The sequence below is a fragment of the Solenopsis invicta genome, chromosome 4 (genome assembly GCF_016802725.1).
Source record: "Solenopsis invicta isolate M01_SB chromosome 4, UNIL_Sinv_3.0, whole genome shotgun sequence".
Taxonomy (NCBI): Eukaryota; Metazoa; Arthropoda; class Insecta; order Hymenoptera; family Formicidae; genus Solenopsis; species Solenopsis invicta.
Window position 1 is genome coordinate 18,586,745 of NC_052667.1, and position 288,358 is coordinate 18,875,102.

General features: G+C 35.4%; 6 protein-coding genes and 3 long non-coding RNA genes across 24 annotated transcripts in view; 4 read left to right on the top strand and 5 right to left on the bottom strand.

Annotated features, from left to right (window-relative positions):
- Window positions 1-4,538: 4,538 nt before the first annotated feature.
- Window positions 4,539-39,524, bottom strand: LOC105196191 (GDP-fucose transporter 1). Of its 5 annotated transcripts, none has more exons than XM_039448260.1 (5): window positions 39,014-39,524; window positions 28,900-29,050; window positions 7,259-7,463; window positions 5,527-5,665; window positions 4,539-5,447 (listed from the first exon to the last, which is right to left on the bottom strand). In XM_039448260.1, the coding sequence occupies exons 2-5, from the start codon at window positions 29,025-29,027 to the stop codon at window positions 4,858-4,860; spliced, it is 1,062 nt and encodes a 353-aa protein (XP_039304194.1). In that variant the 5' UTR covers window positions 29,028-29,050; window positions 39,014-39,524; the 3' UTR covers window positions 4,539-4,857. The 5 variants fall into 5 exon arrangements, with proteins under 5 accessions (XP_039304194.1, XP_025995460.1, XP_025995463.1 ...); XM_026139675.2 differs by lacking the exon at window positions 39,014-39,524 and adding an exon at window positions 29,861-31,404 and having other exon boundaries at window positions 28,900-29,773; XM_026139678.2 differs by lacking the exon at window positions 39,014-39,524 and adding an exon at window positions 29,162-31,404.
- A 3,863-nt stretch (window positions 39,525-43,387) lies between these two features.
- On the bottom strand, window positions 43,388-44,661 carry LOC120357553 (methionine aminopeptidase 1D, mitochondrial-like). The gene is made up of 4 exons (XM_039448269.1): window positions 44,456-44,661; window positions 44,217-44,370; window positions 44,012-44,122; window positions 43,388-43,826 (listed from the first exon to the last, which is right to left on the bottom strand). The coding sequence occupies exons 1-4, from the start codon at window positions 44,507-44,509 to the stop codon at window positions 43,726-43,728; spliced, it is 420 nt and encodes a 139-aa protein (XP_039304203.1). The 5' UTR covers window positions 44,510-44,661; the 3' UTR covers window positions 43,388-43,725.
- Window positions 44,662-44,837: 176 nt separating this feature from the next.
- LOC120357558 lies at window positions 44,838-45,914 on the bottom strand. Its single transcript, XR_005574560.1, has 2 exons — window positions 45,388-45,914; window positions 44,838-45,320 (listed from the first exon to the last, which is right to left on the bottom strand). It is a non-coding gene; the product is annotated as an uncharacterized LOC120357558 (long non-coding RNA).
- A 7,171-nt stretch (window positions 45,915-53,085) lies between these two features.
- LOC105196196 (DNA-directed RNA polymerase II subunit RPB2) lies at window positions 53,086-101,732 on the top strand. Of its 2 annotated transcripts, XR_005574550.1 has the most exons (8): window positions 53,086-53,290; window positions 71,136-73,071; window positions 74,194-74,416; window positions 77,039-77,500; window positions 77,582-77,924; window positions 80,792-81,050; window positions 87,127-87,415; window positions 101,326-101,552. XR_005574550.1 is itself a non-coding variant. In XM_039448255.1 (7 exons), exons 1-7 carry the CDS (start codon window positions 53,263-53,265, stop codon window positions 101,609-101,611), a joined length of 3,537 nt encoding a protein of 1,178 aa, XP_039304189.1. In that variant the 5' UTR covers window positions 53,086-53,262; the 3' UTR covers window positions 101,612-101,732. The 2 variants fall into 2 exon arrangements, 1 of the variants encoding a protein (XP_039304189.1); XM_039448255.1 differs by lacking the exon at window positions 87,127-87,415 and having other exon boundaries at window positions 101,326-101,732.
- On the bottom strand, window positions 57,224-61,349 carry LOC120357556. Its single transcript, XR_005574558.1, has 2 exons — window positions 58,973-61,349; window positions 57,224-57,407 (listed from the first exon to the last, which is right to left on the bottom strand). It is a non-coding gene; the product is annotated as an uncharacterized LOC120357556 (long non-coding RNA).
- A 4,751-nt stretch (window positions 101,733-106,483) lies between the features above and the next one.
- On the bottom strand, window positions 106,484-123,172 carry LOC105196192 (E3 ubiquitin-protein ligase TM129). Of its 6 annotated transcripts, XM_039448277.1 has the most exons (8): window positions 122,633-122,842; window positions 119,152-119,475; window positions 118,749-119,069; window positions 114,565-114,814; window positions 113,176-113,365; window positions 111,373-111,567; window positions 111,079-111,224; window positions 106,484-108,370 (listed from the first exon to the last, which is right to left on the bottom strand). In XM_039448277.1, the coding sequence occupies exons 3-8, from the start codon at window positions 118,789-118,791 to the stop codon at window positions 108,250-108,252; spliced, it is 945 nt and encodes a 314-aa protein (XP_039304211.1). In that variant the 5' UTR covers window positions 118,792-119,069; window positions 119,152-119,475; window positions 122,633-122,842; the 3' UTR covers window positions 106,484-108,249. The 6 variants fall into 6 exon arrangements, with proteins under 6 accessions (XP_039304211.1, XP_039304208.1, XP_039304210.1 ...); XM_039448274.1 differs by lacking the exons at window positions 118,749-119,069; window positions 119,152-119,475 and adding an exon at window positions 123,044-123,172 and having other exon boundaries at window positions 122,633-122,899; XM_039448276.1 differs by lacking the exons at window positions 118,749-119,069; window positions 119,152-119,475 and adding an exon at window positions 123,044-123,169.
- An 18,910-nt stretch (window positions 123,173-142,082) lies between these two features.
- On the top strand, window positions 142,083-143,350 carry LOC105204288. The gene is made up of 2 exons (XM_039448451.1): window positions 142,083-142,220; window positions 142,505-143,350. Exons 1-2 carry the CDS (start codon window positions 142,083-142,085, stop codon window positions 143,348-143,350), a joined length of 984 nt encoding a protein of 327 aa, XP_039304385.1.
- A 50,768-nt stretch (window positions 143,351-194,118) lies between these two features.
- The window catches only part of LOC105202540 (protein spaetzle 4), a 115,298-nt gene continuing 21,058 nt past the window's right edge, over window positions 194,119-288,358 (top strand). For 3 of the 6 annotated variants that reach the window (XM_039448581.1, XM_039448578.1, XM_039448582.1), the window contains exons 1-4: window positions 197,861-198,739; window positions 217,592-217,819; window positions 237,687-237,886; window positions 268,254-268,409. In XM_039448581.1, the coding sequence (XP_039304515.1) occupies window positions 217,742-217,819; window positions 237,687-237,886; window positions 268,254-268,409 (434 nt within the window). In that variant the 5' untranslated portion in view covers window positions 197,861-198,739; window positions 217,592-217,741. Of the gene's footprint in view, window positions 194,152-197,860; window positions 198,740-217,591; window positions 217,820-237,686; window positions 237,887-268,253; window positions 268,410-288,358 lie in introns of those variants that run through there. The other 3 variants (XM_039448579.1, XM_039448580.1, XM_026139863.2) reach the window with 3 other exon arrangements.
- LOC113005017 lies at window positions 248,534-249,909 on the top strand. Its single transcript, XR_003269333.2, has 2 exons — window positions 248,534-249,374; window positions 249,806-249,909. It is a non-coding gene; the product is annotated as an uncharacterized LOC113005017 (long non-coding RNA).

Genomic DNA, 288,358 nt, shown 5'->3' on the forward strand with positions numbered 1-288,358 from the left:
ATACATTGGTTTGGGACAACCTGTACAAGTGTTCGTGGACACATATAATTTTAATATTTAAAATTTTTGATATTATAATACTATCTTTTACATGCAGATATATACACGCAAAAATATTTGTACATACGTACAAATTACACACACGCACACGCGCGCACACACACACACACACCCACCCAGGGTGTCCCAGAAAACTTGCCTCCCCTTTTAAGAACGGATTCTTTGAAAAATTTAAAAAAAAAATCCTAAAATACAAAAATGTTGAGGGTATAATAGTTTTCAAATTATTCGCGATTAAAGTTTACGAATCACAGAGCTGACATTTCGCGCGCTCAGGCATGGTAACATGATAAGGTACCACGAAGGTACTCCTTGACAATGAGGTTGTCATATAAATACGCTGACATTTGTATTATGAAATTATGACTGTAGCAAACATATTTGCACATTACATATGCATAATTAACGTTTTCAATAAAATATTAATTTTATAACAAGATGTTACGATAGCCATTGGGTTAGCTATCAAAATCAATTCATTACCATGTTCATATGATAAGAACTGTTATGGTACTGTATTAAAAAGTAAAAGTTCTTATAAAAAGAAAAGTTCTTATAAAAAGAAAAGTTCTTATCATATAAACATGTTAATGAATTGATTTTGATAACTGACCCAACGGTAATCGTAACATATTGTTATTGAATTAATATTTTATTGAAAACGTTAATTACCAGGTGTATGCATAAGTTTTTTCCGGTTTCAGTAAGAGATGGCGCCAGCGAAAAGTACGCAGCGTATTAATTTGACACATACGTCATTTTGTTCGTCTGACATAGAATTACAAACACACACAAGTTGAGTCCGCCAAAAACTAGCGTCTTTGTTTTATTGTTCAGTGATCATGTCGAGTTTTGTGCCTGAAAAATAACATTTGCGGCACGCATTGCTTTTTTGTTTAATCAAAAGAAAAAGGCTGTTGAAAGTCATCGTTTGCTGGTAGAAACATGGTCAACACGCTCCATCGATTAGAACATGTGAGACATGGTTTCGACAATTTAAAAGTGGTGATTTCAATGTGAAAGACAGTGAGCGCTCTGGTAGACCACAAAAATGCGAAGACGAGCAATTGCAGGAATTATTGGATGATGACCCAACTCAAACTCAACGGCAATTAGCAGAAGCATTACATGTATCACAAGAAACAATTAGCAGACGTTTACGAGCAATGGGAAAGATCACAATAAACGGGTAAATGGGTCCCACACAATTTGAATGAACATCAAATGGAAAATCGCAAAGTCACTTGTAAAATGCTGCTTCAACGCCACGAAAAGAAATCATTTTTGTATTGAATTGTGACGGGTGACGAAAAATGGATTTATTTTGAAAACCCAAAGCGGAAAAAATCGTGGCTTTCACCTGGCGAAGCCGGTCCATCAACACCAAGGCCAAATCGCTTCGGCAAGAAGACCATGCTCTGTGTCTGGTGGGACGGGAGCGGTATTGTGTATTATGAAATCTTGAAGCCCGGCGAAACCGTTAATACACAACGCTATCGCCAACAAATGATTAATTTAAACCACGCATTAATCGAAAGACGACCGGAATGGGCCAGAAGACATGGCAAAATGATTTTGTTACACGACAATGCGCCGTCTCACACAGCAAAACCAGTGAAAGATACCTTAAAATCTCTTGGATGGGACATCCTTCCGCACCCGCCGTACTCCCCAGACCTGGCGCCATCTGACTATCACCTCTTCGCATCAATGGGGCACGCGTTCGCAGAGCAGCACTTCAGCAATTTCGAGAAAGTTGGAAAATGGCTCGACAAATGGTTTGCCGCAAAAGACAAGCAGTTTTTCTGGCATGGTATTCATAAATTACTTGAAAGATGGGCGAAATGTGTAGAAGCCGATGGCCAATATTTTAAATAAAAAATTAATTTCCCTTGAAAATTACGTGTTTTTTTTACCAAAAAACCGGAAAAAACTTAGGCATACACCTGGTATGCATATGTAATGTACAAATATGCATATGTTTGCTACAGTCATAATTTCATAATATACAATAAATGTCACAGCGTATTTATATGACAACCTCAATGTCAAAGTACCCTTGTAGTACCTTATCATGTTACCATGCCTGAGCGCGCGAAATGTAAACTCTGTGATTCTTAAACTTTAATTGCGAATAATTTAAAAACTATTATACCTTCGACACTTTTGTATAAGAATTTTTTTCTTAAAATTTTCCAAAAAATCCGCTCTTAAAAGGGGAGGCAAGCTTTCTGGGACACCCTGTGTGTGCGTGCGTGCATGTGCGTGTGTGTCTGTGTGTACAGGGTGTCCTATTTTAAATGATCCAGCCAAATATCTCGAAAACTAAACCCAGGAGACAAAAATGTTTCAGACAAAAGTTATATAATTTCGACGAGATCATAAGATGGTGTCATTAATTTGACCTTGAATAGTTGCTTGAAGGTCATGTGAAGGACACCTTCAATTTTTTAAATGGGACTGCCTACTTTTTATTACATATTCTTGTAGCTTATCTCGAGACCTTTCCAAAACACTACAAGAAAGTTTATTTTTGTTGAGTACTTTCCGAGTTGTGAGGCTTGAAAGCTACGGTGTACTGTAATTTTCAAGCGTCACAACTCGGAAAGTACTTAACAAAAATAAACTCTCTTGTAGTGTTTTGGAAAGGTCTTGAGATAAGCTACAAGAATATGTAATAAAAAGTAGGCAGTCCCATTAAAAAAATTGAAGGTGTCCTTTACGTGATCTTCAAGCAACTATTCAAAGTCAAATTAATGACACCACTTATGACCCCCTCGAAATCATACAACTTTTGTCTGAAACTTTTTTGTCTCCTGGGTTTAGTTTTCGAGATATTTAGCTGGATTATTTAAAATAGAACACTCTGTATATATATAATATACATACAGGGTGTCTGAAAATAGCTATTTATGTCCTCGTGGATTGATAGAGCAAGTCAAACTGAGAAGAAAAGTCTTACCATTTTGCAATTTTTGTAATAGTCATCGAGTTATAAATTAATAAAAATAGCGGATTTAGCCCTCCCCTCCCCGCCGCGAAATCCAATCGCGTGATTGTGGTTGCCAAGCGCGCGGAGAGTTGTTTTCTAATAGCGATGGCTGCGTAATATTATTTAATGTTTAATAATATTCTGTATGTAGGTGCACAATATTATTTAATGTTAAATAATATTGTAATTAATATACTATAATGTAAAATTATTTAAATTAAGATTATGTTAAATAGTATTTTCGAAATATTAATGTAAATATGTATTTTCTTAAAATAAAATAAAATTTACGTACAAAATAGTACGTAAATACGTAAAATTTCGTACCATACAAAGAAATGAGTTTAAATGTACCATTTATTATTATTATTATAATTGTATAAAAAAACATTTATTTCTTTAAATCTAAAAATTATAAGAATATTTTTGTAATATTACACATGTACATATTTATGTTAATATTTCGAAAATACTATTAAGATTATGTTAAATAGCGCCTACATACAGAATATTATTAAACATTAAATAATATTACGCAGCCATCGCTGTTAGAAAACAACTCTCCGCGCGCTTGGCAATCACGATTGCGCGGTTGGATCGACGGGCGGGAGTAAATCCGCTATTTTTATTAATTTATAACTCGTTAACTATTACAAAAATTGCAAAGTGGTAAAGGACTTTTTTTCTCAGTTTGACTTGCTCTATCAATCCAGGACATAAATAGCTATTTTCGGACACCCTGTATATGTATGTACATATATGTATATAAAGTTGCAAAACTGTTGAACAAACTTCCATCAGTTTTGCATGTAAAGACTAACGTTGTTGCGTCTCTTCCGTACATTGAGTTTTGAAATATAAAAAATTTCGTAAAACATGACATTTTAAGGATTGAGTAAGATAAATATATTTAATTTTTAAATTAAAAGTTAATGGTTTATAAAATTTAGTTATGTTAAAAGTTCTGAACAAAAAGCTAACTCAATTAATAATTAAGTTAAAATTAAGCTCAATTTAATTTTGAAAAGCATTATTCATATTAAATTAGAAATTCGTAGTTTTGTAATGAAAAGATTATTCAAAATAATTACAATATGGATCATTAAACACATTTTTAATATTTTATTTATAAATAAGTTTATGTAAAATAACAAAAAATATTTTTTTTTATCTGTGAATATATTTTTCTTTTATATAGATAAATTTTTAATTTAAGAAAAAAATAAATCAAAGTTTGTGTTTCAAAAATAATTAATTAAAATTAAAAATTAAGTTATTTAAAATTGACTAAGTTAAATTAACAATTGTTAACCCTTTAACTTTATTATTTAACACATTTAAATAACGGGAACGATTATACCGGTCGAAAGCAGATCTTAGTGCTCAATAATTTTCTAGGTGAATTTGCACACATTTATAAGATTCCCAAAACTGCAGACCGCATACTTATCGTTATTCAATAAATTATAGTTTTCGGGGTAAAAAGGAGGGGTAGTAGATATGTTTGTAAGCATTGAAATTGATTAATAATTTAATTTTATTGATATTACATTTTTTATCTAAGTTCTTAAAAGTTCTGTGTTTTAAGTCTGGCAAGTGACGCACAGTTTGGAAATCTTGTAAATGTTTATAAATAGTTTGTACAGCTGTTCTTGTTATTTAAATGAGTTGATACACTGTTCCGGTTATATTAGGATATCGTTTATATTGTTCATTATTTAACTTTTAACTTTTTAATTAGTACCCAATCCTGCATTTTAAATATAAAAATTTGAATAAAATTTGTTGTGGCTTCATTACCATTGTTAAACTTTAAGCTGTTGTGTCTCAACTTTGTACTCTTTGCTCAACTCTAGTTGCCTGATCCTCGCGTAAGATGCACTGGCAGCGAGGACAACAATATTGCTTATCCACCAGAGAAACGACTTTTCTTCGTTAAACCAATAAGTCGCTAGAACCGTTTGAGCGCATGCTTTCGCAGTACCACTGACGTTGTGCGTCAATGGGGACGTAACTTTTATTTGAAGCGCGGTGAAGTATCCGATGGCGAAACCAAACACACCGCCGAGTGTCATGGCGCTCCAGAAAAGGGGATGTCCAAGCTTCTCGTAATTATATACAGTACGATGTTCGCCGCTAATTATCATTAACGGGATGAAGATGATGATACTGTACACATTATTATAATAAGAAAGTAACCAGATGTCCTGATTCACAACCGGAAGTGTCTGCTTCATACGGATAGAATATAAGGACAGCGATAATGATCCTAGGACACCAAAAAATGTCCCAAGAACGGAAAGAGAGCCCGCGATATGCTCTTGATCTACTCCTAACCAGAACCCGGCGATAATCGCCGCACAGCATGCTATACACTTGACAGATGTTGTTTGTCCTGCAATTTTCGCTGATTAATTTCTTCTAGATAATTTCTACTCAGTCTAACTGAATTTATCTGTAATAAATGCACTTACCAAGTAAAATATAAGTAAATGCAACATTAAATACTGTCGTTAAAGAACGACCCACGTAGTAAAATGCGACACCGACGTATTTCAAGCATAAATTATTAGTTGCTATCATTGCAGTGAACAAGATTGATAATGGCAGTACCTGCAAAAATTTAGAACATATTAAACCTTTTGTATTTTTTCACATAAATATAAAAATTGTTAGAAAAATAAAATTTAAAACCACCTTCTTTTATACATTTTAATTCAAAGTGTGCGAATCAAGCATTTGTGAATTCAAATTGAATCTTTAATGACATGTTCGACATCGAATTGAATCAAATTTGAAATTTTCATGTTGAATCGGACCAAATCTTTTTGATTCGAATATGAATTAAATTCGAATTAAATTTTTTTAGATTTACATGTTCGTTTAAAGATAATAAAGTATTTTTAATAACGTTCCGGTTTTTTTTTAATGTATGATACAATTGCAAAAATTTTTAGAAAATAATTACAAAAAATGATGTGCTAAGTAAAAATAATGCATATAATAGATATTATAGACATTAAATATATTATATTGATAAGTAAGCATTTCATAAATTATAATGTTACTATTGAAGTGTGATAATATTTTAGTGCACTTTATTAGGAAAATATGTATATATAATGAAGCCATTTTAAATTTGGTTTTATAAATTCTATAAAATCACGATATAAATCTATGAATTGAAACAAATTTACGGAGACGATTGTCTATTGTGTATACAAATTTTTGCTAATTTTTAAAATTTAGAAATGGTACAAAAGTTTTAAAAGTTAATAAACTATCAGGTACGAGAATTGGTATGACTGACAAGATTGGTCACACAAGAGATATAAATAAAACAAAGTAGGCGATTGATTCGAAATCGAATATCATTCGAAATTCTCAAATTAATCGAATTAAATTCTTTTAAATTAGAAAATGAATCAAATTGTATCCACTGTGATTTACACACTTCTAATTCGAAATTTATGTTTTTTCGTTAAATTTATTGCATATTTATTTCTTAATTTAGTAGTGAAGCGTGCTCCGTGTGAAAACAGTCGACTCATAATCAAAGAGTTTGATCCCGTCATCCTACATTTATTTTCCAAGGCTGTATCAAAGCCTAGGAATCTGAGGAAACTGTTTTAAACGTAAGGGACTAAAGCTGTATTAAAGATTAAAAATCTAGGCTGTGCCAAGCCAGAAAGGAAGCCAGAGCCTGTATCGTGTTGGATTTAAAGCTTGGATTAAACACAAAGAAAACTTGGGCAATTACAGAAAAATTCTTTATATCTAAGTGACTAGAAACTTATATAATCTAGAAATTGATCACAGTCTTCTTTTGCTTCCATTTATTTTTCAATTTAAAGCGCAAAATTTTACAAGATTTAAAGCGACATTCTTTCATAAATTTTAATTCAAAGTTCATATCTTTTCGTTAAAAAATTTATAAAATGCTTATTTCTCAATTGTTAAAATGCAAAAAACCTTTGTACAAAGATAAAAAAATATTAGAAATTATATAAGATTTAAAACCATTCTGTTCTTTCATACATTTTAATTCACATTCATACTTTTTTCATTAAATTGATTGAATGTTTATCTCTCAATTTAAAGTGTAAAAAATTTTTATGCTAAAATTTTTCTCAAAATTTGTTTCTAATTATAATGGAAAAAATATTAATATTGTATAATAATATATTTAAAACAACTTTTTCATACCTTTTTCAAAGTGTCCTTTCTAAACGGACTACCGTCTGTAATTTCAATACAGTCTGGAAACCATTGAGATATTCTGCGTAAAGTAATGCAGATAGCTACGCTCACTATACATTGAAACCAAGTTACAAATAAGGGAGCATCCAAATTCACAATGTCACTAGACAAGAGCGTTTTATTCACGAATACAGTAAGGATAGATACTACCCTGAAAAGAATTTATATATAAAAACACATTTAAAGAAAATTCTTTGAAAAATTAGCGAGATTTTAAATGATAAAAATAATTGAAGAGTTTCCTATAAAAACCAAACAAATTCAAAAAGTTGAATTTTCAAGAAAGAAAAAAACCTTTCATTTTTCAAACCATTTATGTAAATTTATGACAAAATTAAGGCTCTAAGTCTATAAGATAAGAAAAAAAGAGCCGATAAGAGCCGGCACTAGTTCTTAATGTGTTACAACAATTATTTATTAAATTTAACAAACATCAAACATTTCGACCCTTAATTTGGGTCATCTTCCCAGTAACAAAAATTCGAAATTAAAACAGAAGAAGAAATTAAACGCTGGATCTTGATAACACATTAAGAACTAGTGTCGGCTCTTATCGGCTCTTTCTTATCTCATTGAGTTTATATAAATATTATAATTTTTTTCGGACATGTATATAAGTACTTATAAGAACAAAATTGTAATCTTTACTCGTATTATTTAGAGAACCCATTTAAAATAAAAAATAAAAATCCTCTGAACTTGTTTGGTTCTTGCGGAAATTTTACTATCAATTTATTCCATATTTTATTCAACATTTATCTTTCTTTATAATATTGATAATGATAATATAATATTAATAATGATAAAAGTAAAGAAGGAAATATTTAAAGTATAAAGCAATAATTTTTTCACTTTTTGTTTACAAAAGTTTATAAATTTGTTTTAATAAAAATATCTTTTTCTATTTTTCATTGTATAAATACATAATACTTCTCCAAATATAATAAATAAAAATATATAGTTTTAAGCTTAAGAGGATGCTATAGTGACCGAAGAACTTTCTCGATGTCGGCATTGTAGATTATTTTTCGAGCGAAACCAGACTATTGCTCTTTGTCCATCGCATAGATCTATCTTTATTTTTTGATTATTTCGCCATCTGTGAAAAGACCTATCAACTACTGTTGTGGACCATATTGCTCTGTTCATGATAGTTCAGCTTTGCTGAGCGAAATATACATGTGGTAAAAGCACATTAGCATATCTTTTTTGTTAGGCGTTTAGTAGTAATTTCACGGTCAATGTTATTTGTGCATGTTTTCTGAAGTATGCTCTACTATCATTTTGTACGTACGAGCTACACAACTTCTGTATTAAGGTAAAGTTAATCTCAGGTGACAACTATAGGGGAAAGTAGGTAAATTGCACGCACCTAAGGGAAATTTATCGCATTGGAGTGATTTTTGAAGTTGAAATTGATATGAGTACAGAAATAAAAACTTTAAACATTTTTTTATCATTATGCATTGTCATATTGAACAATTTTTCATTTGGTAATGCTATATTCAGCAAAAAGAGATAAGTGGATAAACGAAAAAATTTCTCGGGCCTTGGATAATTGTACGTGCGGTTGGATAAAAATACGCGGAGGAAAAATGAGGTTATAACCCATTCTTTTAGCTGCACTATACTGTACTAGTGGCACTATAGTTGGTCTCACGTGGTCTCACACCTTTCAAGATGGATGCGTAAAATTGTCCACTGCGGACTTGATTTCATAAAAAAACAATTACTCAATGACTATTTAATAAAATTTAATAAACAATAGCTCAAAAAACGCATAACAAAACGTACTTTTGTTAGGTATAACAAGATTAAATGAATAAATTAAAAATACGGACTTATTGCCTTATTTTCTGAATGCCGAAATCGGAACAAAAATCATGATTTTACTTTTTCTTATTTTTTCAATTAACTACGTTTTTAAATGATATAACGTATGGTTATATATTAAAAAAATACCTTCAGCCTACAAATATCGTCGTGATATAATCTCTATTCATCGGAAAGATGCCAAACCACGAAGCGTACAATTACCTAAAGCGTACAATAACCCTACTTTCCCCTACGAGTGAATTTTTAATGATTCATTAATTTTTGTTCGATTTTCTTCTAAAATTGACCAAAGCGCATCTTCTTTTCACACGTACTTCAATTCTAAAAAAAGTTTTTGTGATTCTGTAATGCCAATTCGAAGATATTTAGTGTTCTGTAAATGACGGTAATTCATGGTATTTTAGCATCCTCTTAAGATTAATATTTTGAGGATTTATTTAAATAATAGAAAAAATATATAAATAATTTGAATTTGTGTTATTCTTATCGAAATTTTATATTTGTCTATTTTCCGAGTTATTTGATTCTTCCAATAGAAACTTGTTTACGATATGTATGATGTTACTGATTTGATACAAAGTGATAGAAAGTGATTTGATATACCATAATTCAGATTTTTTTTAATGGATCTGTTTGATTTTTGTAGGGAACCCTTCAATTTTAAATACCATAGATACATATATAAACATGACTTGGAGTAAGTTTCATTTTTGATTAAGTTTTATGTTTGATTGTGTGTTACTACTTCTAACACAGTTCAATACACTTATTTTGACTCTTTATACATATATAAGTTCTTTGTATCAAATTATCCTCCATTAGAAAAAAATGTATCCTGTACGTTTTTTTTTTTTTTAATCAGTGTCCCGAGATAAGCGCATGAAGTGTATTCGCCACAGTTCTTTGTTAGAATAATAATTTTTAATTTTTACAATTTTCGCAATGCCGGGAGATCCATGCCGAATCCTGGCAGGAGGTATTTTTTCACAGCAAAATTCTTTATAATTTTTCAGAGAAAACTTGATATAGACTTGCTAAACTCATGTTTATTTCTGTCAGTCTGATGTAATTATTATTGTTTATTATTCATTATTTTCGTTATGTGATACCTTGTATATTTTGGCTAAACTATTCTACTTGAGTTTACAACCTCCCAGCAAACAGAAACAGATTCAAAATATTTAAAATGGATAGAAATGGATTCAAAAATTCAAAATTTGGATTTGACTATGATCACACGAATCCATTTCTGTCCAATTAAAGTTTAAGAATTCCTTGAATTTGTTTTAATTCATGAGGAGAAATTAAAATTACATTTTTATTTTTTTTCCATCCAAAAAAATCATGCAAGCCATATAATCTGTTTTAATCCGTGAAACGGGATTGAAATGAAATAATCTTTATTTTTTCAATCTAAAAGAAGTTTTCGAGGGTCATCCATTTTAATCCGACATAGAATTGAAATGACTTAATTGCTGTCTTTCATTCTAAAATATATTCAAATGAATTAAAATGAATTACAAATTTGCAATACATTTTCATTTGCTAGGTTTCCACGCAAAACAAGATTCATCCCTCCCCCCTACAAAGCAAAATAAGGTCTATAATTATTTTATAGGTTTTCGACTTTCCATGCAAAGCAAGGTCTATCCCTTCTCCCTTCCCCTTCCCAGCTTACTTATGGAAAGTAATGAGGTCTATAATTGTTTTGTTCTACATAGATTTATAACTTTCTACGCAAAGCGAAGTCTACTCCACACTTTCCCAGCTTATAAGGCGAAACAAGGTCTATAATTGTTTTGTTCTATCGAGGGGTTGGTCACTAGCGGTTATGGTGTACAAAAATTACCTTTAACACGGATTACCTTTAAATTACCTTGGATTACTTAAGATTACCCAATACTACCTCAGATTACACAATACTACCTCAGATTACCCAATATTACCTCAGATTACCTAATACTACCTCAGATTATCAAATACTACTTTATATTATCCAAGATTATCCAAGACCTTAGAGTATTAAAAATTACGTCATATTTTCTGAGATTACCCAAGATTTTACCAAATTTACTTTGCTCATCTAAAATTACCTTATACGAGTAGCTAAAGTATTATTTCTTCAAATCAATTTTAGATTTTCATTGCTTAAAAAAAAACAATTTTACAAAACAAATATTTATTTCATACAAGAACACAAAAATATAAAAATTTTCACAAACAGAATATGTATTATATGTAGGTATACATAGTAAGAAGTTTGACTACTTTTAACGTTTGAGATCTTTTAATATACTAACAAAACAATATCCTATTAAATATAAATATTAAACCTCTGTGAAGTTAGCACATAATAAATATTAATAGGTATTTTATAAATTAAATTATCATCCTCATCATTATTTAAATCAATATCTTCCAAAAAATTTTTTTTCCAAACATTTTGGGAAACAATTAATATTTTTCCAATACGATTCAGGAATGTTGTTTATGCCAATTTTATTAAGGTCCGATTTAGCTTCTGTAAGAGTTGACATAATAAATAATGTTTTCAATTTCTACATCATCTGGGATATCACTTAAATTTTCATTACTTCCAATACCTAAACGATTATGTACTTCCCTTGGGAAAATAAACTGATCTTTTAAATCATTTTTGACGTTTTGTATGATTTGAATTTTTTTAATTCTATTCATAATATCGTTCAAACTAAAATTGACTATTGTAGAAAAAGTTGAAGTTAAGCTTGTTGTTGAACAAAAAATTTGTTCACATGGTTGGCTACTCATCAACCATGGGACATACTAGAATTCAAGTTAGAGTCAGATACAATTTTTTGAAAAAGCATAAGTAAGAAGTGAGCATTGATTTCTACTAACATATAGGAATTTGAAGTAATGAAATTTTTTGATAGAGTTAAATCATTTTATTCTAAGATCCAGTTTTGCCATATTCAGAAAATAAATACAGATATTCAAATTAAAAATAATCTTTTTCTATGAGCCAAATTTTTGTTTAAAAATGAATTTTCCATTTTGATCGATTTCGATAATAAAACCACAAAAACTGTATCAAGCACAGAGCGCGTAACGTCTCGCTTACATCAAGTATAGACCAGTACAGACTCGAAAAAGACTGTGTTTCCGATATGTGATTGTTTCTCAGCAGCGAAATGCATCGCGTATGCGTATACGCAAAACAATGAAACGATGAAATCTTCTGTAAGCACGTGTGGCGGGCACAACTTTTTGAAACAGTAATTCTTAACAATTCTAAAACGAATTCGAAGAATAAACAATATAAAAAATTTTTTAAAAGATTTTGCACATATCTTTTCATTGTAGATAAAAATGTATTTCGCAATTTTTATATATTTTTAGTTATTTTTAGCTTTTTTAAAATTTGTTTTGAATCAGGCGGACTTATGAAACTTTACATAGCAATTTGAACGGCATTATTCCATTTATATCCATTATCAGCAGGAAAATAAATACAACCCATTGTTCATTTCGAGAGAGAGAATTCCGTTTTAAGAAATTAAAAGATTTACTTTAGGCAAATTTTTTAACATAAAGAAATTTGCTTAAAATAGTTTGGAAATTTCGCAATTTTTAAACGCTCGTATATTTGCAGCCTGAGAGAAAGCGTTACAAGATGTAATACCGCAAAAATCTAGCAATGACAATTTTTAGATTATAAAAAAAGCAATTCTTTTACGTCAACTCCAAAAGTTGATTAAAAATGTATATTGTTGTATAAAAATATAACATGCTCAGCAATAACGTTTACTAAAAAATCAAAGATTACCTTAGATTACCTCAGATTATCTGAGATTACTTTAGGAACACATAGAATTACCTACAGATTATTTGATATTACCCTTAGATTACTTAGGATTTAAAAATTACATTGGATTATCCAAAATTACATTGGATTACCCAAAATTACATTGGATTACCCAAAATTCCGTTTGAATTGCCGCTGAATTACCTAGCCCTTGTACAAAAATTACCTCAGTGACTAACCCCTCGTGTTCTATCTGGATTTTCAACTTATGTAAAACGAGGTCCATTCTACCTCTCCTTCTGTTTACTAGTCAAAATGAGGTCTATTATTGTTCAAGAATGTAAACATTCTTAAGATTAGTGAAATGTAATTTAAAATACATATTTGTTCACTATCTACCATATATAAGGTGTCATATAACAAAAATAATAAAATTTCAAAAATGTTTGATATAAGTAGACGAGAAGAGGGTATTATGGCTATTGTCGACAATATGGCTACCCCTATTATTTCCGTTATTAGGTGACATATTCTGAAAATTGCTTATGGAGTTATTTGTTTAATAGCCCGCCGTTTTTTAGTGATGCTAATATGCCAATACATAATGACTGACAATATATCTAAACTTTTTCAAAGTATACTTTTAACCTTTAATTACGTACACTTCCTCATTATTCTTAAACTTGAGTGTCTTATCACACGAAGGTATCTACATACACTCGAGTGTTTTTTTGTTATTTAACTTTTTATTCGGCCGTATACATTTCAAGTCATATAAAGTTAAAACAATAACATGAAATTTTGTTAATATGAGTTTTTAAGCGAAATTTTTATATCGAAATATTTCTTCGATAAATCGATTGTCGTTCTAAAGGGCGGTATTTAGAAACATTAGAGACATCATTTTATGTTTGTTGTTTAATGTTAAACAGGGATAAAATAATATTTTTAATGAAATTTCTAATGGTACTTCTAAAGCTTCTAAACGCAGGAAAATTCTAAATCAGAAAAATTCTACACAATAGAAAATTAAAAATATATACAAATTGAACAAGAATACCTTCTACGGTCGCAGCTAGGTCTTTGTGCTTGTATTATTTGTGTGATTTTATATATTTTTTTCAAGTTCAATGAACTGCGCGCCGAATTAATTTTTAGTCATAACACAATTCTAAATTAAACAAAATTAAGTAATATTACGTATTATTAAATATTAACCTTTTTTCTCCTGAAAAAACTGTAAAGAAATTATTGTGAAAAATATCACTTTAGCCAGGGTTCGAACTTGGGACCTCCCAAATTTCTGGTACGGGTGTTTTAGCCAACTCGACCACTGAGGCTGTGATGATATTTCTCGCAATAATCGACTATGAACGCTTTACAAGGCAGCGTGACTTTTAAAGTAGTAGAGAGAGATATTTTGACCGTTGCTGTAACAATACAAATTTAACAAGATTGCCTTCTACGGTCGCAGTTAGGTCTTCGTGCTTGTATTGTTTGTGTGATTTTATATACTTTCCTCAAGTTCAATGAACTATAACTGAAAATCAATTCGACCCGCAGTTCATTGAACTTGAGGAAAGTATATAAAATCACACAAATAATACAAGCACGAAGACCTAGCTGCAACCGTAAAAGGCATTCTTGTTCAATTTGATACAGCAACGATCAAAATATCTCTCTTTACTACTTTAAAAACATATAATTTTGTAACAAGGTACTGTGTTTCTTTTAAACTAAACCAATTTTTTAAAATTATTTTTATGGATAGTCATATTACAATCACTTTTTTTCTTCTACCGATTATGCAGTGCATTAGATTTTTATAAATCACGTCCTAAATAATAATTATTTCATTACTTTGAGTCTAGAATCTGTCAAACAACACTCTGACGAATATAATCGTTCAAGTTTCAATAGAAAATATTAATTATAAATAAAATTATTCAATAAAATGATAATGGGTGCCATATTACCCTCTTCTCCTCTATATCTCGTAGATTATACAAGACTGCTGATTAATTTAAAAAAAAAGCTGATCAGTACCTCCACTTCTATAACATAAGTATATGTCAAAGTTAAGGTCGGCGCTGTGTTCCAAATTAAATAATTATAAAACGTTTTTTTGAATTATTAAACAATTTCTTTCCAAATTTAATTTTGCAAATATATCACTCAAATGATTCGCCATACCATTACAGTTTTGCCAAAATACTATTTCGAAATTAATTGGGAAAATAGTTATATCAATAATTTGAAAAAAATATTTTTATAAATATTTTTATAAATATTCCTACATAATTGCAGTTTATAATTTTTGTGCAAGATTTCATCATATAATTTAATAAAAATCCTATCGGAAATACTATTCTGTATTCTTATATCTATCTATAATATAAAGAAGAAAATATTTCATTTGTAATTTTAACTTCTTTAATTTTCTCTAATGACCCATAAATGCGGCCAAATTCAACAAAAGTACTCTCTGTCTCAAATCAACTGCACTGTTCCAAGTCATCTCCCCATCTATGGTACTTTGTATCTTAAAAAAGTTCAACTTATACATAAGAAGTTGGGAAGTAACGCGTTTCTTCTAATCATTACTTCTTGTAATGGTAACGCGGTTATATTTTTACGGTAACGGTTTTTTCGTTGCTTTAGTTCGCTTATCTTTATCCAATTTAATAAAAGTATTTTTTTTAGTTTATAAATACAGCAATACGAAACAGATAATACAGAAAATCCGAAAAGAATTCTTAAGGGTCTTAAAAGACTTCACTTTTATATCACTAATTGTGAGTTCTTTGTCAGGTTCAAAAAGGAATCCTTTTCGAGTCTATAAGAAATGAATTTGAAATAACCTTTAGATAGTACTTCAATGGAATTTTATTTATTTTTTGTGCTTTCTAGCTTTCTGGAATCGGAAAGTACCCAAGCAGAACAACAAGTCAAAATGACATCGAAGTGATTCACAATTGTGTCAAAACGACATCAAAATGAATCGTAATTGATTGAAAAGTGATTTTTAATGATCATTATGCAGTCACTTTGACGTCGTGATGACTCTCTGTTCTGCTTGGGTATTGAATCAGTGCAAAAATTCGTGCCCGATTTGTAAATAAAAATTAAGCAGTTGTTATTGTTATAAAACCGCCTTAATCAATAATGTATTCGCCACTGTCCTCGACAATCATTTTCCAACGTTTAATCAATGCATGGATACCACGTTTGAAAAAATCGCATGGTTTTGCGTCAAAGAACGCGGTGATTTGATTTTTGACAGCCTCCAAAGAATCGAAATTCTTGCCATTTAAATCGTTTTGTAATGACCAAAACAAATGGTAATCGGAGGGATGTCCGGAGAATATGGTGAATACAATAAGATTTCCCATTTCAATTGTTTCAATTTATCCAGAATCATTTTTGATATGTGTGGTCTGGCGTTGTCATGGTAGAAAAAGACGCCTACGATTAACCAAGCTCGGACGTTTTTCTTTGATTGTTGCGTCTAATTTGGTTAGTTGTTGGCATTACTTGATTGAATCAATCGTTTGTCCAGCAGGAAGCAGCTCAAAATATATAACACTTTGGCAATCCCACCAAACGGACAACAAGAGGCCTTCTTTGGATGCAACTCAGCTTTGGCAACTGAATCTGCCGGTTTATTTGCTTTCTTCCAAGTAAGCTTACGTTTGACGTTTACAACACCCATTTTTCATCGCTAGTCACCAAACAATTCAAAAAAACTTTTTTTCCAAGCGTCTGAGCAAAGAACGGCTGCGGAGATGCGTTCCAACTTGTTCTTTTCAGACAACGAATCCAAGTGTCGAGCTTTAAAATGAGTCCCATCTTCTTTAAACGCCGGAACGCGGTTGATCGATCAATGTTCAGGGCCTCATATCAGCAATCTCTTCCGTCGAAATGCGTGCGCTATTAATGCGCGCAGACCATCGTCTTCGACGTCGGAAGGACGCCCAGAACGAGATTCGTCTTTGAGGTTAAAATCACCACGACAAAATTTTGCAAACCACTTTTTCATCGTTCGAAAAGCTGGTGCACGGTCCAAATAAACTTTCTGAATGTGTTACGTCGCTGCGCTAACAGTTATTCCTTTTCGAGACTCGTAAAGCATCACATGTCAGAAAGGCAACTTTTCCTTATCCATTTTCAATAATTTTTTCATGATTTAAATTCAATCAAAGCAAGCAATTTCTGATGCTCAAATGACACCTATGACTGTTATTTTTCTAATAATATATAATATACATATGTAAACAACAACAGAGTTGCTATACTACTTCACTAGCTCTATCTGTACGAATCGGGCACGAACTTTTGCACTGATCCAATAGATAAGGATTATTGAAATGCTCTAGAATGCACGGAACAAAAATATAAATTAAAATATATTTTACGTTAAAAATGTTTTAACAAAAAATATATTTTGTACGGTAAATCAAATTATTTATACACGTAATAGCAATATTACACTAGATTTCTCCATAGTCATATTTTTGCCACAGTAGATAGTGTTACATCCGGAGGATTCCACGATTTCCCTTTTCGCATATATGAAATAAGCGAGGAAATTGTACTTAAGATTTACAACACTCAATCATCATATCCGAAGCAATCCATTTCTTTTTTATAAAAACACCATCTCTTGGTTATTATAAGAAAAAAATGAACATTGTCCCTGAAAGGTATAATGCTCAAATATCCGGAGCAATAAAATAAAAGCAAAAAAAAGGAGAAATCGTGTGATGACGAAATTACGAATATTTATTCATTTTAACAATGATCCATAAAAACGAACAAAGCCAGGACTCGAAAAGAAGAAAAACCTAAATGATATTTAACCCTTAAACACACCGATCCTGTAAAATACAGAAACACATTTTTGGGTCTGAAAGACTTTTTCAACTTTGAAAAGCTATAACTTTGATTACAATTCATATTTTTTTACAATTTTTTTTTTTTAAACAAAAGTTCAAAATCTTAGGAGTGTGACTGCACAATCGGCATTGCCGACAAATAATTTATTGTGAAACTATAAAAGAAAAACCATTAAGCAAAAATGAGAAATTGGTAAAAAATCCACTTTTACTTCAAAAAATCATATTTTCGCAACAAAAAACTTTTAAGGACTTTCAAATGAGGCGTTATAAAGCTAAAGATTCACACTTTCAAAATAAAATTTGGCAAAGTCATTCCTTTTAAAAAGTATAATTATGTAACATGGAGAATATGAGGTATTTTTGGCCATCTAAAAATTCACTTAAAAAAAAAATCATTTCTTTGCAACAAAAAACTGTGAAGAACTTTACAATACGGCGTTTTAAAACTAAAGATTCATACTTTCAAAAAAAAAATTATATCATTGTTATTTCTATTAAAAAATGTACTTATGTAACAAGGCAAATATGAGGTATTTTTGATTAAATCGTGTCTAAAATTGAAAATTGATGTGTTTCATGATATATTTCGGAAAAACTCCCTTTTCTACAGCATTTTATAGTATTCCAACTTTAGACAGAGTATATTCGAGTAACATCTGCAAATCGACCTGTTCGAACGTATTTTGTCCAGCTTTTTTATGTAAAATACTCACAAAAAAGTTTCACTTTCACACTATATGGGTCGCATTGGCCCTAACAAAACTTTGGTGCTGTGCCATTCGAATTCTAAGTGACCAAAAAAGTTGATCAACCATATCAATCGAAAAAGGAGATTTCAAACTTTTTTTACGTCTTGGTCCAAACCTCCTATCTCATTCCGTCTTCACATAGCAAGCGTTCAAAACTTCATATGGGGTCTCTCAGACCCACTTACGTGTTTAAGAGTTAAGTTCGGTGACAACGAAAGATAAGATTGAGTTACGATGTCGGACAAAAACTATAAAACTATAAATCAAAATTCATAACTCTGGCTTTGTTTGTCTGAACGCATGTTTCATTACAAATCGAAAGATGTTTCATGTGATAACAGAGTCATAAACAAACGGACGCGGCGATATAAAAAGTCAGAATTGAACCTTCCAGGAAGGAAAATCGTAGATAACGAATCCCTTAAGCGATTGGGTGACGCAACTGCTCGCCCCTCTTCAAGTTAAGAAAAATCAGGAGAAAATGGAGACTAGCCAACGAGAGATCATTCGAAAAGATGATTGGTAGAGAGCGTTGATTAAATATCCAACGAACAAGCCCGAAAGTTTCAACGACAAATAAGCTACAAAAAAAGAGAGAAATCTCAAAAAACTTCATCCAACCAAATCTCCACTTTATTCACTCGATCACCCCCACGCCCTTTCATAAGCTCTATAAAATGTGCAACTTCCTGACGCTTCGTCATCATTATCATTATTATTTTTCAAGATTCAAGATCCAAGATTCTTATTCTTAGATTCAGTCTAGAGTCGAAGCTGTGCGCGTTATTTTAAAATCGTTTTGAACTTAGAATCTGTACGCGAGACGCAGATCGTCTAGTTTCAAGATCGTTCTTCATTAACAACCTCCAAAGATCAGAAAACGTCATTTTTCTGCTACTATAAGTAAATTTTTCACTCTTTTTCGGTTATTATTCAATTTTCTATTCAACTCGCCAGAAATCAATCATTAATGAGCAATCACAGCCGTTCATGTTCCAACTCCTTGCTCCCTATATTATTATTATTTTTTTATTGGTATCAAAATTTTCTCTTCGGATTGATACAGCAATTCCCATTTAAAACAATTCCCGATTTTCTTTCTAAATATTCCTTAAATCTCTACGTAAATATAAATGTTCTATTTCCATTTTTAAATCTTAAGTTCTAATTTGATTTAATAGTTAAAATATGAATCTCAACGCATAATTATAAATTTATTAAAGAATAAATTAATTCTATCTCCTCCTCATATACGGACTTATCATAATGTTAAAATTCAGCTTCACTAATTAACTACTTTGTAATAATCTTGAAAATAATAATGTTATAGTTTAATTTCTCTTTTATTCAGCTACACTGTATTTTTTATTGATAATAAATAACGTATGCTACTTTTAACCTTTCAAATAATCATTAAATAATTTCTTTTTTTTTATTTTTATAATTATGTACTCTAGTTTTAATTTTTCTAATAATTACTTAATCGTCTATTTTACGCTAATCTTATCAATTAATCTCTTAGAATAGCAATGTACGCGAGTTTTGAATACCAAAATGTGTGTTAAGTTTTGGTCTTAAAAAGGCTTTAATTTAATTAACCCATCTCGTCACCTTTCCTCTTAACTAAGATTACGCTAGGCCCGATCCCGAGTTAAAGAGATTCAACTCTGACTCAAATCAGAGCCAACGATCGCACGACTTTCGAAAAGGCGTTAAAACGTGTTTTCACACGCTGGTCCTTATTTCAAAGTCCCTAAGTGCGTTCGGCCTCGTGCCTTATGCCCAATCAGTACGACCGCGAGTTAAAGCATTTGTTACGTTCTTTTCTGCCTTGTCCGTACCACAAGCCTACCATTTCTACCTCTCCTTTAAGGCTGGACGTAACAATAGTTTAATTTACATTTCTTAATTTTGTTAATAACAAGTAAATAATAAAAACAAATTATACTTAAATAAACGACTATCAAGATTTAACAAAAATCGGAGTAAATATAAGACTAATGAGAGTCCAGCGCGGTAGTGCAAAACAGATAGATTTATACAAAAGATTTTAAACTAAAACTTTTTTTTAGTCTCAATAAATTGAGCAGGATTTTTAAAGTACAGAAGGATGCTCACTCAATGAACTTTAAGAAAAATGTGATGTACAAAATTTCATATAAAGAATGTGACGCCTCCTATGTAGGCCAGACAGGCAGGAAACTAAAAACGAGAACAACCGAATACCGTAATAATTTTAATTGAAATAACAAAGATCACTCGTTAATTTCAAAACACTGAATAAAATTTAATCATGAGTTTGATTAGGAGAATGTCCAAATTCTTAACTCAGAACGGTTCTTAAACGGGCGTTTAGTATCAGAAATACTTCACATTTAGATGCAAAAAAATTGCCTAAATTCACAACCGGATACTAAATGCCAGCATGCATATTTCTCATTATAAAAAAATTGTAAACTTGGAGCAAGAATATGTAATGTGTGCACAAGTTATTTGATTTTATGTATGACTCACAAGAAAAGCGACACAGGTATCCCTTTCCGATTTTGACGAGTCTTTAATATGTTGTAGTACAAATAAAAATAGGGGACACGTATTTTTTTATACGTGCTCGTTTTCACTTTTAGGAGGTAAAATACCCCTTAGAAGAAAATCGGTTTTTTTCTTGTGAAGTGTATATCATCGAAACTATAAGAGATAGAGAAAAATGTTCAAATAGAAAGTTAAATGGTTTAAAGAATACTTTATAACAATGTTAAAAAAATTTTTGTTTTAATTTTTTTTAATACTTTTTCCTAACACTTACCTAATTTTTTTTTAATTTTTTTTCTTTTTATAAGCAAAATAAAGCTTATTTTATTACGAATTCAACGGTACATGACAAAAGTTATGTTGCGACATTTCCATTTTCCAAAACTAATTAAAAACCACTCCATAACGCATGGTACGCGCATCCATCCGTGTACTATGGAATTGTAACTCTTCGATTTTGACAAGCCTTTGATATGTTGTAGTACAGATCAAAATAAGGAACACCTATTTTTTTATACATACCCGTTTTCACTTTTAGGGGGTAAAACACCCCTTTGAAGAAAATCGGTTTTTTTCTTTCGAAACGTATATCGTCAAAAATATAAGAGTTGGTTTATAATAGCCATTACAGTAAGAAATTCACTAATCATAGTCGATTATTCTTCTATAAATCGACTATGTTTGACCAATTTCTTACGGTTGCGGCTATTATAAACTAACTTTAAAAAAGAAATAAAAAAATATATTGTTACGTCCGCGGATTCGCGATGTTGCGATCCCGGGACGCAGATCTTTTTCGTTAGTTAGTTTTGGTGTTAAGGCAGCTGTCACCAGTCGCGGCTCCGAATCGTGTGATAACACGGCCGGATACGCGACAAATTCCTTGTATGGGAAATAGGAGGTATTGTAAGAAGATATATTATTAGGCGATTAATGAGTAGGTTTAAAAAATATAGTAGCGTTTTATTAACGCTACAGGAGTTATAGCGTGCGTGCTTGAGCTTGGCGTGGGATTAAATGAATGACAGAGCGTGTAATGGTTGAATATAAATGTGTATGTATTTTTTATATGTATAATGAGGAAGTGGTACAATATCTTAGTCGCGTGTTATGTGATAATGAGGTAACCCGAAGGGGTCCTCCGGACTTTAAACGGTGCCTATCTTCTGCCCATAGCTCCTTAAGGAGATGCATGATCGAATCAGTAAGAAGGATTGCCACGTAAATGTATAAGGAAGCCGATGACTTACCGTTCTTCTGAAGAGGCGACTTTAACGCGAGAGAGAGAGAGAGAGAGAGAGAGAGAGAGAGAGAGAGAGAGAGAGAGCTCAGTATGAAAGATCTACGAATTTTAGTAAAATAAATTAATGATCGAGTATACGTTATGAGTGACGAATCCGCTGGGTCGGAGTGGACACCCGTTAGAACGCCTCCCTTAAAGGTGGATATTATACGGAAAAAGAGGGGACGGTGAAAGCGTCGAGGAGTCGCGCTAGCGAGTCTTCCTCGACGGGTTGGGAAAGGAAGAAGGACGGTGTCGAAGAGTCGCGTTAGCGAGTCTTCTTCGACGCCGTAGGAGAGGGAGAGAGAGAGAGGAGACGTTGGAGAGTCGCTTTCGCGAGTCTTCTCCAACGCTCGGACGAAAGGGAGGGAGGCAAAGAAACGAGTGAGGCCACACTCTAGCTAGTGCTAGGTGAGGTTCAACCCTCAGGATCTCTGGTGGAAAGGAGGGAGAGGAAAAGAGGCGATCCGACCGGGGCCACCCCGAAGACCAACGTCTTCGTCAGGAGTAAAACCCTCCCGTCACTGAGATCGTACCTGGAAGTCTGAACGTTGGTGGTCGCCGATGACAGCGAATCTCACTCGACCAACAAGACTGATCTGAATTTCGAGCTCCGATTTCGCTCCTTATATAGGCAAGGATATGGGCAAGAGGTGTCGCGGGACGATTCCTCAGGTTCGCGGAAAATTCGGAGCGATAGTTTTTCGTAACGTGTGGCCCTTAGAAGCCCGCCCCGTTTCGCGATCGCGCGGCTTGCGCCTATATCGCGCGAGCGCTTGTAGACTTCTCCGGGGATCGCGACTCGCGGGAGCACCGCATACCAAGCCCCGACGCGAAATCCAGTGCTCAGAAAATTAATAGAATTTAATAGAATTTATATTAGAATTGAAAGTGTGCGAGGCGATAGCGCCAAGCACATGCAATAGTTTTACGTATAAAAAGTTAAGGTTTAATTATCGTTCGTAGAAGATTAATTGATTCAAAATTATTTGGCATTTTTATTGGCCGTGATTTTAGAGTTGTTTCGATCGGAGTTGCATGGCGCAGCAGTGGGAAGCGTCCATGAGTGGATCACGTTTCGATAATTATAAATTTGCCGTTCTTAATATTTCGTATTAAATTGGAGAGATGAATAGAATTCCAACGCGCGGAGCTTGGTGGTATCAGAGGGGGTCGCGAGGGGTCGGCGCGCACGATGTTTGTCTCGCGCCGATGGACGCTCGCGGGTGTTGCGCGTCGAGGGGGCGGCACGATGTAGCCAAGCCGTATGAGATTTGAAATCGAGCGATATCGATTTATGATACTGATGCGGGATTTATCCAACTGATCGGAGGATGTTTCCGGATTCTAATTAGGCTATTATTAGTACGGATGGCCCGGGAAAATAAAAATTTTCTCGCCAGACGTAACAATATTCTGATTGATAGTTATAATAAATGGTTTGAAGAGTACTTTATGACAGTAATAAAGAAAAATTTTTTTTTTATTTTGTTAATACTTTTCTCTTGTTACTACTTTTAACTATTTTCCTCCGTTCTTCTTTCATAACGGGGGAAGAGTATTGTAGCCGTAGCTACGCATAGCAACAGAAAATCATTTCGTTATTATGCTCACTCGCACTTTAAAAATTTGCAAAATGCGAAAATAAGCGGAATAACAGAAAGTTTGACAGACTATCAGCGTCAGCAAATTTAGAAAGTATAAAAAAAAATAAAATTTTCCTTTTTTTATTACTATTATAAAGTACTCTTGAAGCCATTCAACTTTCAGTTAGAACATATTTCTCTATTTCTTATAGTTTCGACAATATACACTTCACAAGAAAAAAACCGATTTTCTTTTAAGGAGTGTTTTACTCTCTAAAATTGAGTATTGGCATGTATAAAAAATATGTGTCCCTTATTTTCATCTGTACAACGTATCAAAGGCTCGTCAAAATCAAAGGGAGACACTTCCATAGTACACAGACAGGTGCGCGTACCATGCGTTATGAAGTGGTTTTTAATTATTTTTGGAAAACGGAAATGTAACATAACTTTATATGCCGTTAACGTATTATATACCGTTAAATTCGTAATAAAATAAGCTTTATTTTGCTTACAAAAAATGTTGAAAAAAATAAGTAAGTTGTAGGGAAAAATAAAAAAAAATTTAAAAAAAATTTTTTTTAACATTGTTATAAATATTCTTAAAGCCATTCAAATTTCAATTAGAATATTTTTTTCTATCTCTTATAGTTTCGATTATAAACGCTTTAAAAAAAAAACCAATTTTCTTCAAAGTATTTCACCCTAAAACTGAGTATTGGCACGTATACAAAAATACGTATCCCTTATTTTTATCTGTACTACAACATATTAAAGGCTCTTTAAAATCGGAGAGGGACACCTCTGTCGCTTTCCTTGTCAGTTAATTTTTTCACCTTGCATGTTATTTATTTAATTTTATCGTTTGACTTACAAGGGCACCACACACAACCCGGGTCACCGATTTTGATGAAACTTTACAGTTATGTAGTATTAGTATAGAAGTACTAAATGCTAAACGGAGACGATGCACTACTCAACCGTTGACGTGAAATCGTTGTTTGAATTTCACCATATCGCTTTAATACCGTAACATTGAAGGAGTTTGGCAAGTAGCAGCGTGGTGTGGCGGACAGCGCGAGCGCCTATAGTTTTGCAGGTCGCGGCCGTCGCAGGTTCGAGTCCACAAGTTTTTTTTTTTTTCTTTTACCCAGTACTCTTATTGTTACAATATATATATATATATATATATATATATATATATATATATATAATAAAATATATAATAAATAATACACAGATATAGATATAATAATACGCAAAAAATTTTCTCTGCATTCGAACTTTTGTTAGTTTACTTTATATACATTTATATATATATATATATATATATATATATATATATATATACACACACACATAGATTTATATGGATGGCGAGATATTTATATGATATATTTGATTGTGAGAGTTAATATGCATATTTATTTATGTGTAAGTACAAAAACAATTACAAATGAATTTATTCGTCGTCTTGCTCTGTAATTTTGCACACTTTCGGGTCATAATAATTACAAAAACAAGTAATAAAATTCACAGCTAGTTTTAAGAATGTCTTTTATGCGTTTGTATTGCTGTTGGAATTATATTGACACAGCTGCAGCCCCTCTTCCCTAGAATTTCACGAATATTGATAAATTTACTGATGAATATAAAAATATTATTGTAACCTGTTCAAAATCCGGAAAACTCACAACCAATTTATACAAACAATTTTTAACTAGTACAATATTACCGTATGTAAAGAAAAATAAATTTTTACTTATTATTGATTCTTGGGGGGGCCAAATCAATCCTGTTTTGTACGATGAAATTTTTGAAGGGGAAGAGAGGGAAGTAACATGCACATTAAAAGTAATACCGCCGAAATGCACACCATTGTGCCAGCCCTGCGACGTGTATTTCTATCGCCAGGTAAAAAATATTCTTAAGCGTCTGCAGAATGCTCCCACATTGCTGCAGGAACAGAGAGAAATAGCATCTCGTGAAGATGCTTTAAAAATTCATTCGTTAATATTGCATCAGTTAAGTGCTCCGGTATTTATACCAATGATAAAATACGCATGGTTTGCATCAAAACTAACTAGCGACCGACCGATTTTTCTTAATGTTAATGAGATATGTTTTCCCCTTACATTATTGAAAAAAAAATGTGCTTGCGAAAAAATTGGATTTATAAAATGTTCGTGGTGTAAATCAGTTTTATGTTTTACTTGTTTTTATGATTATTATCACCCGAAAGTGTGCAAAATTACAGAGCAAGACGACGAATAAATTCATTTGTAATTGTTTTTGTACTTACACATAAATAAATATGCATATTAACTCTCACAATCAAATATATCATATAAATATCTCGCCATCCATATAAATCTATGTGTGTATATATATATATATATATAAATGTATATAAAGTAAACTAACAAAAGTTCGAATGCAGAGAAGATTTTTTGCGTATTATTATATCTATATCTGTGTATTATTTATTATATATTTTATTATATATATATATATATATATATATATATATATATATATATATATTGTAACAATAAGAGTACTGGGTAAAAGAAAAAAAAAAAAAAACTTGTGGACTCGAACCCGCGACGGCCGCGACCTGCAAAACTATAGGCGCTCGCGCTGTCCGCCACACCACGCTGCTACTTGCCAAACTCCTTCAATGTTACGGTATTAAAGCTATATGGTGAAATTCAAACAACGATTTCACGTAAACGGTTGAGTAGTGCATCGTCTCCGTTTAGCATTTAGTACTTCTATACTAATACTACATAACTGTAAAATTTCATCAAAATCGGTGACCCGGGTTGTGTGTGGTGCCCTTGTTAGCCTATATAATTTATCTATATTCATATAACTCATTTATTTGTTTGTTTTTTAATTGTGGACTCAATATTTAATTTATTTATACTTTAACGGCGGAGATTATTTTTGTTTATTTTTTTTCTCACTCGAGGAATCACAATGTACGAGGTGTGTTCAAAAAGTATCGCGAATTTTGAATTTTCGCGGGTTACGTATATTCGAATTTCGATCTTTTTGTGGCGTTATGTTGGTACTCATGTCTCTCACTTATGCCGACAAGCTCGGCCATTTTGAATGTTCACTTAATTGTTGACAGCTGCTTTGCTTGCACGTGTTTTGGATCGTCTTCGATTTTTACCTATTCAAAAAAATGGATCAAAGAACCTGTATCAAATTTTGTGTGAAAAACGAAATTAAGTGCGCGGATGCATTCCGAATGTTGACTGTGGCATACGGAGAAGCTACCTTGGACCGAAGCAACGTTTATCGGTGGTACAAAATGTTCTCAGAAGGCCGAGAAGATGTGAACGACGAAGAGCGTGCCGGACGCCCGAGCACTTCAACAACAGACGAAAAAATTAATGAAGTGGAGAAAATGGTATTGGCCAATCGTCGAATCACCGTTAGAGAAGTTGCTGAGGACCTAAACATATCGATTGGCTCGTGCCATTCGATTTTTATCAATGATTTGGGCATGAGACGGGTCGCCGCGAAATTCGTACCAAAATTGCTCAATTGCGACCAAAAACAGCATCGCATGAACATTGCTAATGAGATGTTGGACTCTGTCCGCGACGACCCAAATTTGCTCCAGAGGGTCATAACTGGTGACGAATCGTGGGTTTATGGTTATGACGTGGAAACCAAAGCTCAATCATCTCAATGGAAGCTGCCGCACGAACCAAGACCGAAAAAAGCGCGCCAAGTTCGGTCGAATGTGAAAGTTTTGCTGACAGTTTTCTTCGATTGCAGGGGCGTGGTGCATCATGAGTTCTTGCCACAGGGTAGAACGGTCAATAAGGAATATTACCTGCAAGTTATGCGCAATTTGCGCGAAGCAATCCGCCAGAAACGCCCGGATTTGTGGAAGAACAAAAATTGGCTTTTGCACCACGATAACGCCCCTGCTCACACATCGTTGCTTGTGCGCGACTTTTTGGCCAAAAACAACACACTAATGATGCCGCAGCCACCGTATTCCCCAGATCTGGCCCCCTGTGACTTTTTCTTGTTCCCTAAACTGAAGAGGCCCATGAAAGGACGACGTTACGCTACGCTTGACGAGATAAAGACGGCATCGAAGGAGGAGCTGAACAAGATAAAAAAAAATGATTTTTTGAAGTGCTTCGAAGATTGGAAAAACTGTTGGCACAAGTGTATAATATCTCATGGGGATTACTTTGAAGGGGACAAAATAGATATTCATGAATAAATAAATAATTTTTGAAAAAACACAAAATTCGCGATACTTTTTGAACACACCTCGTATATTGCTATTTTGACTTGTTTGTTATGTGTATTTGTAATAATTATAATACAACCGGATGGTTCTTATGCTGTTAAACATACGTTGATGAATGTTAGTTCAGTTACTTAAAAGTGGTGCTGTGGGAACATCAAATATATTACAGAAACGGATTCAGAACAAAGCGGATTCTTAATTTACTTGTATACAAGAATTAAAAGTGTGTCAAAGACTGATGTTATCCATCGCTTTAATGGTCTTCATCGGCTATTAGATTATTTCACATAGAACATCGCAGATATTTATAGAGTGATCAAACCATCTCCTTTGATGGCACATACACTGGGAAAGGTTGCACTTCGGGTCCGTCAAACCGTTAGTAACTCATCCGCACACTGTATTGACGATGGCTAAATAATTTGACTTGAATTTATTACGCTAAAAATGACTCCAAAGTCGAGTCGAAACGTACGAAAATGTCAAAAATCTTTTGAATAAATCTGTTTTGTGCAACACTAATCACATTGGATTCTTATTAGTCTTTTGTATTTACTCCAATTTTTGTTAAATAAATAATACTTCGGTGGGCAACTTCTTGGATATAGAAGGTACGTTTAACAATATCTCACATGAAGTGGTGTGTAGAGAGTTGTGCAGGGGCATAACGGAGAAGCTCGTTGAGTGGATCCGAGATATGCTTAGGCGACAGATTGTGATCTTGCTGGGAGCAGCAAAGGTTTGTAGAAAGAGCCTGCATGCAGGGGTCCACTCTTATGGTGCCTGGTGGTGGATAGACTGCTTAAAGTATTACTAAGGGTTTCTTTTTGCAGGGTTACGCAATTTGGCCATACTGATACGAAGACCTTTTCTTAATCTGTTTTTAGGACTCACGCAAAGTGCACTAGGAACAGTAGAGCAGTGGTGTAAAGGGGCGGATCCCGATAGCGATGGGACCGATAGCCCACCACCACTCACAGTGGCCAATGCCTAGAGTTTTTCCGTTGGTTGGGTTAGATAAGTCAAGATGATTGGTTGGTGGGCTATCGCACCGTGCGCTATCGAATCCCGTCCGGTGCAGAGGGCTTGTCAATGAATCTGCTGGATTCATCTTCACTCGCAAGTATAAAGTGGGCACTTGAAGGAATAAGGCTTGTTCCAACTAAGTTAGTGAAATATTTCAGAATAAGCTTAGATAGGAAGCAGTCCTAGAAGAACCATCTTGACAATCGTTACAGAAGCGTATGTTCCTACTTTTGGACATGCAGAAGAGTCATTGCCCTGCATGACAATATTTTGGCCTAGATTAACTTATACAGCAATTGTATTAGAGTGTTTGGAAAGTAATTTCGTTTTTTCTTATGAAAATAAAAGACAATTTTCTTATAGTGAATAAATATTTTATTCAACTATATATTGTCCATTTTGGTCAAATACCTATTGCCATCTTTCTGGTAGTAGTATAATTCCACGCTCATAAAATTTTTGTTCTTTGCTGGCAAAAAACTGAAAATTTTTTATTTCATTTGAAGTAAAGGTTTTACCGTCTAAAAAATTTTGTAGAGACCGAAACAAATAATAATCAGAAGATACCAGATATGGAGAATATGGTGGGTGTGGCAGTATATCCCATCCAAACTGTAAAAGCTTTTGACGAGTTACCAAACTTGTATGAGGTCTCTTGGTGGAACACTACACCTTTTCTATTGATCAATTCTGGCCTTTTTTGTTTAAGTGAATCATTCAGTTTGTCTAGTTGATGACAGTATACTTCAAAATTGATCGTTGTGTTGTCCGGTAGAAGCTCAAAAAAAAAACGATTTTTTTGAAATCTCACAGATAGCATCACCTTTTTTTGATGAATATCGACTTTCGAAGTACTTTGAGTTGGTTCATCTTTTTTACTTCATGATCTCTTGCGTTTAACATTGTTGTAGTCAACCCATTTCTCGTCCCTAGTGATGATGCGCTTCAAAAATGGATCATTTTGTTGAGGTTTGAGAAGCAAATCACAGACATCAACGCGACGGTACAGATTTCTTTCCGTAAAAACATGAGAAACCCATATGTCGAGCTTTAAAATTAAATCTAGGCGTTTTAAATGATCATGAACGGTCGAATTCGATAAACCTAACCTAACCTTTCAGCGATCTCACGAGTTGTTATTTGCCGGTTTGCATCAATTAATGCCTTTATTGTGACTTCATCAGTTTCAACTGCCCTTCCAGAACGTGGTGCATCTTCAACATCAAAATTGCCGGATCAAAATTTTTCAAGCCAGTTACTTTCTATATTTGATAGGGCACTAAACAAAAACTACTGCATAGAATCAATCGAACTTTTTCACAAGCAAGCCTTGCTATATTAGCTGTCAAAATATATAATGATTATGTGGCTTAAGTGTGAAGTTGCCCTCTGTTGGGAAAAAACAAAATTACTTTCCGAATAACCCAATATTATACTATTACTATTATTATTAGTATTACTATTGCTACTGTTACTATTATTATTACTATTATAATTACTATTATTATTACTATTGTTACTATTACTTCTATTGCTACTACCCAGATAACAAACTGCACGCATAGTGAGTTCACGGAGCGCGCATGCCGTGCGGATTATTTGCACGGTGTGAGCTCACGGTATCCGACAGATGCGTCATCATACGAGAATCATATCGGTCGCACGCGTGCGGTACTCATGCGTGCAAGCGATATGAACCTCAAATGCGTTCTCCAAATGAGACTCATATTGCTCGCATACATACATACGGCACTCAAAAATTCTAATCATTGGCCATTTTTTTTCACAGACCAATCAGCACACAATATTTAAAAAATGTTTTAAAAAATTTTTGCAATAAAATTTTTTAAAAATGTTAAAATTAATGGCTTCATACCCCTTTTTATATTAAAAGTATTTTTTTTTAATATTGAGGTTTTTTTCTTAAGAATTCTTTTTCTCAAATTTCCACGCGGTCACCCATCGAAGTTGCGACCACGGTGAACATTGCTTGATCTCTGTGATCGTTGCAAATTGATCCCTTGTGATGATCTGTAAATATTTTATGCTAATACTTATACATCATTGATAGATCAGGTCAATTTATGTTATCGAAAAGACGAAACATATATATAATTAAAGTATATTATTTATATAAATATATATAATTAAGTAAATTTTTTACTGATTTTCATAGATGTTATTGAAACATTTTTTAAACAAATTTTAAAATCAATAATAATTAAAAAATAAATAGCTTAAATGTTAAATAAATAATAAGTAAACATAATTTTATAGATGAAAAATAAAATAATTAACCCTTAAACACACCGATCCTGTAAAATACGGAAACACATTTTTGAGTCTGGGAGACTTTTTCAACTTTGAGAAGCTATAATTTTGATTACAATCAATATTTTTCTACGATTTTTTTTTTTAAACAAAAGTTCAAAATCTCAGGAGTGTGACTGCATAATCGGCATTGCCAACAAATAATTTATTGTGAAGTTATAAAAGCAAAACCATTGCGCAAAAATGAGAAATTGATCAAAAATCCACTTTTCCTTCAAAAAATTATATCTTCGCAACAACAAACGTTTAAGGACTTTCAAATACGGCGTTTTAAAGCTAAAAAGTCACACTTTCAAAATAAAATTTGGCAAAGTCATTTCTTTTAAAAAGTATAATTATGTAAGATGGAGAATATGAGGTATTTTTGGGCAAATCCACTTAAAAAAAAAAAAATCATATCTTTGCAACAAAAAACTTTAAAGAACTTTACAATACGGCGTTTTAAAACTAAAGATTCATACTTTCAAAAAAAAATTATATTATTGTCATTTCTATTTAAAAAAGTACTTATGTAACAAGGCGAATATGAGGAATTTTTGATTAAATCGTGTCTAAAATTGAAAATTGATGTGTTTCATGATATATTTCGGAAAAACTCTTTTTTCTACAATATTTTATAGTATTCCAACTTTAGACAGAGTATATTCGAGTAACATCTGCAAATCGACCTGTTCGAACGTATTTTGTCCAGTTTTTTTATGTAAAATACTTACAAAAAAAGTTTCACTTACACACTATATGGGTCGTATTGACCCTAACAAAACTTTGTTGCTGTGCCGTTCGAATTCTAGTTGACCAAAAAAGTTGATTAACTATATTAATTGAAAGAGGAGATTTCAAACTTTTTTTACGTTTTGGTCCGAACATCCTATGTCATTCCGTCTTCACATAACAAGCGTTCAAAACTTCATATGGGGTCTCTCAGACCCACTTACGTGTTTAAGGGTTAATATTAAATAAACATTAAAAAAAATACTTACTAAAATCATTTTTTCAATTAAATAATTCATGAAAAATAAATACTTAACCAATATTAAATAAACGTTTAAAAATTGTTTATTAAAAAAAATAAAAAAAAATATTAAATTAATATTAAATTAATATTCAATAAATGTTAAATTAATATTTTTGAAATTGTTGTTTCAAATGAAAAATTAATGTAAAATAAATATTAAATAATGTTAAATAAATGTTAAATTAATGTTATCAAAAAGTTTTTTTTAAATAAAAAATCAATGTGAAATAAATATTAAATTAAAGTTGAATAAATATTAAATTAATGTTTTTAAAAAATGTTTTTTCAAATGAAAAATTAATGTAAAATAAATATTAAATAAACGTGAAATAAACATTAAATAAATATTTTCCCAAATCAATGTTTCAAATATTTAATTAATGTTAAATAAACATTGAATAAACGTTAAACAAATATTAAATTAATATTTTTTCTAAATTATTATTTTTAATATTTAATTAATGTAAAATAAATATTTAATAAATGTTTAATGAATATTTTTGTTATAATGAATTGTACAATAAAAAATTATTATTAAATAAATATTAAAAAAACATTTAAAAAATATTGTGTGCTATTTGGAGTACTTTTAATACATTATATTATATATCAATGTTTTTATTTTTTTTATGATTTACAATTAAAGATTAATAATATTATTTTTTACAATATTTTTAGTAAATTAGCATTAAAAATATTAAAAGCATAAAAAGTATTTGAAATAAATGCGCAATGATTGGAAATTCATATAGTATTTTGTAAATTTCTTAATTTAATAAAATATACGGGAGGGTCTTGTTTGATCACGTTGCGATTGACCACATCGTGCCCCCATCACATCGTGAGGGCAGCGTGATACGTTTTTGTGCGCACGGCGGGATTATCACGTTACCCTCACGCCGTGAAATGTTTCCATCACGCGTGATTGCACCATGCGACCTTATACGCGTACACGCGTGCGCCCATCACATTGTGAGGACACTGTGATGCACTTTTGCACGCACAGCATGATTATCACGTCGTGAGAATAACGTGAACTCACGAATTGTTATCTGGATATTGCTACTATTACTACTATTATTACTATTAACTGTTATTATTATTGTTATTAAGAGAAAGCAGTTCTCATTATTGAAGATCGTCCTGGCACTCAGACGTCCATTTGTGCTTCTTCCTAGTCAGCCTTGTCGTCCATCAACTATAAGAGCTCTGCCCTCTTCCAGAAGAGAATCAAGTCTTTCATCGGTAACTTGCCCTGTTCTGGTTCGAGATAAGTCGAGCCCAGCATCTCTAGTCTCAGCCTGGCATATGCTGGGTTGATGCCGAGTACGTGAAGGCTTGTTTTCTCCTCTCGTTTTCTTCGCTCCACACTCGGTTGTATTTATCTGCCCTAGCTTGTGTATGTGCTAATTAAGAGTATCATGACCAGTCAGAATCTGCATGACTAGCCTGGCGTCCCTTCTATTCAATAACTTTATGCTCCTCAGTTAGATTCTCATTGAGTAAGAATCTCACTGAATTTCCCTTATCAAAGCTCTGGCTTATCAGCACTTAATACTCGTTTCACTCTCCCAATAGTTAAGATGCTTGTTCCGCAATTAAGCACCGATCGTCTTCTTGCCTAGGTAAAAAGGGAATGTTGGTCCAAATATCCTTATACCCGATACAGTTTTGGTCTGATCGGCAACCTTTACCATGAATCTCTGAATGTTCAGGGACCAGATCAGAATGACACCTTTATCTCTCGCTAGTTCTTCCAGTGTGCATTTATAACTCTAGACTAATCGCAAGGTGAAAATCGGAGCACCAAGCATCCTTATTGTAGCTTGGCTGTTCGAGCAAATCCTGATGCGCCTCTCTATCCAATTTCTGCCTGAAAGACCGTAGTACATTTGTTAAAAGATAGGCTTTCACTCACGTCTTGTTGATAACAGTAAGTATTCGTACTGGAGCTCACTTCCGACTTGGAGCTATCTGTAAACCAGACATCTCCGTTACGAGCACGAGTCACCGGTGTTTTCAATCTCTCCCATTCCTTGAGCCTCGTGATATGTATCTTACAGCACCTATCTAAGAATTACTGACATCCTATCCTATTTCATCTTGAAAATGGGATCAGATAGAATGCCTCTAAAGAACTTCGTATGATCAACCTCCATTTCCATTTCAATTCACAGGTTAGTCGATATTCAGCAGTTGCCACCGTCGTATTAACACCACCTGATGAAGCGGTTCAATACTAAACAACATGTCCATAAGTGCCACCGGCGTAGTTCGCATGGCAGAGCTCCTTTTACAATTAAAGTCCTGATGTGCTTCAGTATCGTCATGGCTCGAGTCGTATATAAAGAGAGAAGCGACATCGAACCCCCACCACAACCTTCAGTATCCAATTGAGTCTTCCACCGCCATTTTGGGACCGCTCTAACGTCATCAAACACCATTCGTATCATTCTGCAAACAGCTGTGGTTACAATATGGCTGCTCGCTTAGCCAATCAAGTATCAATCAGAGCTTCGGACATCAATGTCGCTTCTCTCTTTATATACGATTCTAGTCATGGCAGTTTTCTTTCGTACTCTAGGCTATCATATTGAGTTGTTCGGAAAGTAATTTCAATTTTTCCCAACAGAAGGCAACTTCACACTTAAGAAGCATAATCATTATATATTTTGACAGCTGATATAGCAAGGCTTGCTTGTGAAAAAGTTCGATTGATTTTATGCAGTATTTTTGTTTGGTGACTATCAAATATGTAAAAAGCAGCATTTTCGGCATATTTTACTTTTTTACTATCAAAAAGGTAAAAATGTTCAAGCAAGAAAAAAATTATCCAATGTGTATGAAAAAGATGTAAAGATGTATTGACAGAACGCCAGTGCCAAAACTGGTTTGAAAAATTTCGATCCGGCAATTTTGATGTTGAAGATGCACGTTCTGGAAGATCAGTTGAAACTGATAAAGACACAATAAAGGCATTAATTGATGCAAACCGGCAAATAACAACTCGTGAGATCGCTGAGAGATTAAGTTTATCAAATTCGATCGTTCATTTAAAACGCCTAGGTTTAATCTCAAAGCTCGACATATGGGTTCCTCATATTCTTACGGAAAGAAATTTGTGCCGTCGCGTTAACGTTTGTGCTTCTCAAACGTCAAGAAAATAATCCATTTTTTAAGCGCATCATCACTGGGGACGAGAAATGGGTTGTCTACGACAATGTTAAACGCAAGAGATCATGGAGTAAAAAAGATGAACCGGCTCAAAGCACTTCGAAAGCCGATATTCATCAAGAAAAGTGATGCTATCTGTTTGGTGGGATTTCAAAGAAATCGTGTTTTTTGAGCTTGTACCAGACAACATAACAATCAATTCTGAAATTTACTGTCATCAGTTGGACAAATTGAATGATTCACTTAAACAGAAAAGGCCAGAATTGATCAATAGAAAAGGTGTAGTGTTCCACCAAGACCTATAATGCAAGAGCTCATACAAGTTTGATAACTCGTCAAAAGCTTTTACAGCTTGGATGAGATATACTGCCACACGCACCATATTCCAAATCTGGCACCTTCTGCTTATTATTTGTTCCGGTCTCTACAAAATTTTTTAGATGGTAAAACCTTTACTTCAAATGAGGAAGTAAAAAATTATCAGTTTTTTGCCAACAAAGAACAAAAATTTTATGAGCATGGAATCATGCTACTGCCAGAAAGATGGCAAAACGTATTGGACCAGAATGGACAATATATAATTCAATAAAATATGTATTCACTATAAGAAAATCATCTTTCATTTTCATAAAAAAATAAAATTACTTTCCGAACAATATAATAAATATTACAAGTATAGTATTAAAGGTCTCAAGAACAAAATTATGTTTAATTATATTTAAGTACACACTTTACTGTTAATGTATATGAATTATATTATTGCCACAGTGTTAGTTTTATTAAATAAAATTTTATTAAATATCGTTAAGAAAAGTAAAAAAAAATTAAAGGATATACTTTTATAAAATCTTTTTTTTAACTATCGGGAAGAAATTCTTTTTGAATTGAACAGGATTATTTGTGCAGTCTGGAGATGTGCTAAATCATAGGTTACATACATTAAATATAATTATATTTTTTATTTATTTTCATATTTTATAATATATTTTATCCATACAGCACTTGAATTTTTTTAGAGATGTTTCAGAAATATTGCAACTAAAAAAATGAAACTTTTCAAAAAATTTTCAAAATGTCTTCAATGTTTTAGAGATATCTCTGAGATATCAAGATGTCCACGATTCTTGCACCTGCAAAAATATTGCTAAAATTAATTATTGAAAAAATTTGAAATCTTTCTGATATTAATTTCTGAATATAATACATTTAAATATTTTTTCCAAAATACTTTAACATTACTATGATTTTTCTGAAATATTTTTAAAAAATACATAATATGTATAAGAAAATATTATTTTATTTGCACAACATTTTTGTACTCCTAAATAAACTTAGCACACACCACAAACAAATTTAGAAAATTTTTGCTTGGATATATTAACATACTCAAGTAGCAAATTGATCCAATGTTAAAAAACCCAACTTGAAAATTTACTGCATGTGATAGATTTCAAAAATATTTTTGTTTATAAAATTCACTTAAAAAATGATTGAGCACTAAGAACTGCTTCCGACCGATAATGCTGTATTCATTATTTTTATTTGTTATTACAATTTGTATTATATACACGCATCGGCTGAATGATGCTCATGTAACATCATCGATTATTGCGATAAATATTATCAAGTGGTCGGTGATCGAAATGGCTAAGACACTCTTCCCGGATAGTTGGGAGATTCAGATTCAAATCCTAGTCAAAGTAATATTTTTCACAATAATTTCTTTATAGTCTTTCGGAATTAAGGGGGATAGTAGAAATGCGTACAAGCATCAAATAATTACATTGATTAACAATTTAATTTCGTGACATTATATTCGCACGGATTCTTCTTTAAACTGCGTTTTAAGTTCAACAAAATTACAGCATGTAATTTAGAGGAATCTCGTAAATAAATTTAATAAAATACATTTAAAAAATTATTGAGCATTAAAACTGCTTTCGACTGGTGGGTAATGTCGTATTCATTATTTCTATTTGTTATTAAAATATTTTTATTACAACACTTCATATCACAAGATTTTAGAAACATTTCTGTTGCAACATTTTATACGATGTTTTGCAGAATCCTTTTAGAAGTGTTGCACATGAAATATGAAAAGTTGAAATCTTTCTAAAAATTATCTGCAACAATTTGTGCTGTATGGATAAATATAAAAAAATATTTTGTACTTTATATTTTATGCTGCACTCTAGTATTCACTGCCAGTACTAAAAATCTATAGTATATATTGTAATGTAAACTATTAAATTTTCTGTAATGGCAATGAATACTGGAATCTATTCTTAATAATATTAACTTAATAATTAATAATATTCATCTGTCAGAAAACAATAAAAAATTTTGATAAAATTTGTGTTTGTGAATCACAATCAAAATTTCTGTAGAAAAATGTATACTAAAGAATAAATATATTAAAATAAAGAATTAAAAGAATCATGAAATAAATTTAATATAAAGAAAAACTTAAATATGACACAGTAATTGCTCGTAACAAGCAATTATTCCTTACATTGTAAAGAAAAACTTGTTATATAAAGATTTAGAATTGCAAGTTTTTAATATTAATTATATTGATTGAATTTTTGACTATATAACTATGGACTGCTAGTTACCCTCACTTTTCCTATTCTCACAATGATTTGCTGTATCTTCAACATAACGCGTGCTTTTGACAGTTAAATGGTAGAAAATTAAAACACAAAGTCGCATTTCTTTTTTTTTCCACATTTTATTTATGTATTACAAATGCAATGGTTTTGAACTCTGCTAAGTATAATAAAACAATGCAATGTTATGTCATATTTCTTCTCTCTCTTTCTTCCTATTTTACCAGCAAAATGCAACTTCATGTTTCAATTTTTTGTTATTTAACCATCAGAGGCACGCATTATGTTGAAAACAGCATGAAATGGCCAAGTGGCAGTCCATAGTTATATAATCAAAGGATTGAATAATGTAATTTTTAAATTTATTATTTTACAAATAGTATTTCAAGAAAATAATAAAAAAACATAACAAATTGTTACCTTTTAAGTAACAACAACACGTTACTTTTTATAAAATGTAACTGTAACGGTAAAATGTTATTTTTATGAACTAACAATTCCAACTCTGCATAAATATATTTAATAAATAATAAAACAAGTCAAATACAATATGTGAGCAACTTAATTAATATTATTTCAAGTTCTACTTACCAGTAAACTGCAATTACGAATGTGATATAGACATATTTTGACGCCAATCCCTTTTCCAATTGCATCTTAATAGTTTATATAATTTTTACAATTATGATGAATATCTACTACAATAACCAAACAATTTCACGGCTATTGTAGCATTAACAATCTACATTGAATGGATATGTCAAATTTTTGCCCCTTTCATATTGCTGTTGGCGAAACAATTCGATAGGATCGAAATGTCTCAACCGAATAGTAAATAATTTTGAGATTATAATTTGATATAAAATAAAATGTAAATACGTATTCTAAGTTATCACATTTATGTGGCTGTCATTACAGTTAATGACGACGATAAGAAATAGGGATCATGCTTTCGCTTTGAACGAGCGGATTATATTTTTAAACAATAATTAAATTCCATAAATCCAATATAGATGTTATAAATTCAATTCTTTTTACACATTGTCAAACTCCGATCATAGCTAGGCTGCGTTCGGAAATATCACTCGTGAGAGTGCCTGTGATTTCAATGGAAAAGTAGTGGGGGTATAGTGTATATACTCTCATGTGTTGCATGTCGAACGCTGCTCATTGTGTGTCAGTGTGTAAATATCAGAGATTGGTTAAGATAACAAATTTTTTTAACTAAATTAAATTAAAGTTGATAGCACATAAAATTAATTTAGTTACGTTATATAAATAAAAAATTAACTCAGATAAAGTTACGTTAAGATTAAATTAAGTTGAAATAGAAGTTAATTTTGAAAATCATTATTTATATAAAATTAGAATATTGTACTTTTTTGAAATTGCATTTTAAATAACAAAACAATTATAGTATAAATTATCAAATAAATTTTTTGTTTCAGTTATAATTTAAATCTATATGAAATAAAAAACAAATATTGTTTTTTTATATAGACATATATTCTTTTACAATTTTTACATTTTATGATTAAATTATTACAAATTACGATGTTACGTATAAGATAAAATATAATCTTACATATAATATATTGATAAAATATAAGCCTATTAAAAAAATTTCATCATTATTAAAGTAATTATTAAATTTTAAGAGCGCCATTTTAAAATAATAAACACACCGGCTCACACCGGCTCCCCTTCCTTTTTCGTCGGGTGGTTTGTTGGCACACGGTGTGCTTCTCTCGACGTTTTCCGAACGGTCTCACCCGAGTGCACACCGCATTAGGTCTGTTCGAGTTGCTTGAAATCCCCAAAAATTTTTGCACTCGAGATGAGATAAATATATATTTGATCGTAAGAAAGAGAGAGACGACAAAGATATTAATTCAAAAAGGGCAGCAACGAACAGGCCTATTGAACTATGGCCTAGTTTACACCGAGCACTTGATACGCGTACTAACTCGTAACTTTCTATTAATTTATCTTACTGTCGTCAATGAGTGTATGCATAATACATATATTTAATTATCTTGATTCATATTGTACCAACTTAATATACTATTTTTTAAATTTATTGCCGAAATCAAGACAATTTAATAGAAAATTACTAGTTAGTACGGGTATCAAGTGCTCGGTGTAAATATGGTCAATACTCTAACTGGAATTGGGCACTAGCCGCCAGAAAACGTGACGAGAGAGAGTCATTTCGAAGGGCCGCCTCTCTTTGTCAGTACACTCAAAGACTTTGATTTTGTCCATGGGGAAATTTTCCAAACTGAAAAGTCGCTATTTTTCTACATTCTTACAGTTCATGATTAACGTAACAACCAATAAGCTCTAGTTGTTTCATTAATCATGAATTGCGAGTATGTAGAAAGTGGTGACTTCTTGATTTGGAAAATTTCCCCATGGACAGAATTAAAGTCCTTGGGTATACAGTCATGTTAGAAAGTTTTGCAGTACCGGCACATGAGAATAGATAAACGAATGACTTGAGTGACATACATAAATAACACAAAAGCAAAATTGTATTATATTTTTTTAAGTATTTAAGTAACTTTTTAAGTAAAAGTTAATTTCTTCCTCGTTTCCACGAATTCCGTTACATGCTGTATCAACATGAAAACAAAGAAGAAATTTAACTTTTGAGTAGGAATGTAAGGTGAATGCTGACGCATGCGCAGAGAACGCTTAGAAAAAGAAAGGTGGCCCCTCGCATCATGCTATTTCTATCACGTTTTCCGCTTACGGACGTTATATGGCAGTGCCCATTCCAGTTAGAGTATAGTTCAATGGTGGCAACAAATTTTCTTCGATGGTTTTTGGAATGTTAACTTGCTCATCGATAGGCGAACGTAATTGATTAGATCCACAAGTAAGAACCAATGACGTTTGCCGTCCGATGAGCAAGTCTACATTCCAAAAACCATCGAAAAAAATGTGTTGCAACCTTTTAGCTCACGACTGTACACCCAAGGACTTTGATTCTGTCCATGAGGAAATTTTCCAAACTAAGAAGTCACCACTTTCTACATATTTGCAGTTCATGATTCATGAAATGACTAGAGCTTATTGGTCGTTACGTTAATCATGAACTTTAAGTATGTAGAGAGATAGCGACTTTTCAGTTTGGAAAATTTCCCCATGGACAGAATAAAAGTCCTTGGGTGTACAGTCGTGTTCATTATAGTTGCGACACTTTTTCTTCGATGGTTTTTGGAATGTAGTCTTGCTCATCGTGCAACAAATGTAATTGGTTGGATCCACAAGTAAGAACCAATCACGTTCTCAGCTTTTGTTATAGTTGCGCGTTCAGAAACGTATCGAAGAAAAAGTGTCGCAACTATAATGAACACGACTGTACAGTCGTGTTCATTATAGTTGCTACACTTTTTCTTAGATGCGTCTCTAAACACGCAACTATAACACAAGCTGAGAACATGATTCTTACTTGTGGATCCAACCAATTACGTTTGCCGTTCGATGAGCAAGGCTACATTACAAAAACCATCGAAAAAAAGTGTCGCAACTATAATGAACACGACTGTGCACCCATGGAATTTGATTCTGTCCATGGGGAAATTTTTCAAATTAAGAAGTCGCTATCTTTCTACATACTTACAATTTATGATTAACGTAACGACTAGAGCTTATTGGTCGTTACATTAATCATAAACTGTAAGTATATAGAAAGATAGCGACTTCTTAGTTTGGAAAATTTCCCCATGGACAGAATCAAATTCCGTGGGTGTACCAACTTAATATACTATTTTTTAAATTTATTTCCGAAATTAAAATAATTTAATAGAAAATTACTAGTTAGTACGCGTATCAAGTGCTCGGTATAAACTAATAGCGAATTCGATTGGCGTGCACTCGCCCCGTTCCAGTGGCTGGTAACTTTTTGTTACTAGGCGTACAGTCGTTTTCATTATAGTTGCGACACTTTTTTTTGGATGCATTTCTGAACGCGCAACTATAACGAGAGATGAGAACGACTGTAGTTGTGGAGGTTAGCGCGAAATATCAAACGTTGGTATACAAGATGTCGCAAATAAAATTTGGGTACCTTGGAGGAAATATAAGATAAGTATACTCGCAAATATTTTTCAAATAGATTTTTTAAAAAAATATTTGCACATTTTCCGTATTTGATCGGTTTTAATCTAATTAAGTTTATAAATTCGTCATTACAACACGATGAGCTGAGATGCTTAGATGTAGTTAAATAAATTGTAACTGTAACGAATATTAAAAATTAACATTTTAAGTATTTGTTACAATTATAATTATAATTTATTTAACTACATCTAAGCATCTCTGATCATCGTTGTTGTAATGACAAATTTATAAAGCTCAATTAGACCAAAGCCAATCCAATAGAAAAAGATGTGTTATTTATTAATTAAAACTAACTTTTTCTTTTTTGCAGAAGTAGAGAGCACACAAGGATGAGACATTGGAAGCCTTTGCAAGAAGGTGATATATTCAATGTTGATATAACAGTAAGTAGTCTCATCTTTTATGAAAAACGTTCTATAAAATTGTATTCTTTTCCTAGTTAAAAAAAATTATAATTACAAATTATAGGTTTATCTTAATGGCTATCTTGGCGATTGCTCAAGTTGGTGAGGAAGCTATTCAACTTCTGTATAAAGTAATGCAAGTTCTTTTTTACAGAGACGCAAGATCTTTCCCAAAGGTACATTAACAAAATTCCTATGTATATATCTTACAGACCAATAATTTCAACTACATTGTTAACAATCTGCTTGCCCTGCTTTTCAGTATCATCTTGCCATTATCATGAAAGAAAAAGAAGTTGAAAAACAAGGGCGCTAACTTTGGAGAGCTATTAGGGACCTGCAATTCTATAAAATTTTTGTTTTCTTATTTAAAATAAACTTAATAAAAAATCTAGAGTAAAGATCCATTTCTTTAATTGAATAAATTGAAAGAAGTTTTCAATTATATATTTATTTGCATTACATGTACAAAAGACTAAGAAAATATTGATTCTGGTAACCGTATTGATAATCTTCATTCTAACAGACATAAATTTTACCTAACTTTTATTTTTACATATAAAAACACAAGATAGTACTTGTAAGATTAAAACGCATATGTGCAAATTAATTTATGTATGCTAAAAATAATATATTTCATAGGTACTTTTTATATAAAATAGCAATAATATTGATTGTACATTAAAGTGTTAGCACTTTGCATCCAGTATCTGTTATTAAAATTGTATGTTCAACTTGAGCTGTCCTAAAATTATCAATAGTACAAGTTGTCTATCCATCTTCCAGAATTTCAATCTGCGTTGTTCCTTGACTTAAAGCTGGTTCAATAGTAAATGTCATATCTGGTTTTATTTTGTCAGAAAAATCATTTGCTGTAAAATAAAAAAGAGGCGTTAAAATATCAGTATACATATAAGACAATTTAATATTTACAGTTATGTAGAAATTTATTTTAAAAGCAAGATATATTTGATCTATAAATTGGAATTAGATAATTTCTATTAGTCATATGCCAATGCGCGTTAATATTGATAGTAACAAAATATTTTCACTGTACCGAAGTGATAAATGTCTGGAGCACCATGAAAGTAAGTTCCGATACCACGACCCAAAAGTGCAGGTATTACATTCAAATTGTGTTTATTTGTTGTCTCTTCTATTACATTACCTGAAAACAAAATAGAAAAATTATACAAAATGATAAAAATGAATGTTATAGCATATAACCAAATTAAGATTTTTAATCATGTACAAATTATTACCAATATTGCAGAAATATTCATTTGATTTGCATATTTCAATAGCTGACTTTAAACACAATTCTGTGATTATTACCAATCGTTTGCCTTCAAAATGTACCTCACCAAAACATTGAAACATGACTGAGCAATCGTCGTGATAGCCATTAAGATAAACCTATAATTTGCAATTATAATTTTTTTTAACTAGGAAAAGAATACAATTTTATAAAACGTTTTTCATAAAAGATGAGACTACTTACTGTTATATTAACATTGAGTATATCACCTTCTTGCAAAGGCTTCCAATGTCTCATCCTTGTGTGCTCTCTACTTCTGCAAAAAAGAAAAAGTTAGTTTTAATTAATAAATAACACATCTTCTTGTATTGGATTGGCTTTGGTCTAATTGAGCTTTATAAATTCGTCATTACAACAACGATGATCAGAGATGCTTAGATGTAGTTAAATAAATTATAATTATAGCTGTAACAAATACTTAAAATGTTAATTTTTAATATTTGTTACAGTTACAATTTATTTAACTATATCTAAGCATCTCAGCTCATCGTGTTGTAATGACGAATTTATAAACTTAATTAGATTAAAACCGATCAAATACGGAAAATGTGCGTATATTTTTTTAAAAAATCTATTTGAAAAATATTTGCGAGTATACTTATCTTATATTTCCTCCAAGGTACCCAAATTTTATTTGCGACACCTTGTATACCAACGTTTGATATTTCGCGCTAACCTCCACAACTACAGTCGTTCTCATCTCTCGTTATAGTTGCGCGTTCAGAAATGCATCCAAAAAAAAGTGTCGCAACTATAATGAAAACGACCGTACTTGCTCGGAGTGCGTATTTTTATATTGATTACTACCACTAATAAATTATTAGTCAACTGTTATGCATTTTTTTAAACATAAAAAAACTACGCACATCTTCAAATTTACGAGCAACTAATCTTTTTCTATCTTCTGTATCTGGCATTTTTATCATATTTGGAGCAATATAATTAAAATATTTCATAACATTTGTTATGATAGAATGAAAAATAGATTTTGCTACATTAAATCTAGATGCAATGCATGTCCCGTATCACACATTTGTTTCCTGCAAACCTAAATATAATATTATTAAATATTTATGTATATACATATTAATTACATAAATATATAAAAAACATACCATAACAGGGCTAATAGCTGTACATCACTATTTATTGTTTTACGCTCACCATACTCTGTTGTTGTATTATAAATTTCCAAATTTAAATACATATTATTCAATATATCGAACGTGCTTTTTTTCAAACAAAAATGTCGCTGAAACTAATAACAGATGTTTTAAATCTAAAATAACAAATATTTAAAATATGTTGAAATTTCGTATAGCATACCTCCTTGTCAGATTATTTATTAATAATTTCCATCATATTTTTTACTTTTGGAATATTTTCACATTTCATTAATATTGTCATTATCTCTTTATTGCTGGAACTGCTTGAACTATCTAATAGTTCGTCTAATAACAATATTTTTTCCATCATATTTTTGCCATTTCCTACTGTTATATATGTTGTATCAATTTTATACTAAACTATAAGTACGGAACGCACTGAACCGCACTGCCGAAAATCTCGGTGCGGTTCAGTGCATTCTGTAGGCTTGTTTTCTATTCCTGCACTAAACTGCACTGGAACGTTTCTTCTTGCTTCCACTAACTTACAAATATATATCTATTTCATTTTAGGTGCACACTAATTCAGGGAGTTCAGGAACAGAAAACAAACGGTGTATTAGTGTAGTGAGTTCAATCAAACATAAAAGTATCACTGAAGTATCACTAGAGTAGTGCAATTCAATCATGGTGGAAGTAGACATGGTGTGCGCGAAACTCGCAAACCACGCCCCTTTTTCGCATGGAGAGACTGTAAGTCCCCAAATCTGCCAACTACGAAAAACTAAATGTTTGATGATATCAGGTTACTACAACTGTTTTGATTGCATCTTTGTCACACTCTGCTATATGTTCGTTGTGTCCTTTTCTCTGATACCTGATACATATCATTATGTCTCTGAAGGGTACCAAATAATGTATCCCTCTGATGAATTAATTCATATTAGTAAAATTGTTGAAAAATGCTTTATAAATTTTCATGGTGACTACTTTTCCCAAGAAAATTATGTAATACACAAAATAATTACACTTGTTAAAGAAAATATCGAATACTATTAATGCATTCTCGATGAAATATTATAATTAATGTTTGGTACGAACTCGTACTTATATACGAGTAGAAAAATAAATAAAAAATATGTTCAAAAAGATAGTAGATTAATGTTAACGTTACGGCTGAAGAAGGTCAAGTAAGACTAAAACGTTTCGTAATCACAATCTTTTTAGATTTTAATAAATTTATTAAATTAATAATCGTCTTGCTTGTTTAGGGCCTATAATTAATCTGTGATTTATAACACGAGCGCGAAACCATTGGTTTAAATATATCAGAGTTTTTTTTATATAAATAAAAGTCGTTTATTATTATCCTTTATTATATTAGTTTTTTTCCTTTAATATTATCTTACATTTATATACTTTATTATTATCTTACATATCGTAGTTGTTAAATAAAATTAACCAGAAATAATCAATTACAATTGGTACTGAACTGGTCACCAACAGGAGATTTTAAAACCAGCTCTTAGAAATTGTAATAATATTACGATATTCTTTGATTACTATGGAAAAGTTTATTTATAAAAGCCCGCGATGCTAGAAATGGCTAGAAATCGGTCCGAGTTCTCAGATCGAAAAATTTGTAACCAATCAATGTTTAGCTTTTACGGAAAAGTGACAAGCTAATTGATCACACAGTTCTCAGCTCGAAAAGTTGCACCGAGTTTTAGCATTGTGGAGATGAATCTTAAGATTTTCTTTTCAAAATTATCGACATCTTCCATACGTTTTTTATATCGAATTTAATGTACATTTTATTATAATTATACGATAAGTGCAATCATACGACATTCACGCACGTATATGATAAAAAGAGACCGAAAGAATACTAAATGACGTGCGTGCAACGAAAACAAACACATTCAGTTGTAAGAACTTTACGGAGTTAAACAAGGTTGGTACACATGGGGACTTACGGTCAAAAAATAAGTGAGAGGGCAAAGAATTAGAGAGAGACGCTTGCAAACTGCGCACACCATGGGTGCTTTCCAACAAGAGACACAGGCGACACTGTGTAACACAGTGTCTACATTGGTGCTTTCCAACTATGACACAGAGAGACACAGAGCGACACTGCAAAACACAGCTCAATCTTAAGTTTGGCCGTGTCAGCCATCAATAGTGCCAACACATTGGGCAAATAAATTATTTTTTCAAGTGTGATACTGGTACATTTTAGTCATGTTCAGTCATGTTTTGTCGCCTTAACATACAAAATTAAAATTATAGTTTAAACCTTTCGTTTCTTTACATGCTACATCTTTAAATTAGCACAATGGACTTATATTTTTACTAAAAATGTTTTCGTGTTCGAAAATAACGTACCGGACCCAGAATTCTTAGATAGTAATCAATATTCATTATTTTTATTTAAAGAATTGTATAAGCCTAAGAAACAATGCATTCGTTGATTATTCATTATTCATACGTATTTTATCGGATTAATTTGCAAGTTTATTCTTTTGTCGGCATTGTAAAGAAGTTATTCCTACATTGGATAATGTAAAATTTCTTCTTTAACGGGTCTGGATTTTCTACGGATAAATTTCTGATTCAATTCGAATCTGTGTTTTTTTACTAAATCAGTCATTTACGCACTCTAGTGACCGTGTTTGGTAACTTATCTGTTCCATTTAGACTACACAACTGTGTTACACTGTGTCTCTCTGTGGCTGTGTTCCGTTTTTACTGGCAGTGCAGTAAATGTGACGTCATAACAGTACACTGTCACAACTGTTCCAATATTACTGCATTACTGCCAGCACTGCTATAGCATCATATTTCGGAACAGCATAGTAGCCATATTGCACTGTAGCTACCTCACCTTGGAAGCTGCAGTAGTCACAGTGGCAATATGGCTACCATTCATGACGTCATTGATGTTACTAGATGCTGTCGCAGTGCGCTGCGTGCCAATAACGGAACGGATTTTTCACCACTGCCAGTACTGGCAGTTATATCGGAACACAGCCTGTGTGACACTGTGTCACACTGTGGCACTCTTGTTGGAAAGCATCCCATGTCTACTTCCACCCATGATGTAAGAAACAAGGTGAAACAACGCGCATCGTCGGCGGCTCGATGCGCGGTAAGAGGCGTGGCTCGATGTGGTGAGCCAATGAAATTTGGGTCCAAATATATCCGCGCAATTTGAATACGAAACAATTATATGTAGTCACACGTACTTAAATTGTAGATGTTAGTTGTTAAAAAAAATAATAATTGTAGTTGTTAAAAAAAATAAATATAAAAATGTAAAAATACTTGAAATTTGTTATCTTTAACACAAATTACTGTTTCAATAAACACTGTTGTTATAAACATGAAATACAACAATTTAGCCATAGACATAAGCTCATTCTTATAATTTTCCAAATTTCTTCTAATCCAAGTTTAAAAAATTTGAAATAACAATTATCACAATTTTCATTAATGTACAAAGTCTCAACTTTATCTTCACGTTCTTCCTTTTTTAGTAGCTTTGAATTTCTCCGATTCACCGATTATTTCCAATTCACGTATAAATACAAGTATAAATACGTCTCAGTACCGGAGCCGTAGCCATATTGAATCTTAAAATTTGGACCCACTTCTGATTGGTTTAGAGTATGGTCTACTGCGCATCTGGTTACTTGTTTCACCTTTCTTCTTACATCATGCTTCCACCATGAATTCAATCGAACACGTTTTTACTAGCACTTTTTCAGTGCATTATCAATTGAACACACCATAGTTTCTGAACCAGTGAAGTGCACGCCAATCGAATACAACACACTAGAAGAGGGCGCACTCAGTGCATCCAATCGAATTCGCTGTAAGACATAAGGCTTGTTTTCTATTCCTGGGGGCCTATTCTCGAAAAATATCGCATACGAAAATATACGGAAATGCTATAGTATACGTTACAAAGGCTGTGTTCCGTTTTTACTGGCAGTACTGAAAATTTATAGTTCACGTCACATATACTATACATTTTCAGTACTGGCAGTTAATATCGGAACACAGCCAAATATTATAGAGTTCCCTAGTATTTTCGTATGCGATATTTTTCGAGAATAGGCCCCCTGCACTAAACTACACTGGAACGTTCCTTCTTGCTTTCACTAACTTTCATATATCTATTTCATTTTAAGTGCACACTAATTCAGGGAGTTCAGGAACAGAAAACAAACGGATAGACTTAGTTTACACCGAGTACTTGATACACAAACTAACTAGTAATTTTTTATTAAATTATCGTAATTTCGGCAATAAATTTAAAGAATACTATATTAAGCTGGTACAATATGAATCGAGATAATTAAATATATGTATCATGTATACACGCATTGTCGAAAGTAAGATAATTTAATAAAAAGTTACGAGTTAGTACGCGTATCAAGTGCTCGGTGTAAACTAGGCCATACATAGACCTTGTTTACAGAGAGCACTTGATACGCGTACTAACTAGTAATTTTCTATTAAATTGTCTTGATTTCGGCAATAAATTTAAAAAATAGTATATTAAGTTCGTATAATATGAATCAAGATAATTAAATATATGTATTATGTATACACGACAGTAAGATAAATTAATAGAAAGTTAGGCTCAATGCACACAAGCCGCGTCAACGCGTTACGCGTGGCGGATAGCCAATCATTCTTTTGCATTCTTATTTCTTTCCATAAAAGAGAAAAAATGATTGGCTACTTCGCCACACGTAACGCGTTGATGCGTGCTGTGTGCATTCCGTTTGTTTTCTGTTCCTGAACTCTCTAAATAAGTGTACACTTAAAATGAAATAGATAGATGTTTCAAAGTTAGCGAAAGCAAGACGGAACGTTCCAGTGCAGTCTAGTGCAGGAATAGAAAACAAGCCTATTGAGTATTACGAGTTAAGCCTGCCGCAGACGATACGTTTTTTCTTACGGGATTGCTTACGTGCTCCTATACTGGCAGTCTTACGTGCTCCCGTACTGGAAATGGGTAGCTTACGGGCTACGCTACTGGCTCGCGTACTGGATTTTCGTAATAGATCATGTCCTATTTTTTTTACGTGATTCTGTACTGCTTTATTGTGAAAGCCAATCAGGACGCAGTCTTATAGGTTATATTGGGTTATACCAGGTTATACTGTCGAAGTGTTGTCAAAGTTCAAACGTGAATTCACTTCGCAAACATGATGTCGTGCAGAAATGAAAATACTTCAAAATAGTCCAAAGAAAGTACTTTATGTTTAATAGAGGCCTACTAATAGGAACCATGTTTATATGCGATAAATACACCAAATTACCATAATAAACACATTAAAAGTGAGGCATTAAAGAATGTATTTACTGTCAACTCCATAAACGTCGGCGATATTTATTTCGTTGTTGCAATTTTTCAATAATAAAAAATAATGCAATAGCAATTTTACGACAATGTACAATTGTTGCAATAATTTCATCCTTCTCATCTATCTCATTCATATTTAAGCGTGCCGCTTCTATGAAACAAATTTCAGTTGCTCAGCCCGTACAAAAACTCGCACCGTGTGAAGTCACGGCCAGTAGCACTGCCAGTACCATTGCCCGTACGGTAGCAAGTAAGAAAATCCAGTTAGAAATCCAGTAAGAAAAAACGTATCGTCTGCGGCAGGCTTTAGTACGCGTATCAAGTGCTCTGTGTAAACTAGGCTTATATGGCCTAGTTTACACCGAGCACTTGATACGCGTACTAACTCGTAACTTTCTATTAAAATATCTTAATTTCGGCAATAAATTAAAAAAATAGTATATTAAGTTGGTACAATATAAATCAAGATAATTAAATATATGTATCATGTATATACGCATCGTTGAAAGTAAGATAAATTAATAGAAAGTTACGAGTTAGTACGCGTATCAAGTGCTCAGTGTAAACTAAGCCATAGGCTTTGTTTACACCGAATACTTGATACGCGTAACATTTAGTAACTTTCTATTCAATTATCTTAATTTCGGTAATAAATTTAATGAATAGTATATTAATCAAGATAATTAATTAAATATAGATATCACGTATACATTTAGGGCTACTTGCATCAACGCCGATTAACTTAAATTTTTCTATCCTAATTGACCAATCGCATTTGTCGTTAAATAAAATTGACCAATTATGGTTGACACTCAATCTGCAAATTATAATTATAACTGTAACAAATATTTAAAATTTTAATTTTTTATATTTATTGTAGTTATAATTTATTTAACTACATCTAAGCATCTCAGCTCATCGTTGCTGTAATGACGAATATATAAAGCTCAATTAGACCAAAGCCGATCCTATACGAAAAATGTGCGAATATTTTTTTATAAACTCTATTTGAAAAATATTTGCGAGTATACTTATCTTATATTTCCTCCAAGGTGCCCAAATTTTCTTTGTGACACCTTGTATATCAACGTTTGACATTTCGCGCTAACCTCCGCAATTACAGTCGTTCTCATCTCTCGTTATAGTTGCGCGTTCAGAAATGCATCTAAAAAAAAGTGTCGCAACTATAATGAAAGCAACTGTACATCGATTTTATACCTTTTTTAAAATATAATTAATTACTTGATGTAATAAAGCATTTGATAAAAGCATTTTTTTAATGATTATATATTATTTAATTACATATAGTACAAATCATTACTTACTGAGCACAAGATTACTTTTTCGAGGTTACTTTTTTTCTTTTTTGCGTAATCTATCATAATTAATAGCGTTTTTCATTGGGAAAACTAGTGCGCACTGAATGTGCACTTGCTGAAGGTAATTGGGCGTTTCCGTTGGCACCGTCATCGCGCGAACCGAAACGTCCAATTGCCAGCGGTGAGTGCACACTCAGTGCGCACTAGATTTCCCAATGAAAAACGCTATAACTCAAGTGACACTTGCACTGAAAATTTGGGCGTGTTCTTTTGCATTTGCACTATTCAGTGCAACTCATGGAACTTGTCCAGTGTTGGCGTGAACTGAGTGCGCACTGGTGCGCACTAACTTTTTCCCAATCGAAAACGCTATTAATCGTCGTTGGTGCAAGTGGCCCTTACACGTATTGTCGAAATTAAAACAATTTAATAGAAAGTTACTTGTTAGTATGCGTGTCAAGTGTTCGGTGTAAACTAGGTCATAGGCCTACTTTACACTGAGTACTTGATACATGTACTAACTAGTAATTTTCTATTAAATTATCTTAATTTCAGCAGTATATTTATAGAATAATATACTAAGCGGGTACAATATGAATCGAAATAATTAAATATATATGTATCAGCCCTAATTTACACCGAGCACTTGATACGCGTACTAACTCGTAACTTTCTATTAATTTATCTTACTTTCGACAATGCGTGTATATATAATACATATATTTAATTATCTCGATTCATATTATACTAACTTAATATACTATTTTTTAAATTTATTGCCAAAATTAAGATAATTTATTAGAAAATTACTAGTTAGTACGCGTATTAAGGGCTACTTTCACCAACGCCGATTAACTTAATCGCTGATTAGTCTATCGGAATTGACCAATCGTATTTGTCGTTAAATAAAAACGAGAAATGCGATTGGTCCATTCCGATAGATTAATCAGTGATTAAGTTAATCGGCGTTGGTGAAAGTGGCCCTAAGTGCTCGGTGTAAACTAAGGCATACATACGTGCTGCGTGGTGCCGCTATTGCCACCAACGGCCAATGACGCTATTTACATCGGCCATCGGCTACATCTGTTCGGTAGTTCAGTGATAGTGGTTGCAAGCGTTCCAAGTTGCAATAATTTCCGTGTTGGATTGAATGTTGTAAGGAGATATCGCCTATGATAAAAAGCGAAAATGAGTAATATATTCGGTATCGAGGACGGTAAGTGATCCAAAACAATATAATCAATATAATTTTTGCCTGTATGGGCCGGTCTCACGAATTCCGATTAACCTAAAAATCGGCTGTTTAAATTTATGAATTGCTAACTTCAAAACTGATCTCTAATAATTTCTAATTTAGGGAGCTTTCCAATAAGAGACAAATCAGTGCAGAGATCATTCTTTGATATCTAATGAAAGACAAAGATAAGAATGACTTCTGTATTGATTTATTCTTTGCTGGATAGCTCCCTTAATTTTTTAATTATTGTAATTAAACAATTAATTTAAAATATACTTTACGTAAATTATTATTTGTAGAAAATTGACAATAAACGAAATAATACAATTTTAAGTTTTGTAGTTGACTATTATATTATGTTAAAGGAAAAGGAGGGTGTTAAAAAAGTGTCAATTTTGGCTCCCAAGGCACTTCTAAATAGACCTTGAAAAATTATTTGAATCTAAATAAAAAAAAGTTATTTGTCAGCGAAATGATGAGAACATTACAAGAATAGCTTAAATATAGTAAAAAATGGCATTAACTACATGTGAAGGTATAGCCCATCTAGCCTCCTAGAACTTTACAGTTCGTCACTCCTGTGTTATTCTGTGACTCTGCCATGTGTGTTGTGTGTGTATATGTGCGCGCGCGTGCGTGTGTATGTGTGCAAATGTATAATAGAAAAATAAGCGAGTTAATATCTTGTTTACACGTTCAGAATCTGATGATTCTTTATTAAAGTAATTATCAAATAATTGAGCAAGCATTGAAATGTTTTTTTGAAATTGAGCTTTACCAAAAAATCACACAAATGTTGAGAACGACATCTAATAACATGCTGATCCATCTTGCATCCACAAGTATACCCAATAATAAACTCACTTGCATCTTTTGTTTTATCAATGAATAAATATACAAAATGATTACGATGATTACTATAATGAAGAATTATTGGCTGTTTTCCAACTACAACACACTGATGCTATACTGCGCTGTGCAAGGTTCTTGTTTGAACACAATTAGAGCTCTACAATTTAATTTCTGATAATATTAATGACTGAATAATAATTTTTTTCTATACAATTTGAATTATGTTCATGTTATAAATGAACACGATTAATGCACTTTAGACATCTAAAATATTTTAGAAAGTTGCTGACACTGATGTATTTTACACACTTGTACTCAGCTTTTTACAGTGTTAAGTAATGTAATACAGTTAGAATAAACAATATTATGTTGAATACAGTGTTACACTGTGTCATCTGTGTACTTTGTTGGAAAACAACAATATTATCATCAGATTCTGAAAGTGCAAATAAGGTGTGAATTCTTATTTTTATGTTATACATTCACACACACATATGCATACACACAGCAGAGAAAGTTTTAAGTCACAAAGTGTCACAGAAGTGATGAATTGTCATGTCCAGATCTCTGCTAAGGGATGTAGGTGAATACCTTTATGTGGTGCATCCATAGACATTTATATATTTACTAGACTGTTGACTTGCCTGAAATACATGGCTACGAAAAGTATGTACAAAACTCATGACGTATGCGTACGAAGCAAGCGGTACGCATACATATCCATCTATATATGATTGATATAAAGAATGTATAAGTATTAGAAAAACAAAACAGAAATACACACACACACACACACACACACACACACACACACACACACACACAAACATTTTTATTTTGTTTTTTACCACTTACGTCAGGCTATGTAATACATACCATTTGTTTTCTGTTCTTGAATTCCCTGAATTAGTGTAAACTTAAAATGAAATAGGTATATGTTTGAAAGTTAGAAGCAAGAAGGAACGTTTCAGTGCAGTCTAGTGCAGGAATAGAAAACAAGCCTATAGATTTTGTTGCCATCTTTTAGGCTCGGTAAATAAGGGAGTCAACAGTCTAGTAAATATATAAATGTCTATGGGTGCATCCTGAATAGTGCCAAAGTAGTTTACAATCTTTATATGCAGTAAGTATTCATAATTTTAGCTAAAATCATAGTTTTTCAATTATTAATTGTACATGTGGTTAATGTCATTTTTTACTGTATTTAAGCTATTCTTGCAATTTCTACTATTTCTCAGACAAATAATTTTTTTTTCTTGTTATTTGAGGACTTAAGCAATGATTTTTCAAGGTCTGTTTAGGAACCTTGAGGGCTAAAATTGACATTTTTTTAACATTCTCCTTTCTTTAAGGAAATTAGCTTAAAAAAATGAAAGAGAGTTATATAATTTTTTATTCATGTATATGTTACTGTAAAAGCCCGAACTACGGTAAATCCTAAGATTTTCCAGTAAAACCTAAGATTTACCAACTCTTAATGGTAAAAGTTCGAACAGTTTTATGATCATCGTTGATTTCGAACTTTTACCACCATTCACTTGGTAAATCTTAGGATTTATCTCGAAGCCACCGTTAATGTTGAAAAAGACATGTCATAACGTGTTCGGCGCATCGTCTCGTACTTGTGGGCAATCTGCAAGCGTTATGTTTGTAAGAAGATAATTTTATTTGTGTTATTTTTTACTATTCTAGAAGTATTTTAAAGATGTTTTAAAATGACTAGTTACTAAAAATTAATAAATAAAAATACGAAATGAAGATAATTTAAAATAGGTAAGGATTTGACTGATTAGTAATATAAATGATTAATAATTACTCTCATATGATAAAAATGATAAAAATATGTAAGGTTTTTTGACTGATAGTTAATTGAAATAAATGATTAAGAAGTACTCATTGTTTTATTCCCAAAACCAACATTTACCAGCCATCACTGGTAAAACCTAGCATGTACTAAATTCTAATAATAAAATCCGAAAAAATCGTCCCGTTTTTATAAATCCTTACATTTACCAACTCATATCGGTAAATCCTAAGATTTACCAAGTGAATGGTGGTAAAAGTTCGAAATGAACAATGATCACAGAACTGTTCGGACTTTTACCATTAAGAGTTGGTAAATCTTAGGTTTTACTGGAAAATCTTAGGATTTACCATAGTTCGGGCTTTTACAGTAACATATATAATGATACATGTTAAATAAAAATATTTAATAAAGAAGCATTGTTATTTCTTAAAATAATAAATAATAAATAAAATTTAAGCAATAAAAATCATAATTTGATATTTAAGCATTTTTTCCTTATAATTTTGATATTAAATACTAATGTGGAAAAAATTGAGAAAGAATTGTTTAGAAAGCTAAGTATGTATGCACATACGAACGAACAGCGAATGCGAACGTTCGGACTTGTGTTTCTGTTTTGAAGTCATTTATTCTTTTTCTCATTTACAGCGAACATGACAGTATTCAGTCAGATTTGGTGTTAGTTAAGGCTGCAATCAATGAGACACTATAAATGCTTCGATGTTTTTGATTAACCAAGAACAAAGAATTTTACAAAAGTGACCAATCAAAATATCCTTTAAAACATTTATAGCATTATCTTGATCGTCTCCTGTACGTAACAATTTCAGTTTTTTTGTGACATGTACAATATGTAAAACAATTTAAAATGATTGACGAGTTAATATTTGAATATACGATAAAATCAATAAATCAATAAAATTGATATAATACTTTTTCAATTAAATAATAATAAGTTACATCGGACTGACGAAATTAAAACATAAGAATAGAAGTGTCAGTCACAGTGGTTCTTGGTGCTGAATAATAATTGAAAAAGTTTTACAATTTCCAAATTATCGCGCCGCATATTTGTCGGACTTGAAACACAGTTATGAAGTTAAAATAGTAATATTAATGCTTTTAGAAGCATATATATATATATATATATATATATATATATATATATATATATATATATAGGATGTCCGGGAACTAGGGAACCTACCATTTTGAGAATATAAAGGAGATGAAAAGGGACAAAAAAAGTCTTATACCATTTTGCGATATTTGCTATAATTAATAATTTATAAAATAAAACGTCTAAGCCAATGTGCGGTGACGCCGCACCATCGCGCCTAGCTCGTAGGCAACCGCGCGCTGCGGTAAAGGTGACGCGTTATTGTCTGAATTGGTACGGCGCGACGGTCTGAATTCATCTCACCGCGTGTACATACACTGCAAAAATTAAATATGTTATTTTACTTAAAGCTTCTCCTTACATATTTGATTAATAAAGTTTTGAAGTTTGTTTTATAACTTCACATTTAGACTTATAATCAGCCAAGAAATGTCTATACAATTTATTTAAGTATTAATGAAAACAATCGTCTAGCTGGATCAATAACGGATACTGTAATTTTGAGAGCTTGCGATCGTACATTATGGATACCATGAAAACTTACAATTGTAATAAAAAATATTTATTATTAGATTACTTTTAGTGAGACATTGTAGGTTGAGATTTCAAGGATTTCATAAATGTATTAAGGATGATTTATTGCCTTTCTCATGGTAACGCAAATATAGAACAAATTTTTCAGTAAATGCTGAATACTTTTCGAAAATATGCGGGAAGAATCCATAGTTGCGCGTCGTCAAATATTAAATGTACAATTTTGTTTCCGCCGTTGTTTTTCGACATTTGAGGCTTTATTGTAAAAAAACTGGTTATACATTTACGATTCAAAATATTGTCCATCGCTGGTCACTATTTTCTCCTATCTTTCGGACAGCGTACGAATCCCGCGTCAAAAAAAAGTGTGTCTTGTTAGGCGATCCACATATTGACCCAATTTTTGAGTTTTTTATAAGAACGAAAGTGCTGGTCGGCCAGGCCGTGTGCCATTGATCAAAACAATAATCAGAGGGAGCAATGTCAGGAGAATACGGCAGGTAGGGTAGGACTTCCCATTTCAACGTTTCCAAGTATATTTTGACCAACTTTGCTACTTGGGGTCGAGCATTGTCATACTGCAAAATCACTTTATCGTATCTCTCGTTGTATTGCGGCCGTTTGTCTTTCAATGCTCGGTTTAAACGCATTAGTTGCTTTTGATACAGATCGCCTGTGGTTGTTTCAGAGGGTTTTAGCAGCTCATAATACATCGAGCTGGTCCCACCAAATACAGAGCATGACCTTTGAACTGTCAATATTGGGTTCTTAAAGCGTTGAAACCATTCACGACACGTTTTTTCACTAATAGCGGTTTTGTCATAAGTATTTGAGAGCATTTGATAAGCCTCAGCCGCAGATTTCTACGTTGCCTTTATATGTTATCCATTTTACATAACTTATATATTATTATTATTATTACCTATTTATTATTTCAAACATTATTACTTGAATTCAAATTCCCTTCAAATTAAATTTAAATTGAAGTGTAGAAAATGATATTAAATTAAATTTTTTATTTTAGAAATTTGCATATTATATTAATATCATCAAGATAAATAAATACATTTATTTAAAAAAAACAAAAGAAAAAAAAATATTGCATACATCCGGGAGCGAACCCGGATCTTACGATTATGAAGCAAGCACCTAACGCACGGAGCCGACTGCACTGGTTGCGAGAACAGTTACCGGGAAGGCTCATATGGCGCGCCGCGGTATGGCCAATTTTCACAAATTTATTATTTTGAAACTAAGACCTATTCGATGAAACGCCGGGAGACGTAAACTTTTTTTTCGTCTCCAGAATAACTAAAAAAATTGGAATCAAAATCCCAGGGTGACTCACCTGGTTCTCCCCTTGTAAGTAAAAATAAGGCCATTAAGAGTCAGCGCGGATGTAATTGCGCAATAAAAACTACAGATACAATTAAATCTGTTTATTCATAATATCAGCCAACGAACGTTTTGACTCTCTTTGGAGTTCTCCTCAGCGTATAAGTAAACAGGAGAAAAAAATATGGCGACATCAGTCCATGAAGTATAATGCGGTTGAGTCACCATCGGTTTGTCAGATCCGCAGTGGCATCTTAAAGCATATCAAAATCGAAGGAAATGACAGATCTTTAAAATATTGTTACGAGCAATTGCATTTGAAGGATAAAATTAAGATGAGACTCACCAATAGGAACTGATGACGACGTGTGAAGTTTTGGATAACGCTTGTCATGTGAAATATTCACTTGTCAAAATAATATTTGTTCACGTTATCACAAGTTATTCACTCCGCAGAGAGACGTGCATCTTGTTTCAACACAACGGGAATACTGACTTTTGCGCTAAGAGCTTCGTCGTTCGACCTTTAGCAAGGTTGAACTGATCAATTATCAATACAAACATAAATAAGAGCGGGGAAATATAATATAAAACAAAGAGGCCAGTAAAGATACGTCGGTTAACAAAACACTTAATTTGTACAATAAATTGATTAGCGACATACATTAATAATCTTGTAGATAAAATAAAAAAAAGATTTTTTTATTTCTACAAAAGAAAAAAAAACTGACTAGAACAAATAAATAAGCAGAACGGAGTGATTAAATTACATAAATAATTTTACAGTTTTTTTTAAAGTGAGAAGTATGTATTGTGCGAGAATTCTGTTTCTGTCTGCAAATTGAGACCATTTTTTGCAATTGAATATTTAGCATTTCTGAAATTAATTGTCTGTTTAAGAAGCGTTCACTGCCCAAAATTTTAATGTTCTCCCAGTCGAAATCATGATTACAATTTAATCTGTGTTTGGTAATTACGGAAAGATTAGTCGTGTTCCGATTAAAGTGATTGCGATGTTTGGTGACTCTTGTTTTTAATTTCCTACCGGTTTGGCCAACGTATGACGCATCACAATCTTTACATAAGATTTGGTAGACTACATTTTTCATTGAATTCTTCGGGAGAACATCCTTCTGCACTTTAATAATCCTGTTTAATTTATTTAGACTGAAAAAAGCCAATTTAACATCCAAATTGTTGGTGATTGTCATAAACTTATCCAAAATAGTCGGCATATAAGGTAACAAAAACCACGGAGCTTTTTTATCTAATGTATCGTTGTTCACATTATTGTCGGTTTGTTTGAGAGTACTTTTAAAAATTAAAGATTTGAGGCGATTGTTAATTGTCTCAAAAATAAATTCAATCGGATAGTCATTAGTTAACAAGATCTCTATAATAAACTTAATGTTCTTTTTGTGAAAAACTGCTTCGGATAATAAAAACGCTCTGTCAATTATCCCAATAATAGTTCCTCTTTTTTTGTGAGAGGGAGTGAGCCGACAAAAAGTTTAGATATCTGCCCAAATAGGTTGGCTTATGATACCAATCGAACATTAATACATTGTTGTCTTTAATGATGAGTGACGTCTAAAAAGTTGATTTTATTATCCTTTCTCTCCACCGTAAATTGCAATTTGGGATGCAAAGAATTGAACGTCTGCAAAGTAAAGTCAATCATATCACTAGCGATTGCCATTAAAATATCATCGTATCTAAAATACACAGGCAATTGAACACCTATTCGTGCGAGAGCCTCAGCTTTCAGGTCTTGCATAACAAGATCTGCAACGAGGCGAGAGCGGTGATCCCATAGGGGTGTAAAATTTTTGTTTGAAAAATTTGTTTCCAAAGATGAAGTAAATGGACTCGAGAACAAACTTTACAGCTTGTAGGAATTCAAACCTCGGAATATTGCAAGCACCCTCAATGTGCTTCTACCTATTGGAGATACTTTCCATTGCCAGTTCTATAGGGATATTCGTAAATAAGGAAATGACATCCAATGAAATTAAACTGTAATTAGAGTCTAAATGTTTACCCTTCAATTTTTAAATGAGCTGGAAGCTGTTATCTATTTTGTTAGGAGCATCAGAGACGTTCTTAGAGATGAGAGATTGAAGTAAATTAGCTAAACCATATAGGAGGCTATCAATAAACGATATTATAATTCTAAATGGAACACCCGGTTTGTGGACCTTGGGAAGGCCATACGCTCTCCGGAGATTGTCATCATTGCAATAGGCCTTTTTATAAGTGGTATCCGAGATACGAGGTGTGTTCAAAAAGTATCGCGAATTTTGAATTTTCGCGGGTTACGTATATTCGAATTTCGATCTTTTTGTGGCGTTATGTTGGTACTCATGTCTCTCACTTATGCCGACAAGCTCGGCCATTTTGAATGTTCACTTAATTGTTGACAGCTGCTTTGCTTGCACGTGTTTTGGATCGTCTTCGATTTTTACCTATTCAAAAAAATGGATCAAAGAACCTGTATCAAATTTTGTGTGAAAAACGAAATTAAGTGCGCGGATGCATTCCGAATGTTGACTGTGGCATACGGAGAAGCTACCTTGGACCGAAGCAACGTTTATCGGTGGTACAAAATGTTCTCAGAAGGCCGAGAAGATGTGAACGACGAAGAGCGTGCCGGACGCCCGAGCACTTCAACAACAGACGAAAAAATTAATGAAGTGGAGAAAATGGTATTGGCCAATCGTCGAATCACCGTTAGAGAAGTTGCTGAGGACCTAAACATATCGATTGGCTCGTGCCATTCGATTTTTATCAATGATTTGGGCATGAGACGGGTCGCCGCGAAATTCGTACCAAACGCCCCTGCTCACACATCGTTGCTTGTGCGCGACTTTTTGGCCAAAAACAACACACTAATGATGCCGCAGCCACCGTATTCCCCAGATCTGGCCCCCTGTGACTTTTTCTTGTTCCCTAAACTGAAGAGGCCCATGAAAGGACGACGTTACGCTACGCTTGACGAGATAAAGACGGCATCGAAGGAGGAGCTGAACAAGATAAAAAAAAATGATTTTTTGAAGTGCTTCGAAGATTGGAAAAACCGTTGGCACAAGTGTATAATATCTCATGGGGATTACTTTGAAGGGGACAAAATAGATATTCATGAATAAATAAATAATTTTTGAAAAAACACAAAATTCGCGATACTTTTTGAACACACCTCGTATAATTGTATTTTTTCTATTTTATCAGCAAATCATGTACTTTATTCGAGAGTGTGTTTGTCGGGTCTTAATATTTGTATATGTGTCCCGATCTTCCAACATTTGTGACATTTTAAGTTTGTACATATCACGATTAAGAGCTACGATGATGTTACCCTTGTCGGCTTTCGTGAAAATTATTTCTGGGTTATCTTGCGTGAATTTTTTTGTATGTTTTAATAAGCAACGTAATCTGTCGGCAACTCCGTTTCTTTGTTGTGGTAAAGAGAAAATGTTATTCATAATCGGGATAGATAAATTTCTGATGTTTAAATGTTGTTCTACTTTGAGTTTGCTTAGGTTATTTTCTATATTTTTGATGTATTTAAAAATTACGCTCTTTTTGTCTGTCGTCGGTAAAGAAAAATTGTCTCCCAATTCCAAAAGAATTTGTGTTTTTTTTTAAATCTGAGTTGACAGATTAATGAACCATTTCTCCCTGACGCTAGTGAGGGAAGAAATGTTCACTCTATTAACAAAATCTTTAGGGTCAATAATGACTTTCGTTTCCCGCGGATGTAACGTGGTATTGTTGATAAGATGTAATGAGAAGTACGGTTCCAAATTGAAATTATCTCTAACATTATACGAATAAAAATAATTTATTGGTTTAATAGCATCCACCCGGCGTTTAGCGTTCTTATGTATAAGTTAATTTATCTTCTCATCTAACTTTCTGTGTTCTCGCTTAAGATGGAATTGAAAAGTGACCTCCTATCTGTGGAAAAAAGACTGGCATATGTTGACAGGGACGTGTATTGATAATATTTTTTTTCTGAGACGGAAGATTTGCTGTTGGGAATAGTTGACAGATCTGAACGTTTTATTTAACTCCGTTTTCAAAATTCTAGAGGTACATTGTTAAGATAATTTTATTTGTGTAATGATCTAAAATGGAAGAAATTGAGTTTACGATTTGCAATAAAATGTAAATGCAGTGGAGTTATATTATTTTTAATACACGCTCTTATAAAAATAATGCGAGATTTATTCTTGATTAACACCTTGTGATGTCTTATCCAAAGCTTTATAGAATTAACAGCGATGATACCAAAGGTCAACGATATAAAATTGAAAAAAGATACAGAATTGTAACGCATTTTTTAGCCAGCGTAAATTTAAAACATATACAAATAGGACTTTTGATATTTAAAAACAACTAAGTATTGGCTCATTTAAAAAGTATCCGCGGTTTTTTGTCACTAGATAATGTTGATGGTTATATATCGGGCAACACTAATTTGATTGTATTAAACAAACGCGCGTCTGAAAGATGACATTTTAGGTTATATTTTATGTAAACGAAGTTTGGTAATTCATCAATTGTGTCAAAAGTTATATTGGTTTGAAAATGAGTGAAATTTTTGAAGAAATACGTTATGTGATGCTTTTTTACTACAAAAAAGGCAAAAACGCAGCAAAAACATACAGAAAAATTTGTAAAGTTTACGGCGCTGATGCTGTACGCAGGAGTGGTTTGTTCGATTTTGTTTTGGAAATTTTGATGTCAAAGATCGACCTTGCTCTGGTTGGCCAGTCACTAAAAAAGTCGATGAAATTTTGCAATTGGTTGAGCAAGATCGGCTATCAGGACATAGCCAATGCACTAAGAATCAACTATGTTTGGAATCATTTGAAAAAGACTGGCTACGTAAAGAAACTTGATTAGGTGCCACATGAATTAACGCAAAGAAATTTGGTTGACCGAATTTCCATCAGCAAAACACTACTAAAATGCAACGAAATTGACCCATTTCTGAAACAAATTATCACGGGCGATAAAAAATGGGTAAAATACAAGAATATTGTTTGTAAAAGATCATGGGGTAAGCGCGGCGAACGACCACAAACGACTTCAAAGCCTGATTTGACGACAAGGTGATGTTGTGTGTATGGTGGTATTGGAAGGGAGTCGCCTATTATGAGGTGTTACCACATAGCCTAATGATGGCTATTTAGAGCTTCACAACTGGATAGATTACAGGAAGCGATTAAGGAAAAATGACCAGATTTGATTAACGGAAAAGGTGTTGTCTTTTATCATGACAACGCCAGATCACACACATCTTTGATGATGCGCCAAAAATTGAGGGAGCTTGGTTGGGAAGTTTTGATGCATCCACCGGACCTTGCGTTGTTTGATTTCCGTTTTTTACGACCCAACTTTGTTTCTGTTATAACCGTTATATTATACTTTAGCACATTATTAGTAAACTCCGCTTTACTACTAATACCCTCCGCGTTTCACATTAAAATATTCGCCATTTTTAATCATTTGAACTTAAATTGTTCTCTATCACCTTATATTCTCTTTCAGCATCCATACTTTCTTAATTCTATTAAATTCTTTTTGGTGTCTTCCCCAAAACCTCTTGTCTTTATCCATGTTTTGTAAATGTCTTCCCCAGTTGTCTATGTTCCTCTTCACGTTCCACACCTTCAGATGGAAGGTTAGAGCTGTGTTTTTTTAGCAATTCCAAAAAATCTTTACGGAATTCACGAGATGCTCTGCATATATCTCTTACTATTTGTAATGACCAGTCAAAACTCGGTGTCTAATTTTTCGCTACTTCTTCAGCTTTTATATTACTAACACAGTTCGTACTTGTCTCTATATTTCTTGCTTGACAAAGAGCCACCCCTCTTTTCTCCTTCTCCATACCTTTATTGTTGAATATTGTCTATAATGATTTATGTATTCTTGTCTCGTTCTTTTCCCTGCTTCTCTTTCCTTTCTCTTTTGTTTTTGTCTTACCACTTCTTTTTCTTTTCTCTCATGTCTTCTTTTTTCCTTTTCTTCTCTTTCTTTCTCTCTTTCTATATCTCTTGAGGTTTTTGTAATTTTTTTTGTAATTTATTATTTCTCTATTTTCCTTAGATTTAATAAAATTGTGTTCTTTGCGTGAGAAGCCAGTTGATTTTATTTCAGTCTCTTTCTCTCTCTCTCTTTCTCTCTCTCTCTCTCTCTCTCTGTTCTTACTCGCAGTCTTAGGTCACGCCGAAGGATTAGTATATCTATCATACCTTGTTGTTTCTTGATTTGGAAAACGGTCCTTTAACAATTTTCTGCTTCGAAAAACGATGTTATTGTATGCCATAATCGTCTTTATTTCCTTGTTTCTAAGAGCGACGGGGCAGCTCTTCTTAGTAGAGCGATGTGCACTTTCGCAATTTCTACATTTCGCTAACAGTTTAGTGCATTCACCATGCTTAAAATTCCTGCACATTATGCACCTAGACTCATTTTTACATTGGTCTTTAACGTGGCCAAACTTGAAATAATTGAAACATTGAATTACCGGTGCCACATAGGTCTAATTTTTAATCCAATATTCAAATTGTCAAAAATTTTGATCCTATCTTTAATTTTGCTGCTTTTCATCATAATTATGAAGTTATTTGTAAATTGTAGTCGGAATTTTTTAATATTTTTATCCCAGATTCTCTTCTTCATTTTTTAAACCTTGAAGATATTCTTTTTTTCTAAGATATTTTCCCATAACTTTGGAATATTGTATGGCCAATCAGTGATTACACCCCTGCTAAAAGAAACTGAAAATTCAATAAAGCCATGCAACCACTTATTAAATTGCTTCTCAAGGTTATCTAGACAATCATTTGTTTCTACTACGTTTTTAAAAGTTAATATTGCAATGTTGTATTTTAACATGTCTATGCTAATTGGACGGACTAGATTCTTGCCATAGTGATATCTTAATACCGTTTTTACTTTTGTTGGAAGCACAATAATCCTGCGATATCTTGCATTTAATTTTACATTTCCCCTTAATAGATTTATCAAATCTTTGATTAATTGCTTTAATCAAGTTATCATAAGTACTTTTCTGTACATTTTTCGTTAATTTTAATTCCTCTTTTATTATTATATATTTCTCCTGCATGATATTACCATCATTTGTATTTCCATTCGGGTTGCGTACCAGGGTTGTGTCATCTGTTTAGTTGTCTCATCATCTTTTGCTTTTTTCGACCTATTCTGTATATGTGCTCTAATATCTGTTCTTTCGCTTTTCGTAAACATATTTATTTCCCGACTTGAACCAATATGTCTTTCCCCTTCTTTACACGCCATATTCCTTGTCTCATTGGAATTTTTCGTTACCGTAACGGTCCTACCTTGCATCTCGCTGCTTTCCAATCTTAAAATTTAATCTGTTTCTATGCTTAATATTTTAGCACACTCTCGAATATCTATCATTTCGTCGTTGCTCCCTTTTATCTCCACTGCGGAATTCTCTTCCTCTTGTTCTGCCTCGCTCACATCCAGTTCCTTCACTAACGTCTTCTTTCTTCTTTTCTCTTTGTCTGCTTCTATTTTAATCTCCTTTTGCATATGGGTTAAATCTGCTCCTTCGTCCGGCCGGGGGAACATTTGCCATGGTGTAACGTTAGCGCTTTATTAATTATTACTCTTTAGGCAGCTTAACTTAACTCACTTCTTGCCATTCCTCCCCCCCTTTTTTTTTAGTTGGGAAACGCTTTTATGGGTCCCCGTGCCTGTGGGGACAGGACGCGGGGTATGTGGAACTCACCGACCTAGTAATTGGCCGGTATACCCACTAAAACCCAACTATTTTTGGCGTCTGGGCTCGGGACGGATTACGGGATCGAGCTGAGCATGCACCGTGATCTGTCCTAATCCAAACGAATCTTTGCCCGCGAACAGAGACTCTCCTCCGGAGTTAGCAACCGAGACTCGACTGAAGTTGAGCCCCGGTCGCCTGAACCGGGATGCCTCGGGGGTGCGACGGGCCCTAGCCCTAGGTTCGCACTTCTACATTCCAAGCCCTGGACGGGTCAGCCGGGCAACTACCCCGCCACTGATTCCGCCCAAGGCGTACCTCCTCAACAGTAGAGAGGGTAGGGCCCCCTGTCCGATCTAGTTGGCACTATGAGGGTTTCCCCTCCTTACTGTTCCTTCCCGGCTCTCTCCCTTTTTAAAAGAGGGGGAACGTAAGCCGCGTCAACGAAACTTCCCCGGCGATGACATTTATCGCCGCCGGGACGCCGGCGAGTTCTAGATGTGGAAAGGGAGAGGGCGCGACAGACTCTCCCTACCCAGTCCCCGCGCTATTTTGTTAAAGGGGAGGAGGGGGTTCCTGCTGATGTTGTTGCAGGAACCATCTACGCCTTTTCCCTTTGCGCCTTCTTTCTGGGCGCGTTGGGAGCTTCCTCCCGCGTCTGCTCGGCGGCCTTCTTCCGCAACATGACGGCGTCGCAAAAGAAGGCCACCGCCGCTCATCTCTCGGCATTGGCAAGCATCCGCCCCATCACCGAAGGGAGGTCGAGGCTGGCCCCTATCTTGTCGGTGAGGGCACGGCGCTTGTCTGCCCGGGCACATCTCCAATGTATGCTCCGCCATGTCCTTCACCTCTGGGCAGTGATGACACCTTGTGGAGGCCTCTTGCCCAACCTTCTTGTGCAGGTACTCTCCGGAGCAACCATGCCCGGAGAGCACCTGCGTTGTGTGGAATGAGAGGCCTCCGTGCCCCCTGCCCACCCACTCTTTTAGAACGGCGCCAATGGCCTTGATCACCCTCGAATCAACCCTGGCGTGGGGCAGACGCTCCTGCCAGTGCTCGATAACTTCCCAAATTACGTTTGACCTCCACCATCTCCTTGGTGGCAGGCTCGCCCCCGCGGGCGAGTTCTTTCCATTCGTGGATGTCGGCAAGAGAATACGCCACATACACTCACGGAGGCGAGCCCGCCAGCAAGCTCACCACCTTCCACGAGATGGTGCGATACGCCCGCGAGACCCTGACGGCCATCTTACGTTGCTCCCTTTGGAGCAACTTTACGTTATTGTTATTGGCCACCAACCTCTCGCCACCTTCACACAACCACGCCGCACCGCTATACACAATTTCAGAGAGAGAACGATTGTAACACGTCCGCTCGGTTTGACTGTCCACCGTGGAATCCTCCATAAATCGATTTGTGGAGGAATCGAATCCAATCGAATCCACTAATGTTTTGATAAGGTTATGTTGACAAATGCTCAAGCTTATTGTATGTTGTAAAGTAGAAAAATATTCGACCGTTCATGTACATACAAATCTAAACAAGAACGCCTTCCACGGTCGTAGCTGAATCTTGGTGCTTTTGTATTTACTTGTGTGATTTTATATACTTTCAGTTTTTTTCGGGGGGGAGAGGGTTAATATTTGATGCTAGTGATCATCGTGTATTATTCAATTAATCTTAATTTAATAATAAATGTGATATTACTGACTCTTGTTTGATTATAGCTGTGTTATGACCGAAAGTAACGGCGCGCAGTTTGTGTTGAATCTGAGAAAGTATATAAAATCACACGAGTAAATACAAAAGCACCAAGATCCAGCTATGAGTGTGGAAGGCGCTCTTGTTTAGATTTTTATTGTATGACATTTACATCTGTTTATTTCTACCACCACATACTGCTAAAGCCATCTATTGGAAAACGGAAGCAAAATTGTACAGACCGTAGTATTAATGCCTGGGTCACCGATTTTAGGGACCACATATTTTTCTTGGTTATTTTTACGTTCATGACCGAATGCTTTGCATACATGAAGTAGGATAAGGAGACCGAACTTTGGGTAGCAAAAGTGGACCCGAATTTTGTCGTAAAAATGAGTTTGGTCACTTGCGTTGCATGATCATTAGTACTACCGTTTCTATTGGTTAACAGTCCTTAGAACCCGTGGTGGGAGTATTCATCATGCTTAGAACCAATAAAAGTGGTAGTATTAACGATCATGCGACGCGAGTGACAAAATACCGAACTCATTTTTACGACGGAATTTGGGTCCACTTTTGCTATTATCTGAAGTAGGATAAAGTTTGGTCTCTTTATCCTACTTCATGCGCGCATAGAACATACACGCGGCATTTGGTCATGAACGTAAAAATAACCAAGAAAACAACGTGATCCCTAAAATCGGTGACCCAGGCATTAATGCTACGGTCTGTACACCTAATATATGATGCCGTTCTACGTGAAAGTGATATTGATATTTTATCTAAAACTCTTTTGCTTATTGTTTGAAATGCTCGTTCCTGTTACATAAGTCGGTATTCATAATTAATTTTTATTTCAAAATTGTGTTAAGTAATGTTTTAAGATGCTAATACGACTCTCTTGATGACATTAAGGTGGCACTTGAGATAGTCTTAAATATAATAATCGACTATGAATACCAGCCATAAAAGAGCGACGTCAACAGCAAGCATCAGTTGCAGTACAAAAGCATTTACAAAAATGAAAAAAGGTTCAGAAGTAAAAGAATTGTAGAAGAACAAATGTTTAAAAATTCTAGAAAATACTCAAAAAGAGATAGATGCACTTAAAGAACAAATTGAAACTTTAAAATCATAAATTTAAACTTTGTGTTTTTAAAATATTCAGTTATTTATAAATATCATTCAGTTTTTCTTGGAATACTTAAATTATGTTTGTTATTGCATTTTAAACAAGTTGTGCTTATATCTAGTTTTGAAATTATTCCTCGAGAAAGGTTTGTTTTAAATATTTTTTGTAGTACTTAAAATATATATGTCAATGTTTAAGTTTTTACAAACAAATTTTACAACTGTTGAAAATTTCATTTTTACTATTGAAGACTTGTATAAGTTTGAAATAAATAAAAATATATTTTTAAATATTTAGATATTTATCCTTTTTAGTAATAATATAGTTTTTATTTTATATTTTTTAAATTTTGAGATACCAAGGTGGATACCTTGTATAAAAACAGTTATTATAATGTAGCAATGCTGCATAATGGGTCGAAGAAAAACAGGAGTGGTAATATGCCCCACTATAAGAATAAATGTAGAAAATTGATTTTAATTTAAAAAAACTGATTTGTTATAAAATTATAAATCTATTCAAAAGAAAGAAAAATTATTGCAGAATATGGGCAAGTATATATATAATCTTCCACATATAGACTGCAGTACTAAAAATCTACGTATATGTAATGTAAACTATAAATTATAATAACACTAAAATTATATTCAATTTATCGAATAACTATTTATTAAAACTTTGTAAAAGACACTGCATTAGAATTGTTGAGATGCAGTACGCATAAAGGCCCATATAATAAGATCCCATGTTATTGTTTAATTTTGCATAACTCAAAATGTGTATACAGTTGCATAAAAAGTTATTTAACAAAAAAATACTTTAGTGTATATTTGTGTAATAATACAAGTTTAAAAAGAATGAGAAAGTAATTAAATGTATAATTAAATGTGTAATTAAATGTTATTATAAATACTAAACAAATGATAAATGATTACTAGAATTCGTTTAATAACGAGTGGAAATAACACGAGTGGCCATAACACCTTCAAGGCTCACATGCTATCTTCTCTTCTAGAGCTAGTATTAATTATATTTGCTTTTGTTTTTATTTTTTCTTATGGTCCTACTAGCTTTATATCAAGTTAGCAGAATTGTGAGTTTCTTTTAAATGGCATGTGGTACGAAATTATGTTTTGTAGTACAAATTCACGTAAAATTAGTGCTCATTTACTTATATATTTTTTTATTCCAATTTTGTTAGCTTTATTTTCAAATTAGCAGAATCATGAGTTTTTTTTCTAAATGGTATGTGGTTTAAAATTGTTTGATTAATTCTGTAAACTTAACGTTGTTATTGTTATGTAGCGATTATATGATAAAAAAAAACCTGCGTAACAACACCACAACGACATCGTTAAGTTTACAGAATTGATCCCTGTATTTTGTATTATAAATTAATACAAAATAAATACTAAATAGTTCAATAGATTCTTTTCAATATTGTTTATTTGATCCTGCTAGTTCAACAGAAGTGAAAGAAATTAAAATATTTTTTTTCTTACAATTTATTGCTTAATCGAAAAAGAGAGAACTTATAAAGTTATTTTTATCTGTTTTAGATCAATATGATGAGGAAGATGCGGACGAAATTTCGTCGAAACTCTGGCAAGAGGCTTGCTGGATTCTTATCAACGCATATTTTGACGAGAAAGGTCTTGTACGACAGCAGCTGGATAGCTTTGATGAATTCATTGAGATGTCCGTTCAGCGTATTGTGGAGGATTCACCTCAAATTGAGCTACAGGCGGAGGCACAGCACACCACAGGCGAGATAGAGAAGCCCGTGAAACATTTGTTGAAATTTGAACAGATTTATCTATCGAAACCGACTCATTGGGAGAAAGATGGCGCACCGTCTCCCATGATGCCCAATGAAGCTAGATTGAGAAATTTAACGTATTCCGCGCCGTTGTATGTAGATATCACTAAGACGATTGAAAAGGATGGTGAGGACCCTGTTGAAACGCAACATCAAAAAACATTTATTGGCAAGATACCGATCATGTTGAGATCTAAATATTGCTTGCTCGCCGGCTTATCTGACCGCGACTTAACGGAGCTGAATGAATGTCCGTTGGATCCTGGTGGATATTTTATTATTAATGGCTCGGAGAAAGTTCTCATAGCACAGGAGAAAATGGCGACGAACACCGTTTACGTATTTAGCATGAAAGATGGTAAGTATGCCTACAAGGCAGAGATTCGGTCCTGCTTGGAACACAGTTCGCGCCCGACCTCGACTTTGTGGATCAACATGATGGCTAAAAGCGGCGCCAGTATTAAGAAGTCTGCCATAGGTCAACGTATCATTGCCATTATTCCCTATATCAAGCAGGAGATTCCCATAATGGTGGTTTTTCGAGCACTCGGATTTGTGGCCGATCGCGACATACTCGAGCACATTATCTATGACTTTGACGATCCCGAGATGATGGAGATGGTGAAGCCATCCCTGGACGAAGCTTTTGTCATACAGGAGCAGAATGTCGCTTTGAATTTTATTGGTTCTAGAGGCGCCAAGCCAGGCGTGACTAAGGAGAAGCGGATCAAATACGCCCGAGAAATTTTACAAAAGGAAATGCTGCCGCACGTTGGCATAAGCGACTTCTGCGAGACCAAAAAGGCTTATTTTCTCGGCTACATGGTTCACCGACTATTATCGGCGTCTTTGGGAAGAAGGGAATTAGACGATCGCGATCATTACGGCAATAAGAGATTGGATTTAGCCGGACCTCTGCTGGCGTTTTTGTTCCGAGGCTTGTTTAAGAATTTGATGAAAGAGGTGCGTTTGTACGCACAGAAGTTTATAGATCGGGGGAAAGATTTCAATCTCGAACTGGCGATTAAAACGAAAATCATTACGGACGGTCTGAGGTATTCGCTCGCCACGGGCAACTGGGGTGATCAAAAGAAGGCGCACCAAGCGAGAGCGGGTGTATCTCAAGTATTGAATAGACTAACCTTCGCATCGACGTTGTCGCATCTGAGACGAGTGAACTCTCCCATTGGAAGGGATGGTAAACTCGCCAAACCGCGTCAACTCCACAACACATTGTGGGGTATGCTTTGCCCTGCGGAAACTCCGGAAGGCGCCGCTGTTGGACTGGTGAAAAATCTTGCTCTAATGGCGTACATAAGCGTTGGCTCGCAGCCCTCTCCCATCTTGGAGTTCTTGGAGGAATGGTCCATGGAAAATCTTGAGGAAATAGCTCCAAGTGCGATCGCTGACGCAACGAAAATATTCGTGAATGGCTGCTGGGTTGGCATCCACCGGGATCCAGATCAATTGATGGCCACTCTACGTAAGTTAAGGAGGCAGATGGATATCATTGTATCAGAGGTGTCAATGGTTCGCGATATTAGAGACCGTGAGATAAGGATATACACAGATGCCGGCAGAATTAGCAGACCCTTGCTAATAGTTGAGGGTCAAAATTTATTATTGAAGAAAAGACATATCAACATGTTGAAGGAAAGAGATTACAATAACGACGGGTGAGCGTTCAAAAATTTTAATAAAATTTGATAAACTTATTAAATTTGATGAAATTTCAATGAATTCGCAACAAAATTTCATTTGCATTTTACTAAAAAGATTATTAACAATAATATACTTAAGGCTCGGTTTGAAATATTTAAATAATAAGTTATATGGGCTAAAGAGTCGTGACGATTATTGGTGTCAAATGTGTAAAAACAATTAAGAACTATTCACATTCGTATTGATAAAATTATATTATACAAACATACGTTTCGACCTTTTTATTATCGGTTTTTCTCACTGTTCCAATCGGATGACATACAAAACGATTATATATCAAAAATTACAATTCAGATTGGAATCCAGACTTTTATTTTAGAGCCCTTGTTTCTCATTTTTTTAAACGAGAAAATTTTTAGAATTATTTTCAGAATTATTTATCCCTGATATATCTTATTGAGAGAGATCGTACTTAGATGATCGGGTTGTTGTCTGCAATTCCGTTCGCTCTAAGTTTTTCTTATAGATTCTAGGATCCCAAGGAATCATTTGTGACATTTCTTAGCGACGCTTACGATCGCTTTGTATGCCATCCGATTGGAACACTGAGGAAGACCGTTAGTAAAAAAGTCGAAACATTTGTTTGTATAATACAGTTTTATTAACACGAATGTGAATAGTTCTTATTATTGTTATTACATATTTGACTCCAACAACCGTCGCGGCTCTTTAGCCTCTGTAACTTATAAAAAAATAATTTTTTGTGTTTAATGAAAAACAGATGACATTTTAGAATGACAGATGACATGAGAATTTAATGGAAAAGTATAATAAAATTTTGAAAAATTAATATTATTTATTGAAAAAATAAAGGAATTTTATTAAAATTGTAATGAATTTTTATGAAATTGCAACAAAAAAATCATATATATTTTCTAATAAACAATTTATGATATTTTATTGAAACTAATACATTTTTGATGAAATTTTTATGAAATTAATGATCAAAATGTTTTAAAATAAACATAAAATTTAATATGTTATCGAAATTTCATCAAAATTATATTAAGATTTTAATAACATTTTTTTACTCTGGCTGCGAACAAACATTGCGACAATCAATATATATTTTACAGGTGGCAAGAATTGGTGGGTAGTGGAGTAGTGGAATACATAGACACCTTAGAAGAAGAAACTGTTATGATAGCTATGTCGCCCGATGATCTTAGACAAGAGAAAGAGTACGCATATTGTACGACGTACACGCACTGCGAGATTCATCCAGCGATGATCTTGGGCGTGTGTGCCTCCATTATACCATTCCCCGATCATAATCAGAGTCCCAGAAATACTTATCAGGTATCAGGCGCAGATTTCATTTGTTGGGTTTTTCTTTGATCTGTTTACGTTTTTATGTGTTACATTTAATATTACGGAAAGTTGTTTTTTTCCTGAAGATAAAACGAAAATTTTGTACAAAAGAGTTTATTCAATATATTATATATTGGCCATTTTGATTGATGATCTTGTGCCATCTTTGTGTCATCTAACTTTATAATTTCGCTGCTATAAAAACCTTGGAGTTTATGAGCGAAAAACTTGTGCAACCCATTTTTGACTGCCTCTAAAGAATTGAATTTTTGCTCATTAGGATCGTTTCGCAGAGATTGGAACAAATGATAATTCGAAGGAGCAATGCCGGGCGAGTACGGCGAATGAGACATAATTTTCCAACTAAACGTGTGCAATTTTTGCCGTGTCGCCAAAGATGTGTATGGTCTTGCGTTCTTATGGTAGAAGATAACTTCCTTTTTGTTTGCCAATTTTGATTACTCATTCTGATCGCCTATTCAATTTTCCTATTCAATTTGTGAGCAGTACTTTTTCGAATCAATAGTTTTACCTTGCGAGATTAACTCGTAATACATGCTTTACCAGTTCCACTCCGTACAGAGCAGACCCTTCTGTGGATGCAATTTTGGCGACCGTTGCATTTGCAATGACTCGAGCTTGGAGGCAAGATTTTTTGCGTTTAACATTGTTGTAAACAATCCATTTCTTGTCTCCAGTCACCAAACGTTTCAAAAAGGACTTCGATTTGTTCCACTTTAAGCGATTCGCAGATTTCGATTTATTAAATTTTTTTTACTCAATTAAGGGGCATCCAAACATCATTTTTTTACATATTCATTGCTTTTAGGTGAGCTTTTACTTATGTAGCATTGATATTGATTCTCTCTGTGATCTTCTGTGCCGTTTAATGTTGATTATTTTCAGCCAGCCTTGATTTTGTCGTCGTCGACTTCGGATAGCCGTCTAGAGCGAGGTGCATCTTTAAGATCGAAATTTCCAGAACGAAAGCGGCCAAATTATTTTTGGCATACTGATTAACTTTATCCCCATACGTAGTTCGTTCTTGCCCCGAATTTTCATAGGAAAATGATCCAGGTGCCCTACAGGGCCTACATGAGATCTACGTGCGACCTACATGAGACCATTACGGCTCTATATGGAACCATTATAGTATTCTATGAGAGTACCCGTATTATGTACCTGTATAGGAATTTGCGGTAGAGATATCTCCCGTTCAGGCTCCGTCTTTGACTTTTTCCGACAGAACAAGACGCAAAATATTTCGAAAATACACCTGATTTTCTTCTATGCTTAAGCACAAGTAGCGTTAACAAAACACGTCAAATTTTAATAATTTTGTTTTGAAATGTCAAGGAATGTCACGCCTTTCTAAAATTATGCTGAACTATGATGTAATTGCCATATATCATGCTTTTTTTTTGCTCGGTGAGCGATATCTTTTGGGAAAACGACATAAACTTTCCAACGTACTCTATAATATACATATAGAATGTTTGGAAGAGAAACTCACGTTACAATTGACCACAATCATTTGCAGCGACATTCCAATAAAAAAAAAACTTTAGCTACTGGTCATTGTGAGTAATGACCTGTGGTTAATTGTAACGTAATCAAATAAATCTCTTCTTTTGATAACAAGTGAGAGAAAATTTAAGTAGTAATTCTAGCTGACAAAAAACAAATATCAAGAATAACAAATAATAACTACGAATAACGCTTTATTCTAATAATAATTATAAATATTTAAATATTTTTATGTACTTTAGGGACTTTAAGTAAATATTTAAATATTTAGCATTTTTTATAATAATTATAAATATTATGATATTAAAAATAAAATTTTGATGAAGACTTTGTTTTTTAATTATAATGTTTAAATATTTACGTGCTTTAGACTTTTTTATGTGAATGTTTAAACATTTATAATTAAAAAATGAAACCTTAATCGCAGTTTTATTTATTTTAATTTTGGTCTTATTTTATCATCTAGAATCATTGTTTAAATATTATTCTTTCTGTTGCCGAATACTCTGTATATATATATATATATATATATATATTACTTTTGATATAAAAAAATTTGGCGCTATTAGTACGAATAAGAGAAACAATAAAAATAATGTATAAAAATGAATTTAATCTAAATGAATGTTATCTATAACTTTATTACATATATTTGGAAATCTAGAGCAGCGCAGTTTTTTTTACATTAAAAATTTTATTTAATAATAAAAAATGCGTTAGGGTTTTATTTTTTTTAAATTGTTGTACAAGAGTTTGAGGAAATTTTTTAATTGCATCAATTAGAAAGAGAATACATATGTAAGACCATGAAGTATATAACATAATTAAAAGAAATGGTCAACAACGATTGAAATGGATCTTAGTGCTCAAGTAATTAATTCATAGTGATTTTATAAGTTATATATTTTACAGTCTTATAAGTATATTAATTATTGTACAAAAAATCTTATACAAAATATCAAAGTTTTAGAAACTATTAAAGTTTTAATAACAAAAACTGCTTAAATTAGTACTTAAATAAAAATTCATCCACAGCAGCATTTCAAAGTTGAAAAGGTAATTTTATAATACGTTATTTTTCAGAGTGCTATGGGTAAACAAGCTATGGGTGTGTACATTACAAATTTTCACGTGCGAATGGACACTTTGGCTCATGTACTGTATTATCCACATAAACCATTGGTTACAACGAGATCCATGGAATATCTTAGGTTCCGCGAATTGCCGGCCGGCATTAACAGCATCGTTGCGATCCTATGTTACACAGGATACAATCAGGAGGATAGCGTTATTTTGAACGCAAGCGCTGTCGAAAGAGGCTTCTTCAGATCGGTATTTTATCGCTCCTACAAAGAGTCCGAGTCAAAGAAGATCGGCGATCAAGAGGAACAGTTCGAGAAACCCTCACGCCTAACTTGTCAAGGAATGCGCAACGCTATATATGACAAGTTGGACGATGACGGAATCATTGCGCCTGGAATTCGAGTGTCGGGCGACGACGTAATTATAGGAAAAACGATCACTTTGCCGGAAACGGATGACGAAGTAAAATGATTATTCTTTGATCTTTTTAATGGAAGAAAAAGCAAAGACGCGGCAATGTCTTATTCTCTTTTTATCTTTCAGTTGGATAGTACAACGAAACGTTTCACAAAACGTGACGCATCGACCTTTTTGAGGAATAGTGAAACCGGTATAGTCGATCAAGTGATGCTAACTTTGAACAGTGAAGGATATAAATTCTGCAAAATTCGAGTGCGCAGTGTACGCATTCCACAAATCGGTGATAAATTTGCATCTCGTCACGGACAAAAGGGTACATGTGGAATTCAGTATAGGCAAGAAGATATGCCATTCTCCTGCGAGGGTCTTACACCCGATATTATTATCAATCCTCATGCTATCCCTTCTCGTATGACTATTGGTCACTTGATAGAATGCATCCAAGGGAAAGTTTCCGCCAATAAAGGTAATATAATTTACTTGAATTTAAGGAGATTCTTCAGTCTTTTCACATTTTCGATGTTTTCCAGTAACGTACATAAGTAATACTGTGTCACACAATGTATGGCTGGTGTTTCTTTATTGGAAAGTACTCAATATAAGAAAAATTTTTAGTATAAGTTTATGATTAATATATAGACATTTCCTGAATTAAAAAAATTTGTTAACCGTTTTTTTAAAATAAGTTTTTCAATAATGACATTAAATTTTTAATCCGCTATTCTATTTTTTTATTCCTCTTTCTTACGTTTTGCTTATTACCTTTTTATTTCTTTGTTTATTATGTTATGAAAATTTGCGAAATTAAAATTAATAAATCCCGAACGAGACATTATTATTAATAAAATAGTGCAAAGAGAAAAAAAAACAAGAAACAAGAAACAAAAAGTACATTATAAATTAGTTTTAAAAGTAATTTAATCGCAAGCAAAATGGAAAAATTTTGAAAAAAACTATTCATAAGAAAAAATGGAGTTTAAAGAAAATTTTGAAATTAACAAAATAAAGTTTTTATTTTTGAATGTAAAATGTTCATGAGTTATACAACTCTATTTAAGTATATTATATTAGTGAAAATGTAATAATGGCGCCCGTTATTATATTTAAATAGTTATTACATAACAATTCTTTTTCATTTTTTTATATCAATATTATAAAAAATTTTGTAAAAATATTGTTTTTATTATCTTAGTTTTTCCACTTTTTTTAAGCTGGAATATATATATATATATACACATATAGGGTGTCCCGTTACGCTTTATAAATATTTCAGTAAGCGAAAGAGGATGAAATTTTGAGCTAAAAATTTCTTTGCCAATTTTGGCTCAGATCATTATTTATCGAGTTATTAACGGTTAAAGTTCATCAATCAGATTACGCTCAGCAGGAGCGCCCAGAAGCGTAGCGTGCCGTGGGGCTCCTCGCGCTTACTGTAAACATTCTCCCGATTAAAATTTTATACTAATTTATATTAATAAATCAATCAATTAATAAATGGGTAGATAAATAATAAAATAAATAGGTAAATGAGTAAAAATAAATTACAATTGAAAATTTATCTAATTTTGAATTATTTTTGATTCTTATTTATTTATTTGTTTAATTTAATTATTCAATTCATTTGTTTATTCAGTTACTTAATTTCTATGACTAATCTCATAGCGATGAGAAAAAATTAACTACGAGATGTTTGTCATGGGTATAAAAGAAGATTATTGGAAAAGAACATTATCAAAATAAATTATAATAAATAATTTATTAAACATCTTCAAAAAATGTTTTGACATGTATTACGCATGATTATTTTGTTTTATCGTCGTAGAAACCGAAGAAATGTGTTTCTACAATTTGTTTCCAAATTATATCATTGCTATATTTTTTTTGTATTAATTTTTTACATAATATTTGTGTTACTTTTTAACATATGTATTTATCTTGAATTCAATTAACAGAAAAATTTGGGTGGACTGTTTGGTACATAATAAAATATGTATGTTAAATTTTATAAAAAATTATTTACTGTGTAACGAAAAGATGAAAATGACAATTGAGAATTTAATTAATTACGTATTTGTAAATTTTAACTTTGATTTAAAATTGTTAGTTTTGTTACGTGAAGAAATTAGTCGTTATTCACAGATGGTAAATTTTATTTAATCAGCGAACACAATTTACAGACCGTGTTATCACAACGAGATAGATTTACGAAGTGAAGAGAATCACAATGATAAAATAAAAGTGATGTTAATAACGTTACATAGCAACTAACCATAATTGTTTTTAAAATTAGCGCTATCATAGATTCATGCAAAGCTCATGCAAAGTTACATTTCACTACAGATGCAAACTAAATTTAAACTATTAGCTACTTGCAATCTTGATTTCAATAAATATTATATGTTACAGTCTTGCAAAAATAATAACGTGATTGTGAGGAAAAAAGATAGAACTGTACGTTAATAACGTGATCGAATTATAAGGAAAAAGATAGAATTGTACGTTACATACCAATATTAGAATGCTAACAAAAAATAATTAAAATAAGTTGTTTAAAAACAATTTATTAAATAGTTTTTCTTCAAACAAATGAAACAGTTTCTTACTAAACTTTATTTAAAAACTGATTTTAAATAAAAACGGATAGTTTTATCGGTTTCTACGACAATAAAACGAAATAATCATGCGTGATACATGTCAAAACATTTTTTGAAGATGTTTAACAAATTATTTATTATACAATTTATTTTAATAATGTTTTTTTTTCAATAATCTTTTTTTATACCCATGACAAACATCTCGTAGTTAATTTTTCCCCAGTGCTACGAGGTTAGTCATGGAAACTAAGTAACTGAATGAACAAATCAATTAAATAATTCAATTAAACAAACAAATAAGTAAATAAATAATAAATAAGAATCAAAAATAATCAAAAATTGGATAAATTTCCAATTAAAATTTATTCATACTCGTTTACTTACTTATTTGATTATTTATCTATCCATTTACTAATTGATTGATTGATTATTTATTTATTAATATAAAGAATTAATATAAAGAATTAGAATAAAATTTTAATCGGAAGAATGTCTACAGTAAACGCGAGAAGCCCCACGGCACGCTACACTTCTGGGCGCTCCGGCTGAGCGCAATCTGATTGATCAACTTTAACGGTTAATAACTCGGTAAATAATGATCTGAGCCAAAATTGGCAGAGGAATTTTTAGTTCAAAATTTCATCCTCTTTCGCTCCCTGAAATATTTATGAAGCGTTACAGGACACCCTATATATATATATATGTTATCAGACTTATATAAATTTCATTGCATTCTTAGGAGAGATTGGTGACGCTACTCCATTTAACGATGCTGTAAACGTGCAAAAGATTTCCACGCTTTTGCTAGAATACGGTTACCAGTTGCGAGGAAATGAAGTAATGTACAATGGACACACAGGCCGTAAGATTAATGCGCAAGTCTTTTTGGGACCAACGTATTACCAACGCTTGAAGCATATGGTAGACGATAAGATTCACAGTAGAGCAAGAGGACCTGTGCAAATTTTAGTTAGACAACCAATGGAAGGTCGAGCGAGGTAATTATGTGTTGTTATTTTTGTTACTTTCAGGGGGCATATATACCAAGATGAGGTCTAACTTTGTGAATTTTTTGTAAAAAAAACTTGAGAAAGATAAAGAAATTGTGTTCATTCTATTGAAACGATCATACTTTCCTCAGGATAATAACTAATTAAAAAATTAAAAATTAAATAATAAAATTAAAATGTTAGTAACTTTTACAACTTTAATTATCGTTAGTACAAATTAGTTTGGTCCGTTTTTTTGTGGTCAAACATGCATTTATTTCAGAACAAATTGAATGAACAGATTAATCAAAGTATTGTTCATCGCTGGCTACTACTTTTTCCCACCTCTTAGGCAATTTCTGAATTCCATTTCAAAAAAATGTCTCTTTTGAAGCGATCCAAGTTAGGAGCCAATTTTCGATTTCTGCGAAAGAAGTGAACCAGTGTCCTAACCATTCCCTACATGATTTATCAGTTGGAGCATTGTCATTATAGTCTTCTACCAGCATTTGATGCGCTTCAGCTGCACTTTTCTTCTAATTAAAGCAGAAAACTAAAACTTCTCGCAAATGCTGATTACAATTAGTTAACATAAAAGTTGACATATTTAGCTCAGTAAAAAACAGGGGTTTTGTATGAAACTCAAAGCGATATGTACTGAACAGGAAATAGGATAAGGAGACTGAACTTTGAGTAGCAAAAGTGGACCCGAATTCCATTGTAAAAATGAGTTCGGTATTTGGTTACTCGCGTCGCATGATCGTTAATATTACCATTTCTATTGGTTCTAAGCATGATGGATACTCCCACCACGGGTTCTAAGGACTTAACCAATAGAACAGTAGTACTAACGATCATGCGACGCGAGTAACCAAATACCGAACTCATTTTTACGACGGAATTTAGGTCCACTTTTGCTATTCTCTGGATATGAAGTTTGGTCTCCTTATCCAACTTCCTGGTACTGAATATTATTGACAGATGTCTAACCTCTCTGAAACCACTGGAATCAGCTGTCATTATGACACATTTATAACAGCCAGACCACCTTTTGGAAACGGACCGAACTAATTTGTACTCCCAATATTAATGGCAAGAGAGAGTCATAAACAGATATTTTTTGCATAAAATCTTTAACAATTTTGTATTGTTCATTTATTACATTGATTTAATAAAAATGCATTTCCAAATTGACAGTAAGTTAAAAACGAATTTTAAGACAAAAGGGCAGTACAAAAATTGAAAAAAATAACATTATATGATTCACGACTCTGTATGTGCTTACAATTTCGGAGAAGTTCGTTAACATCACGAAAATCTTTGAAATAAAATTAACATATTTTAGCATAAACAAACTAGAGGATATAATCAAAGTACATAAAGACGAACTTGTGAGAGATTCTAAAAAGTATGTAGTGTATAAAATATTATGTAACAATTGCGAGGCATCATATGTAGAAAAAACTGGGAGACAATTGGAAACGAGAATTACGGAATATAAGAACTACATTAATAGGAACATAAATAACCATTTTTTGTAATTACGGAACACAAAGTGAGTCATGATTACAGTTTTAATTGGAATAACGTAAAAATATTAGACACAGAAAGATTTTTAAATAAAAGACTTATCTCGGAAACGTTGGACATTAAATTACAAAAAGAAAACCTGAACTTGCAATCTGATACGGGATTTCTACATTATACATACGCTAGAGTAGTTACTACTGTAAGTTTAAATAATTGAAAATTCGTGCTCGTGTTAGATATATTAGGTGATATGTATTTTTTTTTACTTATATTTTGATTGGCACGATATTTATATTTAATTTTTTCGTTGATGACTTTACATAGATAAGTAGTTTAGAAAACAATGTTAAAAAAGGTCGTTTTTTGCACATTAATGGAAACGTAAAAAACGTACTAAATTTTACAGATTTTGACTTGCTGAACATGATGGATGATATTAGTTTTCATTAAAAATGTGGAAAATATCGTCATTTTTTAAGTTAAAATTTTATTCAAAACATTAAGATATAACGGCTCGTGTATGCTAAAACGAATTACAGCTTAAAAGAAGGCTAATAAACCGAGCAAAATAGAATGTATGTATTGAATCTAATCTAATCTTACATAGACGAAGTCTTACATCAACGAAACGTTTCGGCTGTATTTAGCCTTTTTCAATCGTAAGGTACTCGAGACGAATAAGGCCCAGTACTAAATAAGGCCCACTTTTAAATTTACCATTTAAAAATGCGCTTTATATTTAAAATATATACTTAAAAGATGTGTCATAGGAAGTAAATAAAGAGGGACTAGGGAATTAATAACGGTAGCAACACGTTTATTCAGTGCAACAAAAGCTTGTAACAAAGTGGGGAAATCAGCCGTTTTTATAAAAATTTGTTGTAAATTTAATAAGTATACATTATTTTATGATTTATTACAACATATTATAATATTATTTAACTTTCTAACTATAGAAAAAAACAAATATATATATATATATATTTATATATCGATTTTTTGGATTAAGTATACTTTTTTATAACTAATGTATTATTAAATAAGGCCCACTTGTACATTTATTGTTATAGCCATTGCCATTTGTTTATTATGTATGTGGCTTGCAACAGAGAATGATTTTCAATGACGCTAACTTTAACCTAAAATTGCATTAAAATAGCCAGAATTTCTTAAAGTTAAAATATTAATTATAGACAAAATTAAAAATAATTGTGAGGTTTTACAGTAAAATATATCTTAAAGGATTTCTCGTATTTGTGATTAATAATCATTTAACAGTGAGTTGGAAAATAATATTTAATTTCTTTGTTATTTTCAATTTATTTTTAATTCGGGCCTTATTAAAAGCACAAGAATTTAATAAGGCCTAATTTCAGAGTTTATAAACATTTCTTTTTTGTTTATTTAAAAATGTTTTATATTGGCAAGATGATAATTTTATTTTGGCAAATGGTTGAAATAAATATTTTATTCTCATTTAGTTCATTTGAATATCTTTGTGAATAAAAAATAAAATAAGTTAGGTGAGCTTTATTCGGCTCGGATATCTTATTAATTTTAATCTTTTGTGATATACTTCATGATAATGAGAGCTACATATTTAGTCCGCAATACAACAATTTAACGAAAGCTTAACATTATCAGTTAGATATAAACAAATTTTCAATTATCGTCAAGTGCATTACAAAGAACTGCGATTGTTGTTATTTAATAGATTGCTCATTTGGAGGCAAGAATGTATTTTGTCCAGCATTGTGTATCAGAAGTTAGGAACGAATTCTTTAAATGATCTGGAAACTTTGATTAAATTTTATGTGAATGTGTCAAATTTCTCGTCTAGTTGTCTAATGTGTCTACACTTGTTAACTGTAAGAGATCTGGTGTTCAATTAATGTGTGATAGTTTTATTTTTCACCCTCTCTGTGATGTATGATTTTCAATATAAGTGAATTGTTTTAATCTCAACTTATTACGACAGTTCTTAATATTGTTGAACAAAAATGTAATAAATCATATGATTTAAAATGAAGGATTATGCACAATATATCTTATGGCATGCTATATGGCATATTGTTATGCGTTCCTTTCTCGGAGTCGTTGGTAGGAGCCCGTCGATTGGAGACGGTTGAATCAAACACTCGTGTACGGTTAATAATAAAGTGTTTTATTATAAATGGTTACACAGTCAGTTATTCGAGATAGATACGATGGTGCCGGACGCGACGCGGTACTGTCGCGTGCTTTAACCTGAGTCCGCCTATTACGGCGTTGATTCTCTATTTATTGGAGAGCCGGCCGATCTGGCCTTGCCGACTCGGCAGATCTGTTGTCTACTCGCGAAGGTCGCCTGTTCAGCGTTCCCGGTATCGGTTACTGTGTCGTGAGGTTAGCGTTACCGATACCGGTGGCGTAATATAAACAAGTTGTGTTTGGTGATTAACTGTTTCGTCAGCGGTGGCTTTCGCCATTCGTGATATTCCTCCCCCTTGGGTGGAAGGGAACGTGGGGTACGTTCCCGTTTTTTTTTTTTTGCTTAAACTTAATTTTATTGCTTAATTGCCTAGTACATTATTACGTCGTCGTGACGCCGTTTTTCTTCTCGTTTTTTCCGTTGGTTTGTTGTCTCGCGTCGACGTTTTACAAACCATGAGCTCGCTATTACTATGGCTACTATTATTATTATTGTTCCGGTGTCTAGGGGGTACATAACATATTTGTTATTTACTAAACTATCGTCGCCTTTGTCCAACAGGTTGTCTATTTCCTCTATACTTAATTTAAGTTTATCTAGGTCGTTGGAGCTTCTGATTATCGGTCGTAAGGCTGCCTGATCTAGTTTAGCTTCGCTAATTTTTTCGCTATCGCTCCTGGTCTATAATGTCAGATTGTATTCGGGTAGGTACGTCTGTATTGTGTTTGTTCCTACAGTCTTTCGGGTCGTTAGTGTTACGTACGTGGTTGTCAGTTTGCAGTTTCCTGTCATTATTAGTTTACCTGTTCGTTTGATCGTGGTTTTTTCCTCCGCCTTATTTTCGCACTTAATGCTAACTTCCTGAGGTTGCGGTGCGGAATATAGCCACGCGTTTTCTTCGGTTAATGCGGTCCAGAGCGTGTGATCCGAGACTAGGAACTGTTTCTTGCAGTATGTTTCTTGTCCCGGCGCTTGCGTGTACATTTGCACTTCGCATGGTGCTGTGTTTCCTGCGTAGTAAATCGGGAAGCTTGTAGGGCATGTGTAAGTCTCGCCTTCCTTCACGCACTTGCTGGCTTCCTCCTTGTCTAGTAGTATGTAGTGATGGTTTTCTTTATCTATTGCCAGCAGTGGTTGGTCGATTTTTACGTATGCGAACACGTTGTCATGCATTGGCGTCGGTAGCGCCACTGCTTTTATTAGTTTGTATGTTGGGTACGCTACTACTGGAAAACGCAGTACCGTGTGTATATATGGTTCGTCGTGGTACGCGTTTACCGTAAGGTAGTTTTGGATTGTTTCCCAGTTTTCGATCTTTATGCTGAATGGGAAGTGAAGTCCTTTTGTTAGCTGTGTCGCTGCCTCCCTGAGTGCGGCTACTATTGCTTCCGTAGGGTACAATCTTGTTAATATTACTTTGCCCTTGGCGAAGGTCAAGTAGTCGAGTATATTTTCGGTGTCTCTGATCAGATCATTTAATATGGTCGTCAAGATCAACAAATGTTCGTTCATGTCTTCTTGCAAGGTGAATTTTGCTAATTGTTGTTCCATCCTCTTCGTGGTATTTGTCAATAATTGCTCGTTAAACGTCAGCACATTTTCGAGATTGCCAATGTGTGCAATCGTCGAGTTCAATACCCTGAGTTGGTGTTTCACTGCATGCTGCAATTTTTTGTCGTCAGTGTGCAGCAGTTTCAGTTGCTCGTCTATTATTTTAGCATCCTCGGCATCCATGGTGTCAAAGAGCGCCTTGCCGAATGTTCCGATTGCGTTGACCAAGCCACGTCTCGGGTTTCGTGCCTTGTATATGGTTTGCAGCTGATTCAGCAGTGCTGTTAATTTTGAGTGATCTCTCTCCATTATCTTCAGGATGTTTTTACAGGTCTGCCCTGCATTGTTGACTATCACTCCGCACTTTTTCTCGGTATCCTTTAAATATTCTTGGAATTGATGGTACCTTACTTCGAACCCCTGGATATTCAGATTTATCACTAGTTTCCAAGTCGATTCTACCTGGTTCATGCGGCCTATTTCTTCGAAATACAGTCCGGGCTCATGACTGAACGTTTTCCAACTTATGTCCGCTTGTGAATTTGCGAACTCCGCCAGGCATGGTCTTGCGGTAATTAACCTGCAAGGTGAAGGTCTGCGTTATCGTTCTGCGAATTCTTATACTGCAAATATCATATATTTTTTTTTTGTTCCTCTTCTGCAGCTTAACGTTAGTTGCCGCCCGGCAGTCGCGTGGTTCGCTGCCGTTTGTTCGTATTCTTATTATTATTTTTTTTTTGTATTATGTACTGCGACGGGTGTCACGATTTTTTTCTTTCCCCCACGCATTGCTGGGCGTGTCTTCGTTCGCAGTGGTTGAGGGAGTTTCGTCGTCTGCCCACGGGGGTAGGGCTGCATCTTCGCCCTTACTCCCCTGAGGAGGAGGTGGACGAGCCTCCTGTCCAAGTGGTGCGTCCCTCCATCAGAGAGCTCCCTCGGATTATTGTGGTGCCTGACACGGTGCCCTCTTCCAATCGTCCGTCGCCTTTGCTTTGGGCCCCGAGGGTCGAGGTCCGTATTCCTCGCCTTCTAATGGTTGAGGTAAATACTACCACTGGCCAGCGAGTGGTGCGGTCTAGGACACTCCTTTGATGTTCTTGAGGTGAGTAAGGACATAGCTCCTTCTGGTATGCTTTATTTCTACAGCGCTTATCTTCTACTAAATTTATTGCTTATTCTAATGATTTTCGGCACGCCCGTTTTAACGTATTCTTTAGTTTTCAATGAAATGTTTTAATCTATTTGCGTGAACGCGAATGGTTCGTCTGCCTCGCTTAATCGTGTAATTGATTCCCTCGTGATTTTCCATTACTACGTACGGCCCTATCCATTGTGAGTCCAGTTTTTTTGATCTTCCTCGGCGCGCTGTTTCGTCGTGAAGCAACACCTGATCTCCTACCCTGAATTCTTTTTTGTTCGCGGTCTTGTCGTACTGTATTTTCGCTTGCGTTTTAGCCTTCTCCACGTTTTCCCTTGCGATCTGGTTAGTTGCGCGTAATCTCTCTCGAAGTTCCTGCGCGTAGTCTTCGTAAGAGTATGTTTCTTTCGGTGGCCTTGTCAGTGCCGTCGGCATTGTGGCGCGATGCCCGTACATCAGCTCGAAGGGTGTAAACCCTGTGGCTGTATGTGGCGTCGTGTTATAAGCGAACATCGCGTACGGGAGCCACTCGTCCCAATCTGTTTGTGTCTCATTTATATAATGTCGCAGGTACTCGGCGAGCGTCCTATGCGACCTTTCTAGCGCGCCATTACTCTCGGGGTGATACGCGGTTGTCTGTATTTTCTCTATCTTTAAAAGCTTGCAGGTAGTTTTGAATACTGCACCCGTAAAGTTTGTCCCCTGATCCGTGAGGATCTTCTCCGGTATTCCATGTTCGGTGACGATTCTCGTTACGAAGGCCCTTGCCACCGTGGCTGCCTCTTGGCTTTCTAACGGAATGGCCTTGCTGAATTTAGTTAAACTATCCTGGAAGGTTAGGATGTATTTATTTCCGCAGGTCGTTATTGTTAATGGCCCCACTATGTCTAGTGCGCATTTTTCAAAAGGCTTCTTGGACGTGTCTGTGACCACCATAGGCATTTTTGTTCTCTTGCTTAGTTTATTTTTCTGGCAGTACTGACATTGGCTGACGTATTCCTCCACGTCTTTTGTTATGCCCCGCCAGTTGTGGTTTAATCTGATTCTATTTAGAGTTCTCGCGACTCCTTGGTGCCCTCCTAAAGGGGCATCGTGATATTCAAATAGTATCTGGCGTTTTTCCTCCTCCGTATATTCTTTATGCTTTATTTCATCATTTTCGTCCCTGAGATTATTCACTGCTTTATCATCAGCAACCGGATACCTGCTCAGGGCATCGGCATTGACATTGCCTTTACCCGCCCGGTGCACGATTTCGTAATCGTACTCCTCGAGTTTCAAACGCCACCGAATAAGTCTTGAGCCGGGATCTGTGACATTAAAAAGCCACACTAAAGGCCTGTGATCCGTTATCACCTTAAATTTGGTTCCATAGACGTATGGGCGAAAGTATTTGACTGCCCATACTATCGCCAGTAGCTCCTTTTCCGTAGTATTATAATTTCTCTCCGCTCTATTCAGTATCCTGCTGGCGTAGGCTATCGGTCGGTCTTGCCCCAATACGCCTTGTGAGAGTACCGCTCCGATTGCATAGTCAGACGCGTCTGTTGTTACCAGGAACTCGCGTTGGAAATCTGGATAATTTAATACCGGCGCGGTTGTTAACCTGTCTTTTAATGTTTGAAATGCATTTTGCTGCTCCGCGCCCCAGATGAATTTCTCGCTCTTTTTTGTCAGAGTGGTTAAAGGCTTAGCGATTTTTGAAAAGTCGGGTATAAATTTTCGATAATACCCTGCTAGCCCTATGTAGGACTGAATATCCTTAACCTTCTGTGGTATCGGGAACTCCCTTACCGCTTTCAATTTCATTGGATCTGGTCGTATCCCATCTTCTGTAATGACGTGCCCTAGGTACATCACCTCTTTACGCAGAAACTCACATTTGTTTGGCTGCAGCTTTAAATTGTTACGTCTCAGTCTCCGGAATACCGCTGTCAGCCGTTCGTTATGTTCCTTTAAATTTGCTCCGTATATCACAATATCGTCTAAATAAACGAGGCATTGCAGTCTTTGTAGCCCTGTTAGTACCGTATTCATCAACCTCTGGAACGTGGCAGGCGCGTTTTTTAACTCGAACGGCATTCGATTGAATTCGTAATGTCCGTGGGGCGTTGAAAATGCCGTTCTGTTTTTATGCTCCTCCTTCATTGGTATTTGATGGTACCCCGACGCTAGATCGAGGGTGGAGAAGTATTTTGCGTTTCCCAGCTGGTCTAGAATCTCCGTAATGTTAGGTAGAGGAAACGAGTCACCGATAGTTAAGTCGTTTAATTTGCGAAAATCTATGACTATTCTCAGTTTCTTTTGTCCTGAAGCGTCTGCTTTTTTAGGAACGACTAGTAGTGGTGCGTACCACTGGCTAGTACTCGGGCGGATAATGTCGGCCAGCATTTTTTTTACTTGTCGGTTCACTTTCTCCTTATGTTTCGCTGGTAATCTATACGGTCTCACATTTACTGGTGCGCTGTCTGTGCGTATAGGTAGCTCGTGCGCCACTGCCTCCGTGTGAGTTAGTGCGTCTCCTTCCAGATGGAAGATGTCGCAGAATTCCTCGCAAATTTCTCGAAGAGTTTTTTCCTCTTCCGCATTTAAATGCTCTGTTCTTAGTTGCTTAGACAGCCGTTCTTTTCTTTCTTGCGCCGGTTCGTTGCTACTCTCGGCTGCTTCCCGTAACATGAGCGCGTGCTCAGTGTCTTCCGTCTTTATCTCTTCCACAGTGACACTCGGCATTGTTATCTCTACGGTGTCTCCGGTTGTATTCATTACACTGACCGGGCAAGTATTGTCCGCTGGGCATACGAGACAACTCCCGATAAATACTCCGGGCCTCGTTTCCTCTGGTTTGACAATTCCTATTCGGTTGCTCTTGGTCACTGCCTGTATTATTGTTTCGCTACGGAGGTTTAGCGTAAATTTTTTATGTGGGTGCAACTTAAAAATTGCTTCTCCTATTCGTACTTGTTTTTTACCGTGGTCGCATTTTGCACCTTGTTTGTTTAGGAAATCTATTCCTAGAATGCCCTCATAGTCTATGGGAAAGTCATCTTTTACAACGTGCATCGTGTGCCGTATTTTTTGGTTTCCAATATTTATGGTAGCTCGTATCTTTCCAATCGTGTGGATTTTATGTCCTGTCACGCCGGTGAGTGTCATGCGTTCCTCACGCATTTTGGTTTCTCCCTTCAAGGATCCTACCTTTATTAAGGTGATAGTTGCACCTGTATCTAGTAGTAAGCTCAATGTTTCTTTCGTGGCCTCTCGTACTGGTAGTGTTATTAGGTCTAGGCCGTTATGATTACGTTGCTTGCATGTCACTTGTGTAACTTGATGCTCGCGCACGGTGCGCTCTCTTGCCCTCTTCTTTCCTCTTTCTTCTTCGCTGTCACTGCTACTGTATGATGACTCGTCGCTTTCTTTATTGCGGTGCGGCTTACCTGTTCGGTTTGCCGCGGCAATGTTTATTCTTTTTTCTTTTCTTGGTAGCCTTGGGTTATCTTTACGTGGCTTACCGTGTAATAGCCAGCATTCTTCGCGCTTATGCCCCGTCCTTTTACAGTGCGTGCAATATTTTTCCACGGTGTTAGCGCTAGCTGTTTTTTCCGGCCGGGGCAAGTGGTATCGGTTTTGGCCTGTTCTGCATTCGCGCCCGTGATGGCCTATCTTACCGCATTTGAAACACTTTGGTTTCTTGTACTCGTGCTGTCCTTCTCTGTAGCGGTCAGTAGGTTTATCTGACTTGACGTTTACTCCTTTCAGTTTTTCTTCATTGGACGCGCCTTGTATCGCGTCCATTAACGTTGCGTAGTTTTGGGATCGCACTATTAATTTTATCTCTTCCCGCAGTCCTAGCTGAAAATTTTCTAGTGCTAATCCTTGGATCGTATCCAGGATCCCCTTTCTTTGCTCGGGCGTCTGCCTTTTCCCCTCGATCATGGACTGATAGAGCTCCATGGCGAGCTTATCTACGCGAAGACCATACTTCTGTGCGCTTTCGCCGGGCTTTTGGCGGGCTTGATTGAATTCGTTTGTAATATGCGCGGTGCCGCGTTTTGCTAAATAGCACGTCTCTATTTCCTGTTTTAATTGAGCGTATGTGCGTATATCGCGCGTTTGGAAGTCATGTAGGGCTTTGCCTTTCAATTTTGTGCATAAGATTGCTCTCAACAGCGAGTCTTCGTCTGCGGATTTATTTCCTTTACCGCATATGAACTGGCGTTCAAGAATTCTATTACCTCGTTTCGAACCGTTCCGTCCATTGTGGGGATCATGTCGCGTGCCTCTTTCAGCTTCATATACGTATATACGGGTCCACGTGAATTTCTAATGTCCGCTGTCGTGCGACCGTATGCTATTTCTGGCGGTCCCGGAGGTTCTGGATTTTCGCGTAGGTCCGACGTGTTTTGATCTCCGTAGTGTGCAATTTCTATTCTGCTCATTCGATCTTAAAGCTCGCATTCCGTCGATCACCTGGTCTAACACATCTAGTATGTTTCGTTGCTCTTCCTGCGGTTCGGGTTGCTCTTGTCTGGTGCGTCTTCGTGCGCTCGCGGTTCTCAACCGAATTATCTCTGCGTCTATCTCGGCGTTTGATACCTCTCTTTCGTCACCCGCGTCCGGACGCGGTGTGAGTTCTGGTTGGCTCGCCATTCTTCTCGGATCACGCGCCGCAATATAAAACTCTTCCGGGTTGAATACGCTGCTATCATACGATGACAGAGAGAATTCCCTCCGCAGGGTAATACTGATATTGGAGTCTATACTTTCGACTGGTTGGTCGTCCGTCGGCGGTATTGGGCTTCCGTCGTATCCGTTTTGTATTATGCTCGGGTCTAGTTCGTTAAATGGAAATTCCCGTTCGACGACTACGTTCGGCGGTAATTCTGTTTCGGACGCGGAATCGCTCGAGAAATGGCGTTCTAAATTTCGGCGTACGCTGTTGCGAATATCTTGCACGGCTTCGGCTATTACGCGTACGGGGCTCAGTGCGTCCGGTCTACGTGCTCGAGCGCCCGGTTCACTATGTAACCACGAAGTATTTCGTTCGGGATTGTGTGGGCTACTCGGCTCGCTTCTCGACATTGACTACGCACTTTTACAATGTCTTTTACGCTTACAATTATGTGTTACAATTGACTTACATAACTATCGCAAGTCGTTGCATGATGTTGTCTCCTTGCCGTGTTGTGGATCGTCCGGTGCCTCTTCGTGTGCTGTCCGGGCGTAGTGTCTGCTTGCCGTCGGGTCACCTTTTCGGGTCCTCTCTTCTTTGGGACGCTTGTTGATCCTCGGCTGGTTCTCTTGCAGGTTACCACAGTCTGGCTTCTACGACGGATCACCGCTGCCACCACTTTTGTTATGCGTTCCTTTCTCGGAGTCGTTGGTAGGAGCCCGTCGATTGGAGACGGTTGAATCAAACACTCGTGTACGGTTAATAATAAAGTGTTTTATTATAAATGGTTACACAGTCAGTTATTCGAGATAGATACGATGGTGCCGGACGCGACGCGGTACTGTCGCGTGCTTTAACCTGAGTCCGCCTATTACGGCGTTGATTCTCTATTTATTGGAGAGCCGGCCGATCTGGCCTTGCCGACTCGGCAGATCTGTTGTCTACTCGCGAAGGTCGCCTGTTCACCGTTCCCGGTATCGGTTACTGTGTCGTGAGGTTAGCGTTACCGATACCGGTGGCGTAATATAAACAAGTTGTGTTTGGTGATTAACTGTTTCGTCAGCGGTGGCTTTCGCCATTCGTGACATTATGGAGGAAGAGAGATGAAGATGGCAGCTGCTTTTGAGATGCTTGTGTCTATTCTTTCTCACCTTAACTGCGTTCATTATTTCGTAACGGCATTATTTCCATAACCATACGAAATGATCTTATTTATTTACAAATATGGATTTTTACAATAATTGTGAAATTACAATTGATGACAACAAAAAATAGTTAAATGACGTCCGTTTGTGTATTTTTCATTTCAAATTCATCTTATTTATTACATTTTTGTTCAATAATATTAGAAATCTTTGCATACTAAATTTCACATGAAATAACTCATTTGTATTGAAAATCATATCACAGAGGGTAAAAAATAGTTTTAATCTGAAAAATGATGATGTTCCATATATTTTAAATGAAAATTAATATCATTGTCGTGTTTAGCAGATCGAAATCTATAAGATTTACTGTATTATTATGTTTTTACTAATGGGCAAAAATTTTGAATCCTTTTTTTGTTTTTTGATAACTGAAGAGTAAAGTTGACGTTAATAGAATTATAGTTTGTTGATGATATATAATAATTATGGATATGTATAGCTTTCGGTTTGTTTTATCAAATTACGAATATATGCAGACCCGTGTCATCAGAATGAATATGAATTATTTGATGTTAAAAAAATAAGTAAGTGACGTATTGTTTAACTCCCACAAAATATAACTTGTGGATTTCTTGTAATTGGGCAATTGGAAGTGGTCTCATCGAATGTGAAACAAGGAATTAAATTAAAGAGCACTCTAATAATATATACTAAGATGAGTGAATTTCGCTGAAGATAGTCTGAAGTAGGTACGAATGTATTTTTATTAAATCAATGTAATAATTTAAGAATACAAAATTGTTAAAGATTTTACGCAAAAAAATTTGAGTTTATGTCTTTTATTTGCCATTGAGTATAATTAATTTCTGAAGTTTTCGAGAGTCGAGATTACTTGACTATTGTAATAACTTTTAACTTAGTTCAATTCATTTTGAAGTAAGTTTATTTTTAAAAAAATTTTAACTAATTATTTTTATAGCAAATAAATTTTAATTTATTAATTTTTTTCCTAAATTAAAAATCTAATTTAAAAATCTAGTAAAAAAAATATGAAAGAAAAAAATACATTTCCACATAAAAATATTTCTTTGTTATTTTATATAAACTTAATTTTTAAATAAAATATTAAATTTGATGATTTATATTATAATTATTTTGAGTAATCTAATTTTAAAAAATTGCAACTTTCTGCATTTAGTATAATATTTTTTAAGATAAAAGGGAAGCAGCTTCTGACGATCTTGATCTTGACATATGTTATCAAGAAAATGGTCTTGAATGACTTACAAAAGGTTTTAAGTAATGCTCACTCTTTATTAAAAAATTATTAACCAAAAGGTTAAGGTATAAACTCCTTATTAAAAAAATATTTACGAACAAAGTTTTGCAACTTTCCACACAAAGCGAGGTCGACTCCATCCACTTCCTTTTGTTTAGGAGCAAAACGAGGTAATTGTATTGTTCTATATGGGTTTTGTACCATTTCATAAAATTATTGCTAAAATCTTTCGCCTTACCAAACTGACAAGCATAAAACATTAAATTAAAGCAGACGAGAGATGTCTACTTTACAACAAAATTAATTTTTACGAAGTTTCCATTTTTAGTATATGATAGACTCATGTGAAACAGGACAATTATAGATCTCGTTTTGCCCCTAAGCAGGGAAGAAGGTGGTGTGAACCTCGCTTTGTGTAAAAAGTCGCAAAACTTTATTCGTTTTGCGACTTTAAATATTTTTTTTTAATAAGGAGTGAGCATTACTTAAAACTTTTTGTGACACTGAGTTACTCAGGATTATTTATTATTATTTATTATTCTTAATCCGTTTGCCTTGCGGCTTAAGATGGCTTCCGGTTACATACACTTTTGTTTATATTACATTACAAATTCAACTTAAACTTCAAAGTTTAGAATTCAATAATTTAAAATTCAATAGTTTAAAATTACAGTTAACATCATCAACAGCTAACAAATCAATATCACCCTCAACATTAACATTAACATTAGCGTTACAATTAGATCTTTGGTTTGTTTGAACTTCTTCCTTCTTATTCTCTTCTGCTTCTTCCTTCTCCTTCCTGTTTATCTCCTTCCTCAGCTCTTCTATCTTTTTCATTACTTGTAGGCCCTTTCCTTCTTCTCCAGTGAGTTCTTCTATCGACATTTCGCTTCTTGTTGCTTCGCAATCTTTCATTATATGGTACAAACTTTCTTCTGCTTTCTTGCATACTCTGCATCTCCTTTCCTCCTCTTCTCTCCAATACTGGCTCCCTTTCGTTTCATTCCCGCATCTGTATCTGGCTATCAAGCATCTGTCCTTTTTCTTCATCCTCCCCTCCAAGTATTTTGGTTTCTTTTCCTGTGCAATCATCTTGTAGTTGGTGTTGTACTTGGATTCGTTTATCTTCTGTTGTCTCTCTCTGCTCTCTTTAATTTTTAGTTCCTTCAAGATGTTCTCTGCCATCTCCTCGTTTCCTGCTTCTCTTTCCTTTCTAAGCTGTTCCTTGTTTACTCCTGCCTCCTCCAACACCTCTCTTCTCTTTCTTTCCCATCTTCCTTCTTCTGCACCTGGTCGCCACTTTTCTAAATCTTTGATGCATTCTTTTATTATTTTCTTCTTTGATTTTCTCGCCTTTTCCTCGTATTTTAGTGCTCTCTTGATCGCCTGTATTCTAATCTCTTCCATCTTTGTCTCCTCCAATAATATGTAATTCGGTGTTCCTCTGTCCAAGTTTAGAATCCATTTCGCGTACTTCCTCTTTACTCCGTCTAACGTTTTTTCGTTTTTCCAGTCCCAAACTTCCGCTCCATATAACGCTACGCTTCCAACAAGTGCTTCAAACATTTTCATTCTTCTTCTATGGTCTTCTTTGAATATTCTCTCCCCTATGCTCCAAGTCCTCTTCATCGCTATTGTTGCTCTTCTCAGTCTCTCTCTTGTATGTTTCTCCGCACCTCCGTTTTTCTGTAGCATATATCCTAGGTATCTTATCTCTTTGACCTCTTCCACATTTTCCTCTCTCCATTTCCATTCTCTTCTCTTTTTTCTTCCTCTTCCACTTTCGAATACCATCACTTTTGATTTATCCGGACTAAGGCTCAATTCTTTTTTCTCTAGGTATCTCCTGAACCTCTCCATCATCTCTTTCAGATCCGCTTCTCTCTCTGCCAACAAAACGATGTCATCTGCGTATGTTATCGTCCAGAATTTTTCTTTCCCAACTACTATTCCTCCGGCCTGTCCTTTTTCCATCTCTTCTTCCAGATCTTTTATATATATGTTGAATAGTGCTGGGCTTAATGGGCATCCTTGCCTGAGTCCTCCACCTGTCCAAAACTCTTGAGATTTCTCTTCTCCTATTTTTATCACATTTCTTGTCTCTTTATATATTTCCGTGATCCTCCGTCTCAGATTTGTCTCTATATTCATCCTCTCCATCGACTCTATCAGATGCTTTCTATTCACCTTATCGAAAGCTGCTTTCATATCCGCAAAAAATGCGAATATTTTTCCTCCTTTCTTGCACAATTCTCTGTTCACGATGTAGTTTATCGTGAAGACTGCGTCCATAGTTCCTCTTCCCTTCCTGAATCCGAACTGCGTTTCCCTCAATTTATCTGCTGTTTCTTTTTCTAACCTTTCATTTAGTATGCTTGCATATATTTTGTACGCCGAGTCCAATAATGTTATTCCTCTGTAATTCTTTATCTCGTTTTTCTCTCCTCTTTTGTAAATTGGGCTAATTACTCCTCTGTTCCAATCTCTTGGTAGTCTTCCCCCTTTCCATATTTTGTTGATAAGTTTCCAAAATTCTTCTTCTATTTCTCCTGACATAAATTTCCACGCCTCGTTCTCTATTCCGTCTTCTCCGGGGGCTTTTGCATTTTTTAGTTTCCTTAATATTTTTCTTAGTTCTTCCTTTTCTATGTCTCCTGGTTCCTCCTCCATCGTCGTACCTGTATCGCTTTCTCGTTCGCCTATGTCTGTTTCTTTTTCCTGTATGCTTCCGAGTAGTCCTATGAAATAATCTCTCCATTCTTCCATCTTTATGTTGTCGCATATCCCCTCCTTTCTTTTCTTTCCGTATTTATTAATATACTTCCACGCCTCTTTCTCGCTTTTTATCCTTCGGATTTCCTCTTCTTCTGCCTGTTCATGCTTCTTCTTCTGCTCTTTACACCACTCTTTGTATTCTTTTCTCTTTGCAAAGTAGTCTTCTTTGCTAATTCTTTTCTTCTTTATATTTCTCAGTGTCTTCCTTAATTCTCTTTTCTTTACTTTCCACTCTTTGTTGTACCACTGTTTTTTTCCTATTTTCCATGGAATTATCTTCTTTATCTGTTTTATTATGGATTTCTTTATCTTGTCACTTATCTCCTTCCAAATTCCTTCCGTTTCCTCCTGTGTGCTCGCCCAGTCTTTGCAGTTTTCCATGTACATTTCTATTCCTTCTTCTGTCCAAACGCTTCTCTCTATTTCCCTTTTCTTGTTTCTGTCGTTTTTCTTCTTTGTTTGTGCTCCTACTAATTCTGCTTCTAATGGCATGTGGTCCGACTGTTCTTTCTCCTTCTTCCACCGATTTTACTTCCCCTAACGCTTTGTCATTTCCTATTATGTAATCTATGACTGACATCCCCGATCCTCCTATATATGTCCATCCTCCTTCTTTGTCAAAACTTCCGTTTAAAATTGACCAACCTCTTTCTTCTATTCTATTCAGCAATATTCGTCCTTCTCTATTACTCACTTTGTCTATGGACCGTCTAATTTCGTTTCTCTTTCCTCCTCCTTTAATCGGGCTTCCTTCGCTGCTTGTTCTCGCATTAAAATCTTCTCCTATCAGTAAGTATTCTTCCTTTTCTTCTAGTATCTGTTCCGTTAGTGTTCCCATAGTTTCTTCTATTTTTTGGCTGTAGAGTGTAATGATCCTCCATCTGTTTCCGTTGTATTTCAGCTTAGTCTCTGCCATCTCTCCGTTTATTTCGTTAATCTCCACCTCCTCCAAACTTTTTCTTACTGCTTTCAAGATCCCGCCTTTTGCCCTTCCTTTTTTGTGTTCCCTTCTTGCCGGTATGCATTTCCTGATGTATTCCTTTGAGACTTTGTCTGCCATCTTCTTCCATCCTTCCTCGTCCACCCACGTTTCTGTTAGTCCTAATATGTCGAAGCTCTCCAGGTATTCCCACGCCTCCTCACATTTGTTTGCTAATCCCGCTACATTCCAAAAACCAATTCTTAACCTCCCTCCCTTCCCTGTTCCATCCCCGCCGCCTGCGTCTCATTCTTCTCCTCTTCTTTTCTCCTCTGTCAGTTTCTTCTCTCTTGCGCTCCATCGGTACCATCTGTCATCTATCATGATCTTTCCGTATCTCACCTTGACCTTTTTTCCTTTTTCTCTTTCTTCCTTCGCTTTTACCCTCAATTGCGACTGCATTTCCCTTTCCATTCTTGTCAGATCGTCATCGATAAAAATTCCAGCCCTTAACTCTTTCTTCTTGACCATTATCTCTCTCTTTTGCTCCCAGCTTCCTACTTCTGCTACTACTGTGCACTTACCTCCTCTGTTCTGTACCTTAAATGCTTTGTTTATATTCGCTTCTATCCTCAGATTATCCCTTATGAAGTCCTTTGTTTCCTGTTCCATTTTATTATCTTCCCATTTGAATGCTCCTCTAATTACTATGTTGTTTTTCCGTTTCTCTCTATCTTTTTTCTCACTCTCCCATTCCAGGATTTCTATTCTCTTCTCCAGGTTCTTTTTCTCTTCTCTCCATTCTTCTTTGTCTTTCTTCCTATCCTCTTCTCTTGTCCGTTTTTCTTCTTTCCACTCTTCTCTAATTTGTTCAAATTGTATTATCATCTTCTCCATCCTCTTGCCTATATTTTCCTCAATCTCTCTTCCTATCTTTTTCATTTCTTTTATTATTATCTCTTCTCCTCCTGTCACGTATTTTTCCATGCTATTGCATTTACTTTCCTCTTTCGCCTTACCTCCTGCCGGTTTTCCCGGTGGCGCCATCTGTTTACTATCTCTGTAGTCTCTTCGTGCTTGCTCCTTCTCCTCGCTTTCTTCTCTTTCCTTCCGGTTGATTCCTAACCTGTTCTTTGGTCAGCTTTTGGATCCTTCCTTGTGGTCCACTCCTGCTCAATTTCTTGTTTCTACCAACGTCTCGACACCTCTCCTTCGTCCTCTTCCCTCTCCTCTTATTTTCTCTTTTTCCACTCTCCGCAATCACACCAATCTGCTATCAAATTCTCACACGCGTTGTCTACATGAATGCACGCCAACGCCGTCCAACCGGAAGTCCGAGTTACTCAGGATATTCTCCTTGATAACATATGTCAAAGTCAAGATGGTCAGAGACTGGTTGCCTTTTATGCGTATTTATCCATTTCAAAATTAATTTTTAATTTAATTTAATTTATTCTTAATGTAACTTTTAACCAAGTTGGCTTTTTATTTATATAATTAATTTTATAAATTAACTTTAACTTAACTTTGACTTAATTTATTATAGTTTTGATTATGACTTAATTTAATTAAAAAATATATTAATTTACTTAACCTTAACTTTTCTTTATTTGGTATTTAAATTTTATTTAAAAATTTTGTAAAATAACATTGCTCTTTAAATAAAAAAGCATGATTCCTACATTGCGGTTGGCTCGATCAATCGACTTGCAATTTTAGATGCGCTTTTTTTAAATATTAAAATCTAATGCTTTATGTAGGATTTTTTGAAGCAGAATGCTTAATTTTTTTTTGTAAAAAGTTGAATAAAATTTATCATGAAAATCCGCTGTGTCGATTTTGACCAGCTGTCATTTTGTTCAGATGCAATATTTAAACAAAATGGTTATAATAAATATTAAAGTTGTTTCTATTTTATAAAGCTTGTGCTTTCTGATAAGTTCTGTAGGGACAGCAGTAGTTATATAAACATCGTTTCTAAAAATATGATTTAAAAAAGCTTTAATAGTGACGCTATTTTATAGATATTACTTTTAAATCAAATTTAAATGTCAAAGAAATGTACGATCTTTACAATGGAATAATCCGATTTCACTATTATCTTCTTCTACTTTTCTATAAAAAATTTGCAAAATTAAGCTTTGTTTTTACATATGCTTATCTGTTACATTAGTTGAAAAAAAAAACATATATAGGGTATCCCATTTTAAAAATCGCACCTCGATAATTCTTTAATGAAGCATTTTCAGTAAAAATGTTTCAGACAAAAGTTGCATGGTTTCGAGAGGGGCATAAGATAATCTTATTAATTTGACTTTGAATAGTTGCTTAAAGGTCACGTGAAGGACACCTTCAATTTTTTAAATGGGACTGTCAGCTTTTTATAACATATTCTTGTAGCTTATCTCGAGACTTTTTCAACACTACAAGAAAGTTTATTTTTGTTGAGTACTTTCCGAGTTGTGAGGCTTGAAAGTTACGGTGTACTGTAACTTTCAAGCATCATAACTCGGAAAGTACTCAACAAAAATAAACTTTCTTGTAGTGTTATGGAAAAGTCTCGAAATAAGCTACAAGAATATGCAATAAAAGATACAATATTAGAGTATCGGTAGTTCCATAATTAAAGGGTATTGGTACTTCTCTAATATTCTATATTTTTTATTGCATTTTCTTGTAGTTGATTTTGAGAGCTTTCCAAAACACTATAAATAAGTTTATTTTTGTTAAGGACTTTCCGAGTTATGACGCTTGAAGTTACAGTACACCGTAGCTTTCAAACTTCACAACTCGGAAAGTACTCAACGAAAATAAATTTTCTTGTAGTGTTTTCGAAAGGTCTCGAGATAAGCTACAAGAATATGAGCTATAAGATTCACGTGACCTTCAAGCAACTATTCAAGGTCAAATTAATAACACCATCTTATGACCCCCTTGAAACCATGCAACTTTTGTCTGAAACATTTTTACTGAAAATGCTTCATTGAGAAATTATCGAGGTGCGTTTTTTAAAATGGGACACCCTGTATATATATATATACACACATACATATATATATATACACTTTTGTTTTTGTCTAGGGACGGTGGACTCCGTTTCGGAGAAATGGAACGAGATTGTCAAATTTCTCACGGCGCGGCACAATTTTTGCGAGAACGTCTGTTTGAAGTATCAGATCCATATAGAATTCACATATGCAACTTCTGTGGTTTAATCGCAATAGCGAATTTACGGAACAATACTTTTGAGTGCAAAGGGTGTAAGAATAAGACACAAATTTCGCAAGTTAGACTACCGTATGCGGCAAAGTTACTGTTCCAGGAATTAATGGCGATGAATATCGCACCTAGACTCATGATCCATTGAGTCTGATACGAATGCGATATTCATTGCCATTAATCCCTAGGTGATACATTGATCTTTGTAAATAATTTATAATTTTTAATTTTATGTAACAATTAAAATAAAAACAAGTAATACCAATAAAGATTCGATACTAAAGCCTGATCTACAATATGCTTTTTGCTTCCTATTTCTTGCTTTTTGCCTCTTGCTTTCTTGTCTCTTCGCGCACTGTTTTACACGACAATCGTGTTTTTTGTCACGTGTTTCTTGTCTTTTCTGAAGTTCGTCAAATTTTATCTCGGACAACAAAGACAAAGAAACATGTTGGTTAGGTTAGGTTAAATACGACCACGGTATCGTGGTGAATCGAACATAGTCTGATAAAAAATATGTCTGATAAAGAAAATAAAGCTGAGATACAAGTAAACGAAACTTTTGGCGAATTGTTTGCTAATTTTGTGCAGAAAAATCCTTGCCTTTTGTGCATGACGATGTCTCTCGGCTTCGTGTGACAAAAATACACAAAGCAAGGAAACAAAAAGCAGAAAGCACAAAACAAAAAGCAAAAAGGACAAGACAAAACGCAAAGAGCACATTGTAAATCAGGCTTAAATGTAGGTGTGTAAAATACAATTTTATTATTCAATAAGAGTTAACAGTGTATACATTTCGGTCCAGGGTACCGATCATGTAATTTTTTCCCTAGGGTGGAAAAGTGAAATCTTTAATCATTAAGACTCCTGACTCCTCAGCCGAGAACTCCGCGTTGACGGTAGCGACATTTCGTCGCGGACAAAATTAGAACTAATACACGTGAAACGTGACAGATTGACGATGAAATGTTATCGTGCATGTCATTTTGTTATTATGTTTCATTGTAAAAACATGACTTTTCTCGTATTTACCAAATTCGTAAAAATGGACCGCGAGTAAAGTTTCTTTGAATTTTATACATAAAAGTACATTTTTCACTCCTTTTAATAGCTATCCGTGTGTTTTCCTGTCTGAATAGACGTCACTTTACGTGCTTTTTACGACTATTTACTGACTGCTAGGCGAAAAAAGGATAGTCGTGACCGATATTTAGAAGTGTTTTAAAGTCATCTGCTTAGTTTGTTTTATCCAAATTGGCTTTATTTACAAATGGCATGTCGGACAAAATTACGTGTCATTTCACGCAATTTCTTGCTTCTGACGTCACGACTTCAATATGGCCGCGGCGAGTACTCAGGAGCCTTAATTTCAATGATTAAAGATTTCACTTTTCACCTTTCCATCCTAGGGAAAAAGTTATGATCGGTACTCTGAGATTGTAAAAAATTTGGTTTGTTCTTTGTTGTCCATATGAGTTATCCACAGAGTTAAATTGTGCAAATGTATTGTGTAGTTTCTTTGTGAAAATGATTTCCAGTAGATATCCATTCATAAGTAAAATATTAATTATTTTATCAAAGTTCTTTTCATGAAAATTGGGCTGCAAAAAGAATAAGAATTATCAATAAAGAAAAAATAAGATAAAAGAAAAAAATAAGATTTATCAATTGAACCTATTACTGTTCCTATTTTTTGTGAAGGGTGACAAGAATGAAAATTTAAATATCGTTCGAAATATGTGGGTTTTTGGTACCATTCACAGCATATGGAATTGCTGTGTTTTTTTAATTATGATGACATCAAGAAAATTTATTTTTTGCAGTTGCACCTGCTAATTCCAAACTAATCTGGGATGATACGAATTGAAAATGTCTAGTAATTATTTATTTGTATCATCATTCGCAGCGAAACGGTGTCCCCGGAGCGGCCGCTTGAGTTTGCTGAATAGCCAGAAGTCGCATGGAGCCAAATCAGGTGAATACGGTGGTTGTGGAACGATATTAGTCGAGTTTTTGGTTAAAAAATCACGAATCACCGTTTCGAGTCGATAGAAGAGATTCAAGCCGCTGCGAAGAAGGAGCTAAAGGCCATTCCTGAAATCGATTATTACAACTGTTTCGAAGATTGGAAAATCCGTTGGAATAAGTGTATTATATCAGGGGGGGATTACTTTGAAGGGGACGAAATTGATTTGCAAGAATAAAGAATTTTCGAAATAAATGCAATGTCACCTTACTTTTTGGACACAGTAGTATATCGTCTACATATTGAAAGCAGGTGCAACTGCAATGATACTAACAACAAATGCATGTAATTCCAGATCTTGCATAACTATGTCCGCTAATATTGGAGAAAGTTTATTTATATTTGTCATTAAACTTGAAATACGTGGAATTAAGAACTAACTTAATCGCATGCATGATTTCATTATTTGGCAGTGAGGTCTTACTTTGGATGAAATCTCTAGACCTTCAATAGCTAAAAATTTGTAGACACATTCGTGAATAAAGAAACTCCGTCCAAGAATATGTGTGCGAATTTATTAGAGATTTTTAAATCTAATAATTTAGTAATATATTAATCAAATAAAAACCATTTTTAATATAACTCGAAGAGGTAACCTAGTATGAATTATTTCATGTAGAAAGGCAGCTAGACTGTGCAGAGGGCTTCCATCAGTGAAAGAGAAAATGATGTGTAGGCAAGTATGACAGATTCTGCGATTTTACAATTGATGATGCGTGAATAACGTAAAAAATTTTTGCCTTTTTTCCTAATGTGTTACCATCTAATATATTTGTTTTTAGTGATTATTTACATCAAAAAACCAACCAGAAAGTAGATGCTATATTCATTCCATGGATCGAAGGAGCCGCCATACTAAGCTAAAGTGATAAATTTTTTAGCAAAAAAAAAGTGATTTGTTACCTACTGATTTTTTTATACACTTTATTTTCACGGAGAAAGCGACAGATAACTTGGTAGCGTCATTTTTCACCAACTTCTCTCAAATCGCTAGATTTTTTAATTTCTTTTCTTGAAGGGGAAATCGGAGTAGAGGGGAAAAATTGTTAGCGATTTCTCGCTGCATGAATTCGCACAGAAACATGGGTAAATCCATATGTCATATAATTTGGAGGGGTCTAAAGGATCGCCATTCTCTCGTTAACATGTCAAATTTTTAATTAAAAAGTCATGATTTGTTACCGGTTAAAATTTTATACGAAAGTTATTTATATAATGTTATGTATATATATAAAATGTTAGAAAACATAAATTACTATACTGCATGAATAGGCTAGAGAATTGATATAAAAGTTGAAAATTGTACGATTTTAAGGATCATAATAGGTTTGTTCGAGTTGCTTGAAATCCCCAAAAATTTTTGCACTCGAGATGAGATAAATATATGTATATTCGATCATAAGAGAGATGATAAAGAAATTAATTCAAAAAGAGCAGCAACACGAACAGGCCTAATAATGATAGGTATTTTATATTTTTTGTTTTCTGCGCGTGTGTTGATGCTAACATAGTGGATGTTATTACAAGAAAAATAATGATTCTCTTTCTCTTCTTACGTTTCTTTACGTTTTTTTATTTCTCCAGCTCCTTTTTACCTATTTGCTATAACATTCTTTTAAGCACATATATATATATATATATATATATATATATATATATATTCTAGGCAGAAAGTGGGGTTTTTTAAGGTGTAAACCTAAGGTAAACAGCCGTTTTTTTCTCGATTTAAAAAAAAATATTGCAAAATTTATTGAATATAGACAAAGTATACGATAATATTCACTATTTAAACTAATTAACAAAATTTTGTTGGTGTTGAAAAATTTCAAATGGCAGCACAGCAGCTGCTCAAAGTCGGCTCCTTGAATTTACGCCGAGATCACAAAATTAATGTGTAACAAAAATTTTAAGAAAATTTCATTCATGTAAAAATGCACAGCATATACCTAAATAATTAACCCTTAAACACCTAAGTGGGTCTGAGAGACCCCATATGAAGTTTCGAACGCTTTCTATGTGAAGACGGAATGAGATAGGAGATTCGGACCAAAACGTAAAAAAAGTTTGAAATCTCTTTCGATTGATATGGTTGATCAACTTTTTTGGTCAATTAGAATTCGAACGGCACGACAGCAAAGTTTTGTTAGGGTCAGTGCAAACCCATATAGTGTATAAATGAAACTTTTTTGTGAGTATTTTACATAAAAAAGCTGGACAAAATACGTTTGAACAGGTCGGTTTGCGGATGTTACTTGCATATAATTTGTCTGAAGTTGGAATACTATAAAATGCTGTAGAAAAGGGAGTTTTTCCGAAATATATCATGAAACACATTAATTTTCAATTTTAGACACAATTTAATCAAAAATATCTCATATTCGCCTTGTTACATGAGTACATTTTTTAATAGAAATGACAATGATATAACTTTCTTTGGAAGTACGAATCTTTAGCTTTAAAACGCCGTATTGTAAAGTCTTTAAAAATTTTTTGTTGCAAAGATGTTTTTTTTTAAAAAGTGGATTTTTAGATGCTCAAAAATACCTCATATATTCTCCATGCTACATAATTATACTTTTTAAAAGGAATGATTTTGCCAAATTTTATTTTGAAAATGTGACTCTTTAGCTTTAAAACGCCGTATTTGAAAGTCCTTAAACGTTTTTTGTTGCGAAGATATGATTTTTTGAAAGAAAAGTGGATTTTTTACCAATTTTTCATTTTTGCTTAATGGTTTTTCTTTTATAACTTCAAAATAATTTATTTTCCGGCAATGCGATTGTGCAGTCACACTCCTGAGATTTTGAACTTTCGTTTTAAAAAAAAATCGTAGAAAAATATTGATTGTAATCAAAGTTATAGCTTCTCAAAGTTGAAAAAGTCTCCCAGACCCAAAAATGTGTTTCCGTATTTTACAAGATCAGTGTGTTTAAGGGTTAAGATAGTTTATGATTTTGTAAGTTATTATGCATAGTCAAAGGGATAATGAGAAGCAAAAATTTATGTGTCTAGATGCAGTAAAGATATATGGGAATAATCCTAAAAAATTATTAAAAAAAATTAGTAGTAGTAGACTTATAAATAGGATGATGTTAGAGTATGAATAATGGATTAAGATTTTAAATTCATTAAATATATAGTTAATTAAGATAGATCAAGAAAAAGTTAGGCGTGAGGGGACCAATATGATGATGACAATTGATGATGCCGAGGAAGAAATTATCCTTATTATATGTTAATGTCAATAAATCTATGAATATGTTAATAAACTTATAATATTAGATTACTTTAATATCTATTTCTGAACACTTTTTATGAAAAAAAAAAAAAAAACAAGCTATATGTATTCAATACATCCTAAATGATACTTTTTCTAAAAATATTCACTGTGCCCACATAAATATTTGAAACCGTCTCGTATTTTAAATTAATGTTTAGAAATGTTTCTTATTTTGAATCTGACCATTAGTTTTTAATTTTGAACTCAAAAAAAGTAAAATAAAACCGCAAACCTTACCCTACATAGGGTACAGTTACATTATTTGCATGATTCCAAGATTTGATTTAAAAAATTTTTATTATACATAATTACGGAGTATTATTGAAAAAAATATAATTTTACTTTGGTCGATTTGAAAAAATTCGACTGTGTTTACGAACATTAATTATAATAGTATTTTATCGAGTATGGTAATTATTTTCATCCGTATAATTGGTATGACAATAACTTTCTGTAATACATTAGTCATAAACTTTTCAAAAAACAAAGTCCCATATGGTAACAAATCTTGACTTTTTAATTAATAATTCGACATATTAACGAGAAAATGGCGATTTTTTACGTCCGCCCAAACGATATGGCATAGATATTCGCAAGTTTCTTAGTGAAAATAAGTAGTGTATAAAAAATCAGTGAATAACAAATCACTTTTTGCTAAAAAATTTATTACTTTACTACGTTTACAATTAGTATGATGGTTCCTTTAGCCCACGGAATGAATATGGCACTTACTTTTTGGTTGGTATTTTAATGTAAACAATCACTAAAAACAAATATTAGGCGTTCTTACCTGTGGATCCAACTAATTACGTTCGTCGATCGATGAGCAAGTCTACATTCCAAAAATCATTGAAGAAAATGTGTTGCAACCTTTTAGCTCACGACTGTACATACATGTTGGAAAAGAATGAAAACTACTATCTTTTGGAGAATAATTTGGAGTACAAAGGATAAAAGCAAACGGTGTCATTTGATTGAGTTTCTTTGAACCAAATGTTGTTAAGTTACTTATTACTTATAATTAAAATGTAAACAATTTATTTATGTAAAATACCAACTTATCATTATATATACAGTTTGCATACAGTATTGCGGTATAATAAAACGAGACAAACAGATTAATAAATAGCTTTTCTAACATGATATCAATAGATATTGTATTAATAATAAAATAGTAATCTTTATATGCACCTTAACCTTCATAATGTTTGATAAATGTTTATTAATTTTTGAAGATAATAAAGTAAATCGATTCATTTTATTAGTTTTTTTATCAATCTTAAAAAAGTTAATTTTCCTATTAATTTGTGTAACGTGTTTACTTCATAAAAATAAAATAAATTTATGATTTATGTGTGTAAAAATCTATTTTTATAAATAAATCTCGGATTCTTATTCTATAAAAAATTTTGTATTAAAAAAATTAATAAAAATAAAAATTTTATAAGAATAATTCAAAATAATGTACATTATTAGAATTTTAATTAAAATTTTTTACAAGACACACATCTAAAACACAGAAGCGTGCTCTGCAGAGAGGACAGGTACATTTGGAGGACAACCACATTTCTGGTGCATTCTCATCTTGTCTCGAGGCAAACCTGTTTAATTAATAACAATGTTAAAAATACTATCTGAAATTTAAGGTTCTTTAGTTCTTAAAAAGTAGAGAAGTGGCTCTTCACATTCATGTACACAGGATATTTGATATCGTTCACTTATGCTCTGTGGGTTGATAAAGCACATCAAACTGAGAAGAAAAGTCCTTTACCATTTTTCAAAAATTGCAATAATTAGAAGGGAGAAGTAATAATGGCTGTTTTACCCGCCTCACCGCGCCGCCTGCCGCGGCTGTCTCTGGCGACCGACGGGCAGACTCCGCGTGCGGTGGGTAGGGAAAGTACGCGCTCATTCACCGACTTTACTAATTTTTATCTCAGTAACTATTGCGAATTTTAAAAAATGGTAAAGCACCATTATATGTATTATACAGGGTGTTCCAAAAAGATTGGGACACTTAAATATCTCGGCAAATATAAGTTTTACAGAAAAATGTTTCATAAAAGTTGTGTGGTTTTGAGAGGGACATAAGATGGTGTCATTAATTTGACCTTGAATAGTTGCTTAAAGGTTACGTGAAGGACACCTTCAATTTTTTAAACGGGACTGCCAACTTTTTATTACATATTCTTGTAGCTTATCTCGAGACCTTTCCAAAACACTACAAGAAAGTTTATTTTCGTTGAGTACTTTCCGAGTTGTGAGGCTTGAAAGCTACGGTATACTGTAACTTTCAAGCGTCACAACTCGGAAAGTACTTAACAAAAATAAACTTTCTTGTAGTGTTATGGAAAAGTCTCGAAATAAGCTACAAGAATGTGCAATAAAAGATACAATATTAGAGTATCGGTAGTTCCCTAATTAAAGGGTATCAGCACTTCTCTAACAATCTATATTTTTGCTTACATATTTTTGACCTTCAAGCAACTATTCAAAGTCAAATTAATAAAACTATCTTATGACTGTCCCCCTCGAAACCATGCAACTTTTGTCTGAAACATTTTTCTGTAAAACTTATATTTTCCGAGATATTTAGTTGTCCCGACTTTTTTAGGACACCCTATACATATATTTTATATATATTATATACGCACGCACGCATACGCCCACGCACACGCATACGCCCACGCACACGCACACACACGCACGCACACACACACGCGCACATGCGCACGCACACGCACACGCACACGCACGCACGCACGCACGCACGCACGCACGCACGCACGCACGCACGCACGCACGCACGCACAAAACACAAGTGACCTCCATCTGTCTTTGATTTTGACCTTGATCTTTAAGAAAATTAATATTATTAATCTTTTCAACGTTTGTCTAAAAAAATTATTCACGAAACAATATTTATAAGTAATAAGGAATATTATTTTCGGATACACATTTTCGCGGAAAAAACCCATAATGTAACAGTACAATTGTAGATCTTTGTTTTGCCTTGTAAACCGGACGGTGGGTAAGAGAGTGAACTTCGTGTAGAAACTTAAAAACCTATATAGAAGTATAATTAATAATTACAGACCTTGTTTTGTCCATTATAAGTATAAAGTAATGTAGAGTGAACCTTGTTTCGCGTGAAAAATAAAAAATTCATGTAGAATAGTACAATAGATTTTTTAAAATCTAGATTTGTTTTGCTCTTTAAGCAGGGAGTGGTATGGCGAGAATCTCGTTTAGGTGAAAATTACATTTCACTTACAAGAATTATTTTGTTAATAACTTTTTCATAAATAACGAACACCGAGAAACATTATGATTTCAACCTTTTTGAGGATCAAGGTTAATATCAAAGTCAAAGCTTGATTGTGTAAAGGAAAATATTTATTTTAGGAGAATGCCTATATATTAAACTTATTATCAGAAGAACAATGTTAAAAAAAGGACCGTTTTTTTGTCCATTAATGGAAACGTAAAAAATATTTTTTAATCTTACTTTTCTCCTTTTCCATGATGTATAAGTGTTCAATGCAAGTGAAATTTAGTTCTTAATATTTTTGAACAAAAATCTAATAAATAAGATGAATTTAAAATGAAGGACCATGCTTACTATGACACGTACGTGGAGAGGGATAGATGAGAATAGATGCCGTTTGAGATATTCGCGTCCACTCTTTCCCACCTTATTTGCGATATTCATTCTTTTCATAATGGCATAACCATATGAAATGATTTTATTTACTTATAAATATGGATTTTTACAATAATCAACAATTTTATTAAATTACAATTGATGATAGCAAAAAAAATGGCTAAATGATGAATACCATTTTGGATCTTTCATTTCAAATTCTTATTTATTAGATTTTTTATTCAATAATATTAGGATTCTTCGCATAGAAATTTCGCATGAAATTACTCGTATTGAAAATCATAAATCACGGAAATGAAAAAAGGAAGCATCCATTTGGACATAAACCACTTACAGCGCTTGAACAAAAGAAAATTAGTAGGCATCAGCCGCTGTGATTGGCTGTGTCCAAATGGATGCTTTCCGATGAAAAATAGGACATTAGTTGACAATGTTTCCCACATTTTTAATGAAAACTAATAGCACCGTCGTATTTAGCAGGTATATCTGTGAGATTTACTATGTTTTTTACGTTTTCATTAATAGGCAAAAATACGACTTTGTTAAACATTGTTTTTTGATCTAGTTCTTATTTTACGTAAAAAGACTGCAGAACTTCCTTTATATAATTAGGATTAATCGAGAATAATAATAAAAGATACCAACCATTTTGCCATACATTCTATACACCACATTGGACGGCAATAGCACGTTGTGCATTCTTCAAGGTCTCTAGTTTCGGTGCTGCTGCACAATCTGTTCAATTTTACATTTGACAGCGCTTGCATGCATCCAATGCACTGACCTAACTCCTATATGCATAAATCAATAATTGAAGACAAACAGACGAAGAGAAAAGATGAAAATCAAGAGGCGCGGTCGAGTCTCGCGATAAGTGCACGCTTTGGCGAGTCGCAGACCGAGCCTCTTTTACGTGATAACTGAAATGCCATTTGATACCTCGGCAGTATCGTAGAATGGGTTTTTATCAACTTCCTCTTTAAAAGTATCGATAAATCTGTCGAGCAAAGTTCTGTAGAACGTTATATTGTGCAGTACAGCGATCGGCCGTGAAACTTTGTCCTGTAGATCCTTAAAATCTAACGCATTTAATCTTATATCGAATTCCTGTGCCATAGCTCGCATAGGTTTCACCTGGAAAACAACAGTAAACGCAAAAATATCAATTTTACTGCTAGAAAAAAACGATTGCTTAATTTACTTTTCTTCTTGTAAATAACGGTTATCTTTAACAGTATATTTTCTTGACAATTTTTTTGCCAGTTTTACTTATTGCAAATTTTAGAAAATTCATTATATATTAAAAAAAAACAATTAACTATTAAACTTAGACCGAGTTTTGTATATAATATAATTAAAGACGAGATAGGCTTATAATGTGGTATAGCAAGACCTTGACGCTGAAATAATATTTGTGACTTTATTAATAAAATTGCTGATTCTATTTGAACTGTATGCCGTTAGTTTCGGTTTCAAACACAGCTTTTAGATTAATTGTTAATTATGTATAATATACAATACACTAGAATGGGCTAAAAAAAAATTCCTTGATTAGAACAGAATGATATAGGAAAGTTGTCTTTCAGCCTCAGAATGAAATCTCCGAAAGCACTTTTCTGTGAGTTGATATCTTCTGTTCCGATAAGTGGATTAAAGTTTCGAAATTTGAGGTAAAATATTAAAAAAGAGCTATTGAGAAGCGATTCTATTTATGTCAATTGTGATTTCTATTGGCTAATTTTCACTTGTCGACACATTTAAACTGTAAAAAAACAAGGAACTATAAACAATAAAAGTGATAACAGGCCGGAAAATAAACTGAAAGTAAGTATATTTTCATTGAAAAAGAGTGAATTCATGCTTTGAATATCAGCATCTTGAAAACGGAAATAAAAGATATCAACTTATGAAAAAGTGCTTTTGGGGATTCTGAGGCCAAAAGCCAACTTTTCCGCATTACCTCGTTCTGATTAGAGAACTGTTCGGCTTTTTGGCCCACCATAATATACACGGTATAATACATTGGTTTTAAGACGTTCTCTGAAAATCATTGTGGTTGCGATAAATATTGCTAAGTACCTCGATTGTCGAACTGACTAAGACGTTCACACACAGAATATAGTGAGATTTAAATTCAAATCCTGGCCGAGATAATATTTTTCGCAATAGATTTTTCAGTTTTTGTGGAATAAGGGGATGCTTAGCATATACAATTGCATATAAAATACTTCTCAATTTAATTCTGTGATATTACTCTTTCTGATTCAATCTAAGAACTATGTTTGAAATCAAAAGTAACAATACAGAGTTTGAAAGAAAAAAAAAGAAAAAAAAACAGAAATTATATATAAAATCAAAGAATATTATTTTAGTACTAAGATCCTTCTGTGAACTTTCTACGTATATAGACTTATACAATTATAGTCATTAATTGTATAAAAAGAAGAAATTATTCTCTTTCGAAAAACATTTATAAAATTTTAGCGATAAAAAGTCAGAATAATAAGTAAATCGAATTTTTGTGTCAACTTGATATTTTTGACTGAAAAATATTAAATATTAGGAACCAGAATATATTTTGAATAAATTTGATGTTTCTGTTGAACCTATGATAGATTTGATGTAAAAATTTATGAAATACTTGAAACAATATTTAATTAATTTAAATATTTATAGTATATGTATTTCTGTTTCAATATCATGACAAATATGAAAGCAATTTGCGAGCAGTTACGGCTATACCTGTATATTGATAAATTGAACTTGATCCCTTGTTGTAGGCGACATCAAATGGACGTCGCTTCTATTCACGACTAAAGTTGTATCGCTTTGATGCGCCACTTGCAATTTATAAGGCGTGATCTTAATGACCCAATTATCCGTCGCTACGACACGAGTTATGCTATTTGTGACAATAACAATTTTATCTATTCTAAAATAAAATTGTTATTTTAATATAAATACACGTGCTTACAATAAATATGCGTACGGTTTAAAGCGGGTAGTCTTGCTTTTGGATTAAAAAAATATGAATTATTTTTGTTTTTAGAAAGTTTGTTAATAGTTTGAACTTTAAGATAAAAAGCATTATATTAGAAATAAGAGATTGTCAGAAGTTTTTATTAACGTATAAATTGTCCCAAAATTTTTAACTCATTTTTTTCGAAAAATTTTTCAAAATTATTACCACAATAACTCATCTAGTTTTAATCCGATTAGAAGTTTTTAGGAGATAATCATAACATTTTTGTCTTGATTTAAAATTAAATAAAAATTAAAACTCTTTGATTTTTTTTAGAAAAAACGAAAAAATTGATTTTTTTTTCAAATTTTTGAAAATTAATTTTTTTAACTTACTTGTAGGTTGGATGAAAACTACATTGTAATTTTAATTTTTTCTTTCAAATAATTTTTGCTTCTTAAATCGTAACAGCTAATATTTTTAGATTCGCCCATACAGATTTGCAAATAATTATCAAAAATATCTTTTCTAATGTTCAATAAAATATTAAAAAATTAGGCTCTGAGAATCAAACGCAGTTCTTTTTACGCAAATAATTACAACATGTACTTTATTGCATCCTTTTTGCTTTCCCTTTAAAAATTATTCTCAATAAGTTTAAAACAAAGACGCAGCGGTTTCAATACATGTATGTCTCATTTAGTTCTTGATATCTGAAAATAAGATTTTGGAAATTGAGAGGGATGAAGACTTATCTTCAGAAGCGTGAGACAACAGATTTGGAGAAGAAAAATTTTTTTGTATTAAGCCTTAGAAATGATGAACTAGAGCCGAAATATAATCACAGGAAAAGGATGCAGTAAAGTACATGTTGTAATTATTTGTGCAAAAATAACTTTGTTTTGACTCTTAAAGTCTAATGTTTTAACATCTTATTGAATATTTTATGTAACAAAGTTTGTAGAAACATCAAAATTTCTAATGTTTTCTAATATTCGAAAAAAATTGTAAAAAATATTCAAATTTTAAAGGATAATAGTATCAAGTTTCCAGTTTATAGCTTTAATATTTTTTCCCAAAAAATTCCTACAAAGGGAAAGTATAAAAGTAGTACAAAAGCAAAAATACCCTCTTAAGTTTCTGAATATAAGCTAGATTTGAAAATAAACCTTCGATACTCTGTGTTAATATCAGAAGCAACAGCAGTCCAAGGTGTATTATTATTACTGTATACAGATAGATTTTGTGCTATCGGATGTGTGGTCCAGTTGTGTGTAGACCACTCAAAAACTTTGTTCAACGTGTAAAGCGGAGCGATTATAACGCAAAGAACGATCAATGGTCCGAGATAATTTCCATCACCTAGCAACAGTTTTCCAGCATCTACGTGATCAAAGAAGAGCAATCCTAGAATGTAGCCTGTAATTGAGAAAATTTTCTTTTAGAATTTATCTTCAAAATCATAATAGCTATTAGACAACATGGACTTTAGTAAAATTCAATAAAATTATAGTAAAATTTGGTTAAATTTTTCCGAAGTTTGATTAAAACATGATGGATAAAATTAGCCGATTTTAGTCCTCGGAGTGGCAACTAAAAACGATATGTTTATATATTTAGCTTTTGAACTACTGACTCTGATTCTGACTTACAATAATTTGTCGGGAAAATATTAAAACAAATGATGCTGTTTCATCTATTTAGTGTAGTAAATTATTGTTTAAACTTATTATTGATAGTAAGTTATCATTGAGTTTTACAAACGTAAAAAAAAGTCGCTAATATTGACATAATTCTTCTAAAGTGCATCTCTTATTTTTTGGGAAACTAAACTTGCATTATATTCAGGAATGGGTAGTATTTCAAATACATGTATTTGAAATATGTATTTAAATACATATTGTTTTTTGTATTTAGATATATTTTTTAAGAGTATTTTGTATTTAAATACTTTTTTAAGAATATTTTGAATTTTAAATTTGATTTTTAAATACATTTAAATTATATAAAAATTTATACCATCAAAGAGATGTGCTAGTCATACTTTTAATTTATTAGCAAGCGCAGACTTTTATCAAATGCACCAGCTGTCGTTAGCAGAATTCATCACGCAGCATTAGACAAATGCACACAGATATGGAATATGTCTAGAAGACCTAAATTTTCGGAGATCTTAGTCGAATTTCTAGGCTGCAGTTCAACATACCTTTGTCCAACAAAATGGATCTCTCTGTCTGATTCAATCTTTCGAAACATCAAGAGAAACTTAACGAACTGTGTAAAAAGTTAAGCTTATCGTTTATTTTCAAGAATATGGAAATACCATACCTTACATTGCATTTTAATGAAGCCGATTGTAATTTGTATTACATGTAACTTGGTGTTTGCTAAGATGTTTTGGTATTACATTTAGTACAAAGGAAGTTTTTATTTAAAGTAACTTAAGAATTTGTAGAATATAATCTTAGAGCATACATATAAATAGAGTGGAAATTATATGAACAAAAGCGTCTAAGATGTGTGTGAGAAAAAAGATATACATTGAATATTCGTCCTATGTGTATATACTACTGTGTCCAAAAAGTAAGGTGACATTGCATTTATTTCGAAAATTCTTTATTTATTCTTGCAAATCAATTTCGTCCCCTTCAAAGTAATCCCCCCCTGATATAATACACTTATTCCAACGGATTTTCCAATCTTCGAAACAGTTGTAATAATCGATTTCAGGAATGGCCTTTAGCTCCTTCTTCGCAGCGGCTTGAATCTCTTCTATCGACTTGAAACGGTGTCCCCGGAATTTGCTGAATAGCCAGAAGTCGCATGGAGCCAAATCAGGTGAATACGGTGGTTGTGGAACGATATTAGTCGAGTTTTTGGTTAAAAAATCACGAATCACCGTTTCGAGTCGATAGAAGAGATTCAAGCCGCTGCGAAGAAGGAGCTAAAGGCCATTCCTGAAATCGATTATTACAACTGTTTCGAAGATTGGAAAATCCGTTGGAATAAGTGTATTATATCAGGGGGGGATTACTTTGAAGGGGACGAAATTGATTTGCAAGAATAAATAAAGAATTTTCGAAATAAATGCAATGTCACCTTACTTTTTGGACACAGTAGTATGCTAATATTAGACTGTCACAGTTGATATACTTAATGTATGTCAAAAGCTGATATATGATACGAGCTGATATTAACGCGAACAAATAAAGTTTGAGGAGGGAAGGGGGGCAGGAGAGAGGGAGGAGTGGAAAAAAAGCAGAAACTCTGAGATATCTATAATTTCAAAGTAATTTTCATTTTTAATACAATAAATACACGCCTTAAAGTGCTTACAAACGAATATATGAGAGAGAGAAAGAGAGAGAGAGGGGGGGGGGGAGAGCAATTCTCTTGATTTGTTCTACCATATACATTGTCAGTATCTGACAAAGGGTCAGGATTATAACAAATAATTTTGATGTTAAAATATTTTACAGTATCAATAAATTGAATAAATATTAAATATCAAAGTATATGTATAAGGATGTTCTTCCAGCAAATTCACAGAAAAATATATACAAAATCCCATGTAAAGAATGTGACGCGTCCTATGTAGACCAGAAAAATTGAAAATCAGGATATTTGAGCACCGGAACCAGATTAACTGGTATTCGACCAATCACTTAGTGATTATTAAATTAATTTTACACTCGTTTTGTAGATGAGTCTCTTTGAACAATTGATTGGTTACTTGCAAATCTATGAATACATTGCAAATGCTGACTTAATGATTCGGTCATATTATCACGGCAGGAAAACATTGTTTCATGTGATGAAACAATCACATATGCATGAATCATAGTATGCATTATTGCCTTTTCAATGAGCATATTTTCATATCCAACTTTTGGAATAGTTATTTTGTAATAATTGGCAGGATTGAGTAGTAATTAGTACAAAAGTTAAGTTATATAATCAAATTAAAGACTTTATTAATTGGAATTAATTAAAAATACACTCGACAGCAAAATTAAAATATCTCCTATTCTGACTCTCAAAAATAAGCGAAATTTAAGAGAGTGTAAATTTGTCAAAAATACATGTACACAAATGTTCAAAAAAGCATTTTAAAACTTAAAATCTCTAGTTTCAAGATTGATAAATTATTAAACAATTATTTATAAAATTATTTACTGATTATTTATAAAGTTACATGGATTTAAATGGGGACAAGTCAAATCTCAAAATTTTTTACAAACTTTGCAAAGCTACACGGCGTGAAATAAAATTCGTTCGCAAATGCGATTTACAGTATTCGAAAGCGTGAATCTTTATCTTTAATTTGTGTACTTGTTGAGCAATGTACAATTTGTTTTCACTGAGTTATTCAACACTGAAACAAAAATATAGTCTTCTTTGCTTTAGGTTAGGTTAGGTTTGCTTTAATGTTAAATAACTTGGTGATAAAAAATACAACGCTTAACAAATACGCAAATTAAAGGTAAAGATTCACGCTTTCAAATGCCTTAAACTGCATTTGTGAACTTTACAAAGTTTGTACAAAATTTTGATGTTTGACCGATATTTTTCATGAAATTGGCAATGTTTCATGGCGTGAAATAAAAATCTCACAGAAATGGGGTTTATAATATTAAAAAACGTGAATCTTTACCTTTAATTTGCGTATTTATTGAGCGTTGTACGATTTTTGTAACTTAAGGCTTTACTGTAGTAAATGTGTTGATGAATACTACACACCATTAAATTTTATTAAAATCAGTGATACACTACTGGCGGGTTCCTTTAGTGCTGAATAATAATTTTTAATTTTTACAATCTCCAATTTATTCAAACTGCGCACCGTATATTCGTCGGATTTGAAACATAGTCATGAAGCCGGAATACATAAAATTAATACTTTATAAGCATGTATAAGATTTACCTCCTTGGAAAAACTGAAATGGATAACAAATTTAAAATTATTGCGAAAAAATAATACCTCAACCAAGGTTCAAACCTAGATCTCCCAAAATTTTGTATGAGTCTTACCAATTTGATTACTGAGGCATGTAGAAAAGAATTATTCAAAAGAAAAAATTTATAAAACATTAAAAAAAGCAAGTGCAATATTTAATGTTTTAAAAATTAAGTTATTTGAAAAATACAAAAATATTAAGTGTACAACTTATTTAATTCGCTCGGTTCTTTTGCTTGAAAAACGCATTTTATTTGAATAAAATGAATTAATATTCAAAGTATTGTTCATCACTAGCCACTACTTTTTCCAATCTTTCTGGCAATTTATGGATTCCGTCGCGCAAGAAGCGTTCATCTTTTAAAGTCAAGAATGAATCGAGTCAACTTTTGATACCTTGTTCTGAAGTGAAGCGTATTCCAGTTAAAGCGTTCTGCATTGATCGAACAAATGGTAGTTGCAAGAGGCAAGATCTGGGCTATAAGGCGGGTGAGCCAGAACTTCCCATCCGTTATTTTCCAAATAGTTTTTAACCGGAACAGCAACATAAGGCCGAGCGTTGTGATGGTGAAAGATTATGGATTCATGTCTGGTCGCATAGTCTGGACGTTTTTTGGCTATAATTCGCTTTAAACGGATCAATTGTTGCCTGTAGAAGTCTCCCGTGATGGTTTGACCAGGTTTTAGCAGCTCATAGTGGATCACACCCTTCTGATCCTACCAAATACAGAGCATTATCTTAGCACCATGGATATTCGGCTTCGGCATTGATGTTCCCGGTTGGCCAGGCTTTACATACGATTTTTTGCGTTTCGGGTTGTCGTAGTGAATTTATTTTCGTCCCCGGTAATGATTCAATGCAGAAAAGACTTCTTTTTGTACCGTTCAAGCAACATTTCGGACATGCAAAATCGTCGTCCGTTTCTTTCGGTTTCAATTCGTATGGGACCCAATTTCCTTGCTTTTGGATGTATCCCGCGGCTTTGAGTCGTTTCAAAATAACTTGTTGAGTAACTTCCAATGTTTTTGCGAGCTCTTTTGATACGAATCTTGATCGAGTAATGTTTTTAATTCTTCATCTTCAAACTTTTTCGGTTAACCCGAACGCTCTTTGTCTTTAATACTAAAATCACCATTTTTAAATCGAAACCATTTTCTGCAAGATTTATCCAATGGTGCAGATTTACCATACACTTCCATAAGCATTCGATACGTTTGAGCTGCACTTTTTTTCCAATTGAAACAAAAAATCAAAACTTCCCACAAATGGTGCTTATTTAGAACAAAACTCGACATTTTCAACGCAGTAAAAATTAAACTTGTTGTGCAAAACTCAAAGGCTTGTAAACAATATTTGATTGACAGATGTTGACACTTCACGATACAACAAAAATCAGCTGTCGCCGTCAACCATTTATAGCTAGAGCCAACTTTTGAAAATGGATCAAAGTAAGTTGTACAAACTATATAATGTACTATTATTCATCGTTGTAAAATAATTTGATTAGCTACATTAACAAAATGCTCAATATAAGGAAACATGTCTAATGAATTGCCGCATAACATCGCTCCTAGAAAACCTCTTGTTTTCTCCGTTAGAGTACGTATTCTTCCGGAAATTTCGTTCTATATGTTTAATATTTAAATTGTACATCACGTTATATGTTGCATCCTAAAGTTATTTGTACGGTCTGCGCCAATTAATTAGTATCATTCACGCTGTACTAGTTCTAGTTATTTTTTTATTGTATCGTCAATTTTCGCAAAAAAAACCAGTATTATGGCCATTTAAATTACTAATCATTGACGCTTTATTTTCGTTTTGAGTACCTATCAGTCTCGTGTCTACATGTTTTTGTATTTGGTCTAACGATACATACAGGATGGGATAAAAGTCTGAATACACCCTCATAACTTTTGAACAAATCTAGATAGAAAGTTGAAATTCGAAAAAGTTATATAAGTGAAAGCTAACTCATAAAAGCTATTTACTGATCTTATCAGTTTGTTCTTGGATATCAAGATCTTATCAAAATTACATTAACTTTTTTAAATGGAATACCATATTTTCAATTCTAGAATCTAATAGCTGGTGTCAAGAGCTTCCAAAATACTATAAATAAGTTTATTTTCGTTAAGTATTTTCCGAGCGATGAGGCTTGAAAGCTACAGTGTACTTTAACTTTCAAATCTTATAACTCGGAAAGTACTTAATGAAAAATAACTTCTTTATAATGTTCTGAAAAGTTCTTGAAATCGACTACAGAAGAAAATGCAATAAAAAATATAGAATGTTAAGAAAGTACCGATACCCCTTAATTAGGGAACTACCGTTACTCTAATATTCTATCTTTTATTGCATTTTGTTGTAGTCAATTTCGAAAACTTTCCAAAACATTATAAAAAAGTTATTTTTCGTTAAGTACTTTTCGAGTTATGACGCTTGAAAGTTACAGTACACTGTAGCTTTCAAGTCTCACAACTCGGAAAGTACTTGACAAAAATAAACTTATTTATAGTGTTTTGGAAAGCTCTTGATACTAGTTATAAGATTCTGGAATCAAAAATAGGGTGTTCCATTAAAAAAAGTAAATGTAATTTCGATGTATCTTTGCAACGCCATCCAAGGTCAAACTGATAAGTTCAGTAAATAGCTTTCATGATCCTATATAACTTCTCCAAATTTCAACTTTTTATCTAGATTCGTTCAAAAGTTATGAGGGTGTACCCGGACTTTTGTCCCACCCTATATTTAAATATAGGGTAGAGTGGGGTAAGTCGGACCTATTTGCAGTTTTTGCTCTGTACTGCGCACATAAAATCCGATCGTAAAACCGAAAATATCGTTGGAAAAATGATTTAATTATTTTCATTTTTTCTTTAACCCAGTGGGAGTATGGTGAAAAAAAAAAGAGTATTTTGAGTATGTGGCGGGGTGTGACATACCCCAATACAATAGTGTCTGTAAAATTTTATTTACACTAAAATCACGTCAAATAATTGCAATATATTATAAAAGGAGATAATATAAGAAACCATTTCAATAAAATGCAAACAATATTAATTGTGTTTTAATATAATTACTTAAGATAGCAATAGCACTGGTTTTGGTAACAAAAACCTACTAAGATTAATAAGCTTTTACTTAAACTAAAAAAGAAACATAAACATAAACAACATGAGATTTTGAACAAACTAAACATATAAAATCTTATTATATCATTGAGAAATATCTTAGGAACTGGAATCGAAATTAGTACAGTCTGCAAGAAACCCCATAGACGTTTACATGCGTATATCGTGAGCATCGGCTGACGCAACACTGCGACGCCACTATTCCCTCCTAAACTACTTTAGCTCCAGCTACTCAAAGTTACTAAAATGTCGCAATAAAAAATAAAAAAATATACCAATGAAAACAACAGGTGGGGTATGTCATACCCCACCCCACTCTCACCAGGCTAAATCATTTTGACGTATTTCTCACCTGTGAACTATAATGGAAAATGTAAAATGTTTTTTGCAGTTTGATTTGAAACCAGGCAGACAAGATATGTCGAAATCGCCTTAATCTAAAAAATAATCTCGAGGACCATGTCAAGACATTGTTTTCAGAACATGAATTTGTTCCGAAAACTATATTTTAGATGATACTAATCGATATGAATAACACAACACAAATAAGTATTCTTCCAAAAAAAATATTTTTAAGCACTACTTTAATAGAATAAAATCTTCACTTATTAATTTAGTTTGCTCACTTATTATAGCAACAATTTTCAATTATCTTTATATTTCTTTAATTGTTGAATTATTTGGAAATTTTAAATTATTATTTGATTAATTTATCTTATTCACAGTCCATTTTCACTTAATATTGTTTATCTTACTGTAGTTTTACTTTGATTAATGTACAATTCCCATAATAGGTTTTTATATATTTAATAGCTTTATATACTGATTTTAGTACTTTCCTGACAGATTAAAATTTTTTTAAGGTCAGTATTAGATTCAGCCATTCAAAAACTATATAAAAAGAACATAATTTTTATTTGCCACTTCAGGAGCTAAAATTAGTTCATCTATCCTTTACTAAAATTTTACTAAAATTATAATAAAATATTTCGAAAAGCTATGTTGTCTTATGACAATTAAATAATTTTAAGGATAGATTCTAAGAGAAAAATTTCTTAGTGTATGAACAGATTATATGTCAGTAAATATTGTACAAATAAGATTAAAGACAATTGAATGTAATTAAAGAAATATATATCTGTTACCCAGAGGTAGCGCAGAATGTAGGAGTAATGTAGCAACGCTTCTTCTGATATGATACTGCACAAAAAACTCGTTCTCACTACCAAGCCAATTCGCGAAGACATCTTTAACGGTTAGCCCCGCTGAGACAAATTCCGTTGGCGGGTAGATAATACACCCGGACATCAGAAGATAAAATAAAGTATAAAAGAGCAGAGCTGACATTTTTTCATCTAGAAAGAATGAGACAAGAAGTTTCCGTTTGTCAGTAATGTAGTAGGAATGACGATCTGGAATAATTTCGTAAGTTATTTTAGCAGCATCCTTTTCGTTCAGTTTTTTGTCAAAATAATGATATTGTCACAAGTTACGTTCGTTGTGATTGCAGCTGTCTGATTGCAGACATTGCAGAGTACGTTTCACTTGACACTCACAACATTTGACAGCACTCAAGCCTGTTCTACAATGGTTCTACAATAGTAGTAAACAGAATTACAGAAGGCCAGAGAGGAACTTGAGTGAGTGAGAGGTGTCATGCCGGCCTTTTTCTTATAACACTAAAATTTCCGGCGCACTAACGGCGCACATCCATTTAGGCCACAATATGAACTAAAATTACATCCATTTTGCGACACTGTCGATAAAAATGGTTCTAGTCTGTGCTAAAATCACGTAATAGGGATATCCCCGGGTGTTCCGTTTCTTGCATCGAGTGCATAGACAGCAGACAATCCGTTTGTTTTCTGTTCCTGAACTCCCTAAATTAGTGTGCACTTAAAATGAAATAGATATATATTTGAAAGTTAGTGAAAGCAAGAAGGAACGTTCCAGTGCAATCTGGTGCAGGAATAGAAAACAAGCCTAATAGGTTTGTTCGAGTTGCTTGAAATCCCCAAAAAGTTTTGCACTCGAGATGAGATAAATACGTATTCGATCGTAAGAAAGAGAGAGACGACAAAGAAATTAATTCAAAAAGGGCAGCAACACGAACAGGCCTAATGGCCTAGTTTACACCGACTACTTGGGCTGTGTTCCGATATAACTGCCAGTACTGGCAGTGGTGAAAAATCCGTTCTGTTATTGGTACGCAGCGCACTGCGACAGCATCTAGTAACATCAATGACGTCATGAATGGTAGCCATATTGCCACTGTGACTACTGCAGCTTCCAAGGTGAGGTAGCTACAGTGCAATATGGCTACTATGCTGTTCCGAAATATGATGCTATAGCAGTGCTGGCAGTAATGCAGTAATATTGGAACAGTTGTGACAGTGTACTGTCATGACGTCACATTTACTGCACTGCCAGTAAAAACGGAACACAGCCTTGATACACAAACCACCATCGACATTATCTGTTAGCGTTTTTCATTGGGAAAACTAGTGCGTACTGAATGGGCACTTGTTGCAGGTAATTGAGCGTTTCCGTTGGCACCGTCATCGCGCGAACCGAAACGTCCAATTGCCAGCGGCGAGTGCACACTCAGTGCGCACTAGTTTTCCCAATGAAAAACGCTATGTATCGGTACGTTTACAAGGCTCGACTTAACGCCGAAGTTACAACATCGATGTTATATAACTGGCCAATCATAAGTACTCCTCAGAAAAATGGAAAGATTATGATTAGTTAGTATTATAACATCGATGTTGTAACTTTGGCGTAAGTTGGGCCGTGTAAACGTAGTATATGTCGATGTAAACCACAGTATATACAGTAGCGACAGTGCAAGAAAAGTATGGGTCAAATTTCTTCTGCGCATGCGTTGGCTATACAATCAAGAATATGGCGGACTGTCATAACAATATTAGACTCCTATATAAAGAGAGAAGCGACATCGAACCACAACCTTCAGTATCCAATTGAGTCCTCCACCGCCATTTTGGGACCGCTCTAACGTCATCAAACATCATTCGTATCATTCTGCAAACAGCTGTGGTCACAATATGGCTACTCGCTTAGCCAATCAAGTATCAATCAAATTACCAATCAGAGCTTCGGACATCAATGTCGCTTCTCTCTTTATATAGGACTCTAAACAATATCACATATGATATCACATATGTAGTCAAGCTGCACTAAACTGCGACGATATACCGGCAAATAAAATAAGTATAAAAATTAGTAAAGCTAAGGAAAATTTTATATTATAATTATAATTTTATTATTATTATTTAAAATGAATGCAAGAGGAGGCTATTCTTGTGTTTTTGCTACATGCAAAAATATTTCTGGATGAACAGAAAATAATTCATAATCTTACTACAATTTCTATTGTACTTTACTTCTTATTTTTTCATTTATTCTGCTTTCAAATTTCTATTAATTAATTAATTAATTTCTGGGTTTTAACTGATATATGTCAACTGCTAACCTCAATTGCAACATCCTACACTTCCGTGCAATGGGAACTAAATGTTTATTATCAACAATTATTAATTATGATTAATTTATTTAATATTTTTATAGAATAACACCAAATATCTTGGAATCTTTCAAGATGCGTAGAATCTTTCAAAATACGTATCATCTATTGCGATGAAAATGCTGCTACATACTGCAAGAATCAATTTGTAAATAACTTCATACAAAAAAATGTGAAAAATATAATATTGGATTTTTTATTACTTCGTAAGTGGGAATTATTTAGGGTATTAATGATAATTAAATAAATTTTTATCGTTATTTTATTATTTTATTCTTATTTTAATACCAGATAGCATAAATTTGTATACACATCTAAAATTGGGATATAAAACATCTTACAGACTAGTTAAGTTATGATGTTTTAAAGATATCTTATATTTCGATTTTAAACTTGTATTGCCTGAGATTGCCATTAAATTGTTAACTTACAATTATCACACTTCACATACTGTCTTATAATGTTATTAATTTATTCCAGAAATACATTGACATTAAAAAAATAAATTTATTTTAGTATATAAAGTTGTACGAGGTGTGTTCAAAAAGTATCGCGAATTTTGTGTTTTTTCAAAAATTATTTATTTATTCATGAATATCTATTTTGTCCCCTTCAAAGTAATCCCCATGAGATATTATACACTTGTGCCAACGGTTTTTCCAATCTTCGAAGCACTTCAAAAAATCATTTTTTTTTATCTTGTTCAGCTCCTCCTTCGATGCCGTCTTTATCTCGTCAAGCGTAGCGTAACGTCGTCCTTTCATGGGCCTCTTCAGTTTAGGGAACAAGAAAAAGTCACAGGGGGCCAGATCTGGGGAATACGGTGGCTGCGGCATCATTAGTGTGTTGTTTTTGGCCAAAAAGTCGCGCACAAGCAACGATGTGTGAGCAGGGGCGTTTGGTACGAATTTCGCGGCGACCCGTCTCATGCCCAAATCATTGATAAAAATCGAATGGCACGAGCCAATCGATATGTTTAGGTCCTCAGCAACTTCTCTAACGGTGATTCGACGATTGGCCAATACCATTTTCTCCACTTCATTAATTTTTTCGTCTGTTGTTGAAGTGCTCGGGCGTCCGGCACGCTCTTCGTCGTTCACATCTTCTCGGCCTTCTGAGAACATTTTGTACCACCGATAAACGTTGCTTCGGTCCAAGGTAGCTTCTCCGTATGCCACAGTCAACATTCGGAATGCATCCGCGCACTTAATTTCGTTTTTCACACAAAATTTGATACAGGTTCTTTGATCCATTTTTTTGAATAGGTAAAAATCGAAGACGATCCAAAACACGTGCAAGCAAAGCAGCTGTCAACAATTAAGTGAACATTCAAAATGGCCGAGCTTGTCGGCATAAGTGAGAGACATGAGTACCAACATAACGCTACAAAAAGATCGAAATTCGAATATACGTAACCCGCGAAAATTCAAAATTCGCGATACTTTTTGAACACACCTCGTATATTGAAAATCATATATAGGATTTATCTGAATTGTAAAAGTAGTTGCAAAATATTGTAACATCTTTTGTTGTCGTTTAAATTCAGCCCTCCTATACAATCCTCAAAATGGCTGACAGTCACGTGATCGAGGACCATTGATATCAAAGAAGCCGACAGCTACTGTCGCTACTGTATGCCCTAGTTTACACCGAGCACTTAATACGCGTACTAACTCGTAACTTTCTATTAATTTATCTTACTGTCGACAATGCGTGTATACATAATACATATATTTAATTATTTTGATTCATGTTGTACCAACTTAATATATTATTTTTTTTATTTATTGCCGAAATCAAGACAATTTAATAGAAAATTACTAGTTAATACGCGTATCAAGTGCTCGGTGTAAACAAGGTCTATGACCTACCGTTTGTTTTCTGTTCCTGAATTCTCTAAATAAGTGTACACTTAAAATGAAATAGATAGATGTTTCAAAGTTAGCGAAAGCAAGAAGGAACGTTCCAGTGCAGTCTAGTGCAGGAATAGAAAACAAGCCTCTAGTTTACACCGAACACTTGACACGCATACTAACAAGTAACTTTCTATTAAATTGCTTTAATTTCGACAATACGTGTAAATGTATACGTGATATCTATATTTAATTAATTATCTTGATTCATATTGTACCAGCTTAATATACTATTCATTAAATTTATTACCGAAATTAAGATAATTGAATAGAAAGTTACTAAATATTACGCGTATCAAGTATTCGGTGTAAACAAAGCCTATATACTGTGTACAAACTAACTAGTAATTTTTTATTAAATTATCGTAATTTTGGCAATAAATTTAAAGAATACTATATTAAGCTGGTACAATATGAATCAAGATAATTAAATATATGTATTATGTATACACGCATCGTCGGAAGTAAGATAATTTAATAGAAAGTTACGACCCACACAATACATGGACGTCCCCGGACGTCCAATACATGTCCACAAAAGTCCTTATAATGTCCTAGTATCTCGTACGTCCATAGGACGTTCCAAAGACGTCCGAAGGACATCCTGGTTTATCATAGCTGTAGTATGACGTAGGACATCCGTAGGACATATTTGGGATGATTCGTAATATTTTACATATTATATATATTAAACATGTTTCCAACATACATAATAAATATGCATTCGAAAATTGCGTTGTTCTTTATATTAAATAAGACATTTTGAAGATGTTCTAAGGACGTCCTTTAAATGTCTAGCAGATATTGGTAGTACGTTCCGAAAAGGTCCGCTATATACATATACGATATGTCAACGAAGTTGAGTATTTTTATTATTATCATCATTATCATTATTATTATAACACAAGAATTTTATAAATTATAAAATTATAAAGATAATTTTTCGTGTTAAAAAATATTTAACAAAACATATATTTAACCATATATAAACATAAACTACATAAATTTTGATAATATGAGAAGCTTTAATATACAGTATATAGCTTTTTAATAAAATATATTATTGGTTAATATTTAATATTTCATTATATATAATATTTAAATTATGTAATATTTAATACATATGTATAATACTATAACGATTAATTTAATATGCTATTTAATGGCTATTTTATTTGTGAGGAAAGTCCTACTCAAAATATAAATAAATAATAACGTATATTATATCAAGTAAAATTCTTCTTGGAAAAAACGTTTTGGAACGTAAACTTAAAATATAAAGAAAGTAATTATACATCTAGCAGCAAGGTATATACAGGGTGTTTCAGACCACCCGTACACCCCTTTTCTCTTCGCAGGATTAGGACCAATCAAAAATATGTTCAGACGAAAGTTGTAGGGTTTCAAAAGATCTATTCAATGATCTTATCAGTTTGACCTTGGATGGCGTCGCCAAGGTCAGATCGAAATCACATTAAGTTTTTTAAATGAAACACCCTATTTTTGATTCCAGAATCTAATAGCTGGTGTCAAGACCTTTCCAAAACACTACAAGAAAGTTTATTTTCGTTGACTACTTTCCGAGTTGTGCGGCTTGAAAGTTACACTACCGCCAACACCATGTAAATAACAATATAAAATCACGCGTTACGCAGAAAGCCGTGCAGCCGACACAAAGAAAGTAAACACGCGAGCCGGGCCAACAAAAACAGATCATGAAAAATCGTGAAAGTTAGCTGTCGCGACCGTAGATAGTCACATACATATGTATGTCATAATATTATGTAATTACATTATTACTTTAACGGTAGCACACGAGCAATAATGAGCGCGGCTTTCTGCGTAACGATGTCTAACTCGTGATTTTATACATATTGTTATTTGCATAGGATGTAGTAGAGATGTATTCACCACAACGCTATTGTGACTCAACTCAACACGAGTGACAATAACTCTCTCAAACTTGTCACCTACGTCTTCAATAACCGTCATATCAGTATCAATCGCGCAACAAAAATCCGACCCTCTTTATTAGTCTAGGTTTATTTAGCCATTTCCTATTCCAATGAAGAAGCATATGATATGCTGCTAATTTTAGGTGAGTGTCGAGGTACATTCATTGCAGCGGAAAGATTGTGGCGGGAACGTTATCCTGATCGGACTCCTCACTCGCAAAATGTTTTTTCACGTTTGGCTAAACGAATCAAAATTAAAGGTGTTCAGCCTCAACATAACAAAGGTACACAAATTCGTCGTCCGATTATGGATGAAAGAACAGTGGAAATTCTTGCATCGACAGAATTGAACCCTTATGATTCTTTAAGACGACGAGAACAAGATTCTGGTGTTAGTAAAATCAGTGTTTGGCGCATTCTAAAAAATAACAAATTTCACCCTTACAGAATGTCTGTTCATCAAGCGTTGAATTATAACGATATTAGACAGAGACTTGTATTTTGCAACTTTATAAGACAGCAACCACTTGATTTCCACTTGAAAATTTTATTTTCTGACGAATGTACACTTAAAAGTGATGGATCTGTTAATACTTGGAACTCTCGTTATTGGGCACAAAATAATTCTCACTGGTTGAGAGAAGTAGATCATCAAACCATTTGGAAAGTCAATGTTTGGTGTGGAATTATTGGAAGTCAAATCATAGGTCCTGTTTTCTTTGACGAAAATCTAAACGATGATAGATATTCCGCCTTGATAATGACAGATCTTCCTGTCTTACTAGAAAATATTCCTCTGCAATTGCGCCTGAACATGTGGTTCCAACAAGATGCATGTCCGTCTCATACATCGAGAGTTGCTCGTGCGGCATTAAATACTATGTTCCCCGACAAGTGGATAGGCAAATACGGTCCAATCAATTATCCACCCCGATCACCAGATCTCACCGTCCTTGATTATTATTTCTGGGGAAGGATAAAAAACTTGGTCTATCATGAACGTCCGACTACGAGGGATAATATGATTCGTAGAATAAGTGAAGCAATTCGATCCTTACGTGCCGAGGAAATTCTTCGAGCAACCAATGATTTTCAAAATAGAGTTGATGCTTGCATCGCAGAGAATGGTGCTCACTTTGAACATTTAGTCGCTTAACAAAACATACACTCATTCATTCCCGAACGTGAGAGGCAAGGGGACTCACGTGAATCAAGCACCCCAAACGTGAGAGGCAAGGGGACTCACGTGAATCAAGCACCCCAAACGTGAGAGGCAAGGGGACTCACGTGAATCAAGCACCCCAATGGGATGAAATTCTCGTCACGTCCACGTCGATCATTCTGGATAATGCTAAGCACGGGAAAATGCATATAGTCAATCTGGACATGATTGATCATCAAACATAATCAATCCAGTTAATAAACAAAAGCAGAGTACATAAAACTTTGACTCCCCTTTTCCTCCCCCATACACATACGCATGCACGTATGCACACACCCACACACAAGATTAAATCCGACTAAGTAACCACCACATGGTACATCTTGAGTAATGCTGATGCTGGCGGTAGTGTAACTTTCAAGCCGCACAACTCGGAAAGTAGTCAACGAAAATAAACATTCTTATAGTGTTTTGGAAAGGTCTTGACACCAGCTATTAGATTCTGGAATCAAAAATAGGGTGTTCCATTTAAAAAACTTAATGTGATTTCGATCTGACCTTGGCGACGCCATCCAAGGTCAAACTGATAAGATCATTGAATAGATCTTTTGAAACCCTACAACTTTCGTCTGAACATATTTTTGATTGGTCCTAATCCTGCGAAAAGAAAAGGGGTGTACGGGTGGTCTGAAACACCCTGTATATTTGATTTACAGAATCATATCTGTTTACATGATTCTGTGAATCAAATACATGTATATATTAAAATTCGATTTAATTATAATTTATGAAATCCTGTAATTTCGGATTGAAATGAATTTAACAAGTGAATGCTGGCACCACCGCTAGGCGGCCACGCCGCGAGAGATCTTCTCGTGAGTCGAATGCGGCCACGGGCGTTATATCTAGGCGCCACCGCGGCCGACTCCCTAGCTCATAACTTCAGTAAGACTTATAGGATCTGTTTGTTGTAACCTCGAGACGAATACTCGCTCTCAGTCTTTTCAAATGTGACGTGTGTGTGGAACGCTGTTGCACATAAATTTTTATAATTTTTACATGTAAATAACAATTTGTATTGTTATTTAATCTTGTACAAAAATTAAATATTTAATTCAAATTTAATCTTTTTTTAGTCCTTTAACGAAAAAGGATACAAGAAATATTTTTTTGTAAATTAAACATTTATAACGTTTTACATTAATGTATTCTGTTTTAATAAATTTATCTGGGTTCCGATTTTATAATATTTTCAATCTGTCTTAACACCATATTTTCGGTGCAGAAATCTCGATCGATTTGGATTACTTTTTTTTTTAATCGGTTTTTATCGCACATTTTCGGCAGGGTTAATACTACTTTTACTAATAAATATCATTTTTTACTAAATAAAGTCCTAATCGCGCAATATAAAATAATGTCCAAACAACGTTTATAAAAGTCCTTTTTATGTCCTGCTGAGACGTCTTAATGACGTCCATTTGACGTCAGAAGGCGGTACATTGTACGTCCGAAGGACGTTTCCTAGACGTCTACAAGACACAATTGGTATGTCATCTGGATGTCAAGACATGTCCGACCGCGACGTCCATTGGACGTCCAAAGGACGTCCTTGTGTTGCGTGGGGAGTCAGTACGCGTATCAAGTGCTTGGTGTAAACTAGGCCAATGAAAATGAAGAGTTCTCTAAACATTCTAACGTTTCTTACACGACATTTTTTAATATGTTATTGTTTCAGAGAGACCAAATAAGATTACTTATCCCAGCAAACGAGAAATAATTGAAAAATATTTAGGATTATTAAATAGAACAAAATCAAATCCAGTTTTTGAATTTTTTGAATCCGTTTTCTATCCGTAATCCATTTGAATCAATAATTACGGATTGGCTATTTGCTTTTTGTATCTTATTCAATATACATAAAAGTAAAACGTGCGACTTATTCATTTGAGTCCGTAATTGTGGATTGGTTATCTGCTTTTGATATCATATTCAATATTCAATGCAACGAATTATATTTAACTACCTTAACAGCACAACCATCCATATGTCAATTGTAAATCGACTTTTCTAAGTCAGGCTTTCGGAGTTTACTGCAAGTCGACTTTGCATAGACATCTGCAGACGTCCTTCAAATATTGACCTTACGACGTCTAGAAAAAGGCATGCGGTCCTGTAGTCCTGTGTGCATCATGTATTGTTGAGAAACATAAATACTCATATCAATAGACAAAATAGGTCCATATATGAAGAAACCTTGATCTACATCCCAATGAGCAAACAATATTTTTTAATTGGTTTTTTAATAAAAATTTTTTCATATTTGATTTAATTATTGTATTATATTGATATATATTTTCTAATTGCATTCTTTTTTAAACAAATAACAGAAAAGTTATTCCAAATGCTATTTTACATTTGCGAAATTAGTAAAAAAACTATAATTTTATATTTGTTTATATAAATAATATGCTTTAATTATACATATTTAATTTTTTCGATAACTTATATTGACCTGATCTAACAATTATATACACATATCAGTATAAAGTGTTCACAGGTTATCATGAGAGATCAGTTCGCAGCGATCACGGAGGTCAAGCAACGTTCACCGGAGTCGCGACTTGGATGGGTGACCGCTTGAAAATTTCCGAAAAAAATTCCTAAGAAATTGATTTTTTTTTTGCAAAAATTGTTTTTGAAAATATTACAAAAATATTGTTTTGCTCACGTAGATTCCATTTGAATGATTTACGTAAAAAAAATGCAATGAATTATATTTAATTAGAGATATAGGAAACGGATTCAATGTGTTCAGTTTCTATAAAATTCAATACTTTTTTGCGGATTCAGAAACATGATTCATATGGATTTATCCAATCTAATCATTTCTCGTTTGCTGGGATCATAAGACCGATCAATTAAGGTTATATTTAATAGGCCTAATCCGCTACAAAATACGTTTCAGTGTTTACATCGTCATTTGTATCATTTGGTACGCGTATCAGTTTGGTACGATACTCTTGCTTGATACGTTCGTACCAATTTGATCCGGCATCGTTTACATCGTGAGTACTAAAAATTTAGTACGAATTTGATACGAATATAATGCTTAATACGCGTATCAAGTGCACGATGTAAACTAGGCCAGTGTCTACATTGGTGCTTTCCAACTATGACACAGTGTAGCGGCAATGGCAGTGACAGGAAAGAATAGTCCAAATCCGACCAATCACGAAGAGAAGATCATCGAGCGCCGCTCAATTACCTTTAGGTTCACGGAAACCGTCAGATTCTCCCGCGCACTCTTTCTGGTTGCGAATATTAATATTGTAAGCTCAAATAAATATATTGTTGTGGAAATACGCTCAAGTTCCTTAGCCTGATAAAGTCAGACGATCGCGGAGTACCGCCACAGCAATAATTGGTGACCCCGACGTGATTCACTTCCGAGAAGAAACGAGCAAACAGAAAATAACCTTCAGCAAGGTTAATATCAATAAAGAATGCCCATCGACCGCTCACCAACGCGACCACCGAACGACCCAACAGGCTCGGGACCGGCGATGCCGACCAACGGCAGCATGACATCAACTAGTGCAACAACCGGGACGGGCACGGGCCCACCAGACGAAGTTAGCACGGTGCGAATGGTGAAGTTGCCACCATTCTGGAAAGACAACCCTCTCCTTTGGTTCACTCAAGTGGAAGCTCTTTTCTCTCTCGCACGCATTTTGGCCGACGAGACTAAATATCGGTATGTCGTTGTTAACCTTGACCAAACAGTCTTGCCTTTCGTTTCAGACATATTAGCCACTCCACCGGCTGAAAACAAATACAACAGCCTAAAAACTCGCATTATTTCATCATTCGACGAATCAAATGAGTCTAAATTAAGGCGCCTATTACGAGGACACGAACTAGGTGACGAAAAACCGTCGCACTTCCTGCAGAGGTTGAGGAACTTAGCGACAGGCCAATGCAACGAAGCAGTTTTGAGAACACTGTTCTTGGAACAAATGCCGGAAAATGTCCGCAGCGTACTTGCCATCAGCGAGCTAACTGACCTTTCCAAACTTGCAGAAGTTAACCTACGTAGAAAATTTAGCTGGACATTTACCGTAGCTAACGTTTCTCGGGCAATATTAGGCGCAGATTTTTTATATTATATAATTTCAATCTGTTACCAGATCTAAAGGGTAAAAGACTAATTAACGGTACAACAAAACTACGCGTCTTGGGAGATGTCATACATACCAACACACCATCAGTTTCAACAATTGCTCGGAATCAATGTCACGCTCTCCTTAAAGAATTCATTGACATTACCAGATCGATTACTGTCAAGGAACCTAAGCATTCCGTGCGACATCACATCTTAACAAAAGGACCTCCGGTAGCCGAACCAGCCAGACGGTTATCTCCTCAACGATATAGAACAGCCAAAGCGGAATTCGAACGCTGGATAGAGCAAGGAATCTGTAAACCGTCCAGTAGCCAATATGCCAGCCCACTTCATCTCACACGGAAGAAATCGGGTGAATGGAGAATGTGCGGGGATACCGTAGATTAAACAGGGTTACAATACCAGACAAGTATCCAATCCCTCACATCCAAGATTTTGCACACAAGCTCAGAGACTGTAAAGTTTTCACAACGCTAGATCTGACTCGCGCTTACCATCAGATTCCACTAGCAACAGAAGACCAACCTAAAACGGCAGTAATCACACCTTTTGGGTTGTACGAATTTACCGTAATGACGTTTGGTTTATGCAACGCCGCACAAACGTTTCAAAGATTTATGGACATGGTGTTACGCGGACTGAACTTTTGTTTTTGCTACATTGATGATATAATCATCGCGTCGAAAGACGATGAGCAACACAAGAAACATTTACGTATTGTGTTTGAACGACTACGAGAATTTTGTCTTACTATCAACGCTTCCAAGTACACATTCGGAGCAGAAGAAATTCAGTATCTGGGTAACCTGATCAACGCAAAAGGAATCAAGCCGCTGGAACAACGAGTCGTAGCAATCTTAGAGTACAAAAAACCGAAAAACGTGTCTGAGTTGCGTAGATACCTTGGAATTATAAACTATTATCGACAATTTCTAAAAAATGCGGCAGTAATGCAGGCACCTCTCAACGCTTACCTGGTTGGCGCAAAAAGAAACTCAAAACGGTGCGTGGATGGGGGTGGGTCCCGATAGCGCACATCCCGATAGCACACAAACCACTCACAATGGCAGATGCCTAGAGATTTTCCGTAGGTTGGGTTAGATAAGTCAATATGATTGGTTGGTGGGCTATCGGGATGTGCGCTATCGGCACCCACCCCGTGGATGGACGGATCTCAAAACGCGATTATTTACACGGTTATGTACAAACCCTCGCGAGGTGTCGCCAGGTATCGGGACGCGGGTGACGTTTCAGCGCAGGCGCGGTTTATCCGCGGTTATCGTTGTGCGATGGGCGGAGCTTCGCGGCGCGGTTGTAGCGGTGCGCAAATCGACCAAGCGACCGGGCGGCCACGTGCGTGCCAAACGTGATGGCGGTCGGGATGCCACGGAACGCGTCGACCGAAACCCCGTAACGGCGATTCCGTTGGTCTACGTTCCGCGGAGGAGCGGAGATGTCCGCTGCTCTAGAGCTGGTCGGGAATCCTCCCCTCGCCAAGAACTTTGACGAGAGTTGGATGCTCGGGCTCGCGAGGATGCGAAAAAGGAAGGAGCGGTGCGGAAATGCGAAGTACCTTTGCCGTGGCCAAGAAAGCTTCGACCACTTTTTTTTTCCGAGATGTCAGGCGCAGCGGATCGTTCCGTAGGGGTCCGGTGTCGATCCGTGGCTTTCCGAGGCTGCGGACCGACTCCGGATACAGGAAGCGGCGTTCCTGCGGTTTCCCGAGCTCGCTAGGGGGGTCTGCGGCCTCTCGTAGGCCGCAGATTCAGGGACTTCAGCGACCCTGGCGCTCGAGCTGAATACCGTAATCCATCACGTGCTGAAATTACGCACGGGATGGACCGGGGGCCTGGGCTTCACCGCCTGGGCCGCGAGGAGTAAACCTCTATAAAAATCCAAGGGTAGCGTCCGTGGCGCGGGGTCCGGTGCCGTGTAACAGCGGTGCTGGTCTCTGCGTCGCGGACGCCAGCTACGGTAGTAGGCGGGCAGCGAAGGCGTTCGCTTTCAGCGCGAAAGCGAGCGCAGGGCCCAGTGCTCATCGCGCGGAGAGCCTATTGCAAGGAGGGGGCCGATGACCTCGGTGTCGGGGGACGGTGTCGCTCTGCGGCTCGTCTCCTGGCATGGAGGGAGTCGGCACCCCCGCGGGACGGGCCGGCGGGACCTCGGTGGTACCGAACTCGTCGGGCTGGGCTGTTTTCGGGCCGCCCGGACTCATTCCGGGGGCAGGGTCGGAGCGGCGTGGGATGTCCCGGCGCGTGCACCGCGGGAAAATCTCCCTGGTGCATCGGGGCGGCCCTCAGGCCGCTCGGACGTTTCCGTGGCGGGGCCGGGGGCGTGTGTGGTATAGAGCGGTTGGCGTTCTCACGAGGGGATTCGTCCCTGAGCGAAGCGTCGATCGTCTCCCGGGCAGAGTGGACGGACCGCTGGGACCCCGGTATCATCGCACTCAGCGGGCTGGGCCGTCTCCGGGGCGCCCGGAATTTTTCCGGGGCAGGGCTCGGGGCGAGATGAACAGGCCTGGCACTTCCGCGACGGCGCCCCTTCCGAAGCGGAGTGCTGGGCGGTGCCTTGGTCCCCCCAGGGGATTGTTTTACCCTGGGTGGACGTGCTGGTCGCCACGGCGGCTAGGATGCGGAGGGGGCGTCGCCTCCGTTGCCCGATCTGTCCGTGGGGCCCCCCCGGGTGGCGCCACTCGTGACGGTGCCCCCGCTGTCGGAGGCGGGGGACTCCCGAAAGCCCGTGCGGGGCGAGTCCTTGATGGCTCCTCCGTACGGGTGTGTAAGGGGCGGGAGACCAGTGCTCCGGATGTAACATTCCCGGAGCCCGTGCCATAAGCTGACCCCCCGGGAGTACCCGGGGCACTCCTTCCCACCTAGTGGGGGGAGTGGGAGATACGCGGTCGGTCCAGCCGTCACGGGGAGTGGGATCAATCGTATTATGACTACTCTTAAACAACAATTATCTAAGGAAGAAGGGGAAAGTGACGTGTCGCTTGGCACGCGCTCTAACAAGAGCTCGAGGGGGGTGAAGTCCTCATCCCTCCCGAAGCAAAGCGGGGGCAACGTGTCCCCTGCGGAAGGGAGAGACGCCTCCACATATAAAAAGGGGCCGCGCATGGGAGCCGGCGGGCTGGAGCTATTCAGCTCAGCCGGATTCCAGGGCACTGACGGGATCTCTAGACCCACCACCACCGAGTGCGAGGTGGCATTGATCCCACTAACCAATGAACGGGAATTCCCCCCTCTGAAAACACCGAGCCACACGGGAACGGCTCCCTTTATAAAACCGGGACCAGCCTGTACGAAAAAAAAGGATGCCCGGAAGACCGTCCCCGAGACCGGCTTCTCAGGGGCCACTTCCTCCACACTCATATCGTCCTCGGACGAAGAGATGACAAGGAACGGAGGAAAGGGAAAGAGGAGAACAAAGGCGTTCCGCGCGGCAAATGCCGCTAAGCGCGTCATCGTCTCCACCTCAGATTCATCCGAGGAAGAAGAAGAAGAGGAAAAGGAGAAAAGGAAACGGGGCAGGCCGGCCATCGACCCAACACACGAAGGGAAATTCACCGCTGAGGCCCTTGCGAAAAAGGCGGCGAAAGCAGCTGCCAAAAAGTTGGAGGCGGATCACTTGGCGATCATTGATCCCCAAGTCCTCCCGACCTTCAACAGGTTACAGAAGGCCAACCAGATGGCTGAAGAGCTCAGTGAGACCTATGAAAACGAGCCAACTAACGCGATCGCTGCCATTATGTCCCAGGGACTGGCGTCAATCGCTAAATCACTAGAGCGCTCGGGGCACATCCAGAGTCCCATCATCAGGAGGGACCTCTGGGATGCCTACGCGAGGCTCGCTGCCTGCACCAGCTCCCTTCTTGTTAGGAAGGGAGCACAGGAAGCCACCCTCCTGCAAAAGAACCTAGACCGCCGACTTCAAGAGGCGCAGGAGAGGTGGGATAAAGAAAGGGATAAGCTAAGACGCGAGCTTACGCTTTTATAAGCGAAAAACGCGCGTCTAAAAGCCAGGGCTAAAGCGAGTAGACCGGAAGCAAATCTGGCTACGTCTCCCGAGGAGAAGACGGCCCCCACTGATGCAGGAACACACCATCATGCGATGAGTTGCTCCGAATCGGAGGAGCTCCCGGCCGTAGCAGCATCCCAGACTCCCCAAGTCCCTGACGTAGAAATGGGGCCTCCAATGGATTTCCCCCCACTGGGCACCAGGGCTAAGGGAAAAAGGAGAGAAAAACCAGTGGTCATCAGTGATGAAATTTTAAAACAGCCCTTCTACCGGCCGGCCATTGCGGGGGTCCAGCACCAGCTGAATCCCCTGTCCGATGTGCCGGACAAGAAGGCGGGCAAAACACTACGGCCACCAGAAAACCCGGGAAGCCTGACCGCGAGGAGCCGACAGTCCCATGGAACCACCGTGGAGGCCAGGGTCAGAGAAATCCTCCCGGTGGTCCTACAAGATATAGGACTCGCTGCCGAGAGCCGGGGGGCCTCTCTCGAGAGAACAGCCCCCAAACCGGAGGCCCCACAGGCGAGGCCGACGGCCGTAGAAAAGAGTACAGAACTCCCACTGCAAAGGGCAAAATATGGGGAGCAACCTTGGACTCAGGTCGTAGCCAAGTCAAAGAAGAGAAAGGCGGCCAAAAAAGACGCGGGAAATAGCGAGGGAAAAGCCTCCTTGGGAAAGGTACTCCCTCTCAAAACAAACTCGGCGCCTCAGAAAGTCGGAAACCCCCAAAGCAAAGGGGGAAAGAAGAAGGCTGACGCCCCACCTCAAAAAAGGACGGAGCCCACCCAACAAAAATCAGGGTTAAAAAAGATAAAGCAGCCAAATACGGCGGCTGTATCAATAACCTGCAAGGGGACACAATCGAAAAGGGGGCCTATAGCGAGGTTATGAAAATGGCGCGGGACGAGATAAGTCTGGAATCCCTCGGAATAGGCGACCTTCGGCCCAGAAGGGCAGTAACTGGCGCCATGATCCTAGAGATTCGTGGCAACGGAAACGCGGAGAAGGCCGACGCTCTAGCAAATGAGCTCAGAGAATTCCTAGCCCATAGGGATGACGTCAGAATTGCTCGCCCCTCCAAGACGGTTGAACTGAGACTATCAGGTCTCGATGACTCAATCGCGACACAGGAGGTGGCGAGTGCGGTGGGGAGCATTGGTGGCTGCTCCCCGTCTGACGTCAAGATAGGTGAGATCCGCCGAGCCCCTAACGGCCTCGGCACATGTTGGTTGCGGTGCTCCGCGGGAGCCGGCAAAGCGGTTCTGGCCGCCCCACGCTTTAGAGTGGGATGGTCAAGCTGCAGGGCCGCACTCCTCCCTCCGCGGGGGCTGCAATGCTTTAGGTGCCTGGCCGCCGGGCACACGCAAGCGAATTGCAGCAGCCAGGTCGACAGAACCGGCTGCTGCTACAAGTGTGGTGGCATAGGTCACCAGGCCAGCACCTGCGCGAACAAAGCGTGTTGCCCGGTATGCCTCGAAAGGGGCAAACCGGCGGATCACCGGGTGGGCAGCAACTCCTGCCACACCACTAGCAAGAAAGGAGGAGGAGCGCCATGGGCCAAAGTGCCGCAACCTGCGGACAAAAGCCCACAGCAAAAGGTGGCAGTAAAGGAAGGGGGAAAGGAGGGTACGGGCAGACAGCCCCCCTCCAGCTCTCCGCCCCCTCCCACCACGACAACGGTCTCGTCCTCTAAGAAGAAGAGGGGGGCGGCAAAAATTAGCCCCCCTCCTAAAGACCACCCCACTCTTGGTGGGGTGGGCGAGCCCAGGGTAATGTTCACGAACCAAACCTCGACCGCCCCTGGGGGCCCCTTCCCAGCCGAGAAAGGGTGCCGAGAAATGATGGTGTCGCCGACACCCAATATAGCGATGGAGGTGGAGGAGCCTCGGCCGTCAACGAGCAATGACCCATAAGCTCCTCCAGACGAACCTCAATCACGCCAGGGCTGCTCAGGATATCCTGATGCAGTGCCTGACGGAGAGAGAAGGAGGGCTGACTATCGCTGCCGACCCATATAGGATCCCCGACGATCACCTTCATTGGGCCGGGGATACCTTGGGCAGGGTAGCGATAGTCAGCCAGGATGCACGCGACGCCCCGCCGATGCTCCCGGTGGAGTCAGGGGAGGGCTTTGTCCTGGTCGAGTGGGGACCCATCGACGTCCTTGGGGTTTACTTCCCCCCGAGTCTCAGTCGGGGGGAGTACGAGGCGGCCCAGGAGCGGGCGGGAGAAGCCACTTTTAGGCGCTCTCCCAGGCCAATCATCGTGGGAGGGGATTTCAACGCCCATGCAGTCGCGTGGGGGTCCCCGACCACAAACTTCAGAGGTCGTCTCACCCTAGAGTGGGCGGCGGGACTCGACCTCGCGTTGCTAAATCGAGGTCGGGTCAGCACCTTCGTGGATGGCCGCGGTGAATCCATCGTGGATCTCACTTGGGCCTCTCCAGGCGCTCTCGATAGGGTCAGTGCCTGGAGAGTGGAAGCTGCTCCCCTCGGGGAGCTAACGGATCACAGACTGATCGAGATGGAGGTGGCCTCCACATCCGCGGAGGTGCGAGCGGGAACCCGCCGCTAAAGGGTGGAGAGGAGATGGGTCCTCAGAAAACTCGACCAGGACGCCCTCGAGGTCAGCCTCACCGCTTCAACGTGGGCTGATCGGGGGCAAGATGGCGGGGCCGATGCAGAAGCCGAGTGGCTCTGTGACGCCATGTCGCGTGCGTGCGATGCCTCCATGCCCCGCAGCCGCCCAAGGGCGCAGCGCGCTACCTACTAGTGGTCCGAGGAGCTCGCCCAGCTAAGGCGGGCGACGGTGACCACCAGGAGAGCGTTTACGCGCGCCCGGCGCCGGGGCGGGGAGGCAGAAATAGAAGAAACGAGGGCGCCCCTCAAAGACGCCAGGAAGGCGTTGAGGGTCGCCATTCGCCGGGCGAAGGCTGAGGCCTGGGATGAGTTCATCTCGGGCCTCACGAGGGACCCATGGGGAAGGCCATATAAAATGGCCATCGGTAAACTTCGCCCATGGGCTCCCCCCCTCACAGAGTCGTTGGACCCCCGGTTCCTGAAGCGGGTGGTGGACCAGTTGTTCCCCACCCGCGAGAGGGACATACCGGCCAGGTCGGGTCCCCCCCCCCCGGGCTGGTCGGAGGAACTGGGGGTCAAAAGCCACGAGCTCGAGGAGGCCTTCGCCCGAATTAGAAACAAGGGCAGAGCCCGCGCGCCCGGCCCAGACGGAGTCTTTGGCAAAGTCTGGGTCCGGGCCGCACCGGTGATGGGTGAGGATCTCAAAAGGGTCCTCACCCAATGTTTCAAGGAAGGCGTTTTTCTCAGGAGGTGGAAGAGGGCCCGGCTTGTCCTACTGAGGAAAGTGGGTAAGCCAGCGGAGGATCTCTCCGCGTACAGGCCCCTCTGCATGCTGGATGATGCGGGCAAGATCCACGAACGTGTGATTGCCAACCGCATCATCCGGCATATGTCCCGGATAGGTCCCGATCTATCCCCCGGTCAGTTCGGATTCCGCGAGGGGCGCTCAACGATAGACGCTATCCAGCACATTCGCGCCCTCGTGGAGTCCATGACGGGGGAGGGAAGAGTGGCGTTGGCGGTGTCGTTGGACATTGCCAACGCCTTCAACACCGTCCCGTGGGGCAGGCAGGGTAGTGGCGGCCCTGATCGAACACTACGGCCTGCCGCCCTACCTTGTCGAGACGGTGAGGGACTATTTCCGGGATAGAACGCTGGAGTACATTGACAAGGATGGACTCCAGCAGCAGAGGGACATGACGTGCAGCGTTCCGCAGGGGTCGGTCCTCGGCCCCCGCTATGGACGCCGCTTACGACGTCGTTCTCCGCACGGGCCTTCCCCCCGGCTGCCACACGGTGTGCTACGCCGATGACACGTTAGTGGTGGCCGGGGGAACCTCCTGGGAGCAAGCGGTCGCGAGAGCCAATTGGGCGATGGTATGCGCGGTCGGCGCAATCGAGGACCTGGGGCTGAGGGTGGTCACATAAAACGGAAGCCATCTTCTTTCACGATTGCTCCCGGGGGCCACCCCCACAGGCCTCGGTCCTTGTGGGACGGACACAAATGGGTGACACTCTTTTGGACACAGCACGATTGGACACCAACCAATCATCTTGACTTATCTAACCAAACCAACGGAAAAACTCTAGGCATCGGCCGCTGTGAGTGGTGGTGTCCAATCGTGCGGTGTCCAATCGTGCGCACCCCGACACAAATCCAGGTGAGGACAACCCTTAAATACCTGGGGTTGACCCTGGACGGCCGGTGGGGTTTCGTCGAACACTTCGACGATCTAGCCCCACGGGTGGGCAAGAGGGCCAATGCCTTCAGAGGTCTTATGCCCAACCTCCGGGGCCCGGGTATAGGTGCGAGATGCGCGTACATGCACGCTGTCATGTCCGGGGCGCTATACGGCGCTCCGGTCTGGTGCGGGGCGATGGGGGCCAGCAGCAAGATTAGAAAACACTTGCACGATGTGCAAAGGCTGCTGGCCCTATGCATTGCGCGCGCATATCGCGCCTCTCCTAACGACGCCTTAATGGTCCTGGCGGGAGTGCCGCCAGCGGAGTTCCTGGCAACGGCTCGAGCAACCCTCTATGCTCGGGTCAAGGCCTCCCGCCTACGGGGCAACGACATTGCCCTGAGAACCATGGCGTCGTGGAGAGAGAGAGCCCGTCGGCGGACGATCGAGGAATGGCGCAACCACCTCGTCGAAAACCCGCCGACAGTGGGCACCCGGGTACTGGAGGCCGTCCTCCCCCACCTGGAGGAGTGGGTAGACCGCCCATGGGGCGGTCTATCATACAGGATAACGCAGGTGCTCACCGGACATGGTTGTTTCGGGGAGTACCTGTGTAGAATCCAAAAAGAGCCGACCGCGCGTTGCCACCACTGTGAGGCGGAGGTGGACTCTGCGCAGCACACGCTGGAGCATTGTCCAGCGTGGGACGAGCTGCGCAGAGTCCTCATTGACGAAGTCGGGGAAGACCTCTCCTTGAGGGCTGTCGTTGCCAAGATGGTCCTCAGAAAGAGTTGCTGGAAGGCGGTCGCCTCCTTCTGCGAATAGGTTATGTCGCAGAAGGAGGCGGCCGAGACGGCCAGAGAAAGGCTTAGGGGAGGAAGACCCGGTGGGGGCGGAAGGCGACGACGTCGCCGACCCAACCCCCGGAGAAATGGTGGAGGCGGGGATCCCCGCCCTCCGAGAGACCGACCGGGCCCTCCCGATGGCGGGGGTCCCCGCAGGAAGCGGAGAAGAATCACCGGCCCACAACCCCCCCTCCCTCCAAACCATCGAGGAAGAGGGGGAGAGCGACGGCGATTTCCCCAACAACAACGGGGAAGACGACCCTCCTGCCTCCCCTGCCGAAGGCCCAGCATACGGGACCCGAAGCAGGGCGAGGCAGTTCACATCAATTACGGCTCCCGGCGAGGCTAACTCCCAGTGACATTGAGAGGTGGGTCCCTTCCTAGACAGGGGAGATAACCCTCCCAGCCTCGCCGGGGTGAGGGGAGCGGGGCAAGTGCTCCCTCCCCCCACGAGCGTCAGGGAGCTCGCGCCAAATGGCGCAGCTAGGCCCAGGAACCATCCGGCGGGGGCCGGACCCCCGGGCCTGTACCCCCAACACCAACAGGGGAAGAGGCGGGGGAGGGACGGTGTCCCTGTCCCCCCGACCTAGGGCAGACTAGGCCCTAAAGCCCTGCCAGAGGTGCCTACCGCTAAGGCGCCCCTGGCGAGAGGAGTCGGCCGCAACTGGCCGACTGGGTCCGGGGGGCTCCGGAAGTATGCTGCACGCGTTCCCGGAGCCCTCCAGTTATGGACCAGGGCAGGACACCCGTAGAAGTTTTAGTGGGTATGTCCTCGTCGACACGTCGTCGGCGGGGAAGAGCCCCACATAACCGCCCGGCCTCCCCCGAGGCCTGGGGTATGCGCTAACGCATTTCCTCTCCGTAAACAAAAAAAAACAAAAAAAAGGCGCAGCGGATCGGATGGTGATACTGGCTGACGGGAAAAAGGCAATTTTGCCGGAGCACGGCCCTATATATACCCGGCGACTCCGTTCGCCTCCGTCATTTTCGGCGCTTGACGGCGGAGTCACCGGAGTGGGACGAACGCGCGTTTCCTCGTGTGCGCGTGCGCGCCGACTTGGCGCGCGCGATGGCTCGACACGGTTTTCGCCGCGCGTAGCTCGTGGTATTCTTTATAATTGGGTGCCCGAGGCATCCTCGGTTATAGCCCGGCGGCTCTTTCTTCGGCTGTTGGTGCCCGGGGACAATGCATATTATTTTTCGGGGGTCTGCATCGTTACAAACTCGAGATTTTTCTCTTTTTTTCTTAAATCACATCATTTGTCACATACACTACAATCATTCTTTTGATCGAAAAATACTAACGCATCACTTTATACAAATCACTATCGTCAATTACTATTAGTCACTATTAATTACGCGTGAGAATTACTTAAAAAATGAAACACGTGCATGTGACCATGATCTCGAAAATTTCAAGGTCATTCCTGTTTTGATGGCCGAAAGACTGAGTTTGATATGAGACAAGAGACAGTCGCTCGAGAAACGTGAGCCGTGAACGCGTCGCGAATGCAACGTTTGGCTCGTCCAAGATGACCGTGAAATCTTCGAGTTCATGGTCACAAACGCAATAGTATTTTTAATTATCGCCTTCTGACTTTTAGGTTAGGCAACAATTTTCCGAAAAATAGCGGAGACAATGTTGGTACCAACAAAAATCCCTAAAGGGCGTGATTTTAATTTCTATAGATTTGTAGCACTGTTTAAGTAGTAAGTCCATCAGTTTGCGTAATCTCTTTGACATACGTGCGCGCGTGTTTAAAATAAGTGTTGTATAACTATAATAGAGTAAAATGTAAATATCAAATATAAAAGTGTAGTGTTTGATTAAAATAAAACTTAATAACAATGACAATAAGTAAAAACATAAAGTGCACAGAACATAATAAGTGAGAACATAAAATGAAACACAATAAATATTATGTGTATATATTATGTGTGTAGGTATCTATATATATATATATATATATATATATATATATATATATATATATATATGGGGCATTCTCCGTCAAAAAGGCCACCCCTGCTGCCCATTTCAATTTTTGAGATAAAATGTTCGAAAAGGGCTTAAAATTTTCGTTGAAATATCTATTTTTTGATGCCGTTTGGCCTTTTGGAAAATTCAAAATGGCGGACCTAATATCACGGCTAGAATGAAAAAAGCCTTTGAAAAAATACGAAATAATAACGTGAATAAATGTGCAAGATATGACGTAGCAGAGGTCTAATCCTTATGTGTAAGTGTGTGAGTGTGTGTGAGTGTGTGTGTGGGGGGGAGGTAGGGGGAGGGGGGATACGCGCGCTCATACGCGTGCGTGTATAAATGAATCACGTAAAAATCCTTGCTCAACATGGTCTGGCTATCAAGACATTTGCATACAAAATTTCGAATCATTTCATTATCCTTGTCCTGAAAAAGTACGTCACAAAAAACCTACAGTACAGAAAATATTGTTCTTTAAAAAACATTTTCTCCACAGAATAATAGTAAGATTACTTAAAATTACTTTGAAACTTATACTATACTTATATTCCTCTTTTTGATAGTTGATCTATATTAGTCTTAACTCTTATGTTTGAAATGCTTGATTTACGCGAATCCCTTAGCTTCTCACATTCGGGATGCTTGATTTACGTGAGTCCCCTTGCCTCTCACATTCGGAGTGCTTGATTTACGTGAGTCCCCTTGCCTCTCATATTCGAGGTGCTTGATTTACGTGAGTCCCCTTGCCTCTTACATTTGGGGTGCTTGATTTACGTGAGTTCCCTTGCCTCTCACGTGTGTACGTATGTGCGTGTATGTGTATGTGTGTCTGTATATGTAGATAGATGTTTCATGAAATATTTTTTTATTTTTATCCTATATTTCTTATTTTTGTTCTCATAACTGCCATAGTATTCCATTTGTATCATTGGAATACCTTTTGATTAGTACTTTATTCTCGTCCACAACTATAAACCCATGATTTTTAAGAATTTGCGGTACAGGCGGTGCAGTTTCAAATCTCTTCTTAAGTTTTCTTTTTACCTTCTCATGGTCAGTTTTTTGTAAATAAAAAATCTTTATGTTTTTGAAATGCTTTTTAGCCCAATTAAAAAGAACTTGAGATGTTAATATTGCATCCTGTGGTTTAGCAACAAGACTTGCTTTATATGCCTCTCTTTTGAAAGTAGCACCAATGCCATCATAAGCACTTTTACCGTGAGCAGTCGCACTGTAATGCCATTCTGCTTGAATATTGAAATCATGTTTATGATGCACTAAGTTAGCAATCTGAAATTTATTTTTAAAATGCTGTTTTGCCCCATCTGTCATGTATGTATAATACTCTTTTAAGATTTTTGACATTTTTTAAAATCTCTGGAATTAATAATGTTTGTACAGTGTAAACGGCAGCGGTATCGTGTTTCAAACTCTCTAATAAAAATACATTGTGCTTCAATTCAGAATTTTCTTTATAATAGTAAATAACAAGAAATACAGTACACTGATCATTATTGAAGTGAAATGCTTGTGAGGCATTTTGACAAACATATGAATAGTTTTCAGAAAAATCAAACATGACAATTACTTCATCTTCACAAAGATTTTCTTTTTTTTCTGAAATGAAAAGCATTTGTTGTTTGGCGATAAATGAATGAGATTTCAGAATTTGTAATTTGTTGCATAACTCGTTTATGAACTCATCAACTTTTAACTGTTGCGTTAATAGAGTTGATCGATCAGTTCCGGTCCATAAAGAACATTGAACATGGGAAATGCATGAATCGTCCAATAGTTTAGAAAGCTTTGTAGAAAGCTCGGTAGTACCTGGGCATTGAACACATTTATCAAAATAGCAATCAGGATTCGATTCCTTACATATAATTTCATTCAAACAATCTTTATAATTGGAAAGTGGCTTGTCTATATTTTCTGTTAGTTTCCGTACATCAATTGCATCAATCATTAACTTGACATTTTCATGGATTGTGCAAACACAAACGGAATGTGTTCCAGAAGCCCCAGGGAGTATGCAATTTCTAGGTCTAAGTTTAGCAAATGTACTAAAGCTAACATCATATTTTGGGTTGGATTCTTTAAATAAGGCATGCAGTTCTTTTAAATTTAATAGTAAAAAACGTTTTTGCACTATTATCCGTTTATTATTATTTATTACGGAAATGGCATTCTTCATTCCAGGCATTATCCTGCTGTTTATATCACTATTATAAAACTCAATTACTTTTTCAACAGTAGTTTGCGGTAAAACTTTCCCAACTCTTTTAGTAGTATCAGCTAATACGCCATGGTTGAATTTCAATTCCTTAGATTTTTTTGCTAAATATCGTGATGCACCAAATTCTTTTACTATTTTTCTCACTCCAAGACGACGGAGCTATAGTGAGAATTCGCACCCTTAAAGGATCATTGTGTTTCAAGGTGGAAAATTTTTGTTTAAGACCATTAAGCATTTCTTCCAGTTCAATTTCTCTAGGTGATCGAATGTTATCTTCATTATAAGAAATCTCTGAGTTATCAATATCCATTGTTAATGAGCTTCCATCACATTCCATATTTGTGACACAATCATTAGATTCATCTAAAGACATATCAACATATTCCGTCCTACTTTTTTTCCTACATGCACAACAAATTTTAGAATTGGTATCTCAGGAAATTTGTCCCGAATGAATTTTGGTATCACTCGTAAATCTTTACCACAATGTCCTTTTTCACCAAGTTTCTTGAATGGATTCATACATCTATCTGTACGAGATTTAGCCGACATTTTTTATTTTGGATGTGGTACAGGTAAGAGATAATTGGAATAATTGTAGAAAAAGTAAAAGTCGATAAAGAAGAGACAAAAACGTGAGTTGAATATTCTATTTAACATAAAAAAACTTATTGATTGACTGAATTGCAAACTATAATTAATTAACTCGATAAATTCTGTGACTAATAAATGTATTGTGATGAGGTTCTCTAATCCAAAACAAGACGAGAAAATTTGAAAAATGAAAAAATATTGCTGTGCCTTTTATTCCATATGTGTAGATTTTTATACGAGATATAAGCACTGCCACATCCATCTAGCGGCGATACCGCGTACTACTCGCAGGTGTACGACTTTAAAGATAGATCTTTTGGGTTCATGCAGTGAATATGTCGTCAATATATTCGATTGACTTGTTCGCTATCGACTGTCAATCTTATGTATTTTGATCAACAGATGCTGCTGCATTTTTACGTGATGTTTGCTAACACTATTTGCAATAAAAAAACTGCTTGGCGTTTGTTAACAGTCTGTCATCAATATGTTCGACATTTGCTTACTGTTAACCACTCTGTCATATATTTTACCAAGATTATTGCATATTAACAAAAGTGTGCTACCATAATTGACTATAACAAAGTATGTTTTCTGTTTGCGGTTTTTCTACTAACTAATCTGTTGCCAACATTTGCAATTGTAAAAAATGTTATAAGGGATAATATAAGTTTCAAAGTAATTTTAAGTAACCTTACTATTATTCTGTGGAGAAAATGTTTTTTAAAGAACAATATTTTCTGTACCGTAGGTTTTTTGTGACGTACTTTTTCAGGACAAGGATAATGAAATGATTCAAAACTTTGTATGCAAATGTCTTGATAGCCAGACCATGTTGAGCAAGGATTTTTACGTGATTCATTTATACACGCACGCGTATGAGCGCGCGTATCCCCCCTCCCCCTACCTCCCCCCACACACACACTCACACACACTCACACACTTACACATAAGGATTAGACCTCTGCTACGTCATATCTTGCACATTTATTCACGTTATTATGTATTTTTTCAAAGGCTTTTTTCATTCTAGCCGTGATATTAGGTCCGCCATTTTGAATTTTCCAAAAGGCCAAACGGCATCGAAAAATAGACATTTCAACGAAAATTTTAAGCCCTTTTCGAACATTTTATCTCAAAAATTGAAATGGGCAGCAGGGGTGGCCTTTTGGACGGAGAATGCCCCATATATATATGTATGTATGTATATAAATATGTGTATATATATATATATATATGTATTGCGACCGCACTCACGAGCGTGGTGCAACTGTGTTAATTGCCCGTGGCGCTAGTTAGGTAGCCAGGGGGTTCGCGAAGTCGCTCACATCAAGTGCGCGAAATTAGACGATACGGTTGGGCGCCAGGCACGAGCGAGCGTGCCGCTCTGAAATCGGGACGTGACCGATCTCTCGATTCACGCCCAAAAAGAAACGCGAAAACACTCTACGTCGTCACGAGCAATAACGGGCTCCCTTAACCGGTAGCTCAGCCACGGAATTGGCAGAGGGGGTGGCTCGCGACGGACGGGGTGACAGAGGAGAGCGAGGGAACTTAGAGAAAACGCTTCAGTCCGATAGAAAAATAAACAATATATTTCCGAGATATGACGCTACTCACAAGGTTCTGCGACGGGGCCTCGCGACCCGGACGCGAGCGGAAAATATCGCGCGGTCGTCGGTACGAGCTCACCAAACGGAGAGAGTCACAATTCCTCTCTGAGCAGCGGCAGACAAACACCGTGCACTCTCGCCACTCTACACACGCACTCTCAGTTCACGCAAAATTATGGCGATTCGGCGCGAAGCAAGCGTTCGGAAGTACGCTGAACAAAACGGACATCGCCCAACAGAAACGCATACATACGCTACTACAGACGACATACAAGAATGTATCACAATTAACGCGACTTGGCTGTGGTGTCGGCGACGCTCTCAATAAACGGAACCGAACGAATCCCGACGCGACTTAATCGGATGAGGCGCACGGCGGCCGAGCACGCGGACAGCACGCGATCACTGGCGTGTTCCCGGCGGGGGATTTTACGGCGAACGATAACTCTAACGGCAGCTACCGCGCGCGCGACTCATCCGACCGGCGAAATCGGTGGCTTTACACAAAAATCGTTCGTCTCACCACGACGCTGGCCTGGCTCGCAAATCGTCCTCGCACGGGGATGTGGCACGTCCTCGGCTCCCGTCGTCTCGGCTCGTGGCAGCGCACTCGCGACGATCCACAGCGAAGTGATCGATAGCGCGAGGAAATTCGGCAGGCGGCACGCAGGATCTCTCGCCCCACGCACGGGGGTTCGTCGCGCCGCGCTATTGGTTCCGCCTTATACCGCGGTCCTCGCGACCCTCTAATCAGGCTGTCGCGCCGCGGCGCGCAATTCGAGGTAGGTCGGTCTCTTCGGGCAGCTTGCGACTCTTCCCGTGGTTTTCCCGAGACCGGACGGCTATCCCTACGGACTCTTCGACGTCCGGTGCCCCCGCGCTCGGGACCACGTCAGGAACTTTCTCTCGCAGCTCCTCGTTCGGGGTCTCCTACGCGATGATCGGCGTGGAGTGTCGACTTCCCCTACGCCGGACCTTCCCTCTTTGTGTCCTGCAATTTCAGCGGCTTTACTGTTGCGTATAGGCGCGACGGTAAGAGATAACGTAATTAAAATAAAGAGAGATCACCTGTCGTGCGCGCTACTGCGATCCTGCGCACGGTCCGGAAGGTCTCAAGTGGCGGCAGGTCCTCCTTCTTCTAGTCTGCTCGCCGGGTGAGATTTCGTCGATACAAAAATTGAATATTCGCTAGCCGCCGATCCGCAAAACGTCGCTAAAATTAACGGACGGTCACACGCACACAAAACAAAAACGCGGAATTGTAAGCGCACTCGCCGACACGTCCGTCTCCGAGCCGAGAGGACGTAAAGCCGCAGCGCGCGCTCCTCGTTCGGATTTTACGATCCTTGTGACGGACAGCCAAACGGGATGTCACGTCACAGTATATATATATATATATACATATATATATATATATATATATATATATATATATATATATATATATATACGAGGTGTGTTCAAAAAGTATCGCGAATTTTGTGTTTTTTCAAAAATTATTTATTTATTCATGAATATCTATTTTGTCCCCTTCAAAGTAATCCCCATGAGATATTATACACTTGTGCCAACGGTTTTTCCAATCTTCGAAGCACTTCAAAAAATCATTTTTTTTTATCTTGTTCAGCTCCTCCTTCGATGCCGTCTTTATCTCGTCAAGCGTAGCGTAACGTCGTCCTTTCATGGGCCTCTTCAGTTTAGGGAACAAGAAAAAGTCACAGGGGGCCAGATCTGGGGAATACGGTGGCTGCGGCATCATTAGTGTGTTGTTTTTGGCCAAAAAGTCGCGCACAAGCAACGATGTGTGAGCAGGGGCGTTATCGTGGTGCAAAAGCCAATTTTTGTTCTTCCACAAATCCGGGCGTTTCTGGCGGATTGCTTCGCGCAAATTGCGCATAACTTGCAGGTAATATTCCTTATTGACCGTTCTACCCTGTGGCAAGAACTCATGATGCACCACGCCCCTGCAATCGAAGAAAACTGTCAGCAAAACTTTCACATTCGACCGAACTTGGCGCGCTTTTTTCGGTCTTGGTTCGTGCGGCAGCTTCCATTGAGATGATTGAGCTTTGGTTTCCACGTCATAACCATAAACCCACGATTCGTCACCAGTTATGACCCTCTGGAGCAAATTTGGGTCGTCGCGGACAGAGTCCAACATCTCATTAGCAATGTTCATGCGATGCTGTTTTTGGTCGCAATTGAGCAATTTTGGTACGAATTTCGCGGCGACCCGTCTCATGCCCAAATCATTGATAAAAATCGAATGGCACGAGCCAATCGATATGTTTAGGTCCTCAGCAACTTCTCTAACGGTGATTCGACGATTGGCCAATACCATTTTCTCCACTTCATTAATTTTTTCGTCTGTTGTTGAAGTGCTCGGGCGTCCGGCACGCTCTTCGTCGTTCACATCTTCTCGGCCTTCTGAGAACATTTTGTACCACCGATAAACGTTGCTTCGGTCCAAGGTAGCTTCTCCGTATGCCACAGTCAACATTCGGAATGCATCCGCGCACTTAATTTCGTTTTTCACACAAAATTTGATACAGGTTCTTTGATCCATTTTTTTGAATAGGTAAAAATCGAAGACGATCCAAAACACGTGCAAGCAAAGCAGCTGTCAACAATTAAGTGAACATTCAAAATGGCCGAGCTTGTCGGCATAAGTGAGAGACATGAGTACCAACATAACGCCACAAAAAGATCGAAATTCGAATATACGTAACCCGCGAAAATTCAAAATTCGCGATACTTTTTGAACACACCTCGTACATGTCAGGTAACTACCGCCTGTGGTTTCGTGGATTGATAGATCAAGTAAAACTGAGCAGAAAAGTCTTTTATTATTTTTTAATATTTGCCATAGTTAACAAAAAAAATTAATAAAGTCTGCGAATAAGCGCGTATCACCGCGCGCAAGGATCGCCCACCGGTCGCCGAGACATAGGCAGCCGCGGCTGTAGGCTTGGTGCGGTGAGGAGGGAAAAGCAGCAGTAACTCGAGGGCGTAGCTACTGCTGCTTTTCCCTCCTCACCGCGCCGCGCCGCCAGCCGCGACTACCTACGTCTCGGCGATCGGTGGGCGGTCCTTGCGCGCGGTGATACGTGCTTCTTCGCAGACTTTATTAATTTTTTTTTTGTTAACTATGGCAAATATTAAAAAATGGTAAAGGACTTTTCTGCTCAGTTTTACTTGATCTATCAAGTTACGAAACTACGGGCGGTAGTTACCTGACACCCTGTATATACAGGGTGAGTCATTTTAATCTATGGACCCGAATATCTTCCAAATAACGGTATCTTCCAAATAACGGTATCTACCAAAAAATGGTTTAGATAAAAGTTGACCAAGACAGAGGGGGTCATTCAATTGTACCATTGGTTTTGACCTTGAGGTCAATTTTGAAGGTTATTTCAAGGTTACGATGGTTTTTTGAAAGGGACACCCTATTTTTGACTGCGGATTTCGAAAGAGCGGAAAATTTTATATCAAACTTGTTTTATAAAAAATTGTTTTTGCGACCTTGGAAAGGTCAAAAATGAAGGTGAAATGCCTGAAAAACAATCTGGTGTACTTTTTCTGAAATGACGTGGTTTTCTGGGTAACACAAATGTGCATAATGCTTAAACAAAGTCAATGAATTGTAAAAGTGTTAATCACTTTGACTAGCTTGAACGTGAGGTCAATTTTCAAGGTTGTTTGCGGCTCATAATGCATTTTTTGATTAGTAAACCCTATTTTTGACAGCAGAACCTGTTTCTTGACAATGGGCTCTTAAACAATGGCACTTTTTACATGAGCATAGGGAGTTTTTCGACCTGACCTTTTGAAGGTCATATCAAGGTCAAAAGCACTTTCATCTTATTTTTAGCGTTACCCGGAAACAACGACGTGGACGTAGTAAGTTCTGTTTCCTTTAGGGTGCTTGATTATCGTGAGTCCCCTTGCCTCTCACGTCGGGGTGCTTAATTATCGTGAGTCCCCTTGCCTCTCACGTCGGGGTGCTTGATCATCGTGAGTCCCTTTGCCTCTCACGTCGGGGTGCTTGATTATCGTGAGTCCCCTTGCCTCTCACGTCGGGGTGCTTGATTATCGTGAGTTCCCTCGCCTCTCACTGACACTGTAATTTAAATGAATTACCCACGGAGTAATTGTTCAAAATTACCTCCGTTGGCTTCGAGGCATAACTGCAATCTGTTTTGAAAACTATCCACAGTTTTAAACAGGGTAGCTCTAGGAATGGCTGCACAAGCTCTACGAATGCGGTCCATAAAATCATCTCTAGTGGTTGATCGTTCAGCAAAAACATTTTTCAAGTATCCCCATAAAAGAAATCAGGCGACGTCAAATCTGGTGAGCAAGGAGGCTATTCAATTGGACCCCTTCGTCCAATCCATCTGTCATTGTAACTGGCATTTAAAAAGGCACGTACAATGAGTGCATAATGCGGTGCAGCACCATCTTGTTGAAGCCACATTCTTGCTCTTGTTGCTAAGTCAACATCTTCTAATAAGCCTGGTAAGTGATCTCTTAGCAACGATAAGTAACTGTGTCTATCAACGTTCTCTTCAAAAAAATAAGATCCAATCAAATAACCATTTACAATGCCGCACCACACCATAATACTCCATCGATTTTGATGATCTATTGGCCTATACCAGTGGGGATTAACATCTGACCAATAATGGCAGTTGTGTCTATTAAATTGTCCGTCACTATAAAATTTAGCCTCATCTGAGAAAAACACATACCTAAAAAAATTAGGATCATCGTGTAACATTTGTAAAGCCCACTGGCAAAAAGCAATACGCATCAGATGATGATTAGGCTGTAAAGCCTGCGTAAGAGTGATGTGGAAAGGGTGATAATTTAGAGCTCTTAAAATTCTAACAACAGTTCTTTGTGGTATACCTATTTCCCTTTCAATCTAGCGAGTACTAACATGAGGATTAAGGTGAAATATTGCTAAAATGGTTACAGCTCGCGCATTTTCCTCATATTTATGATGTTGACGTTGACGAACAAGATGTCCATTGCGAGCTCTTTGGACTAAACTACGTATTGTCATATTAGTTAGACGTCGTCTTTCAGGAAAACGTTAATCATAAAGCCTTGATGCTGCATTGTAATTGCTACGACACTCCCCTAAAACTATAATATCAACAATCTCATTAGGACTATAATCAGCCATTCTGGAAAGGTAACTTGTGAATGTAATTACCTACATACCCTGTATGTATGTTTGGAATTTTTAAATTTAAGCAACTTTAAATAGTAAATTTTTCAATTATGCAGAAGTGAGTAAGAAAGAAAAGGAATAAAACTCTATTATAACAATAATTATAAATCTTAAATCAAACGTAATTGTTTAGTTTTTTTCAATCGTTGATTATTAGCATTTGCTGTCAGCTACTTGCAACTTTCGGCCGAATTCTTTGACGCACGCCTATTGCTCCCCTCCCAACGGCGCCGCCGGACGGCGTAACTAAGGAGCGCGATACATCGTCTCAGGACCGTGCGTTACGCCGTCCGGCGGCGCCGTTGCTAAGGCGCGAGCGGTGGGAGGGGAGCAATAGGCGTGCGTCGAAGAATCCGGCCGAAAGTTCCAAGCAGCTGACAGCACTGCGATACCTAATGCTAAGAATCAACGATTGAAAAAAACTAAACAATTACGTTTGATTTAAGATTTATAATTATTGTTATAATAGAGTTTTATTCCTTTTCTTTCTTACTCACTTCTGCATAATTGAAAAATTTACTATTTAAAGTTGCTTAAATTTAAAAATTTCAAACATACATACAGGGTATGTAGGTAATTACATTCACAAGTTACCTTTCCAGAATGGCTGATTATAGTCCTAATGAGATTGTTGATATTATATTAGTTTTAGGGGAGTGTCGTAGCAATTACAATGCAGCATCAAGGCTTTATGCTCAAGGTTTTCCTGAAAGGCAACATCCAACTAATATGACAATACGTAGTTTAGTCCAAAGAGCTCACAATGGACGTCTTGTTCGTCAACGTCAACAACATGAATATGAGGAAAATGATGCGCGAGCTGTAACTATTTTAGCAATACTTCACCTTAATCCTCATGTTAGTACTCGCCAGATTGAAAGGGAAATAGGTATACCACAAAGAACTGTTGTTAGAATTTTAAGAGCTCTAAATTATCACCCTTTCCACATCACTCTTACGCAGGCTTTACAGCCTAATCATCATCTGATGCGTATTGCTTTTTGCCAGTGGGCTTTACAAATGTTACACGATGATCCTAATTTTTTTAGGTATGTTCTTTTCTCAGATGAGGCTAAATTTTATAGTGACGGACAACTTAATAGACACAACTGCCATTATTGATCAGATGTTAATCCCCACTGGTATAGGCCAATAGATTATTAAAATCGATGGAGTATTATGGTGTGGTGCGGCATTGTAAATGGTTATTTGATTGGACCATATTTTTTTGAAGAAAACGTTGATAGACACAGTTACTTATCGTTGCTAAGAGATCATTTACCAGGTTTATTAGAAGATGTTGACTTAGCAACAAGAGCAAGAATGTGGCTTCAACAAGATGGTGCTGCATCGCATTATGCACTCATTGTACGTGCCTTTTTAAATGCCAGTTACAATGACAGATGGATTGGACGAAAGGGTCCAGTTGAATGGCCTCCTTGCTCACCAGATTTGACGTCGCCTGATTTCTTTTTATGGGGTTACTTGAAAAATGTTGTTTTTGCTGAACGACCAACCACAAGAGATGATTTTATGGACCGCGTTCGTAGAGCTTGTGCAGCCATTCCCAAAGCTACCCTGCTTAAAACTGTGGATAGTTTTCAAAACAGATTGCAGTTATGCCTCGAAGCCAACGGAGGTAATTTTGAACAATTACTCCGTGGGTAATTCATTTAAATTACAGTGTCAGTGAGAGGCGAGGGGACTCACGATAATCAAGCACCCCGACGTGAGAGGCAAGGGGACTCACGATAATCAAGCACCCCGACGTGAGAGGCAGGGAGACTCACAATAATCAAGCATCCTAAAGGAAACAGAACTTACTACGTCCACGTCGTTGTTTCAGGTAACGCTAACAGTAAGATAAAAGTGCTTTTGACCTTGATATGACCTTGATATGACCTTCAAAAAGTCAGGTCGAAAAACTCCCTATGCTCATGTAAAAAGTGCCATTGTTTAAGAGCCCATTGTCAAGAAACAGGTTCTGCGGTCAAAAATAGGGTTTACTAATCAAAAAATGCGTTATGAGCCTCAAACAACCTTGAAAATTGACCTCAAGGTCAAACTAGTCAAAGTGATTAACACTTTTACAATTCATTGACTTTGTTTAAGCATTATGCACATTTGTGTTACCCAGAAAACCACGTCATTTCAGAAAAAGTACACCAGATCGTTTTTCAGGCATTTCACCTTCATTTTTGACCTTTCCAAGGTCGCAAAAACAATTTTTTATAAAACAAGTTTGATATAAAATTTTCCGCTCTTTCGAAATCCGCAGTCAAAAATAGGGTGTCCCTTTTAAAAAAACCATCGTAACCTTGAAATAACCTTCAAAATTGACCTCAAGGTCAAAACCAATGATACAATTGAATGACCCCCTCTGTCCTAGTCAACTTTTATCTGAACTATTTTTTTGTAGATATCGTTATTTGGAAGATATTCGGGTCTATAGATTAAAATGACTCACCCTGTGTATATACATATATACTATATATATATATATATGTATATGTGTGTGTGTGTGTGTGTGTATGTGTGTGTGTGTATGTGTGCGTGTGTGTGTGTGTGTGTATATTTATTTATTTTCAATAACGAAATCAATTCATTCATATGTATTTTTATCCGTCCTATCAAACCTTTTGTAACCAATTATTTTCCATAACCAATTATTTTCCTTAACCATGCTTTTAAAATCATTTAACCCAATTCCACGCCACCGCTTCTTAGCCACACTACCCAAATAAGTAATAATAATATCATATAATAATATTAATACGCAAAATAATCGCCTAATTAACTGTAATTAAATATCCTAAAATAATTATAATAAAAAAAAATTAATCAATAATTTTGTCCTGGCAAAATGCAGGACTGGTGACAGCAGCCCATCTAAAAATATACACTACTAAAAAAAAAAAAAAAAAAGATAGGGAACACTTTCCAGACACCAAAAATTAGGCTATTTTCAAATGACTCTGACTCGGTGAAAAATCATTGTAGATAAAAAATAAAATATTATTTTGAAGCTTGAAGATCGAGCTTTAACGCTCTACCAGCAGATTTTCAAAATTCTTATAACTTCTTTGTATTATGCAGTAAAAAAGCACACCTTGTTTTATTCGTTAAAATTTCGTATTTTTGACACTTTGCAGCTCAAACAACAAATTTTTTTCGAATAATTCAAGTAAAGCTTCATAAACGACAACATTTTACCTACAAAATGCTTTTTTTAAATTTTTCTACCATTTTTTTTGACCGAGTTACGCAACTTTAAAGCTAAACCTGTATTTTTTTATAAATGATGTATCCGTATTCCGTGAAAAATCATCGTAAACAAAAAATTAAAAAAGCATTTTAAAACTCAAAGTTTTAGCTTTAACATGCTATTAATGGTTTTCAAAAATTTTTTCAAATTTTTAGTATTATGCTCCAAAAAAGATACATTGTCTTTTCCTTAAAATTACGTATTTTTAACAGCCTGTAGCTCAATAAAAAATTTTTTTTCGACAAATCCAATGCACGTGCCATAAAGTATGATATTTTCTCTACAAAATGCTTTTTTTAAAATTTTTTCTACGATTTTTTTTGACCGAGTTACAAGACTTCGAAGAAATACATTTTTTACAGTACATTTTTCCGAAAAATGACGTCTACCGCCGACTCCAAACCCTCTCTGCTGAGTGTGTATGCGCGCGCGCGCATGAGTGTTTAATAGTGTGTATTTCCTCCTCTCTGATCAATTACTGCTTGCAAGCGTTCTCGCATATTTATACATCTTGCAATATGATCTTGCGGAATGTTGTGCCAAATTTCCGTTAAAATTTCTCACAATTCTTCTAAATTTCGCGGCTGTTCCTCGCGACGCCTTAATCGTCGTTCTATTTCATCCCAAATGTGCTCGATTGGATTTAAGTCCAGGCTATTGGTGGGATGATTTAACAGTCTAATTGCGAGTCGTTGAAAAAAACGTCGCGTTATATTCGTTATACGAAGTCAAGCGTTGTCCTGCATGAAAATAAAGTTCCGACAGGTTTGATTTAACAGCAAAACGTGTGGTCGTAGAATATCGTTGATATAACACACACGAAATACACACTATTGAACCCTTTTGCGCGCGCGCGCATACACACACACACACAGCAGAGAGGGTCATTAAATACTGCAGAAGTGACAAACTGCGGTCCTTATCTTTGCTGTGATACACACACACACACACACACACACACACACACACACACACATACACAGTAGAAAGCGTTTGGAGTCATTAAATACTGCAGAAGTGACGAATTGTGGGGTCCTTATCTCTGCTGTGATACACACACACACACATACACACACACACACATACACACACACACATACACACATACATAGTAAAGAAGGTTTGGAGTCGTTAAATACTGCAGAAGTGACGAACTGTGGGATCCTTATCTCTGCTGTGATACACACACACACACACACACACACCCACACATACACACATACACAGTAAAGAGGGTTTGGAGTCGTTAAATACTGCAGAAGTGACGAACTGTGGGCTCCTTATTTCTTTTGTGACACACACACACACACACACACACACACACACAATGTGCAAAAATCCGACCGGCAACCTCTACGTGGTGCACATCACCGGGATAACACTAGGTTCATAAATATGGAAACATCATGGCTGACGATCACATGACCATTACCACCCGAGTTTGGGGATAAAAGTTGCACGCGCATGCCGAAATTGAGTGATAGGGGCCGATTAAACACGAGCAATTTTATGGTTATGGGTTGGATGTTGTGTCGAACGTCGAACATGACTGTCCGTTCCGTTGCAAAAATTTTTATCTTTATATATGTTCTGTGATTTTTACTGATGTAATATAATATTGAAAGTATACTGTGGGAGGACACATTCAGAAACCAAGACCGTGCTGCAGACGTTGCTGCAGACGTTTCTTATTCAGCGAAAAAGGACCACGTGTTTTGTCGAAAATTCTCAGTCATCAGCGAAAAAAAAGTAGAATAAACGACGCGAGAGAAAAAATATCAAATATGTAGAGAAAGTGAAGAAAGAGATACTCGAGACGAAAGCTGAAGAAAATAAGCAGACAAAATTCTTACAGAAATAATGGGCGTAGTTATTTAATATATACTTCAGAAATCTGAAATGTTGTCTGTGTATCTGGAAAGATTAGCCAAGTAATGCATTTTATATATTTTCACTTGTATCTTTTTTTTATTTACATTTTACTACGTCTCATTTATAATTTCCAGATTTGCGCACTGTACTAATATAAATTTTTACCAAGATGTAACTTGGGATGAAATTCTCATTCACGCAGACGCAAATGAGAGTCTTTGTAAAAAGAATAAATACACTAGCATTGCAATCGCAGCATAATGCGACTTTAGGAACTGATATTATTAAACAAGTGATGCAACTTGGGAAAGCGGCTTATGTTTTATTGGATACCGATTGCGCCAATGGAGGTCATTACCAGAGTGAAATTGAAGGATCAGATTATTGCAACGCTCACTGCACCGCATTGTACGAGCTTGTTGCTTTACAGGTACTTAAACTTTACAATAATCCTTTTTTTTAATGTTTGAACGACAGATGACACTATAATTGTTTTTACAGCGTAGTGTCACTATCACAGTGTAGTAAGGAAATTTGCTACAAATATAGCGTATACTACACCTGTGAGCGGCGAAGATAGTTCGGCAACTGAAATTGAAAAATTGTAAGTACGAATTTTGTTCAACAATTATGATTAACTTATAAATTATTAAATTTTTCTTAGAAAATTTAAAATATTACTAACTTTATTATTATTATTATTATTATTATTATTATTATTATTATTATTATTACCGTTTAATATTCTCAATTATTTTTAAAATTTAAATTATAGATTATCCCATAATTTATTTAATTAATTTTTTATATAAGATAGTAGTATAATATACATTACCTCCTCTTAATAAACATTATTGCTAAATAAATAATATAAATAATTTATTATAAATTCACTTTAATTAAAAAAAAACTATATATTAAAATGTACTAAAATATCTTTACTAACAAATTATTTATAATATATACAATTATTAGATAGTTGTATCAAATCTTTTTATATTATCCAAATATTGTATATTTTTATATTTATAATTTTAGATTACCAGAGGAGCTTTACACGGAGTATGATCCTGCGGGTGTAGCATTTAAGCCTGTTGTACCTATTCCAAAGATTTTGCTCGTTAAAAAAGTACTAGTTAATTATAATTTAAGCGATGAGGGACGATTTACGTGCTGATGATAGGAAGATGGAAACCTTACCGAAGAAAAAAGCAATATGTAAAAGACTGAAGCTGTGATATTAAATTAATGTAAGTTAGTTTAATAATGCTTTTTACTGATTTCTTGGATACTATCGTGAGTAGGAAATTTACAAGAAAAATTTCAAAATTTAACATATTCACTCTTTTTTATACAATTATAAAATGACTCCTCTAAAGAAATGGCACGATTCTTGTAAATTTCCCGAATGTGGTAATTTTTACTACGCGAATGTCGATAAAGGCATTAACAAGCATTTTTTTAAATTTCTGAAAAATCACGATCTTTGTGTTAAATGGAAACTGATTTGTGGCATTGGCATTAATGTAAACTCTGAGAATATGCGTATTTGTGAAGATCATTTCCGAACAGTAGATTTTGTTAACTTTACAAAGCATTTGTTAAATCCAAACGTGATACCGAAAAGAAGTGAAAAATCGGATAGTTTAATTCCTGTTCAAATTTTACCTCCAACAACTGATGAAAACTTGAATTCATGTCGCCCGTTACGTGATGCTAATGCATCTGTCGTTAATACAAATTCGTTTAACAGTGATGTAAATGCTGATACTGTTTGTGTACTAAATCGTTATATATACATATAAGGAAAATAAAAGTGCCTTTTATTATTCATTTGTCTTTGTTTTATTGTATTTACTGACCTATTGACTTAAAAACTTTGCAAAAGAATGTTTATACATCCATAATGAGCAAGTTTTTTAATTCATTGGTTGATCAATCACATTAGGCGCAAATGCAACATCTATAAAAGCTCTATTTGCGCATAATACGATTGATCAATTGATGTATTATAAAACTCGTCTAATATCTTTAAGGGGATGCTAAAGTCGTCCTTTTTTACCGACCGAATGTTAATTTTCGGGCATGCCGTTCTTGCATTTACAGATTTAAAAATCCTTTTCCACAATTAAAGTATAGACAGTAATGTATAATGGACGCTATATAAGGATAATGAAAACAAAAAAAATTGGAAAATTATTCTCAATTTTTTTTGTTTTCCTTATCCTTATATAGCGTCCATTATACATTACTGTCTATACTTTAATTGTGGAAAAGGATTTTTAAATCTCTAAATGCAATTAGAAGAACGGCATGCCCGAAAATTAACGTTCGGTCGGTAAAAAAGGACGACTTTAGCATCACCTTAATAATAAGTACAAGATTACTGGTAAGTCACTACATGAGAACAATTCGGTGTGTAGTACACATGCCACCCCACTAGGATCGTGGCAGTCGCCTGTTTCCCTTTCTTTAACACGGAATTGACATTTCTCTTTATATATGTTCTGTGGTGCATATTGGGTAATGCTAATATCGGCGGTAGACGTCATTTTTCGGAAAAATGTACTGTAAAAAATCTATTTCTTCGAAGTCTTGTAACTCGGTCAAAAAAAATCGTAGAAAAAAAGCATTTTGTAGAGAAAATGTCATACTTATGGCACTTGCATTGGATTTGTCGAGAAAAAATTGTTTATTGAGCTACAGGCTGTTTAAGGTACGTAATTTTAAGGAAAAAACATTGTATCTTTTTTGTGGCATAGTACTAAGAAATTGAGAAAATTTTTAAAAACCATTAATAGCATGTTAAAGCTGAAACTTCAAGCTTTAAAATGGTTTTTTATTTTTTGTCTACGATGATTTTTCACGGAGTACGGATATCATTTGTAAAAAATGCAGGTTTAGCTTCAAAGTTGCGTAACTCGGTCAAAAAAAATCGTAGAAAAATTTTAAAAAAAGCATTTTGTAGGTAAAATGTTGTAGTTTATGAAGCTTTACTTGAATTATTCAAAAAAAATTTGTTGGTCAAGCTGCAAAGTGTTAAATATAAGAAATTTTAACAAACAAAACAAGATGTGCTTTTTTACTGCATAAGACAAGTTAAAAGAATTTTGAAAATCTGCTGGTAGAGCGTTAAAGCGATTTTCAAGCTTCAAAATGCTTTTTTTATTTTTTATCTATGATGATTTTTCACCAAGTTACAGTCATTTGAAAATAGCCTAATTTTTGGTATAGAAAGTGTTCTCTACTTTTTTTTTGATTAGTGTAAAATTTTAAAATAGAAATCATAAAATAACAAAAATTTAAACAAATCACAACGTCTAAATCCCGCCCGGACGCAACAATATCAAATCCTGTTGAACCGTAGAACCTATCATCAAGGCGTTATTTAAGAAAATCTCTGTAGTGGTTTTGCACGATGCATCAAACACCACATGTAATTTTGCATTTCGGCCGATCCCCATGGTGAGGCAAATAAACGGATTCCTTGTCGACCGCATGTGTAGGTGTAGGTATAAGCCGCATGTGTCCCAGTGCCAAATACTCGCGCAAAAATTGAACGTATAAAATCCTCATGCTTGAGTCGTGGTAGAGCCGCTTCTTAAGGCCAAAGAATCGTCGCTATTTTGCGCGAGTCTCCCAACTGTTGCAATACATCGCTCTTGATGGGTAACATCACGATGTATCTGTTCTGATTTGACACGTTGTTTATGAAATGGGTTTCACATGCGTGTTCGTCCTTGGTGTAATTATTTAAATCACCTAACTCCTCGATCCGCCAAAAACGTTCGATCTGTTTGTGAAGTTCTAAATTGCTAATTGTTACGTAAAACGAGTGCAGTCTGGTCTCCGGTCGCGATACACCGGCGCATGTGCGTCCGGCCACGATCCACCTCGTGTTTTTTGAAGTTTCGGATAACCGACTGTCGCTCGAATGTGCCCCACGCACATCAACTGTTAAAATAGGTCAACGCTAATTAATAAGTCAATGTCGGACGACACGTTGAATCGCGGATCCGCCAACTCGACGCCGGAAGGCAGTTTAAGTGTTTTACGTCTAATAGTTTCTATAGTGCTTAACGGAAGCTTGTCCGTGATTCGCTCCGTCACGACACACTCGATCTCGACCGTGAACCCCTTAAATCGCGATTGCAGTTTGATGTCTACTATTTCGTTTAAAATAAATGTGAGACAGCTCATGTCTAAAAACAAAATATTTTTGGATCGCGTCTTTAAACCCAACGACCACACATATTTGGCTGTCATAAAATTCGCCTGTGCCCCTGAATCCAACAAAGCACGGCACAGTGTCTTGCGGGCACCGTTTGTATCATATACGTAAACGACCGCCATCGAGAGCAATGACTCCATGCTGCTTTGTTCGACCGCGTTATAAGTTGCGACAGCTGATCGCCCACTCGGGGCCGGTGCCGAATCGGTCGGCGCCGAAGACGCACTCGCGTCGTTAGTCTCCTTCGCTCTTGGATATATGCAACAACGTGTTGTGTTTTAAATTGCACGTTCTACAACTGCCAGAAGGGTATCTGGCTGTTACGAGATTTTGCCTGCGTAAGCAGTTGAGGCACATCTTTTTGGTGTGCATCTCCGCAATTTGCTGGCTAATCGGCAGTTTTAGAAATTCCCTACAAAAATAGATTAAATGCTCGCCGGCGCAATAGTTGCACTTGCCTCTCTTCATAGTCATGTGCAATGCTTGATGTCCAACGTTAGAACGCAACTGCGACCGAGAGTCGGATGGAAGAGACTGAACTCTTTTTCGCGAATTCTTCTAAAATTTGACTGCGATGCGAAAAAAAATTAATTAGCTCCTTGAATGTGGGCAATTCAGAGCCTTGCAACGAAGCATGCCACTCACGCAACGTGATTGTGTCTAATTTTGAAGTTGTGGATGATGTGGATAAGTAAGGCATTTCATTTATCGGCATTACAGTTTAGCGTGCAAATATGCATTGAAGCCCCGTCAACTAATTGCTGATGGTCACTTGCGTTTTTTTGGTTAAAACTGGCAACTCGAATATTGCTCGCACATGAGTCTGCACAATCACGCGTTTATTATCATAACACTCTTTTAAGAGGCTCCACGCAAGGTTATAATTGTTTTTGGAGATCTCTAACAATTTCACAATGTCAAGTGCTTTGTTTGTTAACGTTGCCCGCAAGTATTGAAATCGTTGAACATTGCTTAACGATGTGTTGTTATGAATTTTGTCATAAAGGTATCTCGAAACGGGAACCAGTCATCGTACTTTCCCAAAAAGGTTAGCAAATTAAGTTTTGGCAAGCGTACATGAGATATAGTCTTGCTCTCGACTCTTGTTGAACTCTGTGTGAAACCCCTTCGCGCGCCCGATGAGTAGAATGTATAGGCGGATTCTAACCCAGGGATCTCAGGGGGGTGCGGGGAAGGGGGGGAATATTTCGGGTCGCGCGGGGGGACCTAACCGGCGATAAGGTCCCGCGGGTGGACCAAACCGGGTGGAGGAGGGGGAGGGGGGGCTTAAAACGGGGTCACACGTGTAAACCTAACCGGTAGTTCTGCGTAATCAATGTTTATATAAACAGTGATAACGATTCGAGGACCATGTTCTTGGCCGATGTTTAAATAAATTTGACACCTTTGAAATGTGCCGCGTGCGGGGAAGGGGGGAATATTTCGGGTCTTACGGGGGGTCTAACCGGAGACGATTTTACGCGACCGAGGCGGGGCGAGGGGGGATTAAATCGGGGACACGTGTACGAACCTAACCGGTAGTTCTGCGTAATCAATGTTTATATAAACAGAGATAACGATTCGAGGACCATGTTCTTGACCGACACCTTTGAAATGTGCCGCGTGGAGGTAACTACTGACCATTTAATGTAAACATGGACCATGTACTTGTCACTCTGTTTACATAAACATAATAAATCACACCGCGAGGAGGTGTGTATGACTGTACTTTGAAATCGGAAATGTCTGTCATCACGAGGGGGATAAGCGATACGATGGCGAAGGGGTGTGCGCGGCTATTTCCGCGGGGCCCGCCGCCGCCGCCGCCGCCGCCGCCGCCCCCCAACGCTCGCTATCCTCTAATAATTTTTTGGTCAAGGTGGATGCAAGAGAGAGAGAAAAGCGCTGAACAGCTCTTTCAGCTGTGCTAATAACGCGTTGAAATATTATTTAGATTTGTTTATGTGAGCTCTCTTTCATGCGCGGTTGTCGCCCAGTGGCATGTCTAATCGTGCAAGGTATCTTTCTTAGTAAAGAGAAGCGCCGATAATCCGGCTTCTAATGACACGTTTAAATAATATTCAGATTTGTTTACATGAGCTCTTTTTCGTGTGCGGTTGCCACCCAGTGGCATGTCTAATCGTGCAAGGTATCTTTCTTAGTAAAGATAAGCGCCGATAATCCGGCTGCTGCACGTTGAAACAATATTTAGATGATGCAAGAGGGAAGCGTTAATATTTCGATCGATTAAACTCATGTTTCGGTTATAAGTTTGGCGAATGTATTATACGGTCAGTCTCGATGTGAACACCGAATCAGTCGTAATAGTTACTCTCTAAAAAATGGTTGATCATATTGAAGTTCACATTAAACGCAGTCAAAAATGGAGTTTGGCGACGCATTGCTTGATATAGACATAAATCTATTTATAGATTATGATCTAGAAGAAATCGTGTACGTTCTCGATAATGTGTTTATGCCGGAAAAAGAAGAAGAAACTGATGTTCCACGACGACGAGTATCGTCGATAAAATTCCTTCGCGATCGAGAATTAGGAATACGCGGGACTTGTGAACGTGCCGTGAGTCAAGGTGTCATTATTAACTCAGAACGTGTTTGTAGATTGTCAGACTACAGGAAAAGAAAATTGTATTTGCTCATACTGGACCATCTGTGCGCGTTTGATAATTGTGAAGAAAAGCAATTAAACAAATACCAGTGGGCAAAAAAAATTTACCAGAATATCTCTATATACGATATAATTCTGCAGATTACGATTCCCGCTGGTCATGGACAGTGCATCAAATTTCTTGCAATAAACGTGTATACACCACCACCACAGAACTGCGATGATAAGCGCGAACCTGCAGTGATTAATTTATTTAATCGGTGGGTTGAAAAGAGAAATAGAGAGCAGGATGATCCTTGGTGGAGATACGCTATACCTCCTGATTTTTGTGAATTAAAATATATAAACGGACACTGTAACGTTCTAAGCACACAGCGAATTTGCAAATCATGTAAACAAAATACGTGCAAGTGCTCCGAGAAAGCGTGTGATACGTACTAAAAAACTGAAAAAATGGAAAATAGTGAGCGAGTGGAACGCTAACTGCTCGAGCAATGCTCGCAGATTGCAAATTTAGCTGAATGTTTCGAGTGGTTGCAACGATGCGACGAGTACCTCGCGCAGCTCGAAGAACATTGTAGTGCCAAACGTCCTCGACTCGCCGTGGGAAAAAGACAATCACTTGTGTCAAGAATCGCGCGACTCAAAGGTGAAAAAGCGCAGTTAGAAAGACGTTTCATGCACGTTGGTGGCAATTATGCAAGCACTGGCGCTGATGATAAGCAATCACTCATATGGCGCGAGATCGAGACCGCGTTCAAGAATCGCATTGTGACTGGCGCTGTTATTAACATTGATTATATCGAGCCGCGACATTTTTTGGAGGACGCCAGTGATTTGGTGATTGAGCGAGTGCAAGACGCTATCGCGAAACATGATAGTGTAAAGGTAAACACCGTATTTAATGGTGAATATGTTAATAATCATGATGAACGTAATATTAAAAATATCGCTACGAGGAACAATGAACTTTATCGATCGTCAAATTTGCGCGAGTGGTATGAGCAGAGTGTCATCGATGTCACGTTGGCGATGCTCGACGAGTTCCAAGAACGCGATAGTGGTTGGGCTCTTACGCGAATACTCAATTTAACGGTAAACATTAATAAACATAATCCCATGCACGCGGGATGTTGCATCGAATTGCCGCGGGGAATAAAGAATAAACGTGCCGTGATTAATGTGCAATCGAAAGACAATGCGTGTTTCGCGTGGTCGGTAGTGGCCGCTCTGTACCCTGTCGAAAGACATGCAGACCGGGAGTCGTCATATCCGCATTATTCGACTGTTTTGAAGTTTGACGATATACAATTTCCAATGAACATAAAAGACATTGGAAAATTTGAACGATTAAACGACGTGTAGGTAAATGTGTACGGTACCGAATTCGACAGAAAAGAAAAGAAACTACGCGTATTCCCGATAAGACTCACCAAGGATAAAAAGGAGAAGCATGCCAATCTACTGTACTTGGAAGATGAACGTGAGAACAGCCTCAGCCACTTTGCGTGGATTAAGAACCTGTCGCGACTGGTCAGTTTACAGCTGAACAATAATAAAAGAAGAAAGTACATCTGTGATCGGTAAGTGTAATAATAAAATCTGTTAAAAAAAAAAATATTTCTCACATATAAAAATTATTTTAATTTTAAAAATCGTCTTTTATTTTTTTATAGTTGTCTGCATTACTTCAGCTCAGAAGAAAAGTCGCAGTCACACAAAGTGGATTGTCAGCAATTAAACGACTGCGCCGTTCTACTACCGAGCGAGGATAACAAGTGGCTTGAATTCGATAATTACAACAACAAGGAGCGTGTACCCTTTGTTGTTTATTCAGATTTGGAGTGCGTACTGCGGAAGATTGACCCAGGAACAGAGAACACTTCAAATTTCCCGTATCAGCATCACGAGGTATTTAGTATAGCATATTATGTTAAGTGCTCATACGACGACGCGTTGTCAGAGTATCACTTTCGTCGCGATAACGATTGCGTCGTGTGGTTCGCGAAAGAACTTGAAAACCTGGCGCATAGCGTGAAAGCCAGAATATCCGCCAATGTTCCTATGGAATCATTAACTAAAGAGCAGCAAGAGGCATACAGTAACGCGAGGAATTGTCATATCTGTGAAAAACCGTTCGCACCGAATAGTATACGTGTGCGCGATCATTGCCATTTGACAGGGTCTTACCGCGGTCCTGCTCATTCAGATTGTAATTTAAATTACAAAAATTCATACGTTATTCCGATCGTATTTCATAATTTATCTGGTTACGATGCACATTTCATCATAAAAGAAATTGCCACCACGTTCGAAGGCAAAATCGATTTACTACCGATAAATAAAGAAAAATATATATCTTTTACCAAATATGTTGAAAATACTTGTGATAAAGACGTAATTTTCAAAAATGCACGAAATTATATACGGCTACGGTTCATCGATTCGTACAAGTTTTTAAGTTCAAGTCTTGACAAATTGGCATCTTTTTTAAGTCTTGATAAATTAAAAATTTCTCATTCGGAATTTTCCTCGTTATCAAACGAAGACTTTGAATTGTTGACACGCAAAGGTGTCTTTCCATACGAATACGTGGATAATGTTGACAAACTGTATGAAACGCAACTGCCACCGCGTGAATCATTTTATAGTTCTCTTACCAAGCAGACAGTATCACAGACAGATTATGCTCATGCTCAGAAAGTTTGGCAGCGGTTCTCCATCAAAACCCTGGGTGAATACAGCGACTTATATCTCAAGACCGATGTCTTATTATTGGCTGATATTTTTCAAAACTTCCGCGAAAGTAGCATTAATAGTTATGGTCTTGATCCCGCGCATTATTACACATTGCCAGGCTACACTTGGGATGCAATGTTGAAACTAACACGCGTAAGATTTGAGTTGCTCACCGATATAGACATGATCTTATTTATAGAACGCGGTATACGCGGTGGTTTGAGTCAATGCTCCGGTAGATATGCTAAAGCCAATAATAAGTACATGCGTTCTTACGATCCATCGAAACCATCGTCTTATCTAATGTATTTTGACATAAACAATATGTATGGTTTTGCGATGTGTCAACCATTACCATACGGTGAGTTTCAATGGATCGAAAACGTTGACAATTTTGACGTGAACGCGATCGCTTCGGATTCGCCCACTGGGTATGTGCTAGAAGTCGATCTCACATATCCACAATGTCTGCACGATCGACACACTGACTTACCTTTCTGTCCTACACACGATAAACCGCCAGTATCACGGCAGAAAAAACTTCTCGCAACGTTGTACGATAAAAAGCGGTATGTGATACATTACCGTTATTTGCAACAATGCACGCGCAATGGGCTTAGCGTAACAAAAATTCATCGCGTATTACAGTTTGCTCAATCTCCATGGCTTCGCGATTATATAGAATTAAACACAAAATTTAGAATGAATGCAAAAAATGATTTCGAAAAGAATTTGTACAAATTGATGAACAACGCCGTGTTTGGAAAAACTATGGAAAACGTACGAAATCACGTAGATGTAAAATTATTGACAAAAGGGGAAGGACGTTACGGTGCAGAGGCAATGATCGCTAAACAGCCGAAAATTTAGTTGCTGTCGAACTGCGTAAACTCGAGGTGAAGTTTAACAAGCCGATTTATGTGGGTATGTGCATACTTGACATATCAAAAATCTGCTTGTACGAATTTCATCACGAATATATGTTTCCGCTATATAAAGACAAGTGCAAATTGTTATATTCAGATACTGATAGTCTTGTTTATTTCCTCGAGTGCGATGATATTTATTCAACGATGAAACGTGATATAGCGAGATATGATACAAGCGATTATCCCGCAGACAACCCGTACGGTATGCCTCTCGCGAATAAAAAAATCCTCGGTCTAATGAAAGATGAAAACAACGGTGCGATCATGACCGAATTTGTAGGGCTTAGAGCAAAGATGTATGCGATCAAAGTAGATGGTAAAAAGGATACCAAAAAAGCGAAAGGTGTGAAAAACAATGTAGTAGCGCAAACTATTACTTTTGAAGATTATATGCGATGTTTGAACGATGAAATAGAAATAACTCGTAGCCAATCGTGTATACGTTCGAAGCTACATCAAGTGTTTACAGTTTCAGAATCCAAAGTGGCGCTCTCGCCATATGATGATAAAAGATACCTTGTTCCATCATCATTAACAAATACATTACCATGGGGACATTGGCAGATACAATTATAATCATAAGATGTTCTCACATTTTTACAAATATTATGCATTTTAATCTTTTATTGTATTACATTTTTTGTATTTCTTACACGTTTAATATGCTAGTATTATTTTATATAAGTACGTTATTCATACTTTATACTTTGTTTTATATTCTGTATGCTTCATTTTATACATCTTATGTATTGTTTCATATATGTTACACGCTTAATATATATTTGACGTTTTATGAATAAGATATTTTTGATATTTTTTTTTCAAATTTTAGATTTACGTTTTTTAATAAAAATTTTTATATGACATTTTGTATTAATAAGGATAGAAGAAGAATAAAGACCTAAAAATTGTTTGTATTCATTTTATATATTTTGTAAACGCTTATATGATATAAAATATATACATATTTAATTGAAATAAATCAAATAACATCTTTTTTATTTATCCATGAGTTGTGCGAATCATCGAATCCCAGCCACTTGACGTAAACCTTGTTTCCTTTCTTCTTTATTATCTTCTCTACCAGGTATACATTTGGATGAGTCGTGCGATGCAACTCGTACTCATAGAAGGCACCTGCTATTTGTTTACCGCGATAATCTTCCAGGAGATAAGTTACGGGATTAGTGCGCTGTACTTTAACGATCTTAAACACCTCGGTGGTCCAATTGGGGGTGTACCCCTTAGAGAATGTCGTTTTGTGCTTGCTCACGCGCACCGAATCGTTTACTTTGAATTTCGCGGGTCCCATGATTTTTATGTGAGAGTATACAATGCCCAGGAGTTTTTCAGCAACTTCCGAATTAACGTCGACTGGTCGCATGCCGATAGTACAATGCCTGCGGTTGTTGTAATCCGACACCAGACGCGGCAGCTCGTTGACCCACTTGTGCGACCCGTTAAGTGTAAACATACGCCACATATCGTTCTTAAGTGTGCGATTCCATCTCTCTATTATCGATGCTTTTAAAACCGAATATGTAGAATAATGATTAATGTCATGCTTTTTCAAGACTTTTTGCACATCGGCGTTATAAAATTCCTTTCCCATATCCGTTTGTAAATTTTTCGGGCATCTTCCGCTCTCTCGAATTATCTTGGCGATTGCGTCAGCCGTCTCACGCCCGGCCTTGCTCTTGAGCGGTACTGCCCAGGCGTATTTACTCAACGCATCGATGACGGTAAGTATGTAATTATGACCTCTATTGTACTTTGAATAGGGACGCATCTCGACGATATCAGCTTGCCAAAGATCGTTGAATCCTTTGATTATAACACGTCTTCTAGGAAAATTGCGTCTAGCTGACGCGTGTAATTCTTCGACGATTCCTCGCCTCTCGGAGCTTATTGTTTTCTTCGATGAACTCATATTTCGGCGCGTAAACGAATTGCATTACGACTGACTCGTTTAGCGGTTACACGATGTAATTTATAATGTCGGCAAATTGCAAAGTTCCTCTACTTTTGATTAAAAAAACGTTTTTTCTCCATTTATCAGTATTTTCTGTCTTTCTTTAATAACTTTTCTTTGTCTTCCGGTTTCTGTCGATTAGATAATTTTTCATACTCATTTTTGACTCGATCTACGGACATTCGATAACCATCCTTCACTCGTTCTTGTGTCTTTTCATAGCGATCCTGAGCCGATCGATAATTGTCTGACAACCGTTCTTGAAACGTCCGATTTTTATTTAAGAATCGTTCAAAGTCATTCGTTAAACATTCGTAACCGTCTTTTCGACGTTCATTGCTGCTCATTTTTGTCGTCTATCGCACGTCCTTCTCAAACAAAATCAACCTCTCGTCTGACTCGTTTCGTGGGTATACGATTTAATTTATAATTATGCCAGCTTCACGAAGTTCTTCCACGATGGACAACATCTCGTTGCCGTGAGCGTCGTTGCCCGCTCGATGTGAAGCGTCTAGCAATCGTAGACGATCTACTAATTCGTTGGGATCGTCCCAGTGCACGTAATCAACCGCGTTGTCGTTTAGTATCCTAGCGCGAGGTAATCCCTTTCCGGATTTATTCTTTCTCTTTGGTGTAGATTCGATTGACATCAATGGTGCGATCACGTATCTATACTTGTATCCTTTGTTGCCTCGTAGTCGACTCTCCGCGGTGTAATTACGTCTATGTACGTTTGTAGTCAACAATATGCTCTTGTACTTTTGCAAATCGTCCTCCTTATAGAGAAAATCATCGGGGAGTCTCTTAAAAATCAACTCGTAAAGACCGGGTGTGCCAGCGTATCGTACGCCATCGATAATTATGTTATCATTGATGTCCACGTCAAACTTTTTATTACCAAGCATCATTCCATCCTTGTCGAGACGAACACCATACACGGTGTCTATAATTTTCTCTTTTCCACCACCGCTGAAGAAATCTCCAATGTACTTTTGACCGAGCGGGCCAAAATGCTCAGACAACGTTTTTCGACCTTCCAACGTTTGCATCTGATGTTGAACAGACGTTCCAAACGAATCGTCTGTGGTTTCGAAAACGTCCTCGAGAGCCTTGTTAGTTAATGTTGCAGGACCAATCATCGTACGCGGTGTTGACGTTATCGCTGGTGAATCCATTGCGTCGTACGCTTGTTCAAAACGTTGCTTTTTGTTCGATGTTGCTTTCGACAATTCGTAAGATGCAGCATCGTCGTCATCGTCGTCGCTCGGTCTTTTCTTAATTATTCTTTCTTCCTTGATTTCTTCTTTTCTTTTAATCGGCTGAGATTCCTCGACAATCTGTTTCAGAGGTGCGACGATGGGCTTGAAACGTCTCTCCATTGCAATTTCCTCCTCGATCCTGCCGGTTTTTAAAGCGCGATGTTTCTTGCGGATCGCATCGCTCGTTTTTTCAATCTCCCTCGCGAGTTGCTCACGCTTGCGTATATCTTTGTTATTTTCCGCCATGTTAACGTTTAACGTTGACGTATCGATAATGACTAATCGTTTTGCGGTACCGCGAACTCGTTAAATCCTTTTCTGTATCGTCCGTTACTAAGCGCGCTGTCCTTGTCTATCACTAGAAATCCATACTTTTGTTGCCAACAAGCACGGCACAAAGCACAAAATTCGTCGTACAACATGTCGGTGTTTACGTGATCGTTGTAAACGTGTTTGAGGTTGGTGCCATCCTGTTTAAACAGAATTAGGAGATTGGCGTTATCGCGTATCAGATGTTTAGGTATCCTCGCGTACATTTGACAAAGATAAAAGCAGTCAACATTCGAGTGGCGGCCCATTGAAAAGTATTCTCTCACCGCATCCTGCTTATCGCACGCAACGTCGTCGAAGACGAAGATTGAATTTGGAAGCGCCTCGCTCGGTGGAATAACGTAGCTATTATTGGAGAACGTAAAGTAGCCGATTTCATCGATCGATTTCAACAGATTTTCGAGATATTGATATTTAGGCTGCTGCAGCGACTTGGAATAAATATAAACATTCTCGAAACGTACACCATGCGGACTCTCGAGCAGGCTTATCAGAACATTAGTTTTGCCGCACGAAGATGGTCCCGCAATTATTGCGCGGATGGTACTCGGTAGCATTTCACCGTGTTTCCGCAACTGCGCGTTGTCCCCCATCATTCGCAATTTCTCGTCGCAGTTTGTGACGCGTATCGTCAGCGACTGCCGCACGAATTTCATGTTTCACACTAAACTCGCGTGACGCGTCGAGGGCCTATTTATAGATGTGTGAAATCTTGAGTAGCTCAGTATCAAAAATGTTTCTCGCGCTGTCACATCCCAGCGATATTCTGGACCTAAGCGCTGAGCAGTTGCAATATATACCTAAAGTCGTACTGTTACGCGTGTACGGTAATTACATCGACCACGTTTGGGAACGGCTTCCGAAACATATACAGGTGGACCCGGTAGTTCAAACTTATCGTCGCTGCGACGAGCATTATAATCAACCTTGGCAGCGTACGCACATCGACGGCCCTGCACCGAGGATAAAAGATTGCAGCGAATGTCAGCGTCGAACAAAACCGGAAGTTTGCTGAATCGAGCGATAAACGCGCTTCCTTTCGAGTTACATATCCCCGGTTACCAGTTTTGCGGTCCGGGCACTCGGCTGAAGAAACGATTAGCCAGAGGCGACACGGGCGTAAAGCCATTGGACGCAGCGTGCCGCGAACACGATATTGCGTATTCTAAGAGTAACGAACTCGTCGATAGACACGCTGCTGACGATATACTCGCAGCGTCAGCACGGAAACGCATTACCGCGAGAGACTCGACTTTGGGCGAGAGAGCCGCCGCTGCAGCCATCTGGGCAGCGGTGAAGGCCAAGACCAAGATCGGCATGGGTTTGAATGCAAAGACGAGAAAGAGGAAAACGACGACGACGAAAAAAGAACGAGTACTTCCGTCGGCAAAACGAGGCGGCATGTTACCGATTCTGCCAATGTTGGGCGTTCTAGGATCTTTGATCGGTGGAGCTGCAAATGTAGCGAAAGCGGTAAGCGCCCGCAAAGATGCGCGACGTCAACTTGAAGAACTGCAACGTCACAATCGCGCGATGGAACAAGGTCGCGGTCTATACTTGGCACCTTATAAATACGGACGAGGAATTTATCTCGGGCCGTATAAACGCGGACAGGGCGTATCAACTAAGAGAAAAAAAAAACGTCGAAAAGACGATAAAAATGCCTGCGGGCGTGACCACCGACGTGCAATTGAACCAGCTGGCGAGACGTATGCGTATACCGTATTTTAGAGGTGTGTACATGCGTAATGCTTTACCGACGAGTGGCGTACGTCGAAACGAGAGCGGTATCGTTAATTTGGACGATACCACGGGCCCTGGCACGCACTGGGTGGCTTACGCAAAGAGGGGCAACCGCGTTGTGTATTTCGACAGCTTTGGCAATCTTCGACCGCCTCGAGAGTTGGTGCGATATTTCGGAAGCAATGTTACGATAGAGTACAATCAAACGTCCTATCAGACGTACAATCAAAATTTCTGCGGACAAATGTGCCTGAGATTTTTACAAACTGTTGACTTTTAAAAAGATCGATGAGGTGTCGAAGAGTCTCAGTATTCGTTGAACGCTTTTTCCATCATGTCGTTTACGCTAACGCTAAGCGGAAAGAGCAGCGTTCTCACTGCAAATTACTCTCCGGCGATAGATTTGACCGATGCCGAATACGAACTCGGTTTAACGCTTTTTGAAACTTATAACACGATACCGAACGTGAACGCCTCAAACAATAAATTTTATTTCGGCAAAGACGATGTGGAGATTACGATACCCGAGGGATCATACGAGTTGCCGGCCATTAACGAATTTTTGAAACGTGCAATCTCGCAGAAACGTCCACGACGCAACGCGCCAGATGCCGGTGACACGCTAGTTGTCCGCGGCGATATCGGCGTGATCAATGATGACAACGAGGAAGCGATAGTGATTCGAGCTAATCATAACACGATGAAATGTGAAATTAAATGCGCTTACAAAATAAACTTTAACAAAGCCAACAGCATTGGATCGCTGCTGGGATTCTCGAAGCGTATACTGCAACCACGTAGATGGCACGAATCGGACATGTCAATTAATATTATGAACGTAAATATTATCCGCGTCAAATGTAGTATCACCACAGGTGCATACAATAACGGTGCGCGTGTGCATACGATTCATGAATTTTCTCCGAGCGTGCCTTCAGGATATAAGCTCAGTGAAAGGTCTGCAACAGTCATTTACTTGCCAGTGATCATACGAAGTGTTACGGATCTTACCATACGCATTGTCGATCAAAACGGACGATTGCTGGATTTTCGAGGGGAGGAAATTACCGTCAGGTTGCACGTTCGAAAACGATAACGCGACACATGAGATGCTTGTGTTGAGTGGAGTTGAGCGAGCAAAGAGAGATAACGCATTCTTTACAAGACCGGTGACATCATCATCATCATCGATTGATAATCCGACTCGATCAACTGAGAAGCGAAAGAGGCTCAGTGTATCAAACGTTAAATTTTTACAATCACTGGGATTCGCGGTACGACAATCTTGATTAAAAAAAGAAAAAATGACTGATATTCTAAATATCGGAGACGAGCCAATCTTTGACGATCGAATTGTCAAGATTGAGACGCATGCTTATTCGCCGTATGCAAACACAACGTACGGGCACAGCGACGAGATAAGAATACCCATACAGCAACAGGATTTGTATACATTGCCGTACGAGAGCTTTCTATATGTCGAAGGGAGGCTGACAAAAAAGAAGAAACCTGAGGAGGTCAACTGTGACGTGGTTTTGGGAAATAATTGTGTTGCATTTATGTTTGACGAGATAAGATATGAACTCGACGGTGTCGAGATTGATCGTAATAGAAACGTGGGTATAACTAGCTCACTCAAAAACTATGTAACGCTGTCATCCGACAAAAGCGTGATTTTGCGAAATGCTGGCTGGGAAGAACAGTTGACTACCGCTGATGGCTACTTCAACTTTTGCATTCCGCTTTACGTGCTGTTGGGATTCTGCGAGGATTACCGTCGAGTAGTGATCAACGCTCGTCACGAATTGATCTTGATATGAGCGCGCAACGATAACAATTGCCTAAAGGGCAATTCAGCGGTAGAGCCTGTGATAGAATTGTTTAAGATTCAGTGGCGAATGCCGCACGTAATACTGAATGAAATAAATAAACTTTCGATGCTGCGCACATTGGAGAGCGGACGATACCTCAGCATGGCTTTTCGCTCGTGGGATCTTTACGAGTATCCGCTTTTGCAACGTACGACCAAGCACTCGTGGGCTATCAAGACCGCTACTCAACTCGAGAAGCCGCGATATGTCATCTTTGCTCTGCAAACCGGTCGAAAAAACGTCATGTCCGAGGACACGAGCCGATTCGACCATTGCAATTTAATCAACGTGAAACTGTACTACTTGAACTCTGATAGTTATCCTTATGAAGATATGAATTTAGATATTAGTAAAAATAGATGGGCTATTCTGTACGACATGTATGCACGTTTCTGCAAAACTTATCTCGGATACGAGTATCTCGAGCCGAATCTCACAGTGACAAATTTTATACGTCACGGTCCTTTCGTAATAATAGATTGTAGTCGGCAAGTTGAAGCAATCAAGAGCGCAACCGTTGACGTGCGATTGGAATTTGAGACAAAGGATAACGTACCAGAAAATACTAGTGCCTATTGCTTGATAATACACGATCGCGTGATTCAGTACAACCCGTTGACAAACATTGTGCGCAAAATCACTTAATTCCACGCATATATATATTATACGATACATCGATGTAGACCACAGTCTTCGTTTCGACCGCGACATGTCCGTGCCGACGTTCGTGGATCTGCAAGATTTCCCCCTTGGACGATTGAGAGGTTTCGTCGTAAAAGAATTTGCTGCTCTTAGAGGGGGAAACGTTCTCGCGCATTATATCTTGGACAGCCCCCAGCCATGGGATTGGCTGATGAAATCCGAAAGATCTTGCGCCTCCTGGCTCACTGCCATGCATCATGGGCTAAGATGGGGCACCGACGGGGTGGTTCCGTACCGGAAAGCGAGACAAGTGATTACAACTGCAGTACTGGGTGCTGAAAATCCTGACGACAAGGAGATTGTATACGTCAATGGACATGAGAAACGAGAATGGCTGGGAGAATTACTTCTGGACAATCGGCGAGAATACGCATACATCGAGAGCCTGGATGTGGATTACGAAGACGTGGATAATCTGAATAATCTAGATGATGCTAATACTTTTCAATGTGGGCAACACCGTACGAATAAACATTGTGCTTTACAAAATGTATTCAAACTTTACAATTGGTGGACACAATTGCAAAAATAAACATATGTAATATACGAGATACATTTTTTTTCCCCCTCCATTACATCTACGTTTCATGTACGTAACGTTTCACGTTTCATGTTTCTCACGTTTAGTTTAACGTTTTTCATGTTTAGATTAACGTTTTTTCATATTTCACGTTTCATGTACGTCATGTTTCATGTATGTCATGTTTTACGTTTCATGTACGTCATGTTTCATGTATGTCATATTTCACGTTTCATGTACGTCATGTTTCATGTACGTCATGTTTCACGTTTCATGTACGTCACGTTTCATGTACGTCATGTTTCACGTTTCATGTACGTAACGTTTCACGTTTTATGTACGTAACGTTTCACGTTTCATGTTTCTCACGTTTAGTTTAACGTTTTTCACGTTTAGTTTAACGTTTTTTCATGTTTTTTTCACGTTTAGTTTAACGTTTTTTCATGTTTAGATTAACGTTTTTTTCATGTTTCACGTTTCATGTACGTCATGTTTCATGTATGTCATGTTTTACGTTTCATGTACGTCATGTTTCATGTACGTCATGTTTCATGTACGTCACGTTTCATGTATGTCATGTTTCACGTTTCATGTACGTCATGTTTCATGTACGTCATGTTTCACGTTTCATGTACAACGTTGCCAGACCGCGAAAACGTGTCGTGACACGTTCAAGCGATAACGATGATGATGAAATTGTTTGATAGAGGGGAAAAGTATCCCCCACTCCTTTACAATTGCAGAAGCTTTAATCCTCCTACAAACGTCGCAATTTATAATCAGTTTTGAATAAGTCGCTCGTTTGAACGGTTCTGAGACAACGCATCTCTCTCTCGGTATAAACAATGGCAAACTATTACGTTCCAATCCAGACTGAAGCGTGCGAGAGATCGTAAGTATCTTTATATTTAAATTACGTTTTATACATTTATTGTACGTTTTACTTATCTCTCCGTTTTTTTCAGCACGTCTTTGGAATCGCGGTATACGCCGCGTATTTTGGGTAGAAGGTTTGCGCTAACATCAACTTCCTACAAATGGATTGATGTAGCGATCAACGTTGGATCTGTTTCCTGCTCCGTGGAGATATCGCTCGGCGATACACGCGGCAACCGGATCGTTCTACCTTATAAAACGTGGAGAGCTCTGTTAGATAAACGTGCGGATTTCGAGCGATTCGTCCAGTCAACCGAAGCACCATCGTTACCGATTCATGACCTTACCGTGCAACTCGTGAAACTGCGCGATGAAAATATTGTTAAATTATCGTTGCACGATGCTTGTATTTACCTAAAACCTGTAACTATGTTATTTATATTCAACCTGGAACATTGTGTCGAGCACATGTATTATACGCTGCATCAAAGCATTGCAACTGCGACTGAGAAATTTAAAAATTTTGTAACATTTTTGCGTCAAAACTTTGCCATGAACAAACCAGACGCGACAGAATTATTGCGCAAATTTTACGATAAGAGTTCGCAAATTGAGTGTGAATTAATAGCTTACGCTATTGATACTATTGTGAACAAAGCATTACATGAACAATAAAAAAAGGATTTTAAAAAACTCTTTAAAATGTATTTGAAAATCTATCCTTATCCATTGTTTCCTATTTTCTTAGTAAATAATATGCGAGATAGTAGACATTAAGGAGGCGCGCGAAAGAAACAAGCGTGGCGAGGTGGGGGAGACTAAACGCGCAAGCATGCCCGTTACCGCGTACGGGAAAATCGAGCGAGCGAGTAAGCGAGCGAGGGACGGAGAGAGCGAATGCGTAAGCGCCAGCGGGTGGCAGCAGCGGTGGATGGTGGTGGTGCCAGCGGCGGCGGCGGATCGCCCCAGCGGACCCCGCGTTAGACAGCGCGCATCCCCTCCGCGTACGCGGCGGCGGCGGCGGCGGCGGCGGCGGACCCCGCGGAAATAGCCGCGCACACCCCTTCGCCATCGTATCGCTTATCTCCCTCGTGATGACAGACATTTCCGATTTCAAAGAACAGTCATACACACCTTCTCGCGATGTGATTTATTATGTTTATGTAAACAGAGTGACAGGTACATGGTCCATGTTTACATTAAATGGCCAGTTGCCTCCACGCGACACATTTCAAAGGTGTCGGTCAAGAACATGGTCCTCGAATCGTTATCTCTGTTTATATAAACATTGATTACGCAGAACTACCGGTTAGGTTCGTACACGTGTCCCCGATTTAATCCCCTCTCGCCCCGCCTCGGTCGCGTAAAATCGTCTCCGGTTAGACCCCCCGTGAGACCCGAAATATTCCCCCCTTCCCCGCACGCGGCACATTTCAAAGGTGTCAAATTTATTTAAACATCGGCCAAGAACATGGTCCTCGAATCGTTATCACTGTTTATACAAACATTGATTACGCAGAACTACCGGTTAGGTTTACACGTGTGACCCCGTTTTAAGCCCCCCCTCCCCCTCCTCCACCCGGTTTGGTCCACCCGCGGGACCTTATCGCCGGTTAGGTTCCCCCGCGCGACCCGAAATATTCCCCCCCTTCCCCGCACCCCCCTGAGATCCCTGGGTTAGAATCCGCCTATACATTCTACTCCGATGGATTATCGCTATCTAGAAGTCGACGAAATCTCGCGCACAATGCATAGAATGATTCTTCGAACGCGATTCTATTGTTCACCTCTTCCTCGTCGATTATTTCAATTTGTGTTTGTATTTTACAATAATCCTCCCAAAACGATTCTAGGTGTGCTTGTCAAATTTCTATCTGTACCCAGGTACCGTTGGTCAACGCAAGTATGCTGTTTAAAAACGTCTCCATGCGCTTACACAAGCCCTTCATCATTTCGCGCCGTCGTTTATAAGCAGCTAGATCGGATGCTGCACGCGTTGTCACGGGACCGCTGTTGGGCTACGATCGGTCGTCGACATTTTCTCAAGTTTGTGCAAATTAAATTTATAATGTTAACAATTGATTGGTGCAGGCAAACAGACTCATCAGTTACGTTGTCACCTTACTTGCGCCGGCGTGCCACGTCACGGCTTGGGATGCTGCTCCAAGTTCGGAATCGTCCTCAGCGATCCGCGATTATGCACCGCACTGCAACCCAACGCCTGGCAGTATGCGCCTCATCCACCTTCTTCCGAATGGCCAAATTGTCTGCCTTGTCACGAGCGAACGTCCTCCTGTTCACTTCTACTTCGATTCAATCTTGACTTGTTACTTGCACCGCTTCTTCGGAGTATATCCGGCTCGAAGAACCAACGAAATTGTATGAAAATGAATTGTATGCGTGAGTGCAAGTAATTGCTATCGGATAGATGCTTGTATTGCCTTGCCAAACAGGTTCGTTACGTTCGCTCGCCGATTGTTGAAAAGCCCAGAGTGTTATCGGTTCGAAGTTTAGAGCAGGAGTGAGAGTCAAGAAATTATCGAGAGCGATCACCGACTCATCTCCCCACGCATCATCATTCTTGGAATACGCCAAATTTCCCCGAAATTAGACAAAGAAAAAGAATAATGGGATCACCGCGATCGATGCTCAGCGCAAAGCATTATGCCGGTTACGTACCGAACACGTGCAATAGTACTTAACGCACCGCGCGACGAATGCCAAACTTCACATGCAAATTTCTCTAAAACAAAGGCCCATGCACTGAAATGCTCTGACACTTTTTATATTCTTGATCCCCCTTTTCGAATAAACTAAGGCTCATCTGATTCCGTGTTTTACAATTCCTAGCATTTCCTTGTGAGAAAAGAGAATGGTTGTAATTACCATAATTTAACTATAATTTATTGTGATTCTGAATTATAATATTCTATTTTTATGTATAGTTACATTTAATATGTTTATATAGTTCGAATATTGGAAGTTTAAAAAGGTTAGTTTTAATCATAGTAAATCGAAACATCTTCCATTTGATTTCATTTTTAAAGGAATTCATAAAAGAAATTATTTTACTACAATAGAACATCGGTGAAAAATCTCATAATGCTCCGCCTTTAAAACCATTTATGTGTTTCCTTTTTTATAAAAAATAAAACGCCACAACAGCTATCTAGTGACGGTTTTGTGTACTATTATACGCAGAGAAAAAAGTATGTGATATTTGTGACTATAATTGCATGGTTAAAAAAATAATTATATTCACTATAATTGTAGTTGCGTTAACAATATAACAATAGTTATTTTAATTTTCATACATATCCCTGATAGCCAAGCATGTTTTGCAAAATCAGGCAACTTAATGCTGAGCATGAATTTTTGACTAGTTGCTGTGTATTTGCTGAAAACGTAACCCATAGTCATACGTATTCAACAACAAGAGAGCAGATTTGAGACATTTTATGTCAGCAGATTCAAAGCAAACGGTGAGCAATTGTTGCTCATTTTGTTGCCAACAAAATGACTTCTATTCGTGAAAAACATTTTACTTTAGAGAAGAAGAGGGTATTATGGCTACTGTCGACAATATGGCTACCTCTATTATTTCCGTTATTAGGTGACATATTCTAGCAATTGCTTATGGAGTTATTTGTTTAGTAACCCGCCGTTTTATGCTAATATGTCAATACATAATAACTGACAATTGTTATAATTGCATTTTTACTTTTGAGCATTCCTAAACTTTTTCAAGGTACACTTTTAACCTCTAATTACATACACTTCCTCATCATTTTTAAACTTAAGTGTATTATCACACGAAGGTACGTACATTCGAGTGTTTTTTTGTTATTTAACTTTTCATTCGGCCGTATACATTTCGAGTTATACAAAGTTAAAACAATAACATGGAATTTTATTAATATGTTTTTTTAAACGAAATTTTTATATCAAAATATTTCTTCGATAAATCGAATGTCATTTTAGAGAGCGGTGTTTAGAAACATTAGAAACATCATTTTATGCTTTTTGTTTAATGTTAAACAGAAATAAAATGATAAAATGATATTTTTAATGAAATTTCTAATGGTATTTCTAAAGCTACTAAACGCAGGAAAATTCTAAACCAGAAAAATTCTTGGTGGCGCATTTCCCGCTGCAGGAAGGCGTTCCCAAATAGTTTAGTTTAAATTAAGTTAAGTTGCGAGAGGACGAGGAGTAGTCGAGTCGGGTGGTATAACGCGCACGCGATTAACAAGAGCGGACACTTTATTCGAATTTCGCACAGGTGTTTCTCTCTCGAAGTCGTACAGTAAGCTAAGGCTCGCGCTCGGAAAATCGCTGACCGAGGAGCCGATCAGGGGGGAGAAAAAGCGCGAGGCTCGGGAACGCGACCGCCGAATCTTACGACGTTCCGCGAGATGGAGATAAGGGTCTCAAATTCGCTACTGTCGAGGCCCCCCTACGAGCATTTGTAATGCTCGCATGCGGAGCTCGAGCATCATTAAGGAGTGCCCGTTCGCGGCGACAATTCCGCGCAAACAATTCTAAACAATAAAAAATTAAAAGTATATAATTTTATAATAAGATATTGTGTTTCTTTTAACTAATTTTTTAAAATTATTTTGATGGATACCCACATTACAACCACTTTTTTTCTTCCACCGATTATGAAGTGCATTAGACTTTTATAAATCACGTTCTAAATAATAAATAATATTTGGGAGTGTCCAAGTTGCGCACAGACTCGGTTGGACATCATCAATCCGAGCGGCCGATGTCTACAGTATTTCCGTTGGTTGGGTTAAATTAGATTACGTGATTGGTGGTGTCCGATCGGGTCTGTGCGCAACTGGGCCTCACCCAAATATTTCATATTTTGAGCCTAGAATCTGTCGAACAACACTCTGACAAATGTAATCGTTCAAGTTTCAATAGAAAATATTAATTATAAACAAAATTATTCAATAAAATGAAAATGGGTGTCATATTACCCTCTCCTCTTCTATTAATCGTTTTCGACAACATAAGAGCAACATGATGATAATAAAAAAATATAATGATGCTGTGCTTCTGTCGTGTACTTTGTGACGTGACGCTCCGCAGCGCCGTCCCGGAGAGCGATAAGGCCGTGGAGGGTACCCTGGGTTGCGCCTCTCTCTCCCCCGGGAGGGAGACGGGAACGCAAAAACCCCGTTTAAGTACCGCACCTTACCGCTCTTTGATTTTAATTAGTCACATGTTTTTTTTTGTACAGTCACGTATATCTTGTTGAGAGCGTTAAGGCGTATCCGAATCAGCGAAACCCGAGCGGACGGCAATGCGAATTGTGTGTGCCCGAAGGTCCAAGCGGAGGTGTCGACGAGGAAGCTGAAGGAACAACGGAGGTCGCACCGCCGCCGAATCCGCGCCGGAAAGCTAAGTCGCGGTTTCGCCTATCTATTGCTACCGCCTATCTTCCCGAATACTGCCTATATTAACGCCATCCTTTATTGTAGCGAATCTTGCCGGAGGAGCCTCCAAATAAAACCAGCGGACTGCAGGCCGTTGAGCCATCATCCCGGAGAATGCCGTCAAAGGCCTGGCCAGCCCGACGACTGCAACAGGGAATAGAATGCGAACCTGGAGCGTCAACGCCGAGAAAGATTTTGGAACGTTCCGTCCGTCCCGCCGACCGCTGAGTAGAAGAGCGGCAGTCGCCACACAACGTGACAACGGCGCGGAGCACCAAGGGAAAGCGAGAGGGCAAATCGCGAGTACCGGAGCAAGGGAGAAGGACGCACTACCGACCGCTCAAGAGAGACTACCGCTAGGAGCGAGAAGGATGCGCGTGGGAACGCGAACCAATCATCGGCGAAAATCGGCGAAGAGGGACGTTGTGACGTCACGAGAAAATTCGGCGGAGCCCGACGAGCCGGAAAGCGCGGATCGGCTTATCACTGTCATATGCGCCACCGTAACGAGAGGTACAGCCCAGGAGCCGTCGATCATCGCCTACCGAGATATTATTGTAAACCGCCGCTCCGGTAATCGTAAGTTAAGTCCTTGAGTGAGGGTCGATCTTCGTGCAATTCCCATAGTTTTACCGTATACCGCACTTATGGAAGCAACGCATCCCGCGAGTAATTAACTGTGCCGAAGTGACGACACTTCTAGAGAGATCGACCGCAGCTCAAGAATCGTTAAGTCCCTCTCGGGGTAAGGGCACCGACAGTCACGTATATCGTCTAGATTGTAAGTAAAATCGCATATCGTCTTGTGCCGCGTAATTGTGAATTCGCCTCGTATCGAGTCATAGTATTAAGGATTATCGTACCGTACCGTACCGTACCGGGGGATTTCGGAGCAGGATTGTACTCCGACCGAACCAATCGTGGAGTTTTTTTTGTAAGAGCGGGATCGCTCGGTGTGTGGAATTCGCGCGGTTCGGTCTCGGCGAGGCGCGATACCTTTCGGTCTCCGCGAGATTCGCAACGCCGCGAGGGTTGCCGCGAGAGCCGCCGGCGATCAAAACACCGCGAGATAATTGTCAGGATTATTGGTCGCGAGTGAGTACTGCCGTCGGGGGTGTGACGCCCATGCGGATTTTATGTGTGAGGAGAGTGGTATTCGTGCCGTGCGAGTTCACGTGATGATCATTGTCGTGCCGCGTGTTGTTATGTCGTCGTGATTGTCGTGCTGCGTATTTTTTAATTCGTCCCGATGTGTACTGCGATTTGGTGATCTCTCGATTTTCTTTGGGACGTTTCCGAGTAGCGAGATTGCGTCTCCGCTAATTCACGTGCCGATCGCGTTGATCCGTCTCGTCCGTTAAATTTTTATCGTCCCGATTGTTCTAAGAGAATCCACTACCGCATGTAACTGCGTAACTTTTGTAAATCCTCTGTACTCGTTCACCGTGTCTCTGAGTATTTTGTAACAAACCGCCTTTCCGCCCCCCTCCCCCCCTCGGACCGTCCACCGTTCCGGGCTGTCCGGCCGAACAACCGCCGGACAGCGAAAACACGGCGCGTAGCGTCCATAAGAAATACGAACACCGGCGTAGCGCGCGTTGACGCATCTGCGCGTCAGATCTCCGCGCGCACGCGTTCGACCGGAGTGGCGACCGCTGGACCGATCTCGAGCGGCGGGGAGTCCCCCACCGATTCCGTACCGTTCCGTACCCCGGCACCGTCCCTGCCCTCGAGATTCGGGTATATAAGCACTGCCGCTCCGAGAGTCGAGTCTGCTTTCTTCTTCTCCGTCCGATCTCTCGTCCGCAGAAGAAAGCCTATCCCGAGTGCTCACACGGAGTTAAGCGCCTTAGCTTCCGTCAAGCGATCTTGACACGAGCCATCTGCCTTCCTAGACCGCCGGTTCACGGGCTCAAGTCCATCTTGGGCTCCACCAGGAGATCCTGGTAGTCGGCACTTCCCGATCCGCCGTCCCGTCTCGGTATCGACTCACGACTTGGGGTGTGGAGTTCCGCGCCTCTACCAAGAGATCTTGGCGTGAGTCGATCACCACCGCCAAACACCGCGATATTAACTGCAGCGCGCCGCGATCGGTATAGAGTACAGCTGTACCGCGCGCGCGTTGTCTACGGCCGTGGCCGCGGCCTTCGGCAAGGTCACGGTACCCGCGCGTCAACAAAGATTCCGAGTTCCGAGAATCTCGGCTCGGAATTCCGCGAACTTGTAAATAGACACCATGTACGATACCGCGTTTAAAATCCGATCGTTCCGAATATCGCGTGTAAATACCGTCCGTCCGTCCGCGCGTTCTGGTTTCCGTCTGTCCGTCCGCGCGTAATTTCTAAGTTTTGTTACGTCCGTCCGAGCGTTACCGCCATCCGTCCGTCCGCGCGTAGTGGCTAAAAACGCCACGCTATTATTTTGTACAAAACGCTACGCGAAATAAAGATTCGCTGATTGCTTTCCAACCAAAACAGTCCAGTTCTCTTGGCGACCTCAATCCGCGTCCTCGTCCGCCGAACTCACGCCGCCCCGTGCGCGAAAAAAGACAGGTCGATACAATTTTAAAATATATTACTTATTATTGTTAAAATTACCCATGGCGTTGTGATTGCGTTTCCCTCTCCTTCCCCACTACACTTAAGAACTGCGCCCCTCTGCCACTTGCGGAGCCGGCCGCGGGCAGCGATATTCGTCTTGCCGTGTCACGTATTTACCGCTCTTTGTGAGGTGGCGCGAGAGATCACGCCTGGCGCCTAATTACTAATTACGTTGAGAGATTTTCGATTACCGCCCTCCTTTCTCCCTTTTTATTGGGCGTACTTTCCTGCGCCTGGCGAGTGCAGGAAAAGTACGTCGCAACTTGTTAAAAACATTAAATATTAATTATTGCCTTGTCCGTATAGAAAAATAAAAAAAAAAATAATTAATTTACTCCTGTTTATTGATATCAATAATAGCTCGTATAGAAATATATAAAAAAATAAATAATTAATTTACTTCTGTTTTTATTTATTCATTACACACGCTTGCGCAAACACACAATCACACACGCACACGCGCGCACACACACATAAATAGATCATTTTCAACATTTTATTTGCGGCTACAAGACAATAATTAATATATTTTATATTTTTAACAAATACACATCATTATCTTTTTTTCATCATTATCATCATGTTGCTCTTATGTTGTCGAAAACAATTGATAAAGCAAAACATTTTCCACAAATAGAAGTCATTTTGTTGGCAACAGAATAAGCAACAGTTCAGTGGCGGCGCTACAGGGAGGCCAGGAGTGCCCCCCCCAAAAAAAACATTTAAAAATAAAAATATTTCAAAAATGTATATTTATAAATATTTATTTATTGTTACTGAGACATTTATCAATAGAGCACAGCTGATTTTAGTGAAAATAAGAAATGGAATATATTTGGCGATAAACAAAAGAATACAACGCCAGCCGTCAAGCTGCACGTGATAAACAAAAGAATACGATGGCTCGACGGTAGCCGTCGTATTCTTTTGTTTATCACTTGCAGTCAGACGGCACGCCGGCATCCTGACAATCCTTGCCAGGCAGCGATATTACATCTATTAAGCCAGAGAACAAAGATCTTTTCTTTAAAACGTAATAAGTATTCAATCTGTTATCTGTAAAAGTGAATTATATAAGCGTATTATTTTTTAATTTACAATGTCTAAGCGACATGTAACTATGCTGGATTTTTTAACACAAAACAAAAAGAAAAAGAATTGTGAAGACGACAATGAAATTTCATGTTCAAATGCTACAAATAAAGTTGATTCTAATATAAGCGATATTAGTTATATTCAAAACGAAAGTGAAAATGATGATGATAGTGATTGTAATAAATTTGATGACCAATATGATGTTATGGATGATAAACAAACAGAAGAATTGACGATTGAACAACACTCTGCTTCAATTTCAACAGCATTACGGAAATCTCCAGGTAAAACTTTACATTAGTTATAACTATATTAGTTTAAAATTGCGCGTTTAAACTGGAAATTATTAATTAATTAATTTATGAATTAAATAAATAAAGTAAATTGATGAATGTAAAAACATATATAAAAACATTCAATGTTTATTTATTCATATATTCTATAAATTTCTATATATAATCTATACACGATTTAATAATACATATAACTTTTTTCAATTTTTTCTAGGACTTGAAGATCTTTTTCAAACATTAATCAATGATCCCAAGCAGCCCAACTTGCAAGAATATCCTACTACTTGAATCGGAAATAGAAGTAGATCATTTCAGAAAGATTGGTATAAAAGATACGACTGGTTAGAATATAGTGTTTTGAAAGATAAAGCGTACTGTTTCTATTGTCGCTTTTTTCAAATTAGTCCTGAGAACGATTCGAAAGATGCGTTTATTTCTGAAGGATTTCGATCTTGGAAAAAAGCTTTAGAACAAAACACTGGGTTAAGAAAACATGCTGCTTCAGAGAATCATAAGCATTGTGCTATAAAATATACAGAATATCTAAAGCTTCATAAATCTTCTAAATCAGTTATGACCATGGTGAATGAAGCTCATGCAAAATTAATTCAAGAAAATAAACATTATTTAAAAACTGTAGCTGAATGTTTATTATTAACATGAAAATTAGAAATAGCTCAAAGAGAGCATGATGAATCGAGTTCATCTTTAAATCAAGGCAACTTCAGAGAAATAATGACTATGCTCAGTAAACATGATCCTATAATCTTTTCACGTTTAATTGATGGTCCAAAAAATGCTCAGTATTTACATCACGATATTCAAAATTTATTAATAAAAATAATGGCTGATCAAATAAAGTTTTCAATCGCTAATGAAATTAAAGAAGCAAAATATTTCGCAGTAATGGCAGATAAAAGGAAAGATTTAAGTAAGCAGAAGCAAGTTTCAGTAGTAATAAGATATTATTATAAAGGTGCAATATATGAAAGGTTTATGGGGTTTTGTCCATCTGAAAAATTAGATGCAATAAGTATGTCAGATTTAATAAAAAACACTATATTAATTGCGGGATTAAACTTACACAATTGTGTTGCACAAGGTTATGATGGGGCAAATGTTATGAGTGGGCATTTGAATGGCGTTCAAGCCAAAATAAAACAATTTGCACCCAATGCTGCATATATACATTGTTTTAATCATATTTTAAACTTGGTCATTGTTGATTCTTGCAAAAGTAATAAAGATAGCTTCAATTTTTTTTCAATTTTAGAAAAATTGTGTTTATGTCGTGTTCAACAATACATCCTGTATTCATGCAAAAAAAAACTTTACACGAACAGACAACCAATTGAATTGAAGCGATTGAGTAGCACAAGATGGACAGTTCAATACCGTGCATGTGATGCAGTAGAACGTACTTTTGCGGCTATTACGGCTTTGGATACGTTTTAAAAACGCATTTGAAACCATTATGTGCTACGTAAGATGTTATTGAATACGCGTTGAACATGATTATGCGTTACGTATTCAGTAAATACATAGCAACTAGTCGAAAATTTATGCTCAGCATTAAGTTACCTGATTTTGCAAAACATGCTTGGCTATCAAATTGGATTGAAATGGATTTAACAAGTAAGTGCTGGCGCCACCGCTAAGCAGCCACGCCGCGGGGGATCTTCTCGTGAGCCGAGTGCAGCCACAGGCGTTATATCTAGGCCACCGCGGCAGACTCTCTAGCTCATACTTTAGTGAACCTTTAAGGGCCATTTACACCAACGCCGATTAACTTAATCGGCTGATTTGTCTATCGGAATTGACCAATCGCATTTGTCGTTTTTACTTAACGACAAATACGATTGGTCAATTCCGATAGAAAAATCAGCGGATTAAGTTAATTGGCGTTGGTGCAAGTGGCCCTAAGACTTGCTTGTTATTGTACATATAATGTTTAATTTAAATTTAATTTTTTTTAACAAAAAGCATACAAGAAATATTTTTTTTATAAACTAAACATTTATTACGTTTACATTAAAGTATTCTGTTTTAATAAATCTATCTAGGTTCCGATCTTATTTTCTATCGGTACTATTAAGACCTATTGAAAATAAGATTGGAACCTAGATAAATTTATTAAAACAGAATACATTAATGCAGGGACCCTGACCAAAATAAAATTTTGGTCCGGTTACGGTTACGGTCAAAGATTATATCCAATTTTCGGTTTCGGTCTTATTATTGATAACGGTTACGGTCACCGTTCGGATTTCGGTCTTTTTTGGTTACGGTTACGGTTACAGATGTACAATTACCTATTGTAAAATTTAATAACGTATAAAAATGATAATGTATAAAAATAATATAATACAAGTATAAAGTATAAATAATATAATACAAGTATCATATTATAAAAAATTCCTGTTTATTGTAAACAACACTTGTTTAATATAAAAATGTTTAAAAATCATTCAAAGTTTCTGGTCTTTCAAAATTTATTTTTTTTTGTTTTTGTTTTACTTCAACAATCTTAGCAATTTGTAGCGTTAATGGTCGTCCTTTTATTGGTATTAATGGTAGTTTTTCTCTATAAATAACATAATAATCTTAATCATAAAGAAAGCAAAGAAATAAATAAGTAACCCTCCGTAGACACCCTGTAATATCTCTATTTATTGAGAACCTAAAAGTAAATATCTACGGTCTTAAAAGTTTAATTAAAATTGTCAAATGTTTTCGGTGCTCTAAAAGAGCTGGAAAAATTAAAATATAATTTTAGCTTCAAAAATTTAGTTTTAACATTACAATGATCTTATTCTTTTGTATTCATTTTATGTTCACAAATTGAAGAAAAATTTATCTTTAAAATCAACTGCAATTCTATGGAACGTTAAAAATATTTAAAAAAGAGATGAAATATAGATGTCGTGTATCTTTTTTTCTTATTCTTATTTCGTAGAAAGAGGTTTACATAGCACGCGTTTTTTCTCCTTTTTTACCTGATCTTCAGTATATTCTTTAATAACATTTTAAAAAATCTGATTAAAAAAACCGGAAAAATATTTTTGGTCAGGTTACGGTTACGGTCGATTAGCTTGTACAATATTTTGGTTTTGGTTTCGGTCTGAATAAAATAACGGTTATGATCCGGTTATTGGTTTCGGTTTTGGTTCGGTCAAGGTCTCTGCTTAATACCGTATTTTCGGTGCAGAAATCCCGATCGATTCGGATTACTTTTTTTTTAATCGGACATTTTTTTAATCGAATTTTTTTTAATTGCACGTTTTAGACAGGGTGATGACAATTCAACAGAAAAAAAATTACCTTATTTATTTTTCATATATTTGAAATAAATAAGAGTATAAAACATATATTTAACTGTTTTCAATGTGTTGTTGAACTTTTACTGAAATTTATGACTCAGCACATGTTGTTGGCAACTTGCTCTCATGTTGCTCTTTATGTATAGCGATAAACCGTTGTCAACAAATACGCAGCATATTGGTAGCAAAACGTTCTGAATTTGTGTGATATCAAATCAAAGGCAAATGAGGCATACACCTGGTTCTAAATTTTTTGAAAACGAATGCCCTTTGTTTTCAACAACGTTGCAGCAACAACACAGATAGTTGATTATATTTTGATATTTTACTATATTAATAGATGTGATTATCATAATTTATAGTAAAATATTTTCACAGTTGGCACAACTACCAGGTGTATGCATAAGTTTTTTCCGGTTTCACTAAGAGATGGCGCCAGCGAAAAGTACGCAGCGTATTAATTTGACACATACGTTATTTTGTTCGTCTGCCATAGAACTACAAACACACACAAGTTGAGTCCGCCAAAAACTAGCGTCTTTGTTTTATTGTTTAGTGATCATGTCGAGTTTTGTGCCTGAAAAACAACATTTGCGGCACGCATTGCTTTTTTTATTTAATCAAAAGAAAAAGGCTGTTGAAAGTCATCGTTTGCTGGCAGAAACATATGGTGAACACGCTCCATCGATTAGAACATGTGAGACATGGTTTCGACAATTTAAAAGTGGTGATTTTAATGTGAAAGACAATGAGCACTCTGGTAGACCACAAAAATGCGAAGACGAGCAATTGCAGGAATTATTGGATGATGACCCAACTCAAACTCAACGGCAATTAGCAGAAGCATTACATGTATCACAAGAAACAATTAGCAGACGTTTACGAGCAAGGGGAAAGATCAATAAACTTGGTAAATGGGTCCCACACAATTTGAATGAACGTCAAATGGAAAATTGCAAAGTCACTTGTGAAATGCTGCTTCAACGCTACGAAAGGAAATCATTTTTGCATCGAATTGTGACGGGTGACGAAAAATGGATTTATTTTGAAAACCCGAAGCGGAAAAAATCGTGGCTTTAATACACAACCGTTAATACACAACGCTATCGCCAACAAATGATTAATTTAAACCACGCATTAATCGAAAGACGACCGGAATGAGTCAGAAGACATGGCAAAGTAATTTTGTTACACGACAATGCGCCGTCTCACACAGCAAAACCAGTGAAAGACACCTTAAAATCTCTTGGATGGGACATCCTTCCGCATCCGCCGTACTCCCCAGACCTGGCGCCATCTGACTATCACCTCTTCGCATCAATGGGGCACGCGCTCGCAGAGCAGCACTTCAGCAATTTCGAGAAAGTTGGAAAATGGCGACAAATGGTTTGCCGCAAAAGACAAGCAGTGTTTTTGGTATGGTATTCATAAATTACCTGAAAGATGGGCGAAATGTGTAGAAGCCAATGGCCAATATTTTGAATAAAAAACAATTAATTTCCCTTAAAAATTACGTGTTTTTTTTTACCAAAAAACCGAAAAAAACTTATACATACACCTGGTATACATATGATGTTGTTTGTACTAACAATATAATGACTATAAAAATGGTTTTCTTAACAATTTTCCAACTTTGCAATTATAGTCACAAATACCACATATTTGTTTTCTTTATGCAGAAACAAAAAATAAACTATGGTCTTGTATTATACAATAAGAACAATTAATTTATTTCACTATTTATGTATTTAATAATATTAGTATAAAAAATATATCAAAAATTAATTTTTTTGTGATTATATCTACACAACCCACAATACCATTGTTTCCTTTATATTTCACTAAACTATATTATTAAACACGAGTATAAGTGGAACTTAGAAATATTTATTTTAACATAATAAAAAAATTTATATTTTTTATTAGCAATTAAAATTAAATTAAATAAATATAATATAAACAAAAATATAAACTTTCGTAACGCTCATACCATCTTAATGCTGATATTTATTATGTGATTTATATGTACTCATATATCTTTTCAAATTTACTAAATTGCAAACATTTACTATGTTTTTTTAATTTTTTTAAATTTTTGTTCATTTTTACATATAAAAAAATTACGAACTAGACAAAATGGGAAAATTTCTTTTTACAATGTGGGCTTTTAACTGCCAAAAAATATACAAAATTTTTTTATTTTCTAATGTAAAAGCTGAAATTTTTCCTACAAATCTTTTTCTTAAATTTTAGAATATTTAAATTTTATTTATATATTCTGACTTCAGTTTACATCTGTTTAAAGATCGACTTATCTGCGGCGCTGTTTTCATAGATATTATAAAATTCGATATTATAAAAATTTACACAAAAATTATTAGACATTGTAAAAAGATCCACTATGATTGAAAATGTCAGTCTTTATATAAAGAAAATTTTTTTACAGATTTTTTGGGCACGTGATAGTTCCATAAAGTAGGAAGAAAATTTTCTTTTTTGTAATTTTCTATATGTAAAAATTATTAAACTTAAATAAACTTAAAAACATAGTGATTTTTTGAAAGTTGAGATTTTAAGTTTTAAAATTCGTTTTTAAGTTAAATTTCATTCATTTTTTACGAAGTTACAGCTGTTAACTTAAAAGTTAATATTGTAACGTAATTATTAAATGCTAAAATTATGAAATTTTTACATTATTTGTGTCTGCGAATACCGAGGGGAAATTCACAGCCGGCATTGGTGTACAAAATTTCGGCAGTGGACTGCCGAAAAAAGTAAGCAGTGACCTATAATATTGACGGCATTGTCGTCAGTGGTTGGGGAGTGGTGAGCTCACTTCAGAGTCGATCATGGGGTTGAGCACAAAAATTTTTGAATACTTCGGGAAAGCTTTAGAATTCTTGTGCAGGCATTGGCGTATGATAATGGGCACGCGGTAGTGTTCATAATTGCATGGCATTGCCTTAATTTTAATATAGGATTGACGGCATTGTAGGCATTGACTAACAATAAGCATTGTCGGCAGTGTACAAAAATGTCGGCAGTGTTTTACAGCAATGCCAAAAATCGGCATTGGTGTACAAAATTTTGGGTTGTGAATTCCCCCTCGGCGAATACAATATAATCTTTTATTCATATTGTATTCTATATAATATAAATAAAAGTAGTTATATAAAAAGCTAATCGAAATAGCTTCGAATCGGTATCAAAACGATGAAATATCGATATCTTCACAAAAAAATATATAATTTTCCCGTTTAAAAGTCTACTGATAAATAAATGTTACAAATAATCTATTTTTTTTTAAATATCATACAAAACACAGACATTGAAATAATCCTCAAATTTCGAGCATTATTTCAATAACATGTAATTTCGATGATTTCGATGTCGATTTGATGAGTCATTTCTGGCTAAAAATGATCTAATTTTTGATCAAAAGAAATAGAACCTGACCTTAAGTAATCTAATTAAAAATAAAATGCAAATATTTTGAATGATAAAATATGTAAAGTATATTGAGAATTTTATGGTTTAACCTGTTTATGTATTTATATTAAAAACACATTTTTATATCACACAATCATATCATGTGTTGCTATCAGAATTACAATAGCTGCAGAATCCACCTTTGATAGCAAATTAATGCTTTTACATATTATAATTTTGTATAGCAACTTGCCAGCAACAGTATCAGCAACTTAAAAATCGTTATTATCTTTGTTTTTGCTTTTATGTTGCTTTAATAATTTATAAGATTACACTTACTACAATGCTATTAAATTGTCGACAATGAGGTAACTTTTGATACTATTATTTTCCCAATAAACTGTTGGCAATACATTATATACATGTTGTCTGTGTGTTGCTTTAATGCTGGTATATTCGAAATCATTAAGACAAATATAAAGCATATTGTCAACATTACACATTTGCACGATTCTATTTAGATTCTCTTTGTTATCTAGGATCATTTATTTTTAACTCCTGTTTTTATTTACGTGTACCTTAGCTAAACTATATAAACAATCGAAATTATATAAGTTAAAAACGAAAGCTCTCTAACAATACATATTAAAAAAACATTTTAAAACAATGTCTCAAAGACATCGTAAATCGGAACATGGGCATCTTAAGAATTTTATACGGATTTCTTTTATTTAACCTGCTTATTCCAAAGAATTCGAAATTTTTAGATAACTTTATGAACTTTTTGGAAAAATTGAAACTTCGCCGTGTGTCGGTATCATTGAAAGGCGTTCAAAAGCGAAACATGTAAAAAAGGCGTGAGTAATAAATGTAGCGTTTTCAAAAGCAAGAAAATTCAGTGAAAGAGGCACTTGTCTAGTGACAGTGCTTTCGGGGTTAGTAGATCGCGCAGGTACTCACGCGCACAGTGGGGCCTGTCGTAAACTTTAAATCATTATTTATGACCATCTCAGTATGTCTTTTTGTGTAGATGCTTGTTCAGTGGCGTAGGTTTAGGTTGTTTCTTCTTGCCAAGCAACAAATGTTATCGATTTTATCATTATTGTGGTCGACTCATATGATGACAATGATAACGATATTGTCTATTAGATCACAAAGCTATTCCAACAAAGCGGAGTTTTCTCCTCAGCTTAGAAACATTGGAAAAGATTTTAAAGGGTTTATTTGCATAAGATGCTACAACTAGTAATTTTGAGAGATTTTTCAAAAGATTTGGAAAACTTATGCATTACTCTAAACATGATGGACACGAGATTTTGAAATTTCTCTCCATTTCAGAACTAACCAAGGTAGCACCTAGACTACGTCACTGGCAAGGTCCCCGTGACACAGATCAACGGCGGCAACTATAACGGTATCCGCCAGCATGACCTACTCTCGCGAAGTCGTGCTCTCTCGGTCCTTCCTCCTTCATCCTCTCTTCGTTTTACGTCTTTCTTGCAAACTCTTCTTTCCGTCCAGGTCCGAATATCCAACTGGGTTTGAATTCAAAACACTATTCAAAATAATTATGGAGCTCGAAAAGCAGTCCAGGATTCGCACATCTTTATATTTTTGATGAAGAGAAGATTCATTATCTATCCCGTAGAAAAGTAAACTAAAATAAAAGTCGGTATATCTCTCTAGAGAAATTGTAGTCAATATGATAACATTAAAAATTTAAAGCTGTTCTTTTAATAAATACCAAATGTAATATAGATATAATGTCATATAACATATATGTGTGCATATCTATAGCATTTTATATGCCTAGGGTGTGTTCAGGGAGAGGCTATTAGTGCTATTTGCATCATTCTATTCTTGTTTATATTTAATGAATAATAAAGATAGAAAACACAAATAGCGCTAATAGCGGTTTTTCCGAACAAACTCCTATATTATATTCGGTGTTTGCTGGGTTTTTGTTGCTATTTAAACAAAATCTATCTTTTCCAGGCTATTTTCGCAAAACTGGGAGATCTCCTTCAAACGATCGTATACTATTCGACCGGAAATTCGAGAAGAGTCAGGATGTGGGCGAGATAAGACGGTTGGCCGCCACTGCCGTGCGTATAAATCTCTCCCGTACGCCGGCGGGCTACACTTTTTCTTCCACGTGAGGAGCATCGCCACGGGTCGCCTCGTCGTATGGGCGGACGGTCGACCGGGCCGTGGCTGATTACGGGCAGTAATGAAAGCGGCCTGCTTGCACACAGTAGGTAGGCAGGTGCGCGCCGTCGTCTGTCATGTAGTCTTCCCCCCGTCATTTGCGTCACACGTTTTCTGCCGCATCTTCGCCCATTGAGGCCGTCAATGAGACCGACAGTCGGTGTTGTTGTTATTGTTGTTGTTGTTGTTCTGACTCTTTTTCTTCGCGTGCCTTAGCAAAGTGACCACGCGCGACTGCGGGAGCATACGAGTTGCTAATTGAAGCGTTAGGCGTCAGCTGTCACAGATCAGCCGCGGGTCCACCCGCTGGACCAGGGAGTCAAAAGCCCTGCGAGTTATGAAAGCGATTGCGCCCTTCGTTTTTCAGGTGAGTGCTTGAATGAACGTAAACATATATCTTTAGGTTCTTTATCTAATTCGAGAGAATCAAGAATTTAATTTTATTGCTGTTCAATTGCCTTTTTTGATATTGCTAATTTTATTTCCAATTATATATTATTTAAGTTGAAATAATCACTAAATGTGGAATATATAAAATCATTTATAAAAAATATTGATGTAATGTTAATTTTGAACTTACAACGAGCATCATGAGTGTTTAGGATCGATTTCGTTTGCTTTAAAATATGTGTATTATTAATGAAAATCTGATAGAAAAAATATAATTTTACAAAAATAATAGGAAAATATAATAAAAATATTTTGATATTTCAAGGATATTTTGAAAAATATTAAATTTATGAAAAATCTAAATTTATATAATTATTAAAAATTATAAATTGTCTAAAACATTTTTTATATAATTCATCATTTTGACAATAATTGTTTAAAATTAAATGGGAAATTTGACCTATTGTCTGCCTTAAACCTTAAAATGGAGATACATCAAAAAATGTGTCTGTTAGATTTTTGTTCACGTTTAGATTTTATGAAGATATTTCGAGAATTAAAACGGCTTCAGATAGTGTGATAGTTGCTGCGATATATTCTCTAGTATAAAACAACTTTTGTTATTTTTCTGAAACATTTTCTTATAGAATGTATAAGGAAAAATTTTGGAGTGAGAACATTAAAATGACCCATCTTATATAAAGAATGAATAAAGGATAAGAAGTTTTTGTAAATCTAAAGGTGCAATTTCATGTGACGCTAAAATAAGTAATTGAAGTGATAGGTTTGTCGCTCTAGCGGCTGAAGGAGGATGTTAAAGGAGTCCGATCTTTTACTCTTCTGTAGAATCTTCGTAAACAAAAAGTTGTTTGTAATCCATATGAAATACTGAAAATAGTTTTATATCTCAGAAACATGGACAAAGTAGATTATTTTGATGTTATATTGTATCTCCTTTTGTTAGCCGAATTTTTGTATACTACGTTAAAACTTATCGTGAATTGAATTTATTGTAAAAGTTTTTCATGATAATTGATACAAGATTTTAAGGGTTGTCCATTATGAATCAGTTATTAAAATGGAAAATTATAGAAATAGAGGACTCCAAATGGAGTCCTTGACATGCAGTTTTGTACATAGGATTACAATAATCTAATTTTTTTTTTTTAAATAAATCGGAATGTGTTTTTTAAAACACGTTGATTACGAATCCATTAATTAAATGGAAAAATTAATACGTCGAATTTAAAATGGCGGATTCAAAATGTTTGTGCCAGACTTAAGTTACATATTAAGTTTCCACTTACCCAACAAACAAAAATAGATTAAAAAGTATAAAAAATGGATAGACATGGATTTAAAAAATCAAGAATTTGGATTCGGCAATGACCACATTTTATGGATTTATTTCTATTCCATTAAAGTTTAAGAATTTCTTGAATCTGTTTTAATTCATGAAGTGAGACTAAAATTACGGATTTCTATTTTTTTAATCCAAAAAAAAACTATGCGAGCTATGTAATCCATTTTAATTCATGAAACGGGATTGAAATGAAGTGATTCTTATTCTTTCAATCCAAAAGAAGTATTTGCAGGCCACGCAATCCATTTTAATCGTGGATGGAAATAACTTAATTGCTGTCTTTTAATCCAAAATGTATTAATTCAAATGAATTAAAATAGATTATAATTTTTTAATTCATTTCCATTTATTGGAAAGTGATACAAAAGTATCGTTCTATCTTTGTTATTGACTGAATATCAAAAAAAAGTAGAATCATATTTGTGTCGACTTAAAATGGAACCCTAATATATTTTATTTCACAAAAAAGATGAATTTGTTAAGATCTTTTATTGCGCATTGCTAAAGTTGGATTAAAAAAAAATCCGAATTAAGAAAAGTTCCAAAGAATGGTGGATACTCTACACAACTGGTGCAAGTTTGATTATTTGCTTTAACCTTGTTTAAACCAGTGACTTTTTGCAAACTGAGAGCCACTTTCAGAAAGGTATAACATTTTGTGGGTCGCATAAGCACGTACATACACACACGCATGCACGCACACACGCGCGCACATATGTTAATATAAATACATATGTGTATAATAGACAGATATAAAATTTATATCTTAATACTAACAAGGAAATAAAAAAATGTCAACATAATTTATAAAAATTTAATTTTATAAACATATTTATTTATGAAATAAAGTGCATTCTTAAATTTAAATTCGTAAAAAATACTTAAAAGTGCAAAAATAAAACAATAAAACTATAAACATTTATTACATATTAATGTGATATTTGATGAATATGTGATTTTATATTTTTGACTTTGAGTCGGCGGATCGCAAAGAATATATAGGCCGGCCGCGAGTTAAAACGTTAAAACTTTTAAGTATCAATTACCATGAGAAACTTTTGCAATACATCCGATTTATAATAAGTTCTAACGTGATACACGAAAATTCAACTTACAAAAGGAAGCACAATATAACATAAAAAAATCTACTTTTCCTACATTTCTTGGATATAAAACTGTTTTTATTGTTTCATGTGGAGCCCAAACAATAACTTTTTGTAGTTCTTTACAGTTTCTTAGAGGAGCCAAAATTTATACTTTTCAACATTCTTTTTTGGTATAGTTTAAACTAATTTCAATTATATATGTTAACACTTACATGCTATGTGATGTAAAACACGTCGCGCAATTATTAAATTCATTCCTTTTTGCCTTTTTCATAACAACAATTTTTGTTGTAATAGTTTTGCGATAAAAGTCATGTGTCCTTTTGTCGTTTAAGATCTCAAAACAAGAATGTTTTGAAACTTTTGTCTCAAGTAATTTAGATATTAATGAATACATGTATGCTTGTAAAATATGAACTTGAATTACCGCCCCAATAAACCGAAATGGATTGAAATGGATAGAAATAGATTCGAGTGTGCTCATTATCGAATACAAATTCTTGATTTTTTGAATGTATTTGAATTCAGTTAAAGTTTACAAATTTCTTGAATCCATTTTAATCCAATAAAATGGAATTCAAACTATAGGATTTTAATTCTTTCAAATCAAAAAAAGTTTTGCGAGCCATTTTAATCTAAGAAACGGGATCGAAGCAAAGTGATTTCTATTTTTTCAATCCAAAAGGAGTTTTTGCGAGTTATGAAATCCATTTTAATCTATGACATAAAATTGAAATGACATATTTGCTATCCCAGTAAACGAAAATAAATTCAAATGAGTTGAAAATTGCAATTTATTTTAATTTATCCGAGTTAGCTCTTTTAAAGCCCCGGAGTATTTTTGGATTCAAATGAACTCAAATGGATTAAAATACAAAATGCGCTATTCATCATTTTGAATTTGGATGGATTCATGTCTCTATTATATTATTTTTGGATTCAAAATAATAAATTTGAAAAATCTAAAACGCAAATTTGAAAATGTCAAAATGAATTTATTTCTATCTATTTCAATTCATTTTTGTTTGCTGGGATTTTTTATACCCAAAATATATTTAAATGAATTAAAATCGATAACAAATCAATTCATTTAAAACCATTTCTGTTTACTTAAGTCCCATTCTTTATATACAAACCCAGTAAGAAATAACAGGTTGAATAGTAGTCAAATCAACGTTTAAAAAACAGTTGATATAGACGTCAAAAATTTGGTCGATTCGACGTTTTTGTCTCATCAAAATTATATAACTATAAGACTTCTATGAATAATTTCTTCTTGCACCACATAATCTCAATGAACAAAATAATATTTTTGTAATATTTTAAAAAATATTTTTTATAAAGAAATTCTCAGATATTTTTTTCGGAAATTCTCAAGTGGCCACCAATCGTTCCCTCAAGTCGTGACCTCGGTGAACGATGCTTAACCACTGCTGCGAACTGATCCCTTCGTGACGATCTGTGAACACTTTGTACTGATACGTGTAAATAACTGATAGATCAGATCAATATATGTTATCAAAAAGATGTATAATTAAAGAATATTATTTATATAAAAGTATATAAAATTATTGTTTTTTTATACTTTTCACAAATGCGGAATAGCATCTGGAATAACTTTTGTTATTCGTTTAAATAAGAATGTAACTAGAAATTATATGTCAATATAATACAATAATTAAATTGAATATGAAAAAATTTTGGGAATAAAAGACGTCTAAAAGATATATTACATGACACCAGTTTCAACTTGTGTTATCTGGATAAGAGAAGAAAATAGTAGATAAGAGTTATTTGGATAAGAGAAGAAAATAAACTTTAATTATTTTTGTTAATATATTTGCAAAACTACATCTAATAGAATCGAAATTTTCGAGTAGTTAAAAAGTAGTTGAAATACTTATTAATATCAACTATCAACGACAGTGACGTCGAATAGACGTCTTTTCAACTTATCATTTCTCACTGGGTATGATCATTCAAACATCGCAGATTTTTCTGTATTTATCATTCCGGTAAAATAAATTCAAACGAATTGAAAATATTCTAGAGTATTTTTGGATTCAAATCGAAATTGAAATACAAAATGCGTTATTTATCATTTTGAACTCGGATAGGTTCATGTCCCCATTGTGTTATTTTTAGATTTAAATGAACTAAAATACGAAACAAGTTATTTATTATGATGAATTTAAATGTATTTATATTATTTTTGGATTCAAATGGATTCAAAAAATCTGAAGTCCAAATTCGAAATTCATTTCTATTCATTTCAATTTATTTTTGTTTGCTGGGAATGCAGTACTGCCATTTCTGTCGTGAAACAACGACAAATTTTCACGTAGCATTGAAATCAATTCAAGAAGTTAATGAAAAATGAGTTTGAAGTAGTTGAATTTGCGAAGAAACATGTATAATAAGACTGCAAATATTTATTTGTATGATATTAAAGTTTGAGTAAATAAAAATCTTGATTTTCCCGATAATTGAGAAAGTCTAGTGACAACTCGATAGGTATGATAATGTTCATAGACATATAAGATACGCTGAGTATTTACTCGTCCGACTAGTCTAAAAATTGAGGTTGGTACAGCAAGAGAGACAAAATCGTATGGAATATTATCCTCCCTTAAAAAAATAAAAAAAAACAACAATGGATTTAAAAAGTCGAGAATTTTCCACACAGTACAGATGTCCTAGAGATGTCCATAGTACGTTTGAAAGACATCTGTACATTCTAAAAACGTCCTTGAGATAAAGTGTGCTGTGTGGATATAATTCGGCACTACATGAATCCATTTCTATCAAATTAAAGTTTAAAAATTCCTTGAATTTATTTTAATCCATAAAGTGAGATTAAAATTACGAGATTTCTATTCTTTTTAATCAATAAAAATTATGCATGCCGTTTTAATTCATGAAACGGGATTGAAATAAAATGATTTTTATTTTTTCAATCTAAAAGAAGTTTTCGCGGGTCATCCAATTTATTTTAATCTATGACATAAGATTGAAATGATTTAATTACTGTCTTTTAATCTAAATGTATTCAAATGAATTAAAATAGATTACAAATTTTTAATCAGTTTACTGGGTCATTATTATGCATAGTTCAATTACTGAAAGCTAACGATCATTCATATAACTATTAAAAGTAGTGCTATAGTGATCATATTGCAAATAATCTGATTGAATCAATAACAAAAAACCCCGGAAATGAACTATTGGAAAGCCAATAATGGTTACTATTAGCTTTAATAGTAATTATTCATTCCCTGTGATTTTGTCTCTTGTGTCATTCTGCCAACTTTATATATAGATACAATGTCTTACAACTACTGACCAATATTTTAACAAGGTATTCTGGAGGTAAAGTGAAGTAAAAAATGTCAAGGCTACAATAATTTTTTAATTATAATCGATCAAAGATAACCAATAATGTAGAATTCGCGTGCTCTAAACTATAGTTGTACAGCACGATCATCGGTTTATAATTTATTAGTGATTTTACAGTTAATATTTATTTTTATTACACATGACAATTTTTAAGGACATACTAATTATGATAATTTAAAAGTAATAAAGACCATTCTCCGATGACCTTGACATATACTCATACAGCTTAGAAAATTGCAGCAACATTCCAGCAATGTTGCAATGTCGCAAATTGCAATGCAATATTACGGAGACATTGCAGAAACATAAATTAACGATATACTTGCAATATCTCAGCAATATGATATTAATATTCTGGAAACATTGCAATATTATAATTTTTTAAGTACAAAGTAATGGCAATAAAGAACCAAAGCAGAATATTCGCGTATAAAGTAAAAAAAGTAAAAGTAATGTTAACTTTCTTGAATAAAAATTTATAATTTTAAACAATATTTGTATATTAATATCCAACTAAATTTATACTTAAAAATGTTATCACAAAAAATGTAATTTTTGCTAGTTAAATAAATAAGTAAGTAAATTATACGTTTAGAATTGCCAAGTATTTTTTATATGGAAATGTAAAAGCTGGAGGAGACTTTTGTGTAATGCATAATGAATAAACTAGAGTCCTTTATTTCCCCTCTTTAAGATAGAAATGAAGAATTTTGGTTCATTCTCTTATGTGTTATGCATTATGCAAGAGTATGTGCTCCCGGCTTTACTCAGAACATTAATACACAGAACATTTTAGCCCCAAATATTCCAGCAATGTTGCAGCAACGTTGCTACAAATGTTATTGCTGAAATGTTGTAATATTATAATAAAAGTTGTGATGTATTATTATATAACGTTTCATTATTCATACTAAATACATAACATTGCAATGTTGCTCAAATGTTTTAATGCAATATTTTAAAAAGCGGACATCTTAATGTTGCTACAATCTTACAATACAACAATATTGCAGCAATGTTTCGCAATTAATGCAATATGTAATATGCAATATTGTAATATGCAATATTACAATGTTTCAATGAAATCATCCTGCAATGTTTCTACAATCTCTTTGTACTGTATGGGTATTGTCAAAGTCCCCGTGGAAAAAAACTATTGGTAACTTCTGAAAACTGTTACTACCCTAGTAGCAATTTTCTGCAAGACTGCTGTAATCTTGCAGCAGATTTTTGAAAGATTCTGTCAACAGGACGTTATAATCTGCTTCCTCATACTGTTCAATTCTCCTGAAAGATTCTGCAGTCAAATTCTTGCAAGAAATTTGTATATATATCTGCTACAAGATTTGGAAAATTCTTTCACTAGAATATTTTAGTATAACCTTAAAATGGATTAAATTTGAATTAAAGATTTCACTTATGTACAAGATTAAATAACAATACAAATTGTTATTTACATGTAAAAATATAAAAATTTTATGTGGAACAGCGTTCCACACAAACATCATATTTAAAAAAAATGAGAGCAAACTTTTGTCTCAGGCAGCTCTTATATATAAGAGTTCACTGAAGTATGAACTGGACAGTCGCCCACGGCGGCGCCTAGATATAACGCCCGTGGCCGCACTCGACTCACGAGAAGATCTTCCGCGGCGTGGCCACCTAGCGGTGGCACCAGTATTCGCTTGTTAAATTCATTTCATTCCGAAATTGTTATAAACCTTGCGGCAGATCTTTCTGCCGCTGATTAAGCAGAATTTGTACAATATCTGCACAAGATCTGCGTGTCATTTCCATTGTAAGAAACTTGCAAAAATCTGCAGATCATATTTCTGCAATATTTGCACGAGATCTGCACGCTACTTCTGTTAAAAGAATCTTATGTCATTCGGCTGAAGAACTTTGCTAGACTGTTTACAGATTGCAGTTGCGAGAAGAATCTGCTTCGAGATAGCTCAATATTTGTACCAACTTTCTGCAAACAATTCATATACAAGTACAATTCATATACAGTGCACGAATATTGAAGCAGTCTGCTAGCAATCTGCCAGCATGGCTCTTTTGGGAATAATCTTCTGCACATCTGACTCAATTTTACTGCAATTAACTGCACGCTGATTCTGTTCTGCAGAAAATTGCAGAAAATGCTACTAGAATATTCAAAAATGAGAAAACTATTGAGAAAACTATTGAAATCTCTAATAGTAACTACAGGCATTTCCCATACAGCACAGAAATATTGCAGCAATGTTGCAAAAATCATTCTTTGCAAGATAACAGTATTGCAGGACCGTTGCAAAATATTGCTGCAACGTTGCTGCAATCTTGCAGCAACTATAAAATGTCCGCCCTGTGAAATATTGCAAAACAATATTGCAACAATAATACAATATAGTATCCGAGTAAAAATTTTATATATTTATAAATATTTATTTTAATATTGTCAAAAATAGTTTTTTTAATGTTAAATGAAGTAGAAATGCGAGGGGAAATTCACAGCCGGCATTGGTGTACAAAATTTCGGCAGTGGACTGCCGAAAAAAGTAAGCAGTGATCTATAATATTGACGGCATTGTCGTCAGTGGTTGGGGAGTGGTGAGCTCACTTCAGAGTCGGTTTTTCGATCATGGGGTTGAGCACAAAAATTTTTGAATACTTCGGGAAAGCTTTAGAATTCTTGTGCAGGCATTGGCGTATGATAATGGGCACGCGGTAGTGTTCATAATTGCATGGCATTGCCTTAATTTTAATATAGGATTGACGGCATTGTAGGCATTGACTAACAATAAGCATTGTCGGCAGTGTACAAAAATGTCGGCAGTGTTTTACAGCAATGCCAAAAATCGGCATTGGTGTACAAAATTTTGGGTTGTGAATTCCCCCTCGTAGAAATGTTACTTAAAATTTAAAAAAATTGGGAATCTTTCTCAAGAATTTTTTTTTGGCAATTTTCAAGCGACTACCCATCCAAGTCGTAACGTTGCTTGACCTGTAAGACTGCTGCGGACTGATGATGACCTGGTGATGATCTGTGAATTTTACACTTTATATTAACACATGTATATCGAGTCAATATATGTTATTGAAAAGATGAAACATATAATTAATGCATATTATTTATATAAACATATAAAAATGATACTTTTTTAGGATTACGACTTGAATGAGTGATCGCTTGAAAATTTCCGGAAAAAATTCTTGAAGAAGGTTATCGATATTTTTTACTTTAAAAAACATTTTTATTTTATTTACTGTTAAAAAACGGTTTTTTACAATATTAAAATAAATATTTATTATAATATGAGCCATTATTATAGGAAAGAGCCAATTTGGTCGAAACTGAGTCAGCACTAAATACGATAATTGGGTTCGTAAATAAATTTTTAAATTGGAAAATTTAATTGTTTTATCAAAATATAAGTACTATGATAACGATTTATTAAAATAAAATCAGTTAATTTGTTTATATTTACTTAATAATAAAGTTCAAATATTCATAGAAATTCAAATAGATGAAAACGCAACGCTATTAGTGTGACGTCACGATGTTGTTCCTTTTTCGCGCGCTTTGAGCTTTCTGCTGCATGATAGTTTTGCACAATTATTATTATCACATTATAAGCAAAAAGTAGCTTCAAATATGGCAAATATTTTAGAATCAGATTTTATTAAAACTGACTCAACAAATTTACCTAAAACAGACGCATTTATGAGTTTGTGAGTTTATTGGAAAGTGACAAATTCAACGCTGCTGAAGTTAGGAATGCAAAAGCTGCAATGTAAGTTCATTTATTTCTAAAATCAGACGAAGAGCATCTTGCAGCCAAAATATCAGTCACCTCTACTTTACGTTTTTGTTTCTCAGTAAGATGAAGGGAACGATTTGCAGTTTGTTCTCTATCGAGTTGACAGGAAAAAATATGTGACATAACTCCAGATTTCATTTTTATAGGGCCACCCATTGAAGAGAAACAAATATAATTTTCCATGTCATCTTTAATTAGAAAATATCAACTAAAAAATTATTTGTACAACATGTCATTTTTAGATATAATACTATTCTCATAACCTAGCCTCAATACTTTAGAAATATAGATACTAATGCAAATAATAATTTGATATTGAATATTTACAACAAAATAATCCTTATAACAAAAATAATTCGATTTTGTTGGTTCATCCGGATATCGAGCCAATCGAAACCACAACTACCTTATTACTTCTTCGCGTAGTACTGTCACAAATACTTTAACGGGTGCACTTTTTGTAATATTTTTGCACAAGGGTACAAAACACCATCAATAATTAGTCATGTTTATAACACGCACAGCCCAAATTAAATAAAAATCGAACATACAGCTGTACTGAGTGCCGTGTACAACTATATTATGCGCTTTCGGCAATAACATCGTGACATCATCTTCGGATATTTTCGGGTAATTCCAAAGTGTTCAAATGATCAGACGCCCGACTGTGATTTAAAAGTGTTGTGACTTTTTATAAATACAGAGTTTATTGCAAAATTAAAAAAGATACAAACAAATTTAAATGTATTTTATCGATTAACAATGTTACCAAAAATAGACTTAAGAACTAAATTAGACTATAAGTTACCATTTAAAACGATAAATACTATGCAAAACATTAGCGACCAAATGAGCCCTTTCCTATGATAATGTTACATATATTTATGAGTTTCACATAAAATAACACACACACACACACACACACACACACACACACACACACACACACACACACACACACACACACACACACACACACACACACATATATATATAAATTAACATGCCTTCATAAATATACTTTATATATGTAGTGTTTATGTATGTATGTACATATATATATACATATATATATATATAGTATATATATATATATATATACATAGTATATATATACAGGGTGTCAGGTAAATGCCCCTGGTTTCGTGGATTGATAAATCAAGTAAAACTAAGCAGAAAAGTCCTTTACCATTTTTTAATACTTGTCATAGTTAACGAAATAAAAATTAATAAAGTCTTCGGATAAGTGCGTATCACCGCGCGCAAGGACCGCCCGCCGGTCGCCGAGACGTAGGCAGCCGCGGCTGGCGACGCGGCGCGGTGAGGAGGAAAAACAGCAGTAGCTACGGCCCCCAAACTACTGCTGCTTTTCCCTCCTCACCGCGCCGCGCCGCCAGCCGCGACTACCTACGTCTCGGCGATCGGTGGGCGGTCCTTGCGCGCGATGATACGCGCTTATTCTCAGACTTTATTAATTTTTATTTCGTTAACTATGGAAAGTATTAAAAAATGGTAAAGGACTTTTCTGCTTAGTTTTACTATCAATCCTCGAAACCAGAGGCGATATTTACCTGACACGCGGTACACACACACGCACACGCACACGCACACGCACACGCACACGCACACGCACACGCACACACACGCACGCACGCACGCACGCACGCACGCACGCACGCACGCACGCACGCACGCACGCACGCACGCACGCACGCACGCACGCACGCACGCACGCACGCACGCACGCACGCACGCACGCACGCACGCACGCACGCACGGACGCACGCGCGCGCGCGCGCACACACACACACATACATACATACATATATATGTACACACACACCCATACAGCACAGAAAATTGCAACAACATTGCAACAATGTTGCAATGTTGCAGATTGCAATGCAATATTATGGAGATATTGCAGAAACATAAATTAACAATAGGCCCGCAACATCGCATGGCATATGTCAGTAATATGCCGGAAACATTGCAATATCATAATTTTTTAATAAAGTAGTGGCAATAAAGAACCAAAGCAGAATATTTACGTATAATAATATATTAATTTAACTCATCTATAATTATTCACCCACATTTAGCAAACTAAAGTCGGGCGACGTTTTCCGCTAAATTTCTACATTCTCTAACAGTACAACCGTCCATATATCGACTGTAAGTTGACTCATCCAAGTCAGGCTTTCAAAGTTGACTGCAAATCGACTTTGCATACACGTCTGCAGACATCCTTCAAATGTTGACTCTAAGACGTCTAGAAAAAAAAATGCGGTCCCGTGGTGCTGTGTGCATCATAGTATTGTTAAGAAACATAAATATTTATATCAATAGACAAAATAGGTTCATATATGAAGAAACTTCAATCTACAGCCCAATGAACAAACAATATTTTTTAATTGTTTTTTTCATAAGAATTTTTTCATATTTAATTTAATTATTGTATTATATTGATATATATTTTCTAATTACATTCTTATTTAAACAAATAACAGAAAAGTTATTCTAAATGCTATTCTGCATTTGCGAAATTAGTAAAAAAAAACTATGATTTTATATTTGTTTATATAAATACTAGGTAAAACTTTACAAGGGGAGCATCCTCTGACAACCTTGACCTTGACATATGTTATCAATGGGAAGATACTGAGTAACATACAAAAGGTTTTGAGTAATGCTCATTTCTTATTAAAAAAATATCAGAAAAAAAATAGTTTTTCTTAATTATTTCACTAAATATTCATTTTACGAAAAAATTCGTCAAACAAATAATGAAGCTAGTAATAAGCCTTATAAAAAAAGTTATATACATTTTTTGTCTAACTTCAATACTTTAGTCGTTATAGTAGAAAAACTGTTTAAAATAATTTTTTTTTATTTTTAGTAGTTTTGTGTAAAAAGTAGATGCTTGGGCTCCCCCGTACCTTCTCACTGTGTTTTTTCCAAGCCAACCTAACCCCATTTTAATTGTAATTTGATCAAGGATATCTAATTGACGTTGCGATATTAGATTTGAAATTACGGCCCACCCCTTCTCTCACCCACTCCGTCATTAGTGGACCTGAAACGAAGTGGGTTGGGTTAGAAAAAATACGAGGAGGGGGTGCAGGGGGAAGGGCGAAGCCCCTCCCACGCCCACGCGTTCTCTGTATATTGTAAAAAAACTGTTTTGCGTCGAAAACTCTTTCGACGCAAAACAATTTTTCTACAATAACGACGAAAGTATTGAAATTGGGTAAAATATGTATATGACCTTTTTTATAGAACTTATAACTAACTTCATTTTTTGTTTGACACATTTTTTCGTAAAATAAATATTTTCTAAAATAAGTAAGAAAAACTGTTTTTTCTTTCTGTAATGATAAGTTTTTAATAAAAAGTGAGCATTAAAACCTTGTGTATGTCACTCAGTACCTTCCCATTGATAACATATGTCAAGGTCAAAGTCATTTAAGGCTGCTCCTTTTTTGTAAAGGTTTATCAAATACTGTGCTTTAATTATACATATTTCATTTTTTCGATAACGTATATTGACCTGATCTACCAGTTATACATGGTGTCAGGTAAATACCTCTCCCTGGTAAATACCTCTCCCTTTCGAGGATTAATAGTAAAACTAAGCAGAAAAGTCCTTTACCATTTTTTAATACTTGCCATAGTTAACAAAATAAAAATTAATAAAGTCTTCGAATAAGCGCGTATCACCGCGCGCAAGGACCGCCGGTCGCTGAGACGTAGGCAGCCGCAGGTGGCGGCGCGGCGCGGTGAGAAGGGAAAAGCAGCAGTAGTTCGGGGGCCGTAGCTACTGCTGCTTTTCTCTTCTTACCGCGCCGCGCCGCCAGCCGCGGCTGCCTACGTCTCAGCGACCGGCGGTCCTTGCGCGCGGTGATACGCGCTTATTCGAAGACTTTATTAATTTTTATTTTGTTAACTATGGCGAGTATTAAAAAATGGTAAAGGACTTTTCTGCTCAGTTTTACTTAATCTATCAATCCACGAAACCAGGGGCGGTATTTACCTGACATCCTGTATATAGATATCAGCATAAAGTGTTCACAGGTCATCATGAGGGATCAATTGGCAACGATCACGGAGGTCAAGCAATGTTTACCAGAGTCGCGACTTGGATGGGACCGCTTGAAAATTTCCGAAAAAGATTTCAAAAAATTTTTTTTTTGCGAAAAATATTTTTTTTAATGTTATACAAATATTGTTTCGTTCATTGAAATTACGTGGTGTAATAATATTTATGTAAATATTTTAGAAAAATGGGATGTTTTAATGCAATATTTCAAAAAGCGGACATCTTAATGTTGCTGCAATCTTCCAGCAATGTTGCAGCAATGTTTCGCAATTAAAATGCAGTATTATAATGTTTCAATGAAATCATTCTGCAATGTTCCTGCAATCTTTGTGTGCTGTATGAGTATATATATATATATATATATATATATATATATATATATATATATACAGGGTGATTCAAAATAACCTATTGGTCCCGAAGCTGGCATATTCGTAATCGAATTCTGAGACGATTTTTCCTTTTGCAAAAATTTGTCCGGAGCTTAGTTTTCAAGTTACAATAAGAATTAGTTAGCGTATGACCGGTCAGGTACAAGTGGTAGACAGGGGCGGCGCGACTCACTGTTACACGTGGGTATTTCCGTGGGGCACCTGCGCTCAAATGAAAAACAAAAGTACATGGACAGCACATTTCTATTTAAACTTTCTTTCCCTCTCTCTTTCTCTCTCTCTCTCTCTCTCTCTGTCACTTTAATTATGCTACATTTAACTTGTCAAATTTCGATCTATTATCCGGCCGTCAAATATCGGGATGACCGTAAAATCTTCAAGTAAGTTTACATTATTATAATAAATGTACGCCCGAGAATAATAAAATTTAATGCAAATTAGATTACTTAAATGTGCACTTGCAAGTTAAAAGTAGCACTTTTAAAACGCACAAAAAGGAAAGGAGAGAGAGAGAGAGAGAGAGAGACGGGGGAGAAGGGGGCTTTAAACAAGTTTAAGCACGTTCACTCACGCACACGGCAATCAGCTTATTGTTTCCACGATGCGACAGTTAAATTTAAATTTGTCCTTTATCCATATCTATCCCTCGAAGTTGTTTCATATTATTCCACATTTACACTATTTACTCTGCACTTGATCGATAAACGCGGAACTACGCGACGAACCGATCGATCAACTTTATTAATTACTATTCTAATCACTACAATCATTCGATGCGTTAAAATTACTCAAAGAAACACGTGTTTACGTTACGATCACACAACACGTGTTCACTCGACGATATGAAGCAGTCGACTGGATGTTATTGGTTATGTTGTTATAAGAGTGTCGGACGATTGGTTAAAGCCATAAGTCAAAACGCGGTAATTTAAAATAAAAATATTGGTTAATACAATTTACATCAATACAATTTATTAGAAAAATGTTGCAAATGCACGTTTATCAATATTTGTTAAAAATTGTATGATAGTGACTTTATCAAGATAATTATTATTCATTCTAAATATTCAAGAAATAATTTTATTAAAATCAATTTTTTCTAAACATTTTTTTTTATTTCTTATTTTTGAATATTTGCGAAAACTGTGAAAATATTCCTCGAAATAAAATATTTGGTTGCCCTGAAAAGGGCAGATTATCCGTTGCTGCAAGAAGATTTCAAGAATTATATCCTTGAAGTTTTTTTTATAATAAATATTCTAAATAATTATCTTGATAAAGTCACTCACAATTTTCAACAAGTAATAATAAACATGCATTTGCTACATTTTTCTAATAAATTGTATCGATGTAAATCGTATTAATCAATATTTTCATTTTGAATTACCGCGTTTTGACTTATGGCTTTAACCAATCGTTCGACACTCTTATAACAACATAACCAATAACATTCAGTCGACTGCTTCATATCGTCGAGTGAACACGTGTTGTGTGATCGTAACGTAAATATGTGTTTCTTCGAGTAATTTTAACGCATCAAATGATTATAGTGTTTACAGTAGTGATTAATAGTAATTAATAAAGTCGATCGATCGGTTCGTCGCGTAGTTCCGCGTTTATCAATCAAATGCAGAGTAAATAGTGTAAATGTGATGAACTATGAAACAACTTCGAAGGATAGATCTGGATAAAGGACAAATTTAAATTGAACTGTCGCATCGTGGAAACAATAAGCTGATCGCCATGTGCGTAAGTAAACGTGCTTAAACTTGTTCAAAGACCCCTCCGTCTCTCTCTCTCTCTTCTTTCTATCCCTTTTTGTGCGTTTTAAAAGTGCTACTTTTAACTTGCAAGTGCACATTTAAGTAATCTAATTTGCATTAATTTTTATTATTCGCGGGCATACATTTATTATAATAATGTAAACTTGCTTGAAGATTTCACGGTTATCCCGATATTTGACGGCTGGATGACAGATCGAAATTTGACAAGTTAAATGTAGCATAATTAAAGTGACAGAGAGAGAGAGAGAGAGAGAGAGAGAGAGAAAGAGAGAGAGAGAAAGTTTAAATAGGAATGTGCTGTCCATGTACTTTTGTCAGTCATTTGAGCACAGGAGGTGCCCCACGGAAACACCCACGTGTAACAGTGAGTCGCGCCGCCCCTGTCTACCACTTGTACCTAACCCGTCATACGCTAACTAATTCTTATTGTAACTTGAAAACTAAGCTCCGGACAAATTTTTGCAAAAGGAAAAATCGTCTCAGAATTCGATTATGAATAAGCCAGCTTCGGGACCAATAGGTTATTTTGAATCACCCTGTATATATATATATATATATATATATATATATATATATATATATATATATGTATCTATATTTTAATAATGTTTCTACAAGATTGCACTGCAATATGTAACGTTGCAGCAATATTGCTGCAAGTTTTTGTGCTGTATGGGTTACTATTCATTACTATTGAAAATATGAATAGTTTATTATTGGAGCGAATCGAATTTGATGTTTCCAATAACAAAACACAATTTTTTTTAAACATATTATTCTTACTTATTCTTTATTATTCTATAGCTTAATCTGTATTCAATGTTTCACATATAATATTTTAATTCATTAATTACAATTACGTATTATTTTACAAATTTTTGAAAACGTATCGGCGCGGACGGGATTCGAACCTAAGATTTCGAAAGTTTCTGAACAACAACCTAATATGCTAACACTGAGCAAATCGTACATTTGTGCTATCGTTAATAAAAAGTTATAATTGAAGTAAAGCTGATTTGAACAGAACTTGCGTCTTGAGTATCGCGCAAACACTCTTACTAGCTCTTATTATTTAGCCTCAGATATTTTAAATACGAAGTATGTTCGGAAAGTAAGGTTACAACAAATATTATAAATCAAAATATGTGAATTTATTTATGAAACTTACATGGAATGTTACGTAGGTATATAACTATTTTTCAACATAGTCACCATTCAGTTCCTTACATTTAGTGAGCCGCGGGATCAATTTTTTTATGCCCTCGTTGCACTCGTTTCCCGCCAACTTCCTCGACCATTCGTAGACTGCGTCTTTTACCTCCAAATCGGACGAAAATCGTTTTCCACTGAGATGCTCCTTTAGACGAGTGAAAAGGAAGAAATCAGAAGATGCAAGGTCCGGACTATGGGATGGATGATTTAAAACATCCCAACCAAACCTTTTTGATGGGATCACTAAATGTAAGGAACTGAATGGTGACTATGTTGAAAAATAGTTATATACCTACGTAACATTCCATGAAAGTTTCATAAATAAATTCACATTTTTCGATTTATAATATTTGTTGTAACCTTACTTTCCGAACATACCTCGTATAAACTGTATAAATAATTAAACCTGTTCCTGTCCTTGGGCAAACCAGTCCAAAAATAACAATTAGAAATAGTATTAAAGCATGAAAAAACATTATTGACGTAAAGAGCGTTGCAAAAGTCAATTTTGCAATTGTTATAAATAATTGTTATAAACAAATTGTTAAAAATTGACTGTAGAGGAAAACTGATTGTGCCAATTGATTTAACGGGAAATATTACTAAAGAAACATACAGGGTGATTCTTCATTGTTGTACCCACTTTTTACCATAGGAGCACGCATTTGTAATTTCTAATATAATAATTAGAAAGTTAGAAATTCTTATCCGTCGATAAATCATGCTTCTAGGGTAAAAAGTGGGTACAACCATTAAGAATCACCCTGTATGTGATGCTTTCTTAATTGTTATAGTTGTTATAAACAAATTAGTTACATAATTGTTTTGATAAAGAGATAATGACCAAATTCATTAATGTAAAATATTTTGAAGTCAAATATAAAAAAATGTCATTTGGATTTAGAACATTTTTATCATATTATTAATAATATTTGCCAAAAGTCATAGTTACCGTTCAAGTACTCTTCAGTTACATAGTCGCAAATAGTTACTATTCAGAACTATTTGCCGATAGTTTTGTAATAGTTACTATTTAATTACTATTCACGCGCGCACGTTACCAATAGAAGTATCAACATGGATTTATAACTTTCTAAAAATGAAAACTTCAAGAAAATTAAGAAAAGCCCCTATGCAAAATGTTTTTTGTAAAGCAGATAACTGTTGTCGCAAAAAACAAGATTGCCATTTTAGACTAATAACGTATTCAATTTGTTAATTCGACCTGACAACATATGTTAAGGTCAAGGTCATTGGAGGATAGTTTCTATTACTGTACAATTATTCTAATTATTACTGTTAGATTTATTAAATTTATAATAATAGTTTCACAAATATAGGATTTTTGCGTTTTTGACATAAAAAGCATTATGAAAAATATAATAATTTACTGTTATTTTTGTTTTTACGTCTTAGTATGAAGTACGAAATCGTGTAATTACAATAAATCAACGAAATAAGATTAAATACTTCCTATTTCTGAAACAATTTTAGTTTTTATTACAATCTTATAGCGTTTTCGACTGCAGTGGGTTTTATCCAGGACGATCGTCCGTTCTAATTGGACGATTCCGGCAAATGGCGACAAACCTGGGTTAAAATTTACTGCAGTCGAAAACGCTATTAATGTACTGAAATTATACAATTTTACAATAAATAGTTTTATTTCAGTGATACCCAGATTACCAAACAAGCTTTAGTACATCGGATAACTCAATGTACTACATGTGTGTTCTGAACTTGTCAATTTTCTGACATTGGAATCTATTGTGGAACTGATTGTGAATTAGCAATAGAAAAGTAAAGACACATTATCAGTTAATGAAGACTTTACATGATTGTAGAACTACAGACAGTTTATGGAAGCACCTCTTTTTTAGATTGTCGACATTGAATATGGTATGTAAAATGACAATATTTTTTTCATTTGGCTATCTGGGTATATGCACTGTCTTTCAATAACAATATTGTTATTTTTGTATTTTTCATGTTGTATGAAGCTTGCAATCGTCTAATTACATTGATTGCGCGGTCAGTAAGAGTACCTATTTCTTAATTGGAATCACTGAAAAACAGTGAATAGTCACTGATAATCACAGTCATAAATATAGCACTGCAAATCAGTAAGATTTCACTGATTCAGATTAAGAGAATATTTTAATGAACATTCAAATACTTTATCCATTACTTCAATTCATTATTTTATTTACAAAGAATTATGAAATCTAATTCTTTTTAACAAATTTGTTTTTATTTAAACAAAACGTTTACGAAAATTGATAAGTGAAAAAGGCCTATTTAACAGTAAACAATATCGATTAGGCCTTTAGCGAGCAAAATTTATTCCGAAAAATACTTAGACAGATGACATTTACAATATATTAAATAATTTTTTAAAGCGAGAAAAAAAAACAATGCGATATACGATGAAGGCTCTGAGGAGCAAAAAACGTGTTTGATTAATGTACTCGTTATTTTCAAAAAAATTTTTTTCTCGCTTTTTTTAAAAGATTATTTAATATATTATAAATATCATCTCTCTAAGTATTTTTGGAATAAATTTTGCTCGTTAAAGGCCTAATCAATATTGTTTACTGTTATTCACTCACATGAGCTTGTTTTTATTTATATTATTTGATAAGCCTATTTAATTTATAATATTACGTAATTCAGTATCTGTTTAGAATTGTGTTTTAAGACTGATAAATAATCGGCGCAAAGTTTGTATGAACTAGAAATTGAAAAATTACCGAAAAGTATTCTCAAAATCTGCTTTGACCGAATCGACCTTATTTTTTGTTTATTAATTTGTAATTAATTGGGCCGTAAATGGCCAAATTTAACTTATTATTTTTTCTAAATTTTTAAATCATGAAAGAAGTAAAACTGTATAATTTTAGGACATCAAGTTGTAATAAAAATAAAAATTGTTTAAGAAATGTAGACAACATAATTTTATTTTATTTATTTATTGTAATTACATAATTTTACGCTTTATAAGACATGAAAAATACAAAAATAACAATAAATTAAATGTTTTATAATTATTTTTTGTGTTAAAACGCAAAAAACCTTTTTTCACAATTTTAAAATTATTAAATTTAATAATTTTTACAGTAACAACTGTTGCGTAAACGTTTACTTTATTTATTATTACCCGAAATGGAATAATCGAAGTGTCTTGTAGCATACTCGTTCATTCAGGCCCAAACGTATCGAAACATGTTCGTGCGGATAGGCGCATCGCGTATTCACACACACACACACACGCACGCACGCACGCACGCACGCACGCACGCACGCACGCACGCACGCACGCACGCACGCACGCACGCACGCACGCACGCACGCACGCACGCACGCACGCACGCACGCACGCACGCACGCACGCACGCACGCACGCACGCACGCACGCACGCACGCACGCACGCACGCACGCACGCACGCACGCACGCACGCACGCACGCACGCACGCACGCACGCACGCACGCACGCACGCACGCACGCACGCACGCACGCACGCACGCACGCACGCACGCACGCACGCACGCACGCACGCACGCACGCACGCACGCACGCACACACACACACACACACACACACAAATCTTCGCCGAGACGACGGATGACCAATCGAAACGCGGCCACTAGGCTAAGCATGCGATTCGCTGAGGGCGAAGTGGTGGGATCACCATAAGCCACAAGAGCTATAAAATTGATTGCTCATCAATCGATCATCATCATTTTTCGTTTTTGGCAGCCGCACGACAACTTGGAAGTGTTAACAATAAACCTAACAATAAACAACTGTATCGCTGCGCTACTGTCGTCAGAACAAATAGTTATTTCAAAAGTGTACTTATATATTGAATAAACTTTAATATACTATTATAGTAGTTTTGTGAAGTGTCCTCTCGCAAACCATGCGAAGACTAGTACGGACCGTCGATACCATGCTAAGCAACGGTAAAGTGCCGAACAAAAATACTAATCAAAATTAAACAAAAATTCAACATTCTTTAGCCTTAACTATTTTTAATATAAATTATATGTATAAATAACACTCAACAAAAATTCAACATTTTCTTTGGTTTTCATGTAAACGAAATTGTTTCTAATAGATTTTGATGCGCTAATTACAAATCTGGCCGTAAAAATATCGTATCATGTCAAGTTTTTAAGATATTTTAACTTAAAGGTTCAAAAAATGAGGTTTTTAGCCATTACCTATGACTTATAAAATCTAACAATTTTTTTCAGCATCCAGCTGGATGTCACATTAAAGTGTTATTTTTACTCTTTCTAACGCATATTTGATTGCTATGATCCGACTTTTTTTCGCTGAAATAGAGCAAATTGAATTTATTTTTGTTTTTTAACCTTCTATGTCACATTTATATGTATCGTACCAATTGTTTTAAAAATTTGTATCCGAGTTTTTTGGGTCGCTGATTACGAAATTTGAAAACAGATTTTCAAAGTTCAAAATGACCGATCTAATTTGACAGATCCAAATCTCAACAAAATAAAAAAATTCAATTTGCTCTATTTCAGCAAAAGAAAGTCGAATTATAGCAATCAAATATGCATTGGAAGGGGTAAAAATAACACTTTAATGTGACATTCAGCTAGATGCTAAAAAAAAATTGTTAGATTTTATAAGTCGTAGGTAATGGCTAAAAACCTTATTTTTTGCACCTTTAAGTTACAATATCTTAAAAAGTGGACGTGATACAACATTTTTGCGGCCAGATTTGTAATTAGCGCATCAAAATCTTCCAGAAACAACTTCATTAACTTTAAGGCTAAAATGGAGTTGACCAGTGTAATTAGCAGGGAATGGAAAGTTACTTTTTAAAAATAACTTGTTATCGTTACTCGTTACCGAATCAAAAAAGTAACTAGTTACCGTTACTTGTTACTGACTCTCAAAAGTAACTTGTTACCGTTACCGTTACATAGAAAGTAACAATTCGTTATTTTTTCATTACTTTTTTAATTTTAAAATAAAATTAGATTATGTTTAAAAATTTTTATATAATTCTAAACCTACAGTTTTTAAAATAAATAAAACTACAAAAATTATATAGAACTTTCTGGATAAGATTCATATAGAATTTACTAAATATAAGCTGCATACACTTTTTATCGATATTTTTAATAGGAAGTTAAATAATTACGCCACAAAGGTTAATTGTGTCACAAAGGTTTGATTTTTGTCTGAAAGTTTTATTTTGTCATGTAATGTAAAAGTTAAACCATGAAAATATTTTACTTTAATATTACATTTTTATTGGTATTAATTTACTATTTACTTTTAACAAAAGTTGGCATCTGTAAAGTTCGCTTTTATCTTAATACAATTCTATAATTGGTTTATTTTACAACTATTCTTCAAAACGATCTTAAATATTATATAACAACGAACTATAAATACTGATTAAAAAATTATATTATAAATTAAAAAGTAACAATAAAAGTAATTATTAAATTCGTTACCGTTACTAGAAAAATGTAACTACGTTACCGTTACAGTTACAAAAAATAAAAAGTAACGCCATTACCAATTCGTTACCAAAAAAGAGTAATTGTAACGGTAACGGCATTACAAGTAACTCGTTACTTCTAATCCCTGGTAATTAGTAATGTTTTTAGGAATCAGCCGTATAGTAAAAATTAATATTAATTGTATAATCAATAACAAATGATAAACCAACGAGCGTACTGTACTACTACGAGTAGTGCGCGAATTCTGCGCGACATTACTGGTTATATTTAATCGGTTTTAATTCAAAAATTATTATAGTCTCGACATTTTTGTTTTAAAATTTTTTACTCCACTTTACTTTCAGAATATAATGTTAAAATATTGTTCAGTGATTGTAAAACACTCTGTGTATAGCTAATGCTGAATCTATTTTATAAGTCTATGAAACGTCACAATTTTAAAGAGCGACAATGAAGTTATTTTACTCTATGATACGTAGGTTTTTTTTAAGGCTATGAGTCATATCTTAAAACATTATAAAAAATATAAAAATTTTATAGAATATTCTAGTATTTAGTATTACATTTGAGTATCTATGTAAAATTTAGATATAATTTACTTATTGGTTTAAAAATTATTTAATTTTTTATTTATTCTTGATTTTTTTATGTAAAATTGCGTTTTGTGAATTTGATGGGAAAGTAACATTACCAATTATCAACAATTTTACACTAATAAAATTTTAATAATTATTCGTACAAAAATTTATTTAGACTTATTTACTTTAACTGTTATTTATTTAAAACTATACCAAATGTAATAATTTTTGCAATAAAAATTATTATAAATCAAATTTTTCATTATTTTTTTCTTTATAGCTAGTTTCGGGCATTTGCGACTAAAAGTTTTTATTGTTGATTAGAAAAAAAATGAATAAATTTAAAGAAGCCTTCATTTTTTTAATTTTAATAACTTTTGACTCGTATTGTATTAACATTCTAGATGTCCGCTTGGCGACATCCTCTGTCGTTCGCTCGACAGCATCTCTCTTCGTGGACTTTGTTGAATAAAAGCCATGGCTTGTCGCTATTCCTTGCCCGTCTGATCAAATCGAACGAGCCCCCAAATTATGCGTCCGCCAAAGACAGGCCGGCAATACGGTTTACTCGCGCACTTTTATTGACACACTAAGAAGTTAGTCGACTCGTTTATAAAAGAATTCTTTTTTAATTCAAAATGTGTCACAAAACCAAAACTAGATCCAGAACAGAAACGAACAGAAACAGAACATAATCGTCCGATCGTCAAACAATGCAGCTCCGTTCATGCGCCGGACCTCCAATACCGGGCGTAATACTAGTTAAAATATCTTCTAAATTAATTAAAAGGAAAGGAATTATGATTTATTTACAATTTTTTATTATGATTTAATATTATAAGTGTATAAAATGCTTTGTTTCTTTTATTTTTACATAACAATATACTTAATTTAAATTTAGAGATATGTTGAGTTTGTTGTTGACTCGCATAATTGGTCTGTAACTATAACCTCAGTTGACTCGAGTGACTTGTAAAATTAAACCTTAACCAAAAAAATTAAAAAATTTAAAAAATTTTGGATGTTTAATAAATTATAAAATTAACTTTTTATCATATTGACTACTAGTTTCTCTAGAAATTTTAATAAAGAGCAAAAGTAAAAGATTTCATCAGATACCAAAGACATAGAAAAATGTTATCAATGTTTAGTGGGATGAAAATAAGACGTCAAATTTTTACTAGAACTTAAAGAGAGAAAAAGATCACAAAAGAAGATCTCTTTTTAAGAAAAAATATCATCTTACAATTAGGAAAACATAGATTTTCTTTAAATTTCTGGCATAGCGTTGGTGCCCTCGATAAATTTGGAATTTTCCTGAGAGACATCGTATTTTTACGTGACACAGATCCACTTCAAGCTGGATCTACTTCAACATGAATTAATGTCCTATTCTAAATTTTGAAATTTATTTTTCAAAATTTGAAAATCCGGAATCTAAATTTTAGATTTCAGCTTTTTTGAAACTTGTACTAGTATAGTAGCAGGTCAACTTTGTGCCAAACTCTGTGTAAAATTTATTTAACTCTTAAAAATTAAAATTAAAATCCCAGCAGAACAAAAAGAATCTCAATAACGTCAATATGACTTATATCACTTGCGTTTTATTGCTTTCCGAAAATCCCGCGATCAAAGTTTTAAGATAATCCATTGAAAAATATTTGAAAGAATTCACTACTTTGCCATATTGCATCTATAGGGCTATCGTGGTGATATTGCATGTGAGATAAAAAGGTGCAGTCATTAGAGTATCACTGAATGTTTATTGCACATCAGCATATAATGATTCTAATATATATATTATATACAGAACAAAAAGTATGAACGTACAAGAGGAAATATAATAATAATACTGCTAAAATTGCAAAAACGAACAATGTCTATTTTTTTTTTCTATGAAGGCGCTCTGTCTGTCCGAACGCTGCCTACCGCTGCGAGTCTATTATACTACCGATCGCGCCAGTATCGATATAATCAATTATTGACTGTTAGAAATTATCGCTAACACCCTCTTTTAATTTTTAACAGTCTAACATGTATTCGAATTTAAAAGGAAAAAAGTTCTGATCAAACTACAAAAAAAAAAAAAAAAAACATCACTAGTAATAATCTTCTATAACAGTTTTCCTTAATACATAAAATAAAACTGAAATATATAATAGCTTAACCAACTAAAACACTTTTATGAATATTGAATTTAACCTTTCCTAGTGGTTTAGTAAATAAATCTATAAGTTGCTTATCACTCTGACAATAGCTTATACTAATAGTCCCTTTCTTTAATTCTTTATGAATGAAGTTATATTTCGTCGTCATATTTGACGTCTATGTGCTTTGAGCGTCGGTTCATAACTCCGTTTTTTATAAGTTTAATAGCATTTTGGTTATTTACGTTAAGTTTTACTTCAACAAAATCGTCTAAAAGTTCCTTAATTAATGTATTTACATACAGAATCTTTTTGTACACTCTGCCGCTGCAATATACTCTGCCTCAATGCTTGATGTTGCCACCACAGCTGCCTCCTCGAACACCATGCGATTGGATCAGTAGAGTATCATGTATCCGCTCGTACTTTTCCTTGTATCAGGATCTCTTGCGTAGTCAGAGTCGCAGTAAACAACTCTTTCTCTTTCGTCATATTTGTCGTATACCTTGATTCGATGTACCACTAAGATATCGAAACATTCGTTTAATTTCCGTTATTCTTTGTTTTGTACAGTTGTTCTGATGTTTAGTCGTTCTGATTTTATGTCGAAGGTTATTAAAGAGTATTTTTTCTTCATAGCTAATGTAAAAAGGGTTCTTAATGACGTATTGTTTATTTACAGGACTGAAAGTTTCTCCGTAATCTATCCCGTAAATTTGCTCGAATCCTCTAACGATCAATCTTGCTTTCTTTCTTCTGTTTTCTTTTGTCTTGAATATCCATCTACTACTTAAGATTTTTTCCTTCTACTTCCATATTATCAACTAGTTTCCATGTGTTGTTTTTCTTTAAAGATTCCTTTTCTATTTTAATTGCCTTCTTCCAATCTTCTTTCTCTGCACCTGTTACAGCTAGTTGATAAGTTAAGTATACGTAGTCATTATATTTTTCAGGAAATTTTCTATCTTGCGTTGATTTTCGTAGTTTTAGTTGCTGTTCTTGTTTTTGAGGCGTTTCGTCGTCAGCATCTTTATATTTTTCTGATGTTGTCTTATTTGTTTCTCTTGGATCTTGTTCTTTGCTGATTTCTTCATCTTTATTTTCTTCTTTCAGTTCTGTTTTTTCTACGTATGCTTGACTGGTTTTTCGCAAATATTTTGGATTCAATTTTGCTTTCAAATTTTACGTCTCTTGAGAGAGTTATGTTCCTGTTCTCGTTATCCCACAGTCGATAGCCTTTTGGACTGTATTGAACAAAAATCAGTTTTCTGCTGCGACTGTCCAGTTTCCTTAATGATCCTAGGACTTTTGCATATGCTGCATCCGAATAATTTCAGAAAGCGTAAATCAGGCTCCTTTCCGCTCTACATTTCATAAAGGGTCACATCAAGTGATTTCGTCGGGCTCCTATTTAAAAAGTATGTGGCCGTATATGCTGCTTCTTTCCATATTTTTTTCTTGAGTTTTGATTCTTCCAACAGTGCTCTGATTTTTTCTAACAACGTAGGATTCAATCGCTCGGTTTTCCCATTTAACTGCGGAGTGTAGGGTAAAGTGAGATTCATTTTCGTTCCATTTTTCTAGCACTAATTCCGGAGATTTTTGTTTACGTATTCACAACCATTGTCGCATCTTAATTTTGCTAGTTTTAAATTTCACCGAGTTTCAGCAAATTTAACATATTTTTTAATTGCATCCGCAACTTCATATTTATTTTTTAGTAGATAAATCACCGTGAAATGAGTATAGTCATCTAACATAATCAAAATGTACCTTTTATCATCCCAGGTAGAAGTTTCTACAGGACCGCAGACGTCGGAATGCACCAGTTCCAAAGCTTGCTTTGTTCGTGTGTCGCCTTTTTTAAGAGGTGTTCTCGTCTGTTAGGCTCTTGTACAAATTTCGTACGCCTCTTCCATTTTTGTTAGATGATCCATGGTAAAGTCTAAGCCTTCCGATATTCCTTTTAAGATCTTCATTTTTTCGACGTTTAAATACCTTAATTTTTTATGTCGGTTTTCCGCTGATTCTAATTTTTGTACCGTATAAGATCTTCCTGTTATCTCTGGACAAAGCTTCACTTTATACAATCCATTTTCTGTCTTTTTACTTCGTAGTATTTTTTGATTGTTTTTTTCTACTATAATCTTATTTCTCATGAAAGTTACTTTACTTCCATGCTCTGTTATACAATAACTGGCACCGATATTGCTTAAATCTGGAATATACATCACATTCTCCAGAGTACAGTTTTCCACTTTTAGTGTTCCTATCCCTTCAGACATCATGGACTCATTAGCTTTTGCTACACCAACGCTAGATTGTATTTGACTCAAATTCTTCAGGTATTCTTTATTATTAACCATGTAAGATGTCGTACCAGAGTCAATTATTCAGGATGTGTTTTGTTGCTTGTGGACGAAAAACGATACTTTCTCTATCTATTTATCGGATGTATCAGTCTGCCGATCTTTCTTCTTATTACCAGCGAAAGAAGCAATCCTTTTCAAAATTATTTGATTTTTTACAAATTTTACAGAACATTTGCCTCTCCTTTGAATCTATTTGTTTTTGAGACACTGTCCTTCTATATGCTCTCGCTAAATGGTCCGAATTACATTTAAAACATTTTTTCTTACTATTAGTATTGACATTTGCTTTGAACGCCACAGCATTCTCCTTTTCTTTTTGTTCAGAATTCCGGGCTTTCTTTGAAAGTATTCTTGCGGTTAAATTCTCCAAAGTCTGATTCCTAGTAGCCATTGATTCCCACGCCGTAATAAACGATAGAAGTCCGGTAACGTAACCAGAATTTTAGAAATTAGTATAGAATCCGCTATTTATGTGTTTAAAGCCTTAAAACAGCTTGTTATGTTTACTAGTTTACTGATATGCGTGGCTACATTGTAGCTTTTATTCATTGTGTAACTGACAAATTCTTGCATTAGCATGCATTTGAGTTGTTCGCTATCCCTCTTATATATAGAGTATAGCTTAATCCACATGCTCTGAGCCGTTTTGCAATTTAGTACATGAGTCATTGCTTTATTACCCAGAGACAACATGATTGCTTTTGTGTATTCGCGCCCTTCTTGCGCCACATTGTATCTCGCTCAGTAGGTGGATTCTTCGTTGTATAGTTCGTTATCCTTTAATACAATTATGACCTCGAACTTCCACAGCTGAAAGTTTTCTATACCGTTCAACTTCTCGATCTGGCCCATTTCCTCCATCGACACTTTAATTATTTTTACGTTTTTTCACTGTCTTCTCTTTACTTTTGATCACTAAAGATTTCTACGTTTTTCGTTTCCTTTGTTACCTTTCTTTCTCTATCTGGGCTCATAACCTATAGGGCTATCGTGATGATACTGCGTGTGAGATAAAAAGATGCAGTCATTAGAGTATCACTGAATGTTTATTGCACATCAGCATACAATAACTCCAATTATTAGAGTCTAATATATATATATATATATATATATATATATATATATATACATATATATTGTGACGAGGTTTTGACGCACCTGACACAAGTTTCAGTGGCCGGTCACGGCGTATCTCAGGAACGCGGTATTTATTTCTCTCAAATAATTATTAGCGGACGGAATTGGGCGCCAGGCACGAGAAAGCGTGCCACTCTTTTAGTCTCATTAATTTTGCGACTCTACATTAACGTACTAACCATGAGCGGTGACGACACGACAATCCGGCAGCTCCCCGCTAAGATGGTAGAGGCGCGGGGGGGTCGGTGCGGGCAGGTGGTGATTGAGAGGGCGAAGGAGAATTACAGGATAACGAGGGAAGAATTAACAAAGAGAATAACAACGTATATTTGGAATCCTCGGGTTAGCGGAATACAAATCCTCGCACGCGGTTTACCCGCGTGCGGACTGCGTTACAGAGTCGCGGAATGTTACTCGAGGCGGCTCAGTAATCGGACGGTATCGTACGGCAGTCACATGCGTAACGATTCAATCACCTCGGCGAGACGGTCGTCGCGGGAGAAGGTGCACACATCAAGGCGGAATTTCGCAAAGCAAGTCATGCACACGCTAGCCGAAAGATCTCGCGATTTCTCTCACCGCTACGTAACTCAGCTACGTTCAACCCGCGAAATCAGACAAAACTCACACACGCACAATTACATGAACTTACGATACAACGACGGCTTGGCTGTGGCGATACAGGCGCGAATACCGGAACTAAAGAAACTGCATTAATACGGCGGGATCGGGCGAGCAACGTCGCGGCTGTAACAATGGCTACGTTTACAACATTTCACGCGAATACGAGACAGTACAGAGTGGACTGTACTTAATTCTGTCAGCCGCGACGTCACCCGTCTTTGATCGCAAAATAGGTGACTTTACAATTCGTTTTGACGCTCGTCTCACCTTCCGGCGCGGCACGGAACCTCTCTCTGCGTCTTCTCCGGAAGTTTGGCCTTCGAGTCCTCGGCACCAGTCTCCGGTTCGGGGCACGCTCACAGCACAAGTGAGCAAGTGATCGATTCTCGATCCTGCGGGAGGCCCGCGGTGTCGCGCCCCACTTATCGCCACTGCCGCTTCCGCATGGGCTGTTATCAGGCGGCTAGATCCTGGCGGTGTGCGCGTTATTCTATCGTTCTGCGCTTCTGACGTCGATAGCGCGTGAGGCCCAAATTCGGCAGGTACTTTTCGTTTGTAACGTTCGGCATTCTCGTAACTGATATCGGCCGGCCTTTTCTTCGGTGGCGGATGGCCGCCGCCTCAAGCCCGTGACGCCTCCCCTGCACGGTTCTAGTTATTGTCTCGTTCTCGTTCTTGTCTTTTAGCGTTGGTTGGCGTAGCTTTGCGCTACTTCTGCCTGCGGAATCGTACTCTGCCGTTCCTGAAAAATTAACTCCTGACAGACAAGGTTTTTTGTTCGGCGGTAAACGAAAGGGACAGTGTGAGCGGTACAACCTGCGAGCCCCCGCGTCTCGGGGTGCTCCGTAAATTCCTCGGCGATGTTCCTGGATTCTTGTTTCCTTCTCGGTGCCTCTGAGTGGACGAGACGTTTTACCCGTACAAGATGTTTTCCCGCAGTTACCGTTTCTCTTCTCGGACCTACCGCTTACTTGAAATTAATAGCGGGCGCAGGGATGGCACAGAGACGAACACACACACTTAAACGGTCGCGCCAACGAAATCACGCCTGCTCCCGAGCCGGAAGGACGCAGCATCCGTGTCGCGCCTCGCGGTCCGGCCATACGGCCCTTGTGACGGACAATGAACGCAAGTTGCACCATCACAATATATATATATATATATATATATATATACATATATATACATATATTGCTCCAATTTCATGTGTTTTGAAGTTATTTTTAAAAAAGTATTGTAAAATAAAGTGAAAATGGTACGTTACGTGGTGAAATCGTGCATAAACTGCAGCGAAAAGTATTTGCCGGATGAGCAAGCAAGCTTTTACCGATTTCCGGAAAACGCAGTAATGCGTGAAGACTGGATTCGGAGAATCGGAGAGTTATATGCCAAAAAATATTAAGAGTGGTAAGTCTTATTAAATATTATTAGTTAATCTTTTGTAATGTTATTTCCATTACAATAAAAGGTCAAAAGATTTGTTTGCAAAACATGAACATTGCATAAGAACTTTTGTACGGCTCGTCTTGTTTTTCTTTCTTGTTTTCTTTCTTTAATTATAACTAGAGGAGAAGAAGGTATTATGGCTACTGTCGACAATATGGCTACCCCTACTATTTTTGTTATTAGGTGACGTATTCTAACAATTTCTTATGAAGTTATTTGTTTAGTAGCCCGCCGTTTTTTAATGGTGCTAATATGTCAATTCATAAGGAATGACAATTGTTATAAGGCATTTTTACTTTTGAGCACTTCACTTTTCAAGGTACACTTTTAACCTCTAATTACATACATTTCATCATTATTCTTAAACTTGAGTGTATTATCACATAAAGGTATATACACCCGAATGTTTATTTGTTATTTAATTTCTTATTCAGCCGTATACATTTCAAGTTATACAAAGTTAAAGCAGTAACATAGAATTTTGTTAATATGGTTTTTTAAGCGAAATTTTTATATCAAAATATTTCTTCGATAAATCGATTGTCATTCTAAAGAGCGATGTTTAGAAACATTAGAGACATCATTTTATGCTTATTGTTTAATGTTAAACAGGGATAAAATGATATTTTTAAAGAAAGAGCAGTAAAAAGATCTGTTTTTTGGCTCATTTCTTGAACCTCAAATTTCAAACTTTTTTTATGCCAAATAGTACTATATAATGGAACATTAATCCCAGAGAAATTTTAAAATGAGCATAAGCGCGGTTCCGGAGATATAAAAGATTGAAAGTGATGATTTCTCATAACATAGAGCGCCGTTTTTAGACTTCTTTTTTGTTGTTTGAATAAAAATTTTCTATTATATTTTTGCGCGCTGAACACGAATCTGGTAAGCAAATTGCTCTATTACGTCAGATTTCTTAGAAAAGTATAAAAAATGATTATTTTTACCTCACCATGGCGTTAAAAAAAAATCTATTTCTATCTATCTAAAAATCTATCTAAAAAATATATATAACGAAGTGAAACACTGTTTTTTATGGATTTTTATCCCGGATTGAAATATGACCTTAGTTTTCGTCTAGTTTGAAAACTCCCCGAAATAGATGGAATTGAAGTGACACGTGACACGTGACACCGTCTTTCACAGATCGAAATGCTTTTCTACTGAGAGTTTCCTTGCCTCTCACAGATTAGGGTGCTTTTTTAATATGGGTAATAGATTTTTAGATAGATAGAAATAGATTTTTTTAACGCCATGGTGAAGTAAAAATGATCATTTTTAACACTTTTTTAAAACATTTGACGTAATAGAGCAATTTGCGTACCAGATTTGTGTTCAATGCTTAAAAATACAATGGAAAATGCTAACTTTTATTCAAACAATAGAAAAGAAGTCTAAAAATGGCGCCTTGTGTTATGAGAAACCATCACTTTCAATCTTTTATATCTCCGGAATCGCGCTTATGCTTATCTTAAAATTTCTCTGAGATTAATTTTTCATTATATAGTACAATTTAGCATAAAGAAATGCTTGAAATTCAAGATCCAAGAGATGGGCCAAATTTACTGATGCTCTTTCTAATGACACTTCTAAAGCTTCTAAACACAGGAAAATTTTAAACAATAAAAAATTTAAAAAATATAATTTTGTATCAAGGTATTGTGTTTCTTTTAAACTAAATCAATTTAAAAAAATTTTTTTTATGGATAGCTATATTACAATCACTTTTTTCTTCCATCAATTATGCAGTGCATTAGATTTTTATAAATCACGTCCTAAATAATAAATATTTCATTACTTTGAGTCTAGAATCTATCAAACAACACTCTGACGAATGTAATCGTTCAAGTTTCAATAGAAAATATTAATTATAAACAAAGTTATTCAATAAAATGAAAATGGGTACCATATTACCCTCTTCTCTTCTGTTAACTATAATACTTTTTATTTTGAAAATTATTTGTTTTACAAAATATCAACGAGATACTTGATGCAGTCAAGTAATCAGAAATATTATCTGCAATTATGAAGAAATACCAAAGCAAACAAGCTACAAAAAAAAGGCAAGATAATATGTTTATGTACATACAGTAATGAGGGTTAAAGGGATAAAGAAGGGTTAAAGGAATAAAAGGTTACAACACATTTTCTTCGATGGTTTTTGGAATGTAGACTTGCTTATCCATCGGCGAACGTAATTGGTTGGATCCACAGATAAGAATCAATTACGTTCGATGAACAAGTTTACATTCTAAAAACCATCGAAGAAAATGTGTTGCAACATTTTAGCTCATAACTGTATATAAACTTTTTAATTCCACACCAAAGATAATTATTACAATCTTTGTAACGTGTGAAATGATTTAACAGAGCAAAAACGAAAGGATGCAACTTGACACAACCTCTTGTTGATCATCTAAATGTTAGGTAAATAAAACTTTCATTCATAATTTACTATAATTTATACGCATATTAATATAAGACTATCGTTAATATTGTTTTTACAATGTAACTTAAGCGTATACTCGAATCAGCAGAAACTAAATGCGGAAACGAAGCAACTCCAGCATGGTACGATTAATTTTGAAAAAACAGACGCAATTGTGGTTGAATTTAGTAGAATCCTTCTCAAGCTCTTTAAAAAAAATCGGGAATACAAAAAATTGAGCGTGGAATATAGGAACCATGAAAACGATAGCTACTGCCTTAGAATATTCATACAAAGGTAAAAAGCTTATATATTGCTATATATATCTTTGTGTAATAAAATGTATCTAATGTATTGTGTATTATTTTCAGCCACGCAAGAGAATCAAAGTGCTGGCAATATTTAAAGGCATAAATGGGTGGAATGTCTACTCTTGCGAGTATAATCTGGTTATTGTCACAAACATTGTAAAAATTTTTTGTTTACAGTTCCATCATATGAAAAAGAATTGTTATTAAAATGTAGAAATAATGCAATTTAAATTATCAAAGAAAAACTTTTTGTACATAATTTTTCATAAAGTTAAATATATGACTTAATATCTTGTTTTAATTAAAAAGAATTATTGAAATATTAGATATTTTATTTATTCCAAGATACATATTTATTTATTGTATTTTACATTTGTGTGTGTGTGTGTGTGTGTGTGTGTGCGCGCGTGCGTGTGCGCGCGTGAGTGAGTGAGTGAGTGAGTGAGTGAGTGAGTGAGTGAGTGAGTGAGTGTGTGCGCGTGAGTGCGTGCGTGCGTGCATGCGTGCACGTATATTTTATATATAGTAATAAATAGTTATTATTGTAAAATTAAATTTTTACTAATAATAATTTTCATCTAGCTTTAATTTCATGTGAAGACCTATAAAAAAATAATAAAGAAAAACTTTTATAGCAAATTAAAAAGAAAAAAATATTTAATCATTTTTATGTTACCACTTTTATAAAAATTCAATACTAAAATATAATAAAACATTAAAATGTTACATTTCATTTTCCTTTGAAGCAAGTAAAATAATTGTAAAAATGAAAAAAATTTGAAATATTTATCTTGTCACTTTAAATTATTAAAACTACGGAAAAATTTATTACGATATTTATATTTGTAGTATTATTACAAATATTATTTTATTACTAAATACTATTAACCTTTATATTTCACACAAACTATTTATCTTTTATTAATTTTTGACAGTGAACACAGTTAGTCTTTCATCATTTGCATTTTAATGACATATTTATTTACGGTTTTATCCACAAGAAAAGAGATACAGGTAGATTGAAAATAGTGAACGTCTGACAAAGACATTTATATCAGTTGTACAGACTTTAGAAAATGAAATAGTTCAACTTTTCACAGTTGGCAGCCCTTTGAAATAAGAGGCAGAAAAACAACAAAAAGCGCAGATTTTAGAGAAAGAAGTCTGCAAATTAAGTATCCCTTTCACCATGGTCTAAACGGTGTCTACCGCTGCGAGTTTATTATACTATCGATAGCGCCAGTATCGATATAACCGATTATCGACTGTTAGAAATTATCTCAGCATCTGCCATCTTAAATTTTGGAATTCTAATGTTAATTTCGTAATCAGTGAATATAAAAACCTTCATGTTAGAAGTTTTAAGATGATCCGATGAAAAACAGTAAAATACGCTGTATGCATCATATAGAATCAGCCATTTTTGAAAAAAAAACTAGGTGATGGAGCAAAACGAAACCTGGATTCGGATTCAAGGACTCAAAATACATATCGGAAACCTACCCTGGTCCAAGTTAATTTTGAAAAAAATTTTTTTGTAGACCTGTGTTACTTATAATTTACGCAGATTGTTGTTTTACATCGATCTATTTTACAACATATTAGACTATCAGTACAAAATTATTTTTTTCAAAAAAGGTAAAAAAGCACCAAGTATGTATCTGTGTCTCTAAAAAAATCATTATACCATGTATTTAATTCTTTATAAATCACAAAATTTTCGAGCTCAATGCAATTACATAAACCCAAGTTTGCATAATAACTTTAATTTGTTTCAATTAAATTCAAGTGATACGTATGGTTTTGTATTTAGAGGTCTTTCCTAACATTCTATGTATATCTTTTATTGCATTTTCTTGTAGTCGATTTCGAGAACTTTTCAAAATACTGTTACGACCGAGAAGATCGTCTTGTTATCACACACTCACGCTGTGACAATAACACGCGCACTCCCGAAATAAAAACACACTCTTTTAAAAAGATAACTTTAATATAAAAATGTGACAGTTCGAAAGAAAGATCAAGACAACGACGACCATAACAACCGTTGACAGGGAACGATCTCTTCTGTCGCGCTTATCGATCGCCTTGCGCAAATCGATATTAGACGCTTCCTTAGGGCGGGCACGCAACAATACTATAAAGAAGTTATTTTTTATTAAGTACTTTCCGAGTTGTGAGGCTTGAAAGCTACAGTGTATTGTAACTTTCAAAACTCATAACTCGGAAAGTACTTAACAAAAATAAACTTTATCATAGTGTTTTGGAAAGCTCTTGACACCACCTTGCCTGCACCAAACGTAACAAGCACGTCGCTGTGACGTGCTAACTCGTCGCATGTTACGTCTCAGCGACGTCTCAACTGGTGTTCGAAACGTAATTGAGACGTCGCTGAGACGTAACTAACATCCCCATTTCTGGTGACAGCGACGTTGTAATGATGTGTATTTTGTGACTTATACACTAATTGTGACCTGAAAATTATCGACCAATTTTGAAAAATTAAGATTGGTTTTTACTGCATTATGTACGTAAAATACTTGCTAGATAAAATGTATAATAGTTTTACACTGAGAGAAGAAAATGATTGCAATTACCATAATTCAACTGTAATTTATAGTGGTTTTTTGTGCGATCTATAAATTATAGTAATTCTGAATTATAATATTCTACTTTTTATGTATAGTTACATCTATTATGTTTATATGGTTCCAAATATTGGAAGTTTAAAAAGGTTAGTTTTAATTACATAGTAAATTAAAATATCTTCCACTTGATTTCATTTTCAAGGGAATTCATCAGAAAAATTATTCTACTCTAATAGAACATCGATGAAAAATCTTATAATGCTCCGCCTTTTATACCATTTACGTGTTTTCTTTCTTAGGAGAAAACGCCATAACAACCATCTAGTGACGGTTTCATGTACTACTATACGCAGAGAAAAAAGTATTTGTGACTATAATTGCATGGTTAAGGAAATTATTATGAGAGATGCATCGGATAGTGATTTTTACCGGATAGCCGGATACCGCGATAGTATTTCCCAACTGTACATTACTCTACGTAACGTTTTCACAATTACGTATTAAATTTAATTACATTAAATAAAAAACATCATTTTTAAAAAATGAAATGTTATTTATCTTTAAAATATAAGTTATAATACAAAAGAAAATTCAACAAGCAGCTAATTAATTAAAACATTCAAATTATTTAGTTACGTCGCAGCGACGTGCACAAGACGTATCATATTTTCTGCGACTTCGTGATCAAAACAGCACGTCTCTGTTATGTCCGGTGCAGGCAGGGCAGCTATTAGATTCTGTAATCAAAAATATTCTATTTAAAAAAATTGATGTGACTTTGATCTGACCTTGGCGACGTTATACAAGATCAAACTGATAAGATCAGTAAATAGATTTTTTGAAACCCTACAACTTTTATTTGAAACATTTTTTCCTAAAATGCTTAGTTTTTGAGATATTTTGTCGTCCCGGTACTTTTTGGACACCCCTTAGCTGCGTTTTGAAATGCGTAACGAGTACTGAAAATTTATAGTTTATGTTACATATACTAGATGTAGATTTTTGATACTTTGAGTAAATAACAATTCATTATATGAATATAAAAAAAAAGATTCATATATGTGTTTGGGAATAACTTCATCGTTTATGCAGTAATGTGCTATGATATCTAAGCGCTCGAATTTTGCACAGTTTGATTAATTAATTAACTTTAAACATTTCTCATTTAAAAATTATTGTACAATATTTTAGTATTAGAATTTTCGTATAGGAATCATTAACGGGTGTCACGGTAAGTTTGAGACACCCTATATAATATTTTTGAATTCTAACATATGAAATAGTCTATTATCCTACTAGTTCTTATCCAAAACTATTTAAATACTGGGTAAAAATTTCCCAAAACCCAATCCCCAAGTGATCAGATAATGATTACTGATCAATAAAACTGCCTAGTTCTTGGAGAGACTTTTGGCTGATGTTCGATCTGATTTCTCTGGTTTGGATAGTTTCTGTCCAAACATCGGGAAAAACTGTCAGGAAATTTGCTAATTCTCTTGCGATTTCTACTTGGGTATTTATATGCCCAGATAGCCAAATAATTGCAAGTTGTCGACAACTTGTCACAAATATTCATATTAGTTGTCAGCAAAGCAACAGAAGGGGGTATCTTCTTACCATTACGTTCTTGCCAGCAATAGTTTTTAAAATATAATACCAGCAAGTTTCCAACAACTTATCAGCATTATATTTATTACAAGTTATAAATGGGAATTGTTGCTCACATGTTGCTGTCATGTTGCTCGCAGATTGTTATAAACAATTTTTAAAATATAGTAATGGCAAGTTCTAAACACAACTTACCACAATATAATAACACAGATTGACTTCAATAATTTTTCTACATTTGCTCGACAATAAAACTCAGCATATTGATACTAAATTGACTAAAACATTTTTGTCGCATTAAATAAAAGGCAACGTAATAGCAATTAACAAGCAATTTAATCTGTGCGATGATTTGCTTTAGATTGAGTTATCACGTTTTGCTATCTGGGTGTAAAGTACCTCTTTGTCTTGTTTGTACTCCTCACTTGAGTTCTATTAGTTCTATTTTATTTTTTAAATCACTCGAACACTCCATTTTATGTATAAAAATATAAACATTTTATACAATTCTTTCTTTAACTGAAATAATTGTAATGCCTCCGACATGTTTTTAATTTTTACTCTAATATTGCATTGCAATAATTTTTGTCTCTTTATTTTACAATTATTGTAAATACTGCATATTAGTAAAATACAGCTTAGTAAAATACACGAACAATATTCAAATAACGCGCGCGGAGCAACTGTCGTCTTATGTACTACGCACCTCAATTTCGATCCAATGGTTTTCCCAAGATAATTTACATATAAAATGCAATTTTTTTGTCTATTATAACACCTAAGCATTTAATTTTATTAACTACTTCTAATAATGAATTTTTAAATTTTACTTTTATATTACTTTTTAATATTTTTTTCTTGTACCTCTTACCAATATAATTTTGGTTTTGTTTATATTTAATTGCAACTTATTAATCTTCAATTATTTCTCCATTCTTCCCATCTGATCATTAAGATTATCAAAGAAAGAGAAAGACGTCCATCTCGTTGCAAATCAATAGCTTATTTGTGTTCCAGGTGATTGCATTGCAACTGACGAGATGCCAGAGTGGCGGGGGCGGCATTGGTGGTGGCGGCGGACCAAGTACGTTCGGATACGACGCCTCCTCCGCCTGCAGCAAACCATACTCGCGCACAGGACGTACGCACCACGAAGATCTACCTTGTGATTTTCGCCGACAGAACTGGTGCACGATCGCCGGTAGCTCTTATCCTTGGTACTTTGTCCATTTGCGTTTCCGTCTCTTTCACTCGCGGCGATCAAATCTTTCCTCCAGACTTTTGCTCATCTGATATTCGTATACTCATGCGCGTGCTTGATTTGTCCGTTGTAAAATACTTACTGAAAATAAATACTGAGGCTCAATACTTAATATTGAGATCCCAATACTTAGTATTCAAGTTGTAATACTGAGTATCGATAGTCAGTATTGGAGAATACTTAAGTATTGATAAATACTGTATTGAGTATTGACAGTTAATATTGGTAAATACTAACTATTAGAGACTGGTATTGGTCAATACATAAGTATTAGAGATAATTAGGTATTGATGAATACTGAATAAACACAATCACTATTGGCAAATATTTATAATAAAAAGGGGCAATTGAGAATTAACGCGGTTGTTGGTGCGTGTCCATGATTCTTCCGTGTTTGTTAAACAAAAAGCATTAGATGTGTACAAACTTTTAACCAAAGTTTGGGTTATCCTTAGCTAAAATTGATAAAAAGCAGTAATCAAGATCTTTTCTGCATCACATGGCGTGGTCAAATGTATTTTTTGTCCGTCATAATCGGCTGGTCATCCGAGTAAATATATTAAAATTTTTAAGTGTGACGATAAACATCATTATACGTTAACTACAAAAGATACACAATTGACACTGTTTTTTTTACTCATTATGTGAAGCGAGGAGAAAAAATATTCTATAAATAGCACGCAGAATTAGTCAATAAATATAGGATTTAAAAACGTCGTAATATAGTTAAATTAACGTTACACAATAATTTCAGATCTCTCGAATTTGAGCGTTATAACAGTTTTTTTTTTGTCAGTGTCACGGTCAAAATAGAGGAGAAGCGGGTGTTATGGCTACTGTCGACAATATGGTTACCCCTATTATCTCCGTTATTAGATGACGTATTCTAACAATTGCTTATGGAGTTATTCATTTAGTAGCCCACCGTTTTTTAGTGATGTTAATATGACAATACATAATAAGTGACAATTGTTATAAGGCATTTTTACTTTTGAGTACTTCTAAACTTTTTCAAGGTTCACCTTTAACCTTTAATTACTCAAACTTTATCATTATTCTTAAACTTGAGTGTATTATCACACGAATGTACATACACTTGAGTGCTTTTTTTATTATTTACCTTTTTATTCAGCTATACACATTGAGTTATACAAAGTTAAAACAATAACATGGAATTTCATTAATATGGCCTTTTAAGTGAAATTTTTATATTGAAATATTTCTTCGATAAATCGATCGTCATTCTAGAGAGCGGTGTTTAGAAACATTAAAAACATTATTTTATGCTTGTTGTTTAATGTTAAACAGGGATAGAATGACATTTTTAACTAAATTTCTAATGGTATTTTTAAAGTTACTGAACGCAAGAAAATTCTATATTAGGAAAATTCTAAACAATGAAAAATTAAAAATACATAATTTTGTAACAAGATACTGTGTTTCTTCTAAACTAAACTAACTTTTTTAAATTATTCTTATAGATAGCCATATTACAACCACTTTTTTTCTGCCACCGATTATGCAGAGCATTAGATTTTTATAAATCACATCCTAAATAATAAATATCTTATTACTTTGAGCCTAGAATCTGTCAAACAACATTTTGACGAATGTAATCGTTCAAGTTTCAATAGAAAATATTAATTATAAACAAAATGGTTTAATAAAATGAAAATGGGTGCCATATTACCCTCTTCTCCTCTAATAATAATCTTCAATTTTAATTAATGGGCAGTTTAGATGATGGGATCGAGCGGTGGAAACAAAATTTTAAATATTACGTCAAAAATTAAAATCTCTTAAGGATACAAGTATAGCCATGATGTAAATATTCCTGGCTGTCTATATTAAGACCACTGGTTTGGCACTTTATATGTAACATTTCTGAAATCAAGCGTTTCCCTAAAAAACGTTTTCTGTCAAGAAATAAAATGTTATCACAGTAAATTTGTGGCTCTTGGTTATTTTATGTTCAGTAATAACCAATGAGTGCTGGTATTCCTTCTTATTATTACGATTTTTACGTTTATAAATATTACAAATGATATTTTTAATACTCATAATGTAGGCATCAATACTTATGTATTAAAAACAGTAGAAATATAATGTGACTAATTATTTATAAAATTGGACAAAATTGTGATTTTGCTCGTATTTTTTATAAAATCAAGTATTTCATTATAATAAATAAATGCAGAAAAGTTTGTACTTTGCTTAAGTTGTAAAATCCGGTTTGATTTATCGTACAGAAATGAAAAAATTTTAATTTATAGCTAAGAGTATACAATTTAATAAAAAAAATTTTATTTGTGAGAATAATTGTTACAATTGTTATAAACAAACAAATTGTTTATTATTTTCATAACATCGAAGCCTCCTTAGAAGATTTTGAAAAAATTAATGTAAATGAAGTTGTAGACAAAACATTTTATTCAGAGTGGGCATTTTTCTGTTTTATACTGAATTTAATTTAGATTAAAGCGATCCAAATTTAATTTCATATCAAATAGAAAAATATAATAACTATCTCAAGCATATTTTATTTTGTCTATAATGTGTTGTACGAGGTGTGATCAAAAAGTAAAGTGATTTTTCATTTTTATAAAAAAATATTCATTTATTCATCCAAAATTATGTTATCCTCTTCAAAATAATCCCCCTCTGATACAATGCATTTGTGCCAGCGCTTTTTCCAGTCGTCAAAACATTTCTGAAATGCACTTTTGGGTATTGCCTTGAACTCCTCCAGCGATGCAGCCTTAATCACCTCAATCGTCGCAAATCTTCGTCCTTTCATAGGCCTTTTCAATTTTGGGAAGAGGAAAAAGTCGCAGGGGGCCAAGTTTGGTGAATACGGTGGCTGAGGCATGATGATAGTATTGTTTTTGGCCAAAAAAGTACCTACTAGTAACGACGTGTGCGCAGGTGCATTATCATGGTGCAGAATCCATGAATTTTCTTTTCACACTTCCGGACGTTTTTTTCTTATTGATTCACGCAAACGCCGCATAACCTCAAGGTAATACTCCTTGTTTACCGTACGACCTTGTGGTAGAAATTTTTGATGCATAACGCCATGGTAATCAAAGAAAACTGTGAGCAAAACCTTCACATTCGAACGAACTTGGCGTGCCTTTTTCGGTCTTGGCTCTCCTGGGCTCTTCCACTGGGATGATTGGGCTTTGGTTTCGACGTCATAACCATATACCCATGTTTCGTCACCAGTTATAACCCTTTTGAGCAGATCAGGATCATCATTGACGTCGTTCAACATGTCTTGGGCGATGTTCATGCGACGCTGCTTCTGATCAAAATTAAGCACTTTTGGAACGAATTTCGCTGACACATGTGTCATACCCAAAACATCCGTTAAAATTGATTGGCATGAGTCAAACGATATGTTAAGATCATCAGCTATTTCTCTAATCGTGATTCGACGATTTTTCAACACAATTTCTTTCACTTCCTGAACATTTTCGTCGGTTTTTGACGTACTGGGGTGTCCAGTAGCGAGGTTCATCGTTAACATTTTCTCGGCTCTCTTGGAATAACTTATACCATTTATAAACATTTTTTTTGCTCAAAGTTGACTCAGCGTACGCCACTGTCAACATTTCAAGAGTTTTTGAACACTTAATACCATTTTTTACACAAAAATTAATACAAACTCTCTGCTCCATTATTTTCAACAGCAAAAAATCGCCGAGCACGCAAACACGTGTCTAACCTTTATGCCTCTCACATAAAAACAACACATGCTATATAGTCAAAACTGTGAACATATGATCATGACGAGTGTACCAACACAAAAAAAAATTTTGAAATTAGAGTGTACAGAGCGCGCGAAATTCAAAAAGTCACCTTACTTTTTAATCATACCTCGTATATAGAATATATACAATCGTTCCCTAATAATTCAGTATATCCAATTAATAAGGATGAGTTTCGTGGATAGCCGAGTAAAAATTTTTCATGTATAATTATATATAAATATATATAAATATATATGATTATATATAATTTATATATGATTATATCTTATTATGTATATTGTCAAGCATAATTTGATATGAAGTAATATTTGCCCATATATGTAAATATATGACTCCATATTCAATCTTATATGATTATGTATAATAGTAGGTTTTAAATATGAAACTACTTAATCATATATGATTTTTATATAAATATGTATGAGCATATATGAGTTTATAGTTAGATAGGTCAATCATATCTGATTACATTTACCATATATAATCATATCCCAGATAGCACAGGACATCCTATAAACATCCGTTTTAAGTTTATTTTATGTCTGCACGTCCATGGACATGAAATAGACGTCTATTAATGGTCAATTTTTGGACGTCCATAAGATATTCGGATTTGGATATCAATCGGAAAGCGCGTTATTGCCGCGCAAGCATAATGCGTTTTTTGTCGCAAATATAAAGTACGTTTACATTTAGACATTTTAAAAGTTTTCATCTTATTTACAAAATTTTCTAAGCTTGCTCGCGACGTGTTGCTTTCGTTGATTTGACTATTTTACGAAAAAAATATTTATTTATAAATATTTATTTTAATATTGTAAAAAAACCGTTTTCTTAACATTAAATAAAATAAAAATATTTTTTAAAGTATAAAAAATTGTTAATCTTTCTCAAGAATTTTTTCCGGAAATTTTCAATTTCAAATTTTACCCATTTAAATCGTAATCGTAAAAAGTATAATTTTGTATATGTTTATATAAATAATATGCTTTAATTATATGTTTCATCTTTTCAATAACATATATTGATTCGATATAGATGTGTTAACATAAAGTGTTCACAGATCATCACCAGACATCAGTTCGCAGCGGTCTTACAGATCAAGCAACGTTGAGCGAGGTTACGACTTGGGTAGCCGCTTGAAAATTTCCGAAAAAAAAATTCTTGAGAATGATTCCCAATTTTTTGTTTACTTTAAGTAACATTTTTATTTTATTTAAGATTTAACATTAAGAAAACTATTTTTGACAATATTAAAGTAAATATTTATAAATAAATTTTTTACATCATATATGTTTATATATGTTCATATATTTTCACATGGTCATATAGAAACAAATTTCGTACATGATCATATATGATGATTTATATGGTCATATATAATTATATATAAAAATTTTTACTTGGGTATTTTAGTATTTTTATTATACTTATCAATACTAGTGCCAAGCATTTCTCAATGCCAGTACTGATCACCAATACTAGAGCTAACAATGGGTATTCACCAATACTAAGTATTGGCAAAAAACTATTGATTAATTTTGTATTACCATTATTAATGAGGGAAACCTGCCAGCAGTATAGCACTAATTTTAGTAAAATTTTCTGGGCATGTAGTATTCACTCAAAAATTTACTACAGTAAAGCAGTAAGTTGCAATATTTAGGCATTCTTGAGAAAATGACGATTAAATATTTCCAGCACCTATAGTATCGTTACAAAAGAAACCTTGTTGCTCTTTTTCATTTGCACTAGCGTTCATTGACGGAATATCCATATTATCAATAAATGAGTACAAATATCTTTTACGAAATAAACGTTTGTGCTCAGGCAAAAATATTTTTCTATGTTATTTATTTGCAAAAGTGATTTGTAAAAAAATATCAGAGAAATGTTATCTATAGATCATCATATTAGCAAAGAAATTTATGAGAAGTTGCAAACCAAATTACGGAGAAAATACTGACAAATTTGCAAGTAATATTATAGAGAAATTGGAAGAGACATTTCTACGCATTCTTTCTGTAAAATCTATTTGTAGAAAAATCGAAAAGAAATTAAAGACAAAACTATAGAGAAACCGACAAGTTTTCGAAGAATTTGTAGAGACTATTGTTGAGAAATTTCTCGATATTTTTTTTGTAAGACCTATCTGCAAAGAAATTGAGAAGAAAGTAATAGCCAATTTTTAGTGCAATCATAAAATAAATAAGAAAAAAAGAGGAATTGCAGAGATAGTTACGGAGGCCATTTTTGGTCTAGAACCAAAACCTAAAAGTTATTCATTAGAAACTATTTATGGGTTCCTCTAAAGGAGAAAAAAATAATTATTTATTCATCAGGTCCATATCAGATCCAGAGAAAATTATAAAAAATCGAGATTTATTATTGAATAAATGCTGAAGTTGTCATATGAGTGCTTTTAAGCTTTATACTATTAAAATAAAATTAATTGCACATTTATGTGCTCAAAAAGGTGAATAGTAAGTGTAGAAAGTATCAGATTTTGATTTTCATAATATACAAGGTGTTCAATAATTCTTGGATTTCTTAAATAATACTAGCCTGCAAAAATAGACAACTTTATTGCGGATGTAATGAAACTACATGATTTTTGCGTGCTAAATACGAATTTGTTGTCGGAATTTGACTATCACGTTACAATTTTGAGAAAAATAATATCAAAGAGATAAAAAATTACGATCTTGAAGGTTTTCATGAGTAGCACTCGCAACAAAATGTTTTTCTAATTTTGTTTATGCTACGTAAAGGTATAAATTTTTAGCTTTAAAATTCATTTTATTTTATTTAGTTTTTTTTCGTTTTCTAGATATAGTTGGAAGAAGAAATATTTATTGTGCGCGTATCACCAATATGATTGTTCGGTACAATGTCTTTCCAATGAGTACAAATAGTTATTTCGGACGTATTTTTGAATACTAACTATGGAAACATTAATAAAATTTGGCTATCACAAAAATAATGGTATTAAGCAGAACAAAAAGAATTATAATGTTCACGTAAGGTAAACAAAATTTAGAAAAACATTTTGCTGCGGGTGCTATAATACCGCAAAAACCTTCAAAATTGTAGTTTTCTATTTCTTTGATATCATTTTTCTAAAAATTGTACCGTAATAAGCTAAATTTCAACAACAGATTCGTGTTCAGCACCAAAAAATCTATGAAAATCAAGTAATCTTATTACATCGGCAATAAAATTGTCTACTTTCATAGGGTAGTATTATTTAATCTTTACTTGTGTTACAGTATAACTCTGAAAGCTACATTTATCATTTCAGTTTTTATTTTATCAATAAATAAATTGTTTCAAGCATTTTTTTAGCATGTTTGGTATTGCTGGATTGTTAAAGGTTTCCTTTAACTAATAAATTAAATTTTAGTATCATATTTCAAATAAATAATTTGTTATTAATAAATATAAAGGAGAAGAGGATATTGCTACTATCAACAAGGTTATCCCTATTGCCTTCGTTGATCTATTCTAACAATTGCTTATGGAGTTATTTGTTTAGTAGCTCGTCGTTTTTCAGTGATGCTAAGATGCCAATACATAAAAAATGCCTTATAACTGACAATTGTTATAAGGCATTTTTACTTTTAAGCACTTCTAAACTTTTTCAAGGTACACTTTTAAGCTTTAATTACACATTTCCTCATCATTCTTAAACTTGAGTGTATTATCACACAAACGTATATATACTCGAACATTTTTTTTATATTAACTTTTGATATTTAACTTTTTATTTGGCCGTACACATTTTGAGTTATATAAAGTTAAAGCAATAACATGGAATTCTATTAATAAGATTTTTTAAGCGAAATTTTTATATCGAAAAATTTATTGATAACTCGAATGTCATTCTAAAGGGCGGTGTTCAAAAACATTAGAGATATCATTTTACTTGTTATCAAACAGGGATAAAATGATATATTTAATGAAATTTCTCATGGTATTTCTAAAATTTTTTAACGCAGAAAAACTCAAAATCAAGAAAATTAAAAATATACCATTTTGTAACAAGGTATTGTGTTTTTTTTAAACTAAACTAATTTTTTTAAATTATTTTTATGGATAGCCATATTACAACCACTTTTTTTCTTCCACCAATTATCCAGTGCATTAAATTTTTATAAATCACGTCCTAAATAATAAATAATAAATAATAAATATTTTATTAATTTGAGTCTAGAATCTGTCAAACAACACTTTGACAAACATAATCGTTCAAGTTTCAATAGAAAATATTAATTATAAACAAAGTTTTTCAATAAAATGAAAATGGATCCCATATTGCGCTCTTCTTTTCTATAGATCGAAAAATTGTCGTTTTTAAAGATTAAATTTGTTTGCATAAAACTTTGCATATTAATCTATACTTCAAAATTACTATCTGGCGGTTTTCAAGATCGCTAATTACGAATCTAATGTCAAAAATTCGAAATAATGGATCCAATATGGTGGAAAAAAGTATTAGAATTAACTGAATTTGCTTGAAACTTGTTATTCAGGTATTTTTAAAGTCTTTGATTACTACAGATTTTTAACTACACTAGATCGCTAACTTAGATAGTGGGGGTGTAGCAAAATTGAAGCATGGATAGGATATGCCACCATTTGTGACACGGACACTCGCGCCAACTTTTAAATGAATTAAATATTTATTCCACAGATTTCGAACTACATGTATAGATTTATTTCCATAATAACGTAAAACAATATACACGTAAATATTTAAATTTAAAAGTGCCCAAATTATATATATTCCCACAAATATTTGTGGGAACAGGTTATTTAAAGAGAAAATAACCAGATTCAAATAATGATAAAAAATATTTATTGAAATTATAAAATCTGTAAATATGTTCACAATAATATCTATAATATATTAATAACTATAATAATACAATTTTTTTATCTTATAGCAGTTAGAAATAATATATATAATTTGATGTAAAATATGTAAAACGTAATAATAACTTTTAATTAAAAATTGAAAACATAAACATAAAAATTCTTAAGTTAATTTTAAAGTCAACACTAAAATTACATTTTATTACATTAAATAATATAAGAAACTTTTATTTGAAACATAAGAAATTATGTTCAATATAGAACTAATTTTTATATTGAACATAATTCTTTATATTTTAAAATATGTAAGAAACTAATTTCAACATAATATAATAGAATTTCTGTCAATAAGAAAGAATAAGATAATAACTTTAACACTGTTTGAAATTTTTATACAGTTAAGCTATATGTGATTCAATAGCACCTGTTTATTCAACTTATGCTTTTACTAACAGGATTAGCTATTTCTTTAGTATATGTATAATTTTTGATATGAAGAACATTTTATGTTCAGATATTTTTCAGCTATAGTCTACTATCAGTCTTATTCTGTGAGGCGGCTCTATAATGTTTTCAACTTGTATACTCGTACACTTATCACTATTTGGAAAAATTGTGTAATTTAATGTAAACTGATTTTTTATTTTATAAATAATGTTCTGAAAGAGTTGTTTATTTGGCATTTTGTTTGGCATAAGTCCATGGAAGGTAAACTCATGTTCCGTTGCTTTTACAATTTTATATACGGAATTTGATACAAGAAATAGACCACCTCGATTTTTTAAATTTGTTAAAACATCATAGTTTACGTTTCTTAATACACACAATATAACACGATGACAGAAATATACGAAACATATAAATTGAACAACCGGAAGTTTAGCTATTTGCAATACGGATAATATTCATTGGTTACTTTACTCTCCACTACCTAAGTTAGCGATCTAGTGTAGTTAGAAATCTGTGTTGATTATTAATCATAGACATATAAGATAAATCCAGCATTCATCCATTCCGATACGTCTAAAAATGAGGTTAACAGAACGGAGTGAGAGGCAAAATACGGGAAATGCTGTCCTTTTCTGTTAATGATGGACGCGTAACATTGACAGAAATTCTTAGAAATAAAAGACAACTAACTAGAGAATCAGACAAAGAAAAACTTCCCTGCATTTTGCCTTTCGCTCCGTTCTGTCAACTTCATATGTATATATGTTAATGCCGGGTTTATCTTATATGTCTATGATTAGTAATCAACACAGATTTCTAACTACACTAAATTGCCAACTTGTATGTTTATGTTACTAATCCGATGTCAAAAATACAAAATTTGAAATGCCAAATGTAATATGGCAGATCAATATGACATACGTAATTTTCTATGTTTCAAGCAAATTCGGTTGATTTTGAAAATATCATCCGCCATATTAAATTTACTATTTTAATTTTGTATTTTTGACATTGGATTTCTAAACAACAATCTCCAAAACTCTCGAGTAACAACCCAGATAACAATTGGTGAAGGCTCATATTGCCTTCACGCGGGGTTATCACATCATGCTTGCAAGGACGCCATCATATCGCTTTCACAACGTGACGGGGACACAAGTGTGAGCGCAGATGATATCACTGTGCAATCACGCGTGATGGGAAATTATATTATTACACACACACATGCGCGCGCGCGCGCACGCACACGTATACGCATACACACGCGCACACGCTTATCCACACGCTCACACGCACTCGCGCGCACAAACACGCACGCACGCACGCATACACACGCACGCGCGCGCGCACACGCATACGCATACGCAACGCACATGCACACGTACACGCATACGCTCACGCACACGCAACGCACACGCACACGCGCACAAACACACACGCGCATGTACACACGCACACACACGCGCGCGCACACACACGCGCACGTACACACGCGCACACACACACACACACACACACACACACATATACCCACATAGCACAGAATGTTTACAGAATATTGCTAGAATATTACATTTAAAATTTGAAATATTTTGGTGAATATCTCAGAGACATTTTGACGATGTCAGCAGAATGTTTCATCCCTGCCGCAAATTTACTTTAGAACACTATAGAATAAATGTCTATAATTTTGAATATGTTTTTTGAAACAGGCATTGCATATACGGAATGGGGTTTTCCTTATACGACTTTTATAAGTTTTAATAAGGTAATAAACATACGTATGATAGCAACATGATAGCAACTGTTGCCATCAGTTTGCTGTCCGCGTTTAATAGCATATTGACGGCATGTTGTAAAAATGTAAAATTTTATGTGGAACACTGTTCCACACATACATCACATTTGAAAAAAATGAGAATAAGTATTCGTCTCAAGGTTACAACAAACAACTTCTAATTAAGATTCTCATTGAAGTGTGAGCTGGTGAATTGGTCGTGGTGGCGCCTACATATAACGCCTGTACGCACACGCACACGCATATGCATACGCACACGCATACGCATACGCACACGCATACGCACACGCACACGCACACGCACACGCACATGCACACGCACACGAACACACATAGACATATATATCGTATATTTGTGTGTATATGCATGTATTCCATTAGTCACAGCAAAGAGCTACTGCGCTCGGTTATCTTTCCATGAAAGTCGTTTGGATACGCCATCACATATATGTTGTTCATTCATGTGCCCACGTGTGCCGTGTGCAATTAATTGCGAGTGCAGATCAGATTATATGTATATTTTAGAAGAACGAACGAGAAGTTTATTTGTAAGTATATTTTCTAATAAATATGATGTATTAGTATAGTATCCACTCTGATTCCTGCATGTTCTTTGTTAATATGTTCTATGTTCCATAACCTATAATACCATTAACCTGCATATATATATATATATGCTGCGTTTCGGCATTTCACCCATGATGAGTTTCATGTATTATTTATCTTTATTGTTCACTAAATATTAAACAAGAATAAATAATGCATTATGCGCATTATACGCGAAACAGAACGTGCTCATGTACGTGCTTGCTATACAGGTTAATGGTAGGTTATAATGTGCCACTATATTATTTGTTATGAATACTATAGGGCTGCATTCGGAAATTAAATGAGATCTGAAAATCTACAGTTCACGTTATTTATATTATAAACTTTCAATATTCTGAGTGAATAACGGAATGCACCTTTCTTTTTTTAGATAATCAGAGAATCCATGGTTCACTTTTCTACTACTGTTCTTCTACGATTCACTTTAACTACTATGTAAACTTGATTTACTATAATAAAATATGTATAAATGTTTATTGTTTTGTTTTATTTAATGCTATAATATTCTAATGGAAAAATATTACAATTATATCCAACATTATTTTAAATTATAATATTGCTATTTGTATAAATATATATATATATATATATATATATATATATATATATATATATATATATATATATATACACAGGGTGAGTCATTTTAATCTATGGACCCGAATATCTTCCAAATAACGGTATCTACAAAAAAATGGTTTAGATAAAAGTTGACCAGGACAGAAGGGGTCATTCCATTGTACCATTGGTTTTGACCTTGAGGTCAATTTTGAAGGTTATTTCAAGGTCACGATGGTTTTTTTAAATGAGATACCCTATTTTTGACTGCGAATTTTGATAGAGCGGAAAATTTTACATCAAACTTGTTTTATGAAAAAATTGTTTTTGCGACTTTGGAAAGGTAAAAACTGAAGGTAAAATGCCTGAAAAACGATCTGGTGAACTTTTTCTGAAATGACGTGGTTTTCTGGGTAACACAAATGTAATGCTTACAACAAAGTCAATGAATTGTAAAAGTGTTAATCACTTTGACTAGCTTGACCTTGAGGTCAATTTTCAAGGTTGTTTGAGGCTCATAACGCATTTTTTGATTAGTAAACCCTATTTTTGACTGCAGAACCTGTTTCTTGACAATGGGCTCTTAAACAATGACACTTTTTACATGAGCATAGGGATTTTTTAGTTTTTTGACCTGACCTTTTGAAGGTCATATCAAGGTCATATCAAGGTCGAAAGCACTTTCATCTTACTTTTAGCGTTACCCGGAAACAACGACGTGGACGTAGTAAGTTCTGTTTCCTTTAGGGTGCTTGATTATCGTGAGTCCCTTTGCCTCTCACGTCGGGGTGCTTGATTATCGTGAGTCCCCTTGCCTCTCACGTCGGGGTGCTTGATTATCGTGAGTCCCCTCGCCTCTCACTGACACTGTAATTTAAATGAATTACCCACGGAGTAATTGTTCAAAATTACCTCCGTTGGCTTCGAGGCATAACTGCAACCTATTTTGAAAACTATCCACAGTTCTAAGCAGGGTAACTAAGGAGCGCGATACATTGTCTCAGGACCATGCGTTACGCCGTCCGGCGGCGCCGTTACTAAGGCGCAAGCGGCGGGAGGGGAGCAATAGGCGTGCGTCGAAGAATCCGGCCGAAAGTTGCAAGTAGTAATGTTTAAGCATTATGCACATTTGTGTTACCCAGAAAACCACGTCATTTCAGAAAAAGTACACCAGATCGTTTTTCAGGCATTTTACCTTCATTTTTTACCTTTCCAAGGTCGCAAAAACAATTTTTTCATAAGACAAGTTTGATGTAAAATTTTCCGCTCTTTCAAAATCAGTAGTCAAAAATAGGGTGTCCCATTTAAAAAAACCATCGTGACCTTGAAATAACCTTCAAAATTGACCTCAAGGTCAAAACCAATGGTACAATTGAATAACCCCCTCTATCCTGGTCAACTTTTATCCAAACCATTTTTTTGTAGATACCGTTATTTGGAAGATATTCGGGTCCATAGATTAAAATGACTCACCCTGTATATATATACATAGTGTCCGGAAACTAGGGAACCTACCGCTTTGAGAATATAGAGGAGATGGAAAGGGACAAAAAAGTCTTATACCATTTTGCGATATTCGCAATAACTATCAAGTTATAAAATAAAACGTCTAAGCCAAAGTGCGGTGACACCGCGCCATCGCGCCTAGCTCGTAGGCAACGGCGCGGAGCGGGACAGGTAACGCGTCGTTATTTGAATTTGCACGGCGCGACGGTCTGAATCTGCCGCACCGCGTGTACATACACTGCAAAATTCAAATGTGTTATTTATCAAATGTGTAAGGAGAAGCTTCAGCTAAAATAACACATTTGATTTTTGCAGTGTATGTACACGCGGTGAGACGAATTCAGGCTGTTGTGCCGTGCCAATTCAGACAATAACGCGTCACCTTTACCGCCGCGCGCCGTTGCCTACGAGCTAGGCGCGATGGCGTAGCATCACCGCACATTGGCTTAGACGTTTTATTTTATAAATCAATAATTATAGCGAATATCGCAAAATGGTATAAGACATAAGACTTTTTTTTCCCTTTTCATCTCCTTTATATTCTCAAAACGGTAGGTTCCCTAATTCCCGGACACCCTGTGTATATATATATATATATATATATATATATAAAAGTATATATATATATATATAAAAGATGTATAATCAGTCACTAAATACAAACAAATATGTATACAAAACAATCCTTTAAAGTATTAGACAAATATTGTAGGGGAGTTTGGGGAGTTGTAAGCCAGGTTTTGTTTTTGAACGATAACTACTACAAAAATTGATATTTTACGCACTTGAAAGGCTGATATTTCTAGTACACCACAAAAGATAACTACCTAGCAAACATTTTGTACGCAAAAGGATATCAAATTGGCATCAAATTTCAGCAAAATTTTGTACTAAAACCGTATTCTACTGTGTCCGCATTAAGATGCCCAATGTAAACCAAATCTGACGAACATATCTGAAGTCAAATTGAAACCAATACCAGAACAAATTTGAAAATAATAATGTGATGACAAAATGACATCAAACACAAACCAAATCTGTCAACATAATCTGATTAATCCGATTTGTGCTTAACATAGGTATAACAGCCGGTTTTTAAATTGGCACATTTCAAGTGCACAGTTCGATCGCATTTATTGCAATGTATAGAATTGTTTTTGTTCAATTTTTTCGGCATAGCATCTTTGCAGATGATGCAGAATTCTTTTGAAACAAAATTATCCAATTTTTTATTTGAAGCAGTTGAAGGATCTACGTTTGCCTCAGTTTCGAAATGTAGCGAGTCAATTTATACCTATCGATGTTATATGCTTAACCAACGGACTGCACCGCTTTCTTCTCAATCGTCACTTCTTTGATAGCAGCCACTATGGTATTAATATTAATCGCTGCCCAGCAAACATTTTGTACGCAAAAAGATATCAAATTGGCACCAAATTCCAGCGGAATTTTGTACCAAAACCGTATCCTACTGTGTCCGCATTAGGATGCTCAATATAAACCAAATCTGACCAACATATCTGAAGTCAAATTGAAACCAATACCAGAACAAATTTGATAATAATAATGTGATGACAAAATGGCATCAAACACAAACCAAATTTGTTATCAAATGCGTTGACAAAATAATGTCAAATACAAACCAAGTCTGTTTTCAAACGTGCTGACAGAATGACACCAAATACAGATCAAATCTGATGTTTCCGAGACCAACAAAAAAATTTATTTTTTTTTAAATCGATTTTATTATTCTTATAGCTTAATCTGTATCTACTGTTTCACATATAACATTTTAATTTACTTATTACAATTACGCATTATTTTATAAATTTTTGAAAACGCATGTCGGCTCCGGCGGGATTCGAATCTAAGATTTTGGAATAACAACTTAACATGCTGACACTGAGCTAATCGTACACATGTGATATTGTTAATAAAAAGTTATATTTGAAGTAAAGCTAAATTGAACCAAAAAAAACTTGCGTTTTGAATATCACGCGAACACTATCACTAACTCTATGGTTATTTAGTCTTGGATATTTTTAATATAAACTATATAAATAATTAAAATCTTTTCTTGCCCATGGTCAGATCAGTCAAAAAATAACAATTAAAAGTAGTATGAAGCATAATAAAACATTATTGACGCAAAGAGCACGTTGCAAAACTCAATTTTGCAATTAATTGTTATAAACAAATTGTTAAAAATGACTGTAGAGGAAAACTGATTGCACCAATCGATTCACCGGGAAAAATTACTAAAGAAACATATATGACGCTTTCTTAATTGTTATAGTTTTTATAATTGTTATAAACAAATTAGTTGCATAATTGTTTTGACAAAAAGATACCTAATGGTCGAATTTCGTAAAGAGAGCTTGATGTGCGTAATGTAACATTTTATCCTTGTTTAACTTTTGGTGATCAACAAGGATTATGTCATGCGCATTATGCGCTTTACGGAACTCAACTGATGTTGCATTCTTGTGTGATAAATACTGACATTTCCGTAGCAAGCTTGCTTACTATCTGCCATCAATTTGTCAATCATACATACAACAGATCTGTCTGCTATCAACTTCCAATCTGTCGTGTATTTTGTTAAAGGGATAATATTGCATTCTTGCGTGAAAATTGCTAACATTTTTGCAATAGCAAACTTGTTCAATATTTATTATAAATTTGTAATATAATCATCAAAACTTTCAACAGATTTGTTTGCTTTTCAACGCCAATTTGTCATATACTCTGCTAACAAGGTTGTAGTATATTTGATACAAATCTGCTAATAGTACCGGAAATATCAATGTATGCGGACCATATGCGGACCAAAATCTGTTACCAATCTTTGCAGTTGCAGAAATGGTTATAGGGATGGCTTACTAGATTCTCTTGTATACTTATGACTATATCTACAATTAAAACACGACAAAATCACGAAAACTACTAAATTCACTACAAAATTGCATGAAACAATTTAATTAAATATGAATATTGCGAATGACGAATGAAAGATACCAACTTAAGTTGAAAAAATGGCAAAAATATAGTGGCTCACAACTCCCCAAAAGTGGTGGCTCATAAATCTCCAAATGCTTATCAAAATAGCCGCATAGTAATTAACACATCAAATGTTCATGCAAAATTTATGTTGTGCATCGAAAAGGTATTTCACCAGTAATAATTTTGTAATATATTTATTTTTGCAATCAGCTCGAAAAAATAATTAAAATCACAAATATAAATGGTTAAAAAAACTTTTTAAAGAAAATTAAAAATCAAAATTTGGATAGACACTTAGATTGTGTTAACGCGACGAGTGCTAGTCAAAAAGTAAGATCGTACGGAAAGAAACATTTTACCGTAGTTGGAACATGTTAAAATTTCAAATATGGCCGATTTGGAATGCTGGCTCACAACTCCCCAAACTTCCCTAATCCTTTTATATTTTGTATATTTTTTCCACTAGATATTTTTTCCATTTGTTAAATTATATATTTATAAAACAAATGCGCATTTATATACCTCATGTGAGGCTCATATCGCTCACATGCATGAGGGGTGCATTTCACTCACACACGTGCGGTCTCACGCGTGCGAGTGATATCGCTGTCAATTGAGGACGCATCTGTCGGATCCAGTCACATCACCGCGGATAATCCGCACGCGTGCGTGCACCATGCTATCACTGTGCGGACATATTGTTATCTGAGAAGTTTCAAGCGAATTTAAATGATTTTGAAAATGCTGTCTCTTATATTGGATTCACCATTTTAAATTTTATATTTTTTACATCGGATTAGTACTTAACAACCTTAAAAACCTTCGGATAACATGTTTCACAAAATTATATTACAAAAAGTGCCACAGAGAGTTAAGAAATTTGGGAATTTTTGGAAACCCTGTATATTATGCAAATTAAAATCTCATATTTTCTACATTTACTACTGACCTTTTTGTGCACATAAATACGCAATTAATTTTATTTTAATAATATAAAGCTTAAAAAACACTCATATAACTACTTCAGCAGTCAATAATAAATCCCGATTTTTTATAACTTTCCGTGAACTTGATGGACAAATAATTATTTTTTGTGTTTTTTTAGAGAATCCCATAGGACATTCATAAACAGTTTTATCAGAAACTGTTTATGCATAAACAAATATATTGCCATAATCCTTTTCGAAAAAGCAGTCTTTCAATCCTCAGGACAAATTTTAATTTGCCAGGAACCACTCTTGAGATCCAAAGTGGAGAACCAAGACTTTCCTGAGAAACGATCCATTAAATCATCTATCCTAGAAATTGGGTAGGAGACTTTGAGAGTCACATTATTTAACTTTCGGTGATCTACACAAAATCTAATTGAACCATCTTTCTTTTTAACTAAAATTGCAGGAGAGGTCTAGGGACTATTTGATTCTTCAATAACACCCTGTTGCCTTATTTCTTCGATGATCTTTACCACCTCTTTTCTCATTTGTAAAGGAAATCGACTAGAAACTTGCTTAACAAGAAAATAATTTTCTGTTTGAATAGAATGTTCAATGATTTTACAGTTTCCAGCAACAATTTTCTCTGAGAAAACGTTCTGAAATTCTGAAAGAAATTCTGTAAAAAGTTTGTTCTGAGAATCATCCAAATTCTCAGAACTTCTAAGAAATAGATTCTCAAGAAAGTCTGGAACTGTATCTTCACTAATTCGGGCACAAAAATTTCTTTATATTTCCTTAGATTTCGAAGAATAAAAATTTGAATCAAAAATTCCATTTAAATTTAACTTAGAAAGAAAATCAACTCCAAGAATACAATCGTCTTCAATTTCTGCAAGAGTGGAAATTTTAATCTATGATCTCCTAAAACAATCTTAACTCTCTTTTTAAAAATTATAGGAACTTTCTCTCCAGTGGGATATCTCAATTGAAAGGAATTCACACTAACACCTTCAACAAGTGGTACTACGAATTTTTTATTTAATATAGAGACGTCTGAACCTGTATCAATCTTAAAAATACAATCTGATTCATCAATAAGACCAGGATAACAAAAGTAATTTTTTAACTTAATTTTCTTACAATTTTTTATTTCTGAAAATGTTGGAATCTTTCTTCGATTAATCGAGTCGACCCCGCTAAGCTCGACCAAACCTAGTATTCTTTTGCTAAAGAAGAAACCGCAGGACATTCCAATCTTTAGATGTCCCTTTGCACTACACTGCCAACATTCTTTGCTAGCTTTCCACTTATTAAAATTTTTCTTTTCAGAATCCTCTGAAAAATTTTTTTCTTTTTTATTTCCAGTTCTTATTTGCTCTCTAGGATAAAATTTTCTCCTACCGCCATCTTTATTTGAGAAAACGCGGAAAAAACTACTCTCCTAAATAGCTTTAATCATTTTTGCTCTTTCAATTGCAGAACGCAAGGAAGAAATTCCCTTTAGTTGGAGAGTGTGTCTCAAAAATCTGTTAGAGACCGCAAGAATGAATTGAGCACAAGCAATCTTGTCAAGCATTTTCTGAGAACACTCGGAATAAACTAAACGTGAAAGTCGTTCTAAATCGGCTCCCAACGAAGCCAAATCTTCTTCAAATTTTTGCTTACGATTCGTAAACTGCGTGTAAAAAGTTTGAGTCATATGACCTTCCCCAAAACGTAACTCGAGCTTAGATTTAATTTTTCCAAAACTTGAACCTTCTAATTCCATCATTCCGTTTAGAACTGAACGCGCTTTCCCCCGTAAGTTCGAAGCTAACGCGACCGCCTTTATAGAATCTTCCCAATTATTCGCCTGCGCGATTAAATCGAATTGCGTAAAATATTCGCGCAGTTGAACACTCCCGTCGAAAATATCAGCTTTCAATTTCAAATTGACATTTGGGTTTCTGGAATCCCAAGGAATCTCCGCGATAGGAGGACAAAAAGAAAAAAGTAACGACTGGCCTGAAAAATGTTGTAGCCGCTCCTCTAAACGCTGAAGTCTCTTGTCACGCTCCTGAAGTAGCGCTTGCATTTCCTCGTCACGTTGCCGCTGCTTTTGCCTTTCAGCACAAGGCTGACGTAATTCTACAGCGACCGCCCAAAGAGAATTCGCCTTAGTGGAGAGTCGAGGTCTAGCAGGCGTATGAATACGCATTCTCTTTCGAAGAGGACGTCCCTCCGCTCTCGCAGAAGTCGCTGCCGTTAAATCTTCGGAGATATCCATGATCTTTTGTGGTCCAAAATCGGACGAGCCTCCAAAATGTTGTACTCGACGAGACGAGCACACAAAACACTTGCGAAAGGAAGAACAAATGCACGACACGGAATGATTAGACATTCTTTTATAAAAAGTGTTATGTTCTTTACTTCGAGAAAATAGAATATCTCTCTTTTGTCTATAACTGATACACTTTATTACGAACAATGGATAATACACGAGCTGGAAGAGATTTGACTATAACACATGTAGCTGCGTGTGCTCGGTCGCTCTATCTATGTTGCACTCTCAGAGTACAGTAGAGTGTACTCTCTAGTCCTGGCGGCAACATCTCCCTTTTTGTTTTTGGAGCATTCTGCATAGTCGCCGAAACGTTGGGGTGAACATTTTGCGGCTAGAACGTCTGAGTGATTGTGTGTCTGTCTGGAACAGAATCCTGGTCATCTAAAACAGAGTCTTGATTGCTTGCAGGATTGATGTTAGATATGTTGTCTGAAGTAGTGAGCTGAGAGTCTGGGTTTATTATCTCTGATTCTGCTTGCTTTTGAATTAAATTTGGGAGATTGAAGATTTCCAATAAGATTTTCAGTGGCATCTGGTCGTCTTGTAGGGTTTCTTCAGTTTCGTCACAGAAACGGGATCTCAACTGGTTTGCATGCGCTCTGATTAAGCGATGTCTAGTATCAACTGATACATTATATAGAACTTGGCCAATACGTTCTATAATTTTGCCTGGAATCCATTTCCATTTGTTGTTGCTATAGATTTTTACATAAACTTTCGAATTAATTTTGAATGTTTTTGGTTTAGCTCCATGTTTGCGATTGTATTAATTTTCTTGACGTATTTTAATACGTCACGTTTGGATTAGAAGTCGATCTATATTGTTGAAGAAATACAGGCAGGTGTTTGCGGATATTCTCCCCATTGGTGAGTTTTTGAAGTCCTCTTTTGAAGGTATCACATCACAAATCTTTCAGCTTGACCGTTGGAGCTAGGATTGAAGGGTGGTGTACGATGATGCTGTATACCGTATGAAAAGCAGAATGATTGAATTTTTTTCGAAATGAACTGAGTTCCATTATCAACTAGGGTTTCCGGAACGAGCAAAAATGTCTTCCATGATCTCAACGGTGCGTTGAGCCGTAATGGTTTGTGTAGGAATAATTTCCGGCCACTTCGAAAAAGCGTCAATGACAATTGAGTAGTATTCCCCGTTGATGGGGCCCGCATAATCTGCATGAAGTCGTTGCCATAGATGCGTAGGTGTAGACCAACTTGTAAGTGGAACTTTAATTGAAGATTTTGCAGCAGAAGCGCAATTGTGACAAGTTTTGACGAACTGTTCAATCTCATTGTCTATTCCGGGCCAGTATACATAAGAGCGTGCAATGGTTTTCATACGCTCAATACCGGGATGTTCCTTATGTAATTGCTTAAGGATGGGCACTCGGTATTGGCTCGGAATTACCAGTCGTTCCTTGAATAATAAACAATCCTGTATCATTGAGAGTGCTTCTTTACGGCTGAAGAAGGGTTTGATATCTGAGTGTGGTGATACAGATGCAGGCCATTTTGAAAGTGTATAGCCAATAATTTGTTGTAATATTGAATCTTGTTTGGTGGCTGCTTTAATTTTGTCAAATGTTATAGGAATAAATTGTAATGAGTCCTGTAAAACCGTTGACAATTTTTCCTCTATTTTGATTGAGGCAATAACGAAATCCTCTTCTGGTTTGTGATGTTCGTCGATTAGGCGAGATAGCACATCAGCGTGACCAAACTCTGATGTTTTTACATACTCGATTTCAAAATCGTAAGCGAGTAATTGAAGTGCCCAACGTTGGAGTCGATTGGCAGTGTAAACAGGTATGCCTTTCTTATGTCCAAAAATTGTTAAAAGGGGCTTATGATCTGTTTGGAGAATAAATTTGCGTCCAAAGATTATTTTGTGAAATTTTGTTACAGCAAATATTAATGCAAGACCCTCTTTTTCGATCTTCTTTCAGTTTCGGTTAGACTTCTTGCTACATGGCAGATTGCTTTGAGAGTATTGTCCGGAAATCTGTGTAAGATACAGCCACCAATGCCATATTAAGAAGCATCAGCTGCTACAATGATTTTATACTTTGGATTGTAATGAGTGAGAAGCAAATTCTATTGAAGAATTTGTTTGAAGCGTTCAAATGAGTTTTGGCACTTTGATTCCAATTCCATATTGAATCCTTTTTTAAAAGCTGATCCAAGGGCCGTCGTAAAATGTGTATGTTAGGGATGAAACGTCCATAATAATTTAAGGCACCTAGGAACAAACGTAATGTGGTAAGGTCAGAAGAAAACGGCATGTTTACAATCGTTGCGATTTTTTTAGGATCTGGATATAATCCTTTTTCATCGATGATGTATCCTAAGTAATTGACTTCTGTTGTGAAGAATTTACATTTTTCTATGTTTACATGAAATCCATAATCTTGAATGCAATTTAGTAATTCGTGTAGATTATGATCATGTTCTTCAATTGTGGCACCTCCCACGACGAGATCATCTATATAAGCAAATACATTGTTAAGACCAGCGATCATAGCATCCATAATAGTTTGAAATTCGCCGGGCGCAATAGTAACGCCAAAAGGTAAGCGATTGTAGACGTACAGACCGCGATGCGTGTTGATTGTTAAGAGATGTTTTGAATCCTCGTCAATCTGAATTTGTAAAAACGTAGGTGAGAGGTCAATTTTGCTGAAGTATCTGCAATTTGATAATTTGGTGGTTAACTCATCTGGGTGAGGTAATGGATAGCGATTTGGTTCTAAAGAATTGTTTAATCCAGTAGAAAAATCAGCACATATACGGATTTGACCGTTCTTTTTTCGAACTACAACGATGGGTGCTGCCCAATTGGAGTAGTTTACCGGTGAGATAATTCCTTCTTGTTCAAGACGTGTAAGTTCTGCGTCAACTAGTGGCAGAATTGAATAGGCAAGTGGACGTTTTGGACGAAAAATGGGTCTCTGGCATTAGTTTTTAAACGTAATGACACTTTAGTTTTTGTGCAGCATCCCATTTTAGAATTAAAAACGTTAGGAAACTTTTGTTGCAATGCATGAAGGCGTGACGCTGTGGTGACATGATTGCAAAAACTGTTTATTGAGTTATGCCATAAATCAAAAGCGTGTAACCAATCCAATCCCAGAAGATTCAAATCGGCGTTTGGAGTAACATAATAGCATAATTCCTTTAAAACGTTTGATTGTAGCTATGCACTTGACTTCATATAAAATGTGTAATGAGTTACCTGAAGCGTCTTTAGCAATACATACAGAGGGTTGTCCTTGAGGCTGTCCTAAGTACTTCCAAGTGTCTTCTGAAATTATAGTTATGTCTGAACCAGTATCCAGTTGTAGTTTTACAGTCTTGGAATTAATCTTAACGTTTATATATTTGCGGAAAACTGTCTCGTTGATTTTATTTACTGATATGCTTTTTGTGTGTGCTAATGTGGCATCATTGGTGATTGTACTCTTCGTTTTGTTTGCTGGAACTGCAATAACCGTCTTTATGACCTACGGTGTTACAATTTTTACATAAGTGATTTTTGAATGTGCAGTCCTTGGAGTAATGAAGTTTACCACAGAACTAACAAGGTGTAGCAGGTAATTTTGAGGCTGTTCCTGCTTAGTGGATCCTTGTCATTTCTTATTTTTATTGTATTTTGCAGTTTTAATTTGTCTCTGTTTAGACTGGACTGCGGATACAGTGAGTGGTTTAAAATTTTGCACCAAGGAGGTATCTGCTTTTAAATTACGGAAACGCTGACATTCTACAATTAGATCCTCAAGAGAGAGAGTATCTGGTTTAGAATCAATAAGATTAAGAAGTTTTATACGAATGTCCGCATCGCTGGAAGAGCGTAATCCACAAACAAAAATTAAATTGATTTGCAGTTATTTTAAAAATTTGAAACTCTTCGCATTTCTTGTTTATTTGAGCTGCGTAAGCGACAAAATCTTTATGAGGAGCTTTTACGGTATTCATGCAATTGTACCGTTGATTAAAGAGTGAGATCTTTTTCCTGAACATTTACTTGAGCTTTGTAACTGTGTCTTTTAAAGTGAAATCCTTTGGCTCGCAAGGAAGGATATAGTCAACATATTGCTTGTGACATGTTGTGTTTAATTTACGCAACAATAATCTTACCTTGGCATCATCGTCAAAGTCTTTCATGTCGACATTGAATAATCCTTCATAGCGTACAAACCATGGATCAAATGTCAATTCATTATCGGAATCGCAGGCGAATTCCGTGATACCGCTTGCGAGTGATTTTGTTTTCATCTCTTTTTGTGAGGTTATGGTTGATGATGCAAAAGCTTGAGAAAACTAAGCCGCGAGATCATTTTGTTGTTGAACAAAGAATTTTTGTTGTGTCTTTATTTGCTCCTGTTGCTGTTTCATGAAGGCTAGGAGAGCTTCTTTATGTCCGACATGGTAATAGAGGTTATGTGTAGAAATGTGACGAATATTATCTCTATAACTTTTTCCCTCGTTGCCACTGTTATGTTCTTTACTTTGGGAAAATAGAATATCTCTCTTTTGTCTATAACTGATACACTTTATTACGAACAATGGATAATACACGAGCTGGAAGAGATTTGACTATAACACGTGTAGCTGCGTGTGCTCGGTTGCTCTATCTATGTTGCACTCTCAGAGTACAGTAGAGTGTACTCTCTTAGTCCTGACGGCAACAAAAAGGAACACTGACTTTAATCAAATGACTTTGTACAATTAATTCGTAGCGGAATTATTTAAATATTGCTTGACAACCCCGCGTCTCGAAACAGAACAAAAACCGCGCTTCTTCTGTCTAGAGTACTTCTAGTAAGAGTATGGACATCGTCTGCTATTAATAGAAAACCTACGGGTTTTCTATAATTTATAGATAAATGAATATAAAGAAGAAAAATGAATAAAATGAATAACTTCACAGAAATACACGATGACATACTTAAATAATGCCTAACTTCACTATATCACTCAAAGAAATAACAAAATATAATAATTAGCCTTAACAGGATTCAACTTAAATCGATTATATACAAGTATATAACATTGTTTATTAAATTGTATATCAAATTATGCATATATTTTTTGTTTTTATCAGTATATACAATAATGAATTCAATTTTCCCTTTTCTATTTCCCTATTACATATGGCGAATCGAGAAACCAATCAAAAATCAACTAACAATGCCCATACTCTTACTAGAGGTACTCTACTTCTGTCTGATCGATTGATCTTCCTTCGGCCAGCTTCTCAAGCTCGGCCGAACGCGCACAACATTATTAAAAGCTCGTTTAAATCTGGAGGTCGATCATGAAACTTTTTTCCTAGGGCGGAAACGTGAAAAGTGAAAATCTTTACCATTGATGTTAATGGAGAAATTTTTCACTTTTCACGTTTTCGCCTTAGCGAAAAAGTTTCACGATTGACCCCCTGAGGCGGACACTTCCAAAAGTTTCCTTGTCAGATGTCGATTCTAGGCCAAAAATGGCATATGTTTAACATACTCTTTTTTTTCCATTTTTTCTGCAAAACCTATTTACAGAGAAATGTAAAAAAAAAACAGAACTTTCTAGAATAGTACGCGGCATTGTCGCTAAGTGAACACGAGAATTTTATATCTCGTAAGTAATAAAGTCACAGAATAGAATAAAAACACATAGCATTATGTGATTTTTCACTCTTGTCTTGGCAAGAGTATTTTTTGAAAGCAAGTCCCCAAAATTGGACTTCAGATTAAAAAAATAAGACATAACAGTTTCAAAATAAAAAAATTAAATTTCTATGACTGTTTTTATACTAAAATTGTGTTGAAATTTCGCTGAAATTTTTCTGCTAATTTTTCTTTACAATTTTATCACATATTTTTGCGCAATTTCTGCCCAAAATGGCCCAATTTTAAGACAAACAAAGAAGAAATGTGCAGAAAAATTGTAAAAAAATATTTTTGCTTGGGTGGGAACACGTCTAATTTAAAAGACAACTGTGTCAAGACTGTGTTGTTACTTATTATCCATTTTGCTATTAAATAAGGAGTGTATACAATCTAACAATAAAGTTAGAAAAAAACAATAACGTTTTACTCGAAGATTATTGTAAATATAATGATTTATAGAAACACTTATTTTTATGTAACGATAAAGTATAGTACTGTTCCTATAGTACCGTTCTTTTGTAATCGTCCTATAGGTGCTAGAAATATTTAATCGTCATTTTCTCGAGAATACCTAAATATCGCAACTTACGGCTTATTGTAATAAATGTTTGAGTGAATATTACACATAAAATTTGATCAAAATCGGTGATGTACTGCTGGCAGGTTCTCCTGGTAAGTATTGATATTTTACTAATACTTATTTTCCGTAAGAGAAGTTTTGATATTGTCATCGTCCTAGTACGTGATTCAAAATGGATCAAAAGTTTCTCGTACGACATTGACATCTGAAATTCGAGAGCAGTAATCAACTCATTAAGAAAGTATTCTACTTTGTTGGATCCAAAAATTGTAAATTCTTTTTGTAGAAGTGATTAAAAGTCATTAATTGACATAAAGCATAAAAACAAAAAACTTTTTAATATAAACAATCTTATAAACTAAAAATTGAAAATTTTGTGGCATTTCAAAGATTAAAATTAAATTCAATATAAAATTAAAATGATCTCTGAAAGGCCATTATTTTGGCAATTATCAATTTTTATTGAAGATTTGTAAATTTTTATTTTGAATGCAAAATTAGTAATTTCCAGAACCCTCAGATATCAAATTTGGTGTAAATCTAACAATTTGTTTTATTATTTTTGGTCTGTTATTTTAAATTTGAAAGTTTTTATTAATTTTAACTTTGAAATTCAAAATCAACGATCCTAAAAAAACCTTGGAATACCAAATTTAATATAAATTTAACAATCTTTTTATGATTTTTAATCCGCCACCTTGTATTTCGAAAATTTTTGTGAATTTAACTTTAGATTTGAAATTAACGACCTTAAAAAATCCTAAAAATATCAAACTTCAATATATCATGTTTCGGGAAAATTTTTTTATACACTAAATTTTTTTGCACACTTTACACAAAACTATGATTTTGAGTTTCTTTAAAATTATTAACATGACTCCAATGATGACTCCATCATTGGAATCATGTTAATAATTTTAAAATTTTGAGTTTAGATTTAAATTTAGCAAATTCAATATCCTACAGGATATAAAATTGCAAAAAAATCAGAAATAAGTAATAATTTTTAAAAATGTGTAACATACGTCACATTATCCTTCAAAAGATTAATCTCTTACGATATTTATTAGCGGATATTTTTGAATAAAAAGGAAGTTTATAAATACATGACCGAATCATTATTATATTATACTCTGTTCATAAATATACTTATTTGTTTCGTTTAATATTTTATGCTGCAGCAAAGCAGTGTATACAATTTATTTGCTAGAAACTATTGCCGTCATGTTACCTTCATAATAACAGAATTATTTGTTGAATTAAACTTTTACTTGCAAGTTGCCGAAATAATATTTTTTACTTCTACTTATAATATTTAATCAAATATTTAAGCAAAGTTGCTGCAATTTTGCCGAAATATTGTCATTATTACGTATTTTTTTACCACAATTGTCGCAAAGTTGCTGTAAAATTACTGTTATGTTTTTTTATTTCCAATATTGCATTAAATGAGAACCTATTTTGTTGGTGATATGCTTACAACATTTTCCAACAAATTGTGAACAAGATGTTGACATAATATTTAATGGATTTGTACATAGCCATAAGATAAGATTCGAAATGCAGAATACGGTTCTATTAAGTTAATTCATCACTGAACGTTAAACCACACACTAATAGGCATATTTTGCGAATATTGTACAATAATAGCATCACGAATTTTGAACCAAAATTTTGAATAATTGCGCTAAAATGATGGATTAAAACAAAGCAGTTTTAAAAATAAAATCTCTAAATAATATTTGTTAAAAATTAGATAAATCTAAATTTGAGATATAAAAATTTTACAATTATTTAAAAAATTATTTGATTCTTTACTTGAAATATTTTCATGCTAAATGTGTATTTCATATAGTAATATTTCTACATTATAATTTAGGAATAATTGTGCATTTGTGTAAACATTTATTTGGATTGATTATATTTCTAAATATTTTACACATAACGTAACTAAAAATATTCTTCTGAATTATTGAATAATTTCTTTCTAAATTTAATTTTGTAAATATATCACTAAGATAATTCGCTATATCGTTAAAGTTTTACCGAAATACTATTTTAAAATTAATTGAACAAACAATTATCAATATTTACAAAAAATCCATACTTCTACATCCATTTTTGTAAATGTACCTACATAATTGCTGATTATAATTTTTATGCAAGATTTTGTCATAATTTAATAAATGTTGTCCTATTGGGACATAAATGCTGCCGTTGCAATTTTAGAAATGTTTTGAAAATAAAGTAATGAAAATCAAAATTGAATCACAACATTTACAAACAAAGATATTCACTGACAAAGAAGACAAAGTTTACAAGCATACGTGCGCTGCAGACTGCAATAATGCCAGTTCCAAGATGACAAAAATCAGGCTTTTGGCAAGTGGTGAGAATGTGCATTTCCACCACTTGCAAAAAACTTTTGTTGTGAAATTGGCAATACTGACTACAGATGACAAAAGAGGCTAGACCAATAAAAAAAATTTGAAAAGAACATGGATTCCACGTACCTGTTCTCATCGAGTATACAATAATACACGATCATATGTAATTACCCATACAGCACAGAGAGATTGCAGGAACATTGCAGAATGATTTCATTGAAACATTGTAATATTGCATTTTGATTGCGAAACATTACTGCAACATTGCTGGAAGATTGCAGCAACATTAAGACGTCCGCTTTTTGAAATATTGCATTGAAACATCCCATTTTTCCAAAATATTCACATAAATATTATTACATTACATAATTCCAATAAACAAAACAATATTTGTGTAACGATTTAAAAAACATTTTTCACAAAAAAAAATCTCGGGAATATTTTTTCGGAAATTTTCTAGCGATCACCCATCCAAGTCGCGACTCCGGTGAACATTGCTTGACTTCCGTGATCACTGCGAACTGATTCCTCATGGCGACCTGTGAACACTTTATGCTGATATGTGTATATAACTGGTAGATCAAGTCAATATACGTTATCGAAAAAATGAAATATGTATAATTAAAGCACAATATTTATATAAACAAATATAAAATTATAATTTTTTTTACTAATTTTGCAAATGCAGAATAGCATCTGGAATAACTTTTCTGTTACTTGTTTAAATAAGATGCAATTAGAAAATATATATCAATATAATACAATAATTAAATTAAATATAAAAAAATTTTTATTAAAAAAACAATTAAAAAATATTGTTTGTTCATTGAGCTGTAGATCGAGGTTTCTTCATATATGGACCTATTTCGTCTATTGATATAAATATTTATGTTTCTTAACATGATACTATAATGCACACAACACCACGGGACCGCATGCCTTTTTCTAGACATCTTAGAGTCAACATTTGAAGGATGTCTGCAGACGTCTATGTATAGTGGATTTGCAGTCAACTTTGAAAGTCTGACTTGGATGAGTCGACTTACAGTCGATATATGGACGGTTGTACTCTTAGGGAATATAGAGATTCAGCAGAAAATTTAGTAACGTCGCCCGATCTTAGTTTACTAAAGGATGAATAATTATGGATGAGTTTAATTAATATATTATTATACGCAAATATTCTGCTTTGGCTCTTTATTAAAAAATTATGATATTGCAATGTTTCCGGAATATTACTGGCATATGCCATGCGATGTTGCAGGCATATTGTTAATTTATGTTTCTGCAATGTCTCCGTAATATTTCATTGCAATCTGCAACATTGCAACGTTGCTGCAATGTTGCTGGAATTTTCTGTGCTGTATGGGTATGCATGAACAGATGCGATCATACATAGACAAATTCAATGAATGATCATACATGATCGTTTCATACATGATTATATATGATAATGTATAAAAATTTTTCTTCAGGGAAAAATAATTTCCGAAAACTGCAATGAAGTTAGCGGTTACCTCTACCAATAAAAAAAATATTTTTTTTTTATTACGAGAAATATTTTTTAAGGCGTTAAAAAACATTTAAATGTTTACAGAATATTGTTTTGCAAGTAATAGTGATCAGTATATAACATGAGAGAAAATATTACTTTTAAATTTTAAAAATGTTAAAATATTAAAATAGTAGTAAAAGAGTATGCAAAGTTTGATATTAATTGGTTTTTTGTGTCTTTTTAGAAAAAATTTAAAAAAAAAACTTTTATCCGACTTTTTATAGGAGAATACTTTTTTTTTAAAAAAAAACTTGTGACATCTTATTCATCTCATCAGCATATATTCGAGTTAAGTTTTTGCTGCTCATTTGCAGGCATGCGGTACGTCGATTTGTACAAGAGAATCAGGGGTTAATGAGACGCATGTACGGCGACGAAAATTACATCAATGTTCTTCGAGCGGAACTCGAGAAGAACGATATCGAATTGAAGTACGACAACTATCATCATCATTTTGCTGACGATTTGAGGTAGCTTACTCGCAATTTCTTCTGTCGATATTTTATTATTCGCTTTTAATTTTCAAACTTTTTTATTCTGGCATATTCTAACATAAAGAATAAAAACATCTTATAAATTATTCATTTCTCAACTGTAACTTAATACTTTGATGCAGAAAATAATAAGATACATAAATTGGTGTAAAGAAAACGTAGTTATTTTTAAAAAAATTACGTAACTACATATTGCAAATTGCATAATTGTTTGAAAAGCAATTAGAGTAATTTCGATAATTGCGTGAGGATTAAGCACATTCTACACAAAATGCATAATAGAGCATAAGCATAACATAAGATCGCTGGACCAATGAGCACCCAGCATAAAGTCAGCTGTATTGATTTACATAAGATTCTCATTGGTCCAACAATCTTATGTTATGATTATTCTATGCATTTTATGTAAATTGGGTTTATTCCGCTATGACGTGATGCTTTTTTGTGCGTTATCATACAAAGCGTTAAGCTTGGTTGCGGAGAATGCTTCTAGACTGTGTCTTATTTCCCTGGAAGAGGAGGAGCAAAAATACTCCACTTCTTCGTATTATCTCAATTTTTCTATTGTCTTGCAAATATTAAATATTACATTAAGCTTTAGTTCTGCTAGAGTGCTACCGCTAACGTGACTGCGTAATTAAAAATAAGAGAGTGGCCGTAACATTTGTAAAAGAAAAGAGTCGTCACATGAAGAATATTGTTGGAGAAGCAGCAGAACCGTTGCAACTAAGGCAAGGTATACCACGTTATGTTTGAATTCCTGCCTACTTTTATTTTATCGAAAACGTTGTAAATTGTAATTTGTTGTCAAAATCAATTCTTATAGAAAACGCCTTCGGAGGAATGAAACGTTTGTAAAACTTTGTTTTATGGCACTACTTATATGTAAAATCTACGAAAAATCATTAATTTATATTCTTTTTATAAATAAAAGTGCCTTTTATAACTTTACTATTTTACAACTCACCTGCTATTCCACAAATGTATCCTTTTTTTCTTTTCAGTAAATTCTAAATTACGTTCGCTCTACATACCTGATAAATTTCTACCTATAGGGTGATTGATAAACCCTATGGCTAATAAACTGACCTTGGTTAGAACTGTGTCGCGTTAATATTTACTTAGTTATTGTCAAAAACAAAATTGTATTTCACAACTCCTTTCTTTATCTCTATAAAATAGAAAAATGCTTACTTTAAATAAAAAAAATGTTTTATCTATAACTTCATATACAATATCACTTTTCCAAAATCTTTTAAGGGGCCTTCAATGTTATAAAAACAGTAAATAATTTGTTTGTTTATAACAATTATAACAATTATTTTCATAAATTAAAATTTTTTATTAAACTGTATACTTTGAGCTCTAAATTGAGATTTTTTCGTCGCTGTACAATAAATCGAACCGGAGACATCATATATTACAACTTAAGAAAAGTACAAACTTCTTTTGCATTTATTTATTATAATAAAATACTTGATCGTTTAAAAAATGACGAGGTTTCAACGTAATCGCGAATTTTGCTTGATTTCAGAAACAATCGGTTATATTATTTCTACCTCCTTTTTGATACTTAAGTATTGATGACTACATTATGCTCATTACAAGTATTTGCTAGGGATAGAAAGTCGTTATTTCATCATTACTTTATCGTTATTTCATCATTACTTTATCGTTATTTTTATTTTTTTATAATAAAGATTTGGTAATGACGTTACAATTTTTCTTAATGATAATGATAATGCTAGAGTTGAAGAACAATAACTTTTAACAAAGCACTTGTTGTCATTATGCATTATTCAATGAAGAAAGTAACTCGTTGTTGACTAGTTACGTAACGAGAAAAAGTAACGTAAAAAGTAACGCATACTTTAACTCGTTACGTAACGAGTAAAGTTAGAAGTTAGTATTTTTCAATGAGTAATGTATAATGATAACGACTTGATTCTCAAAAGTATTTATTTCAATCCCAGCTTTACCATTACTATTATGGAAAATTGTAACATTATTACTAAATTATAAGAAAGTATTATAAGAAAGTAATGAGTAATGAGTAACTGCGTTATTTATTGTAACTCGTTATTTTTCATCCCTGGTATTCGTAATTATTCAATACTCATCAATACTTATCCATCTCTAATACTTACCTATTGACCAATATCAATCTCAAAAATTTAGTATTCATCAATACTAACTGTCAATATTCAATACTCAGTATTCATCTACTTAATCTTTATCAATACTTTATTATTCACCATTACAGATTTTTAATACTCACAAGGAGAGGCCGCGAGATGAGGGTCACCGATTTTAATAAAATTTTATGGGTAGTAGTATTCACTCACACATTTACCGTAGTAAAGCAGTTCGTTACGGATATTGGGCATTTTTGAGAAAATAATTTTTTTTAATTAAATCTTATATTTTTAAATTGTTATATATAATTTTTAGATTGTTTTTAATTATTTAATGTAATATATAAACTGTAAATAAGTTTACAATAAGTTATAAAACAGTGATTGTAAGTTTTTATTGTAAATATAAATATTTTTTGTGTTTATGGAAATTTTAATTTATTTAATAAAAAAGAGAATTTTTAAATTCCTTGATCTTTTTTGTTTTAATAACATATTTTATATTAAATAATTAAAAACGATCTAAAATTGTATGTAACAATTTAAAAATATAAGATTTAATTTAAAAAAAATTATTTTCTCGAGAATGCTCAATATCCGTAACAAACTGCTTTACTACAGTAAATGTGTGAGTGAATATTATAGATCCATACAATTTTATTAAAATCGGTAATCCCTATCTCATGGCCTCTCCTTATCAGTATTTTAATTTGAATACTAACAAGAAACCTTTTAGAAGTGTCCGCGTCAGATTTAAACGAGCTTTTAATATATTGTAAAAAGTCAAAATAAAGGACACGTATTTTTTTATACGTGCCTAATCTCACTTTTGAAGGGTGAAATACCCCTTTAAAGAAAAGCGGTTTTTTTCTTTTGAACGTCAAAACCATAGGTGATAGAAAATAATGTTTTAATTGAAAGTTGAATGGTTTGAAGAGTATACTTTATAACAGTAATAAGAAAAATTAAAATATTTTTTTACATTTTTCCTCACTACTTACCTTTATTTTAAAAAAAATTTTATTTTTTTATAAGCAAAATAAACTTATTTTATTATAAATTTAACGATGTATGATAAACTTATGTTCCGACATTCCCATTTTCCAAAAATAATTAAAAACCTCTTTATACTCATGGTATGCGCACCCGTCCGTGCGCTCGATTCTTCATACAGCATGTTTTATTTGTACCTTTCTGTAATGGAAAATAACGAAAACATTTACTTAAAATTTATGCTGAAAGGTGAGATTAAATTCCAAAAATCCAAAGTGTTCATGAATACAAAGTCCAAGCACCAAGTAATGTTGTTATGCATATTTTTAATTTTATAAATGCAGTATAAAAGGTGCAATTTAAAAAAGTCACTAATATTTTGTTATTACTTCTATTATTATTATTATAAAACTCTTATTTCAACATTCATTATACTGTACTCATTTGTTTTCAATGCCTTCTCACGTAGTTAACGTCATATGAGACGAATTTGTTTGATTATAAAGAATCGAACGCACGAACGGTTGCGCGTATTATGCGTATAGATGTTTTTAATTATTATTTTTAGAAAACAGGAATGTCGGCACATAATTTTATTATACATCATTGATTCGTAATAAGCTTTCTTCTGCTTATAAAAAGAAATAAAAATTTTCAAAAAAAGGTAAATAATGGAGGAAAGTAAAAGAAAAAAATTTAAAAAAAGTTTTTTATTACTGCTATAAAGTATTCTTCAGGCTATTCAACTTTTAATTAGAATAGTTTTTTCCATCTCCTATAATTTCAACAATATCGCTTCGAAAAGAGAAAACCATGTTCAGAATCATGTTTTTGTTCAAAGGGATGTTTTACCCCGTAAAAGTGAGATTGGGTATGTATAAAAAAATACGTGTCCCTTATTTTGATTTGTACTACAACATATTAAAGGCTCGTCTAAATCTGAGGCGGACACTTCTGAAAGTTCCTTGTAAGTATTGGAATCTTAATACTAAGTATTGAGCCACAATACTTATTTTCCGTAAGGAGAAACTCGGCAAATCGGAGCGATCCTCAGGTATCGATCACTGTCTGGTGTGTCGTCAAGAAGAAAGGACTCTAAGAAATCCGATGACTATGACGAATACCTATAAGCCCCTACTCCGGCAAATCTATATCTTAGCGTAAAACTTGGAAAAGGTTGCTCTTCTCCATTACCGCTCGTGTGTGCACTAGCAGAAAAATAATGTGGTTATCGGGAGATCAACTGGCTCCAAGTGCCTGATTTTTCACGAAGAAAAATCGGATATCGACAATTGTGCAATGTTCTCTGTATAATATAAATTGTACTGTACCATACCGTGCCGTAAAAGAATGTTGAAATACCGTAGCTAATAAGTACACTGATTATACGAGGATCGTCTGAAAAGTTTTAAGCTTCAGCTTGAAGATGGCATCACTTGTTAAAACTATTCTGGTACTACAATTGAATTATTACGGTGGCGGGTAAATTTTTTTGTGAACGTACGAAGTTCTCTCACTCTCTGTGGTTGCGTAGTACTCTCTTTTATATTATACTTCTTCCTGCTTTTTTCCCGGATCACTAAGCGAGCTTTAGCACTTCGAACAAATTAATGCACTACATGTGTATTGTGCACTTGTTATTAATTTTCTGACATCGGAATCTAATGTGAAATTGAGTTAGCAACAGAAGAGTAAAGGTACATCATCAATTAATAAAGACTTTATGATGGATTTGTAAGGTTACACAACATTCCGTTAATATAAAAAAATATATAAAGTTTCAGTAGTTTTCATAGTTCCGGAGTTTCTTATAAAAATAATGAAGAGTTCTGCATTTTTTACTCTAAAAAAACAAAAATAAAAAAAATGTGCTTCTAGCACCATACCTTCTCCTCTCAAATACAAGAAAACATTAAATATTAGTACACTTGAACAAAAGTTCCAATTAGTGCTATCAGAGTTCTGTCACTGATTGCAATTTCAATAAAAATTTACACAATTAACATTTTTTTTACAATAAAATATTGAATATATCACGTCACTTGAACAAATGTTGACCATTTATCATATTTCCAGCGACTGTTCTTGCTAGTTTTGACAGAGTTCTGTACTATGCAATCATTTTTGTAAATAGTTCTGGCAATTACATTTTTTAAAATAATTTTTTAATATACAAACCAGCACGACAATTGGACGAAAAGTGTTAAAAAATTATTTTAAAAAATGGCGTGCTGGTTTATTAAAAAAATATTTTAAAAATTGCAATAGCCAAAACTATTTACAAAAATAATTGCACAGCATAGAACTTTGCTAGAACTGGCGAGATCTGTTCCTGGAACTGCGATAAGTCAGTACAACACTTTTCGTCGGGCGCACAGTGGTCTGCCGCGTGACTTTAGGAAAACTAAATTAATATGAGCTATCAAAATCAACTGGATTTGCTTGAAATTTCCTATTCAGGGGTTTTCGAGGTCGCTAAATACAAATTCGATATCAAAAATTCAAAATTCAAAGTGGCGGATCCAATATGGGTGACAAAATTATCAAAATCAATTGGATCTGCTTGAAATTTGCTGTTTAGATGTTTTCGAGGTCGCTGATTACGAAGTCGATGTCAAAAATTCAAAATTCAATATAGCGGATACAATATACTTAACTTTTTATAATATTATTACGCAGATCGGTTTGTATTTGACTACAAGATCTTTGTATCTAATTTCGAAGGTCATCATTGCACTCAACTAATCCCAGAGTCACGAATCGAAGACATTGTCAATTTCATTAAAAAAAATTTTTTTTATTAATATTTATATTTTTTATTAGTTTTGATGTTTTTTATTATTTTTTATTTTTTATTGGTTTTTGTACATATGTTTTTAATATTTTTTATTGATTTAATTTTTTCATTATTTTTAATGTTTAATGTATAAACAAAAAAAATTAAACATTAAAACCGAAGACAATACCAAACATGCTAAAGGAATATGTAAAACAATTAATTCATTGATAAAATAAGCTTGGATGGTAGGTGTAACTCCCAAAGCTGCACCGCTACTCGCTGCACCGTGAAAGATTAAATACGCTACAGAAATCGTTTAGGTAAATATATGCAAACAAAATCAATTGGATATCGAAGTGCAAAGTATAAAATGTCTGACATTTTGAGTTTTGTGGTAACAATTAGTAACTTGTTAGTTACACCCTTTTAAATATTAAAATTGACTCTAAATCTTAATTATTTAATATTTAAATATTATTTAAAAAATGTTTAAAGGACCTAGCGGAATAAAGTGCCCCCACACCTTTTCGAGTTAGCCTTTTTTTTCTAAGATAACTTATATGAAAAGACGCTTACACACCAATTTTAGATTTCTATATGGAGACGTGACTAAGATAGAACGAAAAAACGATTTTTTTCCATTTTCACGATTTTCACAATTTTTACTTACAAGGAAACACAGGGAAGTGTCCGCCTCAGATTAAAACGAGTTTTTAATATGTTGTAGTACAAATAAAAATAAGGGACACGTATTTTTTTATACGTGCCCATACGCACTTTAAGGAGGTGAAACACCCCTTTGAAGAAAATCGATTTTTTTCTTTCGAAGCGTATGCCGTCGAAACTATAAGAGATAGAAAAAAATGTTTTAAATGAAAATTGAATGGCTCAAGGAGTAATTTATAACAGCGGAAAAAAAATTTTTTTTTTAAATTTTTTTTAATACTTTCTCCCACCATTAACCTATTTTTCTTTTAATTTTTATTTTTTTTATAAGCAAAATAAAGCTTATTTTATTAGGAATTCAACGGTATATGATAAAGTTACGATACAACATTCCCATTTTCCAAAAATAATTAAAAACCTCTCTATACGCACGGTACACGCACCCGTCCGCACTCTGCGCTACGGAAGTGACTCCCTCCGATTTCGACGTGCCTTTAATATGTTGTACAGATTAAAATAAGGGACACGTATTTTTTACACGTGTCTTAATACACTTTTAAGGGTGAAACACCCCTTTGAAGAAAATCGGGTTTTTTCTTTTGAAGCGTGTATCGTCGAAACTATAAGAGATAAAGAAAAATGTTCTCAATGAAAGTTGAATGCATGTTTTTTTCGCATAAGATGACAAAAACATTTAGAGGACAGTCTGTGTCTAACATGAAAACGCAGACATTCAAAAAAACATTTACTACAAAATAAAACGACACTACACTAAAGAATTACGGTGTTATAAAACATTAATTTCTTGTTTAGAAAATAATATGTAATTAATATAAGTTAAACATTTATTTACTGGTCTACATGATTCAACTAGAATATTTGTTCTCTTCAACATTTTATAAATAAGGAGACTTGGATTACAAAAAATTATTACTCACACATTCCATATCTTCACTATCTAACGCCAGCTCATCAACTAACAACAAGAGAACTAACATAAAACTAATTAAAAAATTAGTTAGAAATTTCATTTTTTATACTGCATTTATACAATTCAATTAATGTGTTTATTAAATTCGATTAGTGTAGAAATATGCATAACCACGCTACTGGCGCGTGCACTTTGGGTCATTTCCTTACATACGTAACTCTTGAATCTATACATGTCAATACTGCCGAGACGTAAACATTCTATTTCAAGATAGGAAATTTTGTTCTCTTGTTGAACATTTAGTTCTCTTGTTGTTAGTTGATGAGCTGGCGTTAGATAGTGAAGGTATGGAATGTGTGAGTAATAATTTTTTGTAATCCAAGTCTCCTTATTTATAAAATGTTGAAGAGAACAAATATTCTAGTTGAATCATGTAGACCAGTAAATAAATGTTTAACTTATATTAATTACATATTATTTTCTAAACAAGAAATTAATGTCTTACAACACCGTAATTCTTTAGTGTAGTGTCGTTTTATTTTGTAGTAAATGTTTTTCTCAATGTCTGCGTTTTCATGTTAGACACAGACTGTCCTCGAAATGTATTTGTCACCTTATGCGAGAAAAACATGCATTCAACTTTCATTGAGAACATTTTTCTTTATCTCTTATAGTTTCTTTATCTCTTATAGTTTCGACGATACACGCTTCGAAAGAAAAAACCCGATTTTCTTCAAAGAGGTGTTTTACCCTTAAAAGTGTATTAGGACACGTGTAAAAAATATGTGTCCCTTATTTTAATCTGTACAACATATTAAAGGCACGTCGAAATCGAAGGGAGTCATTTCCGTAGCGCACGAACGCGCGGACGGGTGCGCGTACCGTGCGTATAAAGAGATTTTTAATTATTTTTGGAAAATGGGAATGTTGTATCGTAACTTTATCATATACCGTTGAATTTGTAATAAAATAAGCTTTATTTTGCTTATAAAAAAAATAAAAATTTTGAAAAAAAATAGGTAAGTGGTGGGGGAAAGTATTAAAAAGAATTTAAAAAAAAAAATTTTTTTTTCGCTGTTATAAATTACTCTTCGAGCCATTCAACTTTTATTTAAAACATTTTTTTCTATCTCTTATAGTTTCGACGGCATACGCTTCGAAAGAAAAAAACCGATTTTCTTCAAAGGGGTGTTTCACCCCCTTAAAGTGCGTATGGGCACGTATAAAAAAATACGTGTCTCTTATTTTTATCTGTACTACAACATATTAAAAACTCGTTTTAATCTGAGGCGGACACTTCCATGTGTTTCCTTGTTAGTAATAAATAAAAAAAAATTTTTTTTTAATTCTGAAAAATTAATTACACTTAAATATTAATAAAAATATTTGTTTTCATTTGTTTTTGATGTGAATTTCAAATATTAAAAAAATGAAAATAATTGCGTTGATTGACCACCTTAAAAAAATTACATGTGATCTCTGTTCTCCTAACATCTACAAAATAAATTTTTTTCAGATTTTTAAAAAAAATGCGCCACAATAAAAAAATTAAAATATCATTTTTTCGTTAATTTTTTTTTAAATAAGCAGGTAAATCGTTTTTATCAGCTCTTTAACGTTTTATTTGTCTGAAAAATTCCATATTGAAATGTTTTGCTGATCATAAGTTGAAATTAGTGATAGCTAAATTATTTTTCAATTTTTATAATTCTATAACATAAGGTTTTTATTTCATAAATCATTGAGTCGGAAAGCAGTTTGACCCACAAAAAAGAATTAACATTACATTTTTTCGTTAATTTTTTGAAAAAAAATGGGCATATAAATGAGCGTTTTTATCAGTTAAAGGTATTAATTGTAAGTCAGAATTTTTCATGGTCACAAATCAAAAGTCAATCCGTTCGTTTCTGAGTGAATCCCAGTTGAGCGCAGAATAAATCGGACACAAGAAGTTAAACACCTCCGATTTTGATAAATTAGGCTTATTCGACGGGTTTTTGCACGAAACGAACGAATCTGGCAGAAAAATGTGTTGGACTGCCCCGCGAACCGAAATATCAAACACTAAAATCGACGACTATTGAGGTTAGGATATCTGTCATACCGATTCACATAATGTAGCGTAATTCACATAATGTAGCGACTTGACAAAGTAAATGCTTGAAAGCTTCGCCTCTCCCCCACACCACGAATTCCTAACTCAAACCAACCCGAATCTAATTGTGTAAGTCAAAAATTCGCGATATATTCAACTTGCTCTGTCCGATTCAGAGCCTCTTTCATCAATGTCGGTTAGAGCTAGAGGTTAGTCCATTAGAATTGACCAATCGCATTGTCTATTGTGTGAAATAACAATGCGATTGGTCAATTCCAATGGACTAACCGATCGATTAGATTGATAAAAGAGGCCCTTACAAGAGGAGGACCCGACAATGATCTCGCCGATTTTAATAAAATTTTAGGGGTGTGTTGTATTCATTCACACTTTTATTATAGTAAAGCGGTTCGTTGCACAACTTAGGCATTCTCAAGAAAATGACAATTAAATATTTCCAGCATCTTATAGTACCGTTACAGAAAAACGTTTCTCTAACGATGTGGTGACCTATGTGAACTTGGCATCCGACTTTAAGAAAAAAATTTTTTTAAATATGCATTTAATTAAGCTTGGATTGTACCCGTTTGTACCGCTTTTCTTTTCGTTTGTACCTCAAGGGGTTGAAAAATATAGAGAGTTCAAAAAATGTTAGTACCCTACATTATGGTATTTGAAATTCGCAAGCGGAGGTTGTTTCAGAATCGTTTGTACCCGATTATACCACGGTGCGTTTTGTTTGTACCCCTAAGGGGGTAATTGTAACGCATTTTTAAAATAGGGGTAAGAGCAAACTTCGCCATTTTTCAAGATATTCGAAATCCACAAGCGGGTGCTGTTTCGGAATTGTTTGTACCCGATTGTACCACCGCGCGTTTTGTTTGTACCTCTAAGGAGGTGATTGTACCGCAATTTCAAAACGGGGGTAAGAGCAAACTTTGCCATTTTTCTAGATATTCGAAATTCGCAAGCGGGTGCTGTTTCGGAATCGTTTGCACCCAATTGTACCACCGCGCGTTTCTTTACGTACTTTAGCTGTGGTCGTACCTGAAAGATATCTGAGATCAAATAGCCTTCGCAATTGCATCAAGACCAAAACACCGATGCTGCGACGAGAGCACTATACATAATCTCACTCAAACGCTGCTTGCTAGAGACTGACGCTATCGACAGGTGCAAAAAAATTCACGCATGCCCACGAAGGTTCAAGGTCGGCTCGTGCAAGCGCGCTTGATTCAAATCCATCAGGTTTTCGCAAAAATAAATAAGATCAGATACTTTTCTAACAAACCTCGTATTAAGATAAAATTATTGAGAAATCAATATAAAATTTCAAAAATTATATTTTTATTAAATGCATGACATTCATATTTTTACAAATGTTGCCATTATGTTGCTATTAATAGGATTTTAACGCGCTGTTAAATACGAACAGTAATCCGATAAACAATTGCCATCATGTTGCTATCATACCTACTACGTATGTACATTTATTACGTATAACAAAATGATGACATAAAGATGTTGTCAACTTATCATTATCAAATTTAAAATGTACGCAAGACTAATAGCGATTTCGGCGGGCGGATCCTAATAGCACACGGGACCGATAGCACATCACCACTTACAATAGCCGATGCCTAGATTTTTTCCGTTGGTTGAGTTAGATAAGTCAAGATGATTGGTGGATTATCACACCGTGCGCTATCGGATTCCGTCCGATTTCGGTTGAGGCACACCGATGTGCCACCCTAGTACAAATGTGTACAGTGTATCTACGGGACTGTCCCAATTGTGCACATAAACTATCAGACACGAGAGCATTTCCCAATCGGACACGTTTCCGATCGGACACGGACCTAATTACACATGGACTCGATCAAACACAGTTCTGATCGGACACGATCTCGATCGAACACGGATTCAATTGGACACAATGATCGGACAGTAATGATCGGACACACATCATTTGAATAGGACACGGAGCCGATTGCGCATGGACTCGATTGTACACAGATCGATTGCACACTGACTCGATTGCACACGATCTGATTGCACCCGAACCTGATTGCACACGATCAGTTTGCGTTTTTGTGTTTGTTCTACTTTTGTATCTTACTCTTTTTAATAAAAATACATATTTTTAAAGCAAAAACATTATTTATTTATCTAAAATAAAATATAAAGGTAATTGTTCAGAATATCCGGCCTCACCTCCGATTTTGACGAAATTAGGCTCATTCGATTCATTTTCGCTCAAAATGAACAAATCTAGCAAAAAAAGTATCGGGTTTTTAACTTACACGCAAAAGAATATTTGATTTAAAACTTAGATTCGGCTTAAGTTAGGAAAAGGGTGGGGGCGGGAAAAAAACAAAATTTTTTCCCCTTTCAAGCTTTAATTTCTCCTTACTTTCTGCACAATAATTTGATAAATATATTCATTTATCACTGAAATCCTAAATATTGCTTTATATATGTTTCTTACTTAAAAAAAAAAAAAAAAAAAAAACACGTGACAAAATCACATAATAAAATCAAGTAATAAAATGTTCCAAATTAGTAATTTTTATAATGTAATTATTGAAAATTATAAGGTTTAAAAATCATGTACTATTAAAAAATCAAGGGATTTGAAATTCACGGTGTACAATCGAGTCGTGTGCAATCAAGTCCGTGCGCAATCGGTTCCGTGTCTGATTGAAACGATGTGTGTCCAATCATTACTATGTCCAATTGAATTCGTGTCCGATTGAGACCGTATCCGATCAGAACTATGTCTGATTATAATCACAATATTTATATAAACAAATATAAAATTATAGTTTTTTTTACTAACTTTGAAAATGCAGAATAGCATCTGGAATAACTTTTCTGTTATTTGTTTAAATAAGATGCAATTAGAAAATATATATCAATATAATACAATAATTAAATTAAATATAAAAAATTTTTATTAAAAAAACAATTAAAAAATATTGTTTGTTCATTGGGCTTGTACGATACCACGTATATACGAGGTGTGTTCAAAAAGTATCGCGAATTTTGAATTTTCGCGGGTTACGTATATTCGAATTTCGATCTTTTTGTGGCGTTATGTTGGTACTCATGTCTCTCACTTATGCCGACAAGCTCGGCCATTTTGAATGTTCACTTAATTGTTGACAGCTGCTTTGCTTGCACGTGTTTTGGATCGTCTTCGATTTTTACCTATTCAAAAAAATGGATCAAAAAACCTGTATCAAATTTTGTGTGAAAAACGAAATTAAGTGCGCGGATGCATTCCGAATGTTGACTGTGGCATACGGAGAAGCTACCTTGGACCGAAGCAACGTTTATCGGTGGTACAAAATGTTCTCAGAAGGCCGAGAAGATGTGAACGACGAAGAGCGTGCCGGACGCCCGAGCACTTCAACAACAGACGAAAAAATTAATGAAGTGGAGAAAATAGTATTGGCCAATCGTCGAATCACCGTTAGAGAAGTTGCTGAGGACCTAAACATATCGATTGGCTCGTGCCATTCGATTTTTATCAATGATTTGGGCATGAGACGGGTCGCCGCGAAATTCGTACCAAAATTGCTCAATTGCGACCAAAAACAGCATCGCATGAACATTGCTAATGAGATGTTGGACTCTGTCCGCGACGACCCAAATTTGCTTCAGAGGGTCATAACTGGTGACGAATCGTGGGTTTATGGTTATGACGTGGAAACCAAAGCTCAATCATCTCAATGGAAGCTGCCGCACGAACCAAGACCGAAAAAAGCGCGCCAAGTTCGGTCGAATGTGAAAGTTTTGCTGACAGTTTTCTTCGATTGCAGGGGCGTGGTGCATCATGAGTTCTTGCCACAGGGTAAAACGGTCAATAAGGAATATTACCTGCAAGTTATGCGCAATTTGCGCGAAGCAATCCGCCAGAAACGCCCGGATTTGTGGAAGAACAAAAATTGGCTTTTGCACCACGATAACGCCCCTGCTCACACATCGTTGCTTGTGCGCGACTTTTTGGCCAAAAACAACACACTAATGATGCCGCAGCCACCGTATTCCCCAGATCTGGCCCCCTGTGACTTTTTCTTGTTCCCTAAACTGAAGAGGCCCATGAAAGGACGACGTTACGCTACGCTTGACGAGATAAAGACGGCATCGAAGGAGGAGCTGAACAAGATAAAAAAAAATGATTTTTTGAAGTGCTTCGAAGATTGGAAAAACCGTTGGCACAAGTGTATAATATCTCATGGGGATTACTTTGAAGGGGACAAAATAGATATTCATGAATAAATAAATAATTTTTGAAAAAACACAAAATTCGCGATACTTTTTGAACACACCTCGTATATACATAGTATCTTTAATTTAATTCAATAAGTTTCGCGCCGTCCGGTATTCGCGCCACTCTTAGGCTCGTCCTGCGCCTTGCGAGCAGGCATCGCCATCTCTTGGGTCTCGCGACCTTTTTCCGCGATTTTCGTTCGTTTTTCGGCTGCACCTTGTCGCCAAGCGCGAGCGCGACTTCACTTCTCGTTGTGAGCCGCCACGGTGCGTGTCTATAGACATTGTTCTCGTCATCTCTTGTGATCGTTTGTACTACGCGAAATACAGTTTTATACATGGTGCGCGGATTTTCTTCTTGTTCCCCACCCAGCGAGTACATCGTATCATAAAGGCAGCGGACATACAAAACGTAGAGAGACACATGTCTTTCGGCCACGGCCACCGAGCACATTCCGGTGGCATTCGTGGAGAGGCACAGCCTCACGATTATACAGGGCTGTAGATCAAGGTTTCTTCATATATGGACCTATTTCATCTATTGATATAAATATTTATGTTTCTTAATAATACTATGATGCACACAGCATCACGGGACCGCATGCCTTTTTCTAGACGTCTTAGAGTCAACATTTGAAGGATGTCTGCAGATGTCTATGCGAAGTCGATTTGCAATTAACTTTGAAAGCCTGCCTTGGATGAGTCGACTTACAGTCGATATATGGACGGTTGTACTCTTAGGGAATATAGAAATTCAGCAGAAAATTTAGTAATTTAGTAGGATCGCCCGATCTTAGTTTACTAAAGGATGAATAATTATGGATGAGTTAAATTAATATATTATTATACGCAAGTATTCTGCTTTGGCTCTTTATTGCCACTACTTTATTAAAAAATTATGATATTGCAATGTTTCCGGAATACTATTGGCATATGCCATACGATGTTGCAGGCATATCGTTAATTTATGTTTCTGCAATGTCTCCGTACGGAGGGTCCCGATAGCGCACATCCCGATAGCACACAAACCACTCACAATGGCAGATGCCTAGAGATTTTCCGTAGGTTGAGTTAGATAAGTCAAGATTGGTTGGTGGGCTATCGGGATGTACGCTATCGGAACCCTCCCGTCTCCGTAATATTGCATTGCAATCTGCAACATTGCAACGTTGCTGCAATATTGCTGGAATTTTCTGTGCTGTATGGGTATGTGGTGTACTAAACCCAGACGAACACGCGGCACCGGTGAGAGAAACTGCACTATTTGACCAACCGAACACAAAAGTTGCACCGACAACTGAAATGTGCAATCAGTGCGCCGTAGCCGAAATCGCTATAATATAATATTTCATACATAATAATAAGAAAGCAGTCTTGTCTATAGTTTGTTAACTAGTTGTTGCTGTAATTCTTAACAGTAACAGGACGGCAATGAAATCATTTTTCTATCTGGCAAAGTTACCAACTCTGCCGTTGAGTGCAACCATCCCCCACCACAGGAACACTTCCACCATTCAAAGTCGATTCTTATAATTAAGACTGCCTTAAGTACCATCAGATGGTATCAACTAATCAGAGGGCCGTATTAGCATTTTAAGACACTTAACCCTTTAACACATCGATCCCGTAAAATACGTAAACACATTTTCGGGTCTGAGAGACTTTTTCCACTTTGAGAAGCTATAACTTTGATTCCAATCAACATTTTTCAACAATCTTTTTTTTTCACATGAAAATTCAGAATCTCAGAAATGTGACTGCATAATCGGCATTGTCGAAAAATGATTTATTGTGAAGTTGTGAAAAAAAAACCATTGGGCAAAACTAAAAAATTGTTAAAAAATCCACTTAAAAAAAAAATATATATCTTTGCAACAAAACATTTTTAAAAAATTTAAAATATGGCGTTTTAAAACTAAAAAGTTATAATTTCGAAAAAATTATGGTACTATCATTCTTTGAAAAAGTATAATTATACATGGAGAATATGAGGTATTTTTGGATGTCTAAAAATCCACTTTTTTCAAAATCATATCTTTGCAAAAATACTTTTAAAGACTTTACAATACAGCGTTTGAAAGTTAAAAAGTCATATTTTCAAAAAAATTATGTCACTGTCATATTTTTGATTAACTCAAGGTGTCTAAAATTGAAAATTGATGTGTTTGATAATATATTTCGGACCCTACGCAAAAGTCCTCTTTTTTACGACATTATTGTGTTTTAACTTTAGACACAGTAATATACGCGTACGGATCTATTTGAACGTGTTTTGTCCAGTTTTTTTACATAAGATTACTCACAAAAAAGTTTCACTCACACATTATATGGGTCCCATTGACCCTAATAAAATTTTGCTACCGTGCCATACGTATTCTAGTTGACCAACAAATGTAATCAATCATATCAATCAAAAGAGGAGATTTCAAACATTTTTTATGTCCTGGTCCAAACTTCCTATCTCATTTCGTCTTCACACAGTAAGCGTTCGAAGCTTCATATGGGGTCTCTTAGACCCACTTATGTGTTTAAGGGTTAAGACGATTTTGAAATAAAAATTAACTATGAATACCGGCCATAATCTGCCAAGTAGTAAAGTTGCCAACTTTGGCCCCGAGTACAACCATCCTCTATCACAACAACACTCCCACCATCGCGGGTTACACGTTGCCCATTGCCCCACGACGACAGTGTGATGGCCGCAACGGCCTTCCACGGAATAACGGGCAGCGCATAACCCACAATGATGGGAGTATTGCTGTGGTGAAGAATGGTTGGGCTGAGTCCCAGTTGCACACAAACCCGATCGGACACCACCAATCACGTAGCCTAATCTAACCTAACCAACGGAAATTCTCTAGACATCGGCCGCTATAATTAGTGGTATCCAATTGGGTCTGTGCGCAACTGAAACACTCTCAATGGTTGTACTCGGGGTCAACAGAGTTGGCAACTTTGTTATTTGGGAGATTATGACTGGTGCTCATAGTTGATTCTTATTTCAAGATCGTCTTAAGTAATGTCTTAAAATGTTAATACGGCTTTCTGATTGGTTAATACCAACTTAAGATAGCACTTATGGTGGTTTTAAATGTAAGAATCGATTATGAATATCGACCTATGTTAGCTTAATGCCTCAAATGGGAAACATGCTTTGTATACTATTGCCAATTTTATTGTCATAGTTCCATCAATATGCAACAACTGTCGAAATATATCACAGAGTGGCGACTAACAGTAAACAGATGTCAAGTAGATAAATGTCCACAAAAAGTTATACTTCATCGATTTCAATGACCTTGGTATATGTTATAGAGATGTAGATTTATTGAATTTTAACACAAAGATGTATTTGGTTAATATAATTGGATACAAGGATAAATAAACCTGATAAATAAATTTCACAAATACGCCCTTAAAAGGTAGCTTTGTTTCGAACGGCTTAGTACGTCCTCTCTCGTCCGACTCTCACTCCTGACTCTCGTTTTGTCCGTTGCTCGCGAACTCCCTAGATGTTCTATGTTACGAGTGCGTGGACTAAGAGGGCGTTTTATCATATCCCACACTCGGCTATCCTGGACGGATCCCAATAGCGCACGGGACCAATAGCCCACCATTACTCACAATGGCCAATGCCTAGTGTTTGGTTGGGTTAGATAAGTCAAGATGATTGGTTGGTGGGCTATCGCACCGTGCGCTATCGGATCCCGTCCGGCTATCTTACTTATATCTGTCCTCAGATATGGATGATGTGTCTTCCCAAGGTTTCATATGGTCTGCCGCAGTGAATGTCGTGCGTAGACCTTCTTCTTCTCCTACTTTCTCGACGATATATTGTTCGTTGCGAAGTGTTTTCTTAACACGATAGGGACCTAGATATTTAATAACGAATTTTAATCTTGGTCCACCTTGTGTGCTTCTTATATCGACTAAATCGCCTTCTTGATAATGTGGCGGAGCTTTTTTTTTCTTATTATAAGTCTTTTTGTTTTCTTCCTGGATTTGAGCGATAGATTGTTTTGCCCAATTCCAAGATTCTTCTCGCTTCTGTTGATACAACGTCGCTGTTTCTACTTCTATAATATCTCTGATTACAGGATCTTCTTTCATCTTCATTCTGGTACCAAATAAAAGATAAAACGGTGACATTCCAGTACTTCTGCTAGGTACATTATTTAGGTATCTCTGTGCTTTTTCAACATATTTGTGCCATTCGGCAGGATTTGAGATTATCAGTTTCGTCAAAAGTGGTATCAGTGTCCTGTTGACTCTCTCTATTTGGCCGTTTCCTCGAGGTACTCCAGTCACAGTGGTTGTGTGTTCAATTCCCTCGTCTTTGCAGTATTCCTTGAAGTCGTGTGAGGTAAAGGCGCTGCCTTGATTCGACACAATGCGTCGTGGGTTTCCAAAGATAGCGCTCTGCTTGATTAATTTGTCTATTATCTCGGCTGTGCTTGTCGTCTTTACCGGATACAACCAGATAAATTTTGTAAATTCGTCGATCACTGCGAAGGGGGAGGGAGAGAAGGGGGTGGAAGGGAGGGAAGGGTAAGGGGAGAGGGGGGGTGGAAGAAAGGGAAGGGGGAGGGAGACAGAAAGAGGGTGTGAGGGAGAGAAAGAGATGCCTACGCTAGAAATGGGCCGGTAACGATATCGGTTAAAATGTGGAAGTAGAAAAACAGTTGCGACGAAAATGGAGGTCCCGGGCGCATGCGTGTGTGTGTATGTAAGAAATAGTTCAGTTAGGTTAGGTTAGGTTAGATTAGTGTAAGTTAGGTCTAATAATAAGATTTGTAACCCTGCGGTGGGTCCCGATAGCGCACATCCCGATAGCACACAAACCACTCACAATACAGATGCCTAGATATTCCGTAGGTTGGGTTAGATAAGTCAAGATGATTGGTTGGTGGTCTATCGAGATGTACGCTATCGGAACCCTCCCGTAACCCTGAGGGAAACAAATAAAGGTTCTATGATTTCAATAATAATTGAATATATCTTTTAAATCGTCGCTTTGCGTGGAAAGTAAATGTTTGGTTGGGGAAGGGGCTTCCCTCCCCCGCATCCTCAACAATCTCAACTCAACCTCAAATTTTGCTCTGTGACCACACGCATATGGGTCACAACTACATGATCTGTGATATTAAAATAGTTTTTTGATAATAACGACTGAAGGTAACGATTATTGAACTTAGATAAAATATGTATGGAACCTTATTTGTAAAATTTTTTGTGAGTTTTATTTTTTGTTCAACAAATTTTTTGGTAAAATAAATGTTTTCTGAAATAATTAAGAAAAACTGTTTTCTCCTTTTTTAAGTATTATATATCTCAAAAACTATATGAGACCCCCAATTATTTTATAAGAAAAAGTTGATCAATACCCTCAATCCTATAACATACAGCTAGGTCATTGAAATCAATGAGGTGTAACCTTTTCTAGACATTTACCGTCGAGTATATTAATGGCAGATTGTAAGTTAAGTAGTTTTTTATTGCAAATAGTGTCAGTAAACTTTTTCACAGGAGCATCTGATAATTAAAGTATATAAGAAATTAATTTACAGTGAGCAAATCTATCAAATGTATAATGGTTTGACGACAAAAATCCTAAAAAATCTGTCTTCTTTAAAGTTGATTACTTGTACAGTACGCGGTATCGCCAATAAACGAACGTAGCATTTAAGTGAAAAACTTCTTATAATTAAGTGAAAACTGCATACAATGGAATAAAAGGTACAGCAATATAAGATTTTTGATTTACATGAATACTCAAAATTGGTCTAGAGACAAAAATAAATGGGATGCATTTTTTGATAATGCAATTTTTTATTCCGCAAAAATTAATACAAAAACTTAATATTAATTATTTTCTCCTTTGAAAGCAGATTTGATTTGTATTTGACATCTGCGACATGGTGTATTTAGCGACAAATTTGATCTGTGTTTGATACGAATTTATAGACAATTTGCAGCAAATAGATCTCAGGATATGTTGTCAAACTCGTTACATTGCTATTGTTAGATGCTCTGGTGTTGTTGTCAATTTGA

Bases quoted from the DNA above. Each gene is read 5' to 3' on its own strand.
- LOC120357553 (XM_039448269.1), bottom strand. From the start codon at position 44,509: ATGAGACATTGGAAGCCTTTGCAAGAAGGTGATATACTCAATGTTAAT. The intron at 44,371-44,455 runs GTAAGTAGTCTC...TGCAAATTATAG, and splicing joins TACTCAATGTTAATATAACA to GTTTATCTTAATGGCTATCA. The intron at 44,123-44,216 runs GTAATAATTTGT...TTTTGTTTTCAG, and splicing joins TGAATATTTCTGCAATATTG to GTAATGTAATAGAAGAGACA.
- LOC105196191 (XM_039448260.1), bottom strand. From the start codon at position 29,027: ATGCAGGCTCTTTCTACAAACCTTTGCTGCTCCCAGCAAGATCACAAT. The intron at 5,666-7,258 runs GTATGAAAAAGT...AAATTTTTGCAG, and splicing joins GAAAGGACACTTTGAAAAAG to GTACTGCCATTATCAATCTT. The intron at 5,448-5,526 runs GTAAGTGCATTT...CGAAAATTGCAG, and splicing joins ATTTACTTATATTTTACTTG to GACAAACAACATCTGTCAAG.
- LOC105204288 (XM_039448451.1), top strand. From the start codon at position 142,083: ATGGACGCCGCTTACGACGTCGTTCTCCGCACGGGCCTTCCCCCCGGC. The intron at 142,221-142,504 runs GTATGCGCGGTC...ACACAAATCCAG, and splicing joins CGAGAGCCAATTGGGCGATG to GTGAGGACAACCCTTAAATA.
- LOC105196196 (XM_039448255.1), top strand. From the start codon at position 53,263: ATGAGTAATATATTCGGTATCGAGGACG. The intron at 73,072-74,193 runs GTGAGCGTTCAA...TATATTTTACAG, and splicing joins AGAGATTACAATAACGACGG to GTGGCAAGAATTGGTGGGTA. The intron at 81,051-101,325 runs GTAATTATGTGT...GTTTTTGTCTAG, and splicing joins CCAATGGAAGGTCGAGCGAG to GGACGGTGGACTCCGTTTCG.
- LOC105196192 (XM_039448274.1), bottom strand. From the start codon at position 122,834: ATGTCAGCTCTGCTCTTTTATACTTTATTTTATCTTCTGATGTCCGGG. The intron at 111,225-111,372 runs GTATCAAATGGC...TTATGCATATAG, and splicing joins CATTCTACGATACTGCCGAG to GAGTTAGGTCAGTGCATTGG. The intron at 108,371-111,078 runs GTTGGTATCTTT...TTAATTAAACAG, and splicing joins ATAGAATGTATGGCAAAATG to GTTTGCCTCGAGACAAGATG.